The sequence below is a fragment of the Balaenoptera physalus genome (genome assembly GCF_965194825.1).
Source record: "Balaenoptera physalus genome assembly, chromosome: 1".
Classification (NCBI taxonomy): domain Eukaryota; kingdom Metazoa; phylum Chordata; class Mammalia; order Artiodactyla; family Balaenopteridae; genus Balaenoptera; species Balaenoptera physalus.
The window spans coordinates 165,942,826-166,226,790 of NC_138882.1; the positions used below are offsets into that span (position 1 = coordinate 165,942,826).

General features: G+C 48.0%; 6 protein-coding genes, 1 long non-coding RNA gene and 1 pseudogene across 34 annotated transcripts; 5 read left to right on the forward strand and 3 right to left on the reverse strand.

The window, feature by feature from the left end:
• The first annotated feature begins 229 nt into the window (after positions 1–229).
• On the forward strand, positions 230–22,878 carry RSPO1 (R-spondin 1). 2 transcript variants are annotated; one of them, XM_082424634.1, is made up of 6 exons: positions 230–551; positions 5,135–5,510; positions 16,027–16,218; positions 18,199–18,348; positions 18,642–18,830; positions 19,544–22,878. In XM_082424634.1, the coding sequence occupies exons 2-6, from the start codon at positions 5,417–5,419 to the stop codon at positions 19,708–19,710; spliced, it is 792 nt and encodes a 263-aa protein (XP_082280760.1). In that variant the 5' UTR covers positions 230–551; positions 5,135–5,416; the 3' UTR covers positions 19,711–22,878. The 2 variants fall into 2 exon arrangements, with proteins under 2 accessions (XP_082280760.1, XP_082280761.1); XM_082424635.1 differs by lacking the exon at positions 230–551 and having other exon boundaries at positions 2,387–5,510.
• A 13,132-nt stretch (positions 22,879–36,010) lies between these two features.
• GNL2 (G protein nucleolar 2) lies at positions 36,011–62,155 on the forward strand. 2 transcript variants are annotated; one of them, XM_082422053.1, is made up of 16 exons: positions 36,011–36,281; positions 37,983–38,067; positions 39,363–39,457; positions 41,589–41,728; positions 44,324–44,508; positions 47,750–47,816; positions 48,942–49,100; positions 50,312–50,425; positions 54,318–54,446; positions 55,167–55,271; positions 56,053–56,211; positions 56,420–56,533; positions 59,718–60,178; positions 60,537–60,619; positions 61,199–61,284; positions 61,967–62,155. In XM_082422053.1, exons 1-16 carry the CDS (start codon positions 36,218–36,220, stop codon positions 62,096–62,098), a joined length of 2,178 nt encoding a protein of 725 aa, XP_082278179.1. In that variant the 5' UTR covers positions 36,011–36,217; the 3' UTR covers positions 62,099–62,155. The 2 variants fall into 2 exon arrangements, with proteins under 2 accessions (XP_082278179.1, XP_082278180.1); XM_082422054.1 differs by lacking the exon at positions 50,312–50,425 and having other exon boundaries at positions 36,072–36,281.
• On the reverse strand, positions 62,117–70,581 carry DNALI1 (dynein axonemal light intermediate chain 1). Its single transcript, XM_082422449.1, has 6 exons — positions 70,418–70,581; positions 69,715–69,860; positions 67,793–67,962; positions 66,573–66,751; positions 66,073–66,237; positions 62,117–63,913 (listed from the first exon to the last, which is right to left on the reverse strand). The coding sequence occupies exons 1-6, from the start codon at positions 70,496–70,498 to the stop codon at positions 63,878–63,880; spliced, it is 777 nt and encodes a 258-aa protein (XP_082278575.1). The 5' UTR covers positions 70,499–70,581; the 3' UTR covers positions 62,117–63,877.
• Positions 70,582–71,371: 790 nt separating this feature from the next.
• SNIP1 (Smad nuclear interacting protein 1) lies at positions 71,372–83,909 on the forward strand. The gene is made up of 4 exons (XM_082422220.1): positions 71,372–71,670; positions 73,070–73,172; positions 80,847–81,445; positions 82,427–83,909. Exons 1-4 carry the CDS (start codon positions 71,450–71,452, stop codon positions 82,689–82,691), a joined length of 1,188 nt encoding a protein of 395 aa, XP_082278346.1. The 5' UTR covers positions 71,372–71,449; the 3' UTR covers positions 82,692–83,909.
• A 7,282-nt stretch (positions 83,910–91,191) lies between these two features.
• Positions 91,192–116,302, forward strand: MEAF6 (MYST/Esa1 associated factor 6). Of its 5 annotated transcripts, XR_014252798.1 has the most exons (9): positions 91,197–91,347; positions 92,553–92,668; positions 96,102–96,189; positions 96,368–96,413; positions 109,672–109,864; positions 113,409–113,438; positions 113,544–113,601; positions 114,235–114,268; positions 114,756–115,567. XR_014252798.1 is itself a non-coding variant. In XM_082422474.1 (8 exons), the coding sequence occupies exons 1-8, from the start codon at positions 91,258–91,260 to the stop codon at positions 114,762–114,764; spliced, it is 606 nt and encodes a 201-aa protein (XP_082278600.1). In that variant the 5' UTR covers positions 91,197–91,257; the 3' UTR covers positions 114,765–115,567. The 5 variants fall into 5 exon arrangements, 3 of the variants coding, with proteins under 3 accessions (XP_082278601.1, XP_082278600.1, XP_082278602.1); XR_014252797.1 differs by lacking the exon at positions 113,409–113,438 and having other exon boundaries at positions 91,192–91,347; positions 114,756–116,302; XM_082422474.1 differs by lacking the exon at positions 113,544–113,601.
• Positions 116,267–134,157, reverse strand: ZC3H12A (zinc finger CCCH-type containing 12A). 2 transcript variants are annotated; one of them, XM_082422071.1, is made up of 7 exons: positions 133,968–134,121; positions 132,626–133,101; positions 128,129–128,268; positions 126,919–127,153; positions 126,308–126,414; positions 125,248–126,114; positions 116,267–123,207 (listed from the first exon to the last, which is right to left on the reverse strand). In XM_082422071.1, exons 2-7 carry the CDS (start codon positions 133,018–133,020, stop codon positions 123,134–123,136), a joined length of 1,818 nt encoding a protein of 605 aa, XP_082278197.1. In that variant the 5' UTR covers positions 133,021–133,101; positions 133,968–134,121; the 3' UTR covers positions 116,267–123,133. The 2 variants fall into 2 exon arrangements, with proteins under 2 accessions (XP_082278197.1, XP_082278198.1); XM_082422072.1 differs by lacking the exon at positions 116,267–123,207 and having other exon boundaries at positions 124,498–126,114; positions 133,968–134,157.
• Positions 134,158–134,184: 27 nt separating this feature from the next.
• LOC309641909 lies at positions 134,185–156,210 on the forward strand. Of its 20 annotated transcripts, none has more exons than XR_014252828.1 (6): positions 134,186–134,379; positions 144,973–146,926; positions 147,448–147,577; positions 148,096–148,161; positions 148,879–148,920; positions 149,694–154,269. It is a non-coding gene; the product is annotated as an uncharacterized lncRNA (long non-coding RNA). The 20 variants fall into 20 exon arrangements; XR_014252830.1 differs by lacking the exon at positions 149,694–154,269 and adding an exon at positions 149,071–149,685; XR_014252829.1 differs by lacking the exon at positions 149,694–154,269 and having other exon boundaries at positions 148,879–149,685.
• Positions 156,211–156,729: 519 nt separating this feature from the next.
• LOC309641966 (histone H3.3A pseudogene) lies at positions 156,730–165,638 on the reverse strand (annotated as a pseudogene). The gene is made up of 2 exons: positions 165,567–165,638; positions 156,730–157,208 (listed from the first exon to the last, which is right to left on the reverse strand). The product of its transcript is annotated as a histone H3.3A pseudogene (transcript).
• Positions 165,639–283,965: the final 118,327 nt, after the last annotated feature.

The window sequence follows — 283,965 nt, forward strand, 5'->3', positions numbered from 1 at the left end:
GGCAAGGACAGAGGGTCTGCGCCAGGGTCCAGACCAAGTGTGCGGTTGCCGGCCCTGCGCTCCAAGCGCAGCGCCCCAGCTGGGGGCAAGTGCGCGCGGGAGGGGGGCTACGAACTCCCGGGCCTGGCGCTCCAGTCCGTTTTTTGCTGCGGATCCCGGGAAGGGGGGCCGGCTCGGGGGTGGGACTGCAAAGGGGGGGGGGGATTCCCTCCCTCGTGCGCTAGGAGGACTAGCCCCTCTCCCAGCTGGGAGCTCCGGCGGCGGAGCCGAGGCGCAACGGAGAGCCCCGGCGCGGGCAGAGAGCTGGGGGCGGATCGCCCGAGTGGGGCACTGTGGAGAGGAGGGCCGGACCGGGCCGCCCCGGAGGACCGATGCGACGGGTGGGGCGCTGGCCCCGGAGGGAGTGAGCCGCCCGCAGATTGAGCAACTTGGAAACCGGCGGGCGGAGCGCGGGCTCGCTGGGCGCCCAGGACAGTTCCGCGGCGGGCGGGTGAGCCGGCCGCGCCCTCGCCCCTCCCGGGCCTGCCCCCGCCGCGGCTGGCAGCGCGGAGGTGAGTCCCCACGGAGCTGCCCCGTCCTCCTCCCTAGCGCCCCCTTCCACTGGGACCTGGGGCGCCGTGGGCCCTCTCATCTGGGCTTGACCAAGCTGAGTGCGGGGGTGGGGGGGCGGGGAGACCGCCCGAGGAAGGGGACTTATGACTGCTCTCGGGTCGGCGAGGGCGGGGGAAGGCACCTTCTGGAGCCCCTCCTGCGAGTCCTGCCGTCCCCACCCCCGGCATCCCTCAAGCCAGTGGGCAGCCTCCTCGCGGTGCCGCCTCGGGTTGCCCTCAACCCGGCAGCCCCCGGTGATCGTGCTCACTCGAAGTTCTGAACTCCCCAAATTCACCAGACCGATTGTCCAGCACCCCCGAGCCAGAAGCTCTTGATTCCTGGTGTCTTCGCCTCGGATTCCCCCGAGTCCCACGGCCTCTAGCTACCACCCCCAGTGCCGCAGCCCGGGCCCGGGTCCGACGTGGCAGGCGGTGTGTGCCGCGCCCCCCCGGTGCGCTGCGAGGTGGCGCGGCTCCCTGTCCCGCGGGTTCGGGGGGCTGAGGGACAGACGGTCTTGCTTGGCTGGGGAAAGATGGGGGCTGTCTGTTAACCCACGGCTCCCAGGAGGGTCGGGTCGGATTCCGGGTGCGCGAGCTTGGGGCAAGGGTTTTCTTGTGAAACCCACCTCTTGGACCTGGACAGTTCTCTTGGATTTTGGGGGGCAGTCAGGGGGACTTCAGGTCCACCTCCCCTCCCCCTGCACCTGTTGGGCCTCTCCCGATAATAGGGAGGAAGACTCTGAGCGCTTGGAGTCGCGATGGAGGGGCGCGAAGGAGCCTTTCCCCGCTGCCCTTGCCGTTGGGGGGCGGGGGGGGGGGCGGTCGGCCCCAGCACCTGGCTTGGCTCTGGCAGACACACTAATCCCGACAGGTCGGGCCGGCACGTACTAGGTCCCGCCCCCAGCCCAGCAATTCTTCTGCCCCCGCCTGCAGCCCTCTCCACCCGTAGCTGGTCCTGGGGAGGGCTAATGAGAAATTATCTGGATGGTTTACATTTTTGGGTCTGTATCCGGCCCCGGACCGGGTACCAATTTATCCAAATAGTGTTGCAGGGAAGAAGGTGAAAGTTATTCCAGACTTCTGGGGGGACTGAGTCCCCGCCCTCAGCACCACCCCTAGCCGTGCTCCCCTCCCCAGTCTGTCCTCCCCTCCTCGGACCACCTAGCACGTGCGGCCTCTCTCCTGGGCCACAGACTCTGCCTCTGCTTTCCACCCCTTCCCCAAGCTGGGTTGTGCTCTGCACACCTCCGCTCCCTGCGCCTTGCTCTGCCCTCCAGATCCCCAGTCCTGAGCAGCAAACCTTTCGCTCACTGACTAGGTTTGTAACCCCAAGACCCTTAACCTGTCCGTGCCCATAAAGTGGGAATAATTCTACTTTCCTCTTAGCCTTGTGGTGAGGAGTCAGTGAGGGCCTGGCGCATGGCAGGTGGTGCAGGCACGTCATGAATGTGAATCCCTCACCCCGACCCTGGCAGAGACAAAATGCCCTTCCTCACCCCCATGGATGCCTGAGACCTTGATCACTGCCAGCAGTCCCACTGCCGGCTCTGCCGGTGCAGAGTGATGGGCCTCCGAATAGGACCTGCCTGTGCCATGTAGCCCAAGGGGCAGAGGAGATCAGGCAGAGGAACCAAGAGAAATGAGACAGGCTACTTAAAAGAGAGTCATTAGCTCCTATCCCCTCTCTCAGCCTTGGTCCAAGGTTGTCTCTGTGTGTGTACCCACTGCATATGTGTGCGTGGGGATGGGGGCGGGTGGGCGGGGGGGAGGGACCTCCACTCTGGAGGGATGTGGATTCAGGGACCTGTGACATTCTGGGGCTTGGTACTGCAGCGTTCCTAGTCTGAGACCTGTCCTGCCTTTAAAATCAGATATCACATAAAATTCAGAGTTTTACACTTCTCTTTTAAAAAATCAGAAAATCTAGCAATGTGGAGCCAGTATTTCTGCCTATCAACAATCAACTGGAATGGAATAGCAGATGCTCCCTTTGGATGGGACATTTGCCCTCCAGTTCACCCCCTCCACACCCAGTGTCCCTCCTATTTGTTGCTTGTATCCCTGATGGAATGAACTCTTAGCTCCTTTCCAGGGTTGATTCTGTATTGAAACTCTTTCTATCCAGTGATGGGCAAGGAAGGCCAGTGCCACTTGCTCCAGTGACATTCAGATCTGCAGCCTCCTCCCCATTTCCCTGCTGAGATCATGGTTTGATGGGGATACTGGTGGGAGTGGGTTGGAAGATCCTCCCTGGTAAGGATTGGGTGAGCCTGGCACGGGCCAGACTGAAAGCTAAGACCCAGGAGGACTGAGGGGGAAGTAGAGGGAGGGAGAGGAAGGGTGCTAACATCTGCTGAGCATTAACTCTGAAGTGCCAGGCACCGTGCTGGGCAGGCACAGGGAGTGCAGAGATGCATAGACCTGTTCTGCCCCAAGGACCCAGGGGTACTGATCACACAGTGAGACCAAAGCCTCACAGACTCAGGATTTAACACCAGCTTTGTCCGATGTGGTCTTCCTCCAGTGTTTGTCAAGTTTAAGGACTCAGGGCACCCTGAGAATGTATCTGCCAGGGGTCCTCAGACCTCAGTTTGAGAAAGGCCACCATTAAAGTTTAACCCTATCACTTTGAGTGATCACTGGGGCCAAGGCAATCAACCATAAAGATAAATGCAAATATGGACCTGGCGTAACAGTGCTCAGTGTTAAGATTAGTATCCAGATGGTATGAAAACTGTTTCTATTGCTTTTTAGATGACCATCAGAATGTAGACACAAAATGCAGTCTTGGTCATAGAAAATACAGCATTTATTGAGTCCTTATGTGCCAGGCACCGTTCTAAGCAGTTTCATGTATTAACTCATTTAAGCTATAAAAACAACAACCACCCTCTTGTAGATAAAGAAACTGAGGCTCAGACCAGCTAAGCAACTAGCCTAAGGTAACAACTAATAAGTAGCAGAGGCAACATTCAAAGCCAGGCAGTCTGACTCTGAAGTTTATGCCCTTAAACCATCATACTCTACGGCCAGCGTCTGGGATTGTGTACTTGGAGCTGAAGACCCCGGTTTGATAAGCTCAGCCGGACGTCTGCAATCTGTGGGTGATGGAAGTGTGTGGTGGGGGCTGGAGAAGGCGGGAAGGCTCTGGCGGTTCACGCAGGGAGTACTGGAAGGGCAGGTAGGGGCTGGCAGCTGACGGGGCGCTTGGGGGTGGCTGGGGGCATCTCCGCAGGCTCTGGCCACAGCACCAGGTGGGATCCATCAGTCTCATGTAAACACTTCTCACAAGCAGCTTAACCACTTGAGTGTGTCTGGCCTTCAAAGCCGGTGGGAGAGGCCAAGGAGGGAGTGCTGAACTCCCTTGTGGGATAATGATTTATCTCCCATGCAGGTGGGCTCTCCTGGGGCCTCGCTGGAGGCGAAGGGGGAAAGGATTGGGACGGGGTTGGGAGGGACACCTCGGCTCTAGCATTTCAGCTTTCTCATTAGTTAAGCCAAAACTCAGCCAGCTCTCAGAGCAAACCTGTGAAATATTTATCCCCATTTCACAGATGAGGAAACTGAGGTTCAGAGAGGCTAAGTGACTTGTCCAAAGGCATCCTAAGCAGCCGGTGGGAGGGTGATGCTTCTCTGGCACCTACAAAGCTTCTCTAAGACTCTCTGTTTCCTCCCGTCCCTGTGTGGGTGTGGGTGTGTGTGCAGCAAGTGTGTGGGCCAATGGACGTGCAGGCATCTGTTGTGAAAGTGTGCGATACTGTGAGTGGGAAGTGGGTTTTCGTCCCCTGCCTCCCAGGTTGGGCTCCAACTTCCCAGACACATTTCACTGGGGAGGGACCAGCTCCCCCTGCCCCCATCACCCCGGCCAGCGGGTCCACAGACCTGGCTCTCACTGGGCAGGGGGATTATCCCCATTCTCTGTGTCTCTGGCCAGGGCGGGCGTTGCTGCCTCTTTTATCCTCTCACAAAGGCCAGGCCCGCAGGGCCTGCTGTGTCAGAGTTTCTGTGGCCAGGGGAAGCCTTACTTCCTTTTCTCCCGCCAAGCCCAGAGGGCCACGCAGGGTCTGCCAGCTTGTCGGGGGCCACTGCTCTAGCTCCAGGCAGGTGAAAGGCACATTGGTGACTCAGCACTGGGGAGAGAAGGCTGAGGGGTCACTCACAGAAGGACAGAGAGAGCTGCTCTTTGAGAGACATGATGTTACTGCAGCATGAAGTCTGTAGGGTAGACCTAAAGAAGGACTTCCTAACATTGGGCAGGATGGAAACCAGGCAGCTGGTTTCTAGTGATCCACAAGTTTGATTTGAGTGTCCACCATATTCCAACTACTTGGGTAGCCAACTCCCATCCCACGTTAGGGACTCTTACAAGATAGGAAAAGGAGCAGATTTCTTCTACGGGGGTGCCGGGTGGGTAACTTGTAATGTCCAAACGTTCTGAGTTCTCACAGTCTCCTGGGTAGGGGACCACATGGGAGGGTAGGTGGCATAGGTTGGGGGGCCCCATGGTTCCCCAGAATTAACCCTTCTCTCTCCTCCCCCAACAGGTTGGTTTTTGGAGGTGTCCCTGCTGAAGGACAAAGAGTTCTCCCATGTGACACCCCAAGGTGCCTTTGAGGAAAGCTCTCTGGACCTCCTTATGGGCTGATGGAGAAGTGGGCTCCCCACACCCTCTCTGTCCCCAGCTGAGATTATGGTGGATTTGGGATACAGCCCAGGCCTGGGCCTCCTGCTGCTGACCCAGCCCCGGAGGCGTTAGCAAGAGCCCTGTGCCATCCACCCCCCCAGAGACCACCCCTCCTACCAGGGGCCTGGAGCTGGCGGTGACTATGCGGCTGGGGCTGTGTGTGGCGGCCCTGGTTCTGAGCTGGATGCATCTTGCTGCCGGCAGCCGGGGGATCAAGGGGAAGAGGCAGAGGCGGAGTGAGTAATGGATGCGGCTGGACCACCGTGGGCCTTGGGAGTGGTGGTGGTGAGGGTGCTGTCTGGGGACTAGGGCCTTTGGTCGTTTCATTCTATGATGACCATTGCAGATTTCTACTTTGTCTATTACATTACTCAGTAGGTTATCCTGTTTGTGGATTATCCAGTTTGTGGATTAATTTATTGAGATTACCCACTCTGTAGATTACTCACTTTGTCTGTTTTCCCCTTTGTTGACTCTGCTTTCTAGATTAACCCCTCTCTTGAGGGTCCAGTTTGTGGATTCTGCCCTTTGATATAACACCAGCTTTGTGTGGTATCCATAGAAGTGCTTCCCGGCCCGGTGCCCCTGGGGTGCTCAGTGTCCCCCCTTTATGGACAGGAGTTCAGGGCTCCTTTCTTTTAGTGGTGTCTGAAGTGCAGCCCTTAACCCCTTGGGGCCAGGAACCCCACACAGCCTCGTGGTGGGCAACACACATCCCTGCCCAGATCACGGGGCAGAAACAATGGAGCAGAGAAGGTTGTGGGACAGTCCACTGCTGTGGTTTTTAACCCTGCCCAGTGGGATTCAGAGACCTGCACTGGGGGGTGAAGGGGAGGCCGTGGGCAGGAGGCTGGCCCCCCCCACCTTCAAACCAGAGCAGCTTCCCTCTTCCCTGCTTTTGGGAAGATTCCACGTAAGATGTCATTGGAGGAAAGGGTCTTCACAGCCTAAAATACTAAATCCTGTCATTGTACAGATGGGAAAACTGAGGCTAAGAAAGGGGAAGAGATGACATTCCAAAGGACACACAGTCAGTATTGGAACCCAGGTCTCCTGGTTCCTGTGAGCCCAGTCTTCTTGAAAACAGAGCCTGAAGGAGTTTACCTGTCCCCACCATCCTCGCCGTCCTTCCCAGGATCCCATCCTAGGCAGTCCTGAGGGCAGGTCCCCCATTCTCCACTCGATGCCTCCAGGGATGGGGGTGCAGTACCTGCCATCGTGTCGTGGGAGTGGCCACTGCGTGTGAGGGACAGTGCCGGCGAGTGGGGTGGAGGCCCGACCCAAGCCTATCTGTCTCTCAGCATCCCCCGGAAGAGATGTCACGCCCCCCAGGCAGACAGCTCCTCTGAAGTCTAGTCCGACCATCTCTTGCTTCACTTCTGAGGCCTTCCGACCGAGGTCCGCCCGGAAAGGTTGAAAGGCAATGGAGTTTTGTTGGGTCTCCACGGGAGTGGCCAAGGCCAGAACCCAGCCCAGAGAGAGAAGCTCAGAGAACTGGTGAAGCTGAAAATCCCTGGCTTAACAAACAATTAGAGACGGTTAGGTTTAATCAGCAGTGAGGCCTTGATTTTCCTCCCTTCTCATCTGTCGTGGCCAGTATTTTGGACTCCACGGGCCAGATGCGGTTTAGTGGTTTATAATCAGTCTCCTCTGTTTCCGAGAGGCGAGAAAGAATGGGAGAGGCCACTCATCCTCATGTGATGTGCACTAGTGGTCACGCTTCCGCTGGTGAGCCGCACACTCACCTACACCAGGGGGTCAGAAGACCTGGGTTCATCTTTTGCACTAAAAAAAGAGAAAAGTACTGGCCTGGCCATCAGAATGGGCCACTGCCAGCAACAGTCAATCAAATGCAGCGATTTTGATGTGTCCACTTTTGATAGAGCCACATCTCACAGCCTCGGCAGCATGTAGCCCAGTGTTTATTACCAAACGGTGTGACTGACAGACATCCTTGATCACCATCAAGGATGCGACGAGGTTGGGGAGAGGTGTGGGAAAGACTCAAGATGCAACGAGGGTCCAAAATGGACAGAGGCTCGGGGGAATACGGGGGTAGACATTGCCAGGCAATACTTGTGAAATCGTAGCCATAAAGCTTCAAGTGTGATTGTATAGGAATACAGTGAGGGTTACGTGAGATAATAGGTACACATATTGTGAAACCTTTGGGAAATATCAAGCTCTGTATGGTCAGGACGCATGTCGTGTTTTTTTTTTAAATTTTTATTGGAGTACAGTTGATTTACAATGTTGTGTTAGTTTCAGGTGTACAGCAAAGTGAATCAGTTATACATATACATATATCTGCTCTTTTAGATGCGTGTCATTATTATATAAACAACCTGTGGACCATTTTGCCCCAGGGTTTCCATGGGAGTGGAGGAGGGAAGAAAGGATGGAGACAGCACGTGTGGCTGCTCTGGCCCCCACCACGTGCAAGGGCAGTGGGCAGCCTGGGGGGCAGAGGCAGGCTTGCTGTGTATATGAGCCTCAGGTCTGTCGACTCTGCCATCCCGTGACTGCATGCCAGTGGGGCCACCAGAAGCCACCCAGTATAGCTCTGATCCAGAACCACACACCAGTTTTGAGCCCAGAAATGTGTGATCTCAGGTCTGAGAGATGGTGTCCCTGCACAGAGGGGAGAAGTTTAGCTGTGAGTCCTAAACCCTGACAGGGCGTCCTCCTCCTGTCCCACTCACTGAGGACACCTCCCCTCCCCGAACCCTCTCTTCATGCACCCTCACTGACCCTTGCCCTCTGCTGACCGCCTTCCCACCTGGATTTCCTGCCCATCACGGAGCCCTCTTTCCCTCACCATGCCTCTCACTGAGTGCCCCTCCCCTTACTGAGACCCTTCTCCCATCTGATTCCTGGGCCCCTTTACTCAGTCCTGCCCCCCGTGAAGCCTGCATTCCTTCATTGAACACTGACTCTTCCAGAAGCTGGACTCTCCCTTTTTAAAATTAATTTTTATTGGAATATAGTTGATCCACAATGCTGTGTTAGCTTCCGCCTCACAGCAAAGTGAACCAGCCACACGTATACATAAATCCACTCTCTTCCAGATTCTCCTCCCATACAGGTCACGACAGAACACTGAGTAGAGTTCCCTGTGCTCTACAGCAGGTCCCTATTAGTTATCTATTTTATATATACTAGTGTATATATGTCAATCCCAATCTCCCAATTTATCCCTCCCCTCCCCTTCCCCCTTGGTAACCATAAGTTTGTTTTCTACAGCTGTGACTCTATTTCTGTTTTGTAAATATGTTCATTTGTACCATTTTTTTAGATTGCACATGTAAAGGATATCATATCATATTTGTCTTTCTCTGGACTCCCCTTTTTGCCCCTTCTCACTGCCCCGTCCTCCATCTGGAGCCTTCCTCCCCTCCGCCACTAACCGTCTGTAGAGTCCCTCTTCCCTGGCTGAAGCCCCATTCACTCCTTGGGCCATTCCCCATACACCCATTGCGAACCCCCAGAGCCCGGCCCCGGGTGGCAGAGACGGATGGTGAGGAGCCCGCGGGTGAAGGGGGAAGAGACAATTTAACCTAGTGCAGAGGATGTGGAAAGGAACCAGGAGGGCTGCGAGGGCCCAGAGGGAGTCACTCCTGAGATGTGATTTTAAAGATGCGTAGGTGATGTGCAGGCAAGGGAGTCGGGGGGGGGGGGGTGGGGGAGGCGGAGGGCACTCCAGGCAGGGGACCAGCCTGTCCAAAGGTGAGGCATTGGGATGAGGCACAGACTGTGCAGGAGATGGGGTGCAGCTAGGGGTAGCTGGAGGAGTGGTTTCTGGGTGCAGTTCTAGGGAGCCCTGAGGTTTTCACTGGAGCACCTCTGCTCATTCTGTGTTATACGTGGATGCTCTTTTCTACTGAAAAGAAGGGTTGTGCTGTTAAAACAAGAAGCCGAACACGCATTAGGGTAGAGCAGCGAGAGCTGCCTGGAGCTGACGGAGCATCCTGGGAGCGACGCTGCACAAGTGGGCAGAGGTCGGAGGGTGGAGCGCTTGGTACCCGCCAGGCTGAGGAGTTTGCGCTTGACCTGACTTGAGCTGTGGGTAATGAGGACCCACAGAGAGGTCTGAATCAGGGGAGCAGTGTGGTCCAGCTGCAGGACCGGGGTGAGGGGAGGTGGTTCGAGATGGGAGGCAAACAGGCCGGTTAAAGGCTATTTGGGCCCAGCGAGGAAAAAGTGTAGGTCTAAACTAAGCTCACAGCTGAGTTAAAGGATGCCGGATCTTCCCGGGGGATGTGCCCAGGGCACCAGGGCACCAGGAATGGACACATCTCCTGGGAGAGCATGTGGCCTCAACCCGCTCAGCGAGGTCCCAGTTCCTGTCACCCCCCTGCCCTGCCCTTATCCCCACCCACTTAACTCAGGGCTCTCTCACCGAATCTAATTCCTCCAAGACTAGATACCACCCCCAAACAAAGGTCAGCCCTCCTCTGGGTCATGGAGAGTTCCCCTCCCTTGGCATTGACCCTCACCCAACCCCCTGTAACTCCTCATTCCTATCCTGTCCCGCTCCCCACACTTTATCAAGCCCCCCAGTGAGCTCCATCCATATAACCCCCTCCCTGAGCCTCTGCCTCACTCACCACATCCTCAGCCCTACATTCTGGGGGAGCCCTATGCCTGTGTGGAGCTTCACCCCTTACTGGGCTCCCATTCAGAAACAAGACAGGCTCCACCCTCCAAAGCTCTTTCTAATGGGAGGAAAAGACATATTAGCAGATAATAACGACACAAGGTGATGTCTACCATGATGGATTCAAGTACTGGGGGCAGGGAACACAGAGAAATACTCCATCCAGATTTTACATGGAGGTGAGATCAGTGGAGACTTCCTGGAGGAGGTGACCTTAGTTCTGAGGCTTGGAAGAGTTAAGCTCAAGAGGAGGCAGAGAGTGTTCCAGGCAGAAGGACCAACTTGAGAAAAGGCACAGAGGTGTGAAGTAGTGTGATGTGTTCAGAGGAACGAAAATAATTCCATATTGCTTAGAGGTAGTGTGAAGAGATGAGGTGGATGGGATCAGCCCATGGAAGCTTTTTAGGCCAGGTGGAAGAGCTGGGTATTAATTCTGCAGCCAATAGGGAGATATTGATGGGTTTTAGGCAGGGGTGTGACACCATCAGAATTGGGGTTTTGGAAAGATCTTGAGATGAGAAAGTTGGGGACCTGGGAGAAGTGAAGTCCCTGGAGAGGAGGCACTGTGGCCAGAAGCCATTCTTCAGGGGGGTGGGGGCTGAGCCACCCTGGGGCAAGGCCTGACTGTAGAAACATCAGCCCAAAAGGGGTTTGCATGAGGATGAAAGGGGCTTGCATGAGGATGAAAGGGGCGAGAAGCACCAGGGAAGGGAGGAGGGCACAGCCTTGCCTTCCTGGCTCATGCAGTGGGCTCCACTGAGTGCCTGGGAGTGGGGGCAGTAGGGTGGGAGTGGGAAGGGCAGAACTGCATGAGGGGGTTTTGTGAAGAGCTTGGAAGGAGGCTCCATCAGCTCCCTGAGCGCCCTCTCCATCACTGAGCCCACGCGTCCTCAGCCAGGCTCCAGCCCTGCCAGGCTGCCTCCCCTGCACGCAACCCTCCCGTCAGGGGCACAGAAGCCCGAGGCAGCATTTCAGATTGTGAATCTGACCACGCTCTTCTGAGGTCCCTTTCCCTGTCAATAGACTAAAGCCCTATTTTCCATTCTGTGGATGCCCTCGGATGGTCGGTGCCTCAGAGCCTTGGCACAAGCTGTTTCTCCTGTCTGCACTCCCTCTTCACCTAGCCTGCTGCGTAAGGGCACGCCCTCCATCGCTCCTCCAGTCCTCACAATGTGCAGCCAGCCCTAGGTGGGTGTTTGTTGCTACATCTCCACATCCCCAGTTCCTAGCAGTTCTGACACGTGTTAGGTGTGCGGTGAACGTCTGTGGAATGAATGAGCCTCGGTTTCTCCCTTTGAATCATTATGTAACCTCTGCCCATACCCAGCATCTTCCTTGGACACGCCCCCACCCCGGCACACACAGAGCCCCCTCCACTCTGGCTTTCCATCCCCTCGCTGCCCATCTATTTGCCTCACTAAGCCGAGAACACCCTTTGGTTCCCATTCCCCTTGATAAGTGTCTCTTTCCTCATTGGACTGCCCCTGCCCATTACCAAGCCCCTCTCCTCCTTGCTGAACACCGCTCTCCCTTCCTGAGCCCCCAGACCTCATGGAGCTCAGCTCACTAGTCCCTTGTCCCTGACCCCAGCCTCAAGCCTCAAGGCCTGTCTTACCACCTGAGCCCTGTATCTTGACCCTCCCGTATCCTTGGGTCTTCACTCCATCACTTCACCCTGCCTCTGTCTTGTGATCACATTCCCCACCCCCAGCTGGTCTCTCCTTTCTGTCTGTGTTCTCTGACCCCCTCTGTCCCTCTCCTCACTTTACCCCCCCCCCCAACTTCTATCCCCTCCACTCACTCTTCAGCCCCCTGTGGTTTGCCTGGCATCCCACCACTCCACCAAACTGCCTTTCTTGAGGTCACCCAATCACCTCTTAGTGCACGTGTTGTAGATTTGCCCAGGGCTCCCCAGTCATGGTCTCCTCCCAGCCCTGGTCCCCGCAGATCTCGCCCTTTTCCACTCGGTTTCCATCCCACCCCCCCCCAATGTCCTTCCATCTCTCCAACTATTCCTTCTCAGCTTCTTTCTGGGCACCTTCCTCTACTTGTGTGTTGGATGCGAGTACTTCCCAGACCTCAGCTCTTGGTCCTCTTCTCCAGCTGCACAGCTCCTTCCCCCGGGACGCTTTCCTCTCCCACGGATTTAACCCCCAATGATGGCTCCCAGGACGGATCCCTGAGTTCTCTCCCTTCTCCATAGCCGGTCTCTTGAATGAGATGGTTCTCTTTCCTCACCTTCCTTTACCCTTCAGCCACTGCCCTCCACTCTCCACCCCCACCAGGGATGCCACTAGCCTGTTTGTGGCTGATTCCTCACGTGACGTCTCAGAAGCGTTTGGCGCTGGACTCCCCCCTCCTCCCTTGAGCGTCCTCTTCTCTTGGTTTCCGTGATGCAACGTGCTTTAGAGTGTCCCTGCCTGTCTGAGTGCTCCTTCTCAGCCTCCTAGTTGGCCCTTCTTTTTCCATCCTTCTCTTCCATGGCTAATGCCTCTCCTCACTGTCTGTACCCTCTCTCCTAGTCATCTCATGGACCTCTAGGCCCTTGATGACTGTTTTATATTAAGGACTCCGTGTCTCGATCTCCAGGCAAAATGTTTCTCTTGAGTTCCAGACCCACAGGTTCAGCTGCCTAGTAGACACCTCCCCCTGGATGTCTCATGAGAACCACAAACTCAACACAACTCATCATTGCCTCCACCCAAATCTGCTCTTCCTCCTGTGGGCCCTCTCTTGGTGAAGGACCAACGGCTACCCCACCACCCAAGCCCAATGCCTAGGCATCATCCTTGACGTGTGCCTTCCCCGGGCTCTCACCCCACGTCCAGTTCATCACCTAGTCTCATTGATTCTACCGCCTGAATATCTCACCCGTGTCTGCACCTTTCCATCCTCTTGGTTCAGCTCCATCTCTTTGAACCTGGGAGTCCTCCTCCCTCCAGGTTTGCCATCCCTACAATCTGGTCTCCACACCACAGAGTGATCTTTCTAAAATAGAATTCTGGCCATGTCTCCTGTTTTAAAGCCCCCGGGGATTCCTCATGGCCTTTAGGATAATGTCCATACTCCTTTATAAGGGTTCGAGGCTGTTCCTCCTCTGGCCCCTGCTTCCCTCTCCACTCACTCCACACACCAGCCATGCTGAACTAATTTCAGAGCCCCCGTTGGCCGCACTTTCTCTTGCATGTCACTGAGAGCTCTGAAGGGAGATGCACACAGAGATTTTTTGTTGGTTGAGTCGGGGGTGGGCAGCAGGATTCTGAGAAGGCCCTTTGCAAATCTGTCCTTAACAAAAGTGATAAAGAAGAAATAAATGAGTTACGGGAGCATAGTGATAGAGGCCCACAACTGGGACACCTGGATGACTTTGGTTTTTGAAACCAAGGCAAAAACCTAGAGGGAGTATTCATTTCAATAATGAATTAAATAAAAACCTTGAGTATAGGCAACTTAATATCTTTGAAGTAAACGTGGTACCTAAAATCTACAGTGACTTATTAATTTGTAATACAGCTGAATAATGGCCCAAAGTGGAAAAGTAATCCCAAGGGGGCTCCCTCATAACTTCGACACCACATTTGGAGCCTTTTTTTTCTCTTACAATGACCCAACCAACAAGAATGATATTACGTTTTAAATTCATTGATTAACTAATGGTAACGTTGACTCTATATAAATAAATTCTCTATTTAAAAAAATCAGTCCGGCCATGCTTTCAGTTTGCATGTCACCTTGTATTGTCCTACCCCCTGGCTTTCATAAACTTTGTCCCCTCTGCCTGGAACACATATTGGCTGTGAAGCCTTGTTTAAGTAATTCGACCTCTCCATTTCCTCATCTGTGAGAAAGAGGATGAAAAAAAGTAGTAGTACCCCCCTCATGGGTTGTGAGGATCAAATGAGCTAATACTTGTAAAGCACTGAGAGCAGTGCCTGCCACAGAATAAGTGTTCAACCTTTAGGAATAAGCTGCCATGATTATGATTTTGTTGTTGTTGTTTTATTGTTGTGTTTGTTATTCCCCTCTTCTCTTCCGTTCACCTTTCTCTTACTCGTTGCCCTGTTCTGAAATCAGGGATCATTCCTGGAGCAGGTGCTCCTCCCTGCAACCCTGCAGAGTGGGCATCCTGATCTCCCTATTTTGGTGGTGGGAAGGGAGGCCCACAAGATGCAGTGTTTCACCCAGGGTCACAGGCTGGGCAGTCGGCTCAGGTCCAGCCAGCTGAAGCCTGAGCTCTGCGTCCTCCGTTGCAGCACGATCCCCTGCCCTCTCTGTTCTGAGTCCCCTGGCTCTCTGCATCCAGCCTGTATCTACAGCTCCTTGCTGCCTGGTTCCCCTTTTAGTGACTGGCCCCACCCATCCCCTATGCCGGAACCCCGGGGAAGCACCACAGCCTCCCCCCCGCTCCGATTGGTCACCGTGACCATACCGATTGTATTCCCTAAGCAGCTCTCATATCGTTTTCTCTTCATCTCCACTGGACAGAACTTGGTTTAAGACTTTCTCATCTTTCTCACCTGGATGATCAGGTCAGCTTCCTCCCAAAAGGTCCTCCAGTCTCTGGTCTCTCCCCAGGCTGCAGAGGAAGCTTTCCAACATGTAAATCAGACCGGGTCTTGCTCCTGCTTGAAACTTGCCAATGACTTCCTGTTGTCTAATCAGCTCTGAGAAAGATGGCCCCAAAACTCTGAGAAACAAGGGCTCTGTGGCCAAAATGTCTCAGAAATGCAGTTCACTCTTTCCCCATTTTAGAGAGTCACTCTAATTCACAGGCGCATAATAAAGGCTGCAAAAAGTAAAGAATCCTGTTTAGACTTGTTGGACCCGGTGGTTCTCAGTCTCACCTGGTGCAATGGCCTTTTCTCCACATCCTTCTATGAACATTTAGGGGAATCACGTTCCAAGGAATACTCTTTGGGAAATGCTGCCCGACAGGATGGAATTCAAGTCCATTGGCATGATATAAAAGGCCCCTCCTGATAGGACACCTTATCTTTCACTTGTACCCCAAATTATCCGCAATTCCCTTGGGGTCATTCTGCACCTCTGTGGTCTTGCCCATGGAGGGCCCTTGTCTCCACTTCCCAATGGACAAATCACTACTTATTCTTCAAGAGCTGGCCCAAGTGGCACCTCCTCTGTGACTCCTGCCTCCCTTATTTCTGGGTCCTCTATCGCTTGGCCTTGTGGCTGCCGGCATGTTCCTGGTTGCGGGTCTGTCTGCACCCCTGAGAGGTTAGTTCAGCGTGGCCAGGCGTCTTTCCCTCCACGTCCCCAGCACTCACACTGCACATGGTACCTGGGAGGGGCCGGGTGAGTGTTGGCTGAACAAGTGAATGAGGAAACAAGATCAAAGGCCTGAGACTCGACTCTGGGGCTGGGGACCACGCTGGCTCAAAGGATGGTTCCAACCTCAGCACCTTTGACATCTTGGGCCACATTGTTTTTGTAGGAGATGCCCCCCGCATCGTAAGATGTTTAGCGGCCTCCCTGGCCTCCGTCCCCCAGATGCCACTAGCAAGCCCTCCCCAGTGTGATAATCGAAACGTCTCTAAACTTTGCCAAATGTCCTCTGGGGAGCAGACTCACCTCTGCTTGAGACCACTGTTGTGGACGCAGGTTATTCCAGCTGTCTTCCTGTCTCTGGGCAGGTGACCTCTTTCTCGTTATGCCTCTTGTCCTTAAAATTTTCTCAAGGACGAAAGCCCTCCGTCCTTACCTGAGGCTGAGCTTTCCTTCCTCTGGGGTGGGGGTGGGGATGAGGGAATGTGTACATTCCAGGATGGGTGCAGCTTCAGTGCCTCCTCTGGGGATGACGGAGCAAGCCTGGAGGGTGAGTTTGTGTTGTACCTGGACCTAAAGAGGCACTTAGGGTGGATGGCAGCTCTTGCTGTGCTAGTTCCCTTGAAGGCAGATCCTGGGGAGGTTTATAAAGCAGCCTTGCAGAGAGCTACCAGCCTGGCCTGTGCTTTCTGAGAAGCACATTCATTCTACGGGCTGAAACGCCTGTCTACTCACTTCCCATCCTTGTGGGAGCCTGGGAAAGATGGAGGTCTCTCCCACAGCTGCCTCTCACCCTTGCTCCATCCTTGCAGTCAGCGCCGAGGGGAGCCAGGCCTGTGCCAAAGGCTGTGAGCTCTGTTCAGAGGTCAACGGCTGCCTTAAGTGCTCACCCAAGCTGTTCATCTTGCTGGAGAGGAACGACATCCGCCAGGTGGGCGTCTGCTTGCCGTCCTGCCCACCTGGATACTTCGATGCCCGCAACCCTGACATGAACAAGTGCATCAGTGAGTGTGGGCGGGGCTGGGTAAGGGCGCCGGAAGCCCTGGACATGGGGCGGGGGTGGGGTGGGGCGGTGCTTTGAACTGTTGATGGACTGCAAGAGGAGTAGAGGGATACTGAGGAGGGGAGTTCTTGATGTAAATATCCAGCTGCTGACCAGACCTCTCCCCAGACTTCCCACCCACGTTTCCAACCCATACCGTAGCCACATCTCCTCCCTCCAAACCTGCACTGACCCTGTATTGGGTCACTCTCAGTGTCCCAACCCATCACCCAAGCCACAGACCTGAGAGCCAACCTCTCATTTATGCCCCCACCCCATCCGTCCAATAACCAAATTGTGCCTGCTTCATCTTCTTTCCATCCTCACTGTGATGGTCTTATTCAGGGTCCCATCACGTCTCTCCTCGACCATTGCAATAGCCTGTTCATCTGTCCCCCAACCCTCCTCCGGGTCCCTTCCACCCTCCCTCTGCTCTGCAGCCAGAAAGATGCCTCTGAGACACGTAACCAAAAAAATCACTGCTGGTTCCACTGACGGCAGGGAAATTCAAGCCCTGGTCAGCCTTCTCTCCCCACCCTTCTCCCCCCACTCTTCTCACTCTGCTCCGCTCTCTCACGCCAGCTACCGTCCCACATGCTCCAAGACACATGCTGTCACACCTCCCTCTCAGCTGGGGGACATGCAGTGAACACTCTCCTGTAAGCAATGTCAGTGACCTTCCCATTCTGTTCAGAGCCTTGGAGTTTAGAAGGCATTTCCAGACCTCCTGTCAGTTGAGCCTCACAACCACCTTTGGAGGGAGACGGACTTAAGTGATGGTACCCTTTTCATAGCTGATAACGTCGAGGTCTCAGGGGAAATGACTGATCCAAGTTCAGCCGACTTGGGTTCTAATCCCAACTCTGCTGCTTATTCACTGTGTGACCTTGGGCAAGTCGCAGCCTCTCAAAACTTCATCTTCAACATGTGGGTGCTTTGCTTTTACCCCCTAGGGTTGTTGTAAGAGGCATATGGAAGCCCTCAGGGTCTGGCACTCAATAAACAGCTGCTGTTATTCTTACTTTCATTCATATTTTGCCTGCCACCAAACCCAGGAATCAGAGGCCAGGAGGCACAGAGGAGGGTGGGGTGGTGTTGGGAAGCTTGTGAGAACGGAGGTAGGACCCCGGGACTGCCCTCTCGGTCCTCAGGGATTTGGAGTAGGGCGTTCCTGGCTGTGCCAGCTTCTGGGAAACTGACATCCCAGGCTTCAGGGGCGGAGACTGGGAAGAAGTCAGCTCCACCCACAATCCAGGAGGGGAGAGATTGTGAAAGACCCCTCCAGCTTCTAGCCTAGCCCGGCAACCCACTCTCCCCCCACTTCCCCAGAGGAGGGAGAGCTGGCAGGAGGGCTTCAGGGAGGGACCCAGGAGTCCAACCAAGGTGGTTCCTGGAACCCGGCCTTGTAGAGGCAGAGGAATTTGCCCTGGGATTGCTCTCCCCTACTCCAGGCAGATTCGTGCTGCCCCGGGCAGGAGGAGAGCCAGACTCTGGGGTGTTGTGGATGCCCAGCAACAGGGGGAGAGGAGACCACACAGCCACTCTCGGGGTGTCATTGTATCCCTCGGTTCAGCTCTGATTAGGTGGTCCTTGGGGTGCCATGAGAGGCTGGGACGCTCCTCTCGCCCCCACTAATCTCCTCTCCTCTGAAACCGGCTCTCTTGGGCCTCCCCTTGGGCTCCGGGGCCTGGGATTGGGTTGGGGTTGAGGTTGGCTGACCGTGGCAGGAGTCCCAGCCAGCCCTCAAGAGAGGCTGCTTTGGCCTCCTCTCCCCCATCCCCTTGCCTTCCTTTCTCTCCCTCCCAAGACTCCCCTGTGGTAATTGCAGCCCCAGGCCCCTGTCCTGCCCTGTGTGAGTGGGCGTGGCTGGGTGGGCACGGGGACCAGGGGAGGCGTCCATCCGCGGCTGAGCCAGAGGCCCCCAATCTGGCCCTCTCCTCAGAATGCAAGATCGAACACTGTGAGGCCTGCTTCAGCCACAACTTCTGCACCAAGTGTAAGGAGAGCTTGTACCTGCACAAGGGCCGCTGCTATCCCGCCTGTCCCGAGGGCTCTGCGGCTGCCAACGGCACCATGGAGTGCAGCAGCCCTGGTAAGGCAGGAAGGCGCGGCGGGCAAACGCTGCAGCCCAGGGTCCAGGACCCCGGAGGAGGGGCGGGCTGGGGGGATCCGGCCAGAGAGAGCGTGGGCTGGGCCCTGTTCAGCGAAAGCGCATCACCACCGCCCTCTGAGCTTTCCCTCAGGACTTTTCTGACTTCTGGACTAAAGACGCCTCTAGCCTGGGGCTGCGGCTGAGAGCAGATGAGAGGGGCTCCCCTGGGGTACCCGGGGCCAGGGGAGGAGACATGACCCCCTTCTCCTCTTGCTTCCCTCCCCTCCTGCCAGCACAATGTGAAATGAGCGAGTGGTCTCTGTGGGGGCCGTGCTCCAAGAAGAAGAAGCTCTGTGGCTTCCGGAGGGGCTCGGAGGAGCGAACACGGAGGGTGCTGAACGCCCCTGGGGGGGACCACACCGTCTGCTCCGACACCAAGGAGACCCGGAGGTGCACGGGGCGGAGGACGCCCTGCCCGGAGGGTGAGCTGCGGCCTCACCTCCCTGGGGTCGGGGATCAGCACAGCCACGGGAGTTCTGACCCCCTCTGCTTCCTGCCTGTGGCCCAGGAGAGGGCTCAGGCCAGGACCCCATGCTGCGCAAACCCATGCCAGGCAGAGAGTGGGCCCCGCAGCTGTGTGATGGGCCGGGAAGCTTCTATGGCCCTATCCCTCCCCATTTCTTCTGAGCCAGTGGATGTCGGCACTGGAAGTGCCCTCAGAGGTCAGATGATGGGAGCATGGAAGGGGGTGTTAAGACCCAGAGAGGTGCAGTGATTTGGCCAAGGTCACACAGCCTGCAGGTGGCAATGATGTGGCAGTGGCGTGGGGTGGAGGAGTGGCGGGGGGCGGGGTGGTGGTGCCGTCCTGCCTGTCCCGAGAGCTGCAGTGACCATCTGGGAGATGCCCTTGGCCCATTGGGATCCAAGGTCTGAGGAAGACGTGAGGAAGAGGAGGGCGTCTGGTTCATCGAGGGGTGGAGGGTGAAAAGGCTCATGGGACCCCTTCTCAGTACCCATGTTGCAGCGCCCTCTGCAGTGGCTGCTTCTCAGAGGAGGCCTTGAGGGGACCCCGACTGCCCTTGGGCCTCCTCCCCGCCTCCCCACGCCCAGCTTCCTCACCACATTCCTCCTCGGGCCCTTGGCCATGCCCAGGGCCTCCCTGCTGTGTCAGGACGCCCTTTGTTGACTCTTACAGGGCAGAAGAGGAGGAAGGGAGGCCAGGGCCGACGGGAGAATGCCAACAGGAACCCCGGGCGGAAGGAGAACAAGGAGGCGGGTGCCGGCGCTCGGAGACGCAAGGGCCAGCGGCAGCGGCAGCAGCAAGGGACAGCGGGGCCGGTCACCTCTGCGGGGTCCACCTAGGGACACTGTTCAGCCTCCGGGCCCGTGCAGAAAGAGTCCAGCACTTCTCTGTTTGATGAGAGCTTTACCGAACTCGAGCACTGGGGGCAACGCATACACACACTCTCCACACATACACGTACACACAGATACGTGCACACAGACCCCATGTCCAAACGTGTAACTGACATACATGCAAACGTGTGCACACGCGGACACACACACACACAATCGAGGTTACCGGAAGACACTTCTGTCCCTCGGACATCATTGGGTTAGCAGGGCAGGGAGGCAGAGGGGTCATCTCTGCCCTGCAGGGGGCCTAGTGGCACACACTTGGTCTGTGATGCTCCCAGTGGACACATCAGAGAGAACATTTTCCAGCGTCCAAGCCCAGACCCTGCAGAGTGGCGGCTTCTGGAGGAGCTGATAGGACCAGCCTGGTGTGGCAGACCGCAGCCAAAGCTTGAGGAGTGTTCAGCGTCTCCAGCTGTGTGACTTTATCTTTGGAGAGTATTGTTACACCTCCATGATCCATATCAGGGCTTTCCTGACTCTGAAAACTGCTTAAAGGTTTATTTCAAATTAAAAATGAAAACCAAATGACAACAGTAGCCACAGGTACCACGTTTCTTTTCAGGGTGTGGGGTTGGTAGAGTACACGGGAGCAGGAAGGGAGAGGGCTGAATTTCAAGAGACCCCTCCTGGTCTAATTTACAGAAGGTCCAGAGCAGGAAGAAAACTTTGGGGATATGTAGGGCAGTAACCAGATTCTCTACATCTTTGTTACTCAGAGTGTGGTCTGGGGACCAGCATCAACATTATCACTAGGCAGCTTGTTAGAAATGAGAATCTCAGGTCCCATCCCAGACCTGATGAACCAGTCTGCATTTTTACAAGGTTCCAGGCGACTGGCGTGCACATTCAAGTTTGAGAAACACTGCTCTAATTACCTCTAAGGATGGAATAAAGGTCTCGGCCAGCTTGCAGCAGGAAGGATTCTGGTCAGCTGTAAAGGGAGACTTCCCCCCTGGGAGAGGTAGAATCTATATACTGAAGGGCTATAGTGGCACTTCTAGGGAGAGGGGGCGCTCAGACTCTCTGAGATGGTTGGGGACCGTTGGACGGGAAGGCAGAACAGTGGATAAAATCACTTCTTGTGGTGTTCTGAAGTGTCCACTGGCAGCCATCCGGGCACCAGGCTCTGGACGAATGTTTGGTTTGCAGAGGGGAGCCAGACAGGGGCCTTACTCTCATGGAAGTTAGAGGTTGGTGGGGGAACAGGCATGAATCAAGTAATCATTTGAATAAATGTATAATTATAAATGAGAGGAGTTAAAGGCAGGCAACCACTGAAACATACACATAGCTATGAAAGTAAATAAAACTAAATAAAAATAAAAGACCCTATCTCGGGGAAGCTTTTTAGAGGAGGTGACATTTGAGCCAAGCTCTGAAGGATAAATAAGAGTTAACACAAAGACGAGGAACGGCATTCTAGACCAGTGCTGTCCAATAGAAATATAATATGAGCCACTTATCTCATTTAACATTTTTCTAACAACCACATTTAAAGAGTAAAAACAGGTGAAGCTAATTTTAATTATATCTTATATTTAACCAAATATATGCAAAATGTTATCTTTTTAACATGTGATCAATATAAAAAATTATTAGTGAGATCTTTTACATTCTTTATTTAAACTAAGTCTTCAACATTCTGTGTGTATATTTACACTTACAGTGTATCTTAATTTGGACACTAAATTTTCACCAGGAATACTTGATATGTATTTTGATTTAATAAAAATTCAAGTCGAAAAGTAGATTCACATACCCAAAGTGTTTAAAGAGTAGATTAAAATTTTCTGATAACTGAATTGAATATGTTTAAAATTTTTAATTTAATTAATTGAAATGAAATAACATTAAGAATTCAGTTCTTCAGTTGCACTGGCCACGTTTCAATTGCTCACTAGCTGTATGTGGCTAGTGGCTACTGTATTGGACAGCATAGTCCTATATAGAGGGCACAGCACATACAAATGTCCTGTGGCAGACAGGAGCTTGGTGTTCAATGAACTGAAAGAAGGCCAATACAGCTGGGAGGCCTGGAGGGCAAGAGAGGTGAGATGTTCCCAGAAAGGTCACCTAGAGTTGGGTCTTTATTCTCAGAGCCAAGAGAGGCCGCTGAAGAGTTTTAAGCAGCCAGCCCACAGGATCCGATTTGCAAAAGGCAAGTCTGATCATGTCGGCCGTTGTATAGAAGACAGATTTTCGGGAAGCTGTTCAGGAGGCTGTTGCTGTCATCCAGGTGAGACGTGTTGCAGGGTTGGACTGGGGTGGTGACAGTGGAAATGGAGAGAAGAGGACACAGTCAGAGGTATCTGGAAAATAAAGTTGGCAGAGTTTGGTGATAAACCGGACATGGAAAAGGGGAGAAAGGGAGAGGGAGGTGTCAAGGACAAAGTCCCCATTTCTGGCTTGAACATCCAAACAGAGGATGGTGCTGTGTTCCGAATGTGGAACTCATGAGGAAGACCAGTTTGGGAGGAGAAAAAAGACCAGAACTTTGGTTTTGACCGTGTAGAGTTTGAGACATCCTGGTGACGAGGGTGGGTAGACATTGCGTTGACACAGATACAGGTCTAGAGTGCACAGGGGACGTCTGAGCTGGAATGCCAACTGGCGTAGAGAAGATCGCTGGGGCTGTGGGTTGGGAAGAGCCCTGGGTGAAGAGAGGCCTCAGCACCCAGCTCTGGGCCCTCCAAGGATAAAGATCAGATAACAGAGGATCGGTTGGCAGAAGAGTCAGAGAAGGAGCAGGCAAAGGAAAAGCCAAGGGAGTGTCACGTCCCAGAAGCCAGCAAGCAGGAGGGGAGATCAAGAGGACCAAAAGCTGCTAGACACAAATAAACGAGGCCAGGGAACTGACCGCTGACTTACAACATGTGCACCTGTAGTGGCCTCAGCCAGAGCTGTTTGGAGAAGGTGATGGAGGCAGAATTCAGCACAAGTTCTTTCCAGAAGTTTAGTGGAGAGACAGAGAAGTAAGACAGGGGCTAGAAAGAGATATGGGCTCAAGAGAGTGTCTTTTTTTTTTTTTTTTTTTTAGGTGGGAAAGACTAGAAAATGTTTAAAACCTGCTGGGAAGGGTCCAGTTAAGAGGAAGAGGTTGAACACACAGGAGAGAGAAGGGGAAATCAGTATTGAAAGACTCTGTGGGGAGGGACAGCTCTTATAGGAACAAAGAGACGGTGGTGCCGGAGAGGGAAGGCTGGGAGGTTTGGAAGTGGGGAATCTCAGGTCTGTGCACCTGACACACTGTGAGGCTCGACCCACCCATACCTCTGAGCCCCTTCGCTGCTGGTCAGGAGCCTGGGCGGTCATGGGCTGGCTCCGGCTTCTCCCCTAACCCCTTACTTTGCCTTCTCTCTCTGCCCCGGCTCTGTCTTTGCCAGTCTCTCTAGCCCTATGCATCGTCCGTCTCTGATTTGGTCTCTCTGCCTTTGCCCCTCCCTGTTTCTCTGACTCTGTCCCTTCTGTGTCCCACTTTTTGTCACCGTGTCTTTCTCTGTTCCCACCTCATCAGCCCCTGGCTCTGTCTGTGTGTGCCGTTGCTTCTCTGTTTTTCTGTCTTTGTCTGGGTATCAGGCCCCGCATGTCTTGGCTGTCTCTGGCTCTGATTTGTCCCCATCTCCCAGAAGCTCAGGTCCTCGCTACTTGAAGGGTGGCCATGGATCAGCAACTTTAGCCTCATCTGAAAGTTTGCTAAAAATACAGACTCTCAGGCCCCTCCCAGACCTAGAAATCGGAATCTGCCTTGTAACAGATCCCCCAGGTAATTCACATGCATGCTGAACGTTTCAGAAGCACTGCCCTCAGCTTTCCTCTAAAGCATCAAAGCCAAAACCCAGAATCTTAGAATCAGAGTGAGCTGGACCTTCCTGTATCTCCTGCAACATCTGGGTGATGCCGAGGCATTCCGCTTCTCCGCATCCCTCCTAAAGCCGCTCTTGATGCTTTAGGCAATTAAGGGAGGGAACTTAATAGGAGCTCCAGGGGGTCCTGAGCTTCCACATCTGCAGAATTACCGGTGGGAGGGAATTCTCCTGGTACGGATATACTGGTGCGTCCAGGTACAATTCCAGTGTGTCCTTGCAAACATTCCCACCTGGATCTACCTGCATCTGTCTCACTCTGTCCTTTCAAGACTAACAATGCTTTTTTTGAGCTGGAGGTAGGGTATGGGTTTCAAGATGGGGGGGGGGGCAGTTACCTGCTCGCAGCCTTAGAAGCAGCCCACCTGAGGCCGGAGACCATAGGTTGGATGAGAAGTCACACTTTGTGATTTTCAGAGTGAGGGTGTGCTGGAGAGAGGAGTCATGTCAGGATTCCTAACCCTGGGACTTCCCTGGCGGTCCAGTGGTTAGGAATTGGCCTTCCGGGCTTCCCTGGTGGCGCAGTGGTTGAGAATCTGCCTGCCAATGCAGGGGACACGGGTTCGAGCCCTGGTCTGGGAAGATCCCACATGCTGCGGAGCAACTGGGCCCGTGAGCCACAACTACTGAGCCTGAGCGTCTGGAGCCTCTGCTCCGCAACAAGAGAGGCCGCGATAGTGAGAGGCCCGCGCACCGCGATGAAGAGTGGCCCCCACTCGCCGCAACTGGAGAAAGCCCTCACACAGAAACGAAGACCCAACACAGCCAAAAATAAACATAATAAATAAATAATAAATAAAAATTTAAAAAAAAAAAAAAAAAAAAAAAGAATTGGCCTTCCAATGCAGGGGACGTGGGTTTGATCCCTGGTCGGGGAAATAAGATCCCACATGCCACGGGGCAACTAATCCCCTGTGCTGAGGGGCAACTAAGCCCATGTGCCCCAACTACTGATGCCGCACGCCACAACTAGAGAGCCAGTGCTCTGGAACTAGAGAGAAGCCCACACACCACAACGAAGATCCCACATGCTGCAACTAAGACCCAACGCAGCCGAATAAATAAATATTTAAAAAGAGAAAAAGATTCCTAACCCTACTCCCAGGTTTAGGCAACAATAGCATGTGATGTGTATACTGCTGTTATCTGGCCACAGTGTCATTTGGAAAATGTTAAGTTTTTCCTCTACAGGGTCGCAGACTCCCTCAGACTAACACATTTCTGGCCACCTTACCCAGTGCCAGCTCTGGTATGTTTCAGATCAATCCTCCAGAGAATGCATTTGTTTTCCATTTCAGTATTTCGGGTGATGGGATTGTGTTTTCTGAGTTTGTTTTTTTAAGTAAGTTCCCCCCAGCTCCACACCGGTTTGTTTGGTTTGGTTTGGTTTGGAAGGACAGAGAGAATTTAGGAAAAGGGTCAGCTTCCTGGGCCCCAATTCAAGTCCCTGACACAGGGCCAGTAATCCAGGTGCTGGCTTTTTTTTTGCCCCTGATTCCAGCTGTGGTCCAGATTAGATTTAAACGTTGAAAACCCTCATGAACGGTGGTAAGGAAGGAGAAAACAACCAGAGAGAACAGGTCCCATTTTTGAAGGATTAAATGCATTCATTGCAAAGGGACTCGAGTGCTGCCTGGCTAGTAAAAGTGAGCCGGAACAAAAGCCTAGTTATAGCGGTGTAGAGAAAATCTGGAGATTAGGTGCCTCAGGGGTTTCTGAGACGGAGCATACCAGAGTTGGGTGCACCTGCTTTGGTGTGGCGTCCCTCCCGGCTCTCCCTAGGGAAAGAGCTGACACAGGGTGAAGAATAAACAGGTTTTGCCTGGAGCCTTGCTTGGCTTCAGCATCAAATAGACCCTGGGTCAGCAGCCCTGATGGGGAGGGTGGGAGAGCCGCTCAACCTGGGTCCCTACCTTTCTCTCCCACCTCTAGCCTACCAGGTTAGTGGGGAGGAGGACGAGAGACCCAGGCCAGTGGTTGGAGAAGGTGGCTTGGGTCCTACCCTAGAGCCTTCCAGAGCTTAAGTAGGAAATTGCGAAACAGGGCTACATTTTTAAAGAGAAAGTATGTGAAATATGGTTCCTCCCTCGCCTGTTCACTCTCCCGGAGCTTGGTGCAGGGTGGTGGGTGAGATGGATTCCTGGCTGGACTCAGTTCTGTGCGGGAAAGAGGGCAGAGCCAAGCCCCCCAAGGGCCCCTCAGGCCAGGCCACAGCAGCTGCCAGCCTTTGGTTATTGATTATTGTTATTGGGAGGCACTTTTTCCATCTGCGGAGCATCAGCCTGGCCCATGGAGAAGGCCGGCTCCTTCCTCTGGCTGAGTTTCATCTCCTGAAAGGGCTGGCTTCTGAGGGCTCCCTCTGCAACCCAATATGTACCATGGGCTGCTGATTAAGTACTTGGAATGTCTTCAGGTCGAGCCAGGCCTGTCCATAAAATGGGAGGCATTTTGGCAGTTCCAAGGCCCCTGGCACCCAGTCTTGGCACTGGCCCTGCTGTCTTCTTCTAGGAGCTGGGGTGGGCCTCCCGCCAGCATGCTTCCCTGGGAAACATCGAAGTGAGTTAAAGTCAACAATGAGTTCATCTCCAAAAGGAATAAGCCGGCAGCCTTCAGGGCAGGGGAACTGGAAAAGGGGGAACAGGGATTCGGGGGCAGTGGAGGGGGTTAAGTGATGCTGGAACAGCCAGGCCAGATCCAAGCCTGTCAAACAAGCTGGCAGCTCAAGGAACAAAGAAAAGTGCTTTCCCAGGCCAGCGCTGGATGGCTCCCTTGGCGATGGTGGTGACAATGAGGGTGTCACAATCCCAGGGACCATGAGAAGTGTACTTTCAAGGATTGGGAGCTGGAGCAAGACACTGACTTGGAGAGAAGCTGGGGTAGTTGAGTTGATGGCCCCTTGAGCTCTGGCTCTGCTGGGCCCCAGGGCTGCCTGGAGGGCACGTGCCGATGGCCATGTGGGCTGTTGAACCCACTGTCTCATCTTGGAGGATTCAAAGGGGGAGGACTCGGCTGTCAAGGCCAAGAGAGGAGCAGGCTTGTGATCGCAGAACCCAGCGTCTTCATCTGAACATCTCTACCGTTACATTCATCTTTGAGGGCTTGACATTTGGATAACCGTTCCTGGTTTGGGCCAGTGTGTCATTTCTGTGCTCTTCACCTGGGGCATGAGGAAACCACATCCTAAATGGCATTGGACTGCTCTCTGCTCGTTTGATCTGATGCGCCATGGGGCCGGGGAACCAAAGGCAGAGCAAAGCCCAAAGTGAGCCGTACTCTGGGACTGGCCTGAAGCTGGAGCCACCTCTCTTTGACCACCAAGTGGAATCCTGGCCTCTCCAGCCACCTTTCAAAGGCTGGGCTCCACACGGAAGGAGGGGAGCAGACAGAAAAGCATGATGATGGCCCATCAACTGCTTGTGCCAGTTGAGATACACAGAAAACCCATCTGGTTCAGACTTCGGATCTGACCCAGGGGCTGGGAGACCGGCAACAACTGCCTTGAATATGTACTTGGCCTGTCTCCCAAGGGCAGAACCATTGCTGAAGACTGTGTTTGATTTCTCCCATGCCCTCACATCCATTCTCACAAGGTATTTTATTGTATGAGGTATTTGTCGACCATGCATATTTACAATTCTTTTCCCACCACCAAACCAACAAAATGTCCACAGACATTGCATCTCAATTTCTCACAAACACATTCTCTTTGCATTCCCATGGTTTCCCCTCTCCCCATTTCTCTCTTCTTCTAAAAAACCTGCTTCACCCTGTTGGTGCTTCTGATTCCTCTCCATGTGGACCAACTTTAATGTTTCTGCTCCCCCTGGAGCTTTTCCAGCCCCCTCCCACCACCATCCTGTGTCTTTCTTTCCTTTCGATGTGCAGCGCCAGGTCCTTCACAGCCAGGCCTTGCTCAGTACATATGTCCCCTGTATTTTCCACCACTTGCATTTGTCTTTTGTTATTGCGGGCTACATGTTTGTCAAGTGAATGCAAAAAAGTGAATGAATGAAAAGGTCTCGCTTGAATGTGTTTACTCTCATGTTATTCCTGGAGATCGTAGCTATTGATAAGGCTTACTCCTTTTTCCTTCTGGGAGTAAAAATAAGGCCAGCATCAAAGTTCATTAGGGCATTGGACCAAGAGCAACCTGACCTTGATCTCTTTGTTATTGGCCACCACTGGTTGTGGCAACCCAGCTTACCAGAGTCACTTCCCTCCACTCCCATCCCCCATCCCATCTACTCTTCTGCCCAGAACTACTCAATGGTGCCCAGTACCAATGAACTTTCAAATGTCAGTGCCTTTGTCCATGCTGTTCCCTCCCCCTAAAATGTTCTTCCTCCATGCTCTCATCTGTGGAGCTACTCATATTTCATCCCCAGATTGAATCTGTATGTGAAGGTGCTCCCCTCCCTCTGTGTTTCTATGGACTGTCTATACACCTTTATCACATCTAAGTGTCCCCAGCCCAACGTCAGCTCCTGAAAGCAGAGACTGTGGGATTCATTCTTGCATTTCCTGTCCTTTCCCAAGTCTCACGAAGCTGCGAAGCTACGGTTATAGTTGGAGACACACTTAACAATGGCCAACATCTATATAGCACTTACACTATCCTAAGCCCTTTACTTGCATTGCCTCACTTCATCCTCAACACAGCTCTGTGACGTGGGTACTTTTGTTATGCCCATATTTCAGATGAGAAAACTGAGGCACGAAGAGGTAAAGGGAAGTGAGCAGGGACACACAGCTTATAAACAGTGGAGCCAGGACTTGAACTTAGGGAGTTTGGCTGCACTACCGCCGAGCTCTGTAAAAACTCACATTTTGCATGTCCTTTTCCCCACCAGCGTACCATGACACCCAGCCTGTTCAGGTCTCACTTGTTTATCAAGAAGAGGAGGAGGATCCAGGGCATGGATCATACGTGCTCACAAGTAACGCCATAGGGTCCTCACGGGCACCCACCAGGCCCTGCCTCTCCCCTCCAGACCCTCATCAGTCATTGCTGTGAAGCTGCTCAAGGCCGCCTTACCACTGCATGGCTGCCGGTATATGCACCAGCCTTGGGCCCCGGGGGGCTGCCTCAGGATGCTCCTGAAGCTGCCTACCCTGGGTGCAGACCTTGAAGATCCCAATGCACCTAAACCTCCTTGGGCAAAGCTGAAATTCTTTGCCTCAAGATCACCAAAGCCCATCTCACAAAGACTCTGGACAAAGGGGCTCTTTGGATTTCTGCCTGAAGCTCCCTTCTCCTTTGGGCTCCAAAAAAAAAAAAAAAAAAAAAATCCTTGGCCAGTGTCCCTCTTCCCAGACCCCTTTTCTCCTCCATGCAGGCTCCCTGCGCACCCCTTCCCATGAAATGTAAACCTCTGCAGAGAGCCCCCTGCTGGTCCACTAAAGCATCAGCTACACTGAGATGTGTAGGGACCCCCATCTTTTGACTTCCCAGGGCAGAGAAAAATAACTGTAATTCCATGCTGAGACTGGCAACTTTCACTCTCAAAGGGCAATGGCAACCGACCACTCTAGTCGGTTACATGCCTGTTCAATGCGCGGAACACACACCAGAGCCCCAGGACTGGGTCATGGCCAAGCTTTCTCTGTAAAGGGCCAGGGAGTAAGTATTTTAGGCTTTGCAGGGCAGCTCTTCATCTCTGTCATTGTAGTGCCAAAGCTGTCGTGGACCGTTTATTAACAAACGGGGTGGCTGTGTTCCAATAAAACTTTATTTATGAACTCTGAAATTTGCATTTCTTATCAGCTTCAGGTGTCACAACATATTATTCTTTTTTTTTTTTTTTTTTAAAGATGATGTTAATCATCAGAGTTCTGTCTTTTTTTTTTTTTTTTTTTTAAATTAATTTATTTATTTATGGCTGTGTTGGGTCTTCGTTTCTGTGCGAGGGCTTTCTCTAGTTGCGGCAAGTGGGGGCCACTCTTCATCGCGGTGCGCAGGCCTCTCATTATCGTGGCCTCTCTTGTTGCGGAGCACAGGCTCCAGACGCACAGGCTCAGCAATTTTGGCTCATGGGCCTAGTTGCTCCGTGGCATGTGGGATCTTCCCAGACCAGGGCTCGAACCCGTGTCCCCTGCATTGGCAGGCAGATTCTCAACCACTGCGCCACCAGGGAAGCCCCAACATATTATTCTTATTTTTATTTTTTTCTACCATTTAAAAATGTGAAGACCATTCTTAGCTCATGAGCCCTATAAAAACAGGCGGCTAGTGGGATTTGGTGGGAGGGCTGTAGTTTGCCTACCCCTGCCCTCAGAAATAAGCTACTTGGTTTATGTCTGGTGCACTGGTGAGGTAAGGGAGGGGGAACACAGCAGAAATCTGAGTCCCCAGGTCCTGGGCACAGTGGCCAAGCATCCTAGGGATTTGCCCAGCTCTGGCTAGAAGCGAAACTGACAGCTCTAAAGTCTCTCAAATAGACGCTTAAAGCATCTAGAAGAGTCCTCCAACCTGGTTACACAGTGAGTTGGAAGGATTGCTTTTTCCTGAGATGAGGGAGTTGGCAGATTTGTCTTTTTCTAATCAAGGCTCTAAAAAAATACAGAAATCAAGGTTTTGACCACTTCTTCCTCTGCTGCTTGAGAAGGTATTTGTCCTAACTTTCTTCCATACCTCAGTCTGGGTCTCTCTCTTGGAAGTAAGATTTTGTTCCCAGTCTAGACTAGAGCAGACAAAGGAGCAAGAGGGATACAGGAGGCCAAGGAAAACCTCAGCGTCCTGTTGGGCAGAAGCTGCCCCTAGGGCAAGGCTGACCTTCTGACAGACAGAGGTCCCCCTGACACATTGGTTTCAGGAGTTGAGTTCAGATTATTTATGTAACATTATTCTTCTGGAAACAATCTAAGGTACCTGGTCAACATTTTTAAAAAGTGTTTCCCTAAGGAAAAGGGGGTGGTGGGCAGGAGAGGAGGGGGTAAAGAATTACACAGAGATTTAGTCTAATGGCTTAAAAATCAAAAGGATCATTGGACAGATAGCTATCAAGTGTAATAGGAAACACACTGATCCTGGGGAGATGACTTAATATGGGCCCTCCAGCCTCCTTGGAGCTTAAACACTCATCTACGATTTGGAATTATCCTTCAAATTCCCACATCAGTGTGTGTTCTGGATTCACTTCTCAGGACGCAGCCAGCAATCTTGAGTTATCTAAACCAGTTGGAAAATTAGAGGCCATTAATAGCAGCTCATAAAATTGCTTCTCAGATTTTCTTAAGCGGAATATGCTGAGGACCACAGGAATTCGGTGATAGGAAGGAGGAAAATGCTGCTAGTTATTTTTCCAAAGCTTAATCTGGGGGTCTTTTTTTAAATATATATATTTTTTAATTAATTAATTAATTAATTTATTTATTTATTTATTTATTTTCGCTGTGTTGGGCCTTCATTTTCTATGCGAGGGCTTCTTCTAGCTGCGGCGAGCGGGGGTGAACTCTTCATGGGGGGGGGAACTCTTCATCGCGGTGCGCGGGCCTCTCACTATCGCGGGCCCCTCCCGTGGCGGACCACAAGCTCCAGACGCGCAGGCTCAGTAGCTGTGGCTCACGGGCCTAGATGCTCCGCGGCATGTGGGAATCTTCCCAGACCAGGGCTCGAAGACGTGTCCCCTGCAGTGGCAGGCAGATTCTTAACCACTGCGCCACCAGGGAAGCCCCTGGGGATCTTTTTGAAGAGCTCCTTACCCAGCAATGAGGTGAATGCCAAGACCAAGATAGACTGTGTTTTTCCCACTTAGAAGTGGTGACCAGATACATCATCCATGAAGAGAAGTTTCTTGGGGTTCCCAGGGGTGAATCTCTCAGCTTTTGATAGCTTTCCATAGCCACCAGCCCATCAGCTTGCTATAAGCTTCCCTGGCATCCTAGGTTGAAAACTGAGGGCAGTTTGGTCCATGAAGCTCCAATTGAACACACCTTATTTTTTTGTATCCCCTTGTTGAGGTTATCTGAACAAGGACTGTCTCTTTTTGTTTTCTACAAATGTAACAAAACTCTAAAAACGTATTCCTAGTGCTTGTCTGTTCTTCCAGGATCCTGGAGCCTCTGCATGGGGGCGGGTAACTGTTTCACACTGAGAAGCAGCCACTCCAGGGGCCCAACTCTTGGCCCCAGCAGGCAGGGGTCACTTCATCAGTACTTGCCAGAGAGACACGGGAAACTGAATAGAGAAGGCTCTGCTCTCAGTTCAACCGGGAAGGCTAAGCCAACAAGCTGGCACTAACTAAGAGCAAATGGCCTTACAGTGGATCATTGCCAAAGGATAACGACCCTCAGGCTGCAGCATAAATATCAAGGCATTTGGGGCAGAGCCAAGACATATATTTTTAGAGTGCACAAGACACTGCCGCAGCCTTCCTCACCCTGGCTCTGCTGAGAAAAAAAGAGAGGATCTAAGATAGGTGGGAAAGGAGCTGGGTCTTACCAGGACTGCCTTCTAGTCAGCTCATCAGAAAACCTCAGGGGCACTTTGGGGAAAGACTTTGTTTTTCAGATCTCAAACTTCTGTGTACCCAGGAATCATTTAAGAAGTTCTTTAAAATGTATATTATCTGGGCCCCACCTCCAGAGGGCCAGATTTCAGTAGCTCTTGGGTGAAGCTCAAGAGCGCATTTTTTAGAGTTGCCATATGATCCAGCAATCCCACTCCTGAGCATGTATCTGGAGAAAACTATAATTTAAAAAGATACATGCACCTCTGTGTTCATAACAGCACTATTCACAATAGCCAAGACATGTAAACAACTTACATGTCCATCGACAGATGAATGGATAAAGAAGATGTGGTACATATACACAGTGGAATATTACTCAGCCATAAAAAGAATGAAATAATGCCATTTGCAGCAATATGGGTGGACCTAGAGATTATCATACTAAGTGAAGTGAATCAGAAAAAGACAAATACCATATGATATCACTTATATGTGGAATCTAAAATATGACACAAATGAACTTATCTACAAAACAGAAACAGACTCACAGACACAGAGAACAGACGTGTGGTTATGGGGGGGGGTGGTGGGGGAGGGAAGGACTGGGAGTTTGGGATTAGCAGATGCAAAGTATTACATATAGAATGGATAAACAACAAGGTCCTACTGGATAGCACAGGGAACTATATTCAATATCCTGTGATAAGCCATAATGGAAAATAATATAAAAAAAGAATGTCTGCCTATGTATAACCAAATCACTTTGCTGTACAGCAGAAATTAACACAACATTGTAAATCAACTGTACTTCAATTTTTAAAAAAGTCTGCATTTTTTACCAACTCCCCCAAGTGTTTCTGATGCTGATGGTCTTCCGATCACACTTTGAAAAAACACCTCTTTAGAAGCTGCTACTACTTGTCTATTAGATCCCAATGAAAAAGTTTTTACAGAATGAAGAAGGAAGTGAGGTCAAGATTCTCTGCTTCCCGTGAAAACACCAGTTCATTCTTTCCTATCAGAACTTGGCACAACGTTTGGCATTTTGAACCACCTTTCTGCTCTATTCCTGTTGTGATCTTCCCATTCACACACACCTGTGCTTACAAGCAGCAAGATTCCAGGGAGTGAGAAGCTAACCCTGGGTCTGGAGAAAAAGAGAAAGCATCCCATCTACATGGTGTGTACTGGGTATACAATGCTTTCATGTACCATAATTCATATGACCACACTGCAGTCTTTCCAGGTAGTTAAATTAATATGTCAGTTTTAAAGCTGAGAAATTATAGGCCTGGAGGTATGTCATGCCTCCTCTGGTCACCATGACTTGAGGAAGGATATGTGTGAAAAATATATTACACATGCGGTAAGCAGGGCAGGCAAACCAAACCAATAACTTTAGCTTGACTTTCCTTGAGGAGGCTTTTTATCTGCCGGTGAACTGAGGTTGGTTGTTGGGATCAGCAAATACTGCTGTAAAAGAATTGATGGATCACGTTATAAAAATAGATGGAAAGTTCGTATGTTAAACACAAGCTGAGTATGAGAACAGGAGAGAAACAACCCGCCATATCATCTGGGAAAATGAAACTCCTTGGCAAGACTTCACAACAGCCTGATTCAAAATTTCATAATGAAATTATGTCACTGATCAAAGCCTGAATGAGCTCATGGGCTGATTTTTGCCATTCGTGTTTATTCTGGTTTGAACCAAATTGAGGCATCAGAAATACATTATCCTAGTCTATTCTCCGGAAGTGGCCTATGGCACCGTTGTTTGGGGGACCAAAGGGACAGAGTGAGGCAGAAGAGGACACCTTTGGATCCTCACTGGGTGTGAAGTTGCTTCTGGTCAGCTCTGAGAGACTTCCTCAAACACCATGTCAGGGTCAAGGGCGTTCAAGCAAACTTGTATTTAAGCTCATGATACTTGCCCTGGGGGCAATAAAAGTGAGTCTCAAGGGACCGAAGGTGTTTCCCGCTCTTGTCTAGGACACGGCCTGGGTTTGCTCTAGAAAGATTGTTTTGGGGTTTGTTTGTTTCAGACTCAGAGAGATAAAGACCCAATCATCCCTCCCACAATTAGAGGACCTCACTTTATACCAAGTTGTTTGTTTTTATGGAACAAGCTACCCCACCCAGGATCCACCTTCTTCTGGCCTAACCACCTCTTCTCTGACCTAACCGGAAGGCACAGTGATGGACACTTCCTGACAACTTGAAGTGCCAAAAAAAGAGGGAGTCTTCTTGGTTGAAACACAGACGTCCAGAGACTTGACTTTGGCTAGTAAAAATAGAAACTGCTGGGTCTTACTACCCTCATTCCCCCTCAGGAATGCAGAGACATTCCCATCTGCTATTCACTAAATGTATCCTCCTAAAACTCATGTATTGAAATTCTAATCCCTGATGTGATGGTATGTGTGTGTGTGTTGGCGGGGGGGGGGGGGGATGATTAGGTTTAGATGAGGTCATGAGGATGGAGCCCCCATGATGGGATTAGTGCCCTTATGGGAAGAGGAAGACACCAGAGCCCTCCCCCTTTCTCCAGCATGTGAGGACACAGTGAGAAGACAGCTGTCTACAAACCAGGAAGAGAATTCTCACTAGGAAGCCAACCATATGGGCACCCTGACCATGGACTTCCCAGCCTCCAGAATTGTGAGAAATCAATGTTTGTGGTTTAAGCCACTCAGTCTATGGTATTTTCTACAGCAGCCCCAGGTAAGACACCATCTATTCATTCCTTCATTCAGTGAATATTTATTTACTCCTTACTATGTTTAGTAGTAAGGACTTAGCCCTTACTAAGTGCTTTTTGAAGTCTTGAAGACACAGTGGTGAACAAACATTCAAGGTCCCTGCTCTCAAGAAGCTTACATTCTAGTTTTGGGGGAAGCAGCTGATAAACTTGTAAATAACATAATTTCAGCTAGTAATAAATGCCATGAAGTAAATAAAACAGAATACTGTAACAGAGTAACTGCAAAAGAATGGGAGATTGTGATTTAGACAGATTAGACAGGAAAGACTTCCCCCAGGAGGAAGGGTTGCTGGGTAAAATACAGGATGCCCAATCAAATTTGAATTTCACATAAACAATGAATTTTTTTTAGTATAAATATGTCCCAAATATTACATGGGACATATAATATTTATACTAAAACTTATTCCATTGTTTATCTGAAATTCAAATATAACTGGGCATCCTGGTTTTTTTGTTTGTTTGTTTGGCCGCACAGCACAGCATGTGGGATCTTAGTTCCCCGACCGGGGATCGAACTCTGGGACCCTGCAGTGGAAGCACGGATTCTTAAACACTGGACCGCCAGGGAAGTCCCATGGGCATCCTGTGTTTTTTATCTGCTAAATTTTGCAGCCCTACCTGTAGATGACATTTGAGCTGAGAACTGAATGACCAGAAGGAACTAGCTATGCAAGGTTTAGGGAAATGATGATTCAGGCAGAAGGAATATCCAGTGCAAATGTCAGAATAACCAGAGAGTGGAAGGTACAAATGAGGTCAAATAAATAGGCAGGGACCAGATCATTGAAAATTCTGTAGGGATAGCAAGGAGTTTCAGCTTCTCTGCCTCTCTCTCTCTCTCTCTCTCTCTCTCCTTTAAGGCTGAGAGTGATGATACGCTGTTGGAGTTTTCAGAAGGGTGACAAGATCTCATTGGTATTTGGCTGCTGTGTAGTCGGCCACTTTTGGAAGGGCTTAGAGGACAAATTCAGAAGATAATTAAACTTAATCTTCTGTCTTTGGCCTGGGAAGAGGCATCCACATTTGTGGGTGGACCCAACTAGGAGTTCTAGGCCGGGCGTCCAGGGTAACTGGGCGGTTGCTACGGAGGGCAGCTTGGTGGTTGCTAGGGAGAGAGAGGGGCGGGGCTCGACGCAGGGCGACGTCTAAGAGGCCGGGGCGGGGGCGGAGCCTGGAGTGCGGCGGCGCGCGCCTCGCGTTCGCAGGAAGTCGAGCAGGGGAAGGAAGGGATGCGAGCGGAAGTGACGTAGTCTCGGGCACGCGGTCCAGCGTGGTTCGGGCGGGTTGTTTCAGCCCGGCTTGGGAAGTTACGAGATCTTTTACCCCACGTAGGCCGGACCCAACGCTCCGGTCCCCGTCCCGTCGGCAAGATGGTGAAGCCCAAGTACAAAGGACGGAGCACCATCAACCCCTCTAAAGCCAGCACAAATCCCGGTACGGGCGGCGGGGCTCGCGGAGGGTGGGGCTTGGAGGAAGCTTGGAGGGAGGGACACCGGGTGGCCTTGCTTGGAGTGACCTCAAGCAGAGTGGCCTTTGGGGATAAGAAGGGAGAAGATGATTACTTGTTCATAGGCCCTGAGGAGGGCTTAGTCTTGGACGCCTGTCAAGACTAGATGCCAGGCACCAGGTCTAAAGCCGGGAAAGTGAACACTCAGGCCTGGCAGCCTTGGGGCATCTCCAACTGTGAGGTGCAGAGACTGGGAAGCTCTGAGTTGGAAGGGACACTTAAATTTGACCTCTTCTTGGGTCCCTGTGTGTGTCAGGTGTTGAAGCCCCTCCCCCCAAATAGTTCAGTCTTGTATGAGTCCAGCTCTCCAGCTCAAGGAATTACTAGAAGTACTATAAATTAGATAAAGTCAGACTAAAAGTGATGTAGGCTGACCCAGCTGGCCCTTTACACTTGGCCACACTTGCCTACCACCTTAGCTTTGACCATTTAAATGGGAAAGGGCTAGTAGATTTGGCTCTTGGAGTCATCCCATCCGGTAAAGTGCATAGAAAATGCTACAGATAAGTATGATCGTTTCATACTTATTAAAAAAAAAACTTTCATACTTCAAAAACAAAAGATGTTTTTGAAGATGTGTACGAGTTTTGTTGAGGTTCCACCACAGAATGAACAAGATAGCCTTTGGGGGAGTCCCTTCCATTTGGGTTTAGTTAATAAAACATATTAAAATATGGCCTAAAGTTTTTGATTTTAATTAATGTTGAATGTTTTACCTGGACCGCTGATAAATTATTCAGTTTGTGTAGACTGGGATCTGACAGTGTTAGACCTGAAGAGGCCCTTAGAGATCATGATGTTATAGGTGAAGAGACTGAGCCAAAATAGGAGAAGTGGCTTGTCACAGCTGGCACACGTAGTGAGCAGTAGAGCCACCAGTCCTGTGATTTCTGCCTGTTTTCTATTGCATGACTTCAAAACAGATGACTTAAAGGCATCCCCAAATGAGAAGCTAAGCTGGTATTACTATGCTAATTTGTCCTTCTCTTTCTCTCTGAGATATAAGGCAAGAATTACTACCTATTTTGCTGTTGATAAAACTAAGATCAAACCTTAGGAAATTAAGAAACTGGTACATTAGGAACACTTATGTGCCAGAATCGTAGTCTTCGTGATGCTTTGCCTGTAGCAGGCACTCAGTATTTGTTAAACTGAGACCCAGAGGCAGGTGTCTTAGTGGTTAAGAGCACAGATGGTGATCTGATGCTTTTGTTCAAATTCTGGCTCTTGTACAAAAAATCTTTGTACAAGATGCTTGCCCACTGTGCCTCAGTGTCTTAACCTGCAGAATGGGAATAATGCATCCCTCTTGGTAAGATTGTTGTATGGATTACATGAGATGATGCCTGTAATGTGGATAGCACAGTGCCATAATTAGTGCTCAGAAATATTACCTACTGTCATTTTCAAACACAGTCCTACGGAGGGTTCCAGATTAGGTCAACTTTGTCATACCATGTAGCTTCCAGGAATGATTTTGTTGGAGCAACACGTGGAGAAAGTGGAGATTTTGCAGTGAGGTGGCAGCTTGCCTGCTTTGAGTGAACTAGTTGGTGTGTTTGAAGCAATGGCTATACTTAGACTTGTTGGCTATCAAACAGTGTGCATTCCACTTCTGTGTTTCCTAGATCGAGTTCAGGGAGCAGGAGGCCAAAACATGAGGGACCGGGCCACAATCCGACGCCTGAATATGTACAGGCAGAAGGAGCGCAGGTGAGTGTGGGCGCTGGTGTCCTCTCCTCTTCCCTTCCTGCCCTTGACTTGTAGCTGACACCTGTTAAGCCTTTGATATTCCCACCCCCACTTTCCCCAGATAGGAGTAGTGTATTTTCAAATACCGTTTTATATGATAAACTGAATTTTGGGTTAAAGACATGCGTAGTAGGGGTTGAAATAGTGATTGTGTCACTGCACTCTACAACAGCCTTGTTCCTCACAGCCTCGGCCTCCACAAATGGCATGTTAAATCTCAAGGTACATATCTGTCCGATAGAAATCTGCTTTTTTTTAACAAAGCACGTAGGATGGTGTCATGAAAGCGGCCAGAAAACTTGTTTTTTTAATGACAAACTTTAGATCACAACATTGTGGCACTTGGAAACTCATCACAACTCAGTTCTGCTGAGGCAGCCTCTACCACAGGGGCTTGCTGAGTGTGGCATTTTGCGACCTGGTTTTATTTTGTCTTATTCAATTTGTTTGGTCTTATTCAATTTGTTTGGTAATTGGATTCTTCAACCATTCTAAAAGATGTGTCTAAAACACAAATGTCAGTGAACTTAATCTGCCTTAGTCACCTACTCTGCAGTTTGTTTTAGAATTTCGAGTTCCAGCATAAATCACCCTCTACTTAAAATTCATTTAAACCAGCCTTCAAATAATTATCCAAAAAAGACTCAAGAATGCGGTTTTCTTTTTTTTTTTTTAATTAATTTATTTATTTTTGGCTGTGTTGGGTCTTCATTTCTGTGCGAGGGCTTTCTCTAGTTGAGGCAAGTGGGGGCCACTCTTCATCGCGGTGCGCGGGCCTCTCACTATCGCGGCCTCTCTTGTTGCAGGGCACAGGCTCCAGACGCGCAGGCTCAGTAGTTGTGGCTCACGGGACTATTTGCTTCGTGGCATGTGGGATCTTCCCAGACCAGGGCTCGAACCCATGTCCCCTGCATTGGCAGGCAGATTCTCAACCACTGCGCCACCAGGGAAGCCCGCGGTTTTCTTTTTTAAAGCAAACAAACAGTAAACAGATTTTTAAACATGGTCATTAGTTGTTATTCATCGAGCAAAAATCATTACGTGCTCTGTTGCAAAAGGTTAAGTGGCTTTGGGGCAATCTGTTTTGAATGTAGAAGTACTTTTTGTTTACCAAAATCTGTATTTCATGATCACTTAAAACTGGAAGGAGAAAAAAAAAAAAGAGGTCCTTTTGATGGAAAGCGTATTCTGTAAACCCAGCTTTGCTGTAGCCTTTCTTCTGTTGTCAACCCAAATCTGTTATTTCCTCAATTCAGGAACAGCCGTGGTAAAGTGATTAAGCCTCTGCAGTATCAGTCAACGGTGGCTTCTGGCACAGTGGCGAGAGTGGAGCCGAACATTAAGTGGTTTGGTGAGTGTTGTCCTCTGCTACTTTTACCCTAGAAAATGTGCACTGTATGGAAAAGGGTAGAATGTTCAGGTATCTAAAAGGCAGGTATCTGGGGGCTTCCCTGGTGGCACAGTGGCTAAGAATCCGCTTGCCAGTGCAAGGGACACGGGTTCGATTCCTGGTCTGGGAAGACCCCACATGCCGCGGAGCAACTAAGCTCGTGCGCCATAACTACTGAAGCCCTCATGCCACAACTACTGAAGCCCATGCTCCTTAGAGCCTGTGCTCCGCAACAAGAGAAGCCACCGCAATGAGAAGCTGGCACACTGTAGTGAAGAGTAGCCCCCGCTCGCTGCAACTAGAGAAAGCCCGTGCGCAGCAACAAAGACCCAATGCAGCCAAAAATAAATAAATAAATTTAAAAAAATAAATAAAAGGCAGGTATCTGGGGTGAGGGGAACTGCCAAGGACAGTATGAGAAAGGGATGAGATAAGAAGTCCCCACCGTGAGAAAAGTCGTGGCGGTGGCTTCCATAAATGACTTCTTTTTGAAAAGAGCCCATCATTGTTCACCGTGAGTGAACCTCTTAGACAGATGAGCTCATCCTTAATGACTAGCATTCATTAGAACGCTCCTCTCCTAATTTCCAGTCACCTGGAGAGGTGACTTTGAGAGGTGCCTTGCAGGTGTGTTTGTGCCTTTAGCCTAAAGTTCCTCTGAAACACTTTTTCTTAGTGGGGTTGTGTTTGGACTGAGTGACAATGAAAGGACCTCTCGTTGGTCCTTCCCAGGAATGAATAGCGTATCTCCAGAGGCCTTGGGGAAGCAGGATTTCTTCCTTTGGAAGCTCCACCTTCATCTCTGTCGGGGCTTTCAGCCTTTCCCTCAGCCACTGCCAGCTGTGTGGGCACATCAGATGGTCAGACCGCATTCTTTGCCTGCTGTTTGGCCTCTGTTCTGGGGGGCAGATGGCAGCTACCTTTGCACATCTCATACGTCTCTTGGTGGGATTGGTACCCCCTAGGAAACTGCAGCACAGAAAAGTGTCCGAGAGAACTCCTTCAAGAGGCCTTTAGCATGGTGGCAAGGTCCGGTGACACTAGATCTAGACCTCCTGGGTTTGAGGCCTAGTTCTGCCATTTCTGGGACCATGGTCAGGTTCTTAAGTTTGCTCATCAGTTTCTCCATCTGTAAAATGAAGATAAAAACAGCACCTATTTCGTAGGACTGTTGTGGTAATTAAATGTATAAATACTCTTACGTAAAGTGCCTAGAACAGTGTCCGGCAAGTAGTACAATAGAAGCTTTAACCGCTGTCATCGTCACCATCCCCGCCAGCGTGGTCGTCTTCACCTTGAGTTTGGCATTTGTGCTGCAATGTGCTGTTCAGTGAATACAATCTCTCACTTCCAAGGTGTTCTCCAAGTAGTGTTATATAGTTTCATTTTGTTCCCTTGCAGGGCTTTGTTGATTAATAGTGCCTTCAAACCCTTATAACCCTAAAAACCAGAGCTATGACTCTTAGGTGCTGTGCTTTGGGATTCTCTGAGTATGCTAACTGATCAGCTGTGATTGGCTCCAAATTTCTTTGCCAGATCTAGCAGGAAATAGGACATTTGTCAAATCTCAGTTCCATTCAGTGATGTTTATTTTTCAGTTTCATCCAGTCAGGAAATTGGACTTGGAAAACTATTGAAACCCTTTGTGTGTCTGGGTTGGTGGATTAGTTCTTAGTGTATGAGTGCAGGAGAGGCAGTTTCTTTGTTTTTTGGTTTCTGGTTTTTTCCTTCTTTTAAGTTTGAAAATGGCTACGTGGGATGGATGTGTCAGGTGTTTGGGTGAGTGAGGGCAATTTAAAATCTTACCTTTATAGCACAGGGACATCATCTCGGTGTTTTGTGACCACCTAGAGGGGTGGGAGGGAGGGAGACGCAAGAGGGAAGAGATATGGGAACATATGTATATGTATAACTGATTCACTTTGTTATAAAGCAGAAACTAACACACCACTGTAAAGCTCCAATACTCCAATAAAGATGTTAAAAAAAATAAAAATAAATAAAATCTTACCTTTCACTGTGTCCCTGGGAAGATGGAGGCGGAAGTTGTAAGGAGCTATTTATTAAACAGCAACATTCTTTTGTAAAACAGGAAATACACGTGTGATTAAGCAGTCATCGCTACAAAAATTTCAAGAGGAAATGGACATAGTCTTGAAGGATCCGTACAAAGTTGTCATGAAGCAAAGCAAGTTACCCATGTCTCTTCTCCATGATCGAATCCGGCCTCATGTAAGATGGAGGATGTCCCCGGCAAACCACGCAGATCCCTCTCTACCGTACTTTCCTCTTGTTTTTCCATAGAGAATAGTGCCTGAAGCAGTACTGATAAGCTTTCTGAGACTTCTCCTTTCACCTTTGTTAGGGGTCTCACCTTTAGCATGAACCGAATTCTGTCGGAGAAGTTCAGTGGCATAGTGGACCAAAGCACAGGCTTGGGAGTCAGGCCTGAATTTTAATCTTTGCTCTGTCCCTTACCTGCAGCCTTAGTTAGGGTTCTCTGCGAGCTTTCACTTCCCCGACTGGTAAGTCAAGGTGACCCCCTCCTCGGGTGACTGGATGCAGATGAAACAGCCATTAAGGCTCTTGGCACATGCCGAGCACTTAGGCCACCACTTACTTAGACCTAAAGAGATCATGGCTATTATCAATACTGCTTTTAAATGTTTTTGGTAAGCAAACTTGTTTAAGTGGTAGTTCCATCAAACTTTGGGGAAGCATAGATTTAGGATTGGGTTGGTGGGAGGGAGACTTTCAGCTTCTGGGAGCTCCTTAGAGAGTCTTTTCAGCTGAAGGAAAGGGTGCCAGTCAGATTGCTTGTTAATCATTGAAGTTAGAAGTGCAGTAAAGACTGAATCTGGCTTGAGTGGAATTAGTTTCACACGGAACCAAAGAAATGGCCTAATGCCTGCCTGCACATTTTTACTTGCTTTGAATAGTAACTCCCAAAAATGTACATAAGTACAGCACAGAGCTTCAGTTCCAGCATGAGGAGGGGAAGAAAACACTGACATGCATACATGGATTAAACAGTTCAAAGAAAAGTGTTTACTTGCAGAACAAAGTAAAACCCAAGTCCTGGTTATTGCCTCAGGTTTTGTCAATTATGCTTTGTTTTATGACAGACTAGAAGAATGGCACCTATTAGTGGAGTGACTGTTTTCTTTCAGGGAAACACGTGAGTGTAATTCATGAACCACAGACAAGTTGCTCATTTCCTTTGTTCTCTCTGTCCTCCCTAAAGCCATCTTTTAACAAACTATTGAATCCTGTTTATGAGAAGAACAGAGAAGTTCTATTATGGATTTATTGCTTTGTTGCCCATGGCAGTTGTTCAGTGCTTCTAAAATTCAGTGCTTAAATGTCTGATACATAGAATGAAGGGCCCACAGCTGCAGCAGTTTGTATTTTGGTGCAGACGGGTACTCAGAGTAACTGATGAGTTTTCTGCTCTGTCCTTGAAGAAACTTTACCTGTTTTATTTTTAGTGCAATATCTACTACTCGTTATGAAATCTGATTCTGAGATTTGCTGCACGGTGGAGTCAAATCAGATACGCTTTTAACTTTTACACATTCACCTGTATGTGCATTACAATTACTATGTTTCTGTAGCAGTACTACAGTGGAAATACTTTAACTTATATTGTCTCTGTATTTTAGTGTATAGACATACTACTACCTTGTACTTACTAAGGTACAGGTTTATAGACACAGATCCAGGTATAGTGTACGTTATAGGTTGAGAGATTTTCAAGGATAATTTTGATCATAATTTTCCCAGTGACATTAGAACCTAGTTCTAATGTAAAACGCGACTGTTCTGTTCGGGGATGTTCCCTTGTTGGAGCGTAGTGAGTAAAACTAAACTGAGAGATGGGTTAGAGACTCTGATAATAGCTTAAGGATCTTTAGGAGTTGAAGAGGTGTCTGTCAAGTTCAGAAGCCACTGGGTTGTTCTCTCTTCCGCGTTTCGTAGCTGGTGCTTACAGAGGAGCCTGTACTGGGGGGCAGAGGGTGTTTGTTTTTTTTGAGGATATTATTCTCTGCCGGCTGTTAACATACTGTTACGTGATAGATCCTAACTCAGAGTTTGACTTTCATCCTGCTTCAAAAATTCCTCTGCCCGTAACTCCTTTACAGGCACATCAAGTTCTAGTTAGGATCAGGTTCCTTTTATCACATCTAAACTCTTATTTTGGACTTTTGCTAGATGTTTTTCATCTGAAGACTTCGCATGTGCATTTAATAAAAACGTTACCTAAATTAGGGAAAATGTTATCTGAAACTAAAATGCATCTTACAAAACAAGCAATTCCTTTTAGCCATGAAAGAAATTAACTTCCAAGAAAAAGTTGGCATTTACAGTTGGTTTAAAAAAAAAAACACAAATTTGAGCATGATCGTCCTTGACAAAAATCTGTGAATTTGGCGAATTTTATGCACTTGTTTGAAAGCTAAAAAAAAAACAAAGGTCAGAAAAAAGTTAATTTTCAGCGTTGTAGCCGTAATTACATTTGACTAAAGTTTATGATAAATGAAATAAAGCAGAGTTTTTGGCAAGTCTTACACACAACTATTCATATTTGCTTTGACTATTTGTATTTTGTATTTCTCCAGGAAAGCTTTCAGAAGAGGGGAACAAGTGCGTTTGCTATTTAAATAAGGATTTCTGTTTTGAAGTCAGGCTGCATCCGTGTTGTAGATTTTGGTATGGGTTGAGCTTTGCAAAAATGAAAGCAGAAAGCCTTTCCCAGATAGGTTTTGAACTTTTTGCTTTTTCTCAGTGCTTTGCTTAGTCTTACCTATAATTCTCCTTTCTCTTTAGAACTCAAAGGTGCACATCCTTGATACTGAAAGCTTTGAAACTACATTTGGCCCTAAAGCACAGAGGAAGCGACCAAATTTATTTGCAGGTGATATGCAGTCACTTATAGAAAATGCAGAAATGTCCACTGAGAGCTATGACCAGGGGAAGGATCGTGACTTGGTAGCTGAAGACACTGGTGTGAGGTACAGTTTTAAAGTTCATGCACATCTCCTCATTTGCTCTTCTGCAATAGACATCTTCTTTACAGTTATTTACCTGCCAGAAGCTCAGTGATTTATCTCATAGATGGAGATCTTCCCTTAGACTAGAAAAATTAATGAAACTGGTTGGGGCCAGACTGAAGATAATTTAAGGTGGCTTGTTTACTATTGGTCTCTTAATTCCCCCCCCAAATAGAAATAAATAACACTTTCTTCATAATAATAACAGTATATTCTATCATAGACAAATTTTTAAAATATAGTTAAATTGGAAATACAACAAAAAGAAAATAAGCACTCATAATTCCACTACTTATGTTAAGCATTGTTAATATTTTGGTGAATATCAGGGTTTACTCTGGACCACTGGGGGTGGGGGGAGTTCATTGATATCCTTTGAGGTTTCTGTGACCCTCTGAAGATAATATGGAAAATTTATGTACATGCATAAAAGAAGTGAGTTTTGTGGTTTTTAGAGAAGGGGAGGAGAAGAAGGATCCCTAACTTTGATCACACTTTCATAGGGGTTCATACCCGAAAGGTCAAGGATCAGTTAAGGATATGTATGTATATATATACATTATTCTGGACGTTTTTATTTATAAGTATAGTACTTTAAGACTGTATTTTAACTTGCTTTTATTTTAATATATTTTTCTAAATTATTAAGAATATATTTCCATGTCAGTTCTTAGTCAACAACAATATAATGTTTCATGTCAGAGTAGGTTTTTGTTGTGGCCAGTCCCATGGTTAGACATTTATGCTGTTCAAAGTTTTCCCCTATGGTAAACAACTCTAGGGTAAAACATCAATGTGACTAATTCTTTCTCATCCTTAATTGTTCCCCAAGGATAAATTCTTAGGGGAAATGACGTCGAAGAATATGCAGTTTTTTGATAGGCGGCTGCCTTATTACCCTCCAGAAAGGGTTTACCAGTTTAGTCCTCCTGGTTCTCCCTCATGTGTTCCTGAGGTGCCCTAGAGGAGAGGTGCTGTCCCCTGCCTGCAGTGCCACTACCTTGGTGCTGTCCTCAGTCCATCGCTAGCCCTGGGCCTCCTAGAGGTCAAGTCAAGCCACTCGAGGCCAAGCAAAAAGAGGCAGCGAGTTCATTTATTCTTAGAACTATTTGGACTTTGTATGCGTCTGCTGATTTGAATTTTTTCCACCTCCAAAGGGTACAGTCGGCAATGGGGGAGAAACAAAACTATTTTTGTTCCAGGGACATTGGGTAAATGTCTTTGAGGCTAATAAACAAGCAGATTCTCAACCTTATCAGGAAAGTTTCACTCTTCGTGGGAGCTGTGGAGTGTGGATTATGGTTCAGATTCCTTTTCATAATTCTCTGTGACAGACTGCCTAATTATAGTTGCTTTTGTTTTTTTAATTAAATTTATTGTGGTAAAATATACATAACAAAATTTACCATTTCAATCTTTTTTAAAAATTATTTATTTATTTTTGGCTGTGTTGGGTCTTCTTTGCTGCGCACAGGCTTTCTTTAGTTGTGGCGACCAGGGGCTACTCTTCATTGCGGTGCTTGAGCTTCTCATTGCGGTGGCTTCTCTTGTTGCAGAGCACGGGCTCTAGGTGTGTGGGCTTCAGTAGTTGTGGCACACGGGCTCAGTAGTTGTGGCTTGCAGGCTCTAGAGCACAGGCTCAGTCATTGTGGCTCACGGGCTTAGTTGCTCTGTGGCATGTGGGATCTTCCTGGACCAGGACTCGAACCCGTGTCCCCTGGATTGGCAGGCGGATTGTTAACCACTGTGCCACCAGGGAAGTCCCATTTTAATCATTTTTAAGCATCCAATTTAGTGGCATTAAGTACATTCACATGGCTGTGCAACCATTACCACTATCCATCGCTAGAATTTTTTCACATCATTCCAAACTGAAACTCTGTACCCATCCAGCACTGATTCCCCATTCCCCCCTCTCCTCAGCCCCTGGCAACCACCATTCTGTTCTCTGTCTCTTATGAGTTTAACTTCTCTCTTAAATAGTACTTCATGTAAGTGCACTTGTACGGTATTTGTCCTTTTGTATCTGGCTTATTTCATTAGCATAATGTCTTCAAGGTCATCCATGTTGTATCGTGTATCAGTACTTTATTTGTTTGTATTGCTGAACAGTATTCCATTATGTATACGCGACATTTATTTTTATTCATCTGTCGATGGGCATTTGGATATAGTCATTTTTTAAATTAAGTCTAATTTTGGTCCGTCTACAGCTAGTTGTTTTTTTTTGTTTTGTTTTAATTTTTATTGGAGTATAGTTGCTTTACAATGTTGTATTAGTTTCTGCTGTACAACAAAGTGAATCAGTTATACATATACATATATCTACTCTTTTAGATTTCCATCCCATTTAGGTCACCACAGAGCGTTGAGTAGAGTTCCCTGTGCTGTACAGTAGGTTCTCATTAGTTATCTGTTTTATACATAGTAGTGTATATATGTCAATCGCAATCTCCCAGTGCATCCTACCCCCCCTTCCCCCGTTGGTAACCATAGGTTTGTTTTCTACATCTGTGACTCTATTTCCGCTTTGCAAATAAGTTCGTCTGTACCATTTTTCTAGATTCCACATATAAACGATATTATACGATATTTGTCTTTCTCTTTCTGACTTACTTCAGTCTGTATGACAATCTCTGGGTCCATCCATGTCTCTGCAAATGGCACTACTTCATTCCTTTTTATGGCTGAGTGATATTCCATTCTATATGTGTACCACATCTTCTTTATCCATTCCTCTGTCGATGAACGTTTAGGTTGCTTCCACGTCCTGGCTATTGTAAATAGTGCTGCAATGAACATCGGGGTGCATGCTTCCTTTCGAATTATGGTTTTCTCTGGATATATGCCTAGGAGTGGGATTGCTGGGTCATATGGTAGCTCTATTTTTCGTTTTTTAAGGGACCTCTATACTGTTCTCCGTAGTGGCTGTACCAATCTACATTCCCACCAACGGTGTAGGAGGCTTCTCTTTTCTCCACACCCTCTCCAGCATTTATTGTTTATAGATGTTTTGATGATGGCCATTCTGACCGGAGTGAGGTGATACCTCATTGTAGTTTTGATTTGCATTTCTCTAATAATTAGTGATGTTGATACTAGTTTTGATACCGCTTTCCCTTGGCACATGGTTTTTTCCCTGAAACATCCTTGTAATCTTTATAGTGCTTCATTTGCTCACTTTGGGTCTTTTCTTATTTAGAAATGAAGCCCAAGAAGAGATATATAAAAAGGGACAGTCTAAAAGAATATGGGGTGAACTCTACAAGGTAAGACTTTAAATTCTATCTTACTGAATGGTTCCTTTGGCTTTCATGATCTTATATGAGAAAACTGACTTGGATCTATTGAAGCTCTGTCAATATAAATTCCACCTCCAGGATGGATATGGCCGTGCACATACTACCATTGTTCTAGATAACTGCATTTTTTTATTACTCATATAATAGTAACAACCACATTGCATAGATTCACATATTCTCTGTTAATATTTCTTTGGATTACCTGCTAAATGATATTCTTGTTGAGATTCATTATACATGGTTAGAGCTGCATGAGAATTTTTGAGTTACTTAGTCCAGCCCTCTCATTTTACAGATGAGAATTCAAGTCTAGAAGGCTTGAATACCTTCCCCAGCTTACCCAGGTAGTTAGTGCAAGAGGCTTTGTGTCTCCTGAGTCCTGGTCTAGTTCTCTTCAGCCGGCTGAGTTTTAGGTCCACACTCGAATAATATTCTCAGTAACGAAGACTTTCAAGCATAGTCACATAATCAGATAGTAACATGATAGGAAACTAGTACCATGAAAGCAAACAAACTTTTTTAGTTTTTTTGTAAAATACTCAAAACCTATAGCATGGAAACTTAGAGGTCTAAGAAGTAAATGAGGGACTTCCCTGGTGGTGCAGTGGATAGGACTCTGTGCTCCCAATGCAGGAGGCCCGGGTTCGATCCCTGGTCAGGGAACTAGATCCCACATGCATGCCGCAGCTAAGAGTTCGCATGCCACAACTAAGGAGCCTGCTGCAGCTAAGGAGCCCTCGAGCCGCAGCTAAGACCCAGTGCAACCAAATAAATAAATTAAATATTTTTTTAAAAAAGAAGAAGTAAATGGTTCTACTCACTAATGCATAGCAGTCGTGAAATAGACCGGTTTCATCCAAGCTAGTTCTATTTGGAATTAAACAAGTTTCAGATACCCACAGGATGAAAACAATTTTTCGGGTACTGATCCCTGGGCTTTGAGATTAGCTACCACCTGCTCTCCTCATAAGACTGTTGAGAGGTTATCTCTATTGTTGCTTTATTTTTCCCAGGTTCCCTTAAATGTCTTCTCTCTTTCATTTTGCCCTTGTACTCCTGTAGCAAGTCACTTTTGCCTCTTTGAATTTGCAGGTGATAGATTCATCAGATGTTGTAGTTCAAGTTCTTGATGCTAGAGATCCAGTGGGTACCCGTTCCCCTCACATTGAGACTTACTTGAAAAAGGAGAAACCCTGGAAACACCTCATTTTTGTTCTTAACAAATGTGACCTTGTTCCAACCTGGGCAACGGTAAGTACAGTTGCTAATGCAAAACAGATGACCAAGGCCACACGGCTTGTGCAGGCTCTGAGTTACCCATGAATAAGTCAGTGTCGTGGTCTCTAGGATTTGGGGCAGCAGTTAAGGTGTTGCACTATTGTGAGGGTGTAGTCATTCAGGTGTTCTCATCGAAAACAAAACTAAAATGGGCTTCATTGATGATGGGCAGTTACCTTTTTTTAAAATTTTTTTTATTTATTCATTTATTTCTGGCTGCGTTGGGTCTTCGTTGCTGTGCGCAGGCTTTCTCTAGTTGCAGCGAGCGGGGGCTGCTCTTCATTGTGGTGCGCATGCTTCTCATCACGGTGGCTTCTCTTGTCGCAGAGCATGGGCTCTAGGCGCGCGGGCTTCAGTAGTTATGGCATGTGGGCTCAGTAGTTGTGGCTCGCAGGCTCAGTAGTTGTGGTGCATGGGCTTAGTGGCTCCGCGGCATGTGGGATCTTCCCGGACCAGGGCTCAAACCCATGTCCCCTGCATTGGCAGGCGGATTCTTACCCACTGCACCACCAGGGAAGTCCTGGGCAGTTACCTTTGACCCTTGGTGGTTGGCAGTGGGACAGCTGCAGTGCCCACAGGATGAACGGTGTGCGCCCTTCAGAAGGGGCGGCTGCCGAGGCCCCAGGTCTGTTTCACATTATGTTACATTAGTTGCATTTAGTAGCAATGAAGGCATTTTTGGAATATTGTTTTGTGTTTATAAGACAAAAGAGAGGCTTCCCTGGTGGCGCAGTGGTCAAGAATCTGCCTGCCGATGTAGGGGACACAGGTTCGAGCCCTGGTCTGGGAAGATCCCACGTGCCGCGGAGCAGCTACGCCCGTGTGCCACAACTACTGAGCCTGCATGCCACAACTACTGAAGCCCATGGGCCTAGAGCCCATGCTCTGTGACAAGAGAAGCCACCGTGATGAGAAGCCTGCGCACCACAACGAAGAGTAGCCTCCTCTCTCTGCAACTAGAGAAAGCCCACGCGCAGCAACGAAGACCCAATGCAGCCAAAAATGAAAAAAAGACAAAGCGTCAACTGTCATACTTGAAAAAAATATTTCAAAGAATTACAGCTAACATTTTCCTTAGACAACTGTGTATTTGAAGTACCATCCTGTTATTCAAGCTCTGGTTCTTCCTATGTTGTAAATAAACAGCTCACAGTTTACCAGCTTCTTTTCTTTTCTCCCTTTAGAAACGATGGGTTGCCATCCTCTCCCAAGATTACCCGACACTTGCTTTCCACGCAAGTCTTACTAACCCCTTTGGCAAAGGAGCATTTATTCAGCTTCTTCGGCAGTTTGGAAAGGTATTGCGACCTGACCTGTGCCCCCTGGAGTTGGACAGCTGTGGGTTTGTGTGAGAATTTCTCTTCCCAGGGTGTGTCAGAGTTACCAGCCTCACCTTCCACATCTTCTCGGTAGTGAGGACAGTGTGTTCTGGAGATGTGAACACTCACAGAGCCTCAGGATTTCAAGGGATTCTGAAATACTCTCTAGCTCAGCCTATACCCCCATCCCTGACAAACGTCGCTTCCCTTTCTGCTGTGTCCCTGGAACCGTATGGTCTACCCTCTGCTCGGTGATGACGACGGGCCCCCTCCCCACACTGTGTCCCCACTCTGGGCTCCCGGGCTGTGCGTTTCCCTTCCCTCTGCCTGGAAGGCACCCTGCCGAGCTCCAGCCTCGGATCCCTGGTCAGGTGCTGGTTCCTCAGGGAGGCCCTGAAAGCACATGTTCTCGAAGCTTCATGTTCTGTACCTGCAACTTTGTATTTGTATGTTCATTTAATCTTACCTGGCTTCTAACAAAGGACACCTGTCCTCCGTCCCACCCTTCCCCACTTCCCAGAAGGAGCTCGTCCAACTCATAGCTGTTACTTCTGGTATTTTTTCCATATTTTTTATATATGCTTATGAATCTATTTCTTCATCTCACACCCCCCTCAGTTTTACGTATTTGTTAAGTTCCTACTATGGAAAATGCGGGTTAGATTTCTTGCCCCCGTCCTCCCTCTCCACTCCCTCTGTCCTTGTACGACATTTGGCTAAACTATTACTCATTTAGTGTTTAGGTTATTGTGACTGAAGTGTCAGTCCTTGCTGATCCACGGTGCTATGATTGTAATTCCTTTCTAATAGGACCTTCTGTTTTATCTGGTGTTAATTAGCTCCGTTTTATTTGTCACTGACATATCACCAAATCCTCTGGTAGTGTGGGATCTTTCAGAGTGTCTGGCGCCTCCCTTCCAGGTGCACCGGCTGCTCCCCGGGCCGCTGCTGGGTCTTCCTGGGACTTCCTTTCCCCGTCATCCGAATGCGGGATTCCCGTGGCTGTTCCCTGTGTTGCCCTTGTTCACTGGATCCCTTTTCTTTCTTGGTTTACTCCTTCCTTTTTTGTTTTTGTTTTTGTTTTTTTTTAATTTATGTATTTATTTATTTTTGGCTGTGTTGGGTCTTCATTGCTGTGCGTGGGCTTTTCTCTAGTTGTGGTGAGCGGGGGCTACTCTTCGTTGCGGTGCGCGGACTTCTCCTTGTGGTGGCTTCTCTTGTTGTGGAGCACAGGCTCTAGGCCCATGGGCTTCAGTAGTTGTGGCACGCAGGCTCAGTAGTTGTGGCTCTCGGGCTCTAGAGCACAGGATCAGTAGTTGTGGCACACGGGCTTAGTTGCTTCGCGGCATGTGGGATCTTCCCCGACCAGGGCTCAAACCTGTGTCCCTGCATTGGCAGGCGGATTCTTAACCACTGCGCCACCAAGGAAGTCCTACTCCTTCCTTTTGATGGAACATGTTTTCCAAAAGCCTTCTGAAAAGGAGTGCTTAGAAGGAACATTTTTTGAGACCTTGCATTCTGTAAATTTCTTCATACTACCCTCACACCATTTCTTCTTAGAATGTTGAAGACACGACATTGCATTGTTTTCTGGCTTCCGATGTTGCCATTGAGAAATCTGAGACCGTTCTGACTCCTAATCCTTTGTGGCTGAGATCTTTTTTGAAAAAAATTCCTGTTTTACAGTGTCCCAGTGATGTGCTTTAAGGTGGGTCTTTTATTGTTCAGTGAGCTAGGCATGGATGGGACTTTCAGTCTGTTATTTGTCCTATACTGTTTTTTGGAAACCACCCCACGCCATGCCCCCCATTCATCTCTGTTCTTGTTCAGGAATTTGGTTTTATCTCCTGGTTTAATTCTTGAATTTTCATTCTTTTTTTTCTGGCCTCGCCTCGCGGCTTGTGGGATCTTAGTTTCCTTACCAGGGATGGAACCCGTGCCCCCTGCAGTGGAAGCGCAGAGTCCTAACCAGTGGACTGCCAGGGAAGTCCCAATTCTTGAATTTTCTTATCTTTTCTTTGTTTCAGTACATTTATGACATTTTACCCTGTTTTCTGGGAAGTTTCCTTGACTTGATCATTTAGCTGTTCTATCGCAAGATTTATTTTGCCTCTCACTTTTAATTTGTAATTTCTGAAAGCTCTTGTTTATGAATTGCCCTGCTCTCTTTTATAGCCTGTTCTTGTTTCACGGATGCACCGGCTTCTCTGTCTCTGAGAACAATGATGGTGGTATTTGGAAATTTTCCTCTACATTTTCCTACATTGACACTGTTTCCTCCAAGTTGCTCTTTTTCTGTCTTTTCTACTAGAGTCACACTTCAGATGTCTGGTTATTCTTGGTTCTCCACTCATTTAAGAGTGAGCCACCAAAAATAGGCTAAATAGACTTTATGCAGGGGGTGGGCTTGTTGAATGAGAGATTTCACTGTAGGTGACTGGGCAGAAACCCAGTATTTTGTTGGGGGACACTCTAGATGTCAGTGTCTGTAGGGTGGGTTTTTTGTTTGTTTTTTGTTTTGGCCGCACTGCATGGCATGTGGGATCTTAATTCCCCAACCAGGGATCGAGCCCGTGTACCCTGCAGTGGAAGCATGGTGTCCCAACCACTGGACCACCAGGGAAGTCCCGTCTGTAGGTCTTTACTCCTGGGCCTGTGAGTTTCCCTAGAAAGGAGTCTTCCTGTCTCCAGCTTGGGCGTATATAGACCTGGCTGCCAGGGTTCTGGGAACTCAGTGGGAGTAGGAGCCTGGGGTTGTACTATTCAATATTTAGGCTTTCAGCTAATCACTCTGGGAACACTTGCTTTCAATTACTGTTACCTCTAAATCTAGGGTCCCTTTCAGGTCTGAAAATTAAAGATATTTTCAGACATGCAGGGTTTCAAAAGAGTCATTATCTCTCCTAAGGCTCTGGGGTAGAGAAGTTGGGCACCCATGCCAGGTGAGGGAGGGGAAGGAGAGGTGTGACTATTTCTACAGACGGTCCACTGGTCAGTCTTCTGGATTTCAGTCCCACCCTTAGAGGGGTCTGTACTGCTGATTCCCAAGGTCTTTCGTGATTCATTGGCAGTATATTTGCTGCATTTTTAGTTTTTCTACCTTTGTAGCCATGTAGCTTTCATATTTTGTAGTGGGCCAAGTTAGATACTACTTTTTAACTGCTGGTCTTCTGTTAACATCACACATTAGTTTGTTCTGTCTCAGCTCCAGCGCATGCTTTGGTTTTATATGTTTGGCTCTATGGGTGTGTGTGTGTTAATTCCCACGGCTGTGGTTCCGGTGGAGTTCGTGGAGGGAGTGAGGTGGGCAGGGGTGTGCAGTCCACCATCTCTAGTCAGAAGTCCCCATCCGTTTGTAAACTCTTCCTGAGCTCTGCCTCGTTGAGACTTTCACCCAGTGATCTAGCTTTTGAAGCTGCCTTTCTTTTCTTTTGTTGTTTAGTTTTAGCAGTGAAAATGCAAAATATGTTGTGCAGAGAAGAGGAGGGATGGGTCTTGGGATTGCCGGTTGCTGCATCTGCTGAGGTTCTCTTCCCTGAAGACATTTTATCAGTGGGTGGTGTTCTTCTAAATTGATGACTAACAAGCTATTTCTTCCTTTGTTTCTCAACCTACATACTTTTAACCTTAAAACATTCAAGAATAATTGCACATGAGTGACCGAGGAGCTAGCTGACTCACCTCTGATTTATTAATGAGTATGTGTATGCAGCCCACGCAGACTGTGCAGGTGGGGTGTGTCTGGGTTTTAAATCAAGTCGTAGCAATAGTTTTGTACTGTATTCTTTATGGTAGCAAAGTAACACAACCTGTTTGTCCCATGGGATGTTCACTCTGCGTGTATGTGGTGTGTATTCTTTTTTTTGAACAGTTGCACACTGACAAGAAACAGATCAGCGTGGGGTTCATTGGCTATCCAAATGTTGGCAAGAGCTCTGTCATAAACACACTGCGCTCCAAGAAAGTTTGCAATGTGGCCCCCATTGCAGGTGAAACAAAGGTATGTCTGGCTCAAGGGGGTCTTATTTACTTTGACTTATTTTATTTCCATGGAGGGTGATAATTCAGGACATGGAGATGTCTATCTGCTTCTCTTGGATGAAGATCACCATTGGGAGTTTAGCCTCCATATAATAGTTGGCAATGTCCTGGAGCTGTTTCTGCCCTTTTCGATAAGGCTAAGAGTACTTTGTGTGCCACTGCCTGGCTTTGGCATGGTTTGGTATGTGCCATTTGAGTCTGTTTTAAATTGTCACTCCAACCTTCTGCTTTGATAAACAAAACTAACCCAAGAATATTTGGTGCCTGGGTTAAGAAAGAAAACTCAATTTTAGGGTAGATTCTGTTGGTTGGGGGTCCTACCCTGGAACACAGGGTATTTGGGGAGCACCATGGTTCTGCTGAAAGGAACAGGGGCCAAGCAGTATTAATCTTCCAGGAGTACTTTTAAAAATCAGAAAAAGCTTTACTGGACATTATTGCACAATACTAGATGGAGATCCTGCCTCTGCATTATTTTTAGACCCTTAGCTGTTGGAAACGATAGTTTATGCCTCGTGGAAGTGCCTCATGCGCGGCCCAAAGAGAGGAGGGGCTTTGGAGCTTCATTACCCAGCAGGTTGCTCCTCTCTGACCCCTACCCCCCTCTCTAGTTTCTTGAGCATCAGGGGTTTGTGAAATCGCTTTCAGGGACTGACCTGGGGAAGTCTCTGCTTTTTAGGTCTGGCAGTATATTACCTTGATGCGCCGGATATTCCTTATCGACTGTCCCGGTGTGGTTTACCCCTCTGAGGACTCAGAGACGGACATTGTGCTGAAAGGAGTGGTAAGTATTTTGGTCCCGAGAGGCTCTTTGTTTGCCTTTTGGGGCCAGCGCTCTGTGGGGAACTCTGGATACCTTTGCTTTTTACTCATTCAGCAGACAGTTTGGGGTCAGCCTGTCTGACCAAACTTGAGGAACATGACACTGAACAGGGCAGTCTCTCCATTCCACTTAAGCCTGTTTGAGGAGTTAGTGGAACCGTGGGCATATCTGGTCAATGTCATCCCACAAAAGAGTTTGTCGTTTACACGTGGGCTCCAAAGGGAAGCACGGCCTGTTTATGTTCAGTGATAATTCATCTTCATGGGTTTATGGGTTGAGTCATTTTGGAACTCGGTCATTTCCTCACTTGTTCCTGAAGACGACCGAGAGCTTTAAATGGTTCCACTTAACCTTAACCAGTGCTTCTGGCTATACATCCTGTGCGGTTCCTCCCCTTCTTTCTTAAACTATTCCCTTCTCTTTGTGTCCTGGGATGGGTGGACTTTTAACCATTTCTGCAAGTCAGTAGCACGAAGGGTTCCAGTTTAAACTACTTGCGGAAGTCACACCATCAGTTTGTGGTGAGCCGGGGTTAGAGTTCTGGGCTCCGCGGCTGTGGTTGGCTTTCCATGGCACTCCTTTCAGCCAACTGCATCTCGCCACCTCCAGGACAAGCTCCTGCCAGGCCGCGCTTGCTTTGAGGCATTGAAATCTGTTTTCAGATATGGTTACAGAGAACACTGGGAACTTCACTCCTTCCATAATCAAGTTTGTAAGCAAGAGCTTTCCTATGAACATTTAGGTTCAAGTTGAAAAAATTAAGACTCCTGAAGACCACATTGGTGCTGTACTTGAACGAGCAAAGCCAGAATATATCAGCAAGACGTACAAAATTGATTCTTGGGAGAACGCTGAGGACTTTCTTGAGAAGCTAGCTTTCCGGACGGGGAAGTTACTGAAGGTAAGCCAGGAGTTGTGAGAATTCAGACTGGGACGTGCTGCAGGTGTGTGCGTGCGTGGTGTGGACCTTTTTTATATGCATGTGTGAGCAGTATGAAGTGCGAAACTGGGCAGGTAGATGGTGCCAACTGGGACCACCGCCATGCTTCCAAACCAGGAGGTGGTTGTGTTGTTTGAATTTAATTGGGCCTCTTCCTGCAACATTTCAGGGTGGAGAGCCTGACCTGCGGACTGTGGGGAAGATGGTCCTCAATGACTGGCAGAGGGGCCGGATTCCTTTCTTTGTCAAGCCGCCCAATGCAGAGCCCCCTGTAGCCCCCCAGGTAAGAAAAGGGTGGACCCCTCTCTCAGGAAGCATGGTTAGTGACCTGGGTGTGGTGTGTCTTTGGACCACCGTCTTCTTCCTTTAGGGTAGAACTTTCAGCTGCAGTGTCTCCCATCCCAGGGTGCCACTGCTGTGACCTGGTTGGGGGGGTGACCAGGAAGTAGATGTATGATAGAAGCCTGAGTATAAATGCCAGTTTTCAGGGCCTTGAAAGAGGAGGGCTTATTCAATGTGAGTGCTCTTGTGGTTTTTGTGTCTTTTCTTCTGCTTGAAGAACAGGCATTTCCAAGATTCTTTTGTTTCATAGACATTACGCCCAACCATGTGCCAGGAACTGGGAGCATAGGAATAATTAACATGGTCCTTGCCCTCAAGAAGCTCGTGGTCAGGTGGGAAAGGAGAGTGGTACAGTGGATGCTCAGGGAAAGTCTTAGGTTTGGGGCCTCTGGGCTAGATTGAAAAGCTTTCCTACTGTTCCATGTCCCTCCCCCCGGCAGTGGACTGCTCAGGGCTCCAACTGTGGCACTTTGCCTTTCTATTTCTAGGGTCTTTTTCAGAGCTCAGCCAAGTATCTTGAAGAAGTGGCTTTAAGTTCTGCTTCCATGCTAGTCTTTTGGGTCCATATTTCCCTGGTTTTCTCTCACTGGGCTCCATTCCCAGAGTTTCCATTGTCAGCTATAGATTTCCAGTTGAATATTTTCTCCAACATTTCAAAATCAACATATCTGAAACTGATGTTACTCAACCTTTTCCCTTCTCCCCACTAAAACCACCAAACAACCAGTACTGCGGGACGAGGCCCTGCCCTTCTGCACGTACACACACACACGTGCACACGCACGCATACACATGCCAGTGGAGGAGTATTTGGTGTTTTCTGATACCAAATAGCTTTCTTTTTTCCATACCCGTTATGCAAGCCTCTGACACCAACTGGGTGTCCAGTAACTGCCAGAGTTAGTGCAGACCCCACAGGTTAAGGGCTGAATCCCACAAGACTACCCCAACTTCAGATGCCAGCTGCAGATGGGGTTCTCAGGCTACCCACACGTCTACCCAGCTGGCTACAAATTCAGAGGTTCCCAGGTTTGATAATTTGCTGAAAGGACTCACGGAACTCAGGAAAGTGGTTTGCTTATGACTACCGGTTTATTACAAAAGATACAAGTCAGGAACAGCCAAATGGAAGAGGTGCATAGGGCAAAGTATGGGGTAGATGGTGGTGTGGAGTTTCCATGCCCTCTCCAGGCAGGCCACCCTCCCAGCACGTCATTGTGTTCACCAACCCAGAAGCTCCCCAGAGCCCATCCGTCCTTAAGGGTTTGTATGCAAGGTGTGTAAGTTCAGCCTTCATTACGTAGGCACGTTTGACTAGATCATCAGCCACTGGTGATTGAACTCAACCTCCAGCCCTCTCAGCAATTGCTTGGGCTCTCCGGTGACCAGCCCCCAGTCTGAAGCTAGGTCCCACCACAGTCATCTCATTAGCATAACTTTGGAGAGGGGCTTATTACAAATAACAAAAGCAAGACACCCCTGTCTTAACCTGGGAGATTCCAAGGGTTTTAGGAGTTCTTGTGCCAGGAACTGTGGGTCAGGGACCAAATGCACACTTTTATTGTCCTACAGGGAGACACGTAGTAAACAGATATGGATGTAACGTACTGATTGCTGTGAGGGAGGCTAAAGCAGTGTTAGGGGTTTGTGGGAGACAGAGCAGTGCCTCGTACGTGGGGTGGTCAGGGACGGCCTCTGAGGAAGTGGCCTTTTAGGGGGGGCCCTAGTGATGGGAGGCAGGAGCTCCGCAGGTGTCACGAGAGGCGAGCGTTGCAGGCATGGGGAGCAGCGAGGCGGAGCGAGCCTGGTGTGTCGTGGCTCCGGGAGGATGTCGCGGGCGGGCCACGTGGCCGAGGCCTCTGACCCAAGGAGGCCGCCCCTGTGCCCGTGTGGCCCTGTGCGGGAACGGCGGCCTTGCTCTAACTCTTCCTCCACGTCTGGTCGTTAAGTTGAGATAGTCAGTGTCCGTCGTCCCCCGCCCCCGCTCCGTGACTCTCCTTTCCTCTTTTTGGTGGTGGCAGCAGCCCCCTTGAGAATCCGAAGGCTAAAAACCACCTTACCAGAAAAATGTGCGGAAACGTACATACGAGTTTTGTATAGTTTCCTGAATTTCATGGATTCCCGATGCAGTTAGTGCTTCGCGCAGCCCCCTTTGCCTTTGGAAAATTCCTTGAGTTCCGCGCGCCTCAGCTGTGAGTGCACAATGGCGTCAGCCGCCAGCCCACGCTCCCTCCGCCCCTTCCCCGAAACAGGCCTGGCCTTTGAGTGTTGGCCGCCTCAGGGCTCGTTCTGAACTCCGAGGAGGTTCCCTCCTCTCTCCTCACACCCTTCCTTCCTTCGAGGTGCCTCCTCAGCGCCTCTCCTCTGCCCTCACACTTTCTAAACTAGCACTGCGTTCACCCTCAGCATTCAGCTGGGCCTTCATTCTTCTGTTACGGTGTGAGCTCATTTGGAATTACACTTTTTTTTTTTTGGCCATGCTGTGTGTGGGATCTTAGTTCTATGACCAGGGATTGAACCCGTGCCCGCTGCATTGGGGGCACGGAGTCTTAACCACTGGATGGCCAGGGAAGTCCCAAGGTGTGTGCTCATTTGGGATGTGCTTTCTCAGCAACCCCCATTCCTTGCAGTCCCCAGGAACAGTGTAGGGAACCTCCCCTGTCTACAGTGTAGAGTTGACTGGTTTTGATGGCTAAATACTCTTAAGGTTGGCGCATCCTTTGGGACCGTAGCTGTATTCCTCTGATCCTTCCATGCTGGGTTCAGGGTTTAATGCACGTTGACTTAAACTAGATTAACAGTACGACTCAGATGTGCATGTTTTCGATACTTGCCCTTAGTCCTGAGAAGAGGACTGCCTCATTTGAGAGCAGGGTGTGCTGAATTTGCAGGGAACTCTGCTCAATATTCTGTAATAACCTAAATGAGGAAAGAACTGAAAAAGAATAGATACATATGTATGTATAACTGAATCACTGTGCTGTACACCTGAAACTAACACAACATTGTTAATCAACTATACTCCAATATAAAATAAAATTAAAAAAAGAAAAAAAGAACTCAGTTTTCATTTTCTGATTCCATTTCTCTCCCCACCCCACCCCACCCCTTTTCGGCCTGACTAGCTTCCATCCTCCTCATCTTTGGAAGTTGCCACAGAAACAACCCAGAACAACCCAGCAGAGGAAGTCACAGAAACTGTAGGTGAGGAGTCGGAATCCATCATTGAGAAGGAAAAAGAGGAGCCCGGTCACGGTGGCGCCGATTCAGAAATGCAGCAGATTCTGGCACGGGTCCGGCAGAACTTTGGCAAAATCAACGTCCTGCCTCAGTTTTCTGGGGATGACCTCGTTCCTCTGGAGATGTCCGATATTGATGAAGACCTGGAGAGCCTTTCTGCGGAGAGGGAGGAGGAGGAGGAAGAAGAGGAACACCAAGGAGACGAAGAGGAAGAGTCTTACGCAGAGTCCCAGGAAGAACACGCGGGAAACAACACCAAGGCCGTTATTCAAGCCCTGGATGAAAAGATTGCTAAGTACCAGAGGTTTTTAAACAAAGCCAAAGCTAAGAAGTTTTCAGCAGTCAGGTAGCGTCCTCATCTTCTCACGAACTGCAGTTTGCTCGTTCCTTTCCCAGAAACTTGCCATGAGCATTGGAGCAGTGTTTTTGTAGGGCAGGGGAGGGTATTGCTGTTTTTTAGAAGTGATCTGTACGTTTTTCAAATTCAACTGCCTGAAGTATGAGAAGCTTAGTATTGATAGTTCTGTCTTTTACAAATGCCCAGGAGCCGCCAAAACAATGTTGCTTCTACCAATGGTGTTAACCATGTGAAGGGGAGCGGGTTTTCGTTAATCTGCAAGCTTGTCACGGTCCCTGTGTCAGCGCCTGTGTGGGCAGCGGGGGGAATGTTGGACGGCTTCATTACTCTACTTTTCCCCTTTCAGGATATCCAAGGGACTGAGTAAAGTGGTTTTTGCAAAATCCGAAGAACAGAGAAGAACAGTTGAAGAAGATGTAGAAGATACAGGTACAGTTAAATGATTAAAATCATGTAGATGTGATTTGCATCTTTAGAACGTTGGGGAATCTAAGTTTAATCTCCAAAGTATCTCTTGTACTGTCATCCACACAGATATTTATCATATCTGGCAGGTAACCCTGGTTCCATTTACTGTTTATCACACAAATTCGCTTTTCTTCTTTTTATTCTGCACATGTCTTGGGGTTAAATGGGTGATTTGGGAAAATTCTTCTAAAAAAAGTACATTATTAACATTGTAATCTAAGGGTGGGTCCAAAGACAAATTTTTTTCTGGGGGGATGATGGTTCATGTATTTATTCTTTATGTGGTTGGACTACTAGCTCCTATATTGAGTGTGTTTTCAAGACAAACGCAAACCCCGCCAAGGCCACTCAGCGCCCCCAGGTCTGGCAGCCTCCAGCCTCGTCCTGCTTTACTCTGCTCTGCTCACCACACTCCCTTCCCACCGGCCTCTGCCTTCCTCCTCCAGCACATCAAGCTCATTCCCACCTTAGGATTCAGACACATTTTGAATAACAAATTCCTGTTTCTTTCCTCTGTGTGTGCTTGTGTTTCGTTTCCAGCACCTACCAAAAAGGGAAAGAAGAGGAAGGCACAGAGGGAAGAGGAGCAGTCAAACAAAACTCGCAGGACGCTTACATCTAAGGAAGTATGTGCTTTGGTCTGAAACATCACCCAGGTGTAGAGAGGGGAAGTCCATTTCTTAAGACTCACTCTTTCAGAAACTAACGGTCTAGAGTTGAAATCAAGAAACCCCAGTCTTAAGTGACCTAGTTGAGGTCAGTGAAACAGGACCAAGGAGTGAGCTGCTGCCTGAAGGTCCTTGAGTTTCTGTCTTGTTTTAGGGATTCCCGATCACTATCCTCAAGCACGTGGACTACTGTTTGGAAGAGTCCGCTGGGTTTATGTGGCCTCAGGGAAATGACACGTGAGCAGAGCTGTGTAGGCAGACATATCACCGCCTTCTGTGAAGTTCAGCTCTGTAACTGGGCCCTCCAGAGCTGGAGGGGGCCCTCTTCGGAGGTGGAGAGCTTGTTATCAGAGTGATCAGCCTTAGACCAGAGGACCGCTTGTCAGGAGCTCAGGAGACAAGATTCAAGCGTTGGATGAGGGTTGGACCAAATGACAATCTGTAACGTGGAGTGGTCACAGGTTACGATGGAAGTGCAGACTTGGGTCTGTGAGGTGAACTCTCCCTCGTTGGCGCTGCTTCCAGTAGTTGTGGGAGCAGCGTGGGAATAGAACACAGAGAAACAAAGGGACCTGTTTTATGACTTCCAGTGTTTGATTGGTTTTTTTCCCTCTTTGTGTGTGTGCGCCATTTTTTACAGCGGAGGCGAGAAGCACGGCAGCAACGATCCAGAAAAGTCGGTGTTCGCTACTACGAAACACACAACGTGAAAAATAGGAACAGGAACAAAAAGAAGATCAGTGACTCAGAGGGGCAGAAACACCGACACTAGAAATTGAAACATAAGCAGTAACGTTTTAAAAGCTGTTTATTAAATTCTACAAAAATACGCAGTTAGAAACTCTGTTCATTTTCTTCATGCCCAGTTGGCGTTTCGAAGGCCATGGATGCATCTGTTCTGAGATTTGACAGTTGAAACCATTCACCAGTGCTAGTGAAAATAAAGATAAGCCCCTCACCGGCAAGGATCTCAGTGATGGGGCTGGAACTCAGATCACTGGAACTTCTGACACTTGAATTAGCCCTGTGAGTTCCTCAAGCGTATGGAGATACCTGACAGAAACAGGCCTGAGGTCTAGAAAATGTGGAGTGTGGTATTTCTTTTGTACTGGCAATGAGCAATTTAGAACAGAAGCTCTTTGGAATAGAACTGTAAAAAGAAAATTTTAGGGATGTCATGTGCAGAGCCTAGACTTTAAAATACGAAGAAAAAGCCACAGCAACTTGTGTTGTCCGTCATTGAGTCTGCTAGGGGAACCTAACAGGACATGAGTGCTATACTATCAAGGAGTCCTGGGACTAGCACATCTCAGTGACCACAGTTCTTTCCCATGAAAATGACAGAGCACAGACAGGCCATTTTAGTGGAATCTTGGGATTAATTCCTCGGGACACCTGGATGAGGGTAAAAGCTGTGACTTCAAATTTGAGATTAGAGTGTAGAGGGCTTGTTTGACTCAGTGGAACACAGCTGTTCTTGTTGGACTGCAGTTCATCCAGTGAGCCTGGAAGCCCTAGCCGGGACGGGTATCAGACCCGAGCACCTCCCCAAGGGAGCACTGAGCACTTGAGGCCTTCTAACCGGGGGAGACGTTAGTGCCTTCTTAGTCATGCTAGTTGTGAAGTTTGACTGAGTGATGGCACTCCTTGAGCTGCTGGTATGCCCTGAATCAAGGATTTATGTCACTAATTTAGTCTTCTGGGTCTATGAAATCAGAAGACCCCTGAACCTCCAAACTGAGTCTAGCTTATGAGGAATAGTAAAATGCAGTTGCCTACAGGCCATGGCCGTCATGAATAATTAGAACTGAGAGTGAGGTTTGGGCTAGTCAGGCTGTAGGGTTGGGTTTTGATTGTCTGCAGAGCAAGGTGAACAAATCAGTGCTGGGGGAGGAGCCAAGGTCCAGGCAGCTCACAGTGGACACCGTGACCTGTATTTCTTTCCAGCACATGTTTACTGTCTTGAAACCCATGGGTTTGACCCTGCCATTGCCTCCTACCCAGGCAGTCCAAAACTAAGGAGGATGGGGTCCATTGACTTGGCAAGCAGCAATAAGATGATACGGTATAAACCGAAAACTCCAAAATGAGGTACTAGAACTGCACTGGAGTAGGGATGATGAAAAGATATCAAATAAGGGCAAGACTGAGGCCAGAGGAGCCCGGATTAAGGGACAAGATGAATTGCGGGGCAGAGAAGCAGCTTTGTGTGGCTGGAAATAAGTGATAGTATGGAGTGACAGTGAGAAAGGAGCTGCTCCACCTGAGAGGGATACAGCCAAAAGGGGTGAATTCTGAGTCTCACTGTTGGAGTTGGCAAATCCCAAGGTTGGCCACGTACAGAGACTTCCTGGACCACACCGCCTTCTGTTGTCCAGCCCGGAGCCTGGCTGCCAGACCGTAGGTGTTGCACAACACTGGGGCGGTGGTGTGGCTTCTGACAAATACGTAGGTGGGATCAGGGGAGGGGTGTGGCTTCACTCAGGAAGCTTTTTATTACAAAGGGCTTATGATGGCGTAGTAGTGCTTGCTGAGACCCATATGGAAATTATCACTTCTTTGGTGCAATAATGCCTTCCAGTTGGGCCTGAAAAACAAAAACAAACTCCGTTAATATTTGAAACTTGCAGCCTTACACAAATAGCTGGGAGGTGATAAAAGTCTCCGGGAAGAATAATCCAAATGCTGCCACTCCAAGTGTTCTTCCCTTCATTCCCAACTCCATATTTTCTAGATTAGCTGGTCTCTGGCTTGGCATTCAGTCTTGCTGCATTAGGAGAAATCAGAGCTGTCCTGGTTTCCATACAATAGCTGCTCAGTGTATAATATAAGGCATTGAAAAGGAAATTGAATAAAAGTTGTTGAAATAGTGGTTTTTCAAGGCTCAGATTTCAAGCCTGAGTATGTCTGCTAAGTTAAACATTTGGCTCTCTGGTTGGGAGCCTGGGAGCTCTGAGCTGGGACAAGAGGTTTGGGAAACAGCAGATTTTCAGCCACTGAGACAACCTGATACCCAATTAGAGAAAATTGCCACCAGTGAGTAGGGAGCTGTCCATCTTGTATGTAAAGCTTCAGACACTCAGGAGTTATTTACTCTGCTCCTCTGGCAGCCAGTAAAATAATTCACTGTCATGGTGTGTGAACAGATCTCTAAGTAGGTCTATCCTGCGGACTGCAAACACTGCTTTATTTGCAGTGCAGCTTTGAGCCAATAAAAATAACTCACTTCTAAAGAGTCCTTCACCCTGGGGATTCCAAGGTTGCTTGTAAATGTTAGAAAGATGCCAAGGTATTCTGCTTTGCTCTTGCCGCCAATACCATCAGAGGAACTGAGGAACTTGAGCTTATGATAAAAGAATATGGCAGATAAGGGAGGCAGCTTCAGAGACTGCTAAGTAAACAGATTCACATCTGGCTGTGAAAGTTTCTTTGTTTTGTTAAACTCAGCAACAAGAAAATCTATGTCATCCTCCGCTAGCAATTAACTCAAGCCCTTCTTTATCTCAAATGCCTGGCCTTGGCTTGTAGTACCAACAAGCCTGCCAATCGCAAGAATGTAAGCTTCTATGAAACTAGGGAGGAAAAGGAGATACATCTAGGGGCCCCTCCTGGCCAGGGCCATGGGAGACAGCCACTAAACGTCAATAGGCCGTATATCTAGAGCAGTGGTTCTCAAACTTTGGCAAACATCAGAATGGAGAATGTCGCACCATGCAGTGATTCTGCCCACCTTCACCATTTGTTGGTAAAAAAAAAGAGTATATTTTACTCTTTTCCACGAAGTTTGAATCCTGTTTTATCTCATTATAATTAACACTTGTTTCTGCAAGATTAGCAAAATAATGACAATTGAAGTTCTGTAATGGGCACATGGATGTGTATTGCATTATTCTACTTTGTGTTTCAAAATTCTCATAATAAAAAGTTAAAAAAAAAAATCACCTGGAGACCTTGTTAGAATGGCTTGCTGGACCCCAACCCCAAAGTTTCTGATTCAGTAGCTCTGGGCTGGGCCCAGTGATTTGTATTTCTGAAAGTTGCGGTGATGAGGATGATGCTGGTTTAGGGCCCAACCCTCTGAGAACCTTTGGACCAGACAGAGAACCTGGAGCTTCAGAAGCCTGGCCCCCTGCCCAGCCCTTTTCACTAGTCCCCCTCCCTCCCTTCAGCTCAGTTGGATAAAAGTATACCATCAGCAAAAGGGCTTTGATGAAAAGCACCTACAGCTGAGTTCCTCTGACCACACACCTCGGGAAGGTTCCTGATTTGAAATGGTTCTTCCCTCTCGAAGGGCCTTCCCTGCCCGCCCCAAATGCAGGGCCTCGGAACTGCAGGTAGGAAAGCTCTCCCATGAAAGCCGGCTGGAGAGACCCAGCCCACTCTAAGAAGTCTCCAAAGTGCCAGCTGCCATGGGACAGATGTCCCGCTTCTTGACATAGCCACCTCTCCCAGACGATAGGCAGCTTTTATCCAAGGGGGAAAAAATCCTCCACTGGAGAGCCAGCTGAGGTGTCATGGGGGTTCAGAGCCGAGAATACAGCCTCTCTTCAGAGCCAGATGGAGATGGACAGAGAATCTGGGTAATGATCCCTCACCTCTCCCGGAAAGAGTCAGCTTCCTTTACTCCTTGGCAGTATTGAAAGTCAGTGTAGGACAGGGAACCAAATGCTTGGCCTGCTTGGCTGGCAGGGCCGGGGGCGGGGATGGGGGTGGCAGGAGCTCCACCTGGGCCTGGGCATCGATTACCTTCAGCTGCTGGTTAGTCCGCTTCAAGAACTGAATCTCTTCGTTGTGCCTCTTCTCCTCCACCTGTCTCCTCTCACTCTCGCGCTTCTCGATGGCCTCACCTTTTGCCTTCTGTTCGTTCACTTGCCTCTCCAAATCTCGCTTTTCCGTTTCTAATTCTGCAATCTGAGGACAGATCCCCAGTCATGCTGGGACGTCGCCAAGTGGACGGGGTGGTGTGAGTGCCTGGGTGGAGGGGACCTGGGACACAGCTGTCCAACCCAAGGCATTGCCAGGGTCTGTACTGCCACCCAGTGGGAGGTCGGTGACTGGCAGGGCATGTCCAAGGGGAGACAACTCTGCCGCGACCGGACTGGCCGTGACACTGAACCAAAGGGTCCTCACTAAGGTGATGGGAGAGCACCTAGGAGGCCGGAATTTGGTGCTGGAATGACAAGCTGTGGCCCTGAGACTGACAGAAGAGTCGAAGAGGGCCAAAATCTCCTGGTGAACCCACTTACTTTCCTCTCCATGTCTGACTTCCCCTGCTCGGCCTGCAGCGCCTTCCTCATGCCAAATGCCACGCTGCTCTCATACAGGGTCTGGTAGGCAGCGATGGTCATGCGGATCTCGTCCCGGACTCGCAGCAGCAGCAGCCCTCGCTCCGCACAGTTGATGGTAACCTCGCGGATCAGCTCATCTGCCAAGGCACACACATGGCAGGGTCGGAGAAGGCAGGCAGGAGGGGAGATGCACCGCACCTACTGCGAACCACCTTCCTACTCGCAAGTCGGAAGGGCACTAGGGTATGTCCTCCTCACTTGGAGACAGGCCTCAGGGAGGGGCCTGGCCATGCAGCCACTGCTCTGAACTTGGCACTTGGGAGTACAGGCCATCAGCAAGCCTGGTTTGGCCAGTGCAGAGGCAGACAAGAGCCCGGGTTTGTCTGCAGCCGTGGGGGCCCTCTCTTCCACCGTTAGGCAGCAACTGGGTGCTATTCAAAGAATTCTGACTTTTTCAATATAAATATGGTGGCTGTTTTAAAGCAGCTGGAAACTCTTATATGCCCCCTTGGCTGGACTGGTTTGGGGCTGGAAACAGCAGGGTCTAGAGCTTGCCCACCCATCTCCTCCATAAATGCTGACTGGGAGGGCAAACCGGAATCACACTCAGACTGAAGGGAGCCTGCTAGCCCCGTGCAGCTGCCTCAGGGTTTGGATGCGGTTTGCATGTCCGAGTCCACACGGGCTGGTGAGACTAGACGGAGGCCCAGTCATCTGACACCAGCACCCGAGGAGGGAGATCTCAAATCCCTGCGTCTGTCGGGTCACAACAAATCACCCCGAAATATTTTTCTGGACCAAGGCCTAATGTTGATGGATGGATCAAAATATAGAACATTAAATTTTTCTGATTGAAAAACTAACATATTGGGACTTCCCTGGTGGTCCCACGCTTCCACTGCAGAGGGCGCGGGTTCAATCCCTGGTCGGGGAACTAAGATTCAGCAGGTCGTCAGGAACACGGTGACTGACAAGGGGGGATGGGGGACTGGTAAGGGAGGTGGGCTGGGAGGGGGAAGAGGGCACAGTTAGCAGTTCCTGGGTGGGGCAGGTGGGGGGAGACAGACATTCCAGGATGGGGCAGGCTTCAGCTGCGGGGGACTCAGGGCCTGGGTCTGTGCGAAGGGAAGGGAAGGAGGCAGTAGAGGGCGGTGTAGCTTCCCTCGAGGACCGCTCACCGAAACACTGCGAGTACAGCTCCCGGCGCACCGGGCAGATGCCGGTCTCCCGGGCCTGCCGCTGCTGCAGCTTCAGGTCCAGCTGCTCCTGGAGGTGCACCACATCCATCCTGGTGCTGGGGGTGCTGGACACCTGCTGGATCCACAGCTGCGTGTCCTCCACCCACTCCCTGCGGGACAGACACAGCCAGGCTGAGCGAACCTCATACACCAGACAGGGTCCTCAGGATGTGAGCAGAGATGGCCCTTTGCGCTCTCTGCCTGAGAGGAGTGAGGGGCAGCTCTGTCCCTGACCCACCAGAATCCTCCATCTCTGTCTCTCTTGATGAGTGTGTGGCTCCAAAGCCACACCCACTGTGCCACCTCCACGGGGCCCCTATCTTGGGGCTAGGCTATCTTCATTCTCCCACGACCCTCTGTGAAGTCGTCATCCACGGTCCAGATCTTACACTCCTAACATGTTGAGGGCAGATTGATGGTGGTTGTTGCTTGATCTGAACGGAAGGCCCAGCGGAAATTCCCACCGACTTGTGGGTAGGAGACACAGGGGACTATAAACCTTGTGCCAGCCAGAAAGAGGTGAATGGTGCTCGCTTCAGCAGCACATATACTAAAACCAGAAAGAGGTGAATGTATGTATTGGGGGTGTGTACCTATATGGGCCCCCCGTAGCAAACCTTGTGTTAGAGACACAGCCACGTTCTGGAATCACAAGGGGGGGCCTGAGGGCAGAACCACAATGAGGGAGAGGATTCCATGCATTGCTGAAAGGGAAGCAAATGAAAAACACCCTCCCCTCCTTTGACCTCCATTTCAGAGGAGATTGCAGTCTGGCTTTTACTGTTTCCCCTCTCCATCACAACTTTAAAAACTGCTGTCAACTTATTACATAAAAACAGTTGATCTAGAGTCTGTGCTCAGCAACAAGAGAGGCCGCGATAGTGAGAGGCCCGCGCACCACGAAGAAGAGTGGCCCCCACTTGCTGCAACTAGAGAAAGCCCTCACACAGAAATGAAGACCCAACACAGCCATAAATAAATAAATAAATAAATAAATAAATAAATAAATAAATAAATAAAACAGTTGAAAGGCATTGTGATCACAATGATCATTGTGGCTGCAGAAGAAAGAAGCAGGGTGAGGGGATGGTGAAGAAGGGAGCTCTCCTTTTAGAAGGGAGTCTGAAGGAAGGCCTCCTAGAGGAGGACTCAGGACTCCGCACTCCTAAGGCAGGGGGCCCGGGTTCAATCCCTGGGAGCTGGATCCCACATGCATGCCGCAACTGGGAGTTCGCATGCCACAACTGAGGAGCCCGCCTGCCGCAACTAAGACCCAGCGCAACCAAATAAATAAATTTAAAAAAAAATAGATGGTGGAAGCAGCGTAAAAAGCAGTCAGATTTGGAAAATAATTTGAAGGGAAAGCCAAAAGAATGTGATGAAGGACAGGACACGTGATGTGAGAGATCAAAGGGAATGAAAGGTGGCCTGCACCCCTAGTGGAAAGGAGAAGACTGAGAATGAGCTGGTTGGGGGAAGGAAGACATTGTGATTTAGTTTGGACACGTTGAGTCTGAGATGTCTATTAGACATCTTCATGAAGGTAATGAGGAAGTAGTAGAATATATAGGTCTGGAGTTTAGGGGAGAGGACAGGGCTGCAGAAAGACCTGTGGGAGCAATCAGCATATAAGTGATGTTTAAAGCCATAAGCCTGGGTGAGAGCACTCAGGAAACGATGGTAGATAGAGAAGAGGTCTCCCCGCTACCCACGTTCCCAGGATCTAGCCAAGTGCAAGCTCTAGAAACTCTAGGATGCTGGGAGGAAATCTCAGTCAGAAACAGAGACAAGGTGCCTCCTCTCACATCCCCAAGTTCAGGGATGCAAAAGCCTGGGCCTCCTCCCAGCCACTGCTTTTTTACCTCGGGGGCAGGATGGCATTCAAGATTTCTTCTGCCTGCTTTGTAGGATCTGGGACACAGGAAGTTGAGGGGAGCTTGGTCTTTGGTGGCTGTGGGACGGGACCTGAGGGTCCGGGCTGCTGAGGGCTGACTTTCAGTGGCCGAGCCTGAGAGGGAGACACAAGTTGGGGCAGGAGGTGATTCAGACACTCAGCTCCACACACCCTGGCCCCCTGGGTTGCTCCAGCTCTCCTGCACATCCCTCCCCTCTTCCCAGCTCCCTTTCCCCCCTCTTCTCAGCTGAAGTTATGTTTCAGAGCTGAAGGAGGCCACAAAGAATCTTTGGTTCCACCCCAACCTGATGCTTGTATCTTCTTGAAGAAATGTTTCTGGCACAGCTGCTCAGGCCTCTGCTCTAGTGATGGGGCAATCACTCCCAGATCTATTCTTGGGAATATACAGATCTATTATTGGGGCTACCGTGAAAAAAGGTGAGCCCTATCCATCTCCCTGTGACTTTCTTCCCCATCCTAAATCTGCCCTTTGGGGTCACCCAACATCTGGGCTTCTTGTACCGCTCTCCCACCCTCCTTCTCCGGTCCCAATTCCCTTTACTCCCAGTCACTGCAGCCTCTGTCCCTCGGGACTCCCGATCCTCAAGGCAGGGATCGGTCTTTCCCCATCGGAGCTTCGTGCTCCCCCACCTTCTGAGACCCGTCCTTACTTTGGGGCTCCGTTTCTCCCTGTTCCGGCTCACCAACACCGGGGTGTCATACTTGAGCAGAGAGTCCGCGGGGGGAATCATGGCGGCGGCGGGAGTAGCAGCCCAGCTGCGGCCCTCCAGTCAGGGCCTTGTTTGCCGTCGCCATGGAAACCTCCCCTCCGCCCCCATAGCCTGGGCGGGGCTTCGGGGCGGGGCGGGGCCAGCAGCGCGAGAGTTTCTGCTCAGCCTTCGCGGAAAGATCTCTTAGCTTAGCTTAGCAGGCCACTTGCTCACCGGGTCGTCTTGGTACTCTTGGAAGCAGGGAAAACATCAGTTCTGAATCCCTGTGCTGCGTCTAGCTCGTGATTTGAATTAGGTGCAGATCACCTTCGTTGACCCTCAATTTTGTCATCTGCAAAGTGGGAATCATCTGACTCCTCAGCGAAGGGTTGGGGAAGATTCCCAGAAGGCATCCGAAGTTGCCGGGTTTTAAAAAGTATTTGCTTTTAATTAAACGGAGAAATGACAACATAACAGAAAGCGCAAGAACAGAGGGGAAATACTAATGATTTGCCCACGGGCTACCATCTGTGATTGCATTTCCTTCTCTTCCTCTTTCCTTGGTATTCCCAAACGTAAATGTAATCACACACTACGCACAATTTTGTATCTTGCTTCTTTCGTTTAACAAGTCAGGGTTTTTTCCATTTGTCATATAGTTTGTAAATAGCATTGCGAATGGTGACATAACATCTTTCCTATCGCTGGGCATGTAGGTTGTCTCTGTGCTCCGTAATTACTATAACAGGGCAACAAACATCCTTGAGAGTAGCTTTTTCCCGAAAGTTTGCTTTTGAAACTTAAATCTCCCGCCTCTCGAGCCGGGTCACTAAGGCCCCGCCCACTCCGGAATCGTATCGCGTTATCTCCGCCGCGAGGGTTTCTGGGAGAGCGTGCACTCGGAAGCGGAAGTCCTAGAGTCAGGTCCGTCATTTCCTTCGGGGATAGGAGTGCTTCGGACATCTTTTTCCTTGGCTCCGTAGGTCTCCTAGTATGAAGGAGGTGAAGAGCGAGCGGGATCGGGGGAGCCGACGAAGGCACCGGGACGGCGACATGGTGGCGGCAGCGGTGGTGGTGAAGCAGGAGCGCCTCAGCCCGGAATCCGTGCCTCCCGTGCACCGCCGCCCGGACTCCTCCGGCGGTAGCCCGTCCCCACCGGCCGGCGAGTCGGGCCGCCCGAGTCACCGCGGGAACCGAGCCCGAGGAGGTAGCCGGTAAATGAGCAGCAGCCCGGGGTGGACCTTTGGTCGGGTTTATTGAGAAAGGAGGACAGGGCTAGAGCCAGAAACACACCTTGAACGCTGAGCGCTGCAGCTTGGACTTAATCCTGAGGCGATAGTAGTGACCGGTTGTGCTTGTGTTAAGGAACGTTTACTCTGGTACCTGTCACTTGCGTTATAGCTGGGCGTTAAGCGCCTAATGCCTGCTGGACAGGATCTCGCTCCTCCATTTCTGGGTACCCAGCATTTCACCGGGTATGGTCCAGTTTAAGTTGTTCGTTAAGCAATGATCGTTTAAGTTGAAATGAAAGATTTTCCCCATTTGCCTGCAAACGGAGTGCGGGAGTTATCTTTTCAGTTATCTGCCCCAAGAAGTTTACATATCGAGGGCCTAGGCGATCTGTCTGATATTCTGTGGAAAAAATTGTCTCTTGTTAGACTCGTTCATTTATTAATTCATTCTACGTAGTTTTACTGAGTACCTATTATATGCTAAAGACCATCGTAGGTTATAAAATAATGTGGGAAAATATCTATGTAACACTTTTAAAAATATACATGTGTATATGTAGAAAAAAGAAGACCGTCCTAGGTTCTGGGGCGGCAAGGATGAACACCATAGATGATCTCTACCTTGGTGAAACTGACCGTGCTCTAGCTCTGAGACAAAATAACAAGCGAATTAAATTAAAAAAAAATAGTTTCAGTTAGTAACAAGTATTAGGGGTAGGTTACAACAGTAATGTGATAGTGAGAGGGTAGAGGGAAATGGTTCTTCCTGAACCACTCACCATTTGACCTGAGACCTGAATGGTAAGAATAATCCAACCTTGTAAAGATCTGGGCAGAGGGAATAGCCTGTGCAAAGAACTTGAAGTGGAATCAATTGTATTCCTTCTAGAAATGGGGGTGGGGGTGGGGGTGGATCCAGTACAGGGATCAAGGAGAGTGGTTGGAATGAGGTGGGAGAGGGAGGAGTAGAGCCAGAGGACTTGCTGATTGATTGATTGATTGAGTGTGATTGTGTGGGAGAGGAGCGTGGGGGGGCTGCTGGTGGTGAGGAGAAAAAGAATCAAGGGTGACTTCTAGGTTTTTGGCCTGAGGAACAGGGTGGATGGTGGCACCAGTTACCCAGATGGCAGAGACAAAAGAAAGTTTCTTGAGGGGATGGGAATCTAGAGTTATGTCATCTATGTGAGAAGTTCTAGTAGGCAGTTATGTATGTGGAAGACATTAGGGCTAGAAAAGTGAAGCTCCTTACTCCTTTAGTGTGATCAGCAGAGACCTTCACAAATGTGGTGTTTGTATTAGTAGGTAAGCCTGATACTTGAAGCTAATTTGTATTAGGGAATGAAAACTGAGATAAAATCTGCATGTATCATTCTCTGAACAGGTCTCCAGCCAAAAAGAAAAACAAGTCCTCAGGGAGAAGAAGCAAGTCTCCCCGGAGTAAGAGAAGCCGAAGTCCTCACCACTCAACAGTCAAAGTAAAGCAGGTAAGTGGATTGAGATGTTTTCATACTGGCTCCAAACCTAGAGCCTGTCCCATCGTAGCTAAAGAGTGTTGTGTATGTGTTCACCTGTACTTGCGATGGGCTTTTCTAAAAGCTGGGGTTTTTTTTTTTCCTGCTTGCTTTGTTAAGTTAAACCTTTTATTTTGAGGTAATTGTTGATTCACATGCAGTTGTAAGAAATAATACAGAAGTGGCTGTTTCTCCCAATGGTAACATCTTACAGAATTATAGAACAGTATCACAGTCAAAACGTTGACATCAGTGCAGTCAAGGAACAAAACATTTCCATCACAAGGATCCCTCATGTAGTCCTTTTATAGTCACACCCAGTTCCCTCCCACCCTTACCCCTCAACTCCTGGCAGCTTCTAATCTCTTCTCCATTTGTATAATTTTGTCACTTCAAGCATGCTGTGTAAATGGAATCTCACAGTACAAGCCTTTAGGGATTGGCTTTTTTCACTCAGCAAAATTCTTCAGCGATTCATTCAGGTTGTTGCCTCTCTCCGTAGTTCATTCCTTTTTATTGCTGAGTCGTATTCAGTGGTATGGATTTAACCATTTGCCCATTAAAGAATATCTGGGTTGTTACCAGTTTTTTGGCTATTAGACATAAGGCTGCTATGTAAACATTTGTGGGCAGGTGTTTGTGCGAACATAAGTTTTCTTTTCTCTGGGACAAATGCCCGGGAGTGCAACTGCTGGATGGTATAGTAGTTGTGTGTTTAATTTTTTAAAGAAATTGCCAAACTGTTTTCCAGGGTGCTGTGTTAGTTTGCCAGTTCTTCCATAACAAAATTCCACAGACTGGCTGCCTTAAACAACGGAGACTATAATTTTCACACAGTTCTAGAGGCTAGAAGTCCGAGATCAAAGTTTCAGCAGTTTGGTTTCTCCTGAGGCCTCTCTCCTTGGCTTGCCTTCTCCACTGTGCCCTCACATAGGCTTTCCCTCTGTGCTCCTATCCCTGGCTCCTAGCTCCTCCTTTAACCACATCAGCCGTATTGGGTTAGGGTCTCACTCATTTTAACTCAAATCAGTTCTTCAAAGAGCTTATCTACAAAAAATTTGGCTACATTCTAAGATGTGGAGGTTGGGACTTCAACATATAAATTTGGGGGCACGATTCAGTCCATAACAGTGGCTGTACCATTTTACATTTCCACCTGTCATGTGAGTGATCCAGCATTTGGTACTGGCACCATTTTTTTATTTTAACCATTCTTACAGGTGGGATAGCGGTATTGTGATCTTAATTTGCATTTACCTAGTGGCTAATGATATTGAACGTCTTTTCATGTGCTTATTTGCCATCTGTATTTCCTCTCAGGTGACATGTGTCTTCAGATCTTTTGCCTATTTTCTAGATGGATTATTTGGGTTTTTTTTTACTATTGAGTTTTAAGAGTTCTTTTTTAATATTCTTAGATACTAGGCCTTTTGGGGTGAGTGGTTTGCCAGTATTTTCTTCCAGTCTGTATCTTGTCTGGTCATTCTCTTAACAGGATTTTTCTCAGAGCAAAAGTTTTTAATTTAGATGGAGTCCAGCTTATCTGTTTTTCTTTTCGTAGATTATGCTTTTGGTGTCATGTCTAAGAATTTTTTCCCTGGCCCTAGATCCTGAAGATTTGTTTTTTCCTTAATGTTTTTCATGTAAGTCTCTGGTCTATTTTAAGTTTGTTTTACTATAAGGTGGGAACAATCTTGTTTATATCTATTAAAAAAAATCTTGTTAGGACTTTGATTGGAATAGTGTTAAACTTGTATTTTGGGGTGAGTTGGGTTTTTAAAATTATTATTATTATATTGAGTCTTCTAGTCTATGAACATAGGTGTGTCTCCGTTTATTTAGCTCTTTGATTTCTTTCATCAGTGTTTGTAGTTTTCAGTGTACAAGTCCCATGCGTGTTTTGTTAGATTTACACTTAAGCAATTTTTTTTAGTGACTGTAAGTGATATTTTAAATTTCATTGTTTACTTGTTCATTGCTAGTACATAGAAATATAATTGATTTTTGTATGTTTATCTTACATCCTGTGACCTTACTGAACTCATTCATTTATTTTAGGAGGTTTTTGGTAGATTACTTGGGATTTTCCACATAGATAATCATATCTGCAAATAGGCACAGTTTTATTTCTTCCTTTACAGCGTGTGTGCGTTTTATTTTCTCTTGCTGCACTGTCTGGGACTTCAGCACTATTGTGGAATAAGAGTAGCGAGAGCAGACTCTCGTGCCTTGCCCTCGGTCCTGATGGACAAGCATTCAGTCTTCTTTTTAAGGAAGCTCTTTGTTACAAAGTGTAAATAGAGACACTGGCATTAAGAAAATGGATTTTCTTATGAATTTGAGAGACTGTGGGCCAACTTTCTGCTACCTAAAAAGATACAAAGCCAGACAGTCTTGATGGTCTGTTGTATGAGTTGGTCAGGCACCACCTTGGCTATCTCAGAATGCAGCCACTGGAACCACAGTACCCAGATCGAACCTCTCAAACCACTTGTAGTTTTGTGTGTGTGTGTTTATGTACAACTTAATGCTTTTTTTTTAAATTTTTTTAATTTATTTTTGGCTGTGTTGGGTCTTCGTTTCTGTGCGAGGGCTTTCTCCAGTTGCGGCGAGCGGGGGCCACTCTTCATCGCGATGCGCGGGCCTCTCACTGTCGCGGCCTCTCTTGTTGCGGAGCACAGGCTCCAGACGCGCAGGCTCAGCAGTTGTGGCTCACGGGCCCAGTTGCTCTGTGGCATGTGGGATCTTCCCAGATCAGGGCTCGAACCCGTGTCCCCTGCATTGGCAGGCAGACTCTCAACCACTGCACCACCAGGGAAGCCTGCTACTTTTTTGATTTAATAATTTTGGCATGTTACATTTTGTAGATTTAAGGTGCAAAGCGGTGTTACTTGGATACATTTATATATTGTAATATGATTGCCATTGAAGCAATATTTACCACGTTATATCATTATAGTGCAGTATTACTGTCTATATTCATTATACTGTGCATTAGATCTCTATGGCTTATTTACTACTTGTTACAAGTTTGTACCCTTAAATACCATCAGTCTTATCCTCTCGCCCCCCATCTCCTAGTAACCACCATTTTACTCCCTGATTATTTATATTTATATATATTTATATATATATATATATATATATGTATGTATATATATGTTTGACTTTTTCAACTTGCAGTTCTTTACCTCTGGTTTCTAAATCAGCACTTTACAGTGAATCCTGGGGCTTATAGCATGGAACTGTTTTGTGATTATTGTTATTTTGAAGTGTCTTAGTTTGCTTTTCTATGCTAACTTCCCTCCTGACCTCAAATTATCTCTTAAAAAGCTGATTTCATTGTGTTAATCAGCTAGAAACTTGGAAATGGCTCTCGAGCAAAAGGGTTTGAGGGCTTGACAGGCAGCTGAAAGTCAGTGACTTTCACCTGGATTGTAAGAGTGCACACGGCCTCTGACTTAAGCATGACTTGTACTTACAGATATTCTCTTCTGCACCACTCAGCCACCATTAAAAAAATAAATTTATCTAGCACAAGGAATTATACTCAATATCTTGTAATAACCTATAATGGAAAAGAATCTGAAAAAAAATACACGTGTGTAGGTGTGTGTGTATGTATAACTGAATCACTTTGCTATACGCCTGAAACTAACACAGTATTGTAAATCAACTATACTTAAATTAAAAAAAAAAAGGAGGGGAACAGGATTGTGGAAACCTCAGAAAAAAATAAATTTATCATTTACTTGTTCATCATAACGCAGAATTCTGTAAAATAGAAAGTGAGAGTATGGTTTATGTAGTGTATGGTTACTTCTCTCATTAGCCTCAAAATCGCACCTCTCCCCACAAACAAAAAAATCACCTCACTCCCCAGAAGTAGCCATTTGAATAGTTTGATATTTATACTTCAAGGCTCTGTTATACTTATGTTATCTTCTTTTCCTTTATGTTTTGGGTGTGTGTGTGTGTGTGTGTGTGTTTGTGTGTGTGTATTCTATGCAAAGATGTTCATTAAAAAATATATATTATCCTACTTGACTTATCAATAATTGAGAGTATATGTTGAAATCTTAGTTATTTTGTGTTATCTGGTTTTGTAATTTGTCATATTCTCTCCATAGTGTCTACTAATTTTGCCTGGTATACACTTTTTGGAAACGAAGACAGAATTGCCCATTGGATTTAGCAACATGGAGGTCATTGGTGACCTTGACCAGCAATTTTAGTGGAGTAGTAAGGGTGAAGCCTAATTGGAGGGTTCAGAAGAAGATGGGAGAAGAATTGGAGACTGATTAAAACCAAACTGTTTTGAGGAGTTTTACTCAAAGAGGAGTGAAGAAATAGGGTGGAAGCTGACATGGGAAATGAGTTCTAGAGAAGAGCAGGTGCCTGTGCTGATGGGAATGATCCAGTGCAGAACGGGGAAGTAGATTGTGCACAAGAGAGGTGAGAATCACTGGAGTGATATTCTGGTTGAGAGGGAAGCTCCCAGATGTAGGAACTGGCTTTAGGTAGAAGCACAGATAGTTTCCTTATGGTCACAGGAAGGGAAGACAGAGTATATGCGTACAGATACTGATGGGTGGGTAGATGTAGAAAATCCCTTCTGAGTAAATAAGGGATGGGGAAGACCATGTAGGAGATTTGAGGACAGAGAAGGGGTAAAACAGTCATCTGGGAGAATGAATAGATCAAGAAAATGTAGGATGGTCGCTGGGCATCATTAAGGAGACTTGGGGTCATGCTTCTAAGGTAGGACCATTCAGAATGGTTTGTGTCTTTTCTCTAGCCACTTTGCTGTGCTTAATGCTGATTGTGGTTTTGCCAGGACAGTGCAACAGAGTGGCATAGGGGCAAAGGATTTGAATATCTCCGCATGGGAGTGATCATACTGCTTGACCATGGAATTTAAGTTAGGAAGGGAAGAGAGCAAGGGACTGTGCAAAGGTAAGAGGATCAAAGGCTTGGATGAGTCTTATTGGGATAAGGATTGTTAGAGTTGGGTAAAGTGTGAGCTGGAAAGATGGGCAGAAGGAGGACTGCTTAAAATTGAAATTATAGAGGGGTTGCAGTTTTGGAAATGAAAAGATCCGTGTATAACCATGGGGGTTAGTGGCTGAAGAGAAGGGAGGAGACAAATAAGATAATGGGAAGAGAGAAATGCAAAGAATAGAGATGCCAGCACGTTATCGAAATCACCAAGAGTAATGCTGGAGAGGATGACTTGAGCTGGAAGTAAAACTGGCACAAAGTGAGGGGAAGTGACTCAGGATTAGTAAATGACAGCAGCACTGAGAGTAATGGTGACAGTGGTCTTACGTGAGATTCACAGCTGGGTTTTTTTTTTTTTTTTTTTTTAAAGATTTGGTTTTTAAAAAAATTTATTTATTTTATTTATTTTTGGCTGCATTGGGTCTTAGTTGCGGCATGCGGGATCTTTGTTGAGGCATGTGGGATCTTCATTGTGGTGCACAGGCTCCTCTCTAGTTGTGGCACGCAGGCTCCAGGGTACATGGGCTCTGTAGTTGTGGCACTCAGGTTCCAGAGTGCGTGGGCTCTGTAGTTTACGGCAGGCGGGCTCTAGTTGAGGTGCGCGAGCTCAGTAGTTGTGGCACACGGGCTTAGTTGCCCCGCGGCATGTGGGATCTTAGTTCCCTGACCAGGGATCGAACCCATGTCCCCTGCATTACAAGGCGGATTCTTTACCACTGGACCACCAGGGAAGTCCCCACAGCTGGGTTTTTTAGGGAGAAAGAAAAGGGTGGGGCGTGTTCTGGAATTGGCAGTGAGAAGCAAGGACGACACTTGCCGTATGTCCAGACCCAGAGATGGTGGGAGTTGGGGGAGGTCAGAGGGAGAAAAACAGCCACCATTTGAGGAGCTGCAGGGGAGCAGTGTGCTCAGGGCAGAGCCAGGGTTCTGTTAGAGCGAAAGGAGATGGGAACGATCCGGGAAAACGTGGAGGATGTAGATCAGTTTTGCCGAGCTCTCCATTCCAGTGGGCGTAGTGCAACAACAGCTTCAGGAGTTGAAGAAGGGGACAGATTTGGGGACAGAATCCTTGATGGACAGAGCCTTATGGGGATTAGAGTACAAGGGAGGTAGAGGTGATGACCTGGAATCTGTGACTTCTTACAGTGACTCATTTAATCAGGGATAAAGGGCATAATGAGATGAGTTCTGGTGAACTCAAGGCAGATGGTGGTGACAAACTTGTGAATGTCTTGGGGTAGGAGGGTGGGGTGTCTGAGGCTCCCTGCCTCTTGATACTTGTCTCTGGAGGCTTGGAAGTCTAGGAAAACTGGGTCCTGCTCTGAGCAAGCAGACCCCTACTTGACCCCTATGTATGGTAGGGAGAAGGCCTTGAGGCCGGGGTGGGGTTGGCGGGGGAGTGGAGGCAAGGTCTCAGTCCTGGTGCTCAGGGTTTCCTCTCTACCCCTTTCCAGGAGGGGAAGCCTTGCTCATAGTGTGCGGGCGCCCCCCTTGAACTCTGATGCTTTAGTTATTAGATTAATCAGGGTAAGCCTATCTTCGTGTGTTCATTAAATATTTATTTGTTCTGATAATTCCTTGTTAATATCCTTTGCCCATTTTCTCCTGTGCTGATTTTCAATGCTGAGTCTTTTTTAAGAAACCATCATGTGTTTCTTCATTTTTTTCAGATCTTTAAAAAATATATCTCTTACAGTTGACCCTTGAACAACATGGGTTTGAATTGCACTGGTCCACTTATATGCACATTTTTTTTCAATAGTAGATACTACAGTACTCCATGTCCCCTGTTGGTTGAATCTGTGGATTCGGACCCTTGAATACAGAGGAACCAGGTATACAGAGGGCCGACTACAACTAGTTGGAGTGTTGGTGCCCCTGTGCCCCTAACCCCCTCATTATTCAAGGGTCAACTGTAGTAAATTTTTATAGGTTTCTTTTTTTTTTTTTTTTTTAATGTTTAAAAATTAACTGCTTGTTTATTTTTTTCAGGATAAATCTGTCATGGTACTGTTGCTACTCCTCTTGAGTTCTTATGGCTACACTAATAATAAAATTGACACAAGGCAGAAAAACAGAAGAAAACCCACAAATTTAAAAATATGGAACGCTTCACGAATTTGCGTGTCATCCTTGCACAGGGGCCATGCTAATCTTCTCTGTGTCGTTCCAATTTTAGTATATGTGCTGCTGAAGCGAGCACTATATGTTTCTTATATGTCTTGCATATTAATTTTATTCTAGGTATTGAAATCAGATCTTTTAAAATTACTATTACATTTTCCTTTTGGGCATAAGAGAAAGCTAGCTTTTTTTTTTTTTTACGTAATTATCTTGTATGACTACTTAACTCTCTCTGTTAGTTCTGATTCTGTATGCATGTCCCTCTAAGTTTGCCTATAGGTGTTCTTGTTTCTTGGGCTCTGAACGTGGGTGTGCACTGTTAGCTCTATAGCTGGGCAGCAGCCTAGGACACCTGTTCTGTGTGGTGGCCTTGCAAGGGGACATGACCACCACTGGTAACCTTATTTCTGTGGGACATTTTGCTCTGAATGCCAAAGTCCAAAGCACAAATGACTTTTTGACTGCAGCTCTATTCATAGACTGTGGACTGCCTTTACCTTCCTGAATCTGTTTGAATTTCAGGAACGTGAGGATCATCCCCGGAGAGGCCGGGAGGATCGGCCACACCGAGAACCCTCAGGACAGGAACACAGGCGAGCTAGGAACAGTGACCGAGACAGACACCGTGGCCATTCCCACCAGAGGAGAAGCTCGGTCGAGAGGCCTGGCAGCGGGCAGCCTCAGGGACGGGATCGAGATGCCCAGAACCTACAGGCGCAGGAATCTGAGCGGGAGTTTCACAACGCCCGGCGCCGGGAGCACCGCCAGAAGAACGAAGCCAGCGGTAACGCATCTCAGGACTCACTTCCTCAGCCTGGCCCTGGCAGCAACAACAAAGACAAAGAAGTGCCTGTTAAAGAAAAGCCAAGCTTTGAACTTTCTGGGGCACTTCTTGAGGACACCAACACCTTTCGGGGTGTAGTCATTAAATACAGCGAGCCCCCGGAAGCACGTATCCCCAAAAAACGGTGGCGTCTCTACCCCTTTAAAAATGATGAGGTGCTTCCAGTGATGTACATCCACCGACAGAGCGCTTACCTCCTGGGCCGACACCGCCGCATCGCAGACATTCCCATCGATCACCCCTCCTGTTCAAAGCAGCACGCCGTCTTTCAGTACCGGTAAGTGTACATCTGCAGAGGGAAACTGAAGTGCCAGCAGAAGCCCGGCGTCTCGGTTAGTTAGGATTACTGAGGTCTGTGTGCCTGTGTGTGCACAAGAAGCCCATACCCCTCGTATCTAGTATTAGTCTTAAGGAGTATTATTCATCTAACGAATAATCACTTTATACAAATAATTGCTTACATTTGTATAACAGGCTGGAACTTGGTGTCAGAAATCCAGATTTTGAATCCTGCCACTGCCACTTACCAGGTGTCTGACTTGGGGCGAGCCAGTCTTCTGGGCCTCGGTTTCTACCTACCTCGCAGGGCTGTTATGAGGGTTAAATGGAAATAAAGCTGAGAGTGCCTGGCGTATGTTAGCTGAATCTTTATCTTGACAGTTTCTGTAGTACATCTGTTATTGTTGGATGTTCACAACAATCCAGTGGGGAGGCGAGGACAGGTATTAATCCCCCATTTGACATGAGAATATGAAGCTCAGCAAAGCCAAGCGGCTTGCCTAATAAATGATCACTGTAGTAGAACTCTGGCTCAAATCAATTTTGATTTGAACAATTTTGATCATCTCATCTGTTCCCTTGACTCTGAAGTCCAAATCCACTCGTGTATTCCCATTGGGACAGAAGCTAAAATATGTTGAAATATAGGTAAAAGAAGCACTATATTGATTATAAACAATGCAAAAAGTGTCAAAAAAGATGCAAAAAATGTATTTCTTAACCATGGCAAGAGGCCTTGGATTCTGCATTTTAAGCTTTGATCTACCATGAATCCTCCCCGCCCAGTAACCAGTTCTCACCATTTCTACTTGCTCCCAATTTCTGAATCCATGGCCATGCCTTTCCCTTGACTTCCTAGAGTTTGAACTTGAACTGTGTCTAAGCCAGGTTATTTACATCATCTAGACTGTGTTAGCAAAGAGCTGGATGATCTGAGGCAGGATTTCACTCACAGGTTTCTCTCCTTTATCTCTGCTAGGCTTGTGGAATATACCCGTGCTGATGGGACAGTTGGCCGCAGGGTGAAGCCCTACATCATTGACCTTGGCTCAGGCAATGGAACGTTCCTGAACAACAAGCGAATTGAGCCCCAGAGATACTACGAACTGAAGGAAAAGGATGTCCTTAAATTTGGGTTCAGCAGCAGAGAGTATGTTCTGCTCCACGAGTCCTCTGACACCTCTGAAGTAGACAGGAAGGAAGACGAGGATGACGAGGAGGAGGAGGAAGTATCTGACAGCTAGCAAACTGGAAAACAAGCCAAACTCTCGAGAGACCTATTCTCTCTGCGAAAGCTTTGGGATTGACTCAAAGGGCACCGCCGTGCTCTCTGTAACGCCTCTTATTGCCTTAAGTCTTTCTTCTGTTGCTGACCAGCTTACGTTTCAGTGTAAGAAAACTGACTTGTGTTTGGTTGAACTTTCTTCTGTGGCACGTCAGCCACATGCCGTGGGCATTTGTTTTCTGAACAGTCTCACCAACACATCGTGTTTTAGTAGAAGCATCGTGGCTTGAGTTGGTGCTTTCAGAACTACTGTGCAGGAAACTACAAAGCCCTGGTTGAAGGGGAATTGTGGCTTGCTTTCTTTGTACAGTTACTTTATTTATATCGTTGTTAAGCTTTGTGGACCGGGTTTGTTTTTGTCTTGGGGGCAAAGCCCTGAACAGAGAATCTTATTCAGCTTTGGTTATCACCAAAACAGCCTCCAGAGTATACCAAAGCTTTGACCTGGTTGAGCTCTTGAGTCATAGAAATTGATTTTGCACTTCGTTGTTTGGGGGTGGGCAGGGGGGTGGGGGAGATTTACCACATGACCTCATTATTGACTGTTGGACTTAAACGGATGCTTTGTGGAGCCTGCTTAAGCTCTTGACTGTACAGGAAGGTCATGGCCACTGCCAGTGGGTGCTGATTACATGTCACAAGAGGCTGAAATGGGTCGTGGATTTGTTTCTTGTGAGAGAACTCTGATTTCTCCATGGAGCATGTACAGAACAATTTTGATCTTCAACTTTGCATTTTTATTTAGAGGTTATCTCCATTCTTCCTTCTTTGAGAAACACACTGTCATTTATGTGGCAGGGTCTTTGCTTTATTCTAACAATGTGTATGTGTTGTGTGGTTTACATGTTTTCATCTTTTTAAAAAAAACGTTCGGAGAGGTTGTATTTACCTGGGCAATTGGGAATTGCCCAATTTCCTAATTTTCCACCAGAGGAATATGTGTAAGTAGAAAAGTCATAACTGCTTACATCTATTTTGTGTGTGTGTGTGTGTGTTTGTGTATATGTATATATTTAAAAAATTGTGTGTGAAAGAGTTGCATATTGATTTTCCTATGAGAATGTTTTGTGATGTAAATGTAATACTGCATTATAGGCAAAGGCCTCCCTGCATTTGAAGAGCAGGTTTTCATTTGTATGTATTTTTGGAATAAAAAATAATAAAACTTGTAAATATAGCCCCCTTTCAAAGAGTACTTCTTTCCCAGCACAGAGGACCTTGTGTTCATAGGTATATTTGCTGCTAAAGAAATCTTTGTATCAATATTTTGGAGGTAAAAGTAGACAGTTGTGGAGGGTGCCCTGGGGGTGATAGGACTCACCCTGCACTGGAATCCAGATCTTCAAATTTCAGCGAGTAAGCGGTGGTCCTGTTGAAGCAGCAGTGCTTTCTGAGTTGGCAGTGAAGGGGTTTTCCTTCCCAGAATAGTCAAGAGTTGGGGCAGGTTATACATAGTGGGCCTCATACCAGTTGACCCCTGTCCCTGCTCTTTCACCCTCAGGTGGTGATGGGGGGGTGGGATGGGAGGAAGGAGAGATGATGCAAGTCAGTGCTCCTGCTAACTGTTCCTTGGGTGGAAACTAATGACATTATTAGATGGTCTTCCTTACCATTGTTTTTCCACTGAGGTCTCACATACTTAGATGTACTCAGGGTTAAATGTTGACTAGTGTGGGGAAGGGCTGCTGACTAATGTTTATTCAAAAGAAATGAAAAGATTCCCCTTTGGGGAATTCCTTGGTGGTCCAGTGGTTAAGACTCACACTTCCACTGCAGGGGGCACAGGTTTGATCCCTTCCCTGGGAACTAAGATCCCACAACCTGTGTGTCATGGCAAGAAAAAGAAAAAAGATCCCCTTTGAAGAGTGAACACTTAATAAGGTTAATTAGGTGAAAGGTTACATGAGGGAAGAAACAATGTAAGAGCAATTAGCATCCTCACCCAATGTGCCCTGGCCCCTGGAAGCACATATTACATACGTGCATGTCTAAAATGTTGTGTTTTGATGAGTTTTTCTCTTGATCCAGGCTGATGGTTTTCTCTTCCTGGGATGAGGCGCTAATCTGGCATCTCACTCCAGGGCCTCCGTGTTCAATTTGTGTAACTACTGCTTCCTGGCAGCCTTAGGCTTGGCTTCAAGCACCATCCTGCTGAACACTGTGATAGATGACCACTTTGCCTACATTTTTTTAAAAAATAAATTTATTTATTTGTTTTTGGCTGCGTTGGGTCTTTGTTGCTACACGCGGTCTTTCTCTAGTTGCGGTGAGTGGGGGTCTACTCTCTTCGTTGCGGTGTGCAGGCTTCTCATAGCGGTGGCTTCTCTTGTTGTGGAGCACGGGCTCTAGGCGCGCGGGCTTCAGTAGTTGTGGCACGAGGGCTCTAGAGCTCGGGCTCAGTCGTTGTGGCGCACGGGCTTAGTTGCTCTACAGCATATGGAATCTTCCACCAGAGCTCGAACCCGTGTCCCCTGAATTGGCAGGCGGATTCTTAACCACTGCGCCACCAGGCAAGTCCTTGCCTAAATTTTCAATAAAAGGTCCCAGTTGTGTAGTAGACTTTTGCTTCCTGTATTAAGAGATTCTTCATGCCAAACATTGATATATGGGCCGGTGTTCCCCGCCCACACACACTTTTTTTCTTTTTAAGAGGGAAAGAAAAGATACTATTCATCTCCAAAGCCAGATATCACCAGCAGACTTCTCATTTGAAGTTGACAAAATCCTAAAACTTTCTTCTTGAATTAATTCATTGCTTAGAAACTGATGTTCATTTTAGCTATTTGCAATTGCTTTATTACCCACCCTTTCTCCACCCTGGCTATCTTGTCTGCAAGTCATAGCTGTTAAAATCAAGCGATCTGCAAAACAGCCCTTTGCTTCTGAGCCCCTCCCCCAAATCCTCTGTGGTGGCCCACAGTTCTGCCGAGGTATGGGACAGAATCTTCAGATTTTCCCCAGGAGCCTCTTCCCAGTCATTTTCTCATTCCCTCTTTCTGACATTGACAAAGGATAGCTCATTAAGAGCAACTGGTGATCTAACTTTTAAATACTTTTATTATATCCTGATGATAAGGGAAAGCAGAGTAATCAATTCAGATAACTGAAAAAAAATTTTTTGTGTTATTGTATTGAAATGCCAAAATACAATACAGCTTGGTTTTTAAAGGCTTAGAACATACATAAATATAAATATATTTATTTATGATTTGATATGGTGCACAGATGGTTATATTTTTTAACATCCTTCCCTTTGTGGAAATTAGTAGTGGATGTGAGGAACGAAATGATGCCACGTTCATCAGAGCCTGTGACATGCACATAACATGCCAGTAATGCCTGCTTGTGAAAGAATGTTCTGATCCCACAGTGTTCCTGGGTGTGTGAGTTTATATCAAGTGAAAGGGCTACTTGATTCATTTATTTATTTATTTTTAATTAATTAATTAATTAATTTTTGGCTGCGCTGGGTCTCTGTTGCTGCGTGTGGACTTTCTCTAGTTGCAGCGAGCGGGGGCTACTCTTCCTTGTGGTGCGTGGGCTTCTCACTGTGGTGGCTTCTCGTTGCAGAGCATGGGCTCTAGGCTCACGGGCTTCAGTAGTTGTGGCTCGTGGGCTCTAAAGTGCAGGCTCAGTAGTTGTGGCACACAGGCTTAGTTGCTCCGCGGCATGTGGGATATTCCCGGGCCAGGGATGGGACCTGTGTCCCCTGCGTTGGCAGGCAGACTCTTAACCACTGTGCCACCAGGGAAGTCCCGGAAACAATTTCAAAAGACAGTTGATTTGTTCATATTTACTCTAAAGTTAAAGTGAATTAATCCAATCAATCAATGGTTACATAAACTTACTATGCTAGCAATTGGTTTACAGCTGTGAGAAACGGAGCAGTAATTTGGAGGTGCGCTGCACCTTTTGCAAGAGATGGTATTTGTGTTTAGTTTTTATTTGTATCTTATTGAAATAGAGTTGATTTACAGTATGTTAGTTTCAGGTGTACAGCACAGTGATTCAGTTATATACACACACACACACATATATATATATATATTTTTTTCAGATTCTGTTCCCTTATAGGTTATTACAAAATATTGAGTATAGTTCCCTGTGCTATACCGTAGGTCCTTGTTGGTTATCTATTTTATATATAGTAGTGCGTATATGTTAATCCCAACCTCCTAACTTATCCCTCCCTCCACCCTTTCCCTTTTAGGAACCATAAATTTGTTTTCTATATCTGTGGGTCTCTTTCTGTTTTGTAAAATAAGTTTATTTGCATTTTTTTTTAGATTCCACATATAAGCGATGTTACATGATATTTGTTTTTCTCTGTCTGGCTTACTTCACTTAGTATGATAATCTCTAGGTCCATCCATGTTGCTGCAAATGGCATTATTTCATTCTTTTTTGTGGCTGAGAAGAGATGGTATTTGAAGTATGCCTTAGAGACTAGGTAGATTTTTTAAAATTTATTAATTAATTAATTTATTTTTGGCTATGTTGGGTCTTCGTTTTTGTGCGAGGGCTTTCTCTAGTCGTGGCGAGCAGGGGCCACTCTTCATCGCGGTGCGCAGGCCTCTCACTATCGCGGCCTCTCTTGTTGCGGAGCACAGGCTCCAGACGCGCAGGCTCAGTAATTGTGGCTCACGGGCCTAGTTGCTCCGCGGCATGTGGGATCTTCCCAAACCAGGGCTCGAACCCGTGTCCCCTGCATTGGCAGGCAGATTCTCAACCACTGCACCACCAGGGAAGCCCGAATAGGTAGATTTTTGAGCCAGTGGTAGAGGAGGACATCGTTTCAGACTGAGCAGGCCAGGGGACCACAGGACTGGAGTGGAATATGTGGAAAGGATTCTATAAAATTGTTTACCTGAGTTTCCCTCAGCAAGGCAGTGGTAGAGCTAGGATGGAAATGGCCTCAGTCCTGGTTCAATGGTCTTTCATCTGAATTGTTCCCTCTCACCTCCCCAGTGGAGCTTCGTGGAGAGTTTTGAGGAGGGAAGAGACAGCTGGTTCATGAGACTTCCTGATTCACAGGATGTTCAAGAAAATCCTAGTGAGTGGGACTTTCACGGGTAGGGTGTGGCTTAGGCAAATCCTCACCTCACCTAGTCATAGTCAGAACTAGTTGGAAATCATCATGTTGATTCAGAAAAATCGACAAATATTTAATCATTGGGAGCCTAAGAATGCAGGTACTGAGACCTCTAATAAAACTGGCCAATGTCTAGGAACACTTTCTATGTACAAGGCACAGTTCTGAGCATTTTACATGTTGCACAAATGCATACATTAACTCATTTCCTCCTCATAACCTTATGAGGCAGGCTTCTATTATCATTACATTTTGCAGATGCTAAAACAGGCAAATATTTCTAGACAGAGACTAGCACTCAGAAATGCCTAAGGTGATAAATGAGGCTTTGGAAGCACTTGAAGTTCAATGGGGGAAAGAGGGTGATTGAGACTTCTGGTTTCTATTAATGACTGACCAAGTTATTTTTATGAATCCTCCTGCTGAAAACAGCTAAAATATCTGGATAAAATATAAATTAAAAAATTTCTGAAGGCATCCAAGAACTGACAAGTAAGTAGAGAGTTATCAGGCCAAAAGTGAAGATAACAATAATCCAGAGAGGAATGGAGCACAGACGCCTGGAAACCACATTTGATATAAAGACAAACCATATTTGATTCTGGCAAATCAGACCTTACCCTGGATTGAATGGGACAAAAATCAAAACCCAAAGCCCACATACAATGAGTCTAATAGAACATGTTTCCCACAAAAAGCTGGCATGCCAGAGAGCTATACCTTTCAGAATAAGAGTGGAACAGAAATTGAATCCTCCCAGGGATTTGCAGGCTGGAGCTCAGAAAACATCAAGCCTTGAACTTGGCTTAAGATGACCCTGTACTAAATACAAAGAAAAAAAGAAAAAAGAAGAAAAAAATAAGAAAACGACCCTGTACTATTAGTGCCTCCAGGTGTCTGATATAAATAAATGAAATTACTTTTTGGAGGAAGGGACGTTTTATCTCCCCTCCAGTTATTTCCACATATTTTTCTGCAAAGATACAATTTTTTTTTAAAAAGCATACAAGAAAAGGTTCTCACCAACAGAAATAACAGGTAACAGAAACTGATTGTCAAAGACTTCAGATACTTGAATTACAAGGTACTATAAAACGTTCATAGTTGCTATTTTCAAACAAATAAATGACAAACTTAAAAATACCCACAGGGAACAAGAAATGGCAACAAGTGAAATGGGAGTTATTTAAAAGATCAACTAGAACCTTTTTAGAAATGAAAAATACAATAACTAAATCCATCAATAAATCCCTTTAACAGAAGCTTCAGGGAGAATTAGTGAACTGGAAGATAGGTCAAAAGAAATTATTCATGCACATAAATTTAACAACTTAGAGGAAATGGATCAATTCCCCCAAAACCATAAGCTACAAAAATTCACCTGATATGAAATAGATCATCTGAATAATCTTATAACTATTTTAAAAAATTGAATTTGTAATTAAAAGACTTCCCCCCAAATAATATCCAGGCCCAGATGGTGATGGTTTCATTGAAGAATGCTACCAATCATTACAAGAAGAATTAGCACCATTCTATACCATCTCCAGAAATTAGAAAAGCAGGGAACACCTCTCAACTCATTTTATAAGGCCATTATTATTTTGATACCAAAACCAGACCGAACAGTACAAAACAAAACAAAAACAAACTACTGAGCCACAATTACTGAGCCTGCGCTCTAGAGCCCGTGCTCCGCAACAAGAGGAGGAACTGCAATGAGAAGCCCGCGCAGCGCAACGAATAGTAGCAACGAAGACCCAACGCAGCCAAAAATAATAAATAAATAAAAATAAAAAAATAAAGAAGCTAAGGAATAAAAATCATATGACCATGTCAACTGATACAGAAAAAGCATTTGACAAAATTCAACACCCATTCATGATAAAAACTCTCAGTAATGCAGGAATAGAGGGGAACTTCTTCAAACTGATAAGACTGAATACCTTCCTCTTAGGATAAGGAACAAGTCAAGGATATCTTCTCTGGCCATTCTTATTCAACATAGTACTGGAAGTCTAGCCAGCACAGTAAGGCAAGAAAAGGACATAATAAGCACACAGACTGGAAAGGAAAAAGAAATAAATCTCCCTATTTGCAGATTGTCTACATTAAAAGTCCCAAGGAATCTACAAAAAACCCTCCTGCAATTAATAAAGGAATTTAGCAAGACCCCAGTTTACAAGCTCAACACACAGAAGAAATCCAGAATGCGGCAGAGACAAAAGGATGGAAAAAACAGTAGGTAAAAAAAATAAAGGATTCTTATGTTTAATCTAAGTTACAGAAGGAGAGAGACAATGAGGCAGAGGCATATCTGAAGAAAGATAGCTGTGAATTTCCCAGACCTGTTGAAAGTATAAATCCACGGATTGAAGAAACAAAGAATTTCAAAGCAAGGTGAGAGGGGGAAAAAAAAAAAAAAAGAAAGAAGAATGCAAGAAAGAAGGAAAACAAGCAAGCAAGAAAGATGAAAAAGAAAAAATCCTACCTAGATTCCCAGTGAAATTGCAGAACACTGAAAAATGGAGAGATCAGAGATTGCAGAAGTAAGCAGGGGGTAGGTGAATACAAAGTTAATGGTATTAGACTTACTGATTTTACTTACATAGTCCTTATTACTTGCCAAGCCCCGTACATTAAGTGATTTACTTCTCACAGCAATTGTATTAGGTGGGCACTATTATTACCTCTATTTTATAGATAAGGAAGTTGAGACAAGTGAAATTTAGCTACCTGCCCAAGGTGACACAGCTTATCAATGGTAGAGGTAGGATTTTGAACAAGGTAGTTCTGGATCGTATGTGTCCTTAACTACCACACATATTTGTCTCCCTAAAGGGCAATGGGAAGCCATGAAAAGGTTTTAGCCAAGGGAGTGACACCACATTTGCTTTCCAAAAACAAATAATCCTGGCACCACTGTGGATGATGTATTAAATGGAGCTAAAGGTGGAAAACAGGAGGCTGTTGGAATAATGTATCAAAAAATAAGGAGAGCCTGGATGAATGAGGGAGGTGGCAGACAAAAGAAAATAGATTTGCGGGCTCTTCCGGAGTCGAGTCCACTTGGCTCGACTTGGTTTTGGATCGGATTAAGGGGGTGAAGGAGGGTGAGGATGGCACCCATGTTTCTGACTTGGGCAATTCGTCGGACAATGAAAGTCATTCACTGAGGAGACTTCGGAGAGGTCTGATTTTGGACACGGTGAACTTGTGGTGCAGAAACTCGGCCAGGACCAAGAGCAGAGCCCAACACTGACGTCCTCCTGGCAGGGCGCGCGCGAGCCCGCGGGCGGGAGCTCGGCCCAGCACCGCGAGCCTCCGGAAGCCGCGAGCGCAGGCGCAGTGTGTCGGCGGGCGCCCCCTGGCGGGCGGCGGCGCGCAAGGACCGCCCCCAGCCTGGCGCCGCCACCGCCCGCCTCGGCACAACATGGCGATGCACAACAAGGCGGCGCCGCCGCAGATCCCGGACACCCGGCGGGAGCTGGCGGAGCTCGTGAAGCGGAAGCAGGAGCTGGCGGTGAGGGCTGGCACCGGGGGCGCCCGGGTGGGGGCCCTGTGCCTGCCTCCGCCTCCAGGACCCGGCCCCGCCGCGCCGCTCGTTACTCCGCCGACGCAGCGCAGCGCAACGGCCGGGAGTCCGGCGGCCTGAGGACGGCTGCGCATGTCGCGGCCCGCCGGCGCCTCGGCCTCCCGGCCGTGCGCATTCGGAGCAGGGAGCTGGGGCCGGGGGCGGGGCGCGGAGCCGGGGAGGGGGAAGGGGACTAGGCAGGTGGGGGCGTGGAGGAAGGATGGCGCCAGGGGGTGGGGGCTTCCGTGCGGGAGCCCTGGAGAGGAGAGTGTCCATGAGCTCTGCGGGGTGGGCGAGGGGGGGCGGGTCCACGATCTTTGAGGGGTGGGGACCGGGCTTGTCGGCAGGCTGTAGGAGATTGGTTCGGGCTTGCCAGTGGGCTTTGGGGGGGTGGGGTAGGAGACAGGTGTGGGAGGGGGACCCACACATCCAGACAGGCCTTTGGAAGATGGAGGGGCGCGTGTCCTTTTGGGGACTAGGAGTAGATCAGTTGGATGCGGTTTTTGATGGGCAGGGTTGTGATGTATTTGGGAACATCTTAGAAGGTGACAGGCGAGGGGAAGCGGACTCAGTCTAGGGAATTAGGAATTGTGACACGCACCCGGGACCCCTTGCACCCTGGTGGCTAAGCCCTCCCTCCCCTTGCGTTTTGGCTTGGGCACCGGGAGGCCCATCTTACCTGAAGCTGCCCTTCCAGGTTTCCATAGCAACTGCAGCCCAGTGCGGGCGGCCTTTCGGAGCCTGCAGGGAGGGGAGCGAGTTGGCGCTGGAAGGCTGATCACCCTTCCCTCCCTCGGTAGCAGTATCTTTTATGCGTGGGAGTGGAGACTGCTCACGTTCTTCTTCCGCCCAGGTTCTTGACAGCTGGGTTTCCACGAAGCCCCTGAGTACATGCAAACTTCGGCATGGGTGTACATTTTAATGGGGACAGGCTCTTTCCATTCCATTTTATTCTTAAAGGGATCCAACAAGATGGGTCTAGACTGTCTTAGTCTGAAACAGCCTGCCCCTGCCCATGTCATCCTTCTTTCTACAAGGCTGGCTCTGTATAGTTAAACTTGAGTTTATAAGTCTGATATCCAGATTTCAGTTTGGTTAGGCTTAATGCTTGCATGTAGAAGGCATTAACCACTTCCTTGTTTTTCATCTCTCAGGAAACACTGGCAAACTTGGAGAGACAGATCTATGCTTTTGAAGGAAGCTACCTGGAAGACACTCAGATGTATGGCAACATTATTCGTGGCTGGGATCGGTATCTGACCAACCAAAAGTGAGTGTCAGAAGCCTGTAGTGTTTGTGTTGTGCCCTAGTAATATTTGTGTTTAGGGCTATGTATGTTGTTGGTAGTGACTTGGCAGGGAGACAGTAGTAAAGTGGGGTGGACAGAGGTCTGCACTTGAGCTTGGACTCTGGCTCAGCCACTGCCTCACTGAGTAACCCTGGACAAATCCTACATCTGTATAGTAGAGGAAATCTGGCCAGTGGCACAGGGTTGTGTGAGGCTTAAATGAGATACAGCATATAATACCGTACACACCAGCAGTGCTATCAGTGTTTTCTACATTTTAATCAGTCACGAGTCCCACCCTCACAAGATTTGCCATACCTGTGTGCCAACTGTACCACGGTTTATTTAGTAATATTATTCTTGAAAACTTTCTAAATTTTTTGAAAATTTTCAAATCTAGAGAAAAATTGAAAGAATAGTTCGTGATCTCTTGATACCCTTCACTAGCATTCACCAGTTGTTAACTTGTTACCACATTTGCTTTCCTCTCTTTTTTCCCTTTCTATAATGTGTATTAACGCACACCCCTATATCTACACTTAAAATTTTTTTAAAATTTGAAATCATTATAGATACACAGGGAGTTGCAAAAACAGCACAGTTTTCCCCAGTGGTTGGGTTTTATGTAACCATATAGTACAATAGCAAAACCAGGAAATTGACATTGGTATAATGTGTATATGTAGTTCTGTCATTTTATCATGTGGGTAGATTCCTGTAACTACCACTGCAATCAAGATACAGAACTTTTCCATCATCACAAAGATCTCCCTCATGCTACCCCTTTGTAGTTATATCTCCCCTTTCTCCCATATATATATGTATATACATTTTTTGCTAAACCATTTAAAAGTTAAAAGCAGATATCATGACATTTGCCCCAAATTATGTCAGCAGGTACCTCCTAAGAATAAGAACATCTTTCTTACGTAACCAACAATTATCATGCCTGGAAAATTAGTACTACATTAATAATATTATGTAGTATACAGTCTTTATTCATATTTCCCTAATTGTTCCTAAAATGCATTGCTACCTTGTTTTGAACCAGTGAGTGTTTGTGCATTGCATTTGGCTGTTGTGTCTCCTTAGTCTCTTAATTTAGGAGCTTCCCACCCTTTTTGGTGGTAAGATTGTTTATGACATTGTCTTGTAGAGTGTCCCAATTCCAGGTTTTTCTTATAGTGACTTCATGAGAGATCCTTTAAATATTTTTGGCAAAAATGTTGCATTAGTGATTTGTGTACCTCTTGTTGTTTACCTCTGTTTTATCAGGAGGCACATAATGACAGATTACCCCATTATTGGTGCCGCTAAGTTTGATCATATGATTTCACCATTGTAAAAGTTATTTTTTCCCTTTGTAATTAACAAGTAATTTCAGAGGTTATACATTTTATTTATTTTTATTTTTTAAGATTTATTTATTATTTATTTATTTATTTTATTTATCTTTGGCTGTGTCGGGTCTTAGTTGCGGCACGCGGGATCTTTCATGGCGGTGCTCGGACTCTTCATTGCGGCGTGTGGGCTTCTCTCTAGTTGTGGTGTGCAGGTTTTTCTCTTTCTAGTTGTGGCACGTGCGGGCTCCAGGGTGCATGGGCTCTGTAGTTTGCGGCACAAGGGCTCTCTAGCTGAGGTGTGCGAGCTCAGTAGTTTTAACACGCAGGCTTAGTTGCCCCACGGCATGTGGGATCTTAGTTCCCTGACCAGGGATCGAGCCCACGTCCCCTGCGTTGTAAGGTGGATTCTTTACTACTGGACCACTAGGGAAGTCCCTGGAGGTTACACTTTTTAGGCAGTGTGATTATACTGCTCCCCCCAATTTTTGTCACTGGTTTTAGTATCCATTGTTGATTATCTGAATTAATTATTATAATGAAGGTTGCAAAATGATGATTCTAATTTTACTGTTCCTTTTACATTTATTACTGGCATTCTGAAAGAAGAGTCTTCCCTTTTTGTCTTCTTTCCCTTTCGTTCTCTCTTTCTCTCTCTTTAGAATCACTGTAGATGCATGGATTTAAAAAAAAACAACAGCGTATTGGGATCTATTACTGTCACTTTGTAAAGGTTTATTTTATTTTTTAGTGTAAATTAATTTATTGAAATCTATACAGAGAAGTGCACAGATCATAAGTGTTTAGCTCACTGACTTTTCACAATGCTAACACACCCATCATTATCCTTTTTGATGCTTAGTTTGTCCCAAACGTGGCCAGAGGGAGCCTCCTCAGGCTGATTTCTTTGTCCTTTTTTTTAAAAAAAAATTTTTTAGTAACTTTATTTATTTTATTTATTTATTTTTGACTGCGTTGGGTCTTCGTTGCTGCACGCGGGCTTTTCTCTAGTCGCTGCGAGTGGGGGCTACGCTTTGTTGTGGTGCGCGGGCTTCTCATTGTGGAGGCATCTCTCCTTGCAGAGCACGGGCTCTAGGTGCTTGGGCTTCGGTAGTTGTGGCGTGTGGGCTCAGTAGTTGTGGCTCGCGGGCTCCAGAGAGCAGGCTTAGTAGTTGTGGCACATGGGCTTAGTTGCTCCGCGGCATGTGGGATCTTCCCGGACCAGGGCTCGAACCCGTGTCCCCTGCATTGGCAGGCGGATTCTTAACAACTGCGCCACCAAGGAGGTCCCATCCTTGTCCTTTTCCTGTCTCAGACCTGGTATCAGTCATTTCACTAAGGAACTCTGGTTCTTTCTTTAAGTTTTATTTATTTATTTATTTATTTTTTAAATTTATTTTTGGCTGTGTTGGGTCTTCGTTGCTGCACGCGGGCTTTCTCTAGTTGCGGTGAGCGGGGGCTACTCTTTGTTGCGGTGTGCGGGCCTCTCATTGCAGTGGCTTCTCTTGTTGCAGAGCACAGGCTCTAGGCACGCAGCCTTCAGTAGTTGTGGCACGCGTAGTTGTGGTTCGCGGGCTCTAGAGCGCAGGCTCAGTAGTTGTGGCGCACAGGTTCAATTGCTCCATGGCATGTGGGATCTTCCCAGACCAGGGATCGAACCCGTGTCCCCTGCATTGGCAGGCAGATTCTTATCCACTGTGCCACCAGGGAAGCCCTTTAAGTTTTTTAAACTAAGATTATTTAACAGAGATACTTCATAGCACTAGTCTGTGCTAGGTGTTTTTAATAATAGGCATTAAAATAAATACATATTAAATGAAAATGATTGTGAACCTAAAGCTAAAGTAATCTCATGTGTCACAGTGGACCACATACCGTCCATTGGAAAACATTGCTGTCTTCATAGGCATTCAGCCTGAAGGTCATTTTGGTCAATCCAAGTGGTGTGGAGGCATTTCTGTATGGAACTCGGTAATTTAAAAAAAAAGAGTTCCTTACATTTGTCCTGGTGCGTCCTCAGCTTGAGCCACAGACATAGCTTGGTGCTTATAATGAGTTTCTTGTGTGTGTTTTAGAAACTCCAATAGCAAAAACGATAGAAGGAACCGGAAGTTTAAGGAAGCAGAGCGGCTCTTCAGTAAATCCTCAGTTACTTCAGCAGCTGTAAGTGAGGCGGGGGGATCTTTCTGTGGCCCATTGTTAAGGAAGACCTCCGTTAAGTTTCTGCGAGTTTTCTCTTTCCTGTCCGTCTGTGAGTTGGTTGTCTCTTTCCTTTCTGTCTGTGAGTGCTCTCCTGAGATCTGTGATAATTTTTATAGTAACTGGTGGTTTTTTCTTTTAGGCAGTAAGTGCATTGGCAGGAGTTCAGGACCAGCTCATTGAAAAGAGTAAGTTTATCTTTTTACTTTTTCATCAGTTTATTTTTAAGCTACCATCGCCCCTATATTTAATTCCTATCCAGTGGTGTATCTGAAGACTGCATCTCTTGTTCTTGCCTCTTCTTTCTAGAAGTTAGGAACCCTTTTGGGTATCCTTAATTCTGTCTTTCTTTGGGGGAAGAAACTACCGTGTCCATCCTGCCTTTTCAGTCACATGAAGGTTGACTTCACCTGTTCAAAGACACAGAGATATGTCTTCACTCCTGTTGAGTCTTAGGGAATTTTTTAAAGTTAAAAAAACCCTTTTATCATGGAAAATTTCAGACATATCTAATAAATCCTCATGCACCCAATTTAATAATTCTTAGGAAATTCTGATCCTATGAACAGAATGTACCTGTGTGTTCTTAAATTTAAAATGGAGAACAGGTAGTATTTACTTTGTAGAGAAATTGTATCATTCTCTGTATGTAAGCCATACAGTCTAACTCCTTTCTAATTTCTAGTGATGGGACTTAGAACTGCAGGTTAATCTTTCTGTATCAGACTCTATGTAGCTGTATTGGATGCTCTCCCTGTGGGTCGGGTCACTCTGAAACACACCCTGCTTTTTGTATTGTGGCTGGTGGGTATTTTCACATGGCATATCTTGTTGTGGGATCAAGTTCTCTTGTTTGCATTACCAGGGCGTTGGTTTGCGGAGAAGGGATTTTGGTAGTATGGGAGTTAGAACTACTCAGTGACTTCAATTATTATCTCTATGTACAGATTTCTGAATTTTTAGCCCTATCCCTAACTCCTTTCCTGAGCTTTAGTCATGCATTTCTAGAAAATTCTAGAAAATGTCTTCTAGACATTTCCACTCAGATGGTCAGACTCAGACATTTTGTCTAAAACTGAGCTGTTCTCGTTCCTTCAAAATGTGTCTGCCTAGTTGTTTTGTTTCACAGTACTTCTGTTCTCTGTCCTTCAAAACTTTGTAGGCAGCTTTGACTCCTTTCTGCCAGCCTAATCAGTTGGACCAAGTCCTTTTGATTTTTTCTTTCATTATGACTGTCAGTTAAATCTTATTTTTTCTCCATTAATACCACTTCTAGAATGTAGAGCCATTTCATCTGCTTTATGGAGTAACAAGACTGGTTAAGAACATTCTGGACCTTACTGCTATGAGCTGCGATGGAATGATGTCTGACTCCTCAGTTTTCACAAGAGCCTATTATCCTGCCCCAGGCTTAGCGGATAGTTTAGTATATGGCTCTGTACCTAATTACCCACACAGAAGGGGTGTGCCTAGATACTGGTCAGGAAGACTCCTAAAGCCACTGCTTTCAGCATCTTGACTTGAGACAAATACTGATGTATTGAAGATTTTCTGGAGCATGTGGACGCCATCCATTCCCCTAAGATCTTCCCCCTGGATTGAGCCCCATTTCTGGAATATATCATATTGGTATTCCTTGGTTTTCCCTATAAAGTTGCACTTAGTAACATTTTGGTCCTGTAAAATGTGTCACTGTGTTATTATAAGAGGACGTTGCAAATGTTTATTATCATTACTAATTATTATCTCCTTTAGGAATAGTTGTTTTCCCTGAACGACTAGTTGGTTTTTACTGAAAACTTGGTAATTGACTGTTTTCCTCTCAGTATGGGTGCTAAAATGCTTAAAGCCAAATTTGGGGTTCCTCTCTAGAAAGCAAATAGGAATTTATAGCATGTGTTTGGGGAATGAATCTTAGTACTGCATCCAGCTTACTTTCTTCTTCTGTTCCTCTTTGCTTTACTTAATCTCATTTTAAATTTATTTTATTGGATTTCATTCTTTTAATTTATCTAGCTTGGGTTTCATTGGACTTCATGAAACTATGGTTTGGTATTTTTTATCAATCAGTTCTGGAAAATTCCCAGCTGTTACCTCTTCAGATACTGTGTTTGCTCCATGCTCTCTCTCTTCTCCTGGTACTCTGGTTAAATGTAAGTTAAACCTTCTCTCTCATTTCATCCTTTATGTCTTTTATTATCTTTTCTATATCTTCTTTTTTGTCTCTGTGCTGCATTATGGGTAATTTTTTTTCTGACCTACCCATTCACTAATTCTCTTTTCAGTTGAGTCTGATTTACTGTTAAACCGTCCCTTGATTTTTAAATCTTTTATTATACTTTAAAAAAATTTTTTTTGGCCATGCTGCGTGGTATGTGGGATCTTAGTTCCCCAACTGGGGATCAACCCTCACCCGCTGCATTAGAAGAGTGGAGTCTTAACCACTGGACCAACAGAGAAGTCCTATTACTACATTTTTAATTTCCAGAAATTCTACTTAACTACTTAAAAAATCTGCTATGTGATTTTTATATATATATATATATTTTAAATTTATTTATTTATTTTTGTCTGCGTTGGGTCCTCGTTGCTGTGCGTGGGCTTTCTCCAGCTGTGGTGAGCGGGGGCCACTCTTCGTTGCGGAGCATGGGCTCTAGGTGCGAGGGCCCCACCAGTTGTGGCACGTGGGCTCAGTAGTTGTGGCTTGCGTGCTCCAGAGCACAGGCCCAGCAGCCGTGGCTCACAGGCCTAGCTGGTCCACGGCATGTGGGATCCTCCCGGACCAGGACTCGAACCCATCTCCCCTGCATTGGCAGGTGAATTCCCAACCACTGCACCACCAGGGAAGCCCCTGCTATGTGATTTTTTAGTACCTTTCTTTGCAGTTGTTTTCAAACTTGCCTTTTACTTTTTTTTAATAAATTTATTTATTTATTTATTTTTGGCTGCATTGGGTCTTTGTTGTTAGGTCTTAGTTGCTGCGTGCGGGCTTTCTCTAGTTGTGGCGAGTGGGGGCTACTCTTAGTTGTGGTGCGCGGGCTTCTCATTGCAGTGGCTTCTCTTGTTGCACAGCTTGGGCTCTAGGTGCGCAGCTTCAGTATTTGTGGCACACGGGCTCAGTAGTTGTGGCTCGCGGGCTCTAGAGCACAGGCTCAGTAGTTGTGGCGCATGGGCTTAGTTGCCCCGCGGCATGTGGGATCTTACCAGACCAGGGCTCAAACCCGTGTTCCCTGCATTGGCAGGCAGATTCTCAACCACCGCGCCATCAGTGAAGTCCCTACTTCTTTAAGTATAGCAAGCATAGGTTTCCTGTAGTCTGTATTTAATTTCAGTTTCTGAAATCTTTAAGAGCCTCTTTCTGTTTGTTGTTTCTGCTGTTGTATCACTCATGAAATCTAATTTCCCTGTGTGCTTGTTGGTTGTCTTTGTGTACTTCTGTTCACTATAGTTAAAAGTATTTGTAGAATAATTTGACAGCTGGGATGAAGGTGCTGTCTTCCAGAGAAGACCTATGTTTGCTTCTGCTAGGACTGCTTGGACCAAGTTCAAGGCTTGAGGGTTCCCAAAAGATCCAAACTTTAATTCCAAGAGAGGAATGAGGAATGGTCTGCTTTGCCTTTCACTCTTTTTTCCTTTGTACAGAGTCTTTCCGTTGTCTCAGAATTTTTGTATAACAGATCTTGTGGAATGACTCCCGTGTTTTTGATCTTTGGTGGCAATGAAGAAAACATCCCTTTCTCTTAGAATTTGTACTTGTATATTCTCAGATCTCAAAGATTTTGGAGTTTTGCACTTTTGGCATTTATTTTTGAACTGTTCTGAAATTTTCCTCAAAAAAGGCACTACTTTTGCTTCCTCTGGCTTCTTATGTACCTACACTAGAATGAGACTGGATTAGCATGGTCCCAAAGGGGAATTTTATGCTAATTAGTGAGGCATTGTATATTTTTCTAAAAAGAATAAAGTAAAAGAAAAACAAAGCAGGCAGATTTTATCCAGTTTCCTGTAAAGGATCAGCAGTCTCACCTGTTTGTTTTACTGGGCTTCTCTGAAGCTTTCGTCAAAGCAAACCCCTCCAGCATCTGCATCATTGCACAGGTAAGTGAACAGCTGCATGAGCATTGTTCTGGGTGTCTTCCTTTCTGCCTTTAAACGTTTCGTGCTGATCAGAAGTCACTGCCGCGGCACTATTCAGTAGCTAGTCCTTTAAGTAGCGCATCTCATTTGTAGATGTATTTAACTTAAAATTTGACGTTATTTGCTCTAAGAATGAGTTGCTCAGTTTTATGTCAGTGAGAGGCAAACTCGTGTGTCTTTTCATGGTGGCAGCAGCAATCGATTGACCGACTTGCTGCTGTACCTTGATATGTTGTAACCCAGTCCTCTTGCTATCACTTCTCTTCTGCTTCCATGAGCCGAGGAAGGAAATGATTATTACTTTGTGCTCTCACTTTGTACATTAACAGCGTTTAATCTAGTCTCCCCAGCTCCAGTCCCTCTTATAAACCGCTTCTAGCCTAATCTTAAAACACGGGTTTGCACAGAGAACTCAATACACGTTAGTTGTTTGGTGTTACTTCCCTGTTCCGAAATTCTGGATGCCTTCATCTTGTTATGTCCGGCTAGCAGCTGTTTTACTGCAAATAACCCTGACTGATTGCTTGGAATTTGACTCATGTGTTTGTAGATCTCAAAGATGTTGAGATTTGAACACTTACTGTGTTCCGGACAGTAAGCAAACACTTTACATTATCTCATTTAATCCCTAAAGCTACTTCTTGCGGATAGGGAACATGGCTGTAGCCCCAAGCATCTAGCCCAATGTCTCGTCCATAAGAGGTGCTCAGCACGTGAGAGAAAGAATTCCTATTTTACAGACGGGGAAACAGGCTCAGAAAGATTAAGCAGCAAGTCAGTTTTCTTAACATCCCCTCGTATTGTCCCCCATGTTAGATCCCCTAGTCTGACAGTTATGACTCCGCTCAACCTGTCATTCCATTTCACCTGTCAATTCTCAAGCTCTCTGTTTAAAAGGTGTTGTTTGACTTATTTGTCCCAAATACCTTGTGTTTTCTCACCTCTGCACTTTTTTGCATGTGCTACTTTTTGTACTTATTTTGGCTCTCATTTTTCAAGGTCCGGTTTAAATTCCACCCCCTCAGTGAAGCTTTTCCTGAATAATCCGCTCTTTCTTCTCTGACTCGCATAATGCTTAGTATCCGTATCAGCCCTTTGGGACATCGGTTACTGCCTGGACTCTGTTCATAGGGCTTTGATTTGATTTACGCTGCTTTGTTTGTGTTTGCGTGTGTGCGTGTGTACCCGTGTCCCCACTTTATAGACTATGACCAATTCCTCCATCCATTTACTCAGAACTCCCATAGCAACTGGCCCCAAATGAGTGAATAGTTGGTTTTGCTCCCCAGTGTCTTTGAGTAGAATTGCAACACAGACAGAATTTGCCTTATCTAACTTGCCTTCCTTACTTGTTTCCCACCTTTTTAGCTAACCCTTCTCTCCCCTGTGCCCAGCCCCTCCTCAGTTAGTCCTGTGTCCCTTCTGCAATCCTGTCTGTGATCCAAAGCTTTTGTGACTGCATGCCCTGGTAGCCTGCTCCTTCCCCAACTTGTGCCTCCACCATTTGCATTTTCAGAGATGACAGTTTTTATCTGAATAAATAGGACTGAGTACGGCAGAGGAAGGCTGTCCTGACCATACATCTCCATCTTAGACTCATCTGTTTATATTTCGTTAGATTTTTTTTTTTAAACTTTTTAACCCTTTTGTGAGGGTTGTATGTATTAATATATTTGAAGTGTGTACAGCAGTGCCTGGCTTATGGTAAGGACTGTCTGTGTCAGCTGTTGTTAGCATCTTGCAGTCTTATTTATTTATTTTTTATAAATTTATTTATTTTATTTATTTTTATTTTTGGCTGCGTTGGGTCTTTGTTGCCGTGTGTGGGCTTTCTCTAGTTGCGGTGAGTGGGGGCTACTCTTCGTTGTGGTGCGCGGGCTTCTCATTGCAGTGGCTTCTCTTGTTGAGGAGCACGGGCTCTAGGCGTGTGGGCTTCAGTAGTTGTGGCACACGGGCTCAGTAGTTGTGGTGCACGGACTTAGTTGCTCTGCAGCATGTGGGATCTTCCCGGACCAGGGCTCGAACCCGTGTCCCCTGCATTGGTAGGCGGATTCTTAACCACTGTGCCACCAGGGAAGCCCTATTTCTTTCTTTCTTTATTTGGCTGCGTCGGGTCTTAGTTGCCACACGTGAGACCTTTATTGCGGCATGCAGAATCTTTTTTGTTGCAGTGTGCAGACTCTTCATTGTGGCGCACAGGCTTCTCTCTAGTTGTGGAGCGTGGGGGCTACTCTTCGTCGCAGTGCGCAGGCTTCTCACTGTGGTGGCTTCTCTTGTTGCGGAGCACGGGCTCTAGGCATGCGGGCTTCAGTAGTTGTGGCGTGCGGGCTCAGTAGTTGTGGCTTGCGGGCTCTAGGGCTCAGGCTCAGTAGTTGTGGCGCATGGGCTTAGTTGCTTCGCGGCACGCGGGATCTTCCCGGACCAGGGCTCGAACCCGTGTCCCCTCCATTGGCAGGCGGATTCTTAACCACTGTGCCACATGAAGTCCCACATTCTTTTTAAAAGCCAGAAAATATCCCCTAGTCTGGTTGTTCCTCCTTTGTTGATGAATATTCCCATCATCTCCCTTTTCCCCCACTATGAACAGTGTCACAGTAAACATCCTTGTACCCATATGCTTTTTTGCAGTGGAATTTTAATTTCTGTATGACAGTGTCCCAGAAGTGGCACTACTGTGTCAAAGAATGATTTTCATAAATATAGCCCAGTTACTTTCTGTCGTATGAAGGGAAATGTATATTTGGTCTTTGTCCCCTTTCCTGGCACACAGCTCCTAAAACTCTTGGACTCTCCAGAATATTAAGAATGACTAGCATGGGACTTCCCTGGTGGCACAGTGGTTAAGAATCCGCCTGCCAATGCAGAGGACGCGGGTTCGAGCCCTGGTCCAGGAAGATTCCACAAGCTGCGGAGCAACTAAGCCCGTGCGCCACAGCTACTGAGCCTGCGAGCCACAACTACTGAGTCCTCATGCCACAACTACTGAAGCCCACTTGCCTAGAGCCTGTGCTCCGCAACAAGAGAAGCCACTGCAATGAGAAGCCCACGCACCGCAACGAAGAGTAGACCCCGCTCGCCTCAACTAGAGAAAGCCCGTGCACAACAATGAAGACCCAACGTAGCCATAAATAAATAAATAAATACATAAAAAAATTTAAAAAAAAATAAAGAATGACTAGCATGCAAAAGAGTAGTCTTTTGTATGCTAATGAGATGACTGGTGGCCGTGTTCACCGCCCCTCCCTCGCCCACAGATAGCATCAGATGGGGGCTGGTCACACAAAAGACCAGTCCTTGACTAGAAGTTTGGAACTTTCAGCCTTAACCCTGAAACCTCCAGGGAGGGGAAGGGGACTGGAGATTGTGCTCATCACCAATGGCTAGTGACTTAATTAGTCATGCCTGCATAATGAAACCTCCATAAAAACCCCTAAATGATGGAGTTTCTGTTGGTGAACATGGTGCAGTGCTGGGAAGGTTCCCAGCCCAGAGAAGGCAAGGAAGCTCCACGCCGCTCCCCATACCTTGCCCTGTGTGCCTCTTCCATTTGCCTGTTTCTGAGTTGTATCCTTTGTAATAACGCATGTTCCTGATTCTAGCAAATTATTGACCCTGAGGAGGGGGTTGTCGTACCCCTGATTTATGGCTGGTCTGTTGGATGTCTGGGAGGCCCAGGACTGGTGACTGGTGTCTGAAGTAGGGGGCACTCTTGTGGGACTGAGCCCTTAAATTGTGGGTTCTGCCCTGACTCCAGTAGTTAGTGTCAGAATTAAATTCAAGTGTTGGTGTCTGGGGAATCAGGGAATTGGTTGTTGGTGTTGGAAAACACCCTGGACTTTCCAAAAAGAGTCTTGCCATTCCCATTCTTAAAAGCATATCTTGGGAGGGCCCATTACAGATACATTGGGGTAAAATAAGGGGGAAAAAGATTACGTTTAAACTCTTTCATTAGAGTGAATTTTGAATCTACGCAAATGCAGACAAAACAATGAATCCCTGTGTACCCATCACATGGCCCCCAAATCATCACACTGTGGCCAGTCCTGTCCTATCCACACCCTACCTACCCTCACCTCCAGCCCCTGTATTATGTTGAAAAATCTCAGAAATCTACCCCCGTTTCTTGTATACATATTCTAGTATGTTGGGTTTTTTAAAAATTTTTTTAAAATTTATTTTTGGCTGCGTTGGGTCTTTGTTGCTGCATGTGGGCTTTCTCTAGTCGCGGCGAGCAGGGGCTACTCTTCGTTGCGGTGCGCGAGCTTCTCTTGTTGCAGAGCACGGGCTCTAGGCGTGCGGGCCTCAGTAGTTGCGGCACATGGGCTCAGTAGTTGCGGCTCGCGGGCTCTAGTGCACAGACTCAGTAGTTGTGGCGCACGGGCTCAGTTGCTCCGCAGCATGTGGGCTCTTCCCGGACCAGGGATCAAACCCGTGTCCCCTGTATTGGCAGGCGGATTCTCAACCACTGCACCACCAGGGAAGTCCCTTTCAGTATGTATTGCCAAATGATAGTTTTTAAATTGTGGCAAGAACACTAAACATAAGATCTACGGATTTTTTTTTTTAATTTTTAATTTATTTTTGGCTGTGTTGGGTCTTTGTTGCTGTGCGCGGGCTTTCTCTAGTTGCGGTGAGCGGGGGCTACTCTTCATTGTGGTGCGTGGGCTTCTCATTGCAGTGGCTTCTCTTGCTGTGGAACATGGGCTCTAGGCGCACAGGCTTCAGTAGTTGCAGCATGCGGGCTCAGTAGTTGTGGTTTGCAGGCTCTAGGGCGCAGGCTCAGTAGTTGTGGCGCATGGGCTTGGTTGCTCCGCAGCATGTGGGATCTTCCCAGACCAGGGCCCGAACCCGTGTCCCCTGCATTGGCAGGTGGATTCTTAACCACTGCACCACCATGGGAGTCCAGACCTACAGATTTTTAAGTGCACAATACGATAGTCTTAACTGTACAGAGTTGCACTGCAGATCTCTAGGACTTAATTGTCTTGCATGACTGAAACTTTATACTCATCAAACAGCAACTCTCCCCTCCCCCCTCCCCCCAGCCACTGGCAACCACCATTCTACTTTCTGCTTCTGTGAGTTTGACTGTTTTAGATACCTCATAGAAGTGGAATCATGCAGTATTTGTTTTTCTGTGGCTGGCTTATTTCACTTAGCATAATGTCCTCCAGGTTCATCCATGTTGTGGCATATGACAGGATTTCCTTCTTTTTAAGGCTGAATAATATATTCCATTGTTATGTATATACCACATTTTCTTTTTTTTAAATAAATTTATTTATTTTTATTTTTGGCTGCATTGGGTCCTTGTTGCTGCACATGGGTTTTCTTTTAGTTGCGGTGAGCAGGGGCTACTCTTTGTGCGGTGCGTTGGCTTCTCATTGCAGTGGCTTCTTTTGTTGCGAGCACGGGCTCTAGGTGCATGGGCTTCAGTAGTTGTGGCACTCGGGCTCAGTAGTTGTGGCTTGCAGGCTCAGTAGCTGTGGCACACAGGCTTAGTTGCTCCACGGCATGTGGGATTTTCCCAGACCAGAGCTCGAACCCGTGTCCCCTGCATTGGTAGGCAGATTCTTAACCACTGCCCCACCAGGGAAGCCCTACCACAGTTTCTTTATCCGTTCATCTATTGACGGACATTTAAGTCGTTTCCATATTTGGGCTATTGAATAATGCTGCAATGAACATGGGAGTACAGATATCTCTTCAAGATCCTGATTTCAGTTCCTTTGAATAAATACCCGTGAGTGGGGTTACTGGATCATGTTGTAGTTATATAAATGATAGGCCCTTTACACTATAATCACACTTAAAAACTCCCAAACAGAACATGTATTAGTACTGCATTTCTTTTTAATGCTGAATAATACAGGCATACTTTGTTTTATTGCACTTTGCAGATACTGCATTTTTTACAAATTGAATGTTTGTGGCAACCCTGTGCTGTCAGATGATGGTTAGCATTTTTTAGCAATAATATATTTTTAAATTAAGGTATGTACATTTTTTTAGACATAATGCTGTTGCACACTTAATAGACTACAGTATAGTGTTAACATAACTTTTATATGCACTGGGAAACCAAAAAATTTGTGTAACTCACATTATTTTGATACTCGCTTTATTGTGGTGGTCCAGAACCAAATCCACAATGTCTCCGAGCTGTGCCTATATTCCATTGCATGGATATACCACATTTTATTTATGCATTCATCAGTTGATGGACATTTTGCTGCTGTGAATAATACTTCTGTGAACATTTATGACCAGTTTTGTGTGAACATGTTATCATTTCTCTTGGATATATACTCAGGAGTGGAATTGCTGGTGATTTGTTAACTCAGTGTTTAATCTTTTGAGGAACTGCCAAACTGTCTTCCAAATTGGCTGTACAATTTATATTCCCATCAGCAGTGTTTGAAGGTTCTAGTTTCTCCACATCTTCACCAACACTTGTTACTGTTTGTCTTTCCATTATAGTTACCCTAGTGGGTAGGCAGTGCTATCTCATTGTAGTTTTGATTTGCATTTCCCTAATGGCTAATGATGTTGTGCATCTTTTCCTGTGCTTATTGCCCATTTGTATATCTTCTTTTGAGAAATGTCTGTTCAAATCCATTGCTGATGTTTTAAATTTTTTTTTTTGTCTTTTTATTTTTGAGTTCTAAGAGTTCTTTATGTATTCTGGATACAAGTCTTTATCAGATATATGATTTGCAAATATTTTCTCCCATTCTGTGGGTTGTGATTTTTTTTCTTTTTTTTTTCTAGTTAGCATTGGTTTATAACATATAAGTTTGATATGTACAACATTATATTTTGACTTCTGTATATACTACAGTGTTCTCACCACCAAAAGTTTAGTTTCCATCTGTCACCATATAGCTGACCCCCTTTGCCCATTTTGCTCTCACCTCACCCCTGTGGGTTGTTTTACTTTTTGGGTGATATTTGCAGTTCAAGAGTTTTACATACATGATATAGTTCACTTTACATATTTTTTCTTTTGTCATGCTTGCTTTTGTGGTCTTATCTGAGAAACCATTGCCTAATCCAATAGAGTCTAAGAGATTTATAGCTCCTACATTTAGGTCTCTGATCCATTTTGAGTTAATTTTTGTATATGGTGTGAGATAGGGTTCCAATTTCATTCTTTTGCATGTGGATATCCAGTTATCTTAGCACCATTTGTCAAAAGACGATTCTTTTTTCATTGAATTGTCTTGTCATTCTTGTTGAAAATCAGTTGACCATAAATGTAAGGATTTATATCTGGACTCTGAATTCTGTTCCCTTGACCTGTATGTCTATTCTTACGCTCATACCATGCAGTCTTGATTACTCTAGCTTTGTGTAGTAAGTTTTGAAGTTCTTGTGCTAATTTTTATATGAAATCAGTTTTCCTGAACCTCAGGACAGGGTTGGTCAGTATACTTTTTCTAGCTTCCTAGTTTTAGAGCTCCTTCTTCTGTTGTTTTCACGAAGTGTTCAAAAATAGGGTTTCATGATTGCTGAGATCTGCTTCTGTTTCTCTCTTCTGCTTTTTTGGGATTGCCTCTTTCTTTTAGCTCTCATATCCATGTGCTACTCAATTTGAAATCTCTTCCCAGTAGTTTGTAATACAAAGACATAAAAAGAAGAAAGGTGGTCCCCTGGTTCTGCTGTCCACATAACCCCTTTTGACAATTTTTAGAAACGGGTAATGTATGTACATATTTAGGATTCTTCAACAGTTCAGGAAAGTGAAAGTCTTCTCCTCCCCCATCCTTTTGTATTAAGAGTTTCAAGAAATTCCTTTCAGGAAGAAAAAGTATACATTTACCAAAATACATGTAATTTTTCTTAAAAACGTATTTATGCAAATTGTTCTTGAACTTGCTTATTTAATATATCTGAGGGATGTTTTAAAATTGGGAATATGTACAAACAGTAAATGCTGGAGAGGGTGTGGAGAAAAGGGAACCCTCTTGCACTGTTGGTGGGAATGTAAATTGATACAGCCACTATGGAGAACAGTATGGAGGTTCCTTAAAAAACTAAAAATAGAACTACCATACGACCCAGCAATCCCACTACTGGGCATATACCCTTAGAAAACCATAATTCAAAAAGAGTCATGTACCACAATGTTCATTGCAGCTCTATTTACAATAGCCAGGACATGGAAGCAACCTAAGTGTCTATCGACAGTTGAATGGATAAAGAAGATGTGGCACATACACATATATACAATGGAATATTACTCAGCCATAAAGAGAAACGAAATTGAGTTATTTGTAGTGAGGTGGATGGACCTAGAGTCTGTCATACAGAGTGAAGTGAGTCAGAAAGAGAAAAACAAATACTGTATGCTAACACATATGTAAGGAATCTAAGAAAAAAAAAAATGGTTCTGAAGAACCTAGGGGCAGGACAGGAATAAAGACGCAGACGTAGAGAATGGACTTGAGGACACGGGGAGGGGGAAGGGTAAGCTGGGATGAAGTGAGAGAGTGGCATGGACATATATACACTACCCAAATGTAAAATAGATAGCTAGTGGGAAGCAGCCGCATAGCACAGGGACATCAGCTCGGTGCTTTGTGACCACCTAGAGGGGTGGGATGGGGAGGGTGGGAGGGAGACGAAAGAGGGAGGAGATATGGAGATACATGTATACATATAGCTGATTCACTTTGTTATAAAGCAGAAACTAACACACCATTGTAAAGCAATTATACTCCAATAAAGATGTTAAAAGTAAATAAATAAATAAAATTGGGAATATCTGTCAGCTGAAGGGTATTATTACCACTTTTAAAATAATGTTCTTAAGGCTTCTCAGAGTAACTTAGGTAATGGGGCTCTTCTCCTCCTGGGCCCTTTTTCTTGATGGAAAGTCAGGATTCCCATGTGGTCTGGGGAAGGAATCGGGGCCAGCTGTAGGATGTTTTCCCAAGGTCATCTCTCACCTCCCGAAGACCTATGTAATATTTTTGATAATGCTTCTTGTGTAATTATTAATCCCATTAGCATATTCTTGTTTAAATAACCTTTATGTAGCGAGGTTATCTTGGTTGTATGGTCCAGTCTCCCAGCTGTCTTTAGGTCTGTTGCCTCTGGTTACATTGTTTCAGATTACAGGTTTCTCAGGAACTCTGATAACTTTGACTGTATGTATCTTCCTGTCAGTTAGAACATATGGTCCTTGAGGGTAGGAAACAAGTCTTTTTCTATGTGTTAGTGCTCAAAAAATCTTTCCTGACTGATGGACAAACTGCCTGGGGAGTACTGATGATGCTTTGGGGGACTTGTGTTTATTCCCTGCAGGGGAGCCAGGAAGTGGGACGGAAAGTGATACTTCTCCAGACTTCCACAATCAGGAAAATGAGCCCAGCCAGGAGGACCCTGAGGATCTGGATGGATCTGTGCAGGGAGTGAAACCTCAGAAGGCTGCTTCTTCTACTTCCTCAGGGAGTCATCATAGCAGCCATAAAAAACGAAAGAATAAAAACCGGCACAGGTCAGTGGTAGGGACCACCTTTCCCCACCCCTCTGCCCCCACCCTGTCCCCACCCACTGAGAGCTTCCGTGACCGTTGCTGTGAAGGGACTTTAATAGAATAAACATTCTTCAGGATTGGTGTGGTCTTTCTGTTGCTGATGGGAAGAAATTCATTTGGTCCAAGTGAAACAGGCTAATTTTTCTCTAAGGGAGGAATTAGTGGGCATTAGAGTAACTGTGAAGGAAGACATCCTTCTCAGTGTTTCTAGTGTAGAAGAATTTGATTCCATAAAACTTTTGTTTAATACAGTGAATTTGAAATCCTTTCAGAAGAGAAAAAGGGAAATAGAAATGGAATCTGTGTACTAGTGTTTGGAAGATGCCACTAGCATGTGTTGGGAAGCTGAAAAGTGGGATAAGTCTTTTGCTCCTAATCGTGACCCCTGCCTATTCTTATTCCCTGGAGGATGGACAGAACTGATGTGATAGTGCCTTTATGCTTTTTAAATACAAGTTTTTTGATGGCTTATGATTTCTCTATTTGTATATATCTTTGTAAAATGCTGATTTCAGTATCAGAGGAACAATATAAGGGCTATAAGATACGAGAGCACCTTCCTAGATAATGTTTGTTCACTGTGTTTTTTTGCAGTGCCTAATGAGATAGGAATCACATCAGTGGACAGAGAGGTCAGGTGCCACCCAGAGAGGATTTTAGCATTCACTCTGCTTGGGGTTTATATGATAATGCCGGGGCCCGTCAGCTCAGATAATTGGAAATTATACAGCTGAACTCAGAGAGGGTAATGCAGTAGTTTCTAGAGGAAGGAATGGCCTCAAACCTTCTTCTGGGAGGTATGAAAACCAGATATCCACCAGGTTGGCGTTTGTCCTGCTTCTCTTAGGAGCTGCATGCTGAGGAGGTGAAAGGGGGCGTGCAAGGAAGGGGTGGGCTTCCCTGTGCCAGTCAGTTTGCTTCTGGGCTGGGTTGTCCCATAGAACATTCCCTCAGGCACCCAGGATATTACAGTTGTTACCTTTGCCAGATGTGGCATACAGGGATAATACAGAATTAACTCTAACGGCTTTAAGCCTCCTTGGCATCAGCTGATTCTTTAATTCTTTTAAGAGTTTTTCTTGTCAATGGTGGTGGTGGTTTTTAGACCCAGAAATAGTATATCCTCCAGATAGTGACTAAGGACTGCAGCTTAACATTTTTCTGCAAACCAGAAATCACCACGCCAATCTCATAAGTGCAGTAAGAGAGAGCAAAAATTGCATCTCTCTCTCTCTTTTCTTTTTTTTTTTTTGGTAAGGCTACAGCTTATTTAATCACTGTGACAGAACTGACGCTAGTTTATCATAAACAGAAGAGATCCATACTCTTAAAAATATTTTTTTAAATTGTCAAGATAAAAAGGTCATGCTCTGTGTTGCTTTCATTAAGTTTACACCAGTGTCATTTTAAATGGGATAATTATTTTCCTATTTCAGAGTATCTAGAGGAGGGGTAAATTCCTTGAAAGTTTCTGGGACACTTTCTCCATTCCTGGTACACTAGACTCTATTGATAGCTATTGTTTATTTCAGGTAATACCTTATTTTCCTTAATGATACGATCAGCTGATAAAAGGGAATTAGGCATTGAACTTAACTTTCTTCTTGCAGATTGCTGGTAGATTTCCATAGTAACAGCATTTCCTACCCTTTCCTCTCCTGGCCCTAGGAACTAACTCCTTCCAGAAAAATACTAGGATTTAAAAAGATATTTGATATTAGTTATTGCCTTCACAATGGGGCTTTCTGTTTGGAAAGCAGGATCCTTTTGTCGTTCCCCAGGTTCAGTATCCTGCTGGGTTTCTCCGTTGGCCTTAGGGACTCACCTGCCCCGAGGGAGGATAGTGGAGCTGATTTGCCTTCTTTCTGGAGAAAATAGGTTTAGCACACCTTCTCAGATTCCTGCCATCTTTAGTCAGGAATTGTGTTTGGCCCAAACCCCTCACCCCTGACGAATGTCTTAGTGGGTCTGACAGATTGGGGGACAGGGGCGGGGGAGCACTTTGTCTACACATGTTGGGAACTTTGCTCCCAGTACAGTGTCATTTCTTCTTCAATGTACCACACCCCATATTGCCAGATAAAAGTCAACAGTAAATTATTTCAACAAAAGTCTGAATACCCACCATGTGTAAGACACTGTTTAGTGATGAGTAAAGCAAAGTGGAAATAAATAAGTACCCTAGCAAAAAAGGAAGAACTTTGAATTTGTCCTCTTTAGGAATATAAAAATCTATCAAATAATTTTTAGCATTCATAAATGATCACAAGATTCTAAAGTCTTATATTTTACGTGATATCTGAATAAGTCCCAGTGTCTTTAAAGAAAAAAGTTGAAATCAGTATAACCTATAGCTGCTCTTACAGGTTTTTGATACTGTACCAAGCTCTAGAATTCTAGGTAGTTTGTGACGTTTTCATGAAGTAGGTACAGTCTACTTCTTTAATTTCTGAACAGAGTTAAGTTAGGCTGCAAGTTAAATTTCTGACAGTTCCTGCTTTGTACACCTGCTGTATACTTTTCCCAAATGTCCTAAGTGAAACTGTTGCATAAAGGTTATTGAAGTTAAGCTTTCTTCCAGCTTCACTCTTGCAAACATTGGTTAGGAGGAAATACAGCCGTTTTGCATATTGTTTTACCTCCTGTCTACAGTCTGAAAGGCTCTGGAGCCAGCTAAGGAGCTGGTGTTGTGCCCCTGGTTAACGTTTGCTTTGGAGGTCTGCCCAGCCCATGGTCTGTTAGCGGTGATGGCCCGAAATGGCCTTCTCCTCTAGGCTGCTCCCATCTGGACCCTTACGGCTTGGGTGCTTGTGGATGTCAACTTCCCTTTGTTTCAATAGGTGCACTGCAGACTTCGGCGTTTCATAATTGTAGCCCTGACATAAACCGTTAACTGCCCTCACCAGTTCAGGGGCAGAGTAATATGGCTCTGTGGTTTTTGGAATTAGACTCTGATTCAACCCTTGGCTTCTAGCATGAAAGCAGAGAAAAGGAGTACCATGTTTGGACATGCTTAAATATAAAACCCGAGTTAGAAATTGCAAAGTGTTTTTTATTTTCAAAAATGTATGATATTTTTATCTTTCATTTTAGTGAAAGTATATTATGCTGAGTTGTTGGTACTGTCTTCAAAGCACTTTTCATTATGTGACTAAACCCTTTGTTCTCTATTTCTTCTAAATGCCGTGTTTATTTTTCATTATAATTAAATATTTTAAAAGTTCTAACTCTGAATCTGGCAGTTAATAGAAGGCCTGCAGGTATCTAGTTTTCTAATGAAATAACTTTTCTTTTTATAGTCTGTTCTTCTGATATGAAATCCATTGAGGGAAGGGAATCTCCCAACCACAGAATCTTTGGTGCTTTGATGTTTGAAACTTTGTGGCTTAAGATTCTTAAAAGTGATTTTGTTTCTACAAATCTTGCTAGGGTGGCTAATCAACTAATTTATTCAATTAGGATATTAATTTCTATTGCTTTCTTCCTTTCAAATGCTGCCCCTCAGCCCGTCTGGCATGTTTGATTATGACTTTGAGTAAGTTTGATTTGAATTAGTATTTGTGCTGTGTTGTTTAGTGTGTAGAGACAAATATGCCTTTTTGAGACCTTTCTAACCCATAGTTTATCTGTTTAATTGTAGGTATGTATATTAGGTTAGGCTGGGAAGTTTTTTTTAAAAACAGAAAAACGTGATGGAGGTAACATTTTATTTAATAACTTAAGCAAAATTAAGTAAACTTCACTTTTATGCATTTTAATTTCTTAAAAAATAGATAACCTTTACTTTGATTCATATTTAAATTGATATCCTGGCTTTGCTTCATAAGGAGATTGATAGTTTAAGATCTTGATATTTTGCTCTGGAAAGATTTAAAAATTGAAATTTGTTGAATTTCTTTTGTGTTTCATGTCCAGGAATACAAACTCCTAGTCTCTTTCCTGTTCTTAATCACTTGGTGTCTCAGTGATTATCAGCAACATAGTTGCAGAGCTAACACATTAACGTAGAGCATGCCCTCTTAATCCAAGCTCTTTAACGTGTAATTTTGGAATAATCTTAAAAAATTGTACGACTTTTATAACTGCTATAGTGTATTTCTTTTTGAGTCATCTAAGTTTACCTTGTGGCAAGAGTATCTGCTCATGTTTTTAATAAATACTTGCTTAATAATATCTGGGTAAACAACTAAATATGACATAGTCTAATGAAGAATGTGGATTTTACTTAACCAAATAGTCTTTGTTATAGCTTGTGCCCTATGCAGTAGCTGATTCTTGGACCCGTTTTCTGTAAATTAAAATGCAAATATCTTTTATCTTTCCTATCACAGGATTGATCTGAAGTTAAACAAAAAACCACGAGCTGTAAGTATCAGCCAGACCATTTGAGAGAGGCTGGTGATTTTTGTAGATGGTTGGAAAAACGTATTTGTCTTCAGAGCTTGAGTGTTCCTAATCTGGGGTCACAGTTCTTGTTTTAAAGTCTGGGGTATCCATCTGGATGCACTTTGACTTTTAGGTTTGTGTACTTTCTTTATATTTTGGAGAGAGAAAGGCTCACACATTTTTTACTGAAGAAAAATTCCCTTTGATCAAATAATGAACTGTTAATACTACCCCTCCTCACCACCCCCATGCCTCTAACTGGTGAGTTCTCAGGTCTAATAAGGCAGAATTGATGTTTCTGTCCCTTTGTGGACTCAGAAGGCAAGCCACTTTCGATGTGAAATATTGTCTGTCATATTTGAAATAGAACCTTTGGCTACAGAGCAATAGCCTAGCAGGGTTGTTGGTGAGAATTTATCAGTGTTCTGCTGAGAATAAGCTGGGACTTTTGTTTTTCTCTCTTCAGGATTATTAGAAGACCCATTAGTGCAGAAGCATCCAGGCTATAGAGCCCTGCTTCCCTCCTCCGACCTCACAAAGATAAACACCCCTCACCTGGCTGCGTGGCCATCCATCTCTGCTTTCCCAGACCCAGTGCCTGTGACTCTGAGTAGTTTGTTCTGAAATGTGGTGACAAACAAGTCATTTCTGTAAGACCATATCGGAGCATTTACTTTGTGTCATTTTCAGTAACAATCGCAGGAAGACCCAAGACATTGTTTTAATCCCAGCAAGTTGCTAACTGTGCATTTCTCCCTTCTTGGAACCAATGTCTCCCCCGGCAAACTGGCCGGCACCAGCTTCATCTGTGATGCGCATCGAGAAATGTTCTCTAGGTTTGTTTTATGCTGAACGTAGAACAAGTCACATTTCAGAGGGAGGCTGTAAATATCTGGCGTTTTCTTATTTTGTTTGTGTTTTATCATTTTTCTATGATTGTTTTTACCATCTTATTTTCTTTGGGGACTTTTTGTAATGCCATTGTACAGCTCATACCTTCCTGCTGACATATCTGATAATCTGTTTCGTGCAGTTGCCAATATTCTTAACTGAAAATAATTTGGTTTACCATAAATAAAATGGGGACTTGGCTTTCTGTTTTTTTGCAGAGGGAAGGTAAAGAGTGTTTGTTTAATAATTACCTATCTTAAATCTTTTTGAGTTGGAAGCAGTTTCATGTTCAAGGAACAGGAAAAGCTGAAAAACATAAGTTTAAATCAGTCCTTTTAAAATAGGTATTTTTATTCTTTTGTATAAATAAAATTTCACAGGCTTTGACTTCTCATCCTTCACTTTTAAACTTGAGATTGTTTTTTCACTTATTCGTATCATGCCTTATGGAAGTTTCTTTTTCCATCTTTTCTCTCTTTGATGGTATTTGCCTGATTAAATATTGCTCTAAAAATCACTAAGGCAAATGGAAAGGCTCTAAATTGTACCCAAAGCTGATAACGCCTGGAGTCCTTGAGCAAAGTGAATGACAGGATCACCGAGAGGCCACGATGCCCATTAAATGCCCCTTCCTTTCAGGGTGGTTGGGCTGAGGAACCCGTTGACGGTTGTTACCTGCCTCTGGAGCAGCGGCCATCCACCTTGGCTGCACATCGGAATCACCTGGGATGCTTACAAAAATACCAGTGCCTGGGTCCCACTCCCCAAGACTCTGACTCGGGTACAGCCTCGTATTGGGGATATTCTTTCGAAGAGTCCCTGGCATTCTGATAAGAAACTAAGTTGAGAACCACTGCATTAGGAGACTGGATTGTTCGATTTAAATCCTGTGTCATGAATCAGTCTAAGGGATAAGCTGTGGGGCCTCACCTTTCCTTTGACTCTATTTAGTCATAGTCCTTTACTATGTCCATATCTTTGTTAGAAAAAATATGTTCCATTTGTGGCAATATTGGTAGAGCTGAAATACGGATGGCGTCTGTTATCCAAACACGTCTACCTTGTCAGATGTGCAAAAGCTTCCTCTTGTTCTCAAATAAACTTTTTTTTTTTTTTTTTTGACTCTGTGGCTATTTAGATGTCTTTGCCTATGTCTTTGGTAGCAGAACTTCAGGGATTTTTTTAAGGAAGTAGTTTCTTATATAGATTGTTCCTTAAAAACAAAACAAAACTAAAAACAATGGAAACCAGAAGCTTTCTGTATCCTTTTTTGTCAATCTCCTTTCCCGGGAGGGAAGGATGGGATCCCGGTGGTTTCCTTAACTCTGAGGACAGCACACAGCAAACCTGAAGATATTTCTGACTCTCACAGTTTGACTTTTGCTAGAGATAGAGTAGGACTTCTCTTAAAAAGATATATTATTAAAAGCATATCTATGTATATGAATACCTCTATGTATGTATAATCACGGTTAGAGACATGGCTTGCTTTATACATATTTTCTCTATAAAGTTTAATCATTGACTAGGAGACCTCACAACTTCCCTGTAAGTTGGCCAGACATACTGGAGATACAAGAGTCTTGAGAGATCACTTAGGTTCCCTACGTTGGGCTGGTTTAGGAAAAAATGCCGGGAGATCCCTGCCTACCATACTTGTGATATTTGCAACTTTGGCTATCAGCTAAGCTTAAGTTTGCTTGAGTTTAAAAGAGGATAAGGTTATGACCTTGATCAAGTTATTGATTAGAGGAACAACCGTCCTAGCGGAGGAACACGTGTATTTAGGTGGCAGTTGCCCTCGCAGTTCCCATCTGCGACACTTGGTGGAGGTGGTCTGCTGGGTGGCCTGTGTCCTCCCATCTTAGCCACCCCCACCAGTGACCCCTGCCCTGGAACGGCTGCCAGGACCACTGAGAAGGTACTGCCTTCACCAACTTGGTTGGGTTTGGAATAGTACTTGGCTTCCAGTCTTTAACCTTCTCATCTCTAAGATGGGAATAGGTTGTCCTTTGCTCCTTTTGGTAGTTACAAGATACTAAAAAAAAAAAATTCAGGCACTTTATGTCTTATCCTGGGAGGATGGTGCCTGTATAGAACTTCCTAGGGAATCTCAAGTACCCTTTTCCAGGAGATGAGGAAATAGCTCAAAGTGCTCTAAACACCATCAGACCCTAAAAGTTGAACACGGAGAACGGGAACAACCCACAAAGCAGGAGGTGAGAAGCTATTTGGGGCCTAGGGGAGGGACCGAGGGAAGTGGTGTGAATTTGGACAGGGCTAATGAGGGTTGAGAGCATGGCCTGTTGAAGCTGCCGTCCCCATCTTGGGGGCCTTCGGAGTGCTGTAGGAAATTGATCCATAATTAGGTTAAACGTTTACCCTATAACGGAGTTTATTCTCTTTGCTTAGAAGAAAATCCCTTGCTGTGAAAGAGGAGGAAGCAGGCGTTAGCATTATTTCCGACTCCAAGATTGAGGCTTTGGGTGCTGGGGTAATGTAAGTACCCTGTAAGTATGTATTCTAAAGAGAGTATTCTTGACTTCTTGACCTATGTGCTCAGTAAGGGAACTGAAACAAGTATTAAATGGCCTAAGCTTGAGAGCAGTAAGTATGCTGTTTTGAAACACTGTGTGACTTACTTTTTGCTTTTATTCTGACTCCTCTGCCCCTTAGCCTTTCTCCAAATTACTGAGGCATCATTACACTTAAGAACTCACATCGGAAGCCCGGCTGGGGACGCTGCACTGGGTTTGGGTGCGGCGTGGAGAGGGAGCAGGACGGCCCTGTGCGCACATTTACTTCTCCCAGGCTGGGGTCGTACTGAGTCCCTGCGAGGGCGATGTGCCTGGAAGGTGCAGAGATACGAAGAAGAAGGGGCTGAGGTTCCCATTCCTGTGTTAATCCAAATTAACGTGATCAGGACCGGATTTCATAAGTGGTAAGCTTCATGATTTGAAGCAATTTTCCCTTTGAAAAACCGCCTCTGTGGAGTAACAGTTTTCCTCGCTGAGATGGGCTGTGGCGGAGTTGATTCTCATCCCCGCTTCAAAGGGTGCTGGTCTCCAAGGGGAGGGGTTGGGGGCTGGGAAGAACACGGCAGGCCTTTGGTTTATATTTACTCTCTGGCTCAGCCTTACTTAGTTCCTCACTTCGTGTTATATAATATGCAGAAATATTCATTCATTAGTACATGTAAGATAATTTGTAAATAAATATTAGGTTGAACCACAAGCAGTCAACCATTTTAATCTTCCAGAATGGCAGTTATCGTGGTTTAACAACATAACACATGTTGGGGGTAGGTGTGCACCAACTTTTCACTGTTCGTGTACAAGAATAAACATTAGCTGGGAACTCCCTGGTGGTCTCGTGGTTAGGACTCCGCGCTTGCGTTGCTGTGGGCCAGGGATTGATCCCTGGTTGGGGAACGAAGATGCCATAATCCGCGTGGTGCCAAAAAAAAAAAAAAAAGAATAAACATTAGAGACCCCTGGCCAATACAGCCCTCCTCAGATCCCCATCCCCACCCCCATAACTTATTTCTCTACCCAAGGGTGCTTTAAAATATCTAATTTGAATAAGTAGTACATGCAAATGGCATATATTCAAATGGTACTGAAGTGCGGTCAATGAAAAGTCAGTCCACCTGCCCCTCCGCTCCCAGTTGTCCTTCCCGGAGACAGTTTCCTGTGTATCCTTCCAGAAGAACCTTGCACATACGTGAGCAACATGCACACCTATGTGTGTCTATTACCGAAATGGGAGCATATGTTTTCAGCTAGTAATATAGCTTAGAAAATGTTCTGTAAATGCAGCGGCCTCGTTTCTGTTGGCTACCTAATACTCCATTACATTTGTTACCAAAATCTATCTAACCCAGTCCTCTACTGATAGTGTTAATGTTATTTCCCATCTTTTGCTGTTTCAGACAGTGTTGTGGTGCATTACACACATCCTTTTGCAAACACAGTGCTTAGCGGTGGGATGGCTGAGCCAAAGGGTTGAAATACGTAGAACTCACTGTGACTTTATCTTCCATATCACTTTAAAAATAGGAATACAGGGACTTCCCTGATGGCGCAGTGGTTAAGAATCTGCCTGCCAATGCAGGAGACACAGGTTCAATCCCTGGTCTGGGAAGATCCCACATGCCGCGGAGCAACTGAGCCTGTGAGCCGCAACTACTGAAGCCTGCGCGCCCTAGAGCCCGTGTTCCATAGCAGGAGAGGCCACCGCAGTGAGAAGCCTGCTCGCCGCAAAGAAGAGGAGCCCCCGCTTGCCGCAATTAGAGAAAGCCCGCGCTCAGCAGTGAGGACCCAGTGCAGCCAAAAAAAAAAAAAAGAATACAAGTATTTCTTTCTCCTTTTCCTTTGCTCCCTATTCTTCCAGTTCCTGAGAATTTTTCTTGGGTAATTTGTTACCCAGAACAGTTGGAATTTTCTGGAACTCTAAACTTTGTAGGGCGGACTGTGACCTCTGGTGTTGCTTTCCAGGTGGAGCTGCAAAGACCAAATAGACCAAAGACCCTGTTTTTGCCTTAGCACTTACTTTCCATATTTTTCTCTTTAGATTTGTGTTTTCGGATCCTGCCAAGCATCCCAGTTTCTAGGCCCTGTGCTCAGGCCTGGGCTGGCAGCGCTGTGGGCTAAGCAGGCCCCCTGCTCCCCAGGCAGTCCTTACCAGGAGGTGCCAGCAGGTGGCAGGCAGAGCACCACAGCGCCCCTGGCCTTTAGTGAGGCTCTTCTCTGGAGAGCAGCCAGAATCAGAGCCTTTGGACCCTTCCCAGTGACCTGCCTCCTAGCAACAAGCCTAACCTTGTGCGGTGAGTGGGTTGCCCACTCCATTTCTCCCACCTAGTTTTGCAGCCATTTCTTAAATGGGTGAGCAGTTTAAGATCACCAGCAGCGGCCTTGAGTCGGGCTTTGAGGCCACACCCCAGAATGACAGCCTGGGGCCTCCTCCCCCTCCAGGAACTAGCCGGAAGGATTTACATACCATGGCCTGGGAATGCTTCATTTTCCTTAATTGTAGGGCCCTACTTCCTGTCCCTTTCAGCCAAATCTCCCACACCCTTTCCATGAACTAGGAGGCCCCCAGAACAGGCTCTTACTCACCACCCTCTACCCACCCTGCTATATGGTCTAGGGGAAAAAAATGAGCCAGAGGTTTGAGGATCCCTGGGGCAAAAGTGCTAGGATCCCGGAACTGCCTTCTTTAGGGGCAGGAACCCCTGGAGACCAGCTGGGCCCAGGGCTTGGGCTGATGGCACTACCCCTCCCCCAACTCTAGATTTGTGTCCCCTTGAATCCCAGTTTCTCTGTGGCTCGCTCAGTCTGTTTCTCATAGAGACCTGCCCAGCACCTCCTTCAGGGCAGGGGGCTTGCCCTTCTGTGTAGGGGAGACACAGTCTGGCTTTTCCAGGGGACCTGGGGGGAGGAGGGAGGGCACAGAGCGTGGGAAGAGGGAGGAAGTGGCAGCTGGATGGTGACCGGTGGCCTCTCCCAGCCACTCCCCCATACCACCCTGCAGGAGACCAGTGCTGTTTGGGGTGTTAGCAGCACTGGGGTGGAGGTTGCCCAGGAGCTGCTCTCCTGGAGCCCCAAAGCTCTCCTGGAGCCCCAAAGCTCTCCTGCTCCTAGGTTAGGCCCTCAGATCTTTAGGGACTGTAGTGTTTCATCAGGCTGGCGTGGTGCGATGGAGACAGAGGGGGCGGGGACCTCCAGGCAGGGAATTGCATCCAGTTCTCTGCCAGGGAGGCCAAGGTTTCCGTAGTCATCCTGCGCACCAGTGTGGTTAACCTGAGGGCAGGACAGAACTTGCAAGAAGACCCAGGGTCAGGCCCCTGCTGGTGAGAGCCCCAGGGTGGGGTGTAGGGGCCTAGGGGGGTTGGGGGAAGGGCTGGCAGGAGGCCATCCTCTGTGAGCGCCCCAGGGTCATTTCCCAATGCAGGGATTTGCATACGCTCCCGTTTCCCCATTGGCTTCTTAGCCCCTGGAACCAGGAAAACAAAAGGAGGAAAGAGCCGGCAGGGCAGTGACTGGAGCTTGATCCCCTCCGGCACCTCAGTGGCTTGAGATCCTGTCTCAGGGTCACGTTCTGGCCCTGCCACTCTCTCCTTCACACATTTTTTTTTCCCCAAGTATTTCTATTTTCTTTTATTATTTAAAAAAATTTTTATTGGAGTATCGTTGATTTACAATGTTGTGTTAGTTTCAGGTGTACAGCAAAGTGACTCAGTTATACATGTACATATATCCGCTCTTTTTTAGATTCTTTTCCCCTATAGGTCATTACACAGTACTGAGTAGAGTTCCCTGTGCTGTACAGCAGGTTCTTATTAGTTACCTGTTTTTTATATACAGTAGTGAGTACATGTCCATCCCGATCTCCCAGTTCATCCCTCCCCAACACCCCTTCCCCCTTGGTAACCATAAGTTTGTTTTCTACAGCTGTGACTCTATTTCTGTTTTGTAAATAAGTTCATTTGTACCATTTTTTTAGATTCCACAGATAAGCAATATCACGTGATACTTGTCTTTCTCTCACACTTTCCAACCGCATTGTGAGGTAGGCCAGGAAGCCCAGGCCCCGAGAGGGCCACACAGCCAGTGAGGGGGACCCGAACCCAGGGCTGTTTCCTCCTGTGCTGCCACCAGCCACACTGAGGTGTCCTCTTGTCAAATCTAGGGAGAAGCAGGGACCATCATGTCCCTGTCACAGGTGGGGACGCTGAGGCCTCGTGAATAAAGATGCTTCAGCGGGTGGGGCAGGAGGTGGTGAGGATTAAAACCCAAGTCATGGGAAAGAAACACGCTGGGCATTGGGCCTGGCAGCCTCTGAGCAGCTCTGCCCGGAAGCCAGATTGAGAAAGAGGCCTGGAGGGGAGGCTCCGAACCCTGGATGGCCAGCCCAGCCAGGCCGAAGCTGCTGGGAAAAGCAAAGATGACAGGGCACCGAACTGACTCAGTCCTCCACGAGCCCGGCCCCAGCTCGCACCTGCCGTGTGGGCTCTGCTGCCCTTGTCCGTGCCTGCCGGCGAGCCGGCAAGGCCAGGCGATACCACAGCAAGCCCGGACCTGCTGCCCACTGCCGCCTCTCCACTGCCCACCTGCCTGTGGAATCTGCCTCTTCCTCCCCTCCCCACAAAGCAGAAGCAGTGAATGACCAAGAGTTCAGCTCTGGTCCGGAACCAAGTGTGAGCCTTCACGTTCATGGAGAGCAGGCTGGTGGGATGGTCAGAGGGGTGAAGGCACCCTACTTCTCCTTCCCTTCCGGGCCTCCCTTGGGGCCTCATGGCCTTCACGACCCTCCCCGCCCCGTGGTGTGCAGAGAGGGGCCACATGGGTGGGACTGCTGGCACACCTGCCGTGAGCAGGGCGGTGGGGTGGTCAGGCCAGCCCTCCTGCTGGAGGGTCCCCATGCAGATGGAACTCCACGTGGCCGTGAGGGGCAGGGCTGAGGGCACCCCCTCCACCGCCATCCCCCTCAGGGGCCCGAGAGTCGCTGCGAACTAGTGTCTGGGTCCCTCCCTTCCTCAGGTTTGTGGGGCCAGGGGACCCCAAGCAGAGGCCCTGCCTGAGTCTGTCCTCCGTGGGACCTCGGGCAAGTCACTCAGCTTCATCAGCGGCTGATAATGAACTGGACAGTCCGGTATTTTAGCTTCCTGTCTATAAACACAAAGGCCCATAAATAGCCTTTAATCTGGAATACAGTTCTCGACTGGAAAAAACTATTTTATAAATGAGGTAGCGACATTTCCTGGTGCAGGTAAAGCGTCCCGAGGCGGCTGGACGCGGCAGGCACAGAGCGCCTGGAAGAGCGCGACATGGGGGCTTGGAAGTAACGTTTGCGGCAGTCACTATCACATTGTGCGCGTGGATTCCCGCCTGAAGTGCAGGCTTCTACAGAGCGTTCTGGGCCAAGAGCAACTGGCGGGGGGCGGGGGGGACCCTAATGTGCAGGGAGATCACCGGGGTGGCCTTTCCTACAACATGCTGCACAGCCGTCCTGTGGGAAGGCAGTTTCTAGAAAAAAATAGATACAATAAAAGCTTCACAAATAAAAAGTACAAATGGGGTGAAATGTTCAAAGATATAATTCTTAAAACAACTATTTTTTCCATTGCTGATGGTGTTTGGGGATCATCTGACTGTCCAGCTTTTCACTTAAAATATTTAACATTTAAACCTCATTTTTATCTGAAAAAAAAAATTGTGTAGGACTTCCCTGGTGGCGCAGTGGTTAAGAATCCGCCTGCCAATGCAGGGGACACCGGTTTGAGCCCTGGTCCGGGAAGAATCCCACATGGCACGGAGCAACTAAGCCCATGCGCCACAGCTACTGAGCCTGTGCTCTAGAGCCCACGAGCCACAACTACTGAGCCCGCGTGCCACAACTACAGAAGCCCGGGTGCCTAGAGCCCCTGCTCCGCAACAAGAGAAGCCACCACAATGAGAAGCCCACGCACGGCAACGAAGAGTAGCCCCCGCTCGCCACAGCTAGAGAAAGCCTGGGCACAGCAACGAAGACCCAACACAGCCAAAAATAAATAAATTTATTAAAAAAAAAAAAATTGTGTATTCCTGCCTGGCCTTTTCCTTCCAGGGGCAGATGGGAAGGTTGAGATGGTGGGTGGAGGTGAACACAACACGGATGATCTCACGTCCTCCCGTAAGGTACAGCCCTGTAAGGTAGGTGCCATCATCATCCCCACTTCATAGATGTGGAAACTGAGACCCAGAGGGGTAGTCACTTGCCCCAGGTGACATTCGTGGTGGCAGAACCTGTTCTTGTGTTTGGGGCCAGGGACCCCTAACCTCCTGCTTGGAGGTTACCCTGGCAGGGCCTCTCCAGGCTGATTCCACCCCAGTGCCCCCGACTCCACTCCGGGCCTGAAGCAGGGCAAGATCTGGGAGGACGGGACAGAGCTGAGCCCTTAGGCCCACTCTACAAGCTCTCCTGGAACGCTCAGCTCTGGTCACGGGGCAGACGGAGGGGCCGGCCTGACCCATCCCCCTACTCTCCCGCAACAGCACCCCTTCCCCACGCTGCAGCCTCAGGACTCCAAGCTTCATGCTTCTGCTTCCTGACACTCTGCCCGTGTGTCCACAGCCGCCCCCTCTCCAGGCCTGACCCAAGGCCTCAGGAAGGACGCCTCTACCCCAAGGGACAGAGCACTCTCGGTAGAACTCAGCAAACCCTCCTTCCAGAGAAGGGTCAGGGAGCTGGTGTGGAGGCAGATCCGGGGTGCCCACCTGCTGACCTTCCATCACCAGGAGCGGGCCCCACCCGGAAGCAACAAAGACCATCACCTCTTAGAGGGGCTCACATTGTACTTTATTGATGTGTGAAGAGAGGCAAGGGCTTTCCAGTTAAAATATTTAACATTTACACCTGTACACACACATACACGCGTCCCCCCTTGGGGAAGGGCGAGATGGCTCTGAATACAGAGGAAGGGGGGAGGAGGAGAGGGTGGGGCAGAGTGCCCTTGACCCTGCAGGGGCGATGGGATAGGAGCACAGAGTGGGACGGAAGTGGGTTATTAAGAAGCATCTTGCTTACTAACATGAAGCCCCGTGCCCGCTAGAGCACGGACGAGGCCTCATTGGCTTAGAGGAGGGCCCACGGAGGGCGGGCACACGGTGCCCAACGAGCCGGCCAAGGCCGGCATCCCAGGGACGGGGCGGAGGTGGGGGGCCGTGCAGAGGGCCCCCAGCCCAGGCCTCTGCTCCCCGCTGCCTCCCTCCCCGCCCTCTGAGAGAAGGAGGGTTTGGGCCTCAGCCACGGACTGACAGCCGTTACTGGCAGCGTCTCCTTGAACTACAGATACAATGTGCATCAACAGGGTGATTGCTCCTGACCCCTTGGGCGGGCAGACGCCTAGAGGTGCCAGAACCAATCCTACAGTATCTTCGGTCTGTGGGTTCTCTTCCCTACTTGAATCCTCCCTCTGTCCAGCCTCTAGGCTGGGGCCGGGGCTGGCCTGCTCGAAGGCCCAAAGCCCAGCCTGGCAGCCCTCGGAGGCCGGAGGTGCTGCCCGGGCGGCTGGCCAGCTTACTCACTGAGGTGCTGGGACTTGTAGGAGAGGATCTCGGCGGCTAGCTGCTGGGGGTCCAGGAGCTGCGGGAAGCGCCCCATCACGGCCTCCACCAGGTGCGGGGGGAAGACGCCACACAGCTTGGTGTACACGCTGGCTCGCTCCTTGGCCAGGCTGCCTGCCCCGCCCCAGGGGCCCCTGTCAGCCCCTGGGCCCGGCACCCGGGGCTCCTGCAGGACTGGGGTGGGTGGGGGCAGCTGGTATGGCTCAGACCAGTACTCTCGAGGTGGAAACGCAGCCGGCGGGGGTGCGTAGTCAGCAGGGACGCTGAAGTGGCCAGCACCCATGGTCCGGCTGAAGGCAGAGAAGGCCGGAGTGGCGGGGAGCTCGGCCCCATAGGGGCGGTAGCCGGCGTAAGGGCCCCGAGGTGGGCCCGGCTCAGCAGGGCCGCCTCCTCGAATCCCCCAGAGTTCTGACATCTGGCTCTCCAGGGAGCCAATGCCCGAGTCCAGGCAATCCTGGGAGGTATACGGGAGAGAGTCCAGGGTCTGCGGGAACCAGTCTGAGGGCCCAAAGCTGCTGCCACTGCCCCCACTAGGTGGGAGGCTCCTGCCTGCCGGGGTGAAGGTCTGTGTCAGGCCTTCCCCGTGGGTTCCCGGGGATGACTGGGCCCCCAGCTTCTTCCCATCAGGGCTGCACTGCTCATGCTCTGTTGGCAGAGAGCCGGGCTGAGAGGAAGGTGAAGGCCGCCGGCCACTTTTCTCCTTGCTTGGCGGCCTGGGGGGCGAGAGGAGGGCGTTGGCACGGAGCTCGTCAGCCACGGAGCGCTGGGGCCGGCTTGGCCGCTCGGGGTGGAAGAATCGGCACTTTATCCCATAGGTGCATTTCCTCCCTGGGAGAGAATTAAGGAGGGCTCTCAGCCGGGGGGCTCTAGAACCAGGGGGTGGGAGACGGAAGGGGGTAGCACAGGAAACATGGGGTTGGGGGTCCCCGAGAGAAAGAACATGGGGCGCAGGCCGACTTAGGCAAGAGAGGAAGGGGATGGCGTGAGGAGGGCCCTGGAGGGTGGAGCTGGGGGGTCTTACCATAGGGACACGGTTGCTTCCTGTGCTCGGCCATGAGTGGCTTCTTACGCAGGAAGTTGTCCAGGCTCGGCCCGTGACGGCCCAAGGGGTCATCAGGGGGCATGAACCTGCGGAGGAGGTGTGAGACATGAAGGGGGACTTCCCAGGGCCGAGGAGAGGGCAGGACAGTAAGCCTCGCTAGCACGGAGAGGAAGGCAGCTCCTAAAACTGGTGTCTGCCCAGCACGACATCCCTGGGCTCTAGGGGGTACTGTCCCAAGGGAGTGGAGGAGGTCCCAGTCCAGAAGGCCGCAGCCATGGGCGCCTTTAGGGTGACTCTCCTACTGGGAGCTCGCTGAGGCCGAACATCTGAATCTAAAGCTGCATCCACTGGCCTCTGCTCAGAGCTTCGGTGCTGGGAAGTGGAGGTGCTCTCTTGGAAGCACTGACCACATCCTGTCCCACATGCTCCTGCTCCTTCTCCATCCCCCAAATTAGAAAGCCCCAGTCTGGTCCCAGCCTGACCCTTCCCACATGAGGCCTGCTGCCTGGGCCCAAGGCCACCGCCCCGCAGCAGAGCTGCCCCAGCTCCATCCTTCCCACAGGCACCTCCCTGCGGTGGCCGGAACGTACTTGTCGTTGACGAAGGAGTACATGAGCAGCCGCTCCTCGATGAAGCGCTTCCACTCCTGCCGCTCGCCCTGGAGGTCCCGGTAAGTGTCATTAGAGACCACGATGCCGTCGGACTCGAAGGCCAGCTTCACGATGAAGCGGTCGTCATAGCAGACCACGCGCTTGCCGCCCACGCGCCTCGACGGCGTGAACACCAGGATCTTCTTCTTCTCCAGGTCCCGCAGGATATGCTGGTCTGGGAGGCAGCAGGGGCGCAGGTCAGGGCCCAGCCTGGACCCAGAGCCAGCTCGCAGGGCTCCCTGACCCCCCGGTTGCCAGACACAGGGCTCTCAAGGTTCCCCCAGGGTCGCGGGAACAGGAAGAGGCTCTGCAGAGGCCACTGCTGCGGCCCAGCCCCTCGCTGGGCCTGGCGCCTAGTTTGCTGCCCAAAGACCAAGAACCCCAGGGAACAGTCTAGCAGGTCCTGCTCAGGGAAGGCTCCTCAGTAGAGCTGGGCTGCCTCCTTCCCCCTCCTGGACACTAGGTGTGGTCGCGCCCAGCCTGTTCTCGAGGGATCTAGGAATGAGCCGCGGCTTGAGCTGGGGCCAGAGGAGTGTCTCAACCAGGACAGAAGGACCCACACAGAAGGGGCTGCTTTTCTTGGAGCGGGCGGCCCCAGCCAGCCTGCCCCCAGATCTCAAGACTTCCAGGGAAATAAACTCAGGTTCTCCTCCCAAAGGTTGGGGGCTCATGTAAGAGCAACGGTAGCAGCTGGTACTTGCTATGTATGTACCAGGTGTTCTTCTGAGCACTTACGTGTATTAACCCATGTGATCCTCACAACCAACCCTGCGAGTTTATCAAATCCTCACTCCATCCCGCGTCTCAGATCAGGGGCAAGTGGCTCAGAGCCAGAAGGGACTGAGCCAGGATTCTAGAGCCCAGGGGCTTAGCCGCCACACCACGCTGCCCCTGTGCCGTTGGGGACATGGCAAGAGCATGCCACCATTAGGTGAGGGAGGTGCCCAGGACCCGGAGGCAGAGGTTGCCCAAGGTGATCTCTAAGGACCGCTGTTCAGAGCAGGGATGCTGAGGACAGCAAAAGCCAGGAAAAGAATGCTGGTCCCTGCTTGGGGCCTAGAAGCTGTTGCTCACACCCAAAGGCTCTCTACTGAGGAGGATCGGGGCTCCTGGGGCAGGGAGACCATGTCCCTTCAGAGGTGCCACTCACCTGTGATGGGCACATCGGGCCGAGGCTGCTCTTTCCTCCAAGATGGTACAAACACTGTGATGTCTGTGTGGCCCCGCTCCAAAAACCAGTTCACTGCCAGGAGGATACCCCGGCAAGAGAAGACCTCCTTGTTCCCATGGCTGGGGAGGAGAGGAGGACGGGGTCGGCCTGCTGCTTCCAGGCCCGCACAGGAGAGAGATGGGTGGCACTCCAGCCCCTGCCCGAGCCGGTGGAGCCGCTGGGCTCAGCCCCCCGCCTTCTGGCCGGGGGCCTAGGGCCTGTATTCCCTGCTGGTTCCCACACCGCCCGGGATGGCCAGACCCGGGGCTTTCCCTGAGGTTCCGTCTCCTGACAGTGAGGAGATGCCCAGGAATCTGGCAGCACCCACTCCCCACATGGGGAAGGGTCAGGCCGCTTACAACACACCTGGGGGTGGGGGAAAGGCACTGGGACCATGGAGACACAGATGTACACAGGCTGACTGAGTCACCACCCCTCCCTCGCCGGCTCAGCAGGGCTGAGGGTGGGTGCTGGGAAGGAGAAACCAGATTGCTCCGGATTAAAGTTGGATTACAGTTCAATCCTGCTCAAACTGCAGGGGCTGGGACTGAGGACGGCGAGGGACACAGGGCAGGAGGCAGCTGCGAGGTCTTTCGTTCTGAAAGTGAAAGGAACTGCTTTTCCTCCGACTGCCAATTCCCCAAAACGCCTGGACTCCCTGTTCTCTTCTTGCCCTTTTGGAGAAGGCATGACCCGAGGCAAAAAGATGGTCTGGAAGACTCTGGGGACTCTGCCAGCAGGAGAGCTGGGAAATGGGACATCCCCCTGCCGTGGACCAGACCTCACCCCATCCAAATGTGGCTGGGTCAAGAAGCAAGCCCTGAGGTTGCTCTGGCTCAGCTTCTCTGTCTGAAAAATGGGCCGGGTGGTCTGCAGCCTCCTTAAGAAGGGCCCATGTCAGTGGGACAACGTTCCTGTTTTCTTGAGGCCAAAGACAGTCCAACAAAGTGGAGGTTCCAGCTGGCTTCCTGGGAATGGAAGGGGGCTCCCAGGTGATACTGGGTATCATGGCAGGGCTCCAGGACCAGGCTAGGGGGCTGGAAGGGGTCAGCTGGGGCTCTCACCCCGACAGTCCCTGCCCCTCAGCGTACAACTCAGACTCTCATATTTGGCACATAAAACAGAATAAGCGTTACGCAAAAGAGGCAACTCCATGGCCGACCACATCCTGTGGCTGGCTTGGGGGCGGTAATAGCTGGAGCCCCAAGAGAAGTAGAAAGGGAGGTAGGGCAGCTGGCGGGCACGGAGGCTGTCTGGGAGTGAGGTGGGGGGCTCCCAGGGCTGAAGGTCTCCGTAAACTGTAGGTGAGGCAAAGTCCAGCCCGAAGGCAGGGCTCATCCCCACCGGGTGGGGCCTCCCTGCCATCCGCCGGCCTGCTTATAATAAAAGTTAACATTTACTGAGAGCTGTGAGGCAGGCCCTGATCTCCATGCTCAATACTGAATCACCAGCAAGTCTCTGAGGAGGGTACTATCATTAAAGGGCCCTGGCCCCCCCACCCCCAGTTTTTTTTTTGCTGTGCTGCATGTCATGTGGGATCTTAGTTCACCGACCAGGGATTGAACCCGAGCCCCCTGCATTGGAAGTGCGCAGTCTTAACCACTGGACCACCAGGGAAGTCCCACTTGCCCTTTTATTCAGGTGTGGAAACTGGTCCACAGAGGGCAACCAGTTGCCAGCATCACACAGTAGCAGTGGTCCAACCGAAACGCAGACCCAGAGGCTGTGCTCATAGCCACCACGGGTACTGATGCTAAGACAGTACAAAGACAAGTGCCAACCCTGACAGCAGGCCTGGAGCGGGGATGGGCGGGTACCAAGCACCTGCTGGAGGCCAGGTACATCTCACACCTCCTTGCTTCATCCTTACAAGGCTCTGAGACTCATCGAAGGTTCCCTGGCTACTGATAAGAGGCAGAACTTGAACCCACATCTGGGGGTACTGGATTGCCTTCCTGCCCCTAACAGAAGAGCTGAGGTTTATTTAGGAAAGAAAAAAAAGCTCCCAAACTTGAGTTTGAACAAACTGTTCAGAGGGTGGGGCAGGCTGGGAACAGGGAAAACCATGCATCTGGCAAACTTCTCTCCTCTGTCAGGACCAGGTGAGGTGTCACTGCCTCTGAGAAGCCTTCCCTGACCTGGCAGGATGGCTCAGGTCCCAGGTCTGCCTTCGCAATGCCCAGTGCTTCCCCCTGCCCTAGGCCTTCTGTCTCCCCAGAAATGTGGGGATGGGATCATCTCTGCCTTGGATCCCTGTCTCAGGTACGCAGTTTGCACATGCATTTACCTGCCTCCTTCTATACACACGTGTGTACCTGCATATGCCCCATCCCAGGCCAGCACCTGCAAGCCCTGGGACTTCATGGGACACCGGGGCTTCCAGGACAGTGTACTGCTTCTGGGCATCAGAAACCCTGGCTGGGGACAAGTCTGCTCTCAGCCGCCCTAGCCCCCAGAATATCCCTTAAGCAGGTAGTCAGAGCCTTAGTCTTGGGAGAAGTAGACACATGTTCCAGTCTCTCGAGTCAAGCCCAGATTCTGCCCTCCCAAGCCAGGACTGTCTCTCTACAGCTAACTTTAGTCCCCCTCCGCTGCTGTGGAGGAAGCTGTGCTGGCACAGGAAAACCAGACATCCTCCCATCCCACACCACCGTCCTGTCGGCCCAGAAGGTCAGGGCCTCTCAGCCTGTCTAACGAGACGCCGGTTAAGATGTGCGATTCTGTAGGAGACTCCAGCTCAGCGGCTCCCGCCCTAGGGCAGAGGGCAGGGCCAAAAGGCAGGCTACCCAGGTGAAAAGATCTGCCTGGGCTGGGCCCAGCTAGTGGAGAAAAATTCCCTTAGAAGGAAACAGAGGTGAATTTCCCCACGATTTGCATATGGCAGGGGCTGGCCCGCCTGCCCTGGGCGGGAGGGGGCAGAAGGGCAGGAACCCTGCAGCAGCTGAGACAGGAAGTTTGAGGCTGGAATTCCCCTCCTGCTACTGCCCCAGCTCAGAAAACCCCTGCGGCTCGGCCTCTGGCCACCCACTGCACCACCTGCCCCTCCTCCCGCCCAGGCCCCTCCTCCTCCTGCCGGGACACAAACACACACAGCACATGGCTGCCCCCGGGGCTCAGCGCTCGGGCCCACGCCCCTAGAGGAGGGAGCCGCCGCCGGATCCCGGCCAAACACTGCTGGAGCCTGAGAGGGGTCCCCTAACTCGCAAAGCACATATTGTGACCAGCAGCCACTGGCCTGTGGACGCCAGCTTTCCTCAACTTCCACCTAGGCTCAGTCCGTTTCAGAGATGGAAAGACTGACCCAAAAGCGGCTGGAAGAGGGCCACCTGCGCACCTGCTGAGCTGGGCCAGGACCAGCCAGACAGCCGAGCTGGGCCAGGTGGGCCAGGTGTGGGAGGGGCAGAGGGGCAAAGGCATAGAGAGGCCTTAGGCAGCCCACCTGAGAGACCTCAGGGAAGCCAGGGAAGGAGCCCTTCCCACTCCACACCTGTGTCTGGGATCTCCCCCTCCACACCCACAGGAACTTTTCCTTGTGAACCATCCACCCAACCCTGACTCACCAGCCTGCCTTGAAAGGACTGGGAGAAAGCAGGGCCAGAGGGCAGGGCCTGGATGGAAGGGAAGTCTGGGCTCCCTGGGGTCGGCGGCAGCCCTCCCACCGCCCCCCGCCCCCCCCCCCCAGGCTGAGCCTGCCTAGGGGAGAGGTGGGATGGTTACAGGGGCTGAGTCCTGGCTCTGCCCCCCCGGGGAGCCCTCGGAGCCCAGTCCAGCACAGGTGGCTCCAGCAGAAGTGACCCAAGTCACTGCTCCCCTGGAGCCAAAGCATCAAGCTACCCACCCACACCCCTGATGTAGAGCCAGATCCTCGAGGTTACTCTTGGTCACAGCTACAAAGACCTCAGTAGCGGGGCCCGCTTCCATGGGAGCCCAGGTCTGGGACAAGGCCTCAGCAGTCCCAGACTCTGAATAATAGTAACAATAACAGCTACTACTGATTAATGAGCCCTTACTTCTCTCCAGGTTCTGTGCATTCGCTCCTCACAACCACCACCTGAGGGGTGGGTTAGTCCCATCTCATGGAGGAGGAAAGAAGGCTCCTATGTAGTAAGCTGGAGCCCACAGTCTGATCCCTCCTGAAGAGCATAAGGTAGCTCTGGAGACAGAAGGACCTGAGTTCAAATCTTTGCTCCGGCACTTACCAGTCGTGTGACCCTGAGCAACACTCTGAGCTCCCTCAAACATCCCTAAAACCCACTTCCAAGAAGCCATGAGGATTAAGGGAGCCTCCTGGCACACAGTAGGGCATCCATAAAGGGCTTCCTCTAGACCAGTCTGGAGAAGCGGTCAAACTCCTTCCTGAAATCCTCTCTACCACAGGTGCAGAGACACACGGCCACTATTCCCGGCCACAGTCTTGGCCACAGAAGTGACATGTACCTCATAGCCACGTTGCTCCCATCGATGACCACGGGCCTCAGGTCACTGCCCTCCTTGTCCTCCTCAGGGGGAGAGGGCTCCAGGATGGGGGCCTTGGGGTTGCCCCCACCCCGGGGGACCAGAGGCAGCTGAGGGCAGGGGTCCGGCGATGCCTGGCGCTCCCGCTCGGCCGCTGACCCATGTTTCACCAGCTCGCCCAGCACAGTGTTGGTGTCTGCCTGGACCCCCAGCTTCTGCAGGACACTGTGGATCTCAGCAGATGAGTAGCCCAGCTTCCGGAAGAAGTCAACCTTCATCTGCAGCTCTGCAGTCCTTGCCTCCTCAGCCGTGGACTCCTGGGCCGGCCTGGGGGTCCCTTGGCAGCTGTGGCCGTCTTCAAGCTCCCACAGACTCATGGTGGGGTGGCTTCCTGGGTGGGCCTCTCTCTCCACCGGCCACTCACAGCTCGGACTGGTGGAAGGCACTTGTCACAGCTCCTGTATGACAACCACGAGGGTTAGGGATAGGGAATGGCTCTCTCTCTCTCACCCCTCTCCTGACCCCGCCCCATCCAACAGGATGAGAACACGAGGATTGGTGGCAGTATGCAAAATGTAAAGCCATCTTCCGCGTTACCTCTGTTATCCTCTCAAAAGCACTCTCAGCTAGGGAGCATCATTCCCTTAATACAAAGGAGGAAACTGAGCCACAGACGTTAAGAACTTGCTCTAGGTCATCCAGCTGTTAGCTGACGGCGCAAGGATTTGAACTTAGGCAGTCTGACGACTCCTCCCACCCCACCCCCCAGCCCCCCGTCAACCCAGGGGACCCAGAGGTCTTGGGAGGCTTCCGAGGACCTCGCCGCGCCCCGACAGCTGCGGGGCGGGGCTCTCAGATGGAAACCCACTGGGTTGGAACTGCGCTGGGGTGGGGGGAGGGGGGGCTTCCCCGTTGAAGCCATCGCCTCCTCTCGCCCGCCTGCCCAGTGCTCGGAGCCCAGGCCAGGAGGCGAGGGGCCCGTGGCCGGACTCCCGGACCGGGGGAGGGGAAGTTTCCGGGGCGACCCACCAGAGAGAAAAGTTGCTGGGAAACTCTGGTTGGCCTCCGGGCTCGGTGACGCTGAGGGTGTCCCGGCCCAGAGCCTCGCGAGCGCTCTATTCCCCCTCCGGACCTCGGTCTCCCTACCCCCAGGATCCTCCGACTTGGACTAAGTTGGGAGGATCCTGGGGGTAGGGGAGGCCGGAGCTGACCGGCCCCACGTCCCTCCCGCTCAGGTCAGTCCCAGCCAAAGCCCTTCTCATCCGCTCCTCCGCCCGCCCCCTAAGCCCGCACCCGCGCCCCCTCCCCGTCGCGCGCGCCTCACCTTGCAGTGCGCCTGCCGCGGCCGGCGGCATCTCCATGGGGCCGAGTCCCGGGGGCCAGGCCGGCGGCGCTTTTATATGGGGCGGGTGGGCGAGGAGGTGGCGCTCGGGACCATGACGCGGAAGCCGGGCGGGGGGGGCGAGAGCCGGCCCGAGCGGCAGGGGGCGGAGCGGCCATCGCCCCTTCCTGCTCCGCCCCTCGCCCCGCCCCCTCCCCGCCCCCTCCCCGCCCCATCCCTCCCCACCTCGCCCCGGCCTCAGGCCCCGGCCTCAGGCCCCGCCCCCGCAGCCCGAGAGCGCCAGGCCTGGCCAGGAATCCGGGAAGGGGCGCGGGCAGCTGTCCTTTCCGTGAACCTCTAGCCTCCCGCGGCGAGGAGATCTGCAGGGCAGGAGTGCATGGCCCGCAGGCGTAAGGTAAGCCCAGGCTGAACCAGGTACGCGCACCGAGTTAGGCACGGGCAGACCTAGTGTACGGCGATACAGGCACAGGTACAGCCGCGTACTTTCAGACCTAACTAAGTACGCCGAAGGTACAGTACGGGACACAGGCGTTGGTCCACACACACGGCTGGAGGCAGAGCCATAGTTATCAAGACAGGTACACCCAGGCAGGCACTATTCGCATTGAGACAGGAACACTCAACAGGTACACCGTGATTGGAGCAGGTACACAGAGCTGGGGCCCCATCCAGGGCCAGGTACAATTTTTTCTGAAATAAGGACCTTGCCCGGATAGAAGGGCAAGTACAACCTGCCTTGTCCCAGCTGGAAAGACTTGCAGCCAGGACCAGGAGCTCCCATTCCAGGGCACCAGGTGCCACCTTTGTCGCTTTTGAAACCACCAATGATCCCACCTAGCCAAGTCCCTGCTTTGTTGTCTGGTCATCTTTAAAGACCCCCAAATACCTCTTCTTCTGTGTCTCCCAGGCACAGGACCCCCAGGGGCTGGCCTCCAGGAGAGGGGGAAAACGAGGCTCCTTCCGTTGTGCCAGCACACGTGTTCACCACTACTCCTGCCCAGTGCTGTGTGTACTGTAGACGTAATCTTCAGAACAGCCCCTTTCATAGTTGGGAAAAATTCAGTGAAAAGTGCGGTATATTTAGACATTCATTCATTGTAGTAACTACCTTTACGGTAGTAAAAATATTAAGTAATGAGTCCAGGTTAATAATCATAATGATGATAAGTCAACCACAGCGATAATGCCTCACATTTATGGAGTACTTGCTGGGCTGCAGGCACTGTGCCAGCGCCTTGCAGACACTTCCGTGCCTTTGAATCTCCTATCTCAGCCCCGGGAGTGCCCTCCCCTTCTTCCCTCCCTACTGCTGCCTGGCCAATTCTATTCCTCTTTTTGATGATGTCACCTCCTCTGTGAGGCCTGCCCAGACTCCTTTGGTGCTGAGTTGCTTCCTCCTCGGTGCTCCCACAGCACCCTGCCTATGACCCTACGCGCCGGATTGTGATTGCCAGCCTGGACCGCCTCCTGGGCCAGGACCGGGCTGGGACTCCGCCCGTACTCCCAGGCCCTGTGCTGCCCAGCACTGTGCCAGGGGGAGCCAGCAGGACTGGGCGATGAGTCACACAGCTCCGTGTCCTCCCAGAGTGAGCCGCGGTCTCGCTCTCTTCCGGCTCATGAAGGCGGCTCTTTCCTGAGAAGCTGACTGTCTTCTGCAGAACCCAGGACTGCTCCGGGGAAACCCTGCTCCACTTCTAGCTGGATTTTGCAAACTTTGGCCCGAATCCCCAGGAGCCCTCTGGATCTAATGTGCTCAGCCCACCCGCTCCCACCCCCCACCCGCTCCCCCACCCCCCCATCCCTTGAACGCCCGTCTCAGTGGCTGGGCTTGCCAACTTCCTTCCTGGAGCCTTCCTGCTCTCCTGCCACCTGCTTGCACCTGGCTAGCCTGAGTGGGGTCTGCAGAGCTCCAGGACTGGTCGCCCCCTGGGCGGGGGGGCGAGGAGAGGCTGGAGAGAGAAAGGTCCCAGGAATTACCTAGGACTTTGGTAGCTCCACTGGGCAGCTCAGACTGGGAAGGACACAGGAGCTAGGTCACCACTGTAGGAAGTGTGGGCAGGCTGTCCCCAAGCCTTAGCAGTGTGGCCGCAGAGGTTCAGTTCCACAAGCCCTCCTGGAAATGGAGAAAGGGCCAGATCCCTCCCATGTTTTGAGGTTCCTAATATATTTTAAAAAGACTTGTCGGACTTCCCTGGAGGTCTAGAGGTTAAGACTCTGCGCTTCCACTGCAGGGGGTGTGGATTCGATCCCTGGTCAGGGAACTAAGGTCCCACATGTCACACAGCATGGCCAAAAAAAAAAAAAAAAAAAAGGACTTGTCACACTAGGAGCTATAAATATTGAAGTATGTTTTAAAATTCAGTTGAACAAATGAACTCTTTCATCGTGTATTCAAATGCAGTGCAGTACATTTGGGCTACTGACAAGATAATTGGAGGGTTTGTTTTAAAAATATATTACTTCCTCGGAGAAACGGCTGATTCTAGGGCTGGGACAGGGAAAAAAGTGAGCTTGGAGTGTCTTGTGGTGCCAGAGTTAGGAAGTGCCCCAAACTCAAAAGGGTAGGAGTGTGTCAAACGGACTCGGGAGCCAAAAGCTCCCAATGGCCAAAGCTGCCACAATTAGAGCAATAAAATAGATAATGGAGTATTAGATAGTAACCCAAAGTATAAAATCCATATCCCTGAGTTGGTACTGGTAGAAATAAATTGTTGAATAAATAACTAGCTGGGTGGGGCCAGGGTAGAGACAAATCTTACAAATAACACATGTAGGTTCTCCCTTCTCCAGGCTAATTATCCTCTCCTCTTCCTTTGAATGTGCCCTGGGCTTAGTGACTTGCTTCTAAATCACAGAGTAGGGAAAGGGAACAATAGGAAGTGTATGGTGGAGACACCTGGCAGACACCACCTTGACCGAGTGATCACGGTTACCACCACCCCATGATAAGTCAAGTGGCTATCATGTGCCCCCAACAGTATGTGATGAGGAGGGCAATTCATCCCTGTGGTATTCTTCCCCAAACCCGTAACCCCAGAGAAAAACCTCAGACAAACTCCCATTGAAGGCCATTCTACAAAATACTTGATCAGGACTCCTCAAAACTGAAAGGGTCACGAAAAGCACGGAAAGACAGAAGCAGACCAGAGGACATGAAGAGACACGCCGGGTGGATGCAGTATAGTTCCTGGTTGGATCCTGGAACAGAGAGAGCATTAATGGAAAAGCTGGTAAAATCCAAATAAGGTCTGGATTTTAGTTAATAGAGATGTACCAATTTTTTTCTTTTTTTTTTTTGCTTTGACAAAGGTACCACAGTGGTATGAGATGATCACATTAGGGGAAACTGAAACCATGCGGGGGTATGCGGGAACTTTCTCTACTATCTTTACAACTCTTTTGTAAATTGAAAATTAATTCCAAAATTAAAAAGTTTATTTAAAAAATATGTGTATAATTTCATGGGCCTTGTAGGTAAGAAGGTCAGATGGCTTTGTTCATTTCTATTGGTATATATCTATATATCCTATATATCTATATATCTATATCTATAGCTATATCTATATCTCTATATATCCTTTTGGTCTATGAGGTCCTGGCCAGATGGCGCCCCCTCTTTCCCCAGTTCAGCCACCCCTGCTCCCTGTTCTTTGCTGAACCTTGAATGCTCACATTCTGGACTGTTAGAGCTGGAAAGCCCCATAGAGACTGATTATCCCAGAACCTTTATTTTATAGATGGAGAGACAGAGCAGGAAAGGGACTTGCCTCTGGCCACATGGCAAGTTAATTTCGGCAAAGTTGAGAATGGGACTAGCCAGGCTTTCTCCATCCCAGGCATCCCTGGCCCCATTTGCCAGAGACAGGGAGATCAGACCCACACAGGTGCTCAGAAATACTGGTGACTTAACTTGAGGACCTGATAAGGGCAATGCCTTACTCAAAGGAGAAGTAGAATCTCAGGTGTCTGTTGGAGAGAGCAGTGGCAGGGGACCCCTTTGGCCTTGCTGTGTGCTTGCTTAGCCCGTGAATCCTACCTGGTTTTGAAGATTTAGGAAGAGGCGGGGTCTGAAGGCAGGCAGAAGGGTGAGTTGGCTTGTCCCCCTATCCCCACTCCCACTCCTCCCCAGCCCCAAAGCCACTGCACTGAAGGGGCCTGAGAGAATCCTGCAAGGCCCTGATGGTATGCAGAACCTTGGGTCCCCAGTCCTGGGGTTGAACACTCCCCAGTCTGTACTGGGGGGGCACAACTTTGGTGAGATCCTTGAAGCTACCAGAGATAGCTTCCCTTGGGCCAGGAGAGTCCAGGCCGGGCTGAAGTGGTCCTGCTGCTGACCTTACTGGGGTGGACATTCATGCCCTCTGGCCCGAGATGGGGAGGGGCCTGCCCCTGTCCCGCTGCTGCCTGCCTCACTGTGTTTCCACACTGAAATGTAATGGTCTGGGGCACCACTGTCTCCCCACCTCACTGTGACTCCTTGAAGGCGGGTCCCTGGGACACGACCTGGCACAGATGTTGGTAAATCTGTGGTGAGTCAGTGAACGAGGCAGCCAGGGTTCCAGGTATGTTTTGCTGTGGACATCTCTGTTGCTTCCTCTTTGCCAAATCCAGCTCACAGATGTCCTCTTGTATCTGAAAAGGGCAGGCATAGGCCTGGGAACTGGGGAGTCTGAGGTTCACCTGGGCCTCCAGCTGAGCCATATCTGAAAGGCTGGGTGGGAGTAGAGAACTAGAAGCTTCATGGGTGAACTTGCATCTGGGCCAAGTCTAACCACAGCTGGGCTGACGTCGACTCACGTGGTCAGTGTGGCCATCCACAGATGGGGTTGTCATTGAGACTAGTTCACAAGATCCTGGAGGTCACTAATGTGCAGCTCACATGCAGCTCACATGCTGGTCAGAAGTTCTGAAGGGCTGTTTGAGATATCGCTGGTTGATAAACACACCACAGGAAACTTGCTGGTGTCTCTCCAGCACCCTTCGTCCGATTCCCCCTTCCTATTAGTGCTGGGAATTTCCCAGCCATGTGATCTGGTCAGAAATGACCCCATTCCAGCAGTGGGGCCTAACTGGCTTAAGCAAATCAATACATCTTATCCTTCAGGTTTGGTAATTGGTCAGGAAAGGGTACGTGGCCCAAATCAGGCTAACCAGGTTAATGAGTCTCAATTCTGTGTCTTTTCTTTATGTTAACCGGGCAGCAAGCTCTCTGTTTCTTGCCAATCACAAGTGAGAAAAGCAAGTAGTCCCAAGAGTTTCTGGAAGCCACCTTGTGACACTTCAGAGGAGGCAGAGCCAAGAGACTAGAACACTGGTCCTCTGTAACAGCTGCTGGATCGAGCCTTGCCTGAAGCTATTCCTAGTTCTAGACTCTTTGCCTATGTAAGCCCATAAATTCTGTCACTCACAACCAAAAATATCCTTTATAATGATAACAATAATTACTTAATATTTCTTAAGTATACAATAATTACCTAAATACAGCTTAGGGGATAAAATCTTACAAAATGTGAGGTCTGTGGGGATGGTTTGGAAATAATAAAATAGACTCTTAGTGGTGAAAAGGTCAGCAAACTGCTGATCTAATTCAAGCTTTGCCACTTGGCACATGGTAAAACGAAGGCCCAGGGAGGTCTTGAGATTTGCTTGAGGTTTTATAGCTGCTCAGAGCCTCCTGACAAATTCTTGATGTTTAATGATAATAATTGGAATGCTTGAATTTCTATGCATTCCCTGTGAAATCATTGCTTTGTGTTTTTCTCTTTTCTTTTGTGTGTTTTTCCAAGAGACAGAGAAAGAATGGCAATAATCCTCTTCATTTTGCAAACAGGGAGGCAGAAGCCCAGAAAGGCTTACAGATTTGCCAAGATCACACAGAAAGGCAGTGGTAGAGCTGGTCCTGGAGGCCAAATGTCCTGAATGTCATTTCAGGTTCAGCCGCCTCCACCTCTCCTCTTGCGCTAGCCACCTCTGCCTCCTTTAGGGTAGGAGTAAAATGAAGGGTATGGTGGGGTCCCTTCATCTGGCCTTGCTTCTCAGCTGCTAAGTGATTAAAGAGGACTTTGAGTTGTACAGGCCAAGGAGATGATTGTAGGCCCTGGAAGATGGTCCTCCCGCCACCAACCTTAGGAAAACCAAGGCTGTAAGGCTCAGAGAAAACTCAGGATATTTCTGTTGCCAGCGCCTCCACAAGGGAGGTCAACCTGGAGAGATGGGAGGCTGTATGCATGAGATTCTGGCCTCCCAATCTATGTGACCCCACCTCTGACATCTACCCTCTCCTCCCCAAAAGCCTTCCACGACCCCCAACATTTTCAGTAGGCACAGGATTGATATGCCCGGTTGCACAGGCAGTGCACTGCACAATTTGGATTATGATCTCAATGGCGCCCCCTGGAGTTGTACAGTTCGCAGCTTGCACAAACATACAGGATGAGCCCAGGTTGTATTTCTCAACATGTTTGAACACTCCAATTGTTTTTACAGAGATCAATGACCTCACAAACCCTTTTTCGAATAAAGAAGATAATTTCTTTTTTTTGCAAGGTAAGAAGATATTTTGAGAAAATTTATTTTATTTTAGATCAGTCTGCTTCCAAAGGTTGTATTAGAAAGTGTGTATTTCGTAAGATTTGTTATTTTAAAGGCTACTTTTGACCTTTTCCTATTTAATAAATGATGCCAACTGTTTAATAGAATTTAAATTAATTTTATGAGGAAAATTAAGATTTATAGACAAATGAATTGAAAATATCTTGTTAGGCTTGATTTGGAGACTGAATGTATGCTGAAATTGTCATTATAGATTGAAATTTAACTACATGCTATGAATTAAAAAACAGATTTGCTTTCAATACATGGGAGTTTAGAATTTTGGCATCTTGTGCTTCATTTTTGTGATTTATTTGGTTATTTTCAAAACACATTTTGTGCTTTGTTTCTAAACGAAGAGATAAGAGAGAAGATATCTCCTCAAATAACCCATTTCAGGTATGAATATTACTGTTATTAGCTGTTATTTCCAAAAGATGAAAAGCTAAAATGGCTATATTTTCTCTTTTTCCTGTTGGTTTTTGAAGTACTAGAGGCATCTTGATGTTATACACAGATTTTTTTTTTTTGAACAGGTGTTACATAAACAATGTAAAAGGTTCAAAAGGTACAGGTGTGTTTTGAGTAGAACCAAAATCTCCTTTCCATGGTCCTTAAAGTGTTTCTGCTCTCCAGGAACAACTGAAGTTAGCAATTTCTTGTGTATCTTTCCAGATAGAATCTATGCAGCCACAAGCAAATATTTGCTCACGTACATTCTGCTTTGTTTCTCTTTATTTTTATACAAACGAGGCCCTCTCTACAACCAGCTGCACCTTGCTTTTCTCACTTCCTAATAGACCTTTGAGATAATTCCATAATTTATTTAGGCAGTTTGTGACTGATAAGACATTTAGGTTGTTTCTGACCTTTAGCTATTACAAACAACACTGCAAGTAGACCCGCACCTGCTCACCACTTTGCAACTGCACAAATACATAGTAGGATGAATTCATCTTGCTGGGTCAAAGAGTGTCTTAGTTTGCTAGGGCTGCTGTAACAAAGTACTACAAACTGAATGGTTGAGCAACAGAAATTTATTATTTCACAGTTCTGGAGGCTGGAAGTCTGAGATCAGGTGGGGCCAGGTTGGCTCCTTCTGAGAACTGTCAGGGAGACTCTGTTCCAGGTCTCTTCCGTGGCTCCTGGTGGTTTGCTGGCACTTTTTGGTGTCCCTTGGCTTGTAGCTGCATTACCTCATCTCAGCCTTGATGTTCACATGGTATTCTCCTTGTGTGTGTGTGTCTATGTCCACATTTCTCCTTTTTATAAGGATAACAGTCATGTTGGATGTGGACCCCTCTCCCCTCCAGTATGACCTCATCTTAACTAATTCTATCCGTAATGTCCTGATTTCCAAATAGGGTCACATTCTGAGGTACTGAGGGTTAGGACTTCAACATGTGAATTTGGTGGGGGGACACAATTCAACCCATAAGAAAGGGCATGTGAGCGCTGACCTTTAGAAGAATACTGCTAAATTGCTCTTCATAGAAATCGTACCATTACCTTCCCACCAGCGATGATGAAAACGGCCCATGTCACCATATCCTTGCCCCACCGTGGTCACCAGACGTTTTGATCTTTGCCAACCTGGTGGATGCAAAATGGTATCTCATTGTATTTCACTTACTGTAAGTGAGGATGAAGGTTCTTTTTTCTTACATTTGAGACCAATTTGCATTTTGGGGGCTGACTAGTTGTTTACGTCCTTTGCCTATTTTTCTATTGAATTATTGGTCTTTTATCCTTACTGATTCACAGGAGCTCTTTAAAGATAAGGGAAATTAGCTCTTTGTGATAGATTTCAAATATTTTCCTTTCCTATTCAGCTGCCATTTGACTTTGTATTTTTTTCTTTCTTTCTTTTTTTTTAATTTATTTATTTCTTTATTTTTATTTTTGGCTGTGTTGGGTCTTCATTTCCGTGCGAGGGCTTTTCTCTAGTTGTGGCAAGCGGGGGCCACTCCTCATCGCGGTGCGCGGGCCTCTCACTGTCGCAGCCTCTCTTGTTGCGGAGCACAGGCTCCAGACGCGCAGGCTCAGTAGCTGTGGCTCACGGGCCCAGTTGCTCCGCGGCATGTGGGATCTTCCCAGACCAGGGCTCGAACCCGTGTCCCCTGCATTGGCAGGCAGATTCTCAACCACTGCGCCACCAGGGAAGCCCTCTTTTTTCTTAACTCAGGAAAAATTTTCAATTTTATGTAGAGAAACAGATCATTTTCTTGTATGGTTTGGGGTTTTTCTGTGATACGTAAGAAGGCCTCCATTCTTAAGATTATGACGCAAATACGCCCATTTTTTTCTGACACATATATGGTTTCTTTTTTTTATGTATAGTTAAAAAAAAAATCTGTTGGAGGGAGTTCCCTGGTGGCCTAGTGGTTAGGATTCCAGCTTTCACTGCCATGGCCTGGGTTCAGTCCCTCAGTCGGGGAAGTGAGATCCTGTAAGCTGCGTGGCACAGCCAAAAAAATAAATAAAATAAAATAGGTTGGAATTAATTTTGGCACGGGTGTAAGGTAGGGACCCAATTTAGTTATCCTGGTGGATTCTTGGCGGTCCCAACAGTATTTATCAAATAACGTGTGAAAATTATGATCAGATGTAAGCAGTGTGTAGATAGGAGGACTTTACAGAAATATTTTCCTTAACTTTTTTTCCCAATTAACTTGTATTTCAGCATCAAATTTTGTTTTTTTAGGATTTTTGTCTTTAACCAGTGATCTATGATGGGTATAGACTATAAATTTGTTATTATAATAAAAATAATTTAAAATTGTTTCATAGGCAAAGCTACGCCAGGGGCTGGCAGTGTTCAGCTAAGTGATAAAAGGACTGAGTAACTGCGAATCACCGTTTGCCAAGCACTCAATCTCTCAATCAAGCAATGCCCTTTAAACAATTAATACCATACCATGTTTGTTTGTTTTTTTGGCTGCACTGCACCGCATGTGGGATCTTAGTTCCTGGACCAGGGATCCAACCTGTGCCCCCTGCAGTGGAAGTTCAGAATCCTAACCACTGGACTGCCAGAGAAGTCCCAATACAAAGTATTTCTTAACTGATTAAAATACAGAAATTGAAACATAACCCAGTACTGCATTTAAAGACATGAATCCCCTGGGAAAACTCCTCAAGCCCTTGTTGGTTCATCTGAGGGGGTTAAGAGTTTGAATCCCAACTTCACCACCTCCTGGCCCTGCCACCTTGGGTAACTTGCTTGACATCTCTGTGCCGCATTTTTCTTCATCTATAAAATGGGGAAAGCAATAAGAGAAGGTTCTGTAGGGCCTGAAGTTTCTGCAGTTTGTGGGGAGGATCTTAAAAATTACAAATGTAAAGTGAAATGATAGACTAAACTCCCTGAGGTAAAATGGAATGGGGATGGATGTAAAATGAAAAGATTTTTCATGAAAAAGGTTTTGGCTGAAGGTTCAATATAATCCCATGTTAAGATGGCTGCCCCCAAACTAATGTGATCTCAGGCTGCGTCTTTGGCGGTATAGATTGAGGATGAGGGAGGTGATAGCTGGAAGGTTGGGTTCAATTCTGGTTGCCATACCTTTGAGGGGACAGGGAGAGACCAGAGGCCAATTTGTGGAGGGCAAAGGATAGTGAGGAATTGGGGATCCTGACTTCAGAGAAGAGAGACTCGGGGGGCAGAGAAGGGAGCACCAATAACCCTGCCTGCTCCAAGGGCAGAACACGGAGATGACAAGGCACTGAGAACCAACTCTGACAGAACTGTCCCACAATGAAAAGGATTGTGTTCAGAGGTAGTGAGCATCCTGTCACTGGTGGTATGCAAGAAGGATTAGGAAAGGATTCCTGCTTTGAGCTCTCAGTTTCAGCAAAAATACTAGACCTTACTGATAAAACATCCTTGTTGGCTATATATACACATATTGTAGTCAACAAATATGTAGTCCATATTTCCCCTATTTTAAGATGTACTTTAAGAAATGAATATTACTGAAACTGGGATTGTCTTACAATCAGTGTGTACACTTAGTGAATAACGCATCCTTCTTTCTGAAAAGTTGTTATTCAAGCATTTTTGAGTCAGCAAAATGAAGTGTACAATTTGGGAAGTTGTTCTGACCATCTGTATTTCATCTTACATTTGCCCTATTAGAACGTATGTCTTGAACTAAAAGAAATCTATCTAAATAAATGATGTATATTAAAAAAATATACAGCCTTCTCTTCATAGTGAAGCCATACTCAATCTATTGAATCTAGCAGCTGGTGACATTCCACCTTGTCACTGCCATCCTGGCATCAGAAATGGAACAGAGATAGGCTATTAAACCGGTTTTAACAAATTCAGGGCAGAAGGTTGTTGGCTGGGGGAAAAAAATTCCACTTATCAAGAGATGTTATTCCTTCAAAGGATGAGAACCTGTTTCTTCATGAAGAGAGTTTGGAGGGAGCTTTTTGTTCTGCGAGGCCAACATCTGGATTTGACTATGTCCATCCTCAAAAGGAGATTTCTCATAATGGACCGGACTCCAAACACTCAGAGCACAAGGACCGGTGCGTTTTCAAAAGGAGACACTTCCTGAGACGCGTGAGGGCCCTCGTGTCTCCGCAGCGCCAGCTCTGGAGGTCGGGGGAGGGCCCCGCGCCCTTGACGTCTAACTTTCACGCTGAAAGACTTTCCGTCACCTTCCGCCTCCCCGCCGTACTCCGGGAATTTGGGACCTGAATTCATTTAAAAACACTTGTGGTTTCAGGAGGCTCTTTTTTATTATAAGGCTGCCAAGGAGATCTTACCATGAAAGACCATTCGAGAGACGAGAAAGAAGGAAGCCAGGCCAAGGCCGGCGCGGGCTGTGCGGTGGGTTTGGGAAGGATGCTACGCGGGGCCCGGCCACCTGCGGACCGCGCAGGCGGGTACGTGCCCGCTGAGGCGGGTTCGAATTTCGGCCCTGCGGGTCCTTTCCGACGCGACCTTGGGGGAAGTTGTGTAACCTCTGCGCCCCGCGACGCGCTTTCCTGGAGCCCGGAACTGGAACGAAGCCTCTGGAAGCCCTGACATCAGAGGTGACGCGAGTCTTCGCAGGCGATGACTAGGCAAAACCCGCTGCCACTCCCTTTCCCGAGTCCCGGCCGCGCGGCGCGGGCGTGTCACCTCCGACCAGGTGTTTCTGGCTCCTTCAGCAGCTTCTCTACGGCCTCGCACCCCAGCGCCCCCGGGGCCCGCCAGACCCTCCCTGCCTCCTCGGCGACACCGCCGGGCCTCTGATAACACAGCCCGTGGGCTGGGCTGTGGCGCCCCCTCGTGGTGACCGCAGGGAGGCGGGGCACGAGAACCTTATTGCCACATCTCAACCAAAGGAAGTCCTTTCTGGGGTCCAGCCTCGACCTCTCCTGGGGCCGTTTGAAGCATGAAAGTCAGGTCATATGGAGTCCAACCGTTCCTTTTCGAGGCTGGGCCGGGCCACCTTGAAGCCCAAATGGAAGGGACCACCTGGAGTGGGACCCTGCCAGCATTTCTCTGCCGAAAGGGCCCTTTGAGGAGTCAGGCTAAGGACTGTTGTGCTGGGGGTGCATGAGTGGGGATCTCACCTAGGTGTGGGAAGGACAGAGGGGCCCCCAAAGGAAGGATCGTAGCTTAGGGCTTTTGAGAAAAAAATAAGGACTGGGAGCGGAGCCTGTGCCTGAGGGAGGGTTTTGGTGCATCCCTCAACTCACTGACCTGGTCAGCTTCCCCCCACCTCCTGGGACAGATTTTATCAGTGTTTCAGCAGTATTGGGGAAGGGCCTCAGCGAGCCATTTTTCTTAATAAAGAAAGCAAGAGGGACTCAAGTTAAGCACCAGGCAGAATGTCTCAATGATGAGAGATGTTGAACCTCAGAAAAGAAAGGAGAGGGGGGACCTTCCCATCAAGGCGAGCCCCCAGGTGAAGTGAGCTGTGGACAAAAGTGAGGCGGCCCCGGAAGCTCCCTGTCTATCCCGAAGGGCCTGTGCCTAGGGTGTAGTCCTTGGGGTCCCAGGATGGAAAGGCCTCTTGTGAGGTTCTTGGTGGCTCTGGCCCTTGGGCATGGGTTGAACCTGGGCAGGTGAGGATGGGCAGGGGGAGAAATCGAGGTCCAGAGTCATTGCTGCCCCCATCCCGGCCCACTTGGCAAAGTCATCTTCCTTCACCGCTCAGCTTGCTTCTTCTCTGGACAGTTCCTGATGCCCCTGAGAGGTCCTGCTGCCCCCCTGTCCCCCAGGTGCTCCCATCACTCCTGTCCTATGATGGTGGGCTCCAAGCCATCCTGCCCTCTGGGCTGTCGTGCTCCGTCCCGGCTCTCTCCTCCAGCACCCAGCATGCTGTCCAGCACATCGCCAGTGCTCAGTGAGTATTTGATAACTTCAGTTGCTTTGGGAAGGGCTCCAGGTCCTCCTTGGCTTTAGAATAGATTTGGGCAGGAGGAGAAGGAGGCTTGAGTGGTGGTGATCTGGGTTGTCCCTCCTCTCTCTGAACTGCCCTGTTTCAGACTCTGAGTCCCCAGGGAGGGTTACTGCCCCCTCCATTTAGACCCCCTCCTTACACTGCCTTAGGATCCCAGCCTGTCCCCCTCCTCATCCAGCTTGGCCTCTGATTTCCCACGCTGGGCCCATCTCCCCCACATGGCTGCCCTACTCACCCTGATCAGGCTCTGACCCCCACCCCGGGCTGCCCCCATGTATGGCTGCCGCCTCACCCCGTTTGTGTTCTGACACTCCAGGCCAGGCTGTCCCTTTGGGATAGACACTCTCCCCACCCCGCTGGGGCTCTGACACCCTGTGCCAGGCTGCCTCCCACAACGTGGACCCCTCCTCACCCGGCTGTGACACCCCCCTCCTGTCCGCCGTGGTTCTCCCACCCCCATGCAGATGTCTCCCTTGCTCTGCTGCCCCTGATGGTTTTCAGACTGAACGGTTCAGGAAGGAAGAAAGAGAAGAGCAGGAGCAGAAAAAGTATTTTAACGGTGGAAATTTTTGTGCAAGCAAAACCTTGGAAAGAGTATGTAAAATAGAGCTACTCTGGTTAAAGAGAGTGAGAAGGGGGGGAGGGGGGAGGAGGGGAAAGGGGAGGGGGCAAGAGTGAGCCTGGAGCCCCACCCACTGGGTCCTACTCTCTCAGAACTGTCATTAAATCCTGCTGGGGGTGGGGAGTGGGAGTAGGGAGGTGTTCCCTGGTGTACCATTTGGGAACTATGGGAAAAGAATTCTGCCTAGAATAAAAAGGGTGCCACTTTGCAGCCACTAAGATGTCCTCTCTGAGCTTTTCTGAGAAGGTAGCTCCCGCAGACGGAGGGCTGGAGCTTGCTGGCAGCCGTTGCTGCTGCCTGGAAGATGGGTCTCTGAGGGGGCCAGAGGGCCCTGGGCAGGTGTTGGGGGCCTGTGGGTAGTGGGTCAGGCTCTGCAGGACACAGGCTGTGAGTTACAGGACTTCTGCGTGCCAAGGCACCGGCCAGATCGCCCCTTCCCCGTTTGTGCCCCTTTGTGACCCTCTCTGTCCCCATCTCTGGTCACCTCCAGGAAGAGAACCTGGAAATTCTGCTTCGGTGGCTGCAGTAGATGTCACTGACTTTCCAATGGTCAAAAGTGAGCAACACTTCACAGTTTACAAAATAGTTTCACATCCATTCGCTGGTTTGATTTGATCTGTGCAACTGTTGGTAAGGGTAGTGCTGTGGCTAATCCTTCCACCCCCAGCTTCCCTGGAGAGAAGAGGAAGTTGAGCATCAGGAGTTGCGTAAGTTGCCCTCAGCGGCAGAGAGGAGGCCCGGAATCCCAGCCTCCATTCCCAGCACCTTCCGGGCACCCTTGGCCTTTCCCCAGCCTCTCCCCACCCTGACTCTTCATCACGCTGACTGAGGTAATGAGCTTCTTTAGCCCGAGCCAAGTGTGAGGTTAGGGCTCCAGGTTAGGACTCTGTAGTCAGGCAGAAAACAGGTCAAGGGTCAGGACCTTTTCCCCAGAACCCCGGGGGCAAGCTCTGAGCCCCCCCTCACTGGTGTGGGGGATTTGGAGTAGGATGACCATATAATTAGTCATCCAGATTAGAACACTTCAGAGAATGAGCGCTATTAATAATGACTCCATGGCTACAGCCGTGAGCAGGGAGGTGAGGTCACTATTATGGTACCACCTGCCCAGCTCCTTCTCCACCTCCATGGCCTCGGACCCCCAGACCTGATGCAGAACATCGGCCATTTACTGGGCATTTAGCAGTGCTGGACACTCCATAGAGCTTTCTTTATTAGATTTCCATGACAACGTGTGGCTGATCCACTTATTGTTCCCATTTTATTAATGCAGAGACTGAGGCCCAGAAGACTCTTGCCCAGGAACACACAGCTGGTAAGTGGTGGAGCTGGACTTTGAACCCAGGGAGCCTGGCTTCCCTTGACAGGATTATAATAACATTTTAATGAATTGGTTTTGCCCACAAGAATTGCCGTGGGGGCTTCCCTGGTGGCACAGTGGTTAAGAATCTGCCTGCCAATATAGGGGACACGGGTTTGAGCCCTGGTCCGAGAAGATCCCACATGCCGCGGAGCAACTAAGCCCGTGCGCCACAACTACTGAGCCTGCGCTCTAGAGCCCGCGAGCCACAACTACTGAGCCCGTGTACCACAACTACTGAAGCCTGCACACCTAGAGCCTGTGCTCTGCAACAAGAGAAGCCACTGCAATGAGAAGCCCGTGCACCGCAACGAAGAGCAGGCCCCGCTCGCCGCATCTCGAGAAAGCCTGCATGCAGCAGTGAAGACCAACACAGCCAAAAATAAATAAATCGGAAAAAAAAAAAAAAGAATTGTCATGGAATGGGGTTTCCCAATCTTTCATCAGACCTCTCCACCTGCCCCCGCCGCCCCCCACCCCAGTCTCTCTTAGCTGTCTTTAGCTCAGGGACATCATTAAAAGGACCTTTGAGTGGTGAGGGGATGTGTAGATGAGGAAGGGAGCAGGGAGTGGAAGAGTAGCGGCAGGATGAGAGTAGTAAAAGCTACCATTAATTAAACACTTACTGCATACCAGCCTCTGTTTTAAGAGTTTTCAGTGTATTAACCTGTTTAATCCTCACAACACCCCTATGAACCCCAAGTAACATTATGATTCCCATTTTACAGATGAGAAAACTGAGGCCACTTGCCCTCCATTATGCAGCTGGTAAGTGGTAGAGCCAGGACCACCCAGTTGGCTTAACCATCATGCAGTTTGTCCTTGAGGAAGAGGATGCTGCTGGCCCAGTGGTGGAGTCCCTCTAGCCTGCTTCCTCTAGGACACAGAACCTGGAAATTCTGCTTTGGTGGCTGAAGCAGATGTCACTGACTTCCTAATGGTACTCATCAGACAGTGAGCAGCACTTTGCAACTTTCAAGGAGGAGGGAGTCCACGGTGTGGCCTTTTGGGGGCGCCAGCCAAGGGTGTCCGACTCCCTCTTTGGCTCCGCCATCTCCCTGCAGGGGCGCAGGCGGGCAGAAGTGGAGCCTGATCCCCGCCGCCCTCCGCGGCAGCTCATTTTTCATTCATTTTCCTTAAATGCTTCTTGCTCTGTTTTTAAGTCTAATTTTTCAGCTTCTTTTTTTATCTTCACTCAAGTTGCTTTAATGAAACGAAAACGTGTCTGTTTCCCTCTGCTGGAGCTGCCTGGGGAATTTTAACATAAAACAAACAAGTTGGCTTTTAAAATTAAAATTTTATGGGTGGCATTTCCTCATTGAATGGGAGGCACAAAAGGCTGGAGCAAAACCAGTTAACACGGGGTTGGAACTCGGTGTTCAGCAAAATTAAGCAGCAGGAGCACAGTGTGCTGGGAGCCGTTAGGTCCGGGGGGCTGAGCGAGATGCGCAGACAGGCGGCGTGGAGGGCGGCAGCCGCCCAGCACCACTGTGCACCCCGGACGGCCCCGCACACGTTTACATGCAGCCCTCACCACCCCATCCCCTGCCCCCAGGACCCCATGCCCAGGTGCCTGTGTGCACACCTGCTCTGTACATTCAGATGGCAGGCGATTGTGTGGATGAGCAAACAGGGGTAGGGAATGGCTGCTTTGGATTCCTGGGGTGCTGGACGCCGAGTCTGGAGAGGCGTCCGTGAAAGAAGCTAAGGTCTCTGCAAAAGCCAGGATTCACTCGGGAATTAACGCCCCCGGGACAGTATGAGTCCCATCCTGTCTTGATCACGGCTGTGCCCCAGGCCCCAGACAGAACCAGGAGTGTGGTAGGCGCTCCACAAACACACGATGACGCAATGAATGACTTCATTCGGGGGAACTCAGCAGTGAATCACTCAGAGTCCTTATCGCCTACCATAGGACCCTTTTTTTTTTTGGTAGAAATGGTGAAAATGCTACAGGATCCAAGGAGGGGGGGGGGGTAGTCGTGGTGAGCTCACCATCTGAGAAGGGCTTTGTGAAACCAGCAAAGGCAGAGTGCAAAGGCAGCCAGGCCAGGGGTCTGGCAGGAGCAAAGGTCTGGAGGTGAGAGGTGGACGTGGCTGAATCTGGCCAGAAAGTACGGTGTGTGCAGGCAGAGGACTCTGGAGAGGTCAGAGGCAGCCAGGTTGTGAAGTGTGGGACGAGGAGCTTCGTTGGACTTTATCTCATGGGCAGTGGAGACCCACTGCAAGTTCCAAAGCAGATTGATATGCTCAGAGGTGGTTTCTGGGAGACTGATTCTGGAGGCTGGTAGGAGGGAAAGGAAGAGTCCAGCCTGGTTGGGGTGGCATTGGTCCAGGCTGAGCTGAGGACCTCAGGCTGGGTGGTCAAAGGGATGTGGGACCCTCCTGTGAGCTGGGGAGCCCTGGAGGAGGAGCAAGTTGGGGAAGTGGAGGTGTTCAGTGTGGCAACGCCAGCTCACCCGCAGGTGTGGACCTGACTGTGCTGACGACACAGGAAGTAGATTTCACACTGACATTTACAACCCGATCCTGTAAGTACTGGGCCCCGGTGCCACAGCCCTGGGAAAACAGGCCTCATAGCTTCAGAGAAAGGGCCTGGGAGACCTCTTTTGCTTCCTTCATCTCCATCCCACCCCCCCACCCGTCAAGTGACTCTTTCTGTCCTACATGGGGCAGCTTTCTCCCCATCCCTTCTGCCCTCTGACTCCTGATTCTGTGAAGAGGACCACTCTGGTTACTAGAATCACCAGAGCGGCAATAAGACAGGGAAAGGCGAGTGTCCCACCTACTCTGAGTTAGGAAATCTAGCTGGTCACCATGACGACCACCAGCAGCCTTAGTCTTCCCCAGTCAGGGCTTCAGACCCACAGATGCGCTCCTGGACAGAGTCCTGCAGGCCCCAGACAGACCTCCAGCAGGGGTGTGGGCAGTGGGAGCTGGGTCCTGGCTCTCTTGGGAGGGTGTCTTTGAGGGAACATCTGAGGTTGGAGGAAGGGGTTTCCTGATACAGGTCTGTGCTCTGATCTGTGCCCATCGAAGGGTCGCATCTGAGGCGGGTCTGAGGATCCAGGTGAGGGTCTCTTTGAGACCAATTTGAGAAGCCTGAGGTTTATTTGTAAGTATCTTTGAGGCCTGTTTGAAGGCCTAAAGACTGGGTTGGCCTGATGACCAGTAGCATAAAACCAATAAAAATGTCCCAAGGCTAAGACTGATATTGACCCTTCTCCCTCCATATAACAAAGAGAGTAAATCTGGCCAAACTTGCAGCGGGTTCTTATGGTCAGGGGGCTGGTGGAGAGGCTGTCTTTCCTTTGGTGATGGATGAAGTTTACCCCAAACTACAAAACAGTTGGCCAGAGCCCCCATTCTATCCCAACAACCAGCTGGCTGACCTCGACAAATCTGGCAAAGGCAATACACTTCTTGAGGACCACACCACCTGCCCATCTTCCAGGGGAGAGAGACACCATGTGCCCTATCTGAAATGGGTTTTTAAGTATGAATAGCAGTTCACCTGGTGAGCAAGGTGGGAAGGACCATATTGACTGAGTGACACTGGTGAAGACACGGAAATGTGAAACAGTTTTCTGTGGCCAAGAGAACTACATCAGTTTTCCTGGAGTCGAGAACTTGCAAGAGCTACCATACGAGTATCACACAAAATAAACTAAGAGAGAGCACCTTGCAAACTGTTGAGTGCTACACAAAATGAGGCCTTGCTGTTACCGCCCATCTCTCTTGTTTATCATGGGAACCAAATGAGTCAGTGTGTGAAGTTGCATTGTAAACTGGAAAGTATGAAAATGTTAATTAATATATTTAGAGAGCAGAGAAATTAAGTGTGAGAATGTGGAGATGGAGTAGACAATTAAAATATCTGCTAATTTCTCTCTTGAATTCACATTTTAGGCAATGTTTGTAAACTGAGAATTCTAATTACTTTTCTCCGTCACACCTCTTTTCAGATGAATACACTGTGAGAGAATTAGAGTAGCTATTAAAAATACTGTCAATTTCCTGGTAGATCAGTTGGGACTCTTTACATAGCAAGTAACAGAAGACCCAGCACAAACTGGCTTACCCAGTAAAAGGAAGGTGTAGTTTTTATATGCTGTGAAAGTCCAAAGATAGCATGAACTTCAAGATGGGTTTGATCCAGAGTTTGTTAATCCTGATGCTCAGGCTTGTTTCTCCATGTTGGGTACCAATAGTTCCTAGGCTTCTTCCTCCAAATGCTGGGAGAGAGAGGGGCGTCCCTTCGGCCAACCATCCAACAAAATTCCTGAGCTTCATGTCTGATTGGACTAACTTGGGTCACGTGGATGGGGAATGCCAGGGTCTGTTTGGCATAGGTCTGGATCAAGTGTCCATCCCTAAAACAATCACTGTGGGACACGAGAAGGTAGAATGGACACCCACCATACCTGGGCACTCAAGCGGACCACGGGGCTTCAGGCGTGCAGACCTGGAGTCATGTTGGTTTCTGCCCTCATTGCTGGTTCAGCATCTAAACTCTCTCTTCCCTGTATCTCCTCCTTTGCAGGCGTGATACTGGTCCAGGCCTTGTCCCATGACCCCACATTTAAATTACTACCATTGTGGGGTTTTTTTAGCTGCTTACTCAGTCCCTAGCCTCTTTGCTTGCCAGCGCATTTTTCTTGATAGCTGCCCAAAACTTTAATCATAGAAAAGAACACATATTATAGCCGATGTGATGAGATGGGAAGCATGATTACAAAATTTAGCTATGGGAAAATTATCATCATTTGCCAAAGACCCAATTTTATCACTAGAAAACCCAGTAAAATTAACTCAAAACAATTAATTATGGCAAATAAAAGTTTTGTGAGATGTCGGAAACAAAACAAGAAAAAAGCTCTTCTCTATAACAACAATAATCAGTTACAAAAAATTGTAGCAGATTACCTGGAGAAGAGGGTTTTTACTTTTTTTTCTGTAACTTCATGAGGAAGCACACTTGGGGATAGTTGGTTTCTGGAAATCAAGTTGGTTTCTAGCGGTGGAGACGCACATGACCTTGAATTAGACCCCTCCCCACACCCTTTTTAAGAACATCACCAGGATGGATCCTTTATACAAGTAAAGCAAATACCACCTGTTTTTCTAGGAAGAGGCCTGGAAGAAGGAATCTAGGTGCAGGAAGGCAAACCAAGATGGTAATTATTCTGTTTTGTAATGACCGCATTTAAGTGGTTTGCTCTAGATGTGACCTGGTTTTATTGCCTGGGCTAGCAGCAGAGGGGAATAGGGATTTTCAGGTGGAGAGAGAGAGAGAGAGGGAAAGAGAGAGAGAGAGAGGGAGGGAGAGAGAGAGGAGGGGGGAGAGAGAGGGAAAGGGAGGGAGAGAGAAAGGGAGAGAGAGAGGAGGGGGGAGAGAGAGGGAGAGGGAGGGAGAGAGGGAGAGAGAAAAAAGAGGAGGAGAAGAAGAAGGGAAAGAAGAGGAAGAAGAAAGAGGGGGAGGGGAGCCAGGAGAAGGAGCAGCCAGTGAGGTGACAAGCAGCCCCCCAGGACTGTGTGTGGAACACGTGAGCACCTATCCAGCTTCCCCAGATGCCAAGGTACAATTCTTAAAACATTGTAGACATAATTCTCAGGCAATAGAGAGTGAGCACACAGTCAAAATTTTATTTAACTCAATGAGAGTTGAGCAAAGCTGATTCAAAGGAGGATATGAGAAACTCGTATGAAAAACAATGATGGAATATGATGACTAAATTAGATACAAAATTGGTTAATATCCTATAAGGCAATAAAACCCTAACCTTTGGGGTTATTTTCTCCTCTGGATGGAAATCATTTGCACCTTATCAGTTTTCTACAAGTGAACATCTAACTTTACAGAGCATGGGCCCTGATCAATAGTAATTAGAATGTCAAACAAAGCTGCAGGCCCTAGAGAGTCAGCTGACTCTGGGTGGGCTTGTCGGCCAAGTCACAGGATGGAGAGAGAACTCACAGCCATCTTTTTGCCGATTTCCAAGTTTTGAATAGGACTAGGGGAAAGGAATCTCCTAGACGAATGTGCTTTGCACAATGGGAATTTGAGTGTTGGGGGCTCAGAGTCATTATAGATGGACTCGGAAAAGAAATGTGAGCCCAACTTCCACTAAGGTGAAGTGGGGCAAATAAGAGAAGGGTCAGTTGGTGCCAGTGGCTTGGTGGTCTCCATGTGGGGATGGGAAGATGGGCTGTACCCACCCCTGTGCCATGTTTTGAAGTACCTCTCCTTGGACTCAGAGTTACACTAACCTTTTTATTTTCTGGAGGCTTTTTCCCACTTTTTTTTTAACTAAATTTTTTATTGTGGTAAAATATACATATATATTTACATAACATAAAAATTACCATTTCAATACTTTTAAAGTGTACAGGTCAGTGGCATTAAGTATATTCACATTGTTGTACAGCCATCACCACCTTCCATCTCCAGAACTTTTTCATCATCCCAAAATGAAACTCTGTACCTATTAAACACCAGATCCCCATTACCCCTTCCTCCTACTTCCTGGCGACGACCATTCTACTTTCCGTCTCTCTCAATTCAAATACTCTAGATACCTTATATAAGTGGAACCATACTGTATTTGTCTTTTTGTGACTGGTTTATTTCACTTAGCATAATTTTAAGGTTTATCCCTATTGTAGTAATGTATCAGGACTTCATTCCTTTTTTTTTGGATAAAAAAGTGTATTTGTAAATTTAGTCAACGTACATAATTAACCTAAAAACTTCAATAGAAGGATAAATTTTAAAACCACTTGGAAAGCCATCTCTATGAAGTGATTTTTCCCAGGACCTTATACCAGCTGACACCATTTTAACCTACAGAGGTTCCATGAGCTGAAGCTGTGTGTCCCTCCCCTACAGCAAGTTTACCCTAAGGGTTATTATAATACAAACTCCACAAGGGAAAGAAGTTCGGTATTGTTCCCTCTTGGTAGAGAAAAACTCAACCTAGTTATGAGACCAACCACAACACAAAGAAAAAGCTGCACTAACTACTATATTAGTAATAGATGATGCTGGTGTGAATAACTTGTATTATATTCTAGAGCCCTTATAAATAAATCCCCCATAAGTGTCTGCATTATCAGCTAGAGGATTAGTTAACATGTGGTAAAATGAGGACTTATGCAAGGTATAACGTGCAAAGCATTTTACTACGTATGAAAAACAAGTGCAGTCTAATTAGGAGAAAACCAACCGGACTCCTTATCACACACACCTTAATGACAAGACTCTCCACCACATGTGAATGTAAAACATTTAATTAAAAAATGTTGACACTACAATATATAAAATAGCTATTATAAATGCACATAGTGTATTCTATAGCTGCAGGTTTACTTTTTTTTTTTTTTTTTAAGGAAACTGTAAGTTACACTGTGGTTAAGACTTGTATCTTCACCCTTGAAAAAGCCCACATTCTATCACAGTGATGTATGGTCAGACTTAACAGCCCCAATTGTAAACACTTGGATCAAGTCATAACCAGTTTTATTGCAAAAGGACCCTGTACACATTTATCAATTCTAGTACCTTAACAGCTACCCACCAAGTCATTAACATACAGAAACATGCATCATGAGAAGCAAGAAATATCACCCATCCCTTCTGCATATTAGCAACTTGTCACTCCTGAGCGACAGTGCTCATATCACTGGGGTCTGTGAACAGTCACTTTTCGCATTCATCCTGAGTGAAAGATGGAATGACTTAAGTACAAATGCAGCATATTATAAACAATTTCTTACAGAAGAAGTCACAAAGTAAACCGAAGTATTTTACAGAATTTACTACAAAACACCATAAAAACTTCCTTCACTTAAGCTCTCTCTCCCCGTATCCGGCGAGCCAACTGGATGTCTTTGGGCATGATGGTGACTGTCTTTGCGTGGATGGCACACAGATTAGTATCTTCAAATAAAACCCACCAGGTACGCTTCACTAGCCTCCTGAAGCGCACCAATGGCGGCACTCTGAAACCTCAAGTCGGTTTTGAAATCCTGGGCGATCTCCCTCACCAACCTCTGGAACGGCAGCTTCCGGATCAGAAGCTCGGTGGATTTCTGGTAACGACGGATTTCTCCAAGAGCAAGGGTCCCGGCCCTGTAGCGATGAGGTTTTCTCATCCCGCCGGTAGAGGGGGCGCTTTCCCGGACGCTTTAGTGGCCAGCCGTTTGCAGGGCGCTTTGCCACCCGTGGACTTACGAGCAGTCTGCTTGGTTCAGGCCATTTTCTTTCACCCAATGCCGAAGTCTTACACCGCTTCTCGGACCGCCGCGCCGCTCCTGCTGCCCAGTAAAGAGCTGCAGTTGCCGAGCTAATGGAAGAAGCTCCTCCGACTAACGACCAAACGGCTCTGCGCCCTTCATTCCTTTTTAAGGCTTACTAATATTTCATTGCATGTATATACTATATTTTGCTCATTCTTTCATTCATCAGTGGACGCTTGGGTTATTTCTACCTTTTGGCTATTGTGAATAATGCTGCTGTGCACGTGGGTGCACAAATATCTGTTTAAATCCCTGCTTTCAATTCTTTGAGGGTACATTCCTAGAGAAGAAATTGCTGGATCATATCATAATTCTTTGCTTAATTTTTTGAGGAACCACTGCACTATTTTCTACAGTAGCTGCACCATTTTACCTTTCCACCAGCAATGCACAAGGGTTTCAATTTCTCCACATACTTGCCAACACTTATTTTGTTGTTGATTTAAATAATAGCCATCCTAATAGATGTGAAGTGAAAGCTTATAGTTTTTAAATAATTGCTGAGTGTCACTGGATATTAGAAGAAAGTCTGATTGAGATTCTCTCCCTGAGTTTCAATTGCCCAGGAATCTCTGTGGCTGATGCAGTCAAAATGAGGTCATTTCTGCTTCCAGGACCATTCCTAGAAGAAACAAGAAGGGCCCTTGCTCCTGTTGCTTGTTCCTGCCACATGGTGTCGCTGTTGAAGACTTGTCCTGCACAGTCTGAAGGACATCGCTTGCCTGTTGCTACGCTGATGTCTCCGTTGTTTCAGATCCGTCCATGGGCGCCACTAGATCTACCAGAGGAAGCAACAGGCCTTGGCTAAGATTACAGTTCCTCTATTAAATTAGACGAATATTTACTGGGTGCCTACTATGTGCCAGGCATTGAACTAGGTCCTGGGAAAACATCAGAACAAAATAGACAATGATCCTTGCCCTTCTGGGGGCTAGACAATAAACAAGGACCACAGTAAACAGTAAATTACAAAACATGTTAAAAGGTGTTAAGCACAATGGTAAGATGAAAGAATAAAACAGGATAAGGGGATTGGGAGTGTGTGGTGGGGAGTTGAGTGAGAGCTGCATCTCTGGGAAGACCTTGAATCAAGTCTTGAAGGAGGTGAGCTGTCCCTGGAGGAAGAGTTCCAGGTAGATGGGCAGGAGTATTTGGGATGTGTTTGAAGTCAGAGTGAGTGAGGGGGATGGGAGCAGGAGAGCAAAGCCTTAGGGACCATCATAAGGACTTTGGTTTTTACCCTGAGTGAGATGGGGATCCACTGCAGGATTCTGAGCAGAGAAGTGACTTGATCTGACTTTTGGTTTGTTTGTTTGTTTTTTTCCAGAGAAGGTGCTGGAGATTCTTCTTTGAGTTAAGGCTTTGAGGACAGGACCTTCATAGATGTTATCTGCAAGGCATAGCATATTTTATTTATTTATTTATTTATTTATTTATTTATTTATTTTTGGCTGTGTTGGGTCTTCGTTTCTGTTCAAGGGCTTTCTCTACTTGTGGCGAGCGGGGGCCACTCTTCATCGCGATGCACGGGCCTCTCACTATCGCGACCTCTCCTGTTGCGGAGCACAGGCTCCAGACGTGCAGGCTCAGTAGTTGTGGCTCACGGGCCTAGTTGCTCCACGGCATGTGGGATCTTCCCAGACCAGGGCTCGAACCCATGTCCCCTGCATTAGCAGGCAGACTCTCAACCACTGCGCCACCAGGGAAGCCCTGGTTTGTTTTTTTTTAACTTAGGTATTTATTACTTTTGCAATTTAAAGACTTTATTTTTTGGAGCAGTTTTAGGTTCACAGCAAAATTGAGAGGAAGGTACAGAGATTTCTCATATATTTCTGGCCCCCACACAGGCAAGCATCCCCCATTATCAACATCCCCCAACAGAGTGGGACATTCGTTACAATCGATGAGCCTACAGTGACATGGCATTATCACCCAGAGACCATAGTTTACATTAAGGTTCACCCTTTTTTAAAGAAATTTATTTATTTATTTATTTATTTTTGGCTGTGTTGGGTCTTCGTTGCTGTGTGCGGGCTTTCTCTAGTTGCAGTGAGCGGGCGCTACTCTTTGTTGTGGTGCGCGGGCTTCACATTGCGGTGGCTTCTTTTGTTGCAGAGCACGGGCTCTAGGCGCATGGGCTTCAGCAGTTGCGGTGTGTGGGCTCAGTAGTTGTGTCTCGAGGGCTCCAGAGTGCGGTTTTATATGTTGTGGCACACGGGCTTAGTTGCTCCGCGGCATGGAGATCTTCCTGGACCAGGGATCGAACCTGGGTCCCCTGCATTGGCAGGCAGATTCTTAACCACTGCGCCACCAGGGAAATCCGGGTTCACTCTTTTTTTTTTTTTCGGGTTCACTCTTGATGTTGCATATTCTATGGGTTTGGACAAATGTATAATGACGTGTATCCATCCTTATAAGATCACACAGAGCATTTTCACTCCTCTGTGCTCTCTGACTCAACGTTTTAAAAGTTTCACTGTGGCTTATGTGTTGAGAATGAATTGAAGGGTAAGGGGCAGGGACAGAAGCAGGCAGACCAGTTAGGAGGCCATGGCAATGACCCCGGGTCACAGGCATCATGTTTTACAAAATCATCACAGCCTGGAGCCTGGCCCTCTCCTCAGCCTCCTCAGCAAATCCTCCTGCTCTACCCCAGTCATCCTCTGCTTCAGGGCAGCACTGAAGACAACCACGGGTGATTGAGGACCTACTATGTGCTGGGCTTGGCTCAAGGTGCTTCCTGTTGATTGTTTCACTCTGTCTTCAAAGGCATTCACGAGGAAGGGATTGTTCCACAGACATTTCAAAGCTCATGCTATGAATTGTGTCTTCCCCACCCCAAATTCATATGTTGCAGCTCTAAACCCCAATGTGGCGGTATTTGGAATGGGGCCTCTGGGAGGTAATTAGGTTTAGGTGAGGACATAAGGGTGGGGCCCCCATGATAGGATTTGTGCCCTTACAAGAAGGGACATAAGAGAGTTTGCTTCCTTTTTCTTTCCCCTCCAACCCCTTGATCATGAACCAAGGAAAGCCATGTGAGCACACAGTGAGAAGGCGGCTGTCGGCAAGCCAGGAAGAGGGCTCTCACAGGGAACTGAATCTGTCGGCACCTTGATCTTGGACTTGCAGCCTCCAGGACTGTGAGAAATAAATGTCTGTTGTTTAATTCACCTAGTCTGTGGTATTTTGTTATAGCAGCCCAAGCTGACTAAGACAGCCCATTTTACAGACAAGGAAATAGAAGCCTCCGAGGTTTGGATGACCAGGTCACTCAGCTGGGGAGTGGTGGAGCATTGGGCTGGGCTGGGCTCTGATGGGAGATTGGGGAGCCAGAGAGAACAGAGCTTGGGGGAGTCCTGCCTGTGGGCCTGGGGGGCCTGGCACTGAGGAGTTGCAGAGGGACAAGGCCAGGTCTTGGGGTGACTGGGCCTGGTGGGCTCCTGGCCCAGGGTGACACCCTGTCTGTGGTTTCCCAGAGGCCAGGCTCTGGCTTTTCCAGATGTGCAGGGAGTCTGCGGGGGTTCCACTGAGGCCCTTCCTTGAGGCCTCCCAGCCTTGCTGGCAGCTGGAGCTGTCTAGGCTGGTGCTTCTGGAGGGGGCAGGTGGTGGTGGTGGTGGGGTGCAAAATGGGGAGGGGAAGGCACCCAATCCTGACTCCCTGGGGCCTGTTCCTGCCCACTCTCAGAGAAGGTGGTGAAGAGGGCAGCATGTTAATGACAGTAATTGCTTTAATTATTTTTTTGTTTTGGAGAGTCATAAAATATGGCAGCTTGCTCAGTGCTAATCATGGTAATTAGGAGGGGCTGGGGGCCGTGCAATTGTCAATGAGGGGGAAGCATCAGCCTGCAAAGACAAAGAGAAGCAAATGGTCAGCCCCCTTCCTCTTCCCTCCCCTCTTTCCCTCCCTTCCCTCCTACGCCTTTGGCCTTTTATTCCCTCTTTGGCCCACCTCCCTTCACTCCTCCTCCCTCTGCACCACCCCCTTGGGAGGGAGGCCTCTTTGATTCTGATGCATTGACTGCTGGGTTGGGGGTGGGGTGGACGGTGGCCTCAGCTGGTCTCAGGGATTGGCCTTGGGTCTGGGGGGCGCAGCTGTTCTGGGGAAGGCAGAGGAGAGTCGGATCACAAGCAGAGGTCTGTGCTGCTCTGGGCTCTTTCCTATGGCGTGCCCAGATGGGCAGCTTCACACAGCCTGCTTTGGACCAAACACCTTGACCCTCACAGATCCTCTCCTCTCAGGGGAGAGAGCAGAGCTGCATCCTTGAGCGAAGCTGGCTAAGCCTCAGGGAGTGGAAGCTGGGCCACCAGCCTGCTTCCCTTACCCCTAGCCAGCCAAGCATCACACGCTCTGCCAACATTTCCTGAGCTACCTACTCTGTGCCAGGCTGGAGATTCAGTGGGGAATCAGGCTCCCGGTCAGATGGAGAGTTGGACGTGTAAGAAGTAATGACCATCCGGGGGGAATCAGAGGAACGGCACTCAGGCTAAAGGTGCCAATTCTTGGAAAGTCAGGGAAGGCTTCCTGGAGGAGGTGGCAGGGCCATCAGGAAGGACTTCCAAGAGGAAGCCATGTTTTCTGGGTCTTGCAAGGTGAGTAGTAGTTTCCTGGATGTGAGGGGAGGGAGGGTTCCAGGCTGAGAAGAGGGGAGGGCGGGAGATACAGCTAGAGAAATCGCTTTGGATTAGATTGTGAGGGACCTCAAAGATCACACCATGGAATTTGTGCTTGACCTAGCCTTTGGGACCCCTATGCATGTGACTTGGGAAAGGGTGGGAGTCAGGAAGCTTTTTCTATGAGGAATAAATAAAAACATGTCGGTAAAGCACAGAGCGCAGAGCATCAGTGGATGAGAGCAGTGCTGGTGTTGGTGACAATAACAAAGGGATTAGCCCAGGACGATGTCCAGGGACACATAGACGAACTCATGCAGGTACCTGGAGACAGTTTTGCACAGACACGCGAGCTCCGATACACAGCACAGAGATACAAACACACAGTTACTGCCCCCCGCCCCCCAGATATGTACAGATCCACACACACACACACACACACACACACACACAGAGTCATGCACACGCAGAAACACTCTGACAAAGACCAACACCAGACACACTCACTACACCAGATTCACCGATGTGTTGCACCTTTGAGGGACCTGCTAAGGCCAGAGATGTGCCCCAAATCCTCGGACTTGTTACTTTGCTCCCTGGGACCCTGGGCTGCAGGGCTGGGGCTGAGTCAGGGAGAATGTCTTCTGCAGATCTCCCCAGCAGCCCTTCTGCCAGAACATGACCCTTGGCACTGCAGCTAGAGAGCCTGAGGCCAGCTGTCAGGAAGAACTGTCCACATGAGAAGCCAGCTTTCTGCAGCCAGGGGTGCCACTCACCACCCCAGGCCTGAGCCACTGGTGAGGTGGACATACCTGGTTTGGGGCAGGGAGCCGTTTCAGCCCAAGCAGAACTCTCACCCTCTTCCAAGACCAGGGTCTCAGAATCACCAGGACCCTCCTCTGGTGGGCTTAGGCAGAGAAGCTGTGAGCTCACAAGGGAGTACATTATGCGTGGTGTATGCAAATATCTGCTGTGGATGGTAAAAAGGGCCTTGTAACAGGAGGGACAGTGGTTTGGGTTCTGGGGGGCACTTCTGGATTGTGAGGGGTGTGAGGAACAACAGAGGGGCATAGAGGCTCCTGGGGTCTGGCGAGGGGTGCTAGGTGTGTCGGAGAGAAGGGCTTGCTGGGGGCTAGGCACTGTTCAAGATGAGTTGCATGTGTGAACTTGTTTAATCCTTGTGGCACCCAACGAAGCTCGTGCCGTTAGCATCCCATTTTACAGATGTGGACTTAAAGGTCCCTGTGCAATTCACACTGTTGGGAAGTGGGAGGCTGATAGGAGCCCCGGCAGCTGGGCCTCAGAGCCCTGCCTCATCAAAGCACTTCCCATGACAGGACTTGGTGGTCTGTCCCTGCCGGTTCCCCTTGAGAACGGTAGTGATCTCTTGGTCCTTGTGTTCCCAGGAGCCAGCAGAGGCCTAGCGCATGGTAGTTGTTCACCAACTCTGGAGGGAAGGACGGGAGGAAAGGAGGGAGGAAAGGAGGAAAGGAGGGAGGAAGGAAGGAAGAACTCGAAGCAGGGGCTGGCCCCGAGGGTCTGCGGGCATCTCAGAACTCCCATCTCATCCCTGTACCCCTTCCCCACCTGTTGAGGGCCCTCCCGTTCCTGCCACCACGCCTGAGCCTCAGGTGTCCCAAAGCTCAGTTTCCTTCTTGTCCAGTTTCGTTTTCTTACCAGACAAATGAGAGGCTGGGTCTGCCTTCCCGCTCACACCAACAGGCTGGTTGTCAGCTGCAGTGACATCTGTGCTTGTCAGAAAAATTAAGAAGAAAGTGAAAGAAGCCGCAGCCCTAGAACTGCCGGCTGGAGAGGGAATCTGGGCCTGGCCTCTCCTGGGAACACCCCTTCCCCCAGCATCTCACAGGAGGCCCAGGGGGCAGGCCTGGGACAGAGTGGACACGACTTCTCCACCTACATTCTCTTCCCTTGAGAGGGAGTGTGGTGAACAGTGTGGCTTCTGGAAATCCCGGCTCCGGACAGCCCAGCTGTTTGTTTGGGCAAGTTGCTTAACTGCTCTGTATCTTAGTTTTCCCATTTATGAAATGGGGATAATGTTGTGAGGGTTAAATGAATTAATATCTGTAAGCACTTGGAACTGAACATACATCTGGCACTTAGTCTTTTGTTTGTGTTTGTGTTATTTTTCTTTTCTTCCTTGTCCTAGGAATTGTGCCCCTGAGTGAGGGGCTCAGCCCATCTGTGTGGTGGAGCTAGACTGGGGAGAGCTCCCTATGGACTGGGCAGGTTGGAGAAAGCTTCATTCATTCTACAAATTTTTATTGACTCCAAGCCCCTGGTCCCTGCCCTTGGGGACCCCCAGTCTGGTAGGGGGAGGCAGACATGTAAACAGATTATTATAAAAGGCAGGTAATATAATGTTCAGAAAAAAGAGGAGGAGGCATCTAATGGGAGTGGGGAGCGGTGGAGCGAGGAGGTCAGGGAAGGCTTCCTGGAGGAGGTGGCAGAAGCATTACATGGAAGTGTGAGGAAGAGTTTTCCAGGTGGCCCTAGGGTGGAAGTCTTTCTAGGGAGACTGGGCATCAGGAGCAGGCTGTGAGGGGCCGGGTCAGCTGTGTTCAGGAGCCTGGGCTTTATCCTAAAGACAGTGGGAGAACTGGTGAGGGGTGTATGTGGAGTAGACAAAGACACAGTCAGCTTGAAGGAGGTGGCTGGGTCAATGGTTGGAGGATGGATGGGACGCCTACTCACTTGGTCCCTTTTCTCATTCATTTCTGTAGCCCCAGCCACTCTGGCTGGCCCAGGTCATGGGCATTTCTGGCTACCACTAGTGGATGAACCTAGGATAGGACCTCTGTGATGATCCAGGCCCAAGATGGCTGGGATGAGAGAGGGGGCTGGGCCTCAGCAGGAGGGTGCAGAGCTGAGGATCTGTGGACTTCTTTTCAGGACTGTGTGCTCCTGGCTGCCCCCATATCTCAGCCTGGATCAGCCCTGGTGGGGAGAAGCAGGTCACAGAGACAGCTGGGCTCGGCCGGCTCTGTCCAGCAGGGGGCAGCCGCAGTGCGTGGATAAGTGCTTCTGGCCACCTCGGCTCAGCTCTGCACCACTGGCACTTTGGAAAGGGTCTCTGGGAGGGCGGGGGTCAGACACAGTGTATCACGGCCTTCCTACGTGAGCTGAAGGGCAGGGGTAGGGACACCTTCACACTCTCAGGACAGTCCTGCCGGATGACGAGAATGCCGGTAGGACCCCAGAGTCCAGATCAGATGCTCCAGTAATTTCAACCCTGGAAGCACACTAGAATCATCTGGGCAGTGTTAAAAACATACCCATTGCCTGGTGCCCTCCCCAGATCAATTGAGTCAGAGTCTCCGGGGGCAGGGCCCAGGGCCAGCAATGAAAAAAATCTCCCCTGATGGTCCTAATGCACACTGAACTACCTGGTTGCAGGGATTTGAGAGTGAATGGACAAATGTCAGGGCCCTCTTTGCCCTCCTGGGGGTAGATCTGCATCATTTACATTGCGTGACCACGATGTCACAGGAGTTGGCTCCTGCCATCTCGAGGCTGCGAGAAGGTGGTGAGCAGGGCGCACTACAAGAGGTACCTGTTCCCACCTGCCCCAGGGTGAGGCATTCAGAGCGGGCTGTAGCGTGTGTGTCCACGAACATGTATAAGCATCCCTGTGTGTGGGCAGGCACATTCGGTGTGAAGGTGCTGGGTACCTGCATGTGTGGAGATGTCTCTCCTCTGCGCAGGTGCAGGTACCTCTGGGCCTGTTCTGCCTGCATGGACATGCATGCTCTTGCCTTTGTGCTACATGTATGTGTCAGTACACACGAGTGTGGCTCCCTGCCCGTCTCTGTGAGCTTTCTCTGTGTCTGCAGGTGTTTCTCTGAGTACACGCGTGTCTTTGCACATACACATTTGTCTCTGCGTCCCGGTGTCTCATGTGAGGCTGTCTCAGGGCTGGCTCATGGTCTTGGGTCCTTGGGAACCGATGATGGATTTGAAGCTCTGCTTTTGAAGGTATTTTTCCTCTTTCTCTCTCTCCTTCCCATTTGATCGTGCAGCCTCCCCAAAGACCACACACAGGCGAGTTCTGTGTGGACAGAGTCAAGTGTGGGTTTAGAAAACCCACAGCCCCTCCAGGCAGTGTCTTTAGTCGGCCTCCAGGTGGGCAGCCAGCCTCACTGGGAGAAGCTGCTCAGAGCCCACGCGGCATGTGCCAGGCCCACTGCCCCTCCCTGCCAGCATCTTGGAAAGGCTGTAGGTGGGAAGGAGCTACTCAGGGCCAGATGGGGCCCCGAGGGCTCCCAGGCTGCTGATTAAATTGACACATTTTATATTAATATTCTTTATATATTTGTTCAACATTTATTTAGTGGAGGGGGTAAAAGTGATATTCTGTTAGTAAAAACGGTGATCTGCTTATAGTAAAAACGAAATTTATCGCCTGCACCGAGCATCACAGACATCTTAATATATTTAGAGTTGCTTTTGATATCAGAGTTTTTCTGTCATTTATAATCAGAGGTGCATTATCTCTCACTCTGAGGATGGAGATTACTTACATAGATGTGGTTACGAAGTTTGTTCCCATAGACGGGACTCTATCAGGCATTATTTGGTTTGAGCATTTCAGCCAGCTCTGCAAGGCCACGTTTAACCTGAATAAATACTGCCTTGTAGTGAGTTAGAAAAGGGTGCCTCGTTCAGGCCGCCTCAGTCCTGTGGACGCACAGCTTTGGGGGTCGAGGTTGGATGGGACTTCAGCGCCGCCTTGGCCTCACTCAGCTCTGGGTGGGCGGTGTGGATTGGATGTGTGTGTTAGTGGTCTACCTGATGTTTGTACGCATGAAGTGTCCACTGTGTTTTGTGTGGCTGGTGTGTGATGTGTGGGTCTGCGTGGGGTGTGTAATGAACTGAACATATGATGTCTGCATGTAGTGAAGAATGGGTTTGTGTGGATGGTGGTCACGTGTGGGAGGAGGGATGGTGAGGGTGAGGCAGGCGTTATGAGTGGTTTTTTTTAACATCTTTATTGGAGTATAATTGCTTTACAATGGTGTGTTAGTTTCTGCTTTATAACAAAGTGAATCAGTTATACATATACATATGTCCCCATATCTCCTCCCTCTTGCGTCTCCCTCCCACCCTCCCTATCCCACCCCTCTAGGTGGTCACAAAGCACCGAGCTGATCTCCCTGTGCTATGCGGTTGCTTCCCACTAGCTATCTATTTTACATTTGGTAGTGTGTATATGTCCATGCCACTCTCTCACTTTGTCACAGCTTATCCTTCCCCCTCCTCATATCCTCAAGTCCATTCTCTAGTAGGTCTGTGTCTTTATTCCCGCCTTGCCCCTAGGTTCTTCATGACCTTTTTTTTTTTTCTTAGATTCCATATATATGTGTTAGCATACGGTATTTGTTTTTCTCTTTCTGACTTCCTTCACTCTGTATGACAGACTCTAGGTCCATCCACCTCACTACAAATAACTCAATTTCGTTTCTTTTTATGGCTGAGTAATATTCCATTGTATATATGTGCCACATCTTCTTTATCCATTCATCTGTTGGTGGACACTTAGGTTGCTTCCATGTCCTGGCTATTGTAAATAGAGCTGCAATGAACATTGTGGTGCATGACTCTTTTTGAATTATGGTTTGCTCAGGGTATAGTTATGAGTGTTTGTTGTATGTGCCTTCTGCTGGATTGGGTGAAAGGGGTGTGCCTGGGTGTGTGGGGCTGTGTAGTGTATGGTGTGAGTATGCAATTCTGTGAATGGGGTTCTTGGAGACAGGTTCAAGGTCTCAGCCCTCCAGCCTAGCTTTGGAGCTGGCCCAACCTTGGGCAGGCCTCCCCAAGGCCCCTCTCCAGCCTCAGGTTCCATCCTGTTGCTGTCCCAACCATACTGCTCTTGTGGGGCCAACAGCGTCCTGTCGGCCCTGAAGGAAATAGTCCTTTAGGTAAGAGGGACAGTTGGTGGCAGTTGGCATTGAAACTTTGCCCTGGCCCGAGCCTGCCTGTGTGGAGTCTTCTTCCCCACCCTCACCCCAGGCCCCTGTTTGGGCCTCCACCATCTGAACCACTGCAATAGCTTCTCATCTGACCTCCCTGCCTCTTTGCCCACACCCCCACCCCCATTCATTCCCCTCGCTGCAGCCAAAATGTTTCTCCAAAACTCAGATCTGGGCATATCCCTCCTTACTTCAAACCCTTCAGTGACCCCTCAATGCCTATAATATGAAGGCCAAGCCCCTTAGCCCGGCACCGCAGGCCGCTGACAACTGACCCTCATCTGCCTTTCTACCCACCCCTTCCCCCAGGCTCACTATGGCACCATTTTCTTGGACCCCAGTGTGAGGTCAAGCCTCTAGCTCTTCCCTCTGCTGGGCCTCTTACCCCTCCGAGGCCAGTGCCTCCTCCTCCTTACCCAGCCTAGCCAAGCCCCTTGGAAGCCTTCTCTGCCCTTTCTATACAGAATTGCTGAATCCTCACTCACAACCTCCATTAAGGCTCCCTGCTCTGCATTGTAATGGTCAGCTGGGCTGTGTATCCCCACCGAACAGGGGATTCCTTTGGGGCTGCCTGAGGGATGCTCCTGGGCCAGACTCCAACTTCTGGGGGACCCACCCCGAGCAGGGCTCCAGTGCCCACCCATGCTCTAGTGGGGGTGACGATCAGAGAGAGTGATGTCTTCCCTCCCTTTCCCCCATTTAGGCAGGCAGCTGGCCTGAGCTTCCTTGCCTCTAGGGAGGTTTGCGTTTTGAGACATCTGGAAGACACTTCTCTGTTGGGGTTTTGTTTCCCTAAAGCTGGAGCCTCTCTAGGGGATTAAGCAGGGTGTCTGGGTGGGAGAGGGGAGAGAAAATAAAAATGGGAGCGAGGAATTCCTCCCGACTAAAGGGAGAATCTTTACTGGGAGTGAGGGAAGTCTGGGGTTGCCCGGGTGGAGGAGACTCATGTGTATTTCCTGGAAGGACCTTGGAGAAGGTGGGGTCCCCAGGCGCTGTGTGGTTCCCAGCCTGGCCAAGGGTGCTGGTAGGGGAGCTGAAGGAGCCCTGGGGGCCAGGACAGTGGTGTCTCCATAGGAGTCATTGTTGAGTGACGGCCACGATGAGAGTGGATGTCCTCTTAAGGCTGAAATACAACAGTGTTATATTTCCCCAGAGCCTTGGTACTACACTGAGGATACTTAGACCCTGGGGTGCAGCGGCGTTGGTAGGATGGCAAGTGAGTCATTGTGCCTCATCTGTAAAGTAGAGATAAGAATCGTATCTCCCATTATTATGATATCACTTATATGTGAAATCTAAAATGTGGCACAAATGAACTTATCTACAAAACAGAAACAGACTCACAGACATAGAGAACAGACTTGTGATTGCCAAGGGGGAGGGGGCGTGGGGGAGGGAAGGACTGGGAGTTTGGGATTAGCAGATGCAAACTATTATATATAGGATGGATAAACAGCAAGGTCCTACTGTATAGCACAGGGAACTATATTCAATATTCTGTAATAAACCATAATGGAGAAGAATATAAAAAAAGAATAGCATCTCCCTCTTGATGACAAGATTAAATGAGATAATAATAATAATAGTCAACTCTTAAAAGAGTCTATCTACCAAGTACTATTCCAAGGGCTCTACATACAATAATGCATTTAATCATCATAACAACCCTGTGTGTTAGGTCCTGCAATGCCCATTTCATGGAAGAGGAAACTGAGGTATTGACATGTTCAAGGTCTTAAACTGGGGATTGGATACAGGTGGCCTGGCACCCAAGCCTGAGCTCTTACCACTGTCCCTCCTGAAGAAAGATGCCAGGTACTTAGAACATATTGAGTGGGTAGTGAGTGTTAACATCACACAAGGAAAATGTCTACTTTCAGTAGCACTTGCCTAGGAGGTATCAAAACTGAAGGCTGTTCATAAAAAAGAATGAAATAATGCAACAACATGGATGGATCTAGAGATTATCATACTAAATGAAGTAAGTCAGGAAGAGAAAGACAAATACCATACAATATCAGTTACATGTGGAATCTAAAATATGACCCAAATGAACTTATCTATGAAACAGAAACAGACTCACAGACACAGAGAGGAGATGTGTGGTTGCCAAGGGGTGAGGTGGGGGAGGGATGGACTGGGAGTTTGGGATTAGCAGGTGCAAACTATAACATATAGAATGGATAAACAAGGTCGGTCTTACTGTATAGCACAGGGAACTATATTCAGTATCCTGGGATAAACCATAATGGAAAAGAATCTGAAAAAGAATGTGTATATGGATAACTGAATCACTTTGCTGTACAGCAGAAATTAACACAACATGGTAAATTAACTATACTTCAATTAAAAAAACAAAAAAACAAAGAAACCTGAAGGCTGTTGTCACCACATGATACATGCCAGCTCCTTACTGGACCAAACTGGAGATTTTTTTTGGACCTGTGAGCAGGCCCTCAGAGGAGTGTAAGTTTTCATCCTTCAGTAACAGAACCACCACCAGCTGTCTTCCCTTTTTCTGGCAAAGAAAACCCGGAATTTTCCCCTTCAGCAAACTGCTTGGTGACTGACTATCTTCTCTGGTGTATGGACCTTCATCTAGCATGTTAAAACACTCAGGTTTTGGTTTTTTTTTTATTATTTAATGGACCTCTTCACCCTGGCAGTTCTCAGTAAATGTGAGCTATGATATAGGAATCAGTCTGCACACTTAAGTATGCAAGAAATAGTATATTTCCCACCTTTCACACTGATTTTATTAACTCACCTTGAGCTCCCATTTTCCTCTGGGGATCTGGGAAATTCTGCCTCAGCCAGTTTCGGGGCCAAGCTGGAGATCTGTGTGTGTGTGTGTGTGTGTGTGTGTGTGTGTGTGTGTGTGTGTGTGTGTATGTGGAGCTTCCTGTACTCTAAGTAGTGTGAAGCTGTAGGCCAAGCAGGAGCAGATAGGGAACCAAGGAGGCATTACTGAGGCTTCCCTACTGAGGGGTCTCAGGTAGGGAACCGGAGGGCTGATGCAGAGAGTGCCACTGAAAAGAAGGCACGGGTGCCGCCCTGCTGCTAATGTGTGGCCTGGCATTCCTCCTTGGGGACACGTCCAGGACACCTGTCTGACTTATCCATCAGAGGCATCCTGCTCTCTCTGACCAACCAGAGCACTCTATTTGTGCTCTGTGAGGGCACTGACCTCAGCTGGTCTCGGGCTGTGGTGTTGATTCCATTGGATTCAATTCAATTTGAGTCTATTGAGTTCAACATGGCTGGACTCTGTGTCAGATGCTGAAGGTAAAAGAATGAACAAATTAGACTTGACTCCTGTCAGTAGTTTAGTGGGGCCACTTGCTGGTAGACACATGATGAAAATATGTGCTGCCATGAGAGTGGGGTACAGGGGGCATCAAGCAAGAATCAGTGAAGGCTTCCCAGAAAGATGCCGCCTTGAAGCCAAGACTGAGGGAGGAAGGGTGGTTCAGGTGGGAATGGTGTGTGCTGGAGACTGGAGGCCAGAGAGCGTGGGGTCTGGAGATGACCTCTCCGGGGCACAGAGACATCTGGAAGGCCATGGGGAGATGGAGAGGATGGAAGCCAGAGTGGCGGACTGGACTGGGTCACACAGGGCTCTGGAGGCCTTACACTGAAGGGTTTGGACCTTACCTATCGGTAACAGGGAGCCGTTGGAGGAGAGTGACATTGTTATATTTCAGCCTTAGAGAACATCTTGTCTGTGATGTGGAGGGTGGCTTTGAGGGTAGGCTGATACACGTTTAATAACTAGCTCTCTGGAAAAAAAGCCCTTTTGCAAATTTCTGTGATGTAAATACTTCCAGCATGATTGGTTTCAAGCCCCCCAGGGGATGACAGACATCGGAATGCGGAGCTGGGATGGGATGCTGATAGTCTGAACTCCTGAGCTGGGACCAGCCGGCTCCAGCTCACTACTGGTTGCAGGGGAGCAAGGAGGCCTTATTTCTCTTACTAGAATGAGTGGGTGAGCAAGCCTCTCTCATTTCCCTTTGTCTTCTGCCCCAGCACTGAGCATGGGCCCTGCACAGAGTTAGCACCGAGGCCCAGAAATATTCTGGAAGGATAACCAAGGCAGAAGAACCCTCAGGCGCGTCCCATCTTATCTCCTGGAGGAATCCCTATGAACCAGCTCTCACGAGGAAGTCAGAGGCAGGCAAGTGTGCCCCATGTGATCAGATTTCAGGGCTGAGGACAGGAGGAGAGCATGCTGGGATGGGAGGCTGATGAGCTGATGATAATAATTATGACAATTATGCAAAATACACAAATAATAATTACAGAAAATCATGATTATTATTTGTGGGTGCGAGATGTCTCCAGCTTTTTGGAACTGCACAGAAGCATCTGATGTCCCTTTTCCCGTGGGACTGGGAGTGTCATAGTCAAGCTCAGGGCTGTGTAGCAGGGGCTGGGTTTTACATTTCTTGCTAGACAGCTGGCTTCTGCCCCGAGCTGGTGGGATCCAGCCTTCCCACCAGCTGGATGGGGACCCAGTGCCAGGCCAGGCTGGGCCAGACAGTGAGGTCAGGAAAGGCAGGCCTCCCCCTCTACTCCCTCTCCTGCCCCTCACACAAGACCCTAGTGGCATAATAAGGGCCCTCTTTTAGAAATCCAACAGGAGTTGCCATAGGGCTGGGAAACTTAGGTGAACTGGGTATAATATGGCTCTAGGACCTCCACAGCTGGAGGGAGTTCATTAACTCTATTAACATGACTCAGGGGCTTCCCTGGTGGCGCAGTGGTTAAGAATCCGCCTGCCAATGGAGGGGACACGGGTTCGAGCCCTGGTCTGGGAAGATCCCACACGCCACGGAGCAACTAAGCCCGTGCGCCATAACTACTGAGCCCACGAGCCACAACTACTGAGCCCACGTGCCACAACTACTGAAGCCGGCATGCCTAGAGCCCGTGCTCCGCAACAAGTGAAGCCACTGCAATGAGAAACATGTACACTGCAACAAAGAATAGCCTCTGCTCGCTGCAAATAGAGAAAGCCTGTTCACAGCAATGAAGACCCAATGCAGACAAAAATAAATAAAATAAATAACTTTATAAAAAAACCCAAACAAACCATGATTCAGGTTCAGTTCCTTGTGTCTGCTTTTTCTGCTTTGCTATCAGTTAGGCCATTCGCTCTCTCTCTCTTTTATTTCCCATCTGTTCCAAACTCCTGAGAGAAGAAATTTGATTGGCTCAGCTGATAACCATAGTCTCTTTGTAGAACTTTTTGTGTCAAGCCATGTGATAGGCTATTAGATGGCCTGTGGATGAGCTGCTCTTGTGTCAGGTGCTCATTTGTGGCCCAATCAGATGTCAGCTCTGAGCTGGAAGCCTTTGGCAGCAGAGATTCAAACAGAAGTTGGTTGCATGGTGGCAAGACCTGTCCTGTGTTGAATGTAAGTCTTGATACTTCATTCAGTAGGTGATGGTGAATCTTGAAAGGTTCTTGAGGATGTGATTTGATTGAAGCTGGGACTTGGGAAGATTAATCTGGTCACAGGGAAGAGGATCATTGGAGGTGGAAAGGAGGGAGGCAGGGCGGCCAGGTAATTGGCTACTGCTTTAGCGCAGTGAAAAATGAACTGAGCTGATATAATTTAGAGGGTGGGGCTCCTAGGGAGCCAGATTTAAGGAAGCTCTCACTTTCAGGGTTTGTCATTAGCAAGGATCTGACAGTGCCTCCTTAAATGTGCCTCTCTCACCACACCCTGTGGTGGGGCAAGGGGATGAGGAAGGCAGCTGAACTTATAAGCTGTAACTGGTGAATTGCAGGTGGTGAGGGAGTGGGACTCCCTGCAGCGTTGAATGCTGAGGCTTCTGGTGTTAAGGCCTCCAGAGGATGAAGAGGCCAGGCCTGGAGTTGGGGAAGCAGAGGAGGGAGGGGCAGGTTTAGGGAGGAGGCTGATAAATTCACTTTGGGATACGCTGAGTTTCAGGTGCTTGCGGGCTATTAAGGGTGAGATTTCTAGTAGACGGATGGGAATGTGGGTCGGAAGCACGGAGAGGAGTCAGAGATGGAGAGATGGCCTTTGATAGGTGTCAAGTGTAGAGTTGATCACGAGGTGCCATGTGTGCCGGGCACAGAGCACATGCTCAGGAAATGTTTGGTAAACAATGTTTGAAGTCCTGGGAGTACACTTGCTCCCCCAGGGAATGGTGCAGGGAGGCATGAGTCTCTAATGGTGAAATTTCAGGCATCTAACAATATCCCCTGGATTAGCGACATTTGTGGCTAGGAGGAGATTCTTTAGCGGCCCTTAAGATGACCCCATGCTCATATTTATGTATCTGCCTTGTCCTCAAGGATGTGTGAAGCATGAATGCCCGGTTGAAGAGTTGAGGACCAAGGGTCAGGAGACCTCCTCCCTCTTCTCTGACCGTGAAGGTCTCTGGTCTCCTAAGAAATGTCTTTTGGGGGACTTCCCTGGTGGTCCAGTGGGTAAGACTCCACGCTGCCAATGCAGGGGGCCCGGGTTCGATCCCTGGTCGGGGAACTAGATCCTACATGCATGCCGCAACTAAGAAGTCCACGTGCCACAACTAAAAGATCCTGCGTGCCTAACTAAGACCCAGCACAGCCAAAATAAAAAAAAATTTAAGAAAATCTTTAAAAAAAAAAAGGAAGAAATGTCTTTTGGGACTCACCCAGAGATCGTGTCTGGTCATCAGTGGAGCTGAGAGCATAACCCTCCACGCCTGCATGAGGTCTCGAAGGTGACTTTACCTTCATGAATTCATTTGAGCTCTATTATTTCCTTGTGATGGAGAACCCACAGGACTCATTGTCCCCATTTTACAGATGAAGCACTGAGGCTCTGAGAGGTTAAATGACTAGCTGAGAGCCACATAGCTGGTCAGGGAAGGCTGGATTGGAATCCAGGTCTACTTAAAAAAAAAAACAAAACATTCTCCTGAACCTAGAGGTCATCATGTATTCTAGGCTTTCCTGAGATATGTGATAGTAGGATGACATCAGAGCTATATAAATGGCTCATATTTATTAAGGACTTATTATGTGCCAGATATTATATTTTTCATTTAAACCTCACAACAGTTTTATGAGGTAAGCGTTATCATCCATCTATTGGCAAGAATAAAAACGATAACATCCAGTTCTGGCCGTGGTGTGGGAAGAGGACTCTTGCATACATCAATGGGAGTGAGAATTGCTTATAAATATTAGGGAACAAAATCAGCAGTAGCAATTAAAATTTAAAATACAAACACCCTCTAATTCACAAATCCCTCTTTTGGGAATCCATCCTATGGAAATAAAAACATCAGAACACAAGTATATGACATTCATTACAGCAGCATTTGTAGCAATGAAAAAGAAACAATTAACATCTATTAAGAGGGAAGTGAGTTAGGCTGTGGATGGTTTCAGAGGCAGTGAGGAAGGGGTGTTAACATCTGCATGCACCGACCTGGAGAGTTGTCCATGATCTATTAAGTGAACAAAGCAAGTTTGGAGTAATGTGAATCCTCTTTTTAAAAATTAAATAAATTAGAAAGAAATAAAAAGACAAAAGACCCACATATGTTTTTTGTGTTTGTATGGGCCTAGAAAATTATCTGGAAGGATGTGCACCATCTGTTGTGACCTTGGGGAAATGACTTTGAAGGCAGGGAGGGGGAGAAAATGAATTTTTCATGCACTTCTGTATTCTTCAACTAATGTTGCCTGTGAAGTCGTGGGTGGCTTCATAGAGGTGGTGACGTTTGAGTTGAGTCTTGAAGGAAGAATGGGAGTTTGCCAGATAATGAAGTTGGGAGGGGCAACATTTTAGGCAGAGGTGCAGAGATGCAGGGAAAGGGCAACAGTCTCGTGGGGCTGCTCACTTCCTACTCTGTGCCCTGAGCCTCCAAAGGGAGAGTGAAGATTAAAATGAGGTAATGTACGTGCAGCACCTGGGGCACAGTGGACCTCAGCTCCTGTGAACTGGACTGTCTAATTCTTGCCACATATCGGAATATGGATTAAAGATCATGTGTGGTGAATGCATATTAGGTACAAAGGATGGAGTAGGGATGAGGATGTGTGTGGTGGGGTCCGTGGGCAGGGGCCTCTTCATTCTTTGTTTCCTTTATTCCTTTTTCCTCTCCTATAATTCCTTCCTTGTGTTCTCCCCCAATCCCCTCTTCCTGCTCCCGCCGCCTCTCAGTTCCCTTCACCCCCTGCCACGGGCACTTGCAGGGAGAGGGGCACAGCCAAACGAGTGTCTTACTGCAGGACAGTTGGCTGGACATGCTATGTCCCCCCTCAGTTCCTCTGGTACCTCCCTGATCTGGGCAACTCAGGCAAGACCCTGGCCTGTGATGCTAGATCAACTTGGGTTCAAATTCCAGCTCTTCCACTTACTGTGTGACCTCAGGTTGGTGGTTTAGCATCTCTGAGCCACAGCTTCTTCATCTGTAAAATGTGCATAATGATTCTTCTCTCACAGGGTTATGGTGAAGATTAAATGAGAAAATGTTTACATCTAGCACTGACTTCATAGATCTAGACACAAAAATATTTTCTAATTTTTAAAGTTTCTTTCAGCCTATTTTTGGAGAGGATTCTGGTGAAGTCTGTGAACCTCTGCTGTCTCTTTTGTTTAAGAGGCTTCCTTCTTGCCTAATACCCGAACTTGAATCGTGGGTTAGCCACGGTCAACGTTCAGTTCTCTGCATGTTACAGGGCTCTGCTTGCCCTCTCTTCCTCTTAAACTCAAAGAAGAAAGCGAATCAAAACAACTCCAGTCAGCAGAGCCTACACGGGGGCCGGGGCCAGCTCCCTGGGCTGGTTAAAGGGGGCAGCGGCAGGTAGCTGGGGGCAAACGGAAGAGGATTTGGAGGCCCCCTAGCACCCATCGGAGTCCCTCCCTGGCTCCATGTGCGTGTGTGAGGGGTCCTGGAAAGGGCCCATTAGTGGTGATGGAAAGAGCTCTGAGTTATTAATGGTGTTTGTAGTTGTAAGCTCCGCTAACGACGATAACCACGTGCATTGTAATAATGTGTGTAACGAGAGCTCTCGCAATGAATTAATAGATCAGTTGTGACTTTGATGACTGTGGTGAGTGAGGTAGAGCATGATTCTGTGTTCACAGGCTGGGCACAGCCTGGTGGAGAGACGGGTGTGTGAGGGCAGGAGAGGGCCTGGAGTTAGTGGCAGCCTGGAGGTGGGCAGACCTGGGTGTGTATCTCTGCTCAGTATCTTCAGAGCTGTGTGACTTGGCATTGTCACGTTACCTCTCTGAGCCTCAGTTTTTCTCATCAGTAAATGGGAGATGATAATAATGCCATCCTACAGAGCTGTGAGGATTAAATGAGATAATGCACCTGAAGCAGGCAATGCCTCTTCCTTTGGATGCTGGCTGCTTTGCTGCTCTGAGGAGTGCCACCTGTGCCCCAGCTGCCAGCCCTTTGCACTTGCTGTTCCCTCCTCCTGTCATGCTCTCCTCCCAGACACTTACCTGGCTTGCCCCTCCTGCCGACAGGTCTCTGTTCAGATGTCACCTCATCACGGAGGCCTTTTCTGACCCCCTTATCTAAAACAGCACCCCCAAACTCTGTCCTCCTTGTCTGCTTTATTTTTATTCACAGCCCTTGACATTTTATATATGTAGTGGTTTAGTACTTTATTGTCTGTCTCCCTGTCTTGACTATAAGTGTCATAAGAACAGGAGTTGTTTTTGTTCACTGTGGAGTCTCCAGTGCTTAGGACAGCACCGGCTCATAGGAGGCGCTTGGAAATATTTATTGCATAAATGAAGGAATAACCCCGTGACAGGCATAGGGTATGTGCTTCATAAACGGTGACCAGGTTAAAACTGCATCAGCAAATGAAGAGGAACCAAGGCAATGAAGAAACTTCACGGTGAAGCTTCTCTCCAAAGGCTCCTTCTTCATAGGAAGACTCAGAGCCTCTGGTTTCCTGCCCTCCTCCCCTCGCTTACACACACGACCCCCGACCCCGATCATTGAGAGGCAGAACCGCAAAGCTTATTAATGATCTTGAACAAGGCTTCAGACCACACCTTTGAGAGGAGATATGCCAGACCTGGGGGCATATGCATCCGTGAGGACACAGAATGAGGTTTCTGTGCCTACGTAGCCATAAGAAGGGGTCTTGGGAGTCCTTCTGCCAGACCCCTGGATTTCGTCTAGAATGTCTCCAAAAGTAGCGTGTCCCCATGAGTGCGTTGTGAGGTGTGTGCTGGTGTGTGACTGTGATAAGTCACTGTGAGTATGCGTGTGTGTGTGTGAATCTGTATCCTATGTTTGCTGACTTGCTGTGTGTGTTGGGTGAACAATTGTGTGTGTGACTGTCCATGAATGTGCTGGTGTAGGCTTGTGTGCAAGTATGGCAGTGGATGGCAGTGTGTGGGTATGAGTATTTGTGAATTTGTTGTGAGCCTTTGCTTGAGAGTGAGCTGGTGGTGTGTGTTCATAGAGATATGTGTGTGTGCTTGTATTGTGTGTGCGTTGGAAGGTGTTTTGTATGTGTATTCTGGCCGTGACAGGGTGTGGATGGTAAGAGTGTGCACATGTGGATGGGGGGGGGTTAGTGTGTAAACTCTGCGATTGGTTAATCATGGATTCTTGAGGCCAGGTGCAGTGTGTCCTGAAAGCATCCCCCTCGAGGCTTGTGTTACCAAAGATGCCAGTTGTATCATTTTGCTTGTGCTTGTGTGACAAGATATTCTGACACGGAGCCATGGAGAGAGAGGTGGGTCTCTTGGGAAGATTTCTGCTGATTGCCGCTGTTTGAATAGAAACACAATTATGTCATAAGGCCAGGCTGGCAGTGTTGGAAATAGCCGAGTGCAGAACTGGAGCAACGGGGACCACATCCCATTTGATACTAATTGGTTTGATGATGATAATTGTTGCATTGCAGACGGTGTGACTATCTCCTAATTTAACGTAATCAATAAGGTAACCACAGCTCAATGCAAATGAGATGTGGGGAACCGTGGGTCCATTTGTAAGTCGTGTTCTTAATGCATTTTCCCTATTAGCTGTAGCTGGCCTCCCCTCCCCTGGCGTGTGGGAGAAGTGATCATTGAGATTGCCACACTTTCTCCAAACCTTCGCTTTCAGAGAGGCTCAGGAAGGGCTTATCCTGGGGGCTCCCAGGAACCCAGAGACTTTCTTAGGAGCCGCTGAAATAGAGTCAGGGAGTGGATAGTTCAACAGGACACTTCCCTTCAGATTCATGACACTCCCCAGCTCGGACCCCTGTAATTTCACTGCCTCTTCCATCCTACTGGGAGGTGCTCCAGGGCAAGGATTGTGTTTCTCACATCAGCTTGGTCACTTCATCACTCAAGGACCTATGTCTCTTTCACTGAATCAAGGCTCCAAATTCTACGGCTGGTTAGACCAGAGCCTTGCCAAGGTCACGGGGGGGATTCTCTTCCATCAAATCGGGTCCCCCGCCAGAGCAGAGCTGTGATTCTGCTCTCAGCCTGGTGCTTGCCCAGACCTTGTGTACGTGTACACGTGCATGTGTGTATATTGCCGTGTGCTCCAGATAGTGAGTCGGGAAGGCAGCGTGCCAGCAGGGAAGTGGCTTGTGTAGTGCTTTGGAAGAGGCTCTGGATCCAGACTGCTTGTGTTACTAACTGGAGCACCTTGGGCAAGTTACTTGACCTCTCTGTGCCTCAGCTTCCTCATTCCATGAATGGGGAGAAAGTCCCTACTCATGGGTCTCCTGTGAGATTTAAATGAGCTAACATCTTAACTCATTTTAATATTTATTAGAGTAAAATAAGTTAGTCTCATTAGTCACTCAAGTGTTCAATAGCCACCTGTGGCTAGTAGCCAGAGGATTGGACCGAGCAGATATCATGTATCATTTCGATATCATTTCCATCATCACAGAAAGTTCTGTTGGGCAGAGCTGCTGTAGACCTTTGATGTTGAATGAGCTGAGCTCCAAGGAGGTCCCACACTTCTCCAGATTTTGGTATGGGTGCATCTGTGTTTTCTCTAACTAACTCAGTGCATTGCACAAACTCCCCTCCTGCTGGCAGAAAGAGTCCAGCCCTGTGCCACCTCTTGTCATACCCCCTGCACCTGACACCCAGGCCTGGGAGCTCTGGTGGCTGTTGTACCAGATGGCCTGGGAGTTATTAATGAGAGACCGTGTGTGTATATGTGTGTGCGCACATGTGTGCCTGTGGGCTGGGGCCATGTGCTGTGATCATCATTTTGGGGCCTTCCTTGGGGAAGTAACAAATGGCACCATATCCCAGGAGTGTTGCAGTGGGGGCCACCTCATAAATCAGTGTGAAAGGCTCCCAGTCCCTGCTGAGTTGTCCTGTGGCCCTACAGCTAAGTGACCCAAAGGCTGTGGGGCTGCCATGCCTCACCTCCCATCGTCCCCGCCCCAGCTCTCTGGGCCTGATGGACTCGGTGCTGACTTGACTTGTCAGCAGTCCCAGGCCCTAGTCCTGGCTCTCCCAGTAGCCAGTGATCTGGTCTTGAAAGATTCACCTTTTCTCTCTCGGCCTCGATTCCTCATCTGTAAAGTCAAGGGAAGAGAGGGAACATTACATGACCTCTGAAGCCCCTTCGAAATGTAATATTTAGGATTTACACTCAGTTCCATCTCCCAGATCAGGGAAAAAACTGCAAGACTGTGAGTCCAGGGCAATGAGGGCACTGAAACCACTTTGTTCAACATTCAGATTTTGGGGTCCACTCTGGATCTGCTGCTCCAGGATGGTGACTCTGCAGATGATGACTTTGCACTTTCTTTGCTTTTCCCTAGTAATTCTTACGCACCATAATGTTTGAGAACCTTTGGCCCAAGGGCACATGCTGTATCTCCAGTGCTCCTGCTTTTGGAGAAGTGGCTGAGGTGCCAGGTATGGGAGAGGGTTGAGTGGAGAGACTGGGTATGGGTAGGGTGAGGAAGGCTGTGTCTTCTAGGGGCCCCTAGCTCAAAGCCAAGTTCCAGAGTTTGGCTAACTGGGAGTGAGGAATAGCTCAGAACAGAAGCACAGGCTGCAGATCTGATCTGAGGGGCAGGTGGGATCAGAGGCCTTCCTCTGAGGTAGGGTTGCTTCTCTGGGTTTCTGGAAACAAGGTCTGGCCCCGTGGAAGGGGCTACAGTAACTAGGCAAGAGGGCCGTGGCTGGAGTAGTGGTTAAAATGCACAGGTTGAAGCACGGGCTTCAAATCCTGGCTTGGTGATACCTTAACCATATGACCTTGGGCAGTTCATTTAATCTCATCCGTAGAATGGTGACAGTACTATCTGCCTCACGTGATTAGATAAGACAGCATATATGAAAGCACCCGGCACATAGAAGTACTTATGTGCTCTTCTTCACCAACTAGCTTCCAGAATCCTCCGTGACAGGGCTCGGAGTAATATGGAGGCCCGGGTCATATTTGGATAGTAACGGTAACTGCCCCTTGCACCGTGTTCTATAATTTACCAAGCACTGTCATGTCCATTGTCTCATGATGACCTTGTGACAACCCTGATGAGAAAACTAAGGTTCAGAGAAACTCAGTGACTTGCTCAAGGTCCTTTGATGGGACAAGGGTAGGGGACAAGTCCACATCTGTCCTAATTGAGATCCACTGTTTCACAGATGGCCAAAGTGTTCCTGTACTTCTTAAAGACACTGAATTTGTGGGGCAAAGTGGGGTGGGGTGGAACCATAGGGAGACTCCTGGGAAGTTTCCACTCGGGCTGGGCTCCTGCTTAGCCCAGGGATGTTGGAATGGGTTTCTGTTGTTGGGGGAGCCTTGTTCTCACATCCTGTCCCGGATGCGCTGGTGGGAATAGGGGTGGGTCTGTTCTCTTGCCTCTGATCTTGCAGCCTGGACTTCTGGGTGCTGGGCCAAGTCCCAGTTCCTCTCCTTGTGACTTATTCACCACCTGCAGCTGTGTTTTTAGGAACTGAGTGGAGAATGAGCCTGCCAGATTGAGAAAGGCTGGGATAAACAGACCACATGCGTGGGCAGTGGTTAACATAGGTAACTCCACTGTCCTGGGCAGGCATCTGGCAGTGGTGTCAGCCCAGGGCCACCCAGATGTGAACTGGAGCAGGCTGGAGGGAGCCATGGTCAGGCAGGAAGCAGAGCTGGGCAGGCATCTGGCTCTGGAGTTGGCTGAGGTCAGAAGGGACAGGCATGGGCTGACACCTCAGGCAGAGGCTGTCAGGACCATGGACAGCTCTACAGGCATTCTGGTGTCTGGACCCCTCTGCAGACTTCTATCCCCAGACTCAACCCCCCACACCCACAACTCTCTGGTTGTTAAAGAGCCTTTGCAAACCCCCTTCTTAGCTTAGGCTCTGAGAAGCCCCTCCAACAGCTCTCAAACTGTTTCCAGAAGGATGCCCGTGACTTTGATCTGCCTGGAGGAGTTCTGTTGAAGGGGTTCATATCCTTCAAGGGTCCAGTTTTTGTTTTTTTTTTTTTTAAATTTATTTATTTATTTATTTATGGCTGTGTTGGGTCTTCGTTTCTGTGCGAGGGCTTTCTCTAGTTGCGGCGAGCGGGGGCCACTCTTCATCACGGTGCGCGGGCCTCTCACTATCGCGGCCTCTCTTGTTGCGGAGCACAGGCTGCAGACGCGCAGGCTCAGTAATTGTGGCTCACGGGCCCAGCTGCTCTGCGGCATGTGGGATCTTCCCAGACCAGGGCCCGAACCCATGTCCCCTGCATTAGCAGGCAGATTCTCAACCACTGCGCCACCGGGGAAGCCCAAAGGGTCCAGTTTTGTTGGTGGGTGATTCTTGTCATCCTTTGGAGCTCCCATGTTTTTAGCCCAGGGTCCAGCCCCAGCCAGGGACTCAGTCTTTACATGAGCAGGCTACCAAAGTCTGCCTTGAGTTGGAGGGACTCTCTGCTTCTTCTCAGCCAGTCACGCTGCCCACCCCCTCAAGTCCCTGATGCCCTGTACCAATACTTCTCCCCAGCTCCTCTTTTCCTTCTCCTTTTGCTTGTGACTGCTTGAGTGAATCAGAGATGAAGATCAGAAGTCACGAGTGGAGAAGCTTTTCCTGCTAATGAGCTCTCTGAGGGCCACAGAGAGTCCCTCCCTTTGCCCCGCCCTGCCGTGTTCACTTATTTATAACAAATCACAGGAAGAAAAAGGACCAATCAGCTTACAACACTGCCAGTCAACAACTGGAGGGAGGACAGAAGAGGGTGACTCAGAGAATTTGCATGGGGGCAAATGGAGAAGTACTAAACTTTATACTTTTTCTCGGCATAATATCATTTTGTACAAGCCCCTCCTATTGCAGATTAGATATCTAAGGCCCCAGAGGGGTGACATGACTTCCTAAATCCATGTGGCCAGTGACAACCAAGCCAAGAACTGGAAGCTTGTTCTTCAGATGCTCAGTCCGGCATGACTTCCACTGTAGAACTTCTTTAGAATGCATTTATTTTGGAACTTGAAGCGAGGTCTCTGCTCCATTTGACAGCTTGGCATTTTTCTGTCTGTCAACACTTTGATATATTTAGAAGAAATGGACTTATTTTGGCACATCTGGAAACTAGCAAAAAGATCAAGATTGCCACTGTGATGTCTTCACTCTGCCACCATGAGACAATATGGCAGTTGAACGTTTTCAAGGAGACATGCTGTCTTTAATTTGTAATGGATTTCAACACAGTTTGGCTTGTGGGTAGAAGTTACTATGGCTATGTCTGCACTGAATGTGACCTATAGATCAGAGTCATTATTCCTTCCAGAAGGTGCATTGCTTGTTCCACTATGGACTAGACAAGCAGGGGAAGTGGCTAAGCAGTCTGTATTTTGAGTGGCTGTTACCATTATTGTTATTTATGGTGTGGGTAGAGAAGCATTTAGTGCTTAGTGTTTTGGTGGGACATGGGCCCGGAGAAGCAGTGTGGGACAGTCCATACAAAGCCTGATATTCTGAGGCCCCTGAACCTCCTTTCCTATCCATCTAGCTTCTTCTCTCTCACCATCAAACACAGGAGGACTGGAGATACCCAAATGTCCCTGAAGAATCCCCCTGGAGTGTCTGAAAATGATCTGGATCCAATTTCCTTTTCTACATAATCAATCCCAAAGACCACAGGGTATACTCCTCTTGAGAGCCTCTGGGGCTGCCCACGGGGTCTCTCTGGCAGACTCAGTGCACAGGTCCTTGCAGGATTTGGGGAGAGAGCAGCAGGGGCCTGAGTTCAGTAGCCTGGGCGCTGGAGGATGGGGTGGGGAGGTCTCCGAGGTTGGTCTCTTTTCACACCTTTTTCCTACATCTAAGGGCAGAATTGACTTTTCTCTGCAAGATTCAGCCAGTTGAAATTTCCATCGGAGCTCCAGGCTCCCCTACTGCAGGTGCCCACAGTCATGTCTAGAAACCCCTGTTTTCCAAAAAAAAAGTCACTGTTATCCAGTCCTGGTCAGTACCTTTAATAGAGTCCTGTACACCAGGGTGACCCAGCAGCATCTTATAAGATGGCACTGAAGCTACCACTTCCCACTTTTTGCTTTTGATCCTTTGCTACCCTCTGCATTCCTCTGTCTTATACCTGATTCTCCACATCTGTTTAGCTTTTAAAAAATTACCACCTAGTGCTTTTTATCCGTCAGGTACTATTCTAAGTACTTGAGATGTATTAACTCATTTAATCTTTATAGTAATTCTATGAGGTAGGAACTATTATTATCCCTATTTTACAGATGAGGAAACTGAGGCACAGAGAGGTTAAATATTTTGCCTAAGGTCATACACTAAGTAAACAGCAAAGCTGAGATTCCAACTTGGCACTCTAACTCCAGAGTCTGTTCTCTGAGCCAACTGCCTATATAATATACTAATTGCCTCTCAAATGCCAAACAGAAGAGGCATTTGATTTAGTTTTTCTGCAAGGTTCTGCCTTTCAGATGGACCACCTTGGCCTGCCCACCCATCCATCCATCCACACACCTTTTCATTCAACAAATATTTATCGAATACATCTGCTAGGTGCCCAACATTCTGCCAGCTGACAGTGGGAGCAAAACCAGACACAATCCTTGCTCTCCCAGAGCTGGCAGACTTATGGAGCAGATAGATAACATGTCAACATACCAGTCAACGTGTATTTACAAGTGGACATAGGTGTTCTGAAGGAAAGGGATGCAGCTCCATGAATCACAGCCTATAAGCCAGGGCTGCCAAACCAGGTCCCTGCATCCCATTTTCCAGCCCTGATGCAGACTCCTGGACCTCCATCAGATGTAATTTCCTAAACCTAATCAGTTTCAGAGGCTTCCACCTGTTCTAGTTCCCAACATAATGTCCAAGGCGTGCCCCCAGCCTGCCGCGGTTCCCTGGGGTGGACAGTGCCTGCAGGTGTGGCCAATTCTAGCTGTTCTCCCAGCACACTGAAGGCAAGTTTTTGCCTTTGCTGGCTCCACAAACCTCCCTGGTTATTTGATTAGAGATAGCATTGTTTTCCTTCATCTTGAACAGTGGTTGAAGCCTTTTTTGGGGACGTGGATCTCCTTGAGAGACTGACAAAAACTAAGAACATTCTTTGAGGAATAAAAATGCCTCCCTGGATTTATAAGCTACCCGATACTCAAAAGTAGCCCCAAGTTTGCACCTCAGATTTGGAGGATGCTTTTTAAGGCTGAGTGGATTATACTAGCTGAGTATACAGGTGCTACCCCAAGAAGTTCACTTCCTACTGAGATATAGATGCGTCACCTTCCTTACCCAGCAGAATTCACTTGCATCTCATTACTCTCCTTCATCTTGAGCAGTGATTGAAGGCTTTTTTGGCCACGGAGCTCTTTGAGAGATTGATAAAAGCTAAAGACCTCCTTTGAGAAAAATGCACATGCTTAGAACAATTTGTACATGATTTCAAGGGGTTTGCAGTCTTCCTGTAGCTCATCCATGGGTCCCAGGTGAAGAGTTTCTAACCAGAATGATGCCCTTTCTTAGTTTTTGTGGCTTCTGCCTCTTGACCCGTGAACACTTGGGCATTATTAATGGTCCAGCAGCTGGTCAATGTCTGGGGGATCCCACGGGTTTCCCAGGACAGTCTCTAAGATACCGTTCAGGGTGCCAGGGACCAGTCCCAGAGATGGAGATGCTGCCTGGCGCTCCTCTAGATTTCACTAGCTGAAGGTTCTAAGAACACAGCTTGTCAGCCTCATGGCTTCGAACCATAACTGCCTACTTTCATGTACACCTGCTGCTCTCTGTTACCTGGGCTGCTCAAGAGAGACACCCAAGACTCATCTCAGTAATTCCTGGCAGGGAAAACAAGTATGAGACACATGTACTACCCTTCCCGACCCAGTGTCTGTGATAGATGTTGCTAATCAATCAGAGCTTTCTTTCCCATTGGGCCCAGATATGGTCTTATAATCCTTTACAAAAAGTAATTTAGGTAGACACCACCAATCCATCAGAGATGGCATGTGGGATGAGATATTTTTGCCATCCTGAATGCAGGGGAATATGGGCTGGGGACTTTGGCTCAGCCCACCTCTTGCCAGTCTAGGATTTCAGATCCCATATCCCAGCTGGCCCAGAACTCCAGGCCTCTGGTCTTGGAGAATCGCAAGCCTGTACCCTGAGGGTGACCCCAGGTCCTCTCCTGTATGCCCCTATAATAATTCACCCGTTCCTCAGCTAAAGTGCCTTCAGCATCTGTTGCCCTCCCACCCCCACTCCAGCCTCACTTTGGGGACTTTAACGGAGACCCTTTTTACCTCTAGTCTAGAAATATAAAAAATGGGCCCTTCTTACAACTCTTGTAATCCATGCTTCATGCTTCTTCTAGCATACAATGCATCATATCACTTCCTTTTTTGAAATCCTTCAGTCCTTTAAAAGAGGAAATCCACATTTTTTTTTTTCTTTTTACCATAGCATGTACAACAATTTACAGACTGGTCCCAGCTTCTTTTCGTTTCACTTCTCACCATTCCCCTGTGCTCTAACAAATTCTTAGCACACATCATTTTCTGATATTCTGGGCTTTTATGCACATACTGTCCTAGCTTATGCTGTTTCTTCTGTTTGGCGTGCCTCCTCCACTCCCAATCCCAGCCCTTTTCTTTGCCTGGCGAGCTGTTATTCTTCTTTCAAGACCCTCAGCAAATGCTATCTGCTCTGTGAAACCCTCTCCCTTTCATTCTGGGATTATGATTCCACCGCTCCCTCCCCACTGAGCTTGCTGTGCATGTCTCTATCCTGGTAAATTTTGCTCTGTCTAGTAATTGCCTGTTTGCTTGTGGGACAGTGTCCAATGCCTCCCTGTATATGAGAACCCAACCCAAGACAAGGTACAGAGTGGGGAACCTGTGGACATGCATTGCATGTAACTCGCAATAGGTGACGACCCCCAGCCTTCTTTTCCTGTCCCCTAAGGCAGCACACGCTCTATCATATCTTGCCAAACGAAAACAGCTTTTGCCTTTTAAATGATGGCTTTCCTCCTCCTTGCAGAAAGGGCACCTCATTGAAATTCACCAGGAATGGGCAGTTTCTGACATGAGTCTCTTGGCTGGCCAGAGATAAAGCTGCCAACACCCAGCACTTCTGGAAGCAGAAGAGTTTTTGTTCATGATCTGAGAGCACACCTTTTCTCACTCCCTTAGATCCCTGGGACACTTCCTCTTTCTCCATTGGCCTCTCCCAGGCCCCTCTGGCTTCCCTTTGCTTGGTGTGTGATCCTGGGGTGTGAGGGGCCTGGGAACCTCCCACTGATGGTGGAAATGGGGGTGCGTGAGAAGCCTGCTTAAAGTGGTTGGGTGGGAGGGGGCTGAAGGCTTCAACTTAGACAGAGCTTGGTCAGTACAGGAGACTCTCATCTGTATCATTTGATGAACATAGATGATGGGGTCCTCAGTGTGACCAGGGTGGTCCATGGGTTCATGGCAAGTTGGTGCCCTTGGAGATAACAATAAAAATAACATTACTAAAAGTAATATACCACCATATAGCCCCGACTGTGTGCTAGGCACTGCTCTAAATGCTTTTCATATATTAACTCCTTTAGGTCCTTAGCACAACGCTTTGTGGTTGGTTTTATTATCATCCCCATTTTACATATGAGAAAATGGAGGCCACAGAGAGATTACTGCATGCTTACTATTCTCTGGGTAAATGGGGAAACTGAGGCTGACCCAGACATCACTGGAGGGAAGCCATGGATGAGACTGTATTATGAATATAAGAAGAAGAGTGTTGGAAATCCCAGAGGCGTTCTGGCTGTAGCCTTGAGAAAGTTATTTCACACCTCCAAGCTTATCCTTTCTTATCTAAGCAGTAGGATAATTACGTCTTTTTGGAACATTCAACATAAGAATTGGATGAACTCCTAAGTAAAATGTCTAGCACATTATAGGTAATCAATAAACAGTAGCTGTCATTATTAATTACCTAATTGCTCCCTCCTTTGTGTTGGTTCTGTTTCATAATCTTCCCTTCCAGAGCCTTATCAGACTGTTTTAATTATGTTTTCATATATCTGTCTTGTTGCTATACTCTAAGCCCCTCAGAGGCAGCAGTAAGCTCTTATCCACCTCTGGGCTCTCTGTCAGATGGGAGGTTTCCTACAAGGAAACTGAGGCTGTGAAAGGAAGCTGTTTGCTCATGTGGACAAGCTAGTAAGTGGAAGAGCCCAGGTTTCTCTCCATGATGCTGTGCAGGCTACTTTCTGGTCCACGATCAGTGAGGTGTGTGGTGGAAGATCCCATTCCAGGGCCTGAGGTTGCTGGGTGGGAAGCTGCAGGCAGGTCCCTGGGGCCTGCAAGAGGGGAAGATGGACAGGAGAGCCAAGGAGCCCTTCTGGGCCTGAGCCATCCAGACAGGGAGGGAGGTTCTCTAGGTGATGGATGAGACAGGACTTGGTGAGTGATCAGATGTGAGGGTGAGCGAGAGGGAGGGGTCGAGTTTGACTCCCAGGTAGCCTTGGGTTAGAGGAGAGATACAAGAGTTTGTGGATAAGAGGGGAAGATCATGAATTAGAATCTGGAAATGCTCAGAGGGCAGACTTCATAGGACAGGTGCCTAAGGATCTCTAGCCAGCACTTACTTGTGTCTTCCACAACCTATGATCCTATGATGTGGTCGTGTACTGAGCTGGCAAAAGTACAGCCCTGGAGTTGGATTATAAGACTTGAATCCTGGCTCTACTGTAACTTGCTAGCTGTGTGACTTTGGCATGTTACTTAACCTCTCTGAGTCTCAGTTTCATTTTTTGTAAAAGGGGGATGATTAGAAATGACCTCCTAGCATGTTGTTGTGAAGGTCAAATGAGATTAAACAGGTCAATGATGGAACATAGTAAGAGCTCAATAAATAATGACCATTATTATTAGCTGCTTCTTATGCTGGAATGCTGACTCCCCTTATCTTGGCATTACTCCATCCCCCCATTTCAGTCTCTCCCGTGCCACCAGTACTGGATACCCAAGTTGTCCATCACAGGTGCTGTAAGCCTCTCCATATCTCAGACACCCTTGTCCCTTAAGCATCCCCTCTAGCCCTTTTGGGCAACAGGCAGAGAGTTGTGAGTTATTATATTCCTCCAATGAGATGCCACTTGAGTTTTCACTGTACCTTCAGTGCCTTGACTCATAGGTATGGCTAATTGTGGGAATGTTGGACAGGGTGATAGGGTCAGGGCAGCTATTTTGGGGGCAAAGGAATCTTTCTGGTGCTGGTCTGACCAACACATTTAGAAACTGTCTACCATGCCTTCATGTATGGACATATGTAATGAGTATAGAGATCAGACTGAGAGAATCTGGAACTTCTCACTTGGGATTAAGGAGTGAGGGACTAAATGCTTTTTTTGGTTGGGAGGTCTTTTGGTGAGGTCTGCAGTCTTCTCAATAGGACAAGGATGCACTGGCATTATTCCATCTTTCTCCCTCTCTCCTGCCCCCAGGTTCCAGAAGGCAGGGAGGTAGTGGACAACTGCCTGACATTTGGCATGTATTCAATAAATGGAAGGGAGGAAGGAGAAAGCCATTACCTGAGGATCAGGAAGCCCATGTTCTGGTCCCTACTTTAACCAGGTGTGTTCTAGTGCTTACTTTTACCTTACTGGACAAGCAACTTCCTTTCTCTGAGCCTCAGTTGCCTATGACACGGGGATGGTAATACCTGACTCCTTTAGCGGATTAAACATTTAGACCAGTATGTTCACTAGCTTGATGCAGAAATCGAAACCCAGACTGCAGAAAGGGCTTGCCCAAGGTCATGAAGCCAGAGTTTGGCTGCAAAACTAGGTCATGTGGTAGTGCTTAGGTAAGTGTTGCAAGAGTGTAAGGAATGGTGTTGGATTGGTAAGGGAATGTGTTGGTCGGACCTGATTATTTGCTTAGGTTCTCAGAGCACTGAAAGGGAAGGAGAATCCCCCTCTGTGGAATCACTTACTGCAGCACTTTCAAAGCCAGTGGGGATTTCTGGAGGAGCCTGGAAGGCTCAGAGACCTTGACAGTGTGTATGTGTCTTGGGGGTCACAAGCCCTGGTCACACACAGGATGCAGGCTGCCTTTGAAACTCTTCTCAGTGACTGCCTACAACTCAGGTCTCAACTCAGCTGCAAAACGAATGAATTGCTCTTCTCACCAACACAGAACACATTTGGGCCAAACTCCTCACTCAGTTTTATGGGGCCAATACATCTGCAGAATCACTTACCCGTCACTCTGCAAACGGAATGCATTATTTCCGAAAACTTTCTTTTCCCTTTCCCCCTAAAACTTTTGTTCCCTGGCGGAAATGGCTTATCAACGTCTTTAAAAAAACACTCAGATCTTCTTGGCAACCCCTGATACCAATACCGTAAAAGAGTGGCAGTGTGAATGCAAATGAATTGAAGGGCATTAAAAAACCCTCTTGCTTTGGCAGCTGAAGTGGAGAAGGGCCGGATGATGGATAGCGCATGGCTTTCTGCTGAGCGATTTTGCTCTTTTTATGGCTGCCAATGGCTGATGTATTTCATCTTTTGTTTCCTTTACTGCCGCTTAAGCAACCACCCTCAGGCTGGGGGTATGTCCCTGGGCACCCACTTCATCTCGTCCCCTGGGGAAGGTTGCAGCCAGCTGTTTTGCACTTACTGCCTGATTCAGGGAAGGCACGGGATGGCCCAGCTGGATGGGGCTCCGGGGGGAGTGTCCTTCCCATAATTGCTGAGCTCAGTGGAAAAGACCGCTGAAGAGGCGAAAATCCTCTCCACTCTCCTAGGGGGTACACACCCCCCCATCTAGCTCACTTGTGTTTATCGAGGCTTGTTGCATGCCAGGCACTGTGCCAAGCACAGTGAGGTTACCAAGAGGTTATGGACACAACCCTGCCTTCGATGATCCTACCATCGTGTTGGGGAGGAAAGTCACGCCCAAAGGGCTATACACACGCACTACGTGCACACAGAGAAACCTTCCCACAGGCGTCCACACTTATCCGTGTGTACAAGGGCACATGCTCACACTCACCTACACACTAGTACAAACACACATAGAAACACAACCACCCATACAAGTGCAAGCGCACACACCTGAGTGTGCACAGAAACCTGTGTGTATTTGCACACATGCACACCCAAACACAAATACATGCTCCTGCACACCCACCGATGAGGAAGTTAAGCAATAAAAAAAAACTATGGATGATCTGAAGACAGAATGAGCAGGCAGGTGAGAAAGAATTCTGGGATGTCGCCGTGGACATAAGGCTGATGTAGGAAATTTGCCTTTAGTTTCTTACGAACTGTGTGATCTTGCTCAAGTCTCTTAACCTCTCTGAGCACCAGTTTCCTTATTTGAAAGTGAAGGCCTTCCAGATACAAGAGTCTATAATTTTGTGAAATCAGAAGTTCAGAAGTCAGTGTGGACTGCAGTGATAATAGTCATAGCAGGAGTAGTAATAATAATAATAATAATATCTCACCTATATTGAGCACTTACTGTGTGCTACACCCTGTGTCAGGCACTTGATATGCCTCATCTCTTTTAATCCTTGCAATAAGCCTAAGAGATGAGTACAATTATTAGCTATATTTAATAGGTGAGAAAACCACGGCTCAGGGAGGTGTGAAGCCCAGGGTCACAGCAAATAGTGGTAGAGTTTGTATTTGAACCCTGACCGGTAGGCTCCAGGGCCTGCACTTCTGGCCACGCTGACCATGTGCTGAGTTGGGCTTGTGCGGGGCACGGGGAGGCAGGAGAGGAAGGACACACACTCCCTGCCCTTGGGAGGCCAACAGTCTGGAGCAGAGGCAGCTACGCCTGGGGCAACCACAGCGAGGTGTGTTGCTTGACGCTGGGGGGCTTGGATTCCTGGAGACCCACCTCCAAGTGTTTGTGATGGCTTTTGCTTGTGACTCTTGTGGATCTAGCAGCTCAGCCCAGCCCTGAGGGGGTGCCTTTGGATGGGGTTTCTCTGGGTTGGCTGGGACTGCGTCCAGATAATGAGCTTCAAGTTCACTTGAGAGGCTAGAGCTCTTCCGGGTGTGTGTCGTATGTGTCTCTGTGTCTCGGGTAAGGACACGTGTAGATGCCCTCTGTCCTGGCCCAGGCTGGGGCTGGGGTCTCATTGTGACGGCTTTGGGCAAATTAGGAAAAGATCTTTTCTTCTGAGGATTGCAGTGCTGTGCCAGGGCGGGGCCCAGGGTGGTCATGGAGGGTGGGCTGGATTTCGGTCCCCTGCTCACCCTGTGTGTGGGAACCCTGGGAGGGCCCGAGGGAGGGAGGATGGCATGGAGTGGGGACATCAGACGTCCTCAGAGGGTTCTTCCCTGTAACAGGGGAAGGAGGGTTGTAGGACCTTTCATCAGTCTCTCAGAAGAGGGTCCCCTTCACCTCGGGGAAGGGGCTAGGAGGATCGGACCACCAAACCACAGTAACAAATATAGCTATTCAAGATCGCACATTGAGGGGTAGGATTTGCATGCCGGTCTGGCTGATTCTAAAGGTTAGACACCTAACCATACACTGTACTGTGTTCTCACATCTGCCCTGAGCACCTACTGTGTGCTTGTGGGATGGGTGGGGCTGTAGGACGAGGAAGTCAAAGGATGCTGAGACGTTGCTGACGCAGAGTGTACGAGCTGATGGGGAAACGTGCAGCAAACACGCGTGCGCACACCCCGAGTGAAAGAAATTTACCTGAGGGCACTCGGTAGGTAAAAACCATTTCCATGGGCAAAGTTGACTCTCAGCTCTGCCTTCCTTGTGCCCTGAGCCTCCATTCCGTCCAGCTTTAGGGCTGTGGGCTCTTTGAAGGAGGGGGCCTCTGCCCCTGGGGCCTCAGGCACCTGGAGGCTTTCAGTGACTGTCTGTAGAATGAATAAGTCCCTCCCCAGCCACAGACCCCTGGCACTGTGTAGCAGCCCCTCAAGGCACCCCTCCCATCCTCCTCCCACTGTAATCCGTGCAACCCCAGTCTGTCCCTGCCCTCCGGGTCCAATGGGCACCTCATTCTTTTCAAGGATGGGTGGTCTAGGTCACCTCTGAGGGTCTTTCCAGAATGCTTTCCCCTTACCTCCCATAGATATCTCTCGCTCTCTGAAGGCCCATGTTCTCCTAGACTGTGTAACGGGCCATAACAAGGCCCCACAATGTGCCCTGGGGACATAGGAAAGAGAACCCACCTCTCTTCCCTGAGCCACGTGGGTAGATTTGTCCCATGCATCCTGGCGCTGGGCTGGGGCCCTCAGGGAAAGAAGGCATGGCTGTGACTGGGGGTCCCGCCCTGGTTTGGGGCGGAGCAGCTGGGGGCTCCCTGCCAGACTCTGAGCCCTGCCTTAGGCTGGCGTGCTCAGGACAGAGCCTGCGGGACAAGGAGATTGTTGGGAACGCCCCTGACTGCTCTTCAAGTGGCCATTGCCACCCCCATGTCTCTGGGTTCTCTCTGCCCTCGTTCCCCTTGACCCTCTCTGAAGCTGTGAAAAGCTGGTGGTTCCCCCTCCTCAGGCTCTGTAACCCTCCCTCAGGTCCCCACAGGGTGATAACACCTTGCCAGCTGTCCCCTACGACCTCCACCTGCCGGTCCCCACAGCCTCTGGCCTCGTGGTCTCTCTCCAGCTGCCTCTCCACAGCCTGCAGACCGCTGCTCAGTGCCCCTCCAATCCAGACGCCCTGCCACCACAAGGCTGCCTGCCTTCTAAAACATTCGTTGAGGTGAAATTCACGTAACATAGAACAAACCGTTTTAAAGCAAAACAGTTCAGTGGCGTTTAGTACGTTCACAAGGTTGTGCAACCACCACCAGGATCTAGTTCCAAAACATTTCCATCATCCAAAGAAAAAGTCTTTTTTTCCCGTCACCTAAAGGTTTTCCAAAGAAAACCTCATACCCATTTAGCAGTTGGTCCCTATTCTCCCCTCCTCCCAGCCCCTGACAACCACCCATCTGTGTTCTGTCTCTATGGTTCTACCCTCTTCTGGATATTCATATAATTGGAGCCATACAATATATGACTTTTCGTGACTGGCTTCTTTTGCTGAACGTAATGTTTTTGAGGTTCATCCACATTGTAGCCTGTGTCAGTTCTTCATTCTTTTTCGTGGTTGAATATATTCTATTGTATGTATTGTATTGTATTCTATTGTATGAATATATTCTATTGTATGTGTATACTACAATTTGTTTATCTACTCCTCCGATGATGGACATTTGGGTATTTCCATCTTTTGGCTGTTGTGAATAGTGCTGCTATTCATGTACAAGAACTTGCCTGAGTACCTGTTTTCAGCCCTTTTGGGTATATACCTAGGAGTGGAATTGCTGAGTCAGATGGTAAGTCTCTGTTTAACTTTTTGAGAAACTGCCAAGCTGTTTTCCATTTTATATTCCTACCAGCGATGTACGTGTGCCTTCTTTTTGTATAGATCTGACTTGTCAATTCCATCTAAAACCCACCTGGAGTGCCTCATTACTTACTGTGGTGGTTGTCCAATGCCTGGCTGAAGAGCTAGAAATTTAATTTGTAAAACTGACAAAGGAGTAAAGGGCCAGATCAGGTGATGCGGGGACGAGGGACCACAGCCCAGATGCTTGGCATCCTCTCGCTCTGCACAGCCACCTCAGAACCTCTGAAAAGCATGGGTCTAGAGCCAGCCGCCATCTCCTATGGAAGGAGAAACTGAAGTCAAGAGAGGGCAAGGAATCGCCGTAGGTCACACAGTGCGTTAATGGCAGGGCCAGGACTGGAACGCAAATCTTCTGGCTCCCTATGAAGGGCTCTGTTTTTGTTTTTGTTTTTTAAAATTAATTAATTAATTTATTAATTTTTGGCTGTGTTGGGTCTTCGTTTCTGTGCGAGGGCTTTCTCTAGTTGCAGCAAGCGGGGGCCACTCTTCATCGCGGTGCGCGGGCCTCTCACTATCGCGGCCTCTCTTGTTGCGGAGCACAGGCTCCAGACGCGCAGGCTCAGCAATTGTGGCTCACGGGCCTAGCCGCTCTGCGGCATGTGGGATCTTCCCAGACCAGGGCTCGAACCCGTGTCCCCTGCATTGGCAGGCAGATTCTCAACCACTGCGCCACCAGGGAAGCCCTGTTTTTGTTTTTTAAAGAAAAAAAATTGCAAATGACATGTACTTGCAATTATAAATTCAAACATTAAAAAAAAAAGTAAAAAATGAAAGTTTCTCCATCTCTATCTCCTGCCTCACTCTTCAGAAACAATCAATGTCAAAAATTTGATTGTGTTGCGATGATGAGTATTTGGGGGTGGGTGGGTAAGGAGGGGAGTGGGAGGGGATGGAACCAACTTTCCCTGTGTTTTGTAGTGTATGTTTTCTTCAACGTGTAACCAATCAGTATCTTGTCAATATAGTCAGCCGATCGATTGAAAAAAAATCGTTTGATGGTGGACTGCCAGACTGTTTTTGTCCACCTGTGTGCAGGTGAGCACACACACATACACACACTCATACACACTCACAGACATGTCTACTCACCTATGTACTCATCCAAACCTGCATTAATTTTTTGTTTGCTTGTTTGTTTTTTGCACAAATAGGACTATACTATACTTACTGTTCTGTGATTTTCTTTCTTTCTTTGAGAGCTCTTGAAGTCTGGAAGGACCAAGCACTTGCCCTGGAGAGCTTACAGTGGCAGAGATGTGCCATGGAAAGATGGAAGTCCCGCCATCACATTTCTGTGCCCAAAGGAAGGAACATGGGCTTAGGGACTCTGAGGGCCGGGGCTGCATTTACAGGTGCAGGTGGTATTTGGGGCCGGGGAGGCGGGGAGCCAGCTGAACACAGGCTTCCCAAAGGTGACAAGTGAGCTGAGCTGGACCACAGGGCCTGTGTCAGGGAGATGGGGGACGCTGGGCCGAGAGAAGGGGCCAAGCTGTGTAGGGCCTTGAATGCCAGGAGAGGAAACAGCAAGGTATCCACTAGGTGGTGGGCAGCTGCTAGGAGAGAGAAGTGGAAGTGGTACTTCTGGAAGAAGGAAGGTCAGCCTCCGTCGTGCATGTGTATGCTTGTCCGCTGTGTGTTTGTGTGCGTACCTGCACTGGGGGTGGCCGAGTGCTGTCTGGGAGTTTGGATGGCAGTAGCAGGAAGGAGCTGGATGGGAAGACCGTGGCCCCTGGAATGTGATGGATATGAATGGATGTGATGGGTGGCCTGGGCAGACTATGAGTGATCGGAGTGATGACCTGGAGGAAACTTCCGGATCAATGGCCAGTTGGTGGCAGGGAATAAGGAAAACCAGACAGGTGTAAGGACTTGACCTTGTGTAAATGGGAGCAAGGTTGGGGGGCTAGGAACTGAAGATCAGGATGTGGCGGGGTCTCAGGCATGTGGGGTGGAGGGGGGTAGGGGGCTCTGGATTTGTATGCCCAGGTGGGGCAGGATTTGTTGGCTGCCCCTAACATCAGATCATGTCTCCAGGGTTCTCAAAGGGGCAGGACCAAGACTGGCTGACTTGTGATGCCTCCGCCTGCCCACTCTCTCCCTCCTGCCCCACCTTCCCTTCCCCCTCCTCTGCCCTTCGAGGAACACCAGCCTGTCCTCAGCATCAGAACTGGACTGAGTCGAAAGAGCCTGGGCTGCAGGAGTGGCCAAAGAGCCACAGGTTTTAGCTGCAGGGTCCGTTTCAAGATTCTCTTTTGTTGTGGAAAATGGAGGTAAAGGGGAAATGAGAGAAGAAAAAAAGCCGCAAACCTCAAACATTTAAGTAATAAATAGCTGAGAAAGAGGCAGAGTGGGGGAAGAGACAGGAGACCTGAGAGAGCCGTGCAAGGGTAAGAAGTTTCAGGTTTGGAGGACGTGAGGCTCTGGGGAGAGGAGGAGAAAAGAGGAAAGGGATTTTTAAGTGTCTGCAGGGTTTGAACTGGAGCCCTTTTACAGTGCTTCGAGAGATTCAAGTAAAGACTGGGATTCTTTTTTAATTGCTTTTGGCTGCCAGACTGTGTTGCTTTGAACGTGGAACCAAGGCAGGACCGGGGCCACTTGGGGCAGAGGAATTCATTTGGATTGCATAAGAAATACTTTCCCCTCCGCTTCTTCACATTTTGTTTCTGAAGTGGGGATGGGTGTGAAACTGATGCAAGTACATTGTTAGGAAATTAATGATGGAATTTAGGATTAATGGTGTCAGAGACAGTAGGAAACCTAACACTTAGCATCTCGTTTGAAGGAAAAGAAACCCCCCGCTCAAAGTTGCTCTGTCATAATGGGAACTCTGCTCTAAGGATGCTGATTGTCTCCTGGAGGGATGCAGCGAGTCCTCAGGACAGGACCAGAACCGTCCGTCAGCTAGAGCTCCACCAGCATCTCTCTCTGTCTCTGCTCCTTGCTGCAGATCCCTGTCTCTTGTCTTTTTTCGTTCTCTGCAGACCAGCCTCTTTTGCCTCTCTGGTCCACATGGCAGAGAACTTGGCCCCTGCAGCTTTGGAGGTTACATGGAACAAAGCCAACACTTCAGAAGGAGCTGAAAGTCCCTCTGTTCCAACTCGAAGTTCTTGAAGAATGACTCCAATTGGTCCTGGCAAGGTGAAGTCCCCCTCCACCCGCCAACAGCAACTTGTGACTGGTTGGGTGGAGGGCGCAGAATAATGGTTGCAGCCCACGTGGCTGCCAGGAGCCCCCAGTAGCCCAGTGGGTGGTGGCGAAGAGCAGTTCCTAGAGACGGAGTGGGCTGGGCTGATAATCCAGAAGCCATTCTCAGCAGATATCTCTCCTTTTGAGTGCTTAATTACTATACCAATCCAAGAGTGACTACAAAATCTGATTTTCCCAGTACTTCAAGATAGAGCTAAGTCTCCTGTGTCCAATTGGCTGCTCTGAAGGGGACCCAGGAGGAAGGAGGAGAACAGAGCATCCTTTGCCTGCTCTGGACTGCAGCTTCTCGCCTCAGCTGAGCCTGGGCAAACGCTGCTCCCTCCCAGCCAGGAGGGATCGAAGCCTCGCACCCTTGGGCCACTTTGAGCCCTCTTCTCCGCCATGATGTTCCTGTGCTTTGTTCTGGCAAATGGAGCCCCACTGCACCCCCGTCGTGGGGACTGCTTGGCCCCGAAGCTTATCTAGGAAGGCCTTTGTTCCTGTCCTCCCTGCCTAGTCTCAGTGCCTGGACACTGGCCCTGGGCCCCAGGGGCCCTGCTGATTCCCCCATCCCCCAGGTCTTTGCAGCCCTGATTCTGGCAGCGTGCCAGCTGCTGGCCTCGAAGGGTCATGGTGGCGCTGGCAGGCAGTGATTTCTTCGTGGGTAAACCTGAGCATGTGCTTCAGGCAGCCACGAGTGGGGGTGGGGGGTTCGGGCGCACAAAGGGCAAAACCTTCAGCGTCAATGAACCAGTCCAGAATTTTGCAACCTAAAAACATGGAAAGCGTGTATTTTCATTTCAAAAAGCATAAGAATAGTTGTAACCTTTAATAAGCTTTCACTATTATTTCACAAATAGGTTTTGTTCTATTCGTTTAGTTTATATCATCCCCTTAATCCTCACAACCGTTTTACGAAGTATCCTGGTGTCATCACCTCCACTTCAAAGATGAGGAAACTGAGGCACAGAGAATTCAAGTAACTTGCCCAGAGTCAGGCTTTAAACCCAAGCAGCCTGGCTCCAGAGCCCATGACCCTAACCATCAAGTCTTTGTAATTCCTGTAAATTGTGTGTCATTTCCAAAAATCAAAATTTATTTTGAATTTTACAGTGGGAGAGGGGAATGGTACCAAAATCTTCATTTTTTTAGGGCATCTAAAGATTTAATCCCACCTTGACCTTATTTGCTTTGATCTGATCTGTTAGTTTTGGTTAGGGGGCATCTATGGGTTCTGCCTCTTACTCCACCCATTTAGAACTTTCCTGATAGGTCCTGGTACCAGGCACTGGCCAAGGCCCCACCCGCTTCTGCCTGAAGCTGGGTTGGCCTCTGCTATTTGCCGAGTGGGCTGACAGCTCATGCTTCACTGAGACGCGCAGGCACCAGGCCTGCTGGGCCCAACAGGTGGGTGGGTGGTGGTGGACGCCTGGGGTCCGAGCCCTTCCATCCACCCCTCCCCTGCTGGAGAGACAGCCGGCCCTGGCTTGGAGGAGCACAGGCCCTCACACCCTGCGCCCGCTTCTCGCTGGCTCGGCTCCCTCTCGACAGCCCGGGGCTGGCGGCAGATGGCTCAGCCTCTCCAACTCAGAGCCCAGGAGGCGCCCACACATCAAAAGCAGATCTGCCTCCAGGCTTTGGCGGGACGTGGGGTGGGTATCTGCGGGAGGGGCGCGAGCGCAGCCGTGGCACGTTTGTTTATTAAACACCTCCAGAACCAGCGGCTCTGCCTGGCTTCCAAGTAGGGGAAGCTCAGAGGCCAGGAGGACAGGGGTGAGTCCTGGCTGCCCCAATCTGGCAGGACATTCCTGGAAAGCCATCGCTGGCCTCAACTCCTCCTCTGAGCAATGGGGACAGCCGTCCCTGAGGAAGTGGGGAGGGTGAGAACTGCACCCAGTAGTAATAATAATGGTGATGAAGATGGTAGTAATAGCTGAAGCTTATTGAATGCTGAGCACGTACTGAACTCATGGGACTTCCCTGGCGGTCCAGTGGTTAAGATTTCGAGGTCCCAATGCAGGGGGTAAGGGTTCCATCCCTGGTCGGGGAACTAAGATTCCCCATGCTGCGCAGTGTGGCCAAAAAATAAAATAAAATAAAAAATGGACTCTTAGTACTAAGCACTAGACATGTGTTATCCACTCAACAAATATTTATTGAGCACCTGTACCATGTCAGGCACTGTTTGAGGTGTTTGGGATAATGTTACAACCAAACAACATAGTGTTTAATATAGCCAGCACCATTCTAAGCCGTCTATGTATAATATATTATTTAATTCTCACAACAACCCTGAAGGTAAGTACTATTATCCCCATTTTACAGATGTCAAGATGTGAACCACAGAGAGGTTGAATAATTTACATGAGGTCACACAGCCAAATAGGTGATAGAGCCGGGATGTGAATTCAGCAAATTTAGCTCTGGAGTTTTTACTCTTAAACCTTGCAGTGAATCTGAATAAAGCTGCCCTCAAGGATCTGACAGCCAGTGTAGAAGATGTGCAGTAAACAACTGAATATATATATACATATACACACACACACACACATACACACACACACACACACCCATAAACATACAATGTATATATACATACACACACAATGTGTTTTCAGATTGTCATAAATTCTGTGAAGGAAATAAATTAATATACTAGGAGAGATATTAACCTGGAGATCATTTTTGATATGTGGTCTGAACATTTAGTCTTCCCCAGAACATTCTGGTGGGTCAGTTTGCTTCCCATTTTCCAGATGAGTGTGGCAAGGCTTAGATAGATTAAACAGGGAGCTGGAGAGGGGCTAAAAAGGGACCCAATTACAAGGAACTGGCCTCTAATACCTGCCCTCTTGAGCTCTGCTCTGAGGCTCCCTGCGCTATGTTTTGGCAGGAAAGAAGGGCTTTTTGCTCATCACAGGGCTTGGCGTGGGTGGGGTCTTTGGGTCTCTCCTGGGGGATCTGACCTTGCTCTTTGTTCTGAGGCATCAAGGGGAAATTGTGCCCGTCTATGACTTCCTGATTGTCAGCCTTCAGGGCCTGGTATGTGGTGTGTGTACCGTGTGCACATGCATGACCGTACTCACTCATTGTGATTGTGTGTAGGCCTCCCTCCCTGCAGCCTCCTTCTCACACAGACCATCCTGACCTTTTACTAGGTGACTTCGTAATTGATTGAAATGTCCCAGGTGCTTTCCTCTTAACTCCAGGGTGATTATGACAATTATGATGATTATCAAGTAAAGAAGAGAGAGAGAGAGAGAAAGAGAGAGAGGGGGAGGGAGAGAGAAAGGAACAGGGCTGGGGGCTGGGGGCTGGGATTCACCGAGTGGTGCTGTCATTAAGCCACATTGTGTGAGATTGTTCGCTTTCAAAAGGCAGCTGTGAAAAGGAGAGAGTGTCTTTTAAAAAAAAGGCCCATTATGCAGGCGGTGCAGGGCGCACGGTGCTGGCGGGAGGACTGTGGGGTGTAATTAGGGCTGTGACAGCCGGAATTACACGGTGTCTCGGCAGTGGTGCCACCTCTCCTGTGGGGGGAGGGATGGAGGAGGGGACAGGTAATGTCTGGGAGGTTCTGGACCCTTGCCAGGAGCTACTGGGTCCTTTGGTGAGCCAGGGTGACCTGGGATTGAACAGAAGGGACAGGGAGCCAGGGGGCTGCCAGAGTTATTTATCTCTACAGCGGGGAGGGGCCGCTTATTTCTGGAAGTGTTTTATGATGGCTCGATGCCCCTTCCAGGCTTTTCTCACATTCCTACCCCAACAGGGAGTTGGCAAAGGAAAGCCAGTTGTGTGGAACAGAGGATGCAGATAAATAATTTCCCAGCCTCCTCCACTCAGGAGATCCCTGGCTGTTGTACAAGGAGGGAGGGCTGCAGCCTCCTGATGGCCTGCACAGTCCCTGCGGGCAGATGCTTATCTGCAGGGCTTGCTCCGGTCAGAACCACCCAGTAGGATTAAACAGTGTCCGCAGGGCAGGTGGAAATGCCTGATGCCCCAAATCCTTCCAACCTGCAACACAGCAGGGGTCCATGAGTCACTCCGTCTTCCCTCTTCTCCATTCCAGCATGCGGCTCCCCTCCAGAGTATCCTCAGGCTGTGGCCCTCCAGCTTGCTTGCATACCCGCAGGCTAGGGAACTTACCCCTCCTTAGAGAGGCTCTGGAGCCTGACTGTCTGGTTTAAATCCTGCCATTTATTACCAGCGTGACCTTGGGCAAGTTCTGTCACCTCTTTGTGCCAGTTTTCCCACCTGTAACATGAGGATAATAACCGTCCTTATGCTGCAGGATTACATGAGATACTTGATATAAAGGACTTAGCCCAGTGCCTGGCACACAGTGAGGCCTCCGTAAATGTTCTCTGGGGACAGCCCAGGCTGACTTTCCTGGAAGAGAGTCCTGTTCTTGTAGGAAGCAAGGATCTGGCAGTTTCTCTACTGATGCTAGCTCTGCATCCTAGGGCCACATGGTTGGTCCTTCTTTCCTTCCTTCCTGAGTGCCCATCGGGCTGCCAGGCATTGTGCTGGGCATGAGACGTGTGTGCATAGAGTTGCAGGTGGAATTCCTGGCCCCCAGAGCCTGTGCTTCTCCAGGGCCTGGTCATCTCCTCAGCACAGACATGCTGGTCCGTACGTGCCCAGTAGGGAGCGGCCAGACTTGACCACACCCCCCCCCCCAGGTTGAGCGTGAATGCGGAGGCATGGGGTGTTTGGGGTGGCAGGGGCAGTCAGGGCCCCACACCCCCAGGAGCTCAGGCGGCCATAGAGGGGCTGTTGACTGCGGAAGAGGCCAAATGTCCCCACTCCTGGTTCAACGCTCCGATGCTGAGAACGTTCTGGCTCTGAGCACGCCTCAGCTGGTGGAGTCAGGGGTCACTGCTTCCCACCAGAGGGGACTTTTATGTTATTAGGACTTTTTTTGACTCTACCAAGCAAAGTCAGAACCTCTGCTTCCTGGAACTCCTTGCACTGTTGTTTAGATAAGTTTAAATGAGCTGTGATTAAGCTAATTTTGAGGTAATTAACTTGGGGAAGGAATCCTTCACTTCTTAAAATTCTGAGTGACTGTTCATTATAAGAGGGAGCCCTCGCGAAGGAGCCACGCGGCTTTCAGGAGCCCCGCTTAATTAAAACATGCGGAACTCAGCCACAGAGCAGGAGTTTACCATCATTAATGAAAAATGAATATTCTTTATCTAATTACACGGCATAATTAATTGCCGTCTCCAACCACAGAGAGGGAGGGGGCAGGGAAAGCCACGGAAGGCACAGGCTCCTGTTCCCACAGACCCCAGCGAGGGTTCAAGCCTGACTCTAGGGTCCTCTGGAGGTCCCTTCAAAGCCCAGTGCCCAGGGAGACCCCAGCCCAGGGTGCAGAAGGGCCAGGCAGAGAGTGACTCCTCACAGCAGTGGGTGTCAGCACCTGCCGGGTCCCAGCAGGTCTCTTTATTGGCAGTTTGAGCCCACTTCAGTCATCAGGATCCTAGATGTAGATTCAGCAAATATACTGAGTGCCTACTACGTGCTAGATTGTGAATAAAACAGAGCTAAGCCCTGCCCTTAGGAAGCGCCTAGGTTTGAATCCTGGTTCTGCTGTTTACTAGCTGTGGGGATCTTGGGCAAGTTCCTTGACCTTCTGTGCCTCAGTTTTCTCATCTGTAAAATGGGATTAACAGCATTTATCTAATAGGGTTGCTATGATGATTAAATGAATTAATATTCATAGAACACTTAGAATAATGCCTGGCAGATATATGTGCTCTGCAATAAGTGTTTGCAATATAAGTAAATAAAAAGAAAACAAGTCAGGATGTTACATGACAACGGCGCGGGAGGACTGGTTTTAGACTTGGTGTTCAGATGGGAGCGGGGGAAGGGGACATGCTGCTTGGCTCTCTCCTTCTCCCCTCCCCCTTCCCCCACCCCCTCAAGCCACAGCTTCACTGTTGCCACCAGGTCCCAATGCATGTTCTGCTCTCTCTACCTTCCTCTCCATCTTCCTCCTGGGGACTTCCTAGTTCACCCTTCCTAGGGTTTGCCCTCTGACCGCCCCCAGAACATTTTGCCCAGGCAGGGGTTTCTGTCAAGAGGCCAGCTCTCTACAGGTGAGGTGATCACAGAGGATACCTGAGAAGATATGGAGATGGTCTCATCCAACCCATTTTACCAACGAGGAGACTGAGGCCCAGGAGACACTATGAGTTGGCTCACTGGGGGGCTGGAAACCGGGCTTTCTGACCAGCACCCTAGCCTCTCACTCCCACCCAGAAGTCAGTCAGCGTCTGGCCTTGGCTCAGCCTGCAAGGGTTGTCAGTCCCCTGGGCTCAGGCCAGTTCCTTTGTCCAGTGCCTAGAAGAATCTGCATCATCCCTCGGTTCAGCTTGAGCTCCAGCTCAAGGCGCTTTCCAAAACGTTCATTTTCTTCCCGATGGTCTCTCTCTTTCCACCTGTCCCTCTCTTCCTCTCGCTTGCACAGAGGAAGCGACTGGGGTTAGAAAGATGAATAAGGCCCCACCCTCTTCTGGATAGGTGGGTCCAATCTAGTCTGATTCTCTGCATCCCTTGGGACTGCCAGACCCCACACCTGGCTCAGCTTTGGTTAATCCAGTTTTGGAAGGAGCAGTGGCACGGCTTTTGCTGGTCACTCTCAGCTGTGGGCACTGGCTCCAGGCCGCACCCATATCGCAGTCCAGGCAGAGCAGTGTGGGTAGCACAGGGAGGCCAGGCTGGCTGCCTTCTAACCTGCACCCTGCTTGCTCCTCGCCCACCTCAGCTTCTCTACGGTGACAGCAGTGGAGGTTCTCAGGGTAAGGCTGCTCCTTTCGGGGGACTCCATCCCCGGGCCTGCCAGGCCACCACCCTGGGGCTTTGCGCACGTGTCCCCAGACCTGTTAGGGAAAGTGCTTTTGGCATGGGAGCTGTGAGGGCAAAAGGAGGGCCAGGAGGTTTCCAGCTGAGCTAAGCGGATCACACTCCGGATACAATTTTTATTTAATCTCTAAAATGTTTTGACATTGTCTTTGGAGAAGAGGGAGAAGTGGCTCTGGGGAGGGGCCAGGCAATGAGAGAGAAAAGAGAGAGTGTGTCAGGCGGGGACTTAGGGAGATAAAACAGATGATAGCTCTGGTAAGGAGGCCTATGGGAAAATGTTGTTGGCTGTTGGCTATCCCCAGGAATCCACTGCTCCAGAAGGATCATTTGGAATGCCCCCAGTATGAAAGTTCTGTGTTCTTCCCTTTCTGGGTGAACCCAAGCTTTCCTAGGGGATGATTCTCTGGGACCAGGTCTCAGATGGTCCAGGAGGGGACGAGAGGAGTGAGTACACTAGTGACTGTTGTGCAGAAATGATGCCAGGAGGGGACATTTCCATGGCTCTGGGTTTTCCCTGTGAAAGCAGCCTCCCTGGGGGCTGGGCACCTACCTGGGACAGCACTTTCACAGCCCAGTCTCTTCCCCAAAGCCGTGGCCACTTTCATGCCCCAGTTACTGCAGAAAATGCATGAATTTATTTCTGCAGAGCTAACCTGCAACAAAAGGCATTATATTGGCTGGAAGGAGAAACCTCTCGAGCAGGAGAGGTGGGCGTCACCGGTTCCTGGTCCCTGGAGACACCAGCCTATTCTGAACCGGCTGCAGCTAGAGACGGAGGCTGAAGCAGCCTCTCTGGTTCCCTGTCAGCTCCGGCTTCTCCTTAATTTGATGATTCTTGAGATAGCGGGGGAGCTCTTAGCTCCCTTCTCACAAGGGCAGGTTTGAGTAAAAGCCAATCGACTTCTAGCATCGTTTCAATCACCTGTCTGAAAGGCTTGATTTAACTCTCTGGTCAGGAAGATGGGATTCAATCAATGTTCATCCAAAAAAGTGCATTCTTCCTAAAAAGTAACTTTGCATGTTATTAAACAATAGCAACACTCTCCATCTCCCGGGGAGCCCCAGGTTGCATCTTGAGAAGAGGTACACAACGCATTGGAAAGTTGTGATTTATCCTGGTAATTTTGTTTGGATCTATTTTGCAGCTCTGTTGGCAGATGGGACAAGTGGCATCTGGTTTTCCCTAAGGCAGAAGAAGCAGAAGCTGGTGGCAAGACTGGGGAGAATGCTGGTCAGGCACTAAGGCGGCTTTAATAAAACAGGTGCAAACACTCTGGATGGACCGTGGGACCCTCCCCTTGGGAGACACAGCCCTGGCTTTGGAGTTGACCAGAGTGGGGTCTGAATCCTGGCTCTGCTGGCTCCTGGCCGTGTGGTCTAAGACACGTGGATTTGCCTCCCCCATCCTCAGTTTCTTTAATTTTCAAATCGGGACAATACTACCTACCACCGAGTAAGGCTGTTGTGAGGACTAAATGGGACAACCCACAATAAGGCGGTGGCTCACAAGAGATGCTCAACTCATTTGCATTCTTTTTTTGGAAGGTGCTGATAGGTCATCTTCATTTTTTGTACATTGAATGCCTGGTGCAGAGAAAGCACTTATTAATTTGTTGAACAAATAAAATTTTTATATATTAATAAAAGAAATTTGTTTAGCTCTGAAATTTTAATTCCTTTGGTCAGAGATATGAATTGTGAGCATAAGTAATGCACACTGTGACACACATGCCCTTGTTTAGGCCAGGAGCCAGCAAACTACAGCCTGAAAGCCAAATCTGCCTGTTTTTGTAAGGTTTTATTGGAATACAGCCACGCCCATTCATTTAGATGTTGTCTATGGTTGTTTTCAGGCCACAGTAGCAGAGTTGAGTAGTAGTTTCAATAGCAGCTGTATGGCTCTCAGAGCCTAAAATAGTTACTATCTTGTCCTTTACAGAAAAAAAAAAAAATTGGCCGACCTCTGGCTTAGGCCAGTGGTTCTCAAACTTTAGCCTGCAGCAGGATCATCTAAAGAGTTTGTTAAAATGCAGATTGCTGGGCCCCACCCCTAGGGACCCTGGTTTAACAGGTCTGTGTCAAGGCCCAAGGATATGCATTTCTAACAAGTTCCCAGGTGGTGCTGACACTGCTGATCTGTGGACCACACTTTGAGAACCACTGGCGTCGGCCCTTTCTTAGGCCTGGAATGCTTCTTTTCCCATCTGCTTCTCAAATTCAGCCCTCCTTCAAGGCTCAGCTCAAATGCAACCTCAGTGATGCTCTCATTTACTCATTCAAATGTGAGTGGAGCACCTACTCTGGGCCAGTCACTGTGCAAGGCATTGCGGATATGATTTGGTGAACAAAACTGACACATTATCTTTCCTTATGCAGCTTACAGTCTAGTGGGGACATGGATAATGAACAATTAAAAAACCAAAAATAACTACTAATTGTGATGGGTGTGATGAAGGGCGCCATGATAAGTGATAACAGTGGGTTCTACTTTAGTGCCAGTTGTGAAAGCTCTCTAAGGAAGTGACATGTAAGGGGAGCTTAGAAGGCTGAGAGAAAACTCTCCTGCAAAGAGTGAGGAAAAGACCCTTTTCGGCAGAGGGAAGGACTGTGCAAAGGCCCTGGAATGGGAAAGAGCTTGTTGCATTTGAGGGAGTGAAAAAAGGCCAGTGTGCTTGGAACAATGGAAGGGAAATGACGTGGTACAAAGTGAATTGGAGATGTAGGTGGAGCACAGATCACAGATTGCATTATTGACCCCAATTCTTAACCTCTCCCTGCATCCACACTGTGGTGTCATTGGGGGTGGATTATCCTTCCTGCCCCTGGCCTTCGGCCTTGACCATGTGACTTGCTTTGGCCAATGATACTTGTCCAGAAGTTCCAAGCCTAGGCCTTGATATGATTTCTGTATTTCTCTTGCTCTCTTGCACTCTGCCATCATCATGAGAGATACACATCCAGGCTGACCTGTTAGTCCAACAGAGTCAACCTAAATCATCTGAGCCAGCTGACCTACAGACATGTGATAATACATTACTGTTATTTTAGCCTGCTGTGTTTTGGGGGTGGTTTGTTATGCAGTAGTAGCTGACTAATACAGCAATGACAAGAAATTTGAGCTTTATTCTAAGTATAATTGGATGTCATTGAAAGTTTTTAACTAGAAGAGTGACATGATCTGATTTACTGTTTTAAGCCATCTTTCTGGCTGCTGTGAGAAGGGTGAGATATGTGGAGGAAGCAGCAGACTATCCTAAGCCATGTGTATAGTGCCTGAGCCCAGCACAGTGCTTGGCAAAGAGAAGGTGCTCAGGAACTGTTGTTAGTTTTCCCCAGGCTGGAGTGAATCTCCCCAAATACTCTCTTTGGCCACTTCTTACCTTAGCAGTAACTATGCTCATTAAATATACACCGACCACTAGACTGTGGGATTCTTGAGGGCAGGGACCTGGCCTGACCCTCTAGTCTCCTGGACCCCTGGACCCTGCGTAGGCTCAGCTCAGAGCACAAGTCAATAATGGCGCTAAAATGAATTAATAAAAAGCTCTTTCTGCAGCTGTTACAAGTTGGATTTTCACTTCAGTGGTCTCTAACAGATCTCCACATCTAAGTGACTTCTACCAGGTCACAGTGTGGCCTTCTTTAAAACCTCATCAGCAAACAGGGACCACTTGAATGGCTCCCCTCTAGTCCCCAGATGTGTGGACATAGGCATTGTGGAGAGAGCACTCTGAGCCCATAGGCAAGGAGTAGCTCCAATACCAAGACCTGAGGAGCTCGGAAAGAAAACCATCTGGGACCTATTTGCAAACCTTTCCTGAAAAACTTACATGAGTGCACCCACCGTGGTGGGGAAGACCTGTTCTGTGTGGATGTTTCCTAACATACTTTACCTTCAAAATCTCCAGGGGGGAAGAAGCCAGTCCCTATATACACACTCCAATTTAGGTAGGAAAATCTATTTCCTTCGATTAATCTTGACCACCCTGCTTCTCACAGTATTTACCCAAGAGGCTCACAGTATCTAACCAAAAGGTTCCATGACTTATACTAGGATAACGTCCAAAAGGAGCAGGCCAAGAGTGCGGAGAGACTCTGGGTCTTTCTTTCTCTGGAACTTTTACAAAAAGACAAAAGCTCTAGTATGTTAGCTGGTCTGGCTCAAAGGCAGAAACATTCCCTACATAGGCTCTGTTTACCTTTCCGTTTCAGAAAACGATTTTTAGCCAATTCAATAGTTCAACTGAGTGTACTAGAATTTACTGAGCACCTAATATGCTCCCCTCTTTGGGCTGGGTAGCTATGGAGGTAAAGATGCCCAAATGCAGTTCTTGCCGCAACAGTATTAAGCTTGGGAAAGGGATAAGATCATTCTTTAGAGTAATTATTGATTAAAGTCAGTTTCTTTGACTAGATTGTTGAGGGACTGGGTCTGCTTTATCTCCGGTGTGGTATTACCAATGCCTAATACTGTCCGGCAGCACATAGTAGGTACTCACTAAAATTTGTTTTATAACTGAGGTACACTTTACAAAGAGTGAAATGCATAGATCTTATGGTTACATTGTGATGAGTTTTGGCAAATGTGTACCCCCATGTAACCAACAGCTTCATCAATATCTACAGCCGTGGGCTTCCCTGGTGGCGCAGTGGTTAAGAATCTGCCTGCCGATGCAGGGGACACGGGTTCGAGCCCTGAGCTGGAAAAATCCCACATGCCGCGGAGCAACTAAGCCCGTGCGCCACAACTACTGAGCCTGAGCTCTAGAGCCCGTGAGCCACAACTACTGAAGACTGTGCGCCTAGATCCCGTGCTCTGCAGCAAGAGAAGCCACCACAATGAGAAGCCTGCACACCACAATGAAGAGTAGCCCCTGCTCTCTGCAACTAGAGAAAGCCCACGCGCAGCAATGAAGACCAAATGCAGCCAAAAAAAAAAAAAAAAAAAGATCTACAGCCGTGCCGTCCCATAGAAATATAACGTGAGCCACATAGGTGATTTAAAATTTTCTGGTAGCCTTATGAAAAACGTAAAAAGAAACAGGTGAAATTAATTTTGATAATGTATTTACTTAACCCAACACATCCAAAATATCATTTCAATATGTCATTGATATAAAAATTCATTAATGGGATATCTTATATTATTTTGCTCATCCTAAGTCTCTGAAAACCAGGGTATATTTTATACTTACGGCATATTTCAATTCAGCCGAGCCATATTTGAAGTGCTTATTAACCACACGAGGCTAGTGGCTACTGTGCTGGAAGGCACAGAACCAGGACCTTTTCATCATCCCAGAAAATTCCCATATTCTGCCTGCCCCTTTCCATCAGTGCCCTTGTACCCAAGGCAACCACTGTTCTGATTACTATCTCCATAGATTAGTTTTGCCCGTTTTAGGCCTATATAAAGGGACTCAAACAGTATGTGCTCTTGCACTTGGTTTCTTTTACTCATCATACTATTTTTGGGATCCGTGGCGTTGTAAATACAGTAATTTGTTCCTTTTTATTGCTGAGTGCTCCTCCATTGTACACATAGGCCACGCTTGTTTAACCACCCTCGATAAATGTTTGGTTTTGAATGAATGTTGGTGCGACAGGGCAAGGTACATAAAGAGCTCCCCAAAGGACAAAATGTTCTGAGGATTCGGGGACGCTGGATGACAACAGTTCAGGAGGGTGGCCTTTGACAGTGTCCTGGAAAAGGGGACATTTGTGTTGGACTTGGTAGGACACTTAGAGTTTTCACGGGTGAAAAGGGAGATAGCGGAGCCATTTGAAGTGGAGGAAATGCCTGGATGTGGGTGGTAGGGGCTGAGTGTGGGGAATGAAAGTCTAGGGGAATGCAGGTGGTCGGGTTGGATTTGGAGGGTCTTGAAAGCCGCTGTGCAGGAGCCCTACAGGAATGTGATCAGTGGCTACTTTGGGAACAGGTGCACAACCAGAGGTGGGAAAGATTTTTTGCTGGAAGGGAGATGCTTGGCACAAGCCTTGAAGGGCGATCTTTTCTCCTCTGCCCCTCACGTGTCCCGCACCCCTGCACCTGCTTGTTTCGTTGTCTTCATCCGGGCTGTTCCCTCTATCTGAACTGTTCTCACTGCTACCAATTCAAGCATCTCCTAGCAGGAGAGTTTCCTGTCACTTCTCCGGCCCTCATCCCCATGACATTGTGTCCTCCCGGTCAATCCCCACATTAATGTTTGCCCATCGCAGCCTCTCATTAACCAGCAGCTGCATTTACATGGCCCATACATCAGCCCCAGCCTGTCCCCGGTGAAGAGATGTGCATGCCGGGGGGGACCATTCATCACACCTGTCCAGCTGCTGGAGGCTTCCCTGGGCTCCCAGCGCGTTAGGCCAGAGCTGTCACGAACATCCCAGGTTCACCCTGCCCGTGTGGGGGGAGGGACCTCCAAGTAGTCTCTGGCCTTGGAAAATGGCCCGGATGTTCCCTTGCTCAAGCTATGATGTCTCTGTAACATGACGGGTGATGCCACTTGGGCAGGGAGATGTTATGGGTCATACCATCAAATCTGATTAAAATTCATCTTCAGTCAATCATGTTGATGTATCAGGAGCTAAACCAAAAGCCTGAATATATCTGGTCTCATTTCCTTCTCACATCAACCTGGTGGGCTTGGAATAGCTCTGCCCACTTCAGCGATTAAGAACAGGAGCTCTGACTTACCCAGGTTTACTGACACCACAGAAAAGTGACAGAATCAGGGTCTGGACTTCAAGTCTCCTGACTCCAACTCCAGTGCTCACTCCACAAAGCCAGGCTGCCCAGTGAGTGTCTTCCTGGCCTGGTGCCTAGTTCCTTCATTTTTTTCATGTCCCCCCTCCCTGGACCTCCCCAGAGGGTGGCCTATTTCTTTAAGCTGCAAGAAGAGGAAAAAGAAAGAGGGAGATGGTGAAATAAATTTATTGCCATGTTAGAAACATTGGATTGAAGAATTGATCCCTACGGCTAAGTAATTTCCCTCTTTCGTGCAAAATATAAATAAATCTGTATGGCTTATGCTGAGTGATGAACCTGGGCCACTGGCTGGATTTCAAGACGTGAAATGCCCTTCTGAGTCTCCGGATTCCTTTCCTTTCCCCCATCAATGAGCTGTTCTAAATAGCCTTTGTGTTCTCCCTGAAGGGGGCATGTTGGCAGCTCCTGCGCCTTGCCTGCTACACTTAGGCAGACTTGGGGACTTCTTGCAGAGTCTTTCCAGAGCTCAGCTCAACCCTAGCATATGTGACTCAGAACTGCTGATTTTCAGAACCATAAATAGACCAGCTTAATTATTATTATTATTATTCTTTTCTCTAGACTAAGAGGGAGGGGGTGAGAAGGGGGCATGTTGGTGTCTCAAGTGTGTGATTATATAATATGGATTGCTTCTCTTCCCTAAAGGTTTCATTTAATATCTGGGAAGAGATGGCTGGTGTGGCGTGTCCGAAATTAATCACTGTGTGTGTGCGTGTGTGTGTGTGTGTGTGTGTGTGTGTGTGTGTGTGTGTGGGTGTGTGAGCTTTAGTCATCCTGCTTTTGTTGTGGTTTAATTTTAGCTTGTTTCCCTGGGGGTAACCCTTCTTCCCAGCCTCTACCTAGCCTTAGGTAAGGACATGGAAAGAGAGAGGGAGGGTTGGCTGGCAGATGCTGGTCCCTCCCAGGCTGGCATGGAGAGAATAACGCCCTCTGTATTCCGCTGCTGTCAAGTGGGTCCTCTGGGCTTGGAAACTCAGGAAAGGATTTTATAAGGGGCAGGACTTTTCCAGAAGACAGATGACTTGGACTCGCTGATGGTTTTTCCATCTTTGAAGGGCACTGGAGTGCAGACAGATTCTAAGGGCTTAGGAACCCAGGACTCCAGGAAGAGGATGAAGTTGACATCATGGTGGGCAGATATGGTGGCTTCCCTTACCTTGAGGTGGGATGGAGACTCTAAAGGAGCAGGAGCCTCCAGGGCATAGGCTGGGGGTAGGCAGGAGACAGGGGGGGTCCCTCTTAGCCTTAGTTTATGCTTTGAGACAAAGTCTGTGCAACTTTCGACTTCAGCTCCCCCACGACTGACCACCCTGTGGGGAGACAGATTAGCGCGTCACATGGATTTTGCCTCTGGCTTTGACCTTCTGCCTCCACTGGGAGTGAACACTGGGCTTAAACACAGAGGTCTGCCCAGGTGGGACCCACAAATCTCTTTTCTATGTTGCTAGCAGGAATTTTGGGGATCCTGGGTCTTATGGACTCTTGGGTCAAGAGTCTAAGGGGGTCTAAGGGATTTGCCTGTGTAGTGGCCCCTGCCCTTCTGTTTCTCTGAACCTCACGGATGCCTTATAATCCAACCCCTATCACTCCTAGTCTTGACCTTGCTGCTGCTTATAACTAAGAGAACCTTCACAAGGCTAGAAATGGTCTAGGATCTGGGTTGTATGAAACCACCTGCAGTGGGCATATCCCATCCTCGATGGTCTGCTAACGTCGGAATCACCTACTTCTGTCTGAGAAGTCTTCCAGCTTTTGAGTCTCGGCGGGAACCAGACAGCCACAGGAGGGAATCTGAAAACTCACCTTCCCGGCTTCCCCTGCTGTCACGGTATAGGCTCGGGACCCATCAGACACACCGATCCTGGACTTGGGCTAGGGAGTAAAGAAGCAGGGACCTGCAGAATCCATTCCAGTGAGGGTGACACTGTATCGTCGCAACAGCGACGGCTGTATCTAATTTCTGGACGCATGGGTGCTAGAGGTTCCAGCAGTATCTGGGAAATAGGAAAAAAGGGGCCCGTGGTGGTGCAGAGTGGAGCAGAGGGCTGTGGGGCTCTCCTCCGTGTCCAGGGACGAAATAATAGTCTCTGGTTTGTTGCAGTGAAACGTGATGAAGGTATCCCTAGGGACCCAGATGTGTGCTCATCAGGTGGTGGCCCTGGAGACTTGGCTGTGTATGCTCGAGGTAGAGCAGAGTGCTGTTTATGTCTTTTGACCTTAAGGGAAGTACAGCAGGAAAGAGAGGCGCTCCGGTCCCAGTTTTCTGCAGGGCGAGGCAAAAAAAAAAAAAAAAAAGTACAAATCATGTAATTCTGCTGCAGAAAGCCTTTTCTGCCAGCTGCTGGTTCTCTGAGATCCCTGAAGGCCAGGTCCAAAAGTGAGTGCAGATCGCCACATGGCAGCTTGGCCAAGATTTCTACTCGGCTATGTTCTCATGGTCAAGGCTCAGGGGACACCCACACCGCCCCCGCCTTCTCCTTCTCCTTGGAAGCTCTCGCCATGCAGTGTCCCTACTGGACATAGAGGAGTTGTCCCTCCGGGGTGTGAGTGTGTGTGTATGGTGTCTGGGATTCAGGCCAGTGTGGGTTCCCGGCCCACAATGCAAGAGCAGAATAGGGCTTCTTGCTGTTCTTGGGGTAAAAATCCAAACCCTGCATGACCCATGAGACCCTACAGGTTTGGCCACCACTGACATCTCCAGCCTCGTCTGGCTACAACTTGCTTTCTCTCTTTAAGTCACGCTGGCCTTTCTTGCAGGTCCTCAGAGACAGCATTTGTCTCAGATTCTTCACACGTATTTTCCTGTTATCTGGATCACTCTTCCAATCCTTTCACTGACTAAGTCCAGGCCTTTCTCCATTCTCAAGACCAGCCTCTGCACAAAACCTACTTTGTCCTTCTGAACCCAATTCTCTAATAGAGGACGTTTGAGCTCTATGAATGCAGCCTCTGAGCATGAAATTATTTTTAGTAGCTCGTTCATGGCATCGACTTACCCACCCTTATAGCCTTCTACTGTCCCTGGAACTGTCTCCTCTTTCGAGGGCTATACATTGAAGGCTGCCCATGTGCAGCTGGCCCCCGGAAAGAGATGGCTCTGGCTTCCAGGCTGGTCCCCAGCCTCTCCCAGGCAAAGCCGCTGTTCTGTGCTCCTTGCGGTTCACTCTAGCTCTCCTTGTGAATATAATTGAAATTTCACAGTCACCAGTTTTTAGAATGATTTTTTGAGCTTTGGAAGGTGGTGGGAGTCACGGAACGTCTTCAGAGAATTCTTCTCAAAGCTTCTTGCAGAAGCGAATCTGCTTTCTGCCCACCTTCCTGGGAGCAAGAAGTGGCTAAGCCCCTCCTGTGTGTCAGGCCTGGGGGTCGGGGGGTGCTGTCAGTGCCTGGAGGGGGTGGGATGCAAAGTAGGAAGGTGCAAGGCGCCGCCCTTGCTGCAGACCGGGGGGCGGGGGGCTCAGACTCACATGCTTGCTTGCTTCTAGAAGCAAAGGAGGCTGTGATAAATGCCAGGGGGTTGTCAAAGTGCTGTGTGGGAGCACAGAGGCAGGAGGCGGTGGGGATAAACGTGAGCCGCTCCACCAGCTTGATTTTTCCCTGTCTGGAAACCACTGCTCTGAGTTTCTAAGCTATAAATGTGGAGATGTTTTCAAAGGATTGGGAGGGTTTCAGAGTCCTTCTCCCTGGAGACAGGGGGATGGCTATGATGACCTTTTTGTAATTTCAGTCCAGCCACTGACTTCTTACTTAGGCCCTGTCCCTTGTGAGGACGTCATGCTGGTGCCCGTTCCCTGATTGGAATGGCATCTCTCCCTGCCGCCTGTACAGATCCCTCCTAAGTGCTGCCGTCCTGGGAAGCCTTTCTTGATGATTCCAGCCGTGGGGAGAATGCCCTTTCCTGATGCTCTGGATGCCACCCGGGGCAGCTGACACTTTGGCCCTGCTGTGGGCAACTCCAGAATCCTTTTATTCCGGGCTCTGTCGTCTCTCTGAACATCCCGCCAGGCCAGGCACAATTCTCTCCCAGCACCAATGATGCTGATGGAGAGGCGTTAGGGTGTGGTTAAAAGCAAACACAGAAAAATAGTAACTCTGCAGAGGAGAAACCAAGGGATCAAGGTTAACCTCACCAGTAACAAGTCGTGTGTATATCACGTACCCCCAGTCTCGTGTGAGGAGATGGGCACCGTGCCGTCTGCTTCCCCAAATCCACAGCTTCAGGCTGTTCATGAGAAAACACAAGACAGACCCAAACCTAGGAGCATTCCGTAAAATACCTGGCTGCTCCTCTCCCAAAGTGTCAGGGTCATGAAAGACAAGGAAAGACCGAGAAACGGTCACAGATTAAGGGAGATTAATTGCAATGTGGAAGGCTGGATTGGGTCCTGGAACAGCAAAAGGGCATTCGTGGAAAAACTGGGGAAACCTGAATAATGCCTATCGTATTGTATCACTGTTAGTGTTAGACTTTGATAAATATGCCATAGTTACGTGAGATATTTATTGAATAGATTAGAGGAGGGCGTGTGAAAACTCTCTGCACCATCTTTGCAACTCTTCTGTAAATCTAAAATTATTAAAAAATAAAAAGGTAAAAAAAAAAAAAAAGGCAAATGTGCTGGAAACAGAACACATGGGCTCAAATCTGGCTCTTCCACTTCCTGGCTGTTTGACTTTGGACACGTGACACAACTCTCTGATCCTCAGTTTCCCCATTGGAAAAAAAGGCTGATAACCATGCCTACCTCCCAGAGTGGTTGTTCAGGATGAAAGGAGTTAATCATGAGAAGTGCCTGGCGCACAAGAGGCAATCAGTACGACGCAGGTATTCTTATTGTTAGTGATGAAGGAGGAAGTCCAACTTCTAAAAGCTGGGAGGGATGGAGAATATGCTGCTTGACAGAATTCAATAAGATTTGAATAATTCAATGTGATTCAATTAAATAAACATCTACGGATCTCTTCTGTGGGCCAGGCTTTGTACTGGGGGTTGGAGAGAGAAATCAGACCCGGTCCTTGCCCTGGCAGGGCTCAGATGTGAGGGTGGGGAGACAGACCTGGATGCAGACGGTGATCAAGTAGGGAGATGTGTAGTCAAATAGGAGCGTGTTTAAGCTGCTAGGAGGTCACAGGCAGGAGCTCTGTCGGAGTCTAGGACTGGATGGGGAATCAGGAAAGTCTACATGGATGTGCTGATACTTGAATTGGGTTTTGATATATAAATAGGAATTTTCTAGATATACAGGATGTAGGTGTATAGTCCTAGTAAGCACATTATAGGCACCTATAGGCGTTATGCTTGATGCTCTACCTAAGTTATTTCAAGTTCTCTCCACAGCCCTGCAAGGTGGGTGTTTTTATTACCAACTTATAGTTGAGACAACAGGAGCTCAGAGACGGAATGGGGTTCCTCAAGGTTATATAGACTACTGGCAAAGAGAATTCACATTCAAACCCATTTGGAGTCTGTCTCCAAGGCTGCCTGCCACGATGTAGTGACAAAGGCGCTGGAGACTGAAGGAGCAGCACGTGCCAAAGTGGCACCATGAGAACAGGTGCGGGGCTGTGGCCTGATGTCGTCTGAGGTGTGGAGGAGGAGACAGTAGGAGAGACGGGTCGGGCAGAGCATGGGAGACTCCACTGCTATGCCCAGGGGTCTGGACTCTCTCCTACAGGTGAGGAGCCATGGAAAGGTTTACCCAGGGGTGCGAGGCGGTCAGATCTGTGTCTTAGGCAGCCTTCCCGGCTTCAGTGTGCGGTGAGATAGGAGGCAGAGTGCAGGCAGGGAAGAAGGGATGAGAGCAGGAGACGGAGATGATGAGAGGGTAAGATCTTGAAAGACCTACTCCAGTGAAACGAAGGAAAGTGAGAAAAATGCGGCTTTACAAACGCAGCTGTGAAGAAAACACCAGGGTCTCAGTGGACCATGGGCTTTGTGCAGACCAACCAAATGGCGTGGCTGCCACAAGGCAAATGGACTTGGGCTGCATGAATAGAGGAGCAGGGAGGTGCTGGCTCCCACCCTCTTCTCACAGCTGCTCAGAGCACTTGATTTCCAGATGCTCCGCTCCACAGAGGACAGAGGCACCCCAGGTCTGTTTAGCATGGGGACAGCATTCCAGATCACATCCAGTGAGGTGCAGTTGAGGGACCTGAGGCTGTTTAATCCAGAAGAGAAGCAGCTCAGCAGAAGACACAGCCAAAGTGCCTGTGAGCCCCAGAGGACCAGTGAGGGGACGTTACAGGGAGTCGATTTTGGATTTCCCTGAACTCTTCAGTTGTTTACCTCTGTCCCTTTCTGTTTCATGCTTCTTTCTCTGAAGCCAGAATTTCTTTGCTTCTCTGGTCCATGGGGTGGGTGGAAAGGGCCCCCTCCCACAGTTTCTAAGCTTCAGGATCTTGTGAGACTTGGTCTATTCCTTCTTCTCAACCCATCCCCATCACCAGTTTCCCCCAATCCTCAGGGAAGGGGTTCTGATTGGTCCAGCTTAGAGCAGATGCACATTCCTTAGGGGCGGAGCCACAGTGGTCCTTTGAAACACTACAAATGGTGGGGGCTGGGGTAACCATGTGGAGGGAGAAGAGGGGGGTTGTTGGAAAAGGGGGGCTGGGCAGAGAACCCAATAGATAGGGCACAGTTAACCTACTTAAACCTCTCTGTCTGGGCTCTTTCCAAGTTAATAAATTCTTATTCACCAACTGCAGTGATTCTGGAGGAGAGGGTCTGGAAGTACAGAGGGTGTCTATTCCTGGAAGATTTGTCCTGCCCAGAAATGTTGGGATTCTTCCCCGCATTCCAGATCAACATTAGGTCCCATTTTCCCATTGTCTGCCTGCTTCCCAGGGGTGGAAACATTTCTGATGTTGGAACTCTGTGGCTGCTGTCCTCCTAGGGTTGGGGATCCATGTCTGGGGAGAGGCCCCAGCTGCTGGCTCAATGGTTCCTGCACCTCTGGACTCTCCAGGGTTTGGGGTTGTGATGCTAATTGACTATAAAGTGTGGGCTTGGAATTGGAATTTTCTGGGCTTCCAGGTCCCTGGTCGTAGCGTCTGATGCTCATTAAACCGCAGGTAGATGATTTGGCTCTGTGGATGCTGTCTGTGCAAACTCAGGGAGCGACGGCAGCCGCTGGGATTCCAGCTCCAAGAGGTGCTGACAGTACGCTGGACAGAGTCGCTGGCACAAGACACTGGCACGGACTCAGTAGGCCTGAATCTCAATCTGTCTCTGCCTCTGCCTCTATCTCTGTTTTTTCTCTCTCCCCCCGCCCCCTGAACCCACGCGCGCGCACACACACACACACAGAGTCCTGGCAGGAGGGCATGAAGGAGCCTGGTTCTTGTTCCCCTAACCCTAACTAGCTGTGTGACCTTGGGCAACTCAAATTCTCTGGGCTTCAGTTTCTGTAACAGGGGTTGGATAGGAGGATTACAGAGCCTTCTTAGGTTAAGGTCCCCCCCCCCCACCCCAGGTAGAGATGCCAAATATTGGACCAATTCTGTGTAGGAAGTTCTGAAACACGAACCATCCAGACTGTACCAGCTTGTGGCTGGGAAGGCAGCCACCATAACATTGGTCCTTGACTGTAAGAGCTGCAAACTCTGTCTGCGTTGTGCAAGGTCTCCCCTGCCCCCTCAGGTCTTTCCTGGTTATGTTGGGTTGCCCAGGGTAGCAGGCCCTGAGATCCATGCCTCTTCTTCAACTCTCCTTCCTGGGGATGCCCTCTGCCCACCATTTGGCGGTGACACTGGCCACTGCCACTGCTGCGGATGCCCTCGGTGAGAGAGCCACTTGGCCTGGTTCTGCTCTACCATTGCTTCATGTCTCCCTGAAGTCTGTCACCAGAAGCCGGAGCTGAGATGGAGAGAAGACCTGCTCTCCTTCATGTCAAACCTGGCCATGTGGGCATCAAAGCAACCCAGCCTGGATCGCATGAAATTAGCTCCTTCCTCTTTTGGGCCTAACCCTTCTCCAGGGTGTTCAACCTCAGCCCATCAGGCTGAGCAGCACAACAGAGGCCATCTCATGCCACCCCTCTGTTGTCCTCATTTCTTCTACCTATCTATCTATCTATTTTTGGCTGCATTGTGTCTTCATCTTTGCGTGCAGGCTTTCTCTAGTTGTGGCCAGTGGGGGGCTACTCTTCGTTGCAGTGCGCGGGCTTCTCATTGCAGTGGCTTCTCTTGTTGCGGAGCAGGGGCTCTAGGCACACGGGCTCAGTAGTTGTGGCACACCAGCTTAGTTGCTCCGCAGCATGTGGGATCTTCCCAGACCAGGGCTCAAACCCGTGTCCCCTGCATTGGCAGGCGGATTCTTAACCACTGTGCCACCAGGGAAGTCCCTGCTGTTCTCAGTTCAAACTTCCTCCCCTTCCTTCATTCAGGGAAACATCAGAAGCTCCCAAGCATCTTATCCTACAGTGGGGAGGGAGGAAGTTAAGTCACCTGAACTTCCCTACTTACTGGAAACATCAAATATCCTGCTCCACCCCCACCAGGTCACTGCCAGATTTCCCATTTGATTTCTGTTTGTTTATGTCAATCAAAATTAACCAACATATATTGAGTACTTATTGTGTGGCCAGCATGGGGGAAATTACTCTTTTCTTAAAAAAAAGTTTTCTGCTCTTTGATTTTTTTTCTCCCAGATCTCTCAGCCTTCTGGAAGGGATGCCTTGTATTATTCAGCCTGCAGTACAAATCTCTGGAGAACATCGCCTCGCGGCTAATTTAATCACTAGAAAGGTTCAGAGTCAGTTATAATCAAGCCGAGTCAACATGGAAATGCTCATCTCTGGCTTGAAAACAAGATCAAAAGGAAGACGGAGGAGATGATAAAATCTGAGAGGAGAAATGGATGTTGGTTTCCAGAGGCTCTTAGGTCCTTCTCATATTTCCAAAGGGGGTGCAGACCGGAAACCCCAGCCCCTGCAGAGCACATTCCTGCATATTTTTCTGACCTCTTCTTTTTTTTCCTCCAAACCATTTATTTGTTTTTTAATTTATTTTTTTATTGAAGTACAGTTAATTTACAATGTTGTGTTAGTTTCTGGTGCACAGCAAAGCGATTCAGTTATACATATATATCTATTCTTTTTCAGATTCTTTTCCATTATAGGTTATTACAGGATATTGAATATAGTTCCCTGTGCTATATAGTAGGTCCTTGTTGTTTATCTATTTTATATACAGTAGTGTGTATCTGTTAATCCCAAACTCCTAATTTATCCCTCCCACCACTTCCCCCTTCGGTAATCATAAATTCGTTCTCTAAATCTGTGAGTCTATTTCTGTTTTGTAAATAAGTTCATTTGTAACGTCTTTCTCTGACCTCTTCTGAGATCACTGAGAAGTCAGTTACAGCCCTCTGCTGATTCAGGGGCAAATCGGCCAAGGATGGGATGATGGCGGTTTTGTGGAAAGCTGTTGCCTTTTCAGCTTTCAGCTGAATGTGGAAATGCAGAGAGGTGAAGATGCAGCCGGGGGAAGGGCTGTGTCTACCCTGAGCTAACCTGGGATTAGGCTCATTCGGGCAAGGGCTGGCGGGTGTGGAAGGGGAGGGCTGGCTGGATGGTGTCTGTGGACGCAATCAGGGTGGGAAAGCATCCTTAGGGAGGTGAGAGTGGATCCACCAGATTTGTCTTAGGGAGGGGGCAATTCTGTCCTCATCTGGGTTCCTGTCTGAATCCTGGGAAAGTGATGGGAGTGGCAGTCTGCATGGAGAAAAAAGGAGGTGTTTTTAGGGTCCAGTTTGTGTCATCTGTGTCAGGCAGTGTGGCACCAAAAGGTGGGGGGCGGGGGGCAATTGTGCCCAGCTAACATGGGGGCTTCAGAGGATGCAGACTGGCTTTGGTGTGTTGAAGGTCCAGGTGGTCCCACTGATGGCTTGAGGGTGGCAGGACCATCACCTGCAGCAGTAATGGAGCACTGAGGCAGCTGAGGTGGGGCTCCCCTCTCCCCTGACTACCCACTGTACTCCTCCCCAAGGATGGGTCAGCATTGAAACTGACCAAGAAACTGTGCCCCCTCTCCACCCCCGAAGGAAGAAGGATGCTTACTGCCTAAATTAAGGGCTCCAGGAAGCCACATCTAGGGTCCGTGGGTGTGCTCTTTCCTTTCTCTTCCATCCCCTGCAGGCGGTAGGATGGAGCAATGGTTAGGGAAGGTGGGCGGTGGCTCAGCCCAGTTTAGGAAAAAGAGTTCTCCTGGGCATCCCAGCCCAGTATGCTTGCTTTGGGGTTGGGACCAGAGACCAGCTAATGAGAAGATGCTGGACCTCTGTTATTCCTTGATGAAGTTCTTTTCCTTACAGACCTCTTAGGTGGAGGGAGGTGGCTGGATCAAAGCAGGACTCGGAACATCTGGGACCAGCCCAGATGCTCTCCTAGCAATTCAATTTCAGTGGCACACTGGTCACGCAGCCCCACCCAGTGGTGATGAAGGGTGCTGGAAGGCTGGGGTCCTTGGGAAGCGGGGTCCTTGGCCCCCACATTGGCGCCTTCCATGGTGGCTATTGGCTACCACTGCAGGTGTGTGGCTTGTTCCTTCGGATCGCTGGGCAGCAGAGGCCTTGGGTTCAGATATCACTGATGGGACCAGATCACAAAGTGGGGGAAATGACAGATGTTAATGTGGCAGCTGAGAGGGTGTGTTTGTGGGCACATGTGAGTCACCCACGGGGTACCCAGGCTGCCTGGGGTCCAGTCTCAGCTCTGTCACTGACCAGCTGTGTCACGCTCTCAGTGCCTCAGTATCTCCACCTGTAAAATGGATAGAAGGTCGTGGGAAGGGTGAACTAAGCTCATGCTGGCAAAGCTCTTGGCACAGTGCCTGGCACGTAGGAAACCCTCAGCAAACAAACAGCTCTTCACGCTCAATCGTGTCTCTGGGTCTTCTTAGAGACCAGAAGTCCTGCAGCAGCAGATGGGGTTCGAGCCAGAGAAATGCTGCCTGTGGCTGCACTGTAAACTCCTTGGTGCCCCACAGGCTTGAGGAGCCAGGGTAATTCTGGTGAAGCATTTTTTTCTTTTGCAGAGTAGTAAAGCCGTGCAAGTGGATGGCACTCACCATCAGCATTCCCCCATTTCAGTAGAGTCAGCAAAAAGCCAGTTCCACCCTATTGTAAACATGCACTGCACAGACAGGAAAATGAGCAATGCAGAAGAATACAAGATTGCTCCACCCTGGGGGGCGGTTTCGTGGGTTTCCTTCTAGACCTATGGCTATGCCTGTGCAAACATATATACCATAGGTATACACACACCCTTTATAGTTCCCACCCTCCCTCTTCCCCTCCCTCCCTTTCTCTCTCTCTCTCTCCCTCTCCTCATCTCTCTCCTTTCTGAGGGGGAATCCTACTACATACATATTCCTGCCATTGCTTACTAATATGCTTTTCTTCCCTCATTATTGTGTCAGGCACAGCTTCCTCGGTCAGTGCAGATATTTCTCTCAAAGTCCCCCCACCTCCTCCATATACTGTAGTTCCCCAAAGATGTAAGGAATGAAAAGGGACCAAAGATATTCTAATAGCCCCAAGGGAGAACCTAAGAAAGAAGGCAATTTTATAAAAGCCTTTAAAAAAATGATTTCCCCTGGTCAAACATTAATATATCTTTAAGAAAAAGAAAACTTGGGAATTCCCTGGAGGTCCAGTCGTTAGGACTCGGTGCTTTTATGGCTGTGGACCAGGGTTCGATCCCTGATTGGGGAACTATTGGCATGGCCAAAAAAAAAAAAAAAGAAAAGAAAAAGAAAACTTAAAAACCTATATATACTTCATAATCTCACCACCTAGATATACAGTTCTTTCTAATCTGTTTTTCTATGTCCACAGTTGTGTGTGTGTTTAAACAAAGTTAGAATCACACTATAACATATTTAACTTATGTTTTCTTTTTTTTAATAAATTTATTTATTTATTTTTGGCTGTGTTGGGTCTTCATTGCTGTGCGCGGGCTTTCTCTGGTTGCGGTGAGCGGGGGCTACTCTTCATTGCGGTGTGCGGGCTTTTCATTGTGGTGGCTTCTGTTGTTGGAGAGCACGGGCTCTAGGCGCGTGGGCTTCATTAGTTGTGGCACACGGGCTCAGTAGTTGTGGCTCACGGGCTCTAGAGTGAAGGCTCAGTAGTTGTGGTGCACGGGCTTAGTTGCTCCGTGGCATGTGGGATCTTCCCTGACCAGGGCTCGAACCCATGTCCCCTGCATTGGCAGGCGGATTCTTAACTACTGCGCCACCAGGGAAGCCCTAACTTATGTTTTCTATTTAATATTATTTCACAAATATTTTTCCTCATCACTATCTATCATATGGGCCTAAATATATGGTAACCAAGAACATAAGGCCCGATTTTCCCAAAAGCAAGATTCAATAAAAAGTTTTGGGGCCACTTTGAATATACCAACAGTTAGGGAAATCATCAAATGCTTACTCATAATGTTTAATTTATAAATTTAGTTACACATAGATATTTAAAACCACATATAACAGGAAACATGTTAAATTTAGAAAGTTTATTTTTTCACACTTTTACATTTTAAACCAACTCTGCTGTTATCTTTGATACCTGTGCTCTCCTCAACCTGGGGCTGCTTTGTGAATTACCCAGCAGAGCTGTCCGCAGTACATTGTTTCCATTTTTGTCTAACTTGTTTGAGATTGAGATGCAAGACTTTTAAAATCTGTGTACAGTGTTGTCTCTGGAAATTGTATTTGAAGCCACAAGTACCTATTAGCATAATATTAACAGAGTCTTTTTATTTGTCCCAGAAGTGTGTATTAGTGATCTCTAAAACATAACCACTTACTGTATTGCTTTTAAAAGTGATCTTTAAAGGCTTGTTAACAATGACAGCCAGTGCTCGTAATTGTGAGGTCATAACCCCCAGAACAATTACTAAATCCTGTTAAACTTCTTTGCCTCCTTTTTCCCAGTTCCAGTAGGTGACCTTTTTAAACATGCCAAACTAACATTGATTGAGGTCAAGGAGGGCTAATGTGATTTCCCCAAACAGTACTTTGTTGTTTAAAATAAAGTAACTAAGAAAGAGTGCATTTAATAGGAGACTCTTTGTAAGAACTTGAATTTTTTTTTTATCACATTTGTTTATGGCTGCATTGGGTCTTCGTTGCGGGCTTTGTCTAGTTGCCGTGAGCGGGGGCTACTCTTTGTTGTGGTGCACAGGCTTCTCACTGTGGTGGCTTCTCTTGTGGAGCACGGGCTCTAGGCACGTGGGCTTCTATCGTTGTGGCTCGCGGGCTCTAGAGTGCAGGCTCACTAGTTGTGGCGCACAGGCTTAGTTGCTCCGCGGCATGTGGGATCTTCCTGGACCAGGGCTTGAACCCGTGTCCCCGGCATTGGCAGGTGGATTCTTAACCACTGCGCCACCAGGGAAGTCCCAAGAACTTGAATTTAAGGAGATTTTTTTTTTCTTTTCTAAAGGATAATTGTGGGAAAATTCCTCATGTTTTTTTGGACATGTGATTTTTTTTTTTTTTAAAGACAAGATTAATGGAAACATGGTTTTCCATCTTTTGGCTGTGCCCTAATTTATGTAATCATTCCTCTACTGTTGGACTGTTCCATTATTTACACTTTCTTTTTTTTTTTGATATTTGAAATAACAAGCCACATTCTTGTATTTATATCTCTGGGCACACTACAGGTTACTTCCTTGGGACAAATTCCCACAGGGTCAAATGGTGTGGCTATTTTATTTATTTTTATTTTTATTTATTTATTTATTTTTATATCTTTATTGGAGTATAATTGCTTTACAATGTTGTGTTAGTTTCTGCTGTTCAACAAAGTGAATCAGCTGTATGAATACAAATATCCCCATATCCCCTCCCTCTTGAGCCTCCCTCCCACCCTCCCTATCCCACCCCTCTAGGATGTCACAAAGCACCGAGCTGATCTCCCTGTGCCATGCAGCAGCGTCCCACTAGCCATCCATTTTACATTTGGGAGTGTATATATGTCAGTGCTACTCTCTCACTTCATTCCAGCTTACCCTTCCCCACCTGTGTCCTCAAGGCCGTTCTCTACGTCTGAGTCTTTATTCCTGACCTGCCACTAGGTTCATCAGTACCGTTTTTTTTAGATTCCATATATGTGTGTTAGCATACGGTATTTGTTTTTCTCTTTCTGACTTACTTCACTGTGTATGACAGACTCTAGGTCCATCCACCTCACTACAAATAACTCAATTTCGTTCCTTTTTATGGCTGAGTGATGTGTGGCTATTTTAAAAGATCTTGATATGTTGTGTCAAATTGCCATTCAGAAAGTTTGTGCCAACTTACAAATCCCATCAGCAGTGAATGGAGGTGGGCACTTGATAATCAACATGCAATATTTCTGGTATTGATGGGAAAAATGCTTCTCCATAAACTAACTCATGGAGCTTTTTGTGGAGCCATAATTGATTGGAGCTATAGGAGTCCTTAGAACTCACCTAGTCCAACTGATTTCCCGATGGGCTTGCACACGTCTTGTGATGGGAAGCTCCCTACCCTAGCGGGAACCCCTGCCAGGATTGGATGGCTACGGTGCTAGCCTTCATCCAAAATCTGCCTCCCTCGAACTTACAATTTTAAGCAGAACACCTGGCCTATCTCTGTGTTAGGCATATCCACTCATTGGAATTGGGAGAAAGGGAAATTGAATGTAATGAGTACCAACTCTGGTGTCAGACACTGCACCAGGTATAGCTCCGTGAAGCTGGGGTTGGTGTCCCATGTTTTGAAGGTAGAGAAATTGAGGCTCGAGCAACTTGTCCAAACTCACACAGCTGGTAAGTTGAGGGGCTGGGATCAAAGGCCCCACACTGTCTTTGTTAGGTCTTCTTCTTTGGAGCTACTTAAAACAAGTCTGCCTGCAGGATCGAGGCCCCCCCAACCATGGCTGGAGAGCATACCTCCCAGAGTGGTGAGGACCGCTCTGATTTCAAGTCTTTCGCCCAGTTTTCTCCGTAAGTGCGCTGGTTTTGGTGACTGGTACTGAGTCGACTTGGTGAGTCTGGGACTGCCCTTCCTGTGCGGACCACGGTTGGAGTTGGTCAAAGTGGAAGCTGATTGGAAGACGGAGGGGACACAGCAGCCATTACTCTTGGAAGATCGTCATAGTCAGAAGAAGCAGCAGATGCAGAGGTACCCGGTGGGTTTCAGCTTGTCCTGGCTTGCCTCTCTCTGTATCCAGTTCTTCTCTTTGTTGGTCGACTCTGTTGGCCAACAGTGGCTCAAGCCCACCACCAGGCACTTGGCTGCAGACCCACAGAGCTGGAAGCCACTCGGAGGCACTGGCTCTGCACAGAACTCTCCACCAGCTCCCCCTGTGTGGTCCCACTTTGATGCTGGATACACTTAACTTCTCCAAGTGACTGGACAGTAGTAGCTCCTTCTCTTGTCCTCCAATTCTTCCTCCAGACCTTCACTTCCTCAGCTCCTCCCATAATGGTGTGAGGTCTGATTCCTATAGTAAATGCCTTATCTCAAAGCACTCGTAGAGATTCTGCTCCCTTGGCTGAACGCTGGTGGAGGTGATGTCATATGACTTCAAAACGAGGCCTTCAGAAATCTTGCACCCTCGCCCTCCTCTCTCAGCACGCTGTGCTGTGCGGAAACCCAGCCGGACCGACCAAAGGCTGAGAGGCTACGTGGAAGAGAATTGAGGTGATCTGGTCAATATTCAAATTCATGAAAAAGAATAAACGTTTGTAGGGTTTTTTTGGGGGACAGAGAAAGTATTTTTCTATTAGTTGATTGATTTGCCATCATATTCCATTGCATAGTCAGCTAAAATACACTAAGTAAAATTTAGTGCAATCTGATTGAATAATCGAAATTTAAAAATACTTATCAACTTTATTAACTTATACCAAATAAAATTCACTGCTTTTTAAAAAAAATTAATTTATTCATTTTTGGCTGTGTTGGGTCTTCGTTGCTGCACGCAGGCTTTCTCTAGTTGTGGTGAGCAGGGGCTACTCTTCGCTGCGGTGCACAGGCTTCTCACTGCAGTGGCTTCTCTTGTTGTGGAGCATGGGCTCTAGGTGCACGGGCTTCAGTAGTTATGGCGCACAGGCTCAGTAGTTGTGGCACGTGGTCTCAGTAGTTGTGGCACACGGGCTTAGTTGCTCCGTGGCACGTGGGATCTTCCCGGACCAGGGCTTGAACCTGTGTCCCCTGCCTTGGCAGGCAGATTCTTAACCACTGTGCCACCAGGGAAGTCCCAAATTCACTGCTTTTTAAAAAATTTTTTATTGGATTATAGTTGATTTAAAATGTTGTGGGGACTTCCCTGGTGGTCCAGTGGTTAAGAATCCGCCTTCCTGGGCTTCCCTGGTGGCGCAGTGGTTGAGAATCTGCCTGCCAATGCAGGGGACACGGGTTTGAGCCCTGGTCTGGGAAGATCCCACATGCCACGGAGCAACTGGGCCCGTGAGCCACAATTACTGAGCCTGCGCATCTGGAGCCTGTGCTCCGCAGCAAGAGAGGCCGCGATGGTGAGAGGCCCGCGCACCGCGATGAAGAGTGGTCCCCACTTGCCGCAACTAGAGAAAGCCCTCACACAGAAACGAAGACTCAACACAGTCATAAATAAATAAATAGAAGAACGTGAATTTCTTAAAAAAAAAAAAAAATAAGCACTGGAGTGAAAAAATTGTTATAAAAAAAAAAAAAAAAGAATCCGCCTTCCAATGCAGGGGACTCGGGTTTGATCCCTAGTCGGGGAACTAAGACTCCACATGCCGTGGGGCAACCAAGCCCACATGCTGCAACTACTGAGCATGTGGGCCACAAGTAGAGAGCCCGTGAACCACAATAGAGAGAAATCTGTGTGCCAATAAGGAGCCCGTGCGCCACAGCAGAGGATCCTGCATGCCCCCAACTAAGATCCCATGTGCCGCAACTAAGACCCGATGCAGCCAAAAATAAAATAAATAAATAAATATTAAAAAAATATAAAATGTTGTGTTACTTTCTGCTGTACAACAAAGTGAATCAGTTATGCATATACATATATCAAATCTTTTTTAGATTCTTTTCCCATATAGGCCACTGCTTTTTTTATTGTGGTAAAATAAATATAGCATAAAATTGACCATTTTAGCCACCTTTAAGTGTACAGTTCAGTGATATTAAATATAATCATGTTGTCATGCAACCATCATCACTATCAGTTCCAGAACGTTTTCATCATCCCAGACTGAACTCTGCACCTATTACACAATAACTCCTCCTTCCCTCCTCCCCTTCTGGTTTTAAGCCCACAAATTTGGGGGTGCTTTGTAACACAGCAGTAGATAACTGAAATACTCATACTTGGTGAGATTGTATGCTCTGAGTTTTAGTTTAGAAACATAGTTTCCCAATCTGTGCGGCTCCTTTTCGCCAGCCTCAGTAGCTAAGTAGCACATGTCCTCCTCAGCCATTCCCCACTGGCTAGCTTTCAGGTCCTCTCAGCCCTGCTGAATCGGTTGGCTGTTTGTGCACTATATTCCAAGCTCAGAATCTCCTAACCCTCTGAGCTTTTCCTGGGAACTCGCCCCATAATATCTTGGCCATGATGCTTACAGGAGTTTACGCGGGCCTTGGTGATCTTTCCACCTCTTCTTGGAACTAATGAGAGAAAGAAGTTTATGGCAGGTGTGTGCCTGGTTTGGGGGCTCATGATAAAGGCAGGGGATTGATTTCAGGACCAGGTGACGGCCCAGATCCTGGCCTGATGGCTTTCGGGGGATGGCTTGGCGTTTCCAAGTTTCACTCCAGGTGCTGATCTTAGTTTGCTCTGAGCTATTATCACCATGTCTTCCTCTCTGGCGCCTGGACTGAGCTCCGGGAGGACAGTGTGGCTTGTGATTTATCTTTGATTCGCTAGAGCCTGGCAAACAGTAGGGTCTTACTAAGTGTTCATTGAATCAAATATTTGAAGGAGGAAAACCTGAAAAATTATAGAAGAACGCTGGCTTGACACTGGAGTTAGGCTGCCCAGAGGGAAGGTACCGAGAGACCTCCGAGAAAAAGCATCTACAACAGGAGTTTGGTGCCGTCCTCTTAGCCTTGGAGAGGTCAAGATACACGTGTGAACCTGGGATGTAAACACAGGATTTGCTAACTCATTCATTCCTCCGTTTTCAGATATCTGTAGGGCACCTACTGGCACTGAGATTTAGGGATGGGGCATGGGAAGGGTCTACTCTGACTTAAATCAAAGGTCTGAAGGGGCAGGAAGTGGCCATATAGGCTCCAAACATGTGGAAATGCACGAGCTCTTTTGTGGGAATTTTAGGGCATTGGCGGATGTCTAGCCCAGGGTGATCAGCTCTGTCTTTGGAGTTAAATGTGTATGAGTTAGAATCCTTGTTCTGCCACTTTTTAGCTGTGTGACGCTTGGTCTATGAGGCCTCAGTATCCTCACCTGGCAAATAGGGAAATTTCCTATCCCCAGGGTATTTGTGAGGATTATCTGCGATATTTATGTGAAACACAGCACAGTGCCTGGCGTGTCCTTTCCTTTGAGAAATGATGGCTTCATTATTACCATCATTAGAAGGCAGGGGAAGAAGACAATGGACCGTGGCTGGATGGTGGGTCACAGCCTCTTGGGGAAGATGAAGAAGGTGACCTGGTGTAAATCTTCACATGGGCCCAAAGGTGGGCCACCTGGGCCCTTGCTGCCCGTTGTATTTGGTTGGACAAAGAGGCCCCAGTGAGATCTTGCCCGTCTTTAGTTTCTCCGGGGGGAGAGGAAGTGGCAGGGGGAACTGCTACCGTGGGTCTAATTCTAGCCAAGAAGGGCAGAATCAGTGACATGGAAAAGGCACAAACCTCGGGAAAACGTGAAGGAGTCATAGTGGCTCCTGGAAGGGAGAAGGTCAGCCTTCCGGGGCTTAAGAAGGTGCTTGTCAGAAAGTTCAGAGCCAAGTGACAAGTGAACCCGAGGCCTGAATCAGGAGGAGGGAAGACAAGTTGAGCCAGTGGGCAGTAGTCGAGAATGGGAATCTAATTACACGATGGGGTATGTCTTCATGGTGTCAGGGGTGGCCAATGGTGCTTGTGGGGAGTGGTCCCGGGCACCTGCGGCATTGCAATGCTCAGCAGACCACGTGTGCAGCAGCCCTTGCTATCTGGACTTCTCTGTGCCTCTCCAGATCATTTCCCCATGAACACAGCTGGAGTGGCAGATGCAGAATGAAAATCAGGGATAATCATACTGATCAACACTTCTGAATCTGTTCTTGCTGGTCACTAATCTCCAATAATGCAACCCCTGTGCCCTCTCCAAGTAGGTGCTTCACTCAGCCGTACCTTGAGACCCACTCATCTAAAGAGAAGGTGTGGTTCTAGCCCCAGCTGCCTTGTCAAGCTTGCATCTACTCTGGGTGGGGAGAACCGGCACTGGAGATGGTTGGATTCAGGTGAAGCCGGGTATCTTTTCTGTTGTGCCACTTCTTTCCCACCCTCCTCCCCTATAACCTCATTAGCAGCAAGAATTCAGGGGGTCCCTCTTGCCTTCTGTGCAGTCTGATCATCCACAGCAACATTTCATTGTCAAAGGCCTCTGTTCTCTTTTGTGCCAACCTAGACCATTCTGCCAGTCTTCATTCTAAACACAATAAAGATGCAGGTTTCTCCTGCCTTTTGATGCATTTTTTGACATTTAACTTCCAAGTCTCTGCTACTTTCTGTAGGAAAAAAAAAACACAACCCATTCAGGTGCTTGAAAGTGGCTGCCACAGGTAAGGAGGAAGGAATATTAAGCCCATGGGTGAGCTCTGGTCCAGGGTTCCAGAGAACTTTCCTTGTTTCCATCAATTCTTAATCTCAGGGAGCTGCTCCTCCTATATCTTTGAGTGCCTGGTGGGAATTTCCATTCCTAGGAATTATTGCCAACCTCCTGTGTGAATGTCCTTAGCTTTCAGTGCTCTGTGGATACCACTGCAGCCTATTGTTTCTCTTTCTGGAGTCTCTGTCTGGACTCTTTTTGGAGCTTTCCCAACATCCCAGGGAGAGGAACACTAACGAATATTGCCTCCCATTAATCTGCGCATCTGGCCTGCGTCCCTGTCTCAGCGCTCTCCAGAGGCCCCTCTGGGATTCTTCTATCTTCGCCTGCATCAGCACCCATATTCCATCACCCCTGTAAATACTCTCCTTTTTCAGCTCTCTGAGATCACATGACTCTCTAAGCTGCCCTACCTCCCCATCACTCCTCCTGCATCCACACAGCCTTTAGCTCCATTGCCCACCGCTAAACACCTTTTTTAATCTCTTAGTTCAAATTCCCCTATATATGTCTGACTGTGGCCAGCTCATAGGATGGCTGGCCAACCAATGGGTGGGCTGCCTTTGGGTCAGGGATTCCCTTCTCAATAGTTATCTGTGACCAGGTGGTGATGCGGTGCCATGTTACAGAATGTGGCTGGTCCCACTCGGTAGGAGGCCTGGGGGGCTGATAATGATGGATGCCTTCAGTAAAGGAACAAAGGACAATCATGCTCTCCGTATCCCACAGAACCCACCCAGGGCACATCCTGACCCCTTTCTACTCACAGCTTGACACATCTGTGCTCCGAAGATAGGCAGGCAGTAGAGCTGATCACCCAGCGGCCCACGCAGAAAGATCAGGCTGGCGCCCCTCCAGGGCACAAAAGGGGACAAGAAGGAGACCCTGAGTGATGTCACCCTGCAGGCAGGGCCTTTCTGGCAGGCTGTGGCTGTGATCTGCCAGCATCTATGCAGAATCCCTGCAATGGCTGGCTTGGTCCTGCAAACGGGAGGTGCCTCCTGGGAGGCCTGAGCAGACAAGGCTGCCTCCTGGAATGGAGTTTAAGAAAGTGGCGACTGTCTGATTTGCTGAGTGGGGCTGGGTTGCAGGGCCGATGACCCACCCGGATCTCCTCTGGCTGGCTTCTCCAGGAACGGGGATGTATGACATATCCCTGACATACCCCTCACTTTCTGTCAACCCTTTCCATCCGCAGAGGAGCCAAGGCAGACCCAGCCCTTAGGACAGCTGAATGGGAACTCCACCTTGGTTGGTGGAATGGGACATCCCGGTCTTTCCTTGTCCCAGGCCTGGCTCTGCTGTAGAATCCACATGGCTGTTGGAATATTCTTTATGTTTCTGAGATAGCCACAGAACATGACCAGTGTGTGTGGTGGAGAAAGCCTTGGTCTAAGAAACAGGGAAATGGGCTCTACCCACCACCAGAGCCTCCCATCAAGCCTCTTAGATAGCCTCAACCACCAGACGGCAGACAACAGAAGCAAGAAAAACTACAATCCTGCAGCCTGTGGACCAAAAACCACAGTTACAGAAAGATAGAGAAGATGAAAAGGCAGAGGGCTATGTACCAGATGAAGGAACAAGAAAAAACCCCAGAAAAACAACTAAATGAAGTGGAGATAGGCAACCTTCCAGACAAAGAATTCAGAATAATGATAGTGAAGATGATCCAGGACCTCGGAATAAGAATGGAGGCAAAGATTGAGAAGATGCAAGAAATGATTAACAAAGACCTAGAAGAATTAAAGAACAAACAAACAGAGATGAACAATACAATAACTGAAATGAAAACTACACTAGAAGGAATCAATAGCAGAATAACTGAGGCAGAAGAACGGATAAGTGACCTGGAAGACAGAATGGTGGAATTCACTGCTGCGGAACAGACTAAAGAAAAAAGAATGAAAAGAAATGAAGACAGCCTAAGAGACCTCTGGGACAACATTAAACGCAACAACATTCGCATTATAGGGGTCCCAGAAGGAGAAGAGAGAGAGAAAGGACCAGAGAAAATATTTGAAGAGATTATAGTCGAAAACTTCCCTAACATGGGAAAGGAAATAGCCACCCAAGTCCAGGAAGCGCAGAGAGTCCCATACAGAATAAACCCAAGGAGAAACACGCCGAGACACATAGTAATCAAAGTGGCAAAAATTAAAGACAAAGAAAAATTATTGAAAGCAGCAAGGGAAAAACGACAAATAACATACAAGGGAACTCCCATAAGGTTAACAGCTGATTTCTCAGCAGAAACTCTGCAAGCCAGAAGGGAGTGGCATGATATACTTAAAGTGATGAAAGGGAAGAACCTACAACCAAGATTACTCTACCCGGCAAGGATCTCATTTAGATTTGATGGAGAAATCAAAAGCTTTACAGACAAGCAAAAGCTACGAGAATTCAGCACCACCAAACCAGCTCTACAACAAATGCTAAAGGAACTTCTCTAAGTGGGAAACACAAGAGAAGAAAAGGACCTACAAAAACAAACCCAAAACAATTAAGAAAATGGTCATAGGAACATACACATCGATAATTACCTTAAAAGTGAATGGATTAAACGCCCCAACCAAAAGACATAGACTGGCTGAATGGATACAAAAACAAGACCCATATATATGCTGTCTACAAGAGACCCACTTTAGACCTAGGGACACATACAGACTGAAAGTGAGGGGATGGAAAAAGATATTCCAGGCAAATGGAAATCAAAAGAAAGCTGGAGTAGCTATACTCATATCAGATAAAATAGACTTTAAAATAAAGAATGTTACAAGAGACAAGGAAGGACACTACATAATGATCCAGGGATCAATCCAAGAAGAAGATATAACAATTATAAATATATATGCACCCAACATAGGAGTACCTCAATACATAAGGCAACTGCTAACAGCTATAAAAGAGGAAATCGACAGTAACACAATAATAGTGGGGGACTTTAACACTTCACTTACACCAATGGACAGATCATCCAAAATGAAAATAAATAAGGAAACAGAAGCTTTAAATGACACAATAGACCAGATAGATTTAATTGATATATATAGGACATTCCATCCCAAAACAGCAGATTACACGTTCTTCTCAAGTGCACATGGAACATTCTCCAGGATAGATCACATCTTGGGTCACAAATCAAGCCTCAGTAAATTTAAGAAAATTGAAATCATACCAAGCATCTTTTCTGACCACAATGCTATGAGATTAGAAATCAATTACAGGGAAAAAAACGTAAAAAAGACAAACACATGGAGGCTAAACAATACGTTACTAAATAACCAAGAGATCACTGAAGAAATCAAAGAGGAAATAAAAAAATACCTAGAGACAAATGACAATGAAAACACGACGACCCAAAACCTATGGGATGCAGCAAAAGCGGTTCTAAGAGGGAAGTTTATAGCTATACAAGCCTACCTAAAGAAACAAGAAAAATCTCAAGTAAACAATCTAACCTTACACCTAAAGAAACTAGAGAAAGAAGAACAAACAAAACCCAAAGTTAGCAGAAGGAAAGAAATCATAAAGATCAGAGCAGAAATAAATGAAATAGAAACAAAGAAAACAATAGCAAAGATCAATAAAACTAAAAGTTGGTTCTTTGAGAAGATAAACAAAATTGATAAGCCATTAGCCAGACTCATCAAGAAAAAGAGGGAGAGGACTCAAATCAATAAAATCAGAAATGAAAAAGGAGAAGTTACAACAGACACTGCAGAAATACAAAGCATCCTAAGAGACTACTACAAGCAACATTATGCCAATAAAATGGACAACCTGGAAGAAATGGACAAATTCTTAGAAAGGTATAACCTTCCAAGACTGAATCAGGAAGAAACAGAAAATATGAACAGACCAATCACAAGTAATGAAATTGAAACTGTGATTAAAAATCTTCCAACAAACAAAAGTCCAGGACCAGATGGCTTCACAGGTGAATTCTATCAAACATTTAGAGAAGAGCTAACACCCATCCTTCTCAAACTCTTCCAAAAAATTGCAGAGGAAGGAACACTCCCAAACTCATTCTATGAGGCCACCATCACCCTGATACCAAAACCAGACAAAGACACTACAAAAAAAGAAAATTACAGACCAATATCACTGATGAATATAGATGCAAAAATCCTTAACAAAATACTAGCAAACAGAATCCAACAACACATTAAAAGGATCATACACCACGATCAAGTGGAATTTATCCCAGGGATGCAAGGATTCTTCAATATATGCAAATCAATCAATGTGATACACCATATTAACAAATTGAAGAATAAAAACCATATGATCATCTCAATAGATGCAGAAAAAGCTTTTGACAAAATTCAACACCCATTCCTGATAAAAACTCTCCAGAAAGTGGGCATAGAGGGAACCTACCTCAACATAATAAAGGCCATATATGACAAACCCACAGCAAACATCATTCTCAATGGTGAAAAACTGAAAGCATTTCCTCTAAGATCAGGAACGAGACAAGGATGTCCACTCTCACCACTATTATTCAACATAGTTCTGGAAGTCCTAGCCACGGCAATCAGAGAAGAAAAAGAAATAAAAGGAATACAAATTGGAAAAGAGGCAGTAAAACTGTCACTGTTTGCGGATGACATGATACTATACATAGAGAATCCTAAAACTGCCACCAGAAAACTGCTAGAGCTAATTAATGAATATGGTAAAGTTGCAGGATACAAAATTAATGCACAGAAATCTCTTGCGTTCCTATACACTAATGATGAAAAATCTGAAAGAGATATTATGGAAACACTCCCATTTACCATTGCAACAAAAAGAATAAAATACCTAGGAATAAACCTACCTAGGGAGACAAAAGACCTGTATGCAGAAAACTATAAGACACTGATGAAAGAAATTAAAGATGATACCAACAGATGGAGAGATATACCATGTTCTTGGATTGGAAGAATCAACATTGTGAAAATGAGTATACTACCCAAAGCAATCTACAGATTCAATGCAATCCCTATCAAATTACCAATGGCATTTTTTACGGAGCTAGAACAAATCATCTTAAAATTTGTATGGAGACACAAAAGACCCCGAATAGCCAAAGCAGTCTTGAGGCGAAAAAATGGAGCTGGAGGAATCAGACTCCCTGACTTCAGACTATACTACAAAGCTACAGTAATCAAGACAATATGGTACTGGCACAAAAACAGAAACATAGATCAATGGAACAAGATAGAAAGCCCAGAGATTAACCCACGCACCTATGGTCAACTAATCTATGACAAAGGAGGCAAAGATATACAATGGAGAAAAGACAGTCTCTTCAATAAGTGGTGCTGGGAAAACTGGACAGCTACATGTAAAAGAATGAAATTAGAATACTCCCTAACACCATACACAAAAATAAACTCAAAATGGATTAGAGACCTAATTATAAGACTGGACACTATAAAACTCTTAGAGGAAAACATAGGAAGAACACTCTTTGACATAAATCACAGCAAGATCTTTTTTGATCCACCTTCTAGAGTAATGGAAATAAAAACAAAAATAAACAAGTGGGACCTAATGAAACTTCAAAGCTTTTGCACAGCAAAGGAGACCATAAACAAGACGAAAAGACAACCCTCAGAATGGGAGAAAATATTTGCAAATGAATCAACGGACAAAGGATTAATCTCCAAAATATATAAACAGCTCATTCAGCTCAATATCAAAGAAACAAACACCCCAATCCAAAAATGGGCAGAAGACCTAAATAGACATTTCTCCAAAGAAGACATACAGACGGCCATGAAGCACATGAAAAGATGCTCAACATCACTAATTATTAGAGAAATGCAAATCAAAACTACAATGAGGTATCACCTCACTCCTGTTAGAATGGGCATCATCAGAAAATCTACAAACAACAAATGCTGGAGAGGGTGTGGAGAAAAGGGAACCCTCTTGCACTGTTGGTGGGAATGTAAATTGATACAGCCACTATGGAGAACAATATGGAGGTTCCTTAAAAAACTAAAAATAGAATTACCATATGACCCAGCAATCCCACTACTGGGCATATACCCAGAGAAAACCGTAATTCAAAAAGACACATGCACCCGAATGTTCATTGCAGCACTATTTACAATAGCCAGGTCATGGAAGCAACCTAAATGCCCCTCAACAGACGAATGGATAAAGAAGATGTGGTACATATATACAATGGAATGTTACTCAGCCATAAAAAGGAACGAAATTGAGTCATTTGTTGAGACGTGGATGGATCTAGAGACTGTCATACAGAGTGAAGTAAGTCAGAAAGAGAAAAACAAATATCATATATTAATGCATGTATATGGAACCTAGGAAAATGGTACAGATGAGCCAGTTTGCAGGGCAGAAGTTGAGACACAGATGTAGAGAATGGACATATGGACACCAAGGGGGGAAAACTGCGGTGAGGTGGGGATGGTGGTGTGCTGAATTGGGCGATTGGGATTGACATGTATACACTGATGTGTACAAAATTGATGCCTAATAAGAACCTGCAGTATAAAAAAACAAACAAAACAACTAATACTAAACTTTCATTGGGTTATTTGTATGGAAATATGTTAATATAAATGTTTCAGACATTACATGAAATTTCTAAAAATTTTATATTTGTATTTGTATGGAAATATGTATGGAAATATGTTAATATAAATGTTTCAGACATTACATGAAATTTCTAAAAATCTTATATTTGTATTTGTATGGAAATATGTATGGAAATATGTTAATATAAAAGTTTCAGACATTACATGAAATTTCTAAAAATCTTATATGTTCTGGTATAATGTTATAAGTAATAATCCTAGTTATTACTTTAAAATGTATATCTCAGAAATAACTAATTTTCTTGTCAACTGCATTATTATGAACTTTCATCAAATCTTTTACCGTGGTCATTTTTAAGTCTTTTGTCATTTACAGACAGTTCTGGGTGTACTCTGATGATTTTGCAAATATGTTCCTATAAAAGGGTTTCATCTTCAAGAAATTCATGGAAAAGACTCTGACAAGTACAGGTTTCTGGTAACTGACTGTACTGCTGAACTGAATGAATAAGCATTTTCAGAACTCTGATGAAAAACTGATGAACTCATAAAAGTGCTAACAAAAGATCAAGATGAAAAAAAACAATTAATTACATGGGACTGAGTGAACTGATGAGGATGAGTATAATTTTTGTGACTTTCTGTCTGAATTAAAAAAAAAAAAAAAAATCCCACAAGGACTCAGAGGCAAAGAATATACAAATCAATTTTCACTGCAAAGTAAAGGAGCTGTTACAGTGGAGGATTACTGGACTGAATGTCAATATTATGACATAGTATGAGTGTGTTTCATGTTTGGTAATTGCAATCATTGTTGCTTTTGTTGTGGTCATCCATGTACAATGCTTGGTGTCAGTCTATTTATCTCTTGTAAAAATAAAATGCAGTGTGTGTGTGTGTGAAAAAAAAAATAAAATAAAGAGTATGTTATTTAAAAAAAAAAAAAAAAAAAAAAAGAAACAGGGAAATGGGGTCTAGTCCCAGATCTTCCAACTTGCTGTGTGATCTTGGGCAAGTCCCCTTTCCTCTCCAGGCCTCAATTTTCCCATTTGGATAACGAGAGGATTAGATGAGATAATTTGCAAGAACCTAGCTAGCTCTCAAGTAATCATCATCATCATCATCACAAAATCACTAATGTTTATTTTTATTTATTTATTTTTTTGGGGGCTGCGTTGGGTCTTTGTTACTGCGTGCGGGCTTTCTCTAGTTGCGGCGAATGTGGGCTACTCTTCATTGCGGTGCACAGGCTTCTCATCGCGGTGGCTTCTCTTGTTGTGCAGCACAGGCTCTAGGCGTGTGGGCTTCAGTAGTTGCAGCGCGTGGGCTCAGTAGTTGCAGTGCAGGGGCTTCGTTGCTCCGCAGCATGTGGGATCTTCCCAGACCAGGGATCGAACTCGTGTCCCCTGCATTGGCAGGTGGATTCTTAACCACTGCGCCACCAGGGAAGTCCATCATTAATGTTTATTGAATGTTTCCATGTGCTACATGTTTTCCCTGCTTTATCTCATTGAATCCTACAATTATGTGTCAACCTTTTTTCAGAGGAGAAAATGAAGGCTCAGAGATGTTAGGTAACATGTCCAGGATCACACAGCCAGGTGGGGCCTGTTTGATCCCAGAGCCTTGGTGAGACCTTCCAGAGGAACGGGACTGCACACCGGGGCCTCTCATTCTCGCAGGCTTTGACAGGTTTCGAGGCTGCTCACTGGGCCCCAGTGCCGTCCCCGCCACTTACCGTGGAATGGAGTCAGCATATTTCATCAAACTCAGTAGGGTTCGAATCAACTCCCCCGTCCTAAGGTCATGGATAGTCCATGGCCCTGACAGTCAGACGTCACGCTGTCCCTGGACTGTGTTTATGTCCTTTAAACACCGAAGCTGGAGCAGCTCCTATTTCTTTCACGGGGAGGCCCAACATCCCAGCAACTGCAGCCAGATCAGTATTTTTCAGGCAGCACTGCCTTCCTTACACCTCCAACATATGAAATGGCTCTTTCAGCACATGCAGGCGCTGGGGATTTTTCTTAAATTAAGAATTTGATACATTCCTCCAGTCCCCCTCCAGGGGTTACAGAGAGCAGGCAAAGTGATGCCTTGTGCTAATGTGCAGGTGTGGTTCTGCATTTTGAAGGAGATCTTGACAATCTATCTCCAGGAAAAAAATATTCCCCAAATGACCCTGAGTTCTTGGTGAGAAATGTGAGCTTGTGTGAGCATTGAAGGGCCTTGTGTCACCTGGAAATCCAGTCTGTCTGTTTGAGGGTCAAAAGACAGAGTGGAAGGGTGGATGTGTGTGCACGCATGTGTGTGTGTGTGCATGTGTGTGTGTGTGTTGGGGAGTGCAAGGGCACTGGGACTGGTCTATCCTGAGTTGAGTGCTCTACACAGGAAGGAGCACTGCACGGGGAGTCTGGAGGTCTGGTTTGCTGGGTGACCTTGGAGCCTCCCTCAAGGGGCTGCTGTGAACCTTCATCAACCTGGATCCCATGAGAGGGGGCTGGTGCATGTATCCTGCAGGCTTTTCTGGGCTGGGGAGCAGGCACCCACCTTGGTGAGGGCAAGCATCTATAGAAGGTGGAGGGAGCTGGTCTTGGGGAGGGATGGTGATAGGAAGTCAAACAAATAGGAGTTTTGTCCTGGCTTGGCCTCTCTGGGCCTCGACTTCTTCATCTGAAAAATGGGATAACAACAATACCTACATCATAGATTATTGGGAAGATTAAATGAATGTTGATCAAAGCGTATGGTGCATGGCAAAATACTGTTAATTTTTTTCATACATGAGTTTTTATTGAAGCTATATATACATATTTAAATTGATAGACTTTTTTTGAATTTTATTTTATTTATTTTTTTAACAAAAGTTTCTTATTATTTATCCATTTTATACATATTAGTGTATATATGTCAATCCCAATCTCCCAATGCATCCCCCCCCCAACCCCACTTTCCCGCCTTGGTGTCCATACATTTGTTCTCTACATCTGTGTCTCAATTTCTGTCCTGCAAACCGGTTCATCTGTACCATTTTTCTAGGTTCCACACATATGCGTTAATATACGATATTTGTTTTTCTCTTTCTGACTTACTTCACTCTGTATGACAGTCTCTAGACTCATCCACGTCTCTACAGATGACCCAATTTCATTCCTTTTTACGGCTGAGTAATATTCCATTGTATATATGTCCCACATCTTTTTTATCCATCCATCTGTCGATGGGCATTTAGGTTGCTTCCATGACCTGGCTATTGTAAATAGTGCTGCAATGAACATTGCGGTGCATGTGTCTTTTTGAATTATGGTTTTCTCTGGGTATATGCCTAGTAAAGGGATTGCTGGGTCATATGGTAGTTCTATTTTTAGTTTTTAAGGAACCTCCATACTGTTCTCCATAGTAGCTGTATCAATTTACATTCCCACCAACAGTGCAAGAGGGTTCCCTCTCTCCACACCCTCTCCAACATTTGTTGTTTGTAGACTTTCTGATGATGCCCATTCTAACTGGTGTGAGGTGATACCTCATTGTAGTTTTGATTTGCATTTCTCTAATAATTAGTGATGTTGAGCAGCTTTTCATGTGCTTCTTGGCCATCCATATGTCTTCTTTGGAGAAATGTCTATTTAGGTCTTCTGCCCATTTTTAGATTGGGTTGTTTGTTTTTTTAATATTGAGCTGCATGAGCTGTTTATATATTTTGGAGATTAATCCTTTGTCTGTTGATTCGTTTGCAAATATTTTCTCCCATTCTGAGAGTTGTCTTTTCATCTTGTTTGTAGTTTCTTTTGCTTTGCAAAAGCTTTTAAGTTTCATTAGGTCCCATTTGTTTATTTTTGTTTTTATTTCCATTACTCTAGAAGGTGGATCAAAAAAGATCTTGCTGTGATTTATGTCAAAGAGTGTTCTTCCTATGTTTTCCTCTAAGAGTTTTATAGTATCCGGTCTTACATTTAGGTCTCTAATCCATTTTGAGTTTATTTTGTGTATGGTGTTAGGGAGTGTTCTAATTTCATTCTTTTACATGTAGCTGTCCAGTTTTCCCAGCACCACTTATTGAAGAGACTGTCTTTTCTCCATTGTATATCCTTGCCTCCTTTGTCATAGATTAGTTGACCATAGGTGCATGGGTTTATCTCTGGGCTTTCTATCCTGTTCCATTGATCTATATCTCTGTTTTTGTGCCAGTACCATATTGTCTTGATTACTGTAGCTCTGTAGTACAGTCTGAAGTCAGGGAGTCTGATTCCTCCAGCTCCGTTTTTTTCCCTCAAGACTGCTTTGCTATTTGGGGTCTTTTGTATCTCCATACAAATTTTAAGATTTTTTGTTCTAGTTCTCTGAAAAATGTCATTGGTAATTTGTTAGGGATTGCATTGGCTCTGTTGATTGCTTTGGGTAGTATAGTCATTTTCACAATATTGATTTTACCAACCCAAGAACATGGTATATCTCTCCATCTGTTTGTATCTTCTTTAATTTCTTTCATCAGTGTCTTATAGTTTTCTGCATACAGGTCTTTTGTCTCCGTAGGTAGGTTTATTCCTAGGTATTTTATTCTTTTTGTTGCAATGGTAAATGGGAGTGTTTCCTTAATTTCTCTTTCAGAATTTTCATCATTAATGTATAGGAATGCAAGAGATTTTGTTGCATTAATTTTGCATCCTGCAACTTTACCAAATTCATTGATTAGCTCTAGTAGTTTTCTGGTGGCATTTTTAGGATTCTCTATGTATAGTATCATGTCATCTACAAACAGTGACAGCTTTACTTCTTCTTTTCCAATTTGTATTCCTTTTATTTCTTTTTCTTCTCTGATTTCTGTGGCTAGGACTTCCAAAACTATGTTGAATAATAGTGGTGAGAGTGGACATCCTTGTCTTGTTCCTGATCTTAGAGGAAATGCTTTCAGTTTTTCACCATTGAGAATGATGTTTGCTGTGGGTTTGTCATATATGGCCTTTATTATGTCAAGGTAGGTTCCCTCTATGCCCACTTTCTGGAGAGTTTTTATCAGGAATGGGTGTTGAATTTTGTCAAAAGCTTTTTCTGCATCTATTGAGATGATCATATGGTTTTTATTCTTCAATTTGTTAATATGGTGTATCACATAGATTGATTTGCATATATTGAAGAATCCTTGCATCCCTGGGATAAATCCCACTTGATCATGGTGTATAATCCTTTTAATGTGTTGTTGGATTCTGTTTGCTAGTATTTTGTTGAGGATGTTTGTATCTATATTCATTAGTGATATTGGTCTGTAATGTTCTTTTTTTGTAGTATCTTTGGTTTTGGTATCAGGGTGATGGTGGCCTCATAGAATGAGTTTGGGAGTGTTCCTTCCTCTGCAATTTTTTGGAAGAGTTTGAGAAGGATGGGTGTTAGCTCTTCTCTAAATGTTTGATAGAATTCGCCTGTGAAGCCATCTGGTCCTGGATTTTTTTTTTGTTGGAAGATTTTTAATCACAGTTTCAATTTCATTACTTGTGATTGGTCTGTTCATATTTTCTATTTCTTACTGGTTCAGTCTTGGAAGCTTATACCTTTCTAAGAATTTGTCCATTTCTTCCACGTTGTCCATTTTATTGGCATAAAGTTGCTTGTAGTAGTCTCTTAGGATGCTTTGTATTTCTGTGGTGTCTGTTGTAACTTCTTTTTCATTTCTGATTTTATTGGTTTGAGTCCTCTCCCTCTTTTTCTTGATGAGTCTGGCTAATGGCTTATCAATTTTGTTTATCTTCTCAAAGAACCAGCTCTTAGTTTTATTGATCTTTGCTATTGTTTTCTTTGTTTCTATTTCATTTATTTCTGCTCTGATCTTTATGATTTCTTTCCTTCTACTAACTTTGGGTTTTGTTTGTTCTTCTTTCTCTAGTTCCTTTAGGTGTAAGGTTAGATTGTTTATTTGAGATTTTTCTTGTTTCTTGAGGTAGGCTTTTATTGCTATAAACTTCCCTCTTAGAACTGCTTTTGCTGCATCCCATAGGCTTTGGATTGTCGTGTTTTCATTGTCATTTGTCTCTAGGTATTTTTTGATTTCCTCTTTGATTTCTTTAGTGATCTCTTGGTTATTTAGTAATGTATTGTTTAGCCTCCATGTGTTTGTGTTTTTACGTTTTTTTCCCTGTAATTGATTTCTAATCTCATAGCATTGTGGTCAGAAAAGATGCTGGATATGATTTCAATTTTCTGAAATTTACTGAGGCTTGATTTGTGACCCAAGATGTGATCTATCCTGGAGAATGTTCCGTGCGCACTTGAGAAGAAAGTGTAATCTGTTTTTGGATGGAATGTCCTATAAATATCCATTAAATCTATCTGGTCTATTGTGTCATTTAAAGCTTGTGTTTCCTTAGTAATTTTCTGTTTGGATAATCTGTCCATTGGTGTAAGTGAGGTGTTAAAGTCCCCCACTATTATTATGTTATTATTATCGTGTTATTATTGTGTTATTATTACTGTCGATTTCCTCTTTTATAGCTGTTAGCAGTTGCCTTATGTATTGAGGTACTCCTATGTTGGGAGCATATATATTTATAATTGTTATATCTTCTTCTTGTATTGATCCCTTGATCATTATGTAGTGTCCTTCCTTGTCTCTTGTAACAGTCTGTATTTTAAAGTCATTTTATCTGATATGAGTATTGCTCCTCCAGCTTTCTTTTGATTTCCATTTGCATGGAATATCTTTTTCCATCCCCTCACTTTCAGTCTGTATGTGTCCCTAGGTCTGAAGTGGGTCTCTTGCAGACAGCATATATATAGGTCTTGTTTTTGTATCCATTCAGCGAGCCTTTGTCTTTTGGTTGGAGCATTTAATCCATTCATGTTTAAAGTAATTATCTATATGTATGTTCCTGTTACCATTTTCTTAATTGTTTTGGGTTTGTTTTTGTAGGTCCTTTTCTTCTCTTGTGTTTCCCACTTAGAGAAGTTCCTTTAGCATTTGTTGTAGAGCTGGTTTCGTGGTGCTGAATTCTCTTAGCTTTTGCTTGTCTGTAAAGCTTTTGATTCCTCCATCGAATCTGAATGAGATCCTTGCTAGGTAGAGTAATCTTGGTTGTAGGTTCTTCCCTTTTATCACTTTATATACGTCATGCCACTCCCTTCTGGCTTGTAGAGTTTCTGCTGAGAAATCAGCTGTTAACCTTATGGGAGTTCCCTAGTATGTTATTTGTCGTTTTTCCCTTGCTACTTTCAATAATTTTTTTTTGTCTTTAATTTTTGCCAATTTGATTACTATGTGTCTCGGCATGTTTCTCCTTGGGTTTATCCTGTATGGGACTCTCTGCACTTCCTGGACTTGGGTGGCTATTTCCTTTCCCATGTTAGGGAAGTTTCCGACTATAATCTCTTCAAATATTTTCTCGGGTCCTTTCTCTCTCTCTTCTCCTTCTGGGACCCCTATAATGCGAACGTTGTTACGTTTAATGTTGTCCCAGAGGTCTCTTAGGCTGTCTTCATTTCTTTTCATTCTTTTTTCTTTATTCTGTTCATCAGCAGTGAATTCCACCATTCTGTCTTCCAGGTCACTTATTTGTTCTTCTGCCTCGGTTATTCTGCTATTGATTCCTTCTAGTGTATTTTTCATTTCAGTTATTGTATTGTTCATCTCTGTTTGTTTGTTCTCTAATTCTTCTAGGTCTTTGTTAAACATTTCTTGCATCTTCTCGATCTTTGCCTCCATTCTTTTTCTGAGGTCCTGGATCACCTTTACTATCATCATTTTGAATTCTTTGTCTGGAAGGTTATCTATCTCCACTTCATTTAGTTGTTTTTCTGGGGTTTTATCTTGTTCCTTCATCTGGTACATAGGCCTCTGCCTTTTCATCTTGTCTATCTTTCTGTGAATGTGGTTTTTGTTCCACAGGCTGCAGGATTGTAATTCTTCTTGCTTCTGCTGTCTGCCCTCTGGTGGATGAGGCTATCTAAGAGGCTTGAGCAAGGTTCCTGATGGGAGGGACTGGTGGTGGGTATAGCTGGCTGTTGCTCTGGTGGGCAGAGCTCAGTAAAACTTTAATCCACTTGTCTGCTGTTGGGTGGGGCTGGGTTCTCTCCCTGTTGGTTGTTTGGCCTGAGGTGACCCAACGCTGGAGCCTACCCGGGCTCTTTGGTGGGGCTAATAGCGGACTCTGGGAGGGCTCACGCCAAGGAGTACTTCCCAGAATTTCTGCTGCCAGTGTCCTTGTCCTCATGGTGAGACACAGCCACACCCCACCTCTGCAGGAGACCCTCCAACACTAGCAGGTAGGTCTGGTTCAGTCTCCTCTGGGCTCACTGCTCCTTCCCCTGGGTCCCAATGTGCACACTACTTTGTGTGTACCCTCCAAGTGTGGAGTCTCTGTTTCCCCCAGTCCTGTCAAAGTCCTGCAATCAAATCCCACTAGGCTTCAAAGTCTGATTCTCTAGGAATTCCTCCTCCCATTGCTGGACCCCCAGGTTGGGAAGCCTGACGTGGGGCTCAGAACCTTCACTCCAGTGGGTGGACTTCGGTGGTATAAGCGTTCTCCAGTCTGTGAGTCACCCACCCAGCAGTTATGGGATTTGATTTTATTGTGATTGTGCTCCTCCTACCATCTCACTGTGGCTTCTCCTTTGTCTTTGGATGTGGGGTATCTTTTTTGGTGAGTTGCAGTGTCTTCCTGTTGATGATTGTTCAGCAGTTAGTTGTGATTCCGGTGCTCTCGCAAGAGGGAGTGAGAGCACGTCCTTCTACTCCGCCATCTTGAACCAATCTCCCCTGATAGACTATTTTTTAGGGAAGTTTTCATTTACAGAAAAATTGATCAGACAGTATAGAGTGTTCCCATATACTGTTCTTCCCCCCGTTTTCCCTATTATTTTCATCTTGTATTAGTGGGGTACATTTGCTATAGTTGATGAATCAATATTGATACTTTATTATTATTTAAAAAGTCCCTAGTTTACATTAGGGTTCACTCTTTGTGTTGTACGTTCTGTGGGTTTTGACAAATGTCACCATTACAGTGTTGTACAGAGTAGTTTCACTGCCCTAAAAATCTCTGTGCTCCGTCTATTTGTCCCTCCCTCCCCCTGAATGCCTGGCAACCACTGTCTCCATAGTTCTGCGCTTTCCAGAATGTCACATGGTTGGACTTCTGCAGTAGGTAGCCTTTTTAGGTGGGCTCCTTCCCCTTAGTAAGATGCATTTAAGATTCCTCCATATCTTCTCATGGCTTGATAGCTCGTTTCTCGTTATCACTGAATAATATTCCATTGTATGGATGTACCACAGTTTACTTATTCATTCACCTACTGAAAGACATTTTGGTTGCTCTAAGTTTTGTCATTATTAATTTCATAACACCTGGGAGGTAAGTGTCATGATTTGAGGGCAGACTTTAGAACCAGACTGAATGGCTCCAGATTCTACCACTAGCTGAGTGATCTTAGAAAGTTATTTAATCTCTTTCACCTTCCTCCTCCAAGAAATGGGTGTATGAAAGGTCAGACTGCTGTCACACAGACATCTACACTGCAATGGCTTAAGCGGCATAGAAATATCTCTCGCAGGTAATAGGCCAGGTGGGGTGGGCTCCAGGTCAGCAGAGGGTGCTGTCACACTGGGTAAATTCAGGGACCCAAACCCACCATGTCAACTCCAGGCTTCCACAGTTGCTCTGGTGGTCCCGGGCCCTGCTAGATGGTGGGAGGTCAAGAGAGTGTGGGGGGTTCACTCACTCCCTTAACTGCCCTGGCCTGGACGTGGGGCACATGCCTCTTCCTCACACCCTATTGGACAAAGCTTGGTCACGTGGTCTTACCTCACTGAAAGGGACACTAACCATGTGTCCAGCTTTAAGTCTAATGATAGGAAAGGGAGAATAGAGTTTGGTGGGCAGCTGGCAGCCTCTGCCACGTGGCAGAGCCTACTTCATAGGTTTGTGATGAGGATTAAATGAGAGCATTTGTGTAAATCCCTTAGCTTAGTGCCTGGTGCATAGTTAGTGCTTGATATACGTTAGTTTGTGCTATGATTATTCACGAGGAATTAAAGGGTCAGAGCACTTCTGAGCTGGGGGCCTTTTGAAGTGATCTAGCTCATTGGGTTTCACACTGTGTTCAGTTGACCCCTTCTAGACCTCTCGGGGACCCTGGGGGGTGTTGGAAGATGAGTGGGGAGTCCAGCCCCCACCTGGTTTCAACCAGAGACACTCCTATGTCACCCAGTTCACATACAGGGCTCTAGATAAGATTCAATTGAAGAGAAGGGTCTGCAGCTTAAAAAAAACTTAAAAAACTACTTGTTGACCACTAGGGCGATCCCTGAAGTCACACAGCGGCATCTTCCACTTCCCTCGTCTCAACCTTGTCTCTTGGTTGGGTGGTTCAGGGCTGGGCCCCAGCTTCATCAGGGCCACCAGAGGGGACACTAAGTTGGGATGGCGACGGAGACAGAAGAGACAGGAAGACCAGCAGTCCTGAGAGGCCATGGGCTGATGTCAGCCCAGAGCTTGTCCCCAGTCCACCAGCTGCCTCCGCCTCCAATGGCATGAGGACTTCCGAGACTGACTCTCCTGGCCTGAGGCTGGGCGGGCAGGGGCAGCCTCTGGGATCAGCAGGGTGTGCGAGTCCCAGGTGGGATGCACATTTCCCACCTGTGCTTGGGCAGGGGCCTTGTTCCCAAGGTCAGGACTTTACATCTTTGCCTGATACGTTCTATCCTGGCACGCTGGCCCCGTGTCCAGAGCCCCAGCCTAGCCAGATAGTTCGAATCTGGCTCTACTCTCCTCAGCATTTGCTTCGTCTTCGGCCTCACTGCATCTGTGAAAGCGAGGCGCTTGCTCCCTGTCCCATGCGCTACCCGGAGGCTGTGGGGCCGAGTGTTAGGAGCACAGGCTTGGTGTCAGCAGATCCGGGTTCAATCCTGGCTCATTTGCCTATTTGTGTGTGTGACCTTCAGCGTCGCCTGATCTCCCAGGCATTCAGGTTCTCACTTGAAAAATGGGGATAATAGTACCTTTTTCAGAGGGTTAGTGTGACGATTAGGCAAGATAATGTGTGGAAAGCCCTTAGAGGAAGTCCTCAATAAATGACAGCTATTGTCAGTTATTTGCCATCCTAGACAAGAGAGAAAGTTTAAAATTCTAAAAAATGTAATAATGATAGTAATAGTCTTGCTATAAAAACCCCGAAGGATATAAGTAAAAGTCTCTCTTTCCCGTCTTGTCTTCCCTTCTCCATCCACCCCCATATCTCTCCCCAGAGGTTACACTTCTTTTTTTTTTTCATAAATTTATTTAATTAATTAATTTATTTTTGGCTGCATTGGGTCTTCACTGCTGCGTGCGGGCTTTCTCTAGTTGTGGTGAGCGGGGGCTACTCTTTGTTGTGGTTTCTCATCACGGTGGCTTCTCTTGTTGCAGAGCATGGGTTCTAGGCACATGGGCTTCAGTAGTTGTAACACGTGGGCTCAGTAGTTGTGGCTCACGGGCTCTAGAGCACAGGCTCAGTAGTTGTGGCGCACGGCTTTAGTTGCTCCACGGCATGTGGGATCTTCCTGGACCAGGGCTCGAAACTGTGTCCCCTGCATTGGCAGGCGGATTCTTAACTACTGCGCCACAAGGGAAGCCCAAGGTTACACATCTTAAAAATTGTCTTTAATGAGCCACAGCCCCTAGGTTACAGTCAAGAAACCTTGTCAGGCTTTGCCTTATAAACTCTCTCACTGGCTGGCCCTGGCCCTTTCCTCTTTCACCTCCTGACAACCCTGCCCCTCCCCTCCCCCTCTCCTCTTTCCTATTCCAGCTCCACTGAACTGCTGGTCCAGATGCCATGTCTTTGCCTGTGCTGTTTCCTCTGCTTGAAGAGCTTGGCCTCCTTTTCTTCTCATCAAACTCCTACTCACTCTTCAAAACCCAGTCTACAGGTCTCTTTTCTTTATGAAACTGTCCTTGATTCCCCACCTCCCTTATCCACCACACCATCCTGCTGGATTGTCTGATACAGTTTTCTTGGCCGCCATGTGGCCAAAGGCTGCACCAGACCAGGGAGCTGGGTCTCAGCCTCTCCTCGCCCCCAAAGCCCAGCGTGAGGCCTGTTCCAGAGCAGATGATAGGGAAAGTCTTTGAAGGATTATGTTTCTTGTGGTTTACATTTACATATTAACCACAACCCTTTTCCTGGATCTAGCCTTGTGGTTCTATTTCCCTTTTGTCCCAGGGACCACTGAGCTAGGGCCAGCCCAGACCTTTGACTCTGATGAAGCTGGTTCTCCCTGGAGGTGGTAGGTTGGGTAAATTTAATGAAGTTAATGGCCAGGGAGGGGTTTGCTCCACATAACAAACAGAGCATGGACTCTGTCTCTGAGATGAATGGAGGTTCCCTTAGGTGCAGCCATGGAGAGAGGAAGGAGGTGTTGGCATTTCTCCTCCCCTGCCGTGTCCCTTTGGAGAGAATCAGTAGGACAAGCTTCAGGCTCCTAAGGGCCTTTGTCCGTGGACCTCTCAGAATGGGACTGGTGCTTGTGACTGGAGTTTGGAAGCAGTATGAGCAGGTACAAAAGTCTAGAACCTTCTGCCATAGACCCTGGCAGTTAAGTGGCAGCCGAATCCTCTGAAGAGCCTTCTGTAGCCCCTCTGACTTGGGGATGGAGAAAACCTGGTAGACACATGCCTCTGTCTCTGTCTCACCTTGACCACTCTTTGGCTCTAGGACAGTTAATTTGCCTTCTGTTGCATTCTTCCCTTCCCCTGTCATTCCTGCCATTTCTGCACATCCTGACCCAGCTCGTATTTCAAGGCTCACTTCAAACATTCTCTCCTCTATGAAGCCTTCCCTGATTTTCTGCCTCTCTCTCCAAGCTAGGATGGATTTTCCCTTTTGCAATTTCCAGGACACTTTTGGCTTTGATTCCCTCAAATAATTAATTATTTATTTAATTTTTTAAGTTATAAAAGAAATACCTACTTATCTTAAAAGTCAAACAAAATAGGGATTTGTAAAAAAAAAATTAAGAATTTGTTTCTTCCAGTTTTCTTCCCTCTCCAATCCTGCCCCTCTCCCCAGTAATCCTTGTTAAGGGTTTGGAGAGTTCTTTTCATAGCTTTCTTTGTGATTCATGCTTACACACACACACACACACACACACACACACCCTGCGTAGACAGCTTCTGATATGGCTCCCAATGACCCTCACCTCCTGTATTCATGCCCTTGTGCATTCTCCTCTCCTTGAGTGTGAGCTGGACCTAGTGACTTGCTTCTAATGGATAGAATATGGCAACATTGATAGGATGTCACTTCTGGCATTAGTTACAAGAGACTGTAACTTCTGCTTTCTCGGTATTCTCTCTCTGGCTCTTCTCATGGGCTTGTTCTGATAGAGAGAGCCACCTGGCAAGGAAGTGAGGGTGGCTTCTGGCCAACCACCAGTGAGGAACTGAAGACCTCCATCCAAAAGTCCTGGAGAAGCCAAACCCTGCCAACAACCATGTAAGTGAGCTTGGAAACAGATCCTTCCACAGTCAAGCCTTCAGATGACTGCAGCCCCGGCAGACACCTTGATTGCAGTCTCACCAGAGACTCTGAGCCAGAGGACCCAGCTAAGAAGTGCCTGGATTCTTGACCCATAGAAACTGTGAGATAATACATGTGTGTGGTTTCAAGCTGCTAAGCTTTGGGGCAATTTGTTATGCAACAATAGATAACAAACATCCCTTATGTGCTGGTGCTTTTATTTCTATAGGAGAAATTCATAATAGAGTTAGTGAAGAGTCAACAGGTATACACATTCTAACTGTTAACAGATGGAGCTATATTTCTTCTAAAAGATTGAAGCAATTCCTGTTCTCTCCAGCCCTTGCCCTTACATATTCATCAGAACCGAATATTATCAATCATTTACAATTTTTGTTACTCCAGTGGGTGAAAAAGGCATCTTATTTTTGTTATCATTTGCATTTCCTTTACTACTAGGGAGGCTGAGCATTTTTACATATATTTATTGTCCATATGTATTTCATTAGGCAAACATTTATTAAACCCCTACTGTGTGCCAGGTTCTATTATTAAGATATTAATAGGACATGGGCCTTGCCTTCAAAGAGCTCACAGATCAGTGGGGAAGATGAACATATGTAAATATATATAATAGCATGGTAAGTGCTGAAATGCATATTTGCATCCAATGTCCTGGAAACACAGAAGTAAAAGAGACCAGAATTTACTGGGGTTGCTTGAGAAGATAGGTGGAGAAATGGGCATTTGAATAGGGTTTTGAAGGAAGTGTAGAAGTTTGTCCAATGGAGGAGAGTACAGCATGGGCAAAGACCCAGAGGCATGAACAAGTTGGTGTTCAGCAGGCTGGTATAGAGGAGATAGAGTGATGGAAGAGGAGGAGGAATGCGGCTGGAGCTGGTCAGTTATGGCTGACTGTGAGGATTCAGATGCTGGGCTCAGGCATTTGGACACCATCATGCAGGCACTTGGGGGCCCCTGAAGATTTTTCAGCAGAAGAGTGATGTGATGGATTGACACCGTTGGGTGTACTGGTGCACCTGCCACATCTCACTGATTAGAGGACATGCCCCCTTAGGGTCTGTATCAGTTTCATTTCCGTGTCTCTCCCACCCAGCAGGCATCCACACAGATTTGTGGACTGAATGAAAAAAGTGGGTCCAGACCCACAAATGGGACTGGCCAATGCTGGCTGAAAATACTGTGTGGCTTTGAGTCGAGAGCCTCGGTTGGGACAGGTGGGATTCAGGAAGCAAGAGGAGAGGTGCTGGTGTTAAAAGATGATCCAGGACCACGAAAACCTCCCCCACGCCCAGGACAGAGACCAATATGCGTTCCCTGCAACTGACTGCTGCCTGGAGCGCTCTTGCCGCTGACCACACACACGGCTTCTCTCTATCCTGCTCCTTAGAGATGCCCTGTGGCATCGGCCCCAACAGACAGATGGCTTCCTTCTCCTTTGCCTGGGCGTCTTCTGCTTCCCAACTAGCCATGATGGAGGTGGGAACCGTGCTCCTCACTGTATTTTTAATAAGACTAGATGCTCTCGTGGAGGAAAGAGAATGAGCTAAAAGGAGCCCTTCATATTTCTCTTGTGCAACAGCCCTCCCTGACAAATGTAGTTCTTTCCCTTGTGCATGAACCCCGATCGATTTTCCCTCCGTCAGAATCCCTCAGGCGTTGCCAGCCTCCTAATTGTAACTTATGGGGCGCACTGGGCTCCTGTTGTTAGAGGGGCTGCCAATGGCCTGGGCATGTCTATGACCCGCCCACGGCAGGTTTAGAACAATTCTGCCAATAATAATAAAAGCTACCATCTATTAAGTGCCTACTATGTGTCAGGCACTGTGCTCAGTGCTGTACATATGTCATCTGGTTCAGCCCTCACTAGTCCTGTGACATCTGTACAGGCAGACCTCGTTTTATTACGCTTTGCAGATGTTGCGTTTTTTACAAATGGAAGGTTCGTGGCAACTCTGCATCGAGCAAATCTGCCGGTGCTGTTTTTCCAACAGCGTTTGCTCACGTCATGTCCCTGTGTTGCATTTTGGTAATTCCCGCAGTATTTCATGAACTATCCTTCAATAAAAAAATAAATGTAGAAATCTCAAATAAAATATTAGCTAACTGAATTTTAAAACAAAAATTATATGGCAGTGAAGGTACTCTGTATGATGCTATCATGGTGGAGACGTCATCATAAATTTGTCCAAACCTATAGAATGTACGACACCAAGGGTGAGCCCTGACATAAACTATGAGCTGTGGGTGATAACGATGTGCCGATGCAGGATCCTCAACTGTAACAAATGTACCACTCTGGTCGGGGAGGCGATGCCTGTGTGAGCTCGTGGGGTATGTGGGAAATCTCTGTACCCTATGCCCAACTCTGCTGTGAACACAAAACTGCTTTAAAAAATAGTCTATTGGGCCTCCCTGGTGGCGCAGTGGTTGAGAATCTGCCTGCCAATGCAGGGGACACGGGTTCGAGCCCTGGTCTGGGAAGATCCCACATGCCGCGGAGCAACTAGGCCCGTGAGCCACAATTACTGAGCCTGCGCGTCTGGAGCCTGTGCTCCGCGACAAGAGAGGCCGCGATAATGAGAGGCCCGTGCACCGCGATGAAGAGTGGCCCCCACTTGCCACAACTAGAGAAAGCCCTCGCACAGAAACGAAGACCCAACACAGCCATAAATAATAAATAAATAAATTAAAAAAAAAAAGTTAAAAAAAATAGTCTATTAAAATTTTTGTTATTTTTTTATACTTGTTACGGTGATCTGTAGTCAGTGATCTTTGATGTTACTATTGCAAAAAGATTACAACTTGCTGAAGGCTCAGATGATGGTTAGTATTGTTTAGCAATGAAGTATTTTAAAATTAAGGTATGTACATTGTTTTTTTAGACATAATGCTTTTGCACACTTAATAGACTATAGGATAGTGTAAATATACCTTTTATATGCACCAGGTAACCAAACAAATTCATATGACACTCTTTATTGCAATATTCACTTTATTGCCGTGGTCTGGAACTGAACCTTCAATGTCTCCAGGGTCTGCCTGTGCTGTTATTAACCCCACTTTACAAGTGTGGAAACAGAGGCTCAGTGAAGTTAAGTAACCAGGTCAATGCAATCCCGACACTAGGGAGAGGGGCCAGGACTTAACAGCCTCTGTATGGAAGCCCAGTGCCCTGCAGATTCCCGTCCAGGCTTTAACCAATTCAAACCTTCCATTGTGGGTTCTCATCGTGTGCCTTAAAGGAATGTGATTTCAGATGGTGCCAAGCTGGCCATTGGTACAGTGTTTCCGCGTGAGTCTCTCCTCATGGGCACAGGGGTAAGGGATTGGGTTCCTGCCCTGGAGTTTCATTCAGAGGAAGATGAACAAATGGGGATGGTCTGAGCCAACAGTCTTGATGAGCTCTCTTATCTCTCAGCTAAAAGGCACAAGGGTGTAATCCAGAACTGAGTGTTAGATGACAAGGAACCTGGTCCCTGGAGAGTGGCCTGGAGGCCGGAGACTATATTCTGGAATCACGATCAGGTGGTCTTTCCTAGGCAGTGGGCATGCCAGGTGGGTTGGCAGGAGAGGCTCAGAGGGTCTTTGGGGGGCAGTCATCTTTGTCTTCACCTGTTTCTTATTTAGCTTTTCCTTCTCTCCTCTCCTCTCTGCCCTCTTCCTCGTCCTCTTCTTTCAATATGAAAATAGCATTATTTTTCTGAACATAAAATTTCATGCTCTTTGTAAAAAGATCAGACAGTATAAAAGTGTGAAGACAAAGGTAAAAATAACCCGTAATCCCCACCATCCAGAAGTGGACCCCACGACATTTTGGTGTGTAGACATTCACACTTGTCCCATCTTTGCCTGGATGGAGTCAGATTAAACAAACTGGATTCCATCTGAACTTCCTACTTTACAGTAGACCATAATCGCCTCTCAGCAATATCTATAGACCTGCCTTGTCATTTTACGTGCTGTATGGGCTTTCATTTTGTGATGGAGCATCACTTATTTAGATCTTATTGGTTGTATGTCTTTCTTAAAAAAAATGGATGTGTGTGTCTCAAGGAACTAGTTATGGCAACTTCTCACGTGCTTCTACTACACGTCTTTCACCTTTTCCCTCTCTAACCTGCCCCTGGACCTAGGACCCTAGGGTTCAAGGTGGACAAAGGAGAGGAGGGAGAGGCTCAGTGTCCTCACTGACCAGGGGAGGGGGACAATGAGAGAGAGAGAGAGAGAGAGAGAGCATCTGGGTACCAAGCTGGCAGGACTCCTGGGCGTGGGCGAAGGGGACATTGGCAGGCCTTGCTTATGTGGGCAGCAGTGCTTTGGGTGATGGACAGAGCTTTCTTAGGTAACCTGATAGGCTAGACAAAAACAAATCCCTGGACCACGAAGGAATGGGATGTCAAACTTCCATTCAACCATCAAACATGAATCTACATCCATTCCATATGTCAGGCTCAGTGCCAGGCACTGGAGGTATGGAATCAAATAAATCACGGCTGTAAAAACATTCTTGGGAACAGAGGGAAAGGAAGGATTGTGACCTCTCTGGGGTGTTTGGGAGGAAGGCATTTGAATCAGGTGGGGAGTGGAGAGGAGAGGAGGGCTGGAAATACTAACTGGAAGAATAAATAGCGTATACAGGCAGTGAGGTGGCAAAGCAGAACCCGTGACTGACGTGTAGGTGGGAATGAGGAGGAGCAGGATGGTGGAAGGAAATTAATTGATTAAGGCTGATTAGGGCCATAACTTGAAGGGTTTTGAATGTCAAATGTCACGCTAAAGAATTTATCCTATAGGCTTTTTGGGAGCCATTGCAGGATTGGGGGCATGTAAAAGATCTGATTCAACAAAGATCCTGGCCACTCTCATGGAAGAAACTGGGGCCAGGGGACCAGTATAGGGCTCTGCATGGCCTGTGGGAGAGATGAGGAGGGATCAAGCACATGTCCTGGGGGTGGAGACCATGGGGGCCATTATAGGAGGAGCCAATGAGAGAGAGGGGACTGGATTTAGTTTGGAGCAGATGTGGGGTATGGGGGGAGGGAGAGGGAGGAAGCAAGGATGAGGGCAGATCTCTGACTGTGCAGGGTGGGAAGCTCAGAGAGCAAGGGTAGTGGGAGGGGTCAGGGTGAGATTGGGACACAGATAAGGCAGCAGGGATTTTGCTGCCCTCTCTCGTGGGCTGCCTAGGGCAGGAGGAGTTAGCAATGGATCAGTCTTGTTCTGTGTTTTGCTTTTTGATTGTCACAGACTCAGAGGCATACTGTCAAGGGGGCCTTGGAGATCACCCCACCCACCTCCACATTTTATGGAAGAGGAAACTGAGACTCAGAGAGGGGAGCGACAGGCCCAAGGTCACACGGCAAGTCACTGGAAAAGTTGGGGCCACACCCCAGGTGCAGTGAGTCCCAGGACAGGCTAGTCCCATCACACCAGGCACCGTGACCAGGTGCAGAAGCAGCTGTGGGCTATAGGGCCAGGCACACCTGGCTTGGAATCTGGGCTCTGCTACTAGCCAGCGACCTTGGGCAGGTCCATCAGTCCCTCTGAGCTTCAGTTTCCTCATCTTGAATGCAGGACTAACAATCCTTGTCCTGCAGAGTAGTCACACAGACTGAATGAGACACAGAAGAAAGATGCCTTGCCTTGTGCCCCAACAAACATTGCTTCTCTACTCTTTTCTCTCTTCAAAGCTTGGCCTCATCATTTCCAATTTCCCATCTCTGGGCCAATCTTTCCACTCTTAACTAAGATCTTACAAATTTCCTGAATTGACCAGGATTCAAATTAACGTAAACTTCATACCTTTAGCTTAACTTCTCCGGGACTCAGTGTTCTTATCTGTAAAATGGGGAAGATCCTCCCTACCTCCCAGGATTTTGGGGTGGATTAAAGGAGACAAGGCAGGTAAGGCATCTAGCACAATGGCCAGCCTGAGGCACATGCTTCACGTCATCTCAACATCTCTGGACAGCAATCTGAACTCCCGGGAGGCATGGGAGAAGCTGTGCATGCCCTCGGCGGGGCCACTCCTGCATCACAAATACTGGCAAGCTTGAGCGTGGTATTTCACAGGACCCTCCAGGGTGCCCCGAAGCAGTTCGAAAAGGCTGATTTAAGAGGCGCCTTCTCTTTGCTGTATCTCTTTTTAACTTATTTTGCTTTGATTTTTCCATTTGCTACTAAGCATGTATGAGTTACCTGCCTCTGTGATCTGTACATTAACTATGACTGACTGTTCAGCGTGAGGAGGAGGCTGTGTTGATTCATTTTCCCCCCCTTTCTGTTGATGAAAACAAGGCTTTTCACATGCATTGGGCTACTATGTAGTCTATTTTTATTTTTTTCTGTCTCAATAGGAAGGGACTTTTGGGTGGTGAGTGACCTTGGACAAGGTGGGTCAACCCCCTGGACTTGTGGATTAGCATTTTGAATTTGATAGGCATGAAAAACATCTGCTATGTTGTCTGCTTTAAAGAGCAATCTAGAGCCTGCGCTCTAGAGCCCATGAGCCACAACTACTGAAGCCCGCGCACCTAGAGCCTGTGCTCTGCAACACGAGAAGCCACAGCAATGAGAAGCCCGCACACCGCAACGAAGAGTAGCCCCTGCTCACTGCAACTAGAGAAAGCCCGCACGCAGCAATGAAGACCCAACGCAGCCAAAAGTAAAAAAAAAAAAAAAAAAAAAGAGCAATCTACCTTCTCACACTGAGAATAAAAGCCAAAGTCCTTGGCTTGTCCCATTCTCAGGGCCTTTGCATGTGCTGTTTCCTCTGCCAGGAATGTTCTTCTCTCAGAGTCCTATATCTTCTTGCTTCTTTATTTCTTAATAATTATTGTTTATAGTATTATAATATTGTAAATGTTATCAATATTTTTAAGACTCTAGTGTGTTTTTATTAGAATTAGATTAGAATTGTGTGCAGTTGTAATCCTATCATACGTAAAATATAGTAACATTTGTGTACCTGATACTAAAATAACTTACAGGTAAATTCTAACACAACACAGAATAGGTCTACCTCTATTAACAGTAAAAAACAAAACCACTGAATTTATCTTGGAAAATTTAAATTCAAGCCATTACTTCACAATTTGGAAAGCTGAGCCGTCTGACTTTAAGATGACTTTCTCACTGTTGAAGCTGGCTCTGTCGATGTGTGATCTGAGACCTCCTCTTGTCTCAAGCGTTCCTGCGGATGACACACCTCAGAGATGGGACCTTGCAATTGGCCTTGTACTGTGTCCCAGCCAGTACTCGGGACCCAGCCTCCCAGTCCCAGCTTTTTACCTTCAACCTGAGTGTACTCGTGGTCCATCACCCCCAGCACCCTCCCCAAAATCGATATCCCACCGATATCAGGGCGTCCCCTTCTGCAATGCTCAAACCCTCCCTGTCTTCCCTGTGGGCCTCTGGGATCACATGGGTGACCACCACGCCAACGATTCCCCCAGCTGGGAAATTGGCTGAGCTCTGAAGCTGAGGGCGGCTAAATACTATTTATAAATGATTACTACTTCTTTGTTTATCAGAGAGGGCTTCCCGAAACAGCTCGTTGAAAACACCTCCCCATCGCTATCCCCTCCCCCTGGGTTATTTTCCCACATAGTATTTACCACTAGCTGTCATTTCCTTGTGGGTCTGTTAATTGTCTCTCTTCTAGGCACACAGGGTTTGCGTCTGGTTTTGCTCTCCTTTGTGTCCCCCATACGCTAGCCATGCCTGGCCCAGGGTAGATATGTTAGGGGAAACACTGACTGAAACCACCCGCCCTGGCCAGGCAAGATAGTAGCCACTTGCATGAGTTATCGTAACAACAGGAGGTCCTGGTAAGAAACACGGAACTGACAAGTCACCACCAACTAGAAGAATTCGGGGAAGGTCAAAAGGAGACAGGAGATGCCAGTCCGTATGTTCTCCCAGAATCCTCCTCGCTGGAATCCATCTTGGCTGAGCGATGTGTGCACCACCAGGAAGGACCTTGAGTCAGAATGATTGGCCAGAGACAACCCGGAAACTAACCCCATCACCATAAACCCGAGACTGCGAGCCACGTGACAGAGCAGTCCTCCTGGGATCCCTTACTCTCCTGCTCTCCAGCTGGGTGCCCCCTCCCAGTAAAGTCTCCTGCTTTGTCAGCACATGTCTCCTCGGACAATTCATTTCCGAGTGTTAGACAAGAGCCCACTCTCAGGTCCTGGAAGGGGTCCCCCTTCCTGCAACAGATACTTAGTAAAAAGTTGTTGAATAAATACCAGCCACGGGACTTGGGGTTTGAGCTGCTGGGGGACAAAGGGAGAGGCAGCTGTTTAGGTCCGACACAGCAGCTCCCATCCCACCTGCAAATCAGACTCACTGCTGCGAGGGTGTGGGTCCTTGGGGCTGCCACTTGACCCCCTTCACTCTCACCTTTATTGAGCACGGCTCCATACCGGGCTCTCTTCCGAGTGCCTTGTGTGGATGATATTTAATCCTCACGACGATCCTGTGAGCTGGGCACCAATCGTGTCCCCATTTACAGATATGGAGACTGAGGCACAGGCACGTGAAAGCTTGCCTGAGACCATACAGCTAGTGAGTGGAAAAACTGGGATTTGAACCCAGGTGGCTCTGGCTCTAGAACCCCTGGGTGCTAGAGTGTTTCCCGCTGTACTAGACTCGGAAGGCACTGGCCCAAGTCATACAGCTCCTTTTGGAGAAGCTGGGCTAGAACTCAGGTATCCTGACTCCGGGATGGAACTCCTTTCATAACCTCAGGCAGCGTGGGAAGGGCTGGGGGTTGGGAGTCAGCCCGACCTGGATTCAAATCCTGCTCCAGCCAACCATTCGGCAGCTGACTCCAGTCCTGCTGGGCCCAGTGGCTTGGGAGCCGAGTACCTGCCCTGATAGCCCTGAGCACTGAGGAAGAGAGCAGGGTCACCTGGGTCCCCATGTGTCAACTCCTTGCCTTTTGAGTCTTACCAGAAAGAACTGCCAATCTCAACAACCAAGAATTCCCAATCTCCCTGCCCTCAGCTTCTGAGGCTGGCAGTCCAGAGTTGACAGTGGCTTATCTGGGTGATGTCAGAATTGCAGCCACCTGCGTCTTAGCTCCCCAGGCTTGGAGCACCTGCTTGCCTATGAATTTTGAAGCCATGGGTTATGGGGGAGGACTTTATAAATTTGCAGAGGATCCTCCCTAGCTGTGGGCCCAGCACTACTTGTCTCCGGGGCCTGTTGCCCCCAGTGGTTCAATGTGCCTGGCAGTACCTCGGTGTGGAGTCAATACTGGACTTGGAGTTAGAATACCTAGACAATGTTTAGGCTCTGACACCTGCTTGCTGGGTAACTTGGGGCAAGTTACTCAGCATACCTGGTCCCCGTTCCTCCATCTCTAAGACTGCCTTGCTTTGAAAGGGCTGTTGTGAGGATTTCATGTGATAAAGTAAGTCAGAGCTCCTCCAACTTTTCCACCAAAGCCAAACCTAATGGCAAAAGAGAGTTAACAGGTACCCTGGGGGTTTGAGGGTGTAGCTTAAAGCAGCCTGCCACAAGCTCACAATTTATCTGAAGTCTTACTGTAGCTTAAAATTTTATGTGCATTTTGCATTCTGCTCCATAATATACCCACGTTGTTTCTTTTAACACAAAGACAGTGTTTTAAGTTATTTACCATTGGGTAATTTTAATGCCAGCAAGATGGGCCACGTGTGTCACGTGGCTCTGCAAATTCTCTGGCCCATGGATGGGAGCCCCCCAAGGGCGTATGCACCCCAGTTTAAGAAGCATTTGTGTACAAAAAGTGCTCTGGAGAAAGCAAAAAATGTTACATAAAGGTCAGAGATTTTAATGTGACTGTTGGCGGTAATGGGAAGAGGAACAGTGAGCAAGATGGATGAAGGAAGAAGAAAAAGAAGGTCAGGCAGAGATGGAGGAATGGAAATGGGGACTGGGTGGTGGTCAGGCTGTGAACGGAAACCCTGGATGGACCAGGCTTCAATGTTGGTTCCTAGACCTTGCCCATCCTCCTGCTGGGTACACCTCCTCTCTCCCTCAGTTTAGAGGGAGGAGACCTCCAAACCTCTGTGGTCTATAAATCCCAGAGGGTTTATGTAAAAATTCGGGTGGATTTGGGGTCAGTTCCTAGGGACTGGTCAGCAGGCACAGGAGCTGGACACCACCCTGGCCCTTCTAGGGTCTCCTGTCCTTCCCTACTGGGTGACCAAGGCTCTTGACAGCACTAAAGAGACTCTTACCTGTTTACTGGCACAGTGAGCCATATACTCATCCACTCCTTTGGCTTAGGGTGTCTTTCCTCCAATTGCCATCCTCCCCAGGGTGTCTTCTCTAGCGCTGCGGGTTCGCTCTCCATATTCCTTTAATGGCATAGGGTGTGAGATCCCTCCAGCAACCACCCGAAATCCTCCTTGCAGACCCTTTGTGTAAATACTCCCAGGAGAGCCACAGCAATGTCCCAGAATCCCTCAGGTGGGTATGCAGATTAGGCTCCACGTTAACCTGGGCTAAAGAATGAGCAAAATTTCTTTAGTCTCTTTTTCTGCTCCTCTTGGTATCTTTTCAAAATTGCAAAGCTCCCATGCAGAAATATGCGCACTGCACAATAATACAAAATGTCTGAAAGCAAATATTTCCAAAGAATTGTGGGAGTGCAAGCAAACACCTTCTTTTCTTCCTCTGTTATTTCTGGGCAAAAGCAGATAATGAGTTACCCTTTTCACAATCAATGTGCAGTGGATTTTTGGCTACATTATTCGGAGCAAATATAAACAGGGTAAGTTAAAGGCATAGATTATTACAAAATAAAATTGGGATACGTGAAGCTTAAAACTCTTAATTTTAAACTACTCCTCGCAATCGGCCAGAACTTGATCCTCTGTAATTCTTTGCAAATAGCGTTTGCATTTTATTATTGAATGTGTTTTATAGTGGCGTAGGATGATATTCGGCTCATGTTTTTGCATAAATATAATAAAAGGAGGCTTCCCAGTGAACATAGATTTGGGAAATAGTGTTTACTTATTTCTCTCAATTCAAAAGAGTGTGAACTGGAAATTTTTTGTTTCAGTAATTTTTTTTTTTAAACACAAAGGCTGTGTATTGTTTCTTTCCACAAAGAACACAAGCCAATCAGGGGACAATTATGGTTTTGTATTTCTCTCTGGGGAACACTGGCCCATACTATGAACTTGCGAATCAGCAAACAAGGCTCTGAGCTGCCCAGATGGGCTGTGGACTTGGCATGGAGATGATGCAGAGCCAGGGCTTGGGGTTCAGAACAGGCAGCCTGTCTCCCCTGGGGCAGGCAGACCCGGGAGAACCTCCAGAGGGTGAGAGTGTTGTGGAATAGAGGCCGAGGAGGGGGCGGGCGAGAAGGGTGGGCTAGAACAAAGGTATGAGCCAGACACTTCTACCACTTTTCTTTGTGCTTATCTAGCCCTTCCAGAGACCTGCTGAGGTTATAAGGAGGGGAGATTCTGATTTCCGGTGGGCCCTGGAATCTCAAGAGGCCACTTTGGGTCTAGAGCAGGTAGGAGACTCTAAAGAAATGGCGAGGAGTCTGGAGTCAGCCAAATCTAAGCCTGATCTGAATCCTTTCTCTGCCACTCACTAGCTCTTTGGGTAAGAGGCTTCACTTCTTTGAGCCTCAGTTGACTCATCTGCAGAATGGGATGCTAATTGGACTCACTTCAAAAGATTGTTGTAAAGTTTTGCTGGAGAAAAAAAAAAAGAGAAACCACTTTGTTCGATGCCTGGCCTATATTACTGAGTGTTGTGGTTAGTTCAGGCTGAGATGCAACACCCACACTCAATGGATGTGATAGTTCTGGACTTGGACTTCAGTCTGCCTTGCTTTAGAATTAGTTATTTATGTCTTTCTTGATTATAGTTAAGGTAATCAAGGGTTGGGGCAGACTTAGCCCAACTCAGGTGCCTCAAATACTCAGTAATTGCGGTTTGAATTTAATTTCTCTTTTAAACCAGTCACTTCTGCCCTATTTTTGCCTTCCCTTTGTGAAAGGTGGTTCTACCTGGGAGTGGGGGTGGGGGTGGGTGGGTCCACGTTGGCTGCGTTTTCCTTTTAGAATACTCTTCCTGCAATATGTACTTATTACCACCAGGTGGCAGTAGAGTCCCAGGCCGCTTTTGGAAGCCAGAACACAGCAGAGGATTTCCATACTTGGGAGACATTTAAAAATGGATTTCTATGGGCTTCCCTGGTGGCGCAGTGGTTAAGAATCCACCTGCCAATGCGGGGGACACGGGTTCAAGCCCTGGTCCGGGAAGATCCCACATGCCACAGAGCAACTAAGCCCATGTGCCACAACTACTGAGCTTGTGCTCTAGAGCCCATGAGCCACAACTACTGAGCCCACGTGCCTAGAGCCCATGCTCCGCAACAAGAGAAGCCATTGCAATGAGAAACCTGTGCACTGCAACGAAGAGTAGCCCCCACTCGCCACAACTAGAGAAAGCCCACGCATAGCAACGAAGACCCAATGCAGCCAAAAATAAATAAATAAAATAAATAAATTTAAAATGGATTTCTATTTATTAAACCAGTTCAGTGAGATTAACCTACTCACCACCCCAGCTTTAAGGACGGCAAGGTAGTGAGACAAAATACAAAGTGTTTGGTGCGCTCAATTATCTTTTCTTAACTAATCCTTAAAGAGCGTCTGATCGAGTGCTTCCATTCCTTTAAGGAAGGCTTTCTCCTCCTTACACACAAGTTTGTTCCACTTGGTCTTACCACTCCCTGGAGTTTCCTCCTGTTCTTGCTTATATTCACTCACTCAGCCAGCATTTACTGTTCCTCTGCTCTGCGCCAGGCCCCATGAGGGATGCTCTGACCTCAGGAAGCTCACGGCCTTGGGGGGAGGGCAGGGTTATGGAAACAGCAGGAGGTCACAAACCCAAATGCTCACAGTGTCCAGGCAGGTACCAGAGATGAGTGAAGCAGGTCTGGAGTAAGAAGAACAGGGAGTTGGGGGTCTTTGGCCATCTGGAGACTTGGGGCTCATCTAAAGAGGGGCACCTACCACTCACCTCCACCTGATTGTTGCCAGATCTTCCTATTCTTCAAGAGGAATTACTGTATTGATTTTTAAAATATAAAATTACTTTAAATCTGTTGCTGGGCCAGACTTGGCTCTTGAGCTGTGAGTTTGAGACTGTGAAAGAGAGACAAGAGTACGGGGTGATAAGGCAGTGAGGAAGTTATGTCCAGGGGGCTGCAGGGGCCCAGAGGAGGGTGCCCCAGCTCTGCCCGGAGCATACGTTCATTCATTCATTCATTCAGCAATTACTGGTTGCCTTCCTATCGTGTGCAGAGTTCTGGGCCGAATGCTGGGGATTCATGATAAGTCCAGCTCCCCTTTCACGGGGCACAGTAGGGGGGACAGATGTCTAACACTGTGTCACGCTATTTATGGTTTGGTTGTAAACTGGTGTTATCTGAAGGACTGGTGTGCCGTGCAATCAGAGTCTGAGGATGAGTCAGGGAGGGCTTCCCTGAGGAAGTGATGTTTAGTCTGAGATCTGGAGGATAACTAGGAGTTTATCTTATTCATTTTCCAGGCCAGCCATTTCTTCCTCTAGAGGTGAACTAAACGCCCATTGGGGGAGGGTCTAGCTTGGGTAGGGTCGTGGTCTGGAGAAAGGGCCGTTTCTCAGGCAGGAGTCCCAGATGGTCAGTGTTGGATCCTTTTCCTCCCTTGGAATGTGCTGGACAGAGCAGCAATCCACTGGGGATGAGGTGAGGGACGAGAGAGGTTTCTCCTGCTCTGATCTGGGGCACATACTGCGGAGGAGAGCACCTGGGAGGGGCTGGGAGGAGTAACCCGCTCCTTCAAAGAACCGAGAGAGGGTCCCCGGTCAGTGTTTTGGGAAGGAGGACGGGGCAGAGATGGAAGCATTGACCCCTGGCTCCCAGGGCAAGGAGATTCCAGGTTCTGTGATGAGTGGTTCTCATAACGGAGCCGAAAGCTGAGGACTGGGAGGGTAAGGATGCTCAGGGCCCACAGCTGTGCCAAGAGAGCTCAGAAGTGGGGTACACAGTACCCCCAAGTTTGACGTATGGGAGAAAGAACCCACCAGATCTGGCTGCATATCCTGTTTCCCCGCTGACGAGTTGTGCGATCTGGGGCAAATCACTTCAACTTCCTGAGCCTGTGTCCTCATTTATGATGGACATTTTACGCTCTGGATGATGGAGTGGGGTGATGCCATAGGACCACCAGTATAAGGGCCTCGCCCCGGGCCTGGCCCACAGCTGGTGGCCAGTATATCTGCGTTCTCCCCTTCTTCCCTTCTCAGTGGTACCACTGCTGGCAGGAAGTTCCTGCCTTCTGCTGTCTTCACATCCACCAATCCAGAACTTGTGTTTCTACCCCCAAGTCCTCAAGGTCACAAGGGACATCCTCAAGATCAAAGGTCTCCACTCCCGCCCATACCTCCTCTCCACCCTCAGCCTCATCTGGACCTTACCCTGACCATGTTTTTTGCACACATCTCTTTAGCAAACAGACTAAACATTCAAGAGAAGACACAACCATACATTTTCCAGTATGTTCTCCTCAGAACTGAGAAAAACAAGTCCATGCTCATCCCCAGCCTGGGATGTCTGGGACAGTGGGTGGTAGAAGGAGGTTCAGCCTCTGATCCCTGGCTCTGACATCCCCTCTCTGTGTGACCTTGGCAGGAAAAAACATATGAAAGTGAAACACTTCGGGAGTGCTACTGTTTGTATCGTGTAGAATATAACGATCAGGAGCTTTTCCTACTTTTTTCTGTTGGAGTGGAGGACTTGGGTCGTTTCCACCCATCTGATTGTTTAATGAGCACAGTCTCCATCAGTCCGTGAACGAGCGCCCTAAGCTTCACCTTCTGCTCGGCTGTGTAAGGCTCCAGGGTGAAGGCAGGAACAGGAGATGATCCTGCTGGAAACTTCCTTCAGGGATGTTCCTTGAAGATCGGCCAGAGTTCAGTGTCGGGTCCTCAGCTTGTGGCTTGTGGGACCGGGGGCATTCAGCTGCCCTGCCCTGCCCCTCACCCCTCAGCGAGGTCTTAAGATTATTGTAGATACAAAGCCTCGTGCCTGGCATGTGGGAATCTCCCATCAGGCACTCAGTGGGCCACTGTTATCACTAGGAATTGTTATTTACAAATGAAATTGTGTGTGTGAAGCACATGCCCAGGCCTGACCCAGAGTAGCTATTTATCAGCATCCTGCTCATGGTCATCATAAATAATGCACACAGCATGCTTGGGGGTTCAGAGCTGGTCCTCAGTAAAGATTTTTAGAAAGTCCTGGGGGATTCTGATTGTAAACCAGTCTCTGAGGGCCTCTGCATGCCGAGGGCTGAGTGCATAGTGGTGCGGACGCTAATGGTGAAGTGGCTGGCCCGGGGCCGGGCGTGTGCTGATGCCCAGTGCACATTTCCTCCCATTGTTGCCCTCCAGCACATTCTTCAGGTCAGAAAACTGGGGAGCCCCAAGCTGCAGTGTCCCTTTTAGTAACTCCTGGGCATGAAGCTGCCGTCCTCTCCACCATCCGAGCTCCCTCCTCCTCCCTGGCTCCTCCGAGCCCTGGGTCTGGGCTGATGCGCGGCTCCAGCACGGCCGACTTCTCCGGGCTGTCCTCAAAGCCTCCTTGCTCCTCCCACCCCATGGCCGTCCTCAGATGGACAAGCTCTTGCAGCCTCTGGCTTCAATCTGGAACAGAGCGCACCTGAGGCCCTGACTTTGCACCCAGAATCTAGGCTTGGGGAGGGCCCCTCTGGCCTCTGAAACACCTCCCTCCATCCCTGTCCCCCAACTCTGGCTCAGAGTGAATCCCCAGCTTCCAGGTGTTGGAACAATCTTGGTCTGAACTCTGAGGACCTAAGGGTGTGCGCTCAGGGCCCCTGTTTGTCTTTCCAGGAGGCCCGGGAGAGCTGGTCGTGCTCTTAGGCTGCGCCCCGACCCTCTTCAGGTAGATGCACGCACGTTCACACACACCTACGCTCCCTATCACGTGCACAGGGATTCAAGCACTCACACACGTGGGTCCTCACCCAGGCACACCCATACGCAGGGCTACTGTTGCACACTGTGGAAGCTCCAGGTCCGATGCACATATGTGAATACACACCCCTGGGCACTTATCCTTCCTTACACACTGCAGGTATCATATACCTCCTGCCCTTACTCGGGGACACGCATTTGCAGTCACACCCATGCACACACGAAGGGCTGAGTCCCCCCGGACACCGCTCTCCGCACCCTCCCCAAGCACAGACACGTGAAAATACACCTCGCACGTCTGTGTGACCCTCCCCACTCACCCCAGAACCAAGCAACCCCAACACACACCCTCCTCCCAAACTCAGCTCTGGACCGGCAGAACACCCCCTAAGTGCTCAGACATCCCAGCCACGCACTGCTGTTCGGGCCCTCACTCAGGGGCCCTTCACGAGCACGCTTATGAAAACATTCCTCCCGTGATGGAGCGCTTCCTTTGGGCCTCTTCGGCTTGTAACAGATTGAAGGCAAACAGGTATTTGTCACGGGGAAGTGTACCCAGTTGTGCTGGAAAATGGACTCTTTGATGAGTGTGAGAACTTGAGCATGTCACAGAGGGGAGAGCCTGTGTTATTGCAGCCTGCCAGGCCGAAGTGGCCGTCGCCAGCGTTATCGGCTGTGGCAGGCATCACCTCCAACTGAAAGGATCCCATTACGGCAAGTAATGGCTTAATCACAGCCAGTTTGTAATGGAGATGACCTCTCTGTGTCCCGCTGGCCTCCCCGATGGATGGTACCGCTCTACACCGTGACTAACAGCGCTCCGTGCTGCTCTCCTGCCAAAGGGCTACTGGGCCCAGCTGGGACACCGAATCAGGCAGTTATTAGGGGAGGCTGCAGGCAGGAGCAACGGCAAGAGCGGGGAGAGGAGAAGGGTGCTGAGACCATGGGCCCCATCGGCTTGGACAGGCGGGGAAACTGAGACCTGGAGAGGATGCCTCACACGGCCCCTGTCTTGACTTCTTTTCACTCCATACCTTTTCACAGAACCTTGCACTTTAAAGCAGAAAGCTAGTGAGCAAGAGCTTCCATCTGGTGGGTGCTAGAATCTGTGTCTGGCACTTTCCACACCTTATCGTGCTCCAGCCCTAGGAGGTATGGTATTATCATTGTCCCACTTTACAGATGAGGAAACTGAGGCTCGGAAAGAACACTGGACTAGCCCAAGGTCACAGAGCAGGTAAATGACAAGACTGGGAATTGGCCTCAGGGCTGTGAGCCCTGAAGCCCGCGTTCTTGGCCATTATGTCCAGAGAGCCTCCCATCAGCTTTCAGTAGCCTCGTGCCTTTGTGGGTCCCAGCACCATCCTCCTTCCCAAGCAGGGCAGGAGCTGTGTCTTCCGCGCCCATGTGTTCACGTGCCAGGGAGACTTCTGTTTTCTGCCTGGAGGCTGTGTGTGCCAGACGTTCACCATCCCCCCACAGCTTTCCTGAACACCACTTGAGTTCAGCCCTTGTCCCTCCAGCTGCCCGCAGCCCCTCACGCCTGCCCTGAACAGGAACACTGGTGCGCTCACCAGATATAATGGGGAGGTGTGCCCGTTACACCTAAAGGCAAAGAGGGCAGGCTGGCTGTGGGGCTTTCCAAATGTCCCCAAAGTGGTAGCCAGCGGTAGTGGGGCCCTGAAGGTCACTTCAGCTGCAGCCCAAGGTCAGGAGCTCCCTGGTGAGCACAGGAGGCTGCTCTTTGCTTCTGCCCAGACCCTGTGTCCCTGGGGCTGACTCTAGGGGAATCCCGGGCTTCAGGATTCCAGGGCACCACCCCCTTTCCTTCATGGGGTCCTGCCCGTGCCACTGAGGCAGTTACCCAGCAGAGTCCGGGTTAGAACATCTGGAGACTCGAGCAGGAGGATAAAAGGGCCCTTCCTGCCTTCGTTTAGGTCTTCAGGATCACATTCAGTGCCCGGAGAAGAGGTTGGAGCTTAGGCAGATTTGGGGTTGAGCCCTGGTTCCACCACTTAACCTGGACAAGTCTCCTTATCTCCCCGAGCCTCAGTCTGCTCACCTGTACAACACCTAAACCTACCTCATAGAGGTGTGAGGGTTAAAGGACATCACATGTGTGAAGTATGGAAAGTGAGCCTGCGACCTGGTCAGGACTGGCTGAGATGTGAAACGCTTTCAGCAAAGCTCCCTGGAGAGAGGCCAGATGGTGGCTGAGTTGGATCCCGAGTGTGGTCTGTGTGCTCCTGGTAACCCACGATGAGGTGGTGATGACAGCGGTAGTTAACACTTGTTGAAATCGTACTGTGTGACGGGCACTAGTGCCTCCCACAGATTTCTCACTTAATCCTCCCCAAACTCTAAGCCATAAGTAACCTATCATTGTTTCCATTTTAGAGATGAGGCAAACGAGGTTAGGGGCCTGGTCAGTGTCACATAGCTGGGAAATGGAGCTCCTGGATGCAGACATAGGCTGTCTGGCTGAGAGTCTGTGCCTTAACTGGTGCTCTCTACCACGCTGGGGACATTTGGAAGGCCCTACAGCCAGCCTGCCCTCTTTGCCTTCGAGATGAAATGGGCACACCTCCCCATTATATCTGGTGAGCGCACCAGTGTTCCTGTTCAGGGCAGGGGTGAGGGGCTGCAGGCAGCTGGAGGGACAAGGGCTGAACTCAAGTGATGTTGAGGAAAGCTCTGGGGTCACCGAGAGGAGGGGGCATGGTGGGAGGCCCTGACGCTGAGAAGCTGGCTGAGGAGAAGCGGAGAGAGCAGGCTGGGAGAGTCAAGAAATGGGGCTACTGGGAACGGAAATTGGTGCAGCCACCACGGAAAACAATGCGGAGGTTCCTTAAAAGACTAAAAATAGAGCTACCGTGTGATCCAGCAATCCCACTCCTGAGCATGTATCCGGAAAAGACGAAAGCTCTAATTAGAAAAGATACATGCACCCCAATATTCATAGCAGCACTATTTACAATGGCCAAGACATGGATGCAACCTAGGTGTCCGTCAACAGATGAATGGATAAAGAAGATGTGAGATATATATATATATATATATATATATATATATATATATATATATATATATACATACACACACAGAATGAAATGTTACTCAGCCATAAAAAGAATGAAATAATGGCATTTGCAGCAACATGGATGGGCCTAGACATTATCATACTAAGTGAAGTCAGACAGAGAAAGACAAATATTATATGATATCACTTACATGTGGAATCTAAAAAAAAGATACAAATGAACTTATTTACAAAACAGAAACAGACTCACAGACATAGAAAACAAACTTATGGCTACCAAAGGGGAAGGGGGGGGAGTGTGTTGAATATATTAGGAGTAGGGGATTAACAGACGTACACTACCACATATAAAATAGATAAACAGCAGGGATTTACTGTAGAGCACAAGGGACTCTATTCAATATCTTGTAATAAACCATAGTGGAATAGAATCGAAAAAAAAAGAATACAGATATATACATATATATGTATAACTGAATCATTTTGCTGTACACCTGAAAATGACATAATATTGTAAATCAACTATACTTCAATTTAAGAAAAAAAATGGGGCTGCAGAGGTGCTCTTTTTCGCAGGCTGGTCTCGGCCAGTATGCTTGTCTGCAAGGTTCCCTGAGACAAGGCTGCTGCTACCGACAGCAGGGAAGCAGCCACTGAGTTTCATTTACTTGGCAATATTTATTCAAGGAATATTTATTAAGTGCCTACTATGTATCAGGCACTGGGCCAAGCAGCCATTGAGTTTCATTCACTTAGCAACATTTATTCAACAAATATTTATCAAATGCCCACTACATACTGGCTGGATACAGTGGTGAGCTAGACAGACATCATTCCTTCGTTCCTGGAGGTGAGCCCTGGAGATGCAAGGAAATCCCAGCTCAGCGCCCTCAGGAGTGTTCGTTGAGGACGTACTCTTGTGCCAGGGACGGATGCATCCCCTCCCGTCGTCCTCCTAACAACTCCATGAGGAGATATTAGAGTGATGCCTGTGTTTTCAAATGAGGAAGCGGAGTCTCAGAGAGCTTAAGTGACTTGCCCAAGGTTGCACAGCTGGTAAGTGATGGAGCTGAGCTGTGAGCCCAGATCCGCCGGAAGCTTGTGCTTTTCACAGCTACCTACGTGGCTCTGCTCTCCTGTCTACTGGCAATGTTTTTGCCCATCTGGGGCCCCACTGGGCAGTGGGGTTGGGTTTGGGGGCGGCCCTGCCCTCTCCACCTGGAGAGCTGCTTTCTTCCCTCCCTCCCACCTCTCCCCCCATCCCCCAGCTTCCCCCAGCTCCCACTGTCTGGGCCTTGCCTGCTCTGCAGTGGGGGAGAGCTTATTCTCATGCTAATTGCAAAACTAATTGTTCTTATTGCAAAATCCATTATATAGTATATTTATATTGCAGATAATGAGCTGTTTGGATTAAATAGCTCACTAAAAGTCAATAAAAAGAAATTTGCTTCACTGTTCCTCCCCTCATTTTTCACCGGCACCGTTAACACCGCCGTCCTTCTCCCTGAAGGCTGGAATTCATTAAAACGCCTGGAGCGGCAAGGGGGTGTCGCTCTCGTTGCTGTGTGGTTTTCCCCTTCTCTTTGAAAAGGCATTGGGAGGAGAGGGTTGGAAGACAAGAAGCAGGTTCTTGCCCTGGTTTTAGTGACGCAGGGGTGACTAACCAAGGAAAGCGCATCGTAATTTCTAGCAGAATCGAAGAGCGTGGTATCTCCAGAACAAAACCTGGGGCTTGATGGGGTGGAGTGTGTGTTGGGGATGGGTGGGGAGTGAGGAATGAGCTGTCAGTCACTGCCACCCCTCAAAGGGGTGGAGGAAATAGCCAAAGGCCTCAGTGCTGGGTTCTGCAGGATGAAGGCTGTCTATGGGGCCTGGCTTGGGGACAGGAATGAGAGTGAGAGAAGACAGCCTGGGTCATGTTTTGAGAGAGTGAATATCAGGTTTGAAGTCAAGGGTCTGGATTTCCAGGTTCTGGTCCCTCGTAGCAGCACAACATCTCTGTGACTTCCAGAATATTCCTAGTCTATTTTTCTGGCCTTGGTTCTAAACCTAAAGCTGGCTTGTTTAAGTTGAGTCCTACCAGGAGGAGGGCTGGTCTGTGAGGTTCCGGGATTGTTAGCTCTGGGGCTTCTGCAGTCATTGTGTTTCATGTCGTAAAGTGTGTATTGCTCAGGAAGGGCTGGAATCCAGTCTCACACCCAGGCCCTTGCCCTTGCCATTCTATGGCACTGAGCAATCAAAGTGGGGCTGCAAGGAAGGGCCTGTTTTTTATTTCTTTTCCCAGGAGCCACCCTCCCATTTGGTCTGATAAAATGGCATGATCCGAGAATTGGGATGGCCTGGAAGGAAGCTGCCAGCTCCCTCATACCCACAGAAATAAGCATCTTCTCAACCATCCATCCATCCATCCATCCATCCAATAAATGTGTACTGAGAGCCCATAACGGTCAAGACATTGTGTTAGGTCTTGGTGATGACTCTGAATAAAAACACACAAAGTCTTTATTCTCATGGAACTTACAGTCTAATGGGAATGTAGGGGCAGATACTAGTCAAATAGTCACAGAAATGAGTGATTAATTAAAACCAAGGCAAGTGCTTAGAAGGAAAGAACAATTCTAAGACAGCAATCCTAGGAGGACCTAGCCTGGATGGTGGGACCAGAGAAGACTTCCTAGAGGATGCAACACAGGAGCCGAGCTCTGTAAGGTGAATGTGTTAGACAAAGAAGGGGAGGGGCAAGTTTGGACAAAGACGCACCCCAGGGAGGGGACAAAGGATGGTAGCAGGACAGCAAAAAGCCAGTGGGGGTGAGGCTGGGATGGTGGCCTGGGACCAGTGCATGCGCGGCCTTGTACGTCAAGAAATTAAGGAGTTTAATTTTTACTGTAGGAGCAAAGGGAAGCCACTGTGCGTTTACAACAGTGGGGTGACATGACTTGCACTCTGAAAATTTCACTCTGCTGCCACTGACAGAGGTAGCAGTGGAAGGTTTGAGCTGCAGAGAAGGATGGTGGGGACAAAAGAGAGAGCAGGATGGAAGACAGAAGCTTGGTAAGGATGGGGAAGAGGAAATTTGCCCAAAGGAAGTCAAATTTGTATTAGCAAGGGAGGTGAGGTGCTGGCCATCTTCCCATAGTGCAGTGCTGAGCAGACCATAATTCAGGAGGCTGATTTTAAACTCTCAGATGACGGAGGTGTGGAACCTGTCTTCAGCACCGCAGAGGGCTCCCCAAGCCATTCTTGGGAGCCCATGTTGGGGCCCTTGACAGCATCTCCAGAGATGCTCAGCTCAGTGCTCACAGGGCCAGTAAAGTCATTGCAAAGTTTCCTGGGAGGATGGTAAACAAAGAGATGCCAAGTCATTCCTGAACGAATGCACATGACTTGTGGGAGGGAGAAGGCCTGGTGTTGGCCAACCTGGAGCAGGGATTTCAGGCCCCCTACCCACAACAGAGCAAACAGGCTAATACCAAAGGGAAGGCAGCCTGAGAAGTTTCCACTCCAGGCAGCTGAAATGGCTGTAATCTACAGCCATCTTTATTTAACGACTTCAAAGGGAGATGAGAAGAGAGAGAGGCAGCAGGCAGGATGCTGAAACAACTTGAGTGTGACTGAGATGAAAAGCAACGGAATGTGGTGCCATGTACCCCCCTTCTGGGCCTCAGCATCCACAGAGGTGCTGGAATGAAAGGACTCTCCAGGGAGGAAATAAAGGTTCCAGGAAACTGAGTCCAGTAGAAGGGGCACCAGAAGCCCCTTTCAGCCCAGCCCAGCCCAGCCCAGCCCAGCCTCTCTGGGAGAGGCAGGGTCTGAGGCGCTCAGGGTCCCTGCATTCTAATGCTTGTAAAGCCCCTGGCAATGAACAGGCATACCCTGGAGGAAATAACTCACTCTTTGTGCTTCAGTGGAGCCCTCTGTGTGGGTCTGTGTCTGCTCTAGGTTCTTATCCAGTCCTTCAGAAAGTTAAGAAGTTGATGTGGGCTTCCCTGGTGGCCCAGTGGTTGAGAGTCTGCCTGCCAATGCAGGGGACACGGGTTCGAGCCCTGGTCTGGGAAGATCCCACGTGCCGCGGAGCAGCTGGGCCCGTGAGCCACAACTACTGAGCCTGCGCGTCTGGAGCCTGTGCTCCGCAACAACAGAGGCCACGATAGTGAGAGGCCCGCGCACCGCGATGAAGAGTGGCCCCCGCTCGCTGCAACTAGAGAAAGCCCTCGCACAGAAACGAAGACCCAACACAGCCATAAATAAATAAATAAACAAATACTTAAAAAACAAAAAAAGTAAAAAGTCTATTAATTAAAAAAAAAAAAAAGAAGTTGGTGTGTCAGTTGGTATACAGGGTATAAGTAGGGAACAAATAGACAAGGTCAGGAAGGGCTGGTTCTTTCTGCTGCATCTCTGGCGTTGCTTAATAGTTGGAGATTGCGCCCCTTTGCCTGGCAGGTGTGTGATCCACCATGCTTGGGAGCAGGGGCAGAACTTGTTCGCCATTTTGTTGTAAGAAAGCTCTTCTTCGTAAGTCTTGAAGGGGACCCTGGACTTGGGCTGGGGTCATTGCCTGCTGACTTGCAGCCAGCAGTATACTGCTGCTGCCCTGAGCTATCTCCCTGCGCTTGGATTCGGTGCTTCTGTGAGTGTCTGGGTCTCTGGGGATGGCAGGCTCCATGGGCCAGGCCCTTGGTAGAGGTGCTGCCCATCCTTTTGGGCATAGTGCAGAGCGAGCAGTAATGTGTTTGCTTAGTAAACAAATGAGTGAAGAAGTGAATGGATATAATAACTGACATTCCTATTGGGCTGTGACCAGTGCAATGAAGAAGTAGCTCCTACTGGGAGTAGGCGGAGACCTGGGTGTCTGGGTCCTTGGGCTTTGGGGAGGGTGGGGCATATAAGGGGTTTAGTTTCCAATAACCAGAAGTCAGGATGGTAGATTGGAGGAGGGCCAAGAGCCATGTTCCCTGGCAGCACAAGGTAAAACCTCAGTGTTTATGCAGATGACCAGGATAGGGAGTGTGGGGAAACCTGAGCCTTAAGAGGGCCTCAGAGAGTGACTAGGACACGGCTGAGTGTCTTCAAGTGTTGTTGAGGCAGAGGGAGACCCAAGATGACCCTATAGGCTTCAGGGAACTCAGAGCACTCACATGGCTGGGGGGTACGGAGTTTGGGGGAGTGTGTGTGTGTGTGTGTGTGTGTGTGTGTGTGTGTGTGTGTGTGTGAAATAACTATAGTTTGGAGAGATGCATGAAGACTCTGGGCCTGTGGCCCCAGGAGGCATTTGCGGGGTTGGTCTTTGGGAGGTGTTGGAGTAGAGGGTGTGGCCCTGAGAAGGGAGGAGATACCTCGGGCCCTGGGTGCCAGGGAAGGGACCTCTGGGACAGCAGGTACAGGGCCTATTGGATGTTGAGGGGAGCGATGTCCTTTGACCCTTATCTTCCCTGCACTAAGCAGAATGGCTGGCCAGGGAGAGGCTGGGGCTCTTCCCCCTTCATTTGGGATGAAAGAGAGTCCGTCCCTTTTCAATTTCTTCCTCAGCAACTCTGCCTAAGACAGGAAGCAACTCACAAGGCACGTGTAACCGACGCGGCGAGTGGAGATAACCAGGGGCTTCACTCTGAGTCTCCCTGCCTTCCCCTCTGCCCGTCACCTATGACGTAGGGGATTTGATGTAAGGATACAGGGCACAATTCCGGAGGGGGCTCCTGGGGAGCAGCCCAGTGGCTGGGATAGCTGGGCCTCGGGGGTGCTCAGAAAGGTGACGTCTGGGTTCTCCCCTAGAGAAAAAGGAGAGAGGGCTCAGTGCCCCAGCCTCAGTCCCGGAGGGATTCTGTAAGGAAGACAGACGGAAGCTTGGAATAAGGTGAAAACAGTAAGGGCAATGAGAGAAGATTTGTGAGTGTGTGTGTGTCACAGTACGTGTGCACTTCTTGTGTGTGTGTGTGTCTCCTAGGTGGCAGGGAAGCTGTGAATTCAGATTCGGTGCAGAGTATGTGTCTGAATTTGTGTGTTTGAGGGGTTTTGGGATGGACGAACTTGCGTGATGTGTCTCTCCGAATGTGTTCATGTTGCTGTGTGTGTGTGTTGTGAGTGTGTGTGCCCCTGTTGCACGGTCCAAGGGCAGGCTGAGTTGTACTTCTTCATGGGAGCGGGGAGCTCCGGGGAGGGAAGGAGCGTGTGTGTACGAGTGTGCCGAGTGGCAGGAATGACAAATGATTAATCTATAGAAATCTATATTCTCTTCTTCCATGCGTCCACTACACCCTTCTCACGCTCTCATGCATCACCTCCGGAAATCCATCACCCGACTCCCAGCCAAGGACAGGCTGTGCGGAGCGAATGCTTGCCTTATTGATGGACTTGCCTGGGCTTTTTATACATTTGGATATACGGAGGAGAGCTCACTCTGGCCTCATCGTTCATTCTTTCATTCATTTATTCATTAAATCAATCATTGGCCCAGCAAATAGTTCTTGTGTGCCTACTGTGTGCCAGGAATGGTCCTGGGTGCTCAGGGTACAATGATGAATAAGGTAGACATAGTCCTCAATTTCTCTAAGTTCTGGGCCAGTGGGGTCCCAGACAGCATGCTGGCAGTTTCAGTAGATGTGATGCAGGAGGTACGGGGGGCTCTGGGAGAATAGAGGGGCATGGGAAATTAGCCTGAGCTGGGGCTCACAGAAGACTCCTAAAGGAGGTGACACCTCAGGGTGATAGAACCAACTAAAAGGGAAGGGAGAGGGTGTACCAGGCAGAGGGAACAGCGTGGGCAAAGGGCCAGAAGCAAAGAGAATTTGCCCCTTGGGGTAAACTAAGAGTGGTTCTGATGGCTGGGGCTGGAGTGTGAAGATGAAATGGCAAGAGATGAAGGTGTATGGAAGTGGGTGGAGACTGGAGAGAGCCTGGGGTACCTCGTTAAGGAAGCTGGGTTTCACCTGGAGGGAAGCATGGAGCCACTGATGCGTTCAGGTGGGGCTAATACGATATTGCATTTTATAAGTCAATCTCTGGTTGACGGTGGGGAGACTAGACTGGAGGCAGGGAGGCCAGCCAGGAGGCTGCGGTAGCAGTTCCAGGAAGGATGGCGGTGGCTTGGATTAAGGTTGTGGTTAGGATAGAGGGATGTGGGCCGAGTCCGGAGACTCAGAGCTTGATGATGGACTGGATATTGTGGTGAGACAGTGGCAAGCATGGGCCTAGGTTTCTGGGCAAGGTATTCTATCTCTCTCAACCTCAATTTTCCATCTCTAAAATGGGGGCGACAGTTCCTGCTTCATAGGGTTGATGTGAGGCTATCTGACTCATTCTCCATTTCTGGCCACCATTAGGATCTCCTTTGGCAATGGCATGTCTATTTTTCCTCTCCCACTGGATGAGCCATCTCCTGATTTGCTCTTTTCTAGGAGGTTTTGGGCTGATCCATCCCAGGTGGGTATTTCTTAACCTAAACCCCAGGCATTCCTTGCACTATGGTGCCTGTCCCAGAAGGCTGCTCCTTTTAGCCCCTGAGATCCTCCAGACCACAGATGGGCAAACAGGCACTCAGAGAGGAAAGGACCTTTCATCTAACCTTGTTGGTGTCCAAGAGGCCACAGACCCATCCTTACGCAGGCTGACTCTCTACAAGTCACCACGTCCCACCCTCTGCCTTCAGCCCCAAGGTATCTCTGCTCAGCAGGCCACTTCCTGTTCTTAGAGATTATCAGGGAGACGAGCTTCCTTGGCCAAGGCATGCGGTTCCAGGCTCTCCTGGGGGAAAGGGCACTGGTCAGGCCCCGAGGAATCTCTGAGGGCTGCTAATTTTTCACCTGACCCTTGTGTGGTGTGACGAAACATCTAGAGAAGAGCTTTAACTCTGACTCCCCCCGGGGGCAGCCAAACAATTTCTGATCTGGGACACCTTGCTTCAATGTACGGCTTCTGTATATTTGCATAATGATCCATTTTGCAAACAACAGTCCTTTTAAGATACTGGCAGAGTTGACACTTATCACAGCAAAAACATTTTTTTTCTCTTTCCCCCGTCTCCCTTCTGAGCCAGCATCGTAATGATACTGTAAAATCTGCAGAACGAAGGCCTCTCCTCTGGGGAGTGGCAGCAAGAGGGGCTGTCTGATGGCGGAGCCTGACGGTGCAGGGAGGAGAGGCGGGAGGGCGTCTGGGCTCGTGTGCCCACCTGGTCTCTGATGCATTGCTGTATTTGCAGAGGAAATGTGACTGTGGACCAAAGGGGACGAGGCTCTTCACAGGCAAAGCTGGCAAGTGCCAAGGAGAAGGCCCTGCGCACTTAGAATATTTTCAAATTAAGTGACAGCGCGCACAACACGATGGGGGAGACGGCTTGTGTTTCTTTGGAGCGTTCAGTCACAATTTATCATTATCCAATTTCTTTTCCCTTGGGTTTTTCTCTCTCACACATTTTTTATCCCGATCTGACAGCTAAATGAGGAATCGCACTGCCTACGTTATCTGTTTTGTTCAGGAATTAATCCCGTTGTCAAACACGAACTGCCAAGCGGTTAGCGGGGGCCGGCTGGCTGTGTCAGCCCAGGACAGCGCAGTGTCTGTGGGGCCCTTCTGGCTGGTGGTCCTGAGGACCCTGCGTGGGAAAGGCTTCCTTTGGGAGACACACAAGCTTCTGGAGAAGCTCTGCGTGTCCCTGAGCACTGGACATAGGCTCCGTGGCCGGAAGAACACTCTGGGGTGGCTCTGCCCCAGTCTCTTGTCAAGTTCACGGAGTCATTAGATATAAAGTCAATGGTTGGAGGTCATGGTGTCCCTCCCTCTGCCTCTGGCAGCTTTGGGAAGAGAGGCGTGGACCCCAGACCTCTACAAAGGGGTTAATTCCCAGTTGTCCTCTTGGGAAACCCATGGAAGACCTAACTCTTTCCTACTGCAGCTGGTCTCCTGCTGTTACCATCTTGGCCAGTTCCTGGCAACCAGGTCAAACTTCAGCCCAGGATGAGAGGAGAGCATAGGACCTTTGGGGGTGCATCTGGTCTTTCAAAAGTGGCCCAAGTTTCTTCCCCTTCTCCCCATTTCTCCCCTTATTCTTTCTTTCTCCTCCGATTTCACCTTCTCTCCTTCTCTCCCTTCCTTTCCCTCTCCTGTCCTTTCTCCCTCCCTCCCTGCCTTCCTTCTTTCCTCCTCCCTCAACTTTGTTCTCTCCTGCAGTGACGCCTAAGATGCGATGGTGAATAAGACAGACCTGGTCTCTGCAATCCAATCGTTGCGAGCAGAGCAGGGTGAGTTCTTGGAAGGGGAGGCACAGGGCAGTCCCAGACCCCATAGCACGGTGCCTCGGCTGAAGGGCGAGCTGCAGGAAGCTAGGTGACCAACAGGGGGGGCTCAGGGATGAAAAGAGGACGCCAGGCAGAGGCACGCTGTACCAGGACCCTCGGCTCCGTCTGCAGACACACCTCCATGGTGTCACTGTTTGACTGATGTCAGTCTCGCCTGTAACACTGTTCGCTGTATGAGTGAGGGACTGTGCCTGGTTTCGCTCATCCGTGCAGCCCAGCTCCGAGTACAGAGCAGGTGGAAGTTAGGCATGAGTCCCCAAAGGGGTAGAGGAGGGAGATGATGGCTGTGAGCTGAGGCACTGACCCCACCAAAAGTCCCCGGGTTCCTCTGTGGCTGGCAATTTCCTGCCAGTAACTGGTGCTCCTGAAATATTTTTGTTTCTAGGTGTCACCTTAAATGGCCCCCAGCTTGTGTTGAGCAGGAGAGGACTATTGCATAATGGAGGGGGGTAGTAGGGCAGCCAAACAGCTAAGAGCACAGACGCGGCAGCCATGGGTCCTGTCCCCAGTCCAGCATCTGCTACTTCCTATTTGTGGGACCACAGATCCTCAGTTTCCTCCTCTGTAAAACGTGCATGATAAGAATAGGCTCTGTCTTGAGAAAGACAAATATCCTATGATATCACTTGTATGTAGAATCTAAAAAAATGATACGAAAGAACTTATTTCAAAACAAAAATGGACTCACAGACAGAGAAAACAAACTTACAGTTACCAAAGGGGAAAGGAGGGGGAGGGATAAATTATGAGTTTGGGATTAGCAGATACACACTACTGTATATAAAATAAACAACAAGGACCTACTGTATAGCACAGGGAACTATATTCATTAATAACCTATAATGGAAAAGAATCTGAAAAAGAGTGTATATATATGTCCGAATCACTGTGCATTGTAATACAAGTAATACAACATTGTAAATCAACTATACTTAAAAAAAAAAAAAAAGAATAGGCTTCGTCTCTTAGAGATGCAACCAGGATGAAATGTGATGTCATGTAGCTGGGACTTGACATGTTGCCACCCGCTTATGACTGTTCCAGCCCTGTTTTAACAGAGGGCTGAGAAGCTTGTCCAGGCCGTCTCTTTCCTGCTCCAGGCCCCAGAGTGTTCTTGCCTTTGTCCTTCTTTGGCCAGCATGGTGACTGCCAGGTCCACGTTTCCTCTCGTTCCTTCCAGCTTGGCTACGTGGGGATTCTGGTGAAGAAGCAGATGGCAGCTGGGGCTGAGTGTGACAGTGATTACGCTGTGAAAGGGCGATAATTTATTCTGTTCAGCCTTGACTCGGAGTTGGAAGGAGAAATCTATTACTTCTGGAAGGCAAGGCTGAGGGTGACCTCCACTCTCTGACATCCAACAGGCAGCTGGCCCTTGTTCTTCTGGCTCCTTAGCTGGGGGAAGGTGGAGGGCAGGTCTGGAAGGACCCCAGGGAGCATCCCTGGGCAGGGACCTGCAGTGGGAATTGGGGGTGAGGGGTGAGCTGCAGGTGGCCTGGGGGAGAGGAAGCTGGGAAGCAGCAGGACACCAGCCCCATGCAGAAGGGACGGCCCAGGAGTGGTGCTCTCAGTTTCTCTGGCTTGGCTGGGGTACCAGGCCCAGCCCGTGCTTAGGCCTTTCCTTCATTAATCTACTCATCTTCCTCGTGACTGGCAGATGCCTTCTAAGCGGTGGGGAGAAAGATGTAGAACTAATCCCCACTCTAATAAAAACAGCCTCCCAATTAAATATGTATGAACACATATTGATTTGGGGATTAAACAGAAAAGAAAATTGAGACTGTAATTGAGCTGAGGAACATGTACAGGGTGACACTTGGGTTGTACTTCTCCAAACACACCTGCTGGGACTGAGCCTGGGCCTGGGCCTGGGGCTGCCGGGATGGGGAGCAGGGGGGCCTGTAGGTGTGGAGCCAGCCAGCGGCACCTTGGGTGCGCGTCAGTAACAGGCAGCTTCTGAGAAAAAGCAAGAAGCTGAGAAGAGAGTCAGCTCACTGCCTTCTGACTCCAAGTGTAAGGACGTGTTTACTACGGGCGGTCTGATTATATGAGAGCTTGCAGAGATGTAGAATCGTGTATCCTCCAAGCTGGAAGGGCTGTTGGCCTTGAGTCCAGCCCCTTGCCTGAAATTGATCACCTTCCCTCACTGACACAAGGTCATCTAATGTCTCCTTGGATGTCTCCAAGGATGGGGAGCTCACCACCTTTCATGGGGAGCTGAGAGCTCTTGGAAGGAGCCAAACCCTGTCTGACTGCCATGTCCATCTGTAGGTCCCATATCTACTCAATGGGTTGGAAAGAGGACAAGGACACTGTGACATAGATCTGATTACTTACATTCCACAGACTAGAAAACAGACTCAGAGACCTTAAGTAATTTTTTCATAATCCTCACCATCCTTATCATAATGGAAATGATTTATTGAACACCTATTATATTCAGGCACTTTACATACATGCTGATCCTCACAACAGCCCTGGAAAGTAGACATATTTTCTCGATTGGGCAGAGGGAAGACTGAGGCTCAGAGGCTGGAGGTGTGGCATGGCGCTGGCCATTTCTTGCCCTATTCCAGAGAAGTATAGTCTTCTGGTTCCTTGCTGTTAACACCTCAGGATCCCCCCTGCCACAGCCCAGCCCTGTGTGGTCCAGCCAGGATGCCCCCTGTCTCCCTGAGCCTGGCTCCAGCTCTTTTTTTTTTTTTTTTTAGATAATTCAGCATTTTTTAAAAAAAATTTTATTTATTTATTTATTTATTTATTTATTTATTTATGGCTGTGTTGGGTCTTCGTTTCTATGCGAGGGCTTTCTCTAGTTGTGGCAAGTGGGGGCCACTCTTTATAGCGGTGCGCAGGCCTCTCACTATCGCGGCCTCACTTATTGCGGAGCACAGGCTCCAGACGCACAGGCTCAGCAATTGTGGCTCACGGGCCTAGTCATTCCGCGGCATATGGGATCTTCCCAGACCAGGGCTCGAACCCGTGTCCCCTGCACTGGCAGGCAAATTCTCAACCACTGAGCCACCAGGGAAGTCCCTGGCTCCGGCTCTTGCCTCACATGTCTCTGTGTGTGCCTCTTCCCTGGAATCTGCTGGGACTCTGTCATCCTTTCCCAGCCCGCATCCCTTCCCCTCTGCTCTTCCCTGCTGCTCCCAACCCCCTGCCCTAACATCTGCTGAGGTCTGCCTTTCCCCATAGCCCTAGGCTCACATATCCTCACGGTGCACTGCACTTTACAGTGTACAGAACAATTTTACATTTGTTATCTCATTCAAGGTCCATAATGACCTGATAGCCCATACGACAGCTGAAGAATTTGAGCAATAGACAAATGAGACAATTTGCCCCAAATCACAGTGACATTGCTAGGTATGTCTGTCCAGGTGATGTTACACCTGTCCCAGGAATAGGTGCCTTTTTCAGCACCCATGCAAGACACGCTGAGGCTGTGTGATGGAGTGGAAAGAGTATATGGATTTGGGTTCAAGCCCCCGTGCGTCCTCTGGCTAGCTGTGTGACCTTGGACAAATTATGTGACCTCTCTGAGTCATATTTTTTTCAAGCTTAGCTTGATCCCATCTCTGGGGCTGGAGCCAGAACCCATATGGGCATACCTTTTAGAAGTGCCTCCAGAACCCAGTGTTTGTTTTGTCCACGTGGCTAATTGTGAGAGAGACACCTGCCAAGACAGCTCCCCGCTCACTGTGGCCTTGGGATTAGGAGAGAGAAAGGCATATAATGTGGAGTGAAGGGACAGGAGTGCCCCAGTGCCATGTGACAATGCCCTGCTCGTCAGGACTCCCGGGGACGGCTGAGAGCCCACAGGCCCCCAGCTGCAGCTGCCTCCGCCCTGTGGTTATTAAAGCAATAACTTAATTTTAATAAGAGTCTGAAGACTTCTTCAGGAAGCTGCTGCCACCACTCTGTCCTTGATTAAAAGAATGAATCAGGCAGGATCCAGCCTCCACCTAGCGAGGCTGGGAATGGGAGGCTGGGCTGAGCTCTCTCCAGAGACTACAGCATCTGCAGAGGGAACCCAGGCTTTGGGGCTGTGTCCTTCTCCCTACAGATGGGAGGGATGGTGGTGGAGGGCCCAGGCTTATACCATCAGAGTCCTGGGCCTGCCTCCCGGCTCCTCTGCTGGCCAGCTGCAGGGCTGGCAGGGAGGGACTTAGATTCTCTGAACCTCAGTTTCTTCTTCTGTGAAATGAGCATCATAATATCTGGCTCAGACTCTGGGT

Coding starts and splice junctions, on each gene's coding strand:
- GNL2 (XM_082422053.1), top strand. CDS start 36,218: ATGGTGAAGCCCAAGTACAAAGGACGGAGCACCATCAACCCCTCTAAA. Junction 49,101..50,311: donor TTGTTCCAACCTGGGCAACG/GTAAGTACAGTT, acceptor TTCTCCCTTTAG/AAACGATGGGTTGCCATCCT. Junction 56,534..59,717: donor AGCCCCCTGTAGCCCCCCAG/GTAAGAAAAGGG, acceptor CGGCCTGACTAG/CTTCCATCCTCCTCATCTTT.
- ZC3H12A (XM_082422071.1), bottom strand. CDS start 133,020: ATGAGTCTGTGGGAGCTTGAAGACGGCCACAGCTGCCAAGGGACCCCC. Junction 128,269..132,625: donor GGGAGCAACGTGGCTATGAG/GTACATGTCACT, acceptor TCTCCTCCCCAG/CCATGGGAACAAGGAGGTCT. Junction 126,115..126,307: donor GAAGCAACCGTGTCCCTATG/GTAAGACCCCCC, acceptor ATTCTCTCCCAG/GGAGGAAATGCACCTATGGG.
- SNIP1 (XM_082422220.1), top strand. CDS start 71,450: ATGAAGGAGGTGAAGAGCGAGCGGGATCGGGGGAGCCGACGAAGGCAC. Junction 71,671..73,069: donor CGAGCCCGAGGAGGTAGCCG/GTAAATGAGCAG, acceptor TTCTCTGAACAG/GTCTCCAGCCAAAAAGAAAA. Junction 81,446..82,426: donor CACGCCGTCTTTCAGTACCG/GTAAGTGTACAT, acceptor TATCTCTGCTAG/GCTTGTGGAATATACCCGTG.
- DNALI1 (XM_082422449.1), bottom strand. CDS start 70,498: ATGATTCCCCCCGCGGACTCTCTGCTCAAGTATGACACCCCGGTGTTG. Junction 67,963..69,714: donor AATGCCATCCTGCCCCCGAG/GTAAAAAAGCAG, acceptor TCTGTCCCGCAG/GGAGTGGGTGGAGGACACGC. Junction 66,752..67,792: donor GCTGTACTCGCAGTGTTTCG/GTGAGCGGTCCT, acceptor GTGCCTTGGCAG/ATGAGCTGATCCGCGAGGTT.
- RSPO1 (XM_082424634.1), top strand. CDS start 5,417: ATGCGGCTGGGGCTGTGTGTGGCGGCCCTGGTTCTGAGCTGGATGCAT. Junction 5,511..16,026: donor GGGGAAGAGGCAGAGGCGGA/GTGAGTAATGGA, acceptor CCATCCTTGCAG/TCAGCGCCGAGGGGAGCCAG. Junction 16,219..18,198: donor TGACATGAACAAGTGCATCA/GTGAGTGTGGGC, acceptor CCCTCTCCTCAG/AATGCAAGATCGAACACTGT.
- MEAF6 (XM_082422474.1), top strand. CDS start 91,258: ATGGCGATGCACAACAAGGCGGCGCCGCCGCAGATCCCGGACACCCGG. Junction 96,190..96,367: donor CCTCAGTTACTTCAGCAGCT/GTAAGTGAGGCG, acceptor TTTTTCTTTTAG/GCAGTAAGTGCATTGGCAGG. Junction 96,414..109,671: donor GGACCAGCTCATTGAAAAGA/GTAAGTTTATCT, acceptor TATTCCCTGCAG/GGGAGCCAGGAAGTGGGACG.